The sequence below is a fragment of the Pyrgilauda ruficollis genome, unplaced genomic scaffold, assembly GCF_017590135.1.
Source record: "Pyrgilauda ruficollis isolate IOZ18807 unplaced genomic scaffold, ASM1759013v1 scaffold2, whole genome shotgun sequence".
NCBI lineage: Eukaryota > Metazoa > Chordata > Aves > Passeriformes > Passeridae > Pyrgilauda > Pyrgilauda ruficollis.
This window is the reverse complement of record NW_024519206.1, coordinates 2,876,690-3,152,140: the sequence shown is the minus strand read 5'-3', so window position 1 is coordinate 3,152,140 and position 275,451 is coordinate 2,876,690. Positions and strand designations below refer to the sequence as shown.

The window sequence follows — 275,451 nt, the reverse complement described above, 5'->3', positions numbered from 1 at the left end:
GGAGGTGGGCTAGGGGTTGTTGTTTTGTTTCTCTGGTAGCTAAGTATGCCTGGAAAAACTAGAGTATGTTTTTCTTTATCCCATTTACTTAACTTTTTCACCTTGTACACTTGCCCTGGAGAGCTTCTGTTCTCTCCCTGAGCACAAACACAATACCTCAACACAAGAGCAGGCCAGTGCTGATAAAGGCCTCTATATCACTACATAAACAGCCATATGAACAGCTACAGAAATGTTCACATCCCTTGTTCAGCAACACACTCCTGCCCACTGCCACTCTTGGGCCCTTTTGTGTTCCTTTTTATTAACAGCACCAAGCTGATTTAAGCTCACACACACACACAAACGGCTCACGTCAGCAATACCATACTCCAAATACCTAGAAACTCTCCAAGCCTACAGTGGCCTCTCAGTAGTCACCTACTCCTAAAGGGACTTTCAACAGAGATTAAATCAGCAAATATATCCCATCATCCTAGAGCAGAGCAAATGGCCCATGGAGCATGGGATCTGTGATAGCAAAATTACAGACTGTAACACAGTAGAATTTCCTGCATGCATTGACTTGAGTCTTCCTCTTGACAGTGGGTTTCTCAATAAATTAGTCTTTTTTTCTGCTTGGGAGACAAGCAGAATTCAGTCTCTATAAGCCTGGTAAGATTTTATTTATTTATCCTTCTGCCTATACTTCACTGCTGCTCATAGTCCTCAGCACTACCCTTAAAGTGACAAAAAAGTCTTACATGTCTGCCTGAAGAAATCACATAGAAAAATAGTCCAAAGATAAACCTGTTGAGATCTTCAAGTAACAACTTGATGGCAGTAACTACCCACTGATTCCACAGTTCACACATTCAAATGCCAACTTTGTTAATTATTTCAGTTCTCCTGTAGGAGGAGTGAAGGTATACAATACTGAAATCAACGCTAAACATCCAGAGTTTGGGTTGGACTTTGCACACCACTATCTAGCAAAATAGTCACATACAAATTGCATCACTTTCATAAAGACAAATCAGTTTCCAACAGTTCAGAAAATACTCCTGTATTGCTTTGCATTTTCCTCTCACAATCATGCCATGCTTGAGATGATGTTCAGCTAAGTATTAATGAAACCAGTCATGCCCACTAACACAAAAAATTGTGCAGAACAGAAAAATCCCTGAACAGTTGCTGCCTGTTCAGTCAGATGCAACATCCCTGTGTAACAGATGGGGCACAGGGAGTGACTGGCTAAGTTCATCTGCTGGCACGGTGAGAGGGGACAGAACTCAAGTCCCTCTCGCCGCCTGCACTGCTCCCTGATAGCTGAGCTGCACCGAAAGCCCCTGCCAAGCCAGCTCCAGCCTCCCAGCAGCGTGTCCCATGGGCAGCGCTGTTGGAGGAGGAGTGCAGGAGCCCAGGAGCCACACGGACCCTCCCGGGGCTTCTCCCGCTGCCCCTCCGCGGCCGGGCGGTGACCGGAGGGCCCTGGAGCCCGGCCGGGCTCACACAGCGTCACACTGCTCCACGCTGCCGCGGGAACTGCACAGGCAGGGAGCACCGCTCCAGAGGCAGCTTTTCATTTTCCACAACTTTTGCTGCAGCTCCTCCTGCTAGGGCCAGCCTTCCACATGCTCTCACTTCTGCTTCCCCACATGACTAACAGATTGCAGGCACCGGAGGCACCCAGGACAAAAAGCAGGGGATCTCCCAAACCCTCCTACAGTGTTCTCTCCCAGCACAGCTTTTATTCTTTTTTCTTCCTGTCTACAATAAAGATGCCAGAATAATTAAAGCAATGATTATTTTACTTCGAATAAGCTTTTTAAGAGTGCTTTGTGCTTAAATCCATGACAAATGTGCTCTTACAATTATTTACAAAAATTACTTTTAGAGCATTTTCCTGATGGATTATTATTATTACTGTACAATATGTAATCTGAAATGAACATAGCATGAAAAACTTGAAAAGAAAAAATACCAATAACTGAGAAAATACTCTTAGAGCACTTGGCATGACAGCATGATTCAAACAGCAATACACTGAAGTGAAAATGTCACTATTAGCTCTTTCAGAAACAGCAGAAAAGTCTGACCATCTCAAGAATAAAATCAGTGGAGTCACTTTCTGGATTTTAATTTGTTGGAACCATCATAAACAGCTGGCAGACCTTTCAGAAGAGAGAACATCATCTTGTCTATTAGTACATCTTGCCTATTAGCTTGAGCTGGAAAGCAGTGGAGGGAACAACTTCCTCTGTAATCAAGGTTTTCCCCACTTCACCTCCCCCCAGGAATTCAAGAAAACCAGGTACTTTAATTATGGGAACAATCAAGAGGGAACAAAAATACTTAAGACTTTTTGGTTCATGATGCAAGCCTGAATAGAACACTAACAAACTAAAATTATAAGAAAAATCCATTATCTTGTCTTGGAATATTTTCTTTCTTTCAGTGTAAAAATCCTCTTTTCAAAGCATGAAGCAAGACCGTTCTTTTCGCTCCATCCCATAATAAACAGATATGAAAATCTGGTTGCTTTATTCAGATGAAAACTTCATATTACAATACCCATCCCACCCTACTTTAAACCACAGGCAGTGTGAATGCAGATTTTGTAAATCACATTACTTTAACACTGGCACTTCTGTTCATTGACTTAGTAATTTTCATTGCTAAAATCACACAAGGAAAACAGTCAACTTCAATTACACATGTTTAATTTTAAAATGCTTACATTTCAAGTACTCCATGATATATTTCTGTTTCAAGAAGCCATTTCTGCAATAATTGCTATGGTTTAGAATTGTCCATTACAGACATGTGTCATCTCCAGGGTTAAACCATCACACACATGCACTAAAACCAACTTGGAAGTAAAATACTTTTATATTTAACCCTGAGGCAGCAGTGACAAGCTGGTAGGACAAAACTTAACAAGCCATTAACTAGCTATTCCTTCTTAAACTGAAAAGTACTGGAAACAACATCCTTAGTGGTAATTTCAAGGCACTTAAAAACAAACCATAACAGCTATGCAAAAAGCACATCCTTCTCTAGGTATTTCAGTGACTTGATTTCATCCTTCTGTAGCACTAAGATATATACTCTCTCTATATATATAAATGCTTTAAAATTTTAAATAAGCACTACTACAAAAGATGATACTAACTGAGATGTGGAATACTAACACTCCTCTACTACAGGATCACATTGTACTTCACACTGTCTTTAAACACAGGTACTTTAAGAATCTGCTGAGAGGTGAGGAAAAGCTTTTCAATCTCAAGAAGCTGTGATTTCACATGAAATCAAACAAGCAGCACAAAAGTCACCAAATACCCACAGTGACATTTCACCATGTGGTTACGGTACAGTCATAAAAGTCAAAATATGCATGGCAAAATTCTTGAACTTCACAAGCCCAGCTGTCATGCTCAAATTCTGCTTGTTTAGTCAGCCATCAGAAAATCCAGGAAATGGAGACGAGCTGATCAGAGCTCAGCTGCCTTACTTCATTTAAGAGTACGTTCACTGACTGCAATAAAGACACGTATCAAAAGATCCTCTGAAATCTTTTTGGAGGCAAGATCAAATGTCAAAATCTCCTTCAAATAAAGCTGCATTTGAAAACAAACCAAACTGTAAGAAAAAGGAACATAAGAAATTTTACCTTAATTGGAGCCCGGCTAAACTGTATTTTTCTGTTGGCTGGGATTTCATCTTCATCTGGCAATCCATTAATTTCAGAATATTCCATATCAGGTTCATAACAGTTATTTTCATCACTGTCATCCAGATCATCCTGTTCTGTACCCGTCTCTCCCCAGTCAGAATTGTACCTGGATCGTACCCGATACACATTGTAGTCAGAATGCATGTACACATGGGAACTCTGAAAATTATTCACATCTTCATGCCCATCTTTTTCACTGTCCTCATCATAATGTGACTCAGTAGCATCTGTGGCAAAATCACCACCTGAAGCTACATTTCTTGTTAACTCTGCAGCTTCAGGCCGATCAAAGATACCTTCTGTATGTTCTGACTGTTCCTTCTGTTGGACCAAAACTCCTGTCTCTGCTTTTGACTTACTCCTAGCACAGCTGTCCACAGATCTTTCGCTGTCAAGCACACCAACCAAATCCTGCTGACCTGTTGCAGAACTCTCAACAGAACCAGCACTTGCCTCTGTGCTCTTTTTTATTTCTTCAGTTGTTTTTGAACCTGCCAAAGTGCCTGTGGACACTTTCTGTCTCGGTGTTGAAGGAGTGTTAGTCTGCTGAGAGTTCTCAACAGACATCACGCCTGTACTCTGTTTGGCTGGGGGAGACCACGTGCTGGCCTCTTTCAAAGGACTGAAACCCTCAAGGTTTGCAGCTGGGGAGGAGATATTTGTGACAGTAGATGAGAGGTTTAGTGGATAGTGACCGGTTACAGAGTACTCTTCGTTGTTTTCCGACTTTTCTACGTTTACGTTGTGTGAATCAGTGTTTTCAAACACTGCGCTGAGCTGACTCACAGTTGGAGAGACAGTCTCTGTCCTTGGGCTAAGACTGTCCAGTGAATCAGTGCTGCCTCTGTGAGACTTAGAGCTGTACCATTCATCTGGAAGCTCACTGGAAATTATTTTCTCTTTCTTTGGGGAATAGCGATTTGAATGTCCTGTTTCATGAGCATTTCGCTCAAACATCTTGCGAGTTTCAGTAAACTTGGAATAGGAAGGACCATCATGGATAGTGTCAAATCTACTTATCCTTTCAGACACGGACGATTCCAACTTTACAATTGAACCATCTGCTTTTTCTACAAATTCTTTGGGCCTAATTCGTCTTTGAGGTGATGGAGGGCCACCCTTTCCCCGGGTTTTAGGGGCAACTCCAGCACTTTCAGTGGGCTCCATGCCCATCTGCATAAATAAGTTCTTGATCCTATTGACATTTGAGCCATATTTCCTTCCCCTGCTCTGTGAGGCCTCTCCTTCCTCTTTCGCTTTTTGGTCTCCATCTTTCGGTTTGTCAAAGGTGCTTTTCAGTGCCTGGAACTCAGTTCTGTAAGCATTTCTGTGAGGAGAGGCACTTCGGAGGGTGGATCTTTCTCCTGAAGACTCTGTTTTCATCATGTTTACTTCAGGAGCGTGAAACCTGCTTGCATAGTTTCTGCAGTACCGCTTTCAGCAGTTTGCCAAAGCAGAGATTCTGCTTGAGGAGTGTTTTTCCTCAGGGGCCACTGCCCTTCAGCAGGACCATACCTGACACATCTGGAGGCAAATATCTTAAAGCACAAGATCAATTTTGACACAGCAGCACGACTGAGGACTCTCAAGAACAAGGGCTGATTTAACCTGCAATAGAAAGGAGGGTTTTCTGAAACCATGTCAGGTACTTTTAAGTCTGTCACAATTTCCATTTACCATTTTCTGACATGTTTACAAAAAACTAGCAAAAAAAAAAAAAACAAAAACAAAAACAAACCAACACTGCACAGACACGTGAAAACTTGCCATTACAAACTTTTTCAAATTGACTGTTGCATCATTTATAATCTATAACATCCTAGTGAAAGAGCAAATAATCATAGCTTTCCATTCACAAGTATCGTATCATGGCACAAATATGCACGCAAAGGAAAGGCAATGTGACATGAAATATGAGGCACTGCAAGACAATCCTTGCTCTCTCAGAGAAACATAATGGTAGAAATGCGATCAAAGATAATACGCTTAGAAAGGCAAATGAAACATCAGCTCGAGGGAATACAAAAAACTGCACCCGAAGTTAACATCTTCAGCTGATAGGATAAACGAAGTGAAATCCCGTTAGAGAAAGTTGCCCCTTGTCACGGGCAGAGGTTTTATCGTCTGGAATACCCCGGAGGTACCAAGGAGGAGACGCAGAAACAGAGCCAAGGGGTGGACCGCTCGCCCGCCCCGGCCCCAGGGGCTCATTCCCGGCCCCCGCAGCCCAGCGAAGGGCACCCGGGGGGTCTTCCGAGCCAACCCCCCCTCCCTTCCCCTCCGTTCCTGCTCCCCAGCCCTTCCGCGCCGCCGCTGCCGAGGCGGGGACGCCTCACTCTGGCCGCTGCACACACGGTGCCAGTGCCGGTGCCGGTGCCGGGAGCCCGCGGCCGCCGCGCCGAGAGGGACGCGCCCGTCCCCGCGCACCTCCCGCTCCTCCTCCCGCCGATCGCCACGGGCGACTGGAAAGGTCACACGGCAGAGACCCTCAGCGAGCCGTGCAGCCCTCGCAGAAGGCAATAAACTCAACCCGAGAGGGCAGCGTTAGAAAACGGCGGCGGCTCCTCCTCGGGCGGCCGTGCCGCTCCGGCGGGCTGGAGCCGCGGGGCTGGGGGCGGCAGCACCTTGCGGCGGGGCAGTGCCCGGGCAGGCGCCCGCCGCCCCCGCGAAACAAAAGCCCGGTGCCAGCGCTGTTCCCCGCGGAGCCCGGCGCCCGTGCCGCCGAGCGCGCACGCTGCCTTACCCAGCCGACAGCCGCGACGGACTCCCCCGGCCGCCCGACTCAGCGCTGCCCCCGCACCTCCTCTGCGCAGAGCGGCCGCTGCCGCCGCCCGCCTGACAGGAGGCAGCAGCCGCCGCGTCGCCTCAACGCCATTGCAGGCAGCGGCGGCGGCGGCGGCAGCGGGGGCACGGACACGGCTCCGCGCGCACACCCGCGGCGGCGGCGCGGGGGAGGATGAGGCGCCGTGCGCCGCCGCCGCCCGCGGTGACAGGTGCCTCACCTCCTCGGCGAGCCGCAGTGGTTCGCTCCGCCGGCGGGGCGGGGGAGGCGGCCGGCCCGCTGCAGTCCGGCCCCGGGCGGTGACTGCCGAGAGGCGGAGTACGGGCCCGGCCGCGGCCACGCCGCCAGCGCCGAGTCCCGCTGGCTGCCCCCGGCACGGTTTATCCCCTTCTTCTCTCCCCTGGAACGTTGGTTTCCAGCCTGACCCCCGCGGACCGGGCCCGCCCGGCACCCGCCCGTTTCGGAGGAGGCAGCGTGCCCGCCCCCGCGCGGGAGGGGCAGCGTCCCGGGTCCCGGGAAAGCCCCCGCTCCTTCCCGCTGCAGGAAACCCGCGGGGGGCGGGTGGCACCGGGCGCAGGGAGAACTCCCTACAGATCGGGAGCCGGCGTGTTCCTTCCCTCGCTGCTGATCCACTCACTCAGGCTGTCTGAGCGAGGAGCGTGCTGGTGACAAACCCCGGCAAACCGCTCACAGCTCCGTGGGCATGGCTTGTTCTGGCAGCTGCTGACAGGGACGGAGGATCATCTCTGGAGCACAACCACAAAGCCTTTGTTGTTTGTTAGCTAGGCGAGTTCACCACAAAAATGTTTTGGCTTTATAAAGGTAATAAGAAAAGTTAATTGCAGAACATGAAATCTCTAGGTAATTTGTAAAGTGGGCAATCCGGGAAGGTAATGACTGTTAATCACACTCCTAAGCAAAGTTCATTGAACTAACTGCATAAATATCCAGAAAATGGCCTGGGGATGTACAATGCAAAGTCTGAAAACTAATTATTATGTACACAGAAGCAAGACAGTGGTGACTGGAAATAAAAAAAAATGAGGTATATAAATCCACAAAGTTAATTCATTACTTTTATCGAGACTGAAGCATTGGTACTATATACTGTTGAAGCATTCACAGGTGTCGATCTCTAGCAAATTTGTACCAAGGGGATGCAGCACATAACTGTTTGCCTCAATAAAGCTTAAATAACCAGCATGAGTATTGACAGGCAAACAACAAAACTTATAGATTGAAAAGCAACACTTTGATACAAATATATGCCAGAGGCCAGGAAAAGAAGCTAGGCCGTTTCAGAATTGTCCCCACTGCTGGCAGTAGTCTGTCCTGGCGCACGGCACGGCCCCGGCTCAGCCTCCTGGAGCCTCTGGATGAGGTGAGGGATTCTGGACGTGCTGTGGGCTGCTGAGCGAGGCTGTGCCAGAGCACCCAACACAGCAGGGAGAAAAGGAGATAGATGAAATATGTAATGAACCAAGATACAGGCAGCCCCTGAGCTTCCAAAGCAGTCACAAAAAGCTCCCCTTCCAAGACTGTGTTCCAAAGCAGAAGAATGAAGGAATTACTTTTTCCCAGCTGCTTGCAATAAGAAGTCCTACAGGTGATTCACTGCACAAGGACTGAAAATATTGCAACTAAGCAAGACATCATCTATTAAATTCGAAACGTCAGATATTACAGCAAATCTGAGGCCCAGCCTTGTTGGAGTCATGGATCCAACTGAAAACCAACACAGCTTCTCTGTTAGTGTCTTTCTCTTGGTATGACTTTGTAGACATGAAGCTGTAGGAACACCTAGAGAGCCGCTTGACTTTTGGAGATAAAATATGTTAACAGAACTTCAGGTGTTATTGAAGAAGAATAGAGACATAAGGCAGAAATTTAAACATTTTATTTCCTTTGTGATTTTTGCTAAGGATGTGGGGTGGTTGAAGACCTTAGCATGTAGCAGATATATATCTTTAGAGTTTTATAATTCCCACACACAACCAAAAAAAGGACACAAGCAAATATTAAAAAATCAATTAAACAGTTGAGACAATCTTAAAGAGACTAATTCACATCTAATTATATAATTAGAAAAATATCCACTACCTTATCTGCATAAGTGAAGTTCTTTAAATTCATTTTCTAACAGAAGCTGTGCAAACAAGATGGTCACTTCTTACCCATAATATACACATGAAATAATGTACCTAAGAGAACAGCTGTATTATTTCATGGCAGAATAGTGCAAACTACCTCTATATTATACTTCAGTAGAAAGTAAGGAAATAAGACAACTCACTGATGCTCATAGAAGCAATGCACATTAAATCTCAAGTTTTCCACAATGAGAGATAATATATTACATTTATGTTTTCCTTAAATGTGCTGTTTGTAGAAAACATAAAGTTCAGCTTTGAAACAGAATCTAAGGCTAAATTATTTTAAGTAATGTCATTTTCCTTCAATACCACCTCAGGTTCATTACAACCAAGACGTACAGAAACTACTGGAAATTTTGGCTGCTTTATCAGAGACAGTTGGGACCCTATTTAGATGTTCAGCTTTGGTCACTGACATCTAAGTTATTCAAACGTACATTATAATCACTTACAAAAAATGTTCAATCTACATCCTTATTTACATAGTGCCTATGTGAAACAACATTGTTATTATTATTATAATGCATAGAATAATGAATTGTATTTTATTTTAATTGTTGTGTTGCCTTTTAAGACAATCTCTTAATTTATTAACATGGCCATGCATCTAACTATAAATATCAGAATTGTGTGTCCTTTCACATTTTCAGTACTTTTGTGATAATCCATTTGACTAGAAAGTATTTTTAGGCTTTGCTAAAGTATGATTGATACTTCTGTTAATTCCTGAGAAATATTAAAATGCTGCATAGCATACTTTAGAGAGGATAAGAGACCAAGGGCCTCCTTACTATGCAAGTATAAAATCAGAGTAACTTCACTGGAGTTATAGAATTACTTGATTTCCCAGCCAATGGGAATTTAAAATCTGTTCAGTTTAGTATTTACATATGATAGAGTATGACTATCATTTTACTTGCAATGCAGTAACAGCTCCAGTCAAATGATTTTGAATTCTCACATCTGGTAGGGAGAGACCCAAGCTGTTTAACCTTATTGGCACGACTTTAAATTATACACAGTATCTTTTAAAACCAGTTTTGGTGCAGTCCCACAATACTGAAAACAGCTGATTTTCTGTTTACTCTATATCTGTGAATTATATTTACTTACTTTTACTTGCTGTATTTGCTTTGGATGTCACTGATGGGTTGTTTCAAGTCACTTCTCTGCTTTTAAGCCACTCAGGTTTTTTTGTGATTGGGATTTATTTGCAACAGAGTAGCAATGCAAGTTTTTCCACATGGCTCAGGCAAAAGAAATAAGTCATTCCATCTTTTGTCTCCTGTCAGTATCTTTCAAGTCTTACAAGATAACATCTGTCTGTTCGTGTAGAAATGGAAACTACTTATTTAATCTGATCTTTGGCCAAGAAATCCTCTCTCTGCAATCCTGCCAAACCATTAGTGGGGAGGAGGTTTTCCTTCCTTATACATATCACAACATAAACAGAATTGAGGTATATTTTTTTCACAGTTCCCATGAATTCTTATTATGTAATCCACCTTAAAGAAAAGTATCTGGTCTGAATCCAATAATTACATTTTGGCAGATAAGGTACATTCAAGTCAGGCTTCCCCATAACCAGAGTAGCAGAGACTACAATATACAACAAGCAGCTATAATAATAGGTTGATAACCTGTAGTTTCAAACATGAGCAATCTGTGATTGCCATAAGTGTAATTGTTTTATATAGGAAGCCATTAATAGTTAAAAATGGGAGCTCATTAATATCACTAATTTGGCAGCTTCAGAAGATTGTGCTGTTTTTACATAGAACACGTCAAGCTACTTGAAAGATCAAGAATAGCATCAAAAAAAGAACTTTGTCCTGAAAGATCTGAAGAAAATCTGCTAATGATAACAAAACTGCGTATTCTAGCAGTTTATCAGAAAGGCAAATATTAGCATATGAAGGCCTAAACTAAGACTAGCAAAGCCTTTTCTCAGTTACTCTGAGGAGACTTTCACATCCATTCTTAAACATCCTGCTTTTAAATTATTTAAGAAATGCACAGCTATGGCTAGAATAAAATCAAATTTTCAAGAGGGGAAAACATGAATTATACACTGCGTACAACTGCTTATTTTGAAAGGGTAGTTGTGCCTTCATTAAAAGCTTAAGAAATCTTAAGAATGGTCAAAAGAGCTGTATTTCATACAGCTTTCCCTCATGAGTCCTCATTATTGAGCTCTGCATTTTCATCACAACACAGACAACTATTAGTTACCAGCATAACTAGAACGATGGCAGGTAGTTGCAGAGAAAACATGACTTCATGGAAAAGAAAAAATATTTCACCTGCTAGGATTTTCAAGAATCAGTCCTGGCAAAACTCATTTCATGTTAAACTATTTGGGCAAGAAAACTGTTAGGAAGCATCACATAAAAGAGATTAGTTGACAAAGTGAGTAAGATCCTCCAAGGTGAGTGGTACCTGTCTGATACCTTGATTCATCAGGTACCATATGTAGATATATGGTATAGAAAACTCTCCTTTTCGATATCATTGGGAAAGATTCAGACTTGGAAATGTTACTAAATCAACTATTTCAAACCAGAAGAGCAGAAATAAGAGATAGTTGAGAGCCTCACCATAATTCAATAATTATCTCTTCATGGAAATATTTTTTTATTGTAACATTAATTTTATTGAAAAGGCAGTTTTCTTTATTCTAGATTCTAGTCTGAATCTAGAATACAGAAAATAATGGGGTTTGGCAGTCTGTGCAAAAGCATTATCTTAGAATATTTCTTATCTCTACATAAGATACATAGTAGAGTAAGATAGTGCAGTATTCTTATCCATTGTAAGATAGTGCAGTAGATATCCATTGTTACTCTTAAAGCTCAATTAGTGAGCCAAACTGGGAGAAGAGAGAGAAGTGTATTAGGAGGGACAAATATACTTGATGATCAGAGCTTATGAGTGTACTTTACACTGTCAGTAAATAATACAGAAGCAAATCTGATTACTGAGTTCAGGAGTCGCTACCTTGGCAATTCAGGTAACAATTTGGGCCATGAAGAAGACAGCAAGTTCAGTTTTCCAGCTCACTGCTCAAATTCAGTGACACTTTGGAGCCTCTTCTGACATTCTAGAGAGAGCGGAAGATGACTTCTTGGGGAAAGAAACAGAGCCCAGAGTTCACAAAATACAGCACACCACTGCTGCTTTGCAGCGTGCAATCTATTGCCAAGTCGGAAAAATTTGTCTGGATTGCTCCACCCTGAAGCTGATGCTTACGCCTCTATTTGAGCTCACATTTTAATAGTCTGTGTTCCACACCCTTTTGGTAACATGAACATAGGCTTGTTACAATTGGATTAGTGTAATTTGTTTCTCCTTTTTCCTTTACAAAAATCTAGTAATTTAAACAAATAAAAATGAGAAAACAGCTGTTTATCTCAAACCAGCTATCTGTCACTTATAGAATGTAACTCCAAATATTGTTTGCCATGTCTTGGTTACCTGTCATGTACTTTGATTCTCTTTTCCCTTACCTTACAGGTACTGCCTTGCTAACACACCATCAAGTGAAAGTTCTCTCTTAAAGCTAGATTTGGTAGTCAATTTAATTTAGTGCATAAAAGCATTAAATACATGATTGTTGTGTTCTGTATGGCATCAGATAATGAACATAGGCCAGCCAAAAATATTGCATTATTTTGGAAAAGCTGTGTTCTTTGCCAAAGCATAGAAACAATATCACAGTGCTCCAGTCACTACAGAAGTAGAGGTTACATTAGTTCTGTGCTAGCACTAAAGCACTGGAATAAAAGAAAGAGAAATCAAGAAGGGATCACACCACTGGGAAGAAAAATGAGAACACTGCCATCAGGTTGAAACACAAGACGTAATAATTAATGAATCAAAGTCTAAAAATTTAACTACGCCATGTTTAAGAAAGAAAGGAGAACTCTGTTAATCAGTATAGAATTATAGAGGGAAAGGATTACGTAAACATTTGCATGAAACAGAGCAAGCAATTGCACAATACAGAAGAGAAAAGCTTTTGAAGGGTCTGGGCCGTTGCCCAGGACAAAACCACCCAGCAATAGCTGCTCTAAGGTAGCCAGTTTTGCACAGGCAGAACCATCAAGCCGCGAAGGTGACAGAAAAGCAAGCCCAGGAGCCCAGGTGCTGAATAGCGGGTGTGACACCGAACTCTGGGGATGTTTTACCCAAACCCGAGGTTTTTACACCGAGCCCAAACGCGGCGCTGACCAGCGGCTCTTTGGCGCCTCCCGTCGGCTGAAAGGGGCGGTGCCACCCCCGGCACAGCGCGGTCCGAGCCTCCTGGAGACGCCAAGGGGGAAAAATGAGGGGAAAAAAGGTGGAAAAAGTACTGGGTTTCTCTATTGCTCTGCAGGCAATAGAGTTCCGTTAGCTCTGGAAGTACATCATACATCTTTAGACGAGGGATACCTCTTGTCATTTCACTGTCAAGTCAATGGCTGAATCCACACAAGACAGCTGAAAAATGAAAGCTTCCACTTTTTGGAAGCTCCACTTCCTGTCCTTGGAGAAAAGGGCTGCATTCTGGAAAGCTGTGTTAGGTTAGGAATACTCTGATACAACACATATTTCTGGTAGGAGCAAAGTAGGTGCACACTCTCTCAGAAGAGAAGCAGCCCCTGAGAAGCTGTAACCTGTATTGGCAAGTGTTTGCTTAGACCCACATGGTGGGTTTTCGTGTAAGGATCCTGGTCACCAGGAGGAGAAGGTTCTCTTGAAACCAGAGGCAAACAGAAGTCTTGCTACCAAGGCAGGGTATATTTACATACAACCTGCCCATCCATTTTCACTTAACAAATAATATCTGATTTGGTAATTTTTATCTTAACTGTGAAATGACAAAGAGACCCAAGAGCTCCAGGGTGCATCTGTTGAATGGCACTCAGGCCTAAGAGATTATGCCAGTGCTCCCTTTTAAGGGTGGGTGTTTTCATTTATTCAGGTGTAGAATCATGCACACTTTAGCAGAATAACAAGATCACTTAGTAAATAATCTGATAGTAGGGTTTGGACATAAATATTTTTATGTGCTGGTATCTGAACAGCAAAAGCAAGTACGCAAGCAGGTTGCCTCATAGTTCAGTAGAAGCAAACATACCAAAATCAAGAGTATACAACAAGTGAACGGGAGGGGATGCAGAATCAAGAAGAAATAGGACTTCAACTGTTTTACCAAGGACTTTACATAGATTCAATTTTTGGGAAAATTCTGTGTAGTGAGGTCATGTTACTAGTTTTTCCTCTGTGTTGTGTGGCATTGCTTTACATAATAGACCTCGTACAAATGCCCAACCTCTCTTCTAAGCACTATCTTGTCATCTAAGAAAAATGGCTGTAAAGAAGGCTGGAGAGGGGACTGGACTGAAAGGTAAATGAAGGGAAGTGAGATTTCAGAGGTTTAAACTAGTTTAGACCTTCTACCCAGCAGTTGGCATTAGTTTCACAGCAGTGTGAAATAAAAATCACATTTAGGAATGGATGGTAAGGAGGGAGAGGCAGAGGGGAAATACAGGTGGGTACAAAACTGCCAACAACCTGTCAGATATGAGAGGGAAGTCACAAAGAGTGCATGAGGAGCAAAAGTACTTGACCCTTATTATTTATTTATTTTGGATGTAGTGGAATTTTCAGATAGGGAATAAAAGGACAGAAACAAAAGAGAAGTTAGCTGCATGTGCCCACACCTCTATACAGCCATCTTTGAGAGTTCCACCAGTGCCTTGACTGTGATGACTATCAGGCATGAAATCACTGGCTTTGCTTCATGTAGGTTGTGTGGCAGAGACACCATCTAATCAGTCCCAAATAATCCCAGCTGCAGGTGAACAGTTTTGCATTGCATTTCAGTAACTCCAGCTTGTCCTGTAATTGGAACAGGAAAAGAAGTTTTTAAAAATAAAAAGGAAGGAAGCAGCTCAGGCAGAGGATCAAGGGAATGATTAGCTTGCAAAGCAGTGCTCCTCCCAGACTGTGCAGAGGACTCACTAGGAGCCCAGAAACAACAAGCAAGCAACTGGGCTGGGAGAGGGGGAGGACAAGAGAACGTTTTCCTTGTACCCTATATTTGAGAACTTACTCAATTAGCTTTGCACAACTGCTCTACAAGAGCATTTATGGGCAGTGAAGAGACTGGTCTCATTAGAAAAATCAGTTCTTGCATTATTTCAGTGCAAGGAAAGAAAGAAAGTGGATATTTAATATAGTATGAGGTAGTAGTAACTCATAGTGCTACTAGTGGTTATACTCAGTGCCATTCAGAGAAGGAAAAAAACCACATTGCACCAAATTTTCCAAAACAGCTGAGAGAGTGGGAGTTTAATAAATCCCAAATTCACTAACACTACAGTTCGCCCATGCATGGTGTTCTCAGCAGTTTCAGTGCTTTGGGGAGGCCATCTGAAGCTATACATAGATGCATGCCTGCAAATGGGTACCACATTACTATTTCACTATCTTTCTAAAAAATAAGAGAATGTTAGGCATAAGTTTAAGTATGATCATTTTTCACTTCCCACAATTACAAAGCTGCCAAGTCCGTGCCAGATGCCTGAAGATTTGTGGATTGCTAGAGGGAGTCTGCACCTAGTAAGTGAGTTTGAAATTTTGCTATTTTTTATTTTCATTGCTCTTCATCCTCCCTGGACAGCAGATGGTGGCATTATCATGAATGGATCATTTGTTAAGAAGAAACTTCTCATGACTTTTCAATATAAAAATCATCTAAGTATCAGAACACAGGATACACTAGTGTATTACCTGTTTTAAGTTTAAAAGGACAACTGAAACAACTTAACAGGAAAAAAATGTGGGAAAAAATCTTTTCCACTGCAAAGAGAAAACACAATGAAGTTCTGCTGCCTTAACTACTACAAATTTATATTGTATCAAGACATCAAATCCTGGGTTTTTTTTTTAATCAGGGTGAAGATTCTTAAATCATCAAATTATGCTACTGCTTTCTTGAATTCATTATGTTTAAAAATTAGGGGCCACTCAGTAACACTGTGAATCACTAAAGAGAATGGCAAATGTCCTTCTGACTATACTGAAGTATCCTGATTACTAGAAGAGGTTTGTTTGCAAACCTCCCAAACTGCAGAAAGCACTGGCTTGTTTGCAAGTTAAGTTTAGGACTTTGAACCTGTACTGTAAAGGCAGAAATATGGACAATACATGCATAAGGCTAAAATACTTATTTTTAGCCAGGCCTTCTGATTGTTGTCCAGAGCATGTCCTACTATTCTTAAATGCCCCAAACACTTCTTATTTACCTTTTTAACAGATTTGCTGAAGCTTGCATTCAGTACTGCTATAAAAGTGAGCTCACTAAATAGTCAGCAGAACTACATGTTGGCAATAGAACAAAAAACTGGGAAATATATTGAACAGTGGGGGAGGCAAGGCAAAAGAAGGAAAAGATATTTTAGGGAAATATAAATGTATATGTTGTCACTTAGACCTTTCTTTTAGTGTGCTGAGTAAAACTGGGATGCAGTAGTGATACAAAAGGGTAAGTAAAGCATCCTTCCAAGGACACTGCCTCTCAAGTTACTAAAGAAGAAAGAAAAAACTCTATTATGATCAAAAGACAGGCTGGACAAGTCACTTTAGGATCTCAATGCAACTAATCAGCTCCCTTCACCCCCTTAATTTTTTCTGGACTTGTTCATACAGATAAGTTTTAGAAAAATTGTCTATCCTATTTTCCCCATTTATACATAGCGCTCTTTCTGCTCTTGTGGTCTGAAGTCTAGGAAACAATACTAGAGGAAGTTCAAGGATTCAGAATCTCAGAGTTGACACCTTTATTTTTTCTGCTTTCTTTCACTGAAGGCTTTGCTGTACCAAAACATCTAATTGCAAGCAATGACTTCTGCTACACTGCTCTTTGAGAAAATCAGCCTCCTGCCCACTACTTTTCTTTCTCCTTCCTTGTCAAACTGTCTTGGTAGATGTAAACCATTTGATTCAGCACTGATGGAAATCACTGACCATGTAGCCTTGTATAACATTTTGCCTTTTCCCTTTCATTTGTAGTGAGCTTGAAAAGCATAAACTTGAAATCAAATAACCAAGCATCTGCAATTAATACCATTACTAAGATACGCAGTATTTCTCAGACTAAAACTCCCTGTAATACTTTGTACCACAGAATATGTGATTAACCATGATACTTACCAGCTGTGCTTGTAGTCCATTTGCAATGCCAGAAATCTTGAGTCTGATCATGCCTTCTGTTTCAGCAATAACTGAATAACAAGATCCTCATGCATGCAATATCGAAAAGAAAATTAAGAACTTCTTGCTGATGAAATGAGAAAGCTTGCTAGGACATAAGTCAGTAGGGGTATGACCCTCAGGCCACATAGGTGGGGAAGTTCAAGAAATTTTTTTCTAGGAATGAATCATAAATTTTTCACTAACTGATTCATCTGTAACACAAGAAATTTTGAAGAGGAGTCATACAGAGCAGCCTGTGTTTTTCATAGAAGGCTCAAAATTGGAGAAGGAAAATAGATGCTCCGGAAGAGAACTCCATTTTTTAATGAGCATGCTAATCTTGGGCATGATTATGACAAGGTTTATTTAACTTTTTGCCTTTTGAGGGTGAGCATAACTCATCACAAACCAGACTGTTTTCAAAGAGTAATTGTTGCAGGCTATACTGCCTTAAAATGTTCTAATAGCAGCAATTCATGTTAATTAGAAAGTTGTTCATGTCTCATGAAGTGCTACTTGTTCTGTGTTGCTTTTTGAGAAGGGAGTTGTTCTGTTTATTTATTTATTTTACGTACTTTATGTAAGTGTAATTGATTCTGTTATTTCAAATATGTGCAGAATCATGTGTATAAGGTAATGTGAGGTAGTATTTCCTAAAAAAAAAGCAAAAAGCAGAAGTCTTAAATACTGAGCTATGCCATAATTGTTTCTATGTACACTTTGAAAGCTGTGTATATTTAACCAGTACCAGGCAATAGGAAATTATTGTGATTATGCTTATTTTTATGTTCTTATTTAATTGTTTAGCCAAGCCTGTACAAACAAATTCAATGAAGTCCAGATCAAAATTCTACATACTTTTTAAACTCTTTTCAAACTTACTGAATGTTACTGAAAGGTTATAGACCAAAATCAGGAGTTCTGCTGGGGGGTTGTGGCCATGTAGATCGCTACAGTATACTGAAACCCACCCCACCAACAACAAAACAGAAGACACAACCTCCTTCACAGTAGGTAGATGTAGAAACTCTCATTTTCCCCTGCTTCTTCGCTGAGTCAATCACAGTCCACAATAAACACACAGGGGAAAGACAACTACTAAGCCCTTCCTGTGGCATTATCTTATCCTACCACACAAGCTGTGGTCTTTTCTCTACATGGTTACAGAGTGGAGAGCGGCATGCAAAAGGTTTCTGCACCTCCCACATTAGAATGCCAAGTTTAGATACAGAAAACAAGGAGAAGGCCATCTCCATCCCCCTTGACTACAGAGTCTATAGCTTTGCCTGCCCAAGCAAGGCAGGGCAGAGCTCCCAGTATTGTTCTCTTTACCCCTGCACACAGGCAAGGGTTAAGTACACAGGTATATAGGGCCACTGAGGGAGGGCAAGCAAGCAGAGCATTGTTCGCTGGAGCCATTGTTTTGAGAGGTCAGGAAGGCCTGAAACATAGTGGTGCAAGTCTCCCAAAATACTGCTCCAAATTCAGTCTTTTGAGAGCTTGCATGGGAGTGCTGGTGATTGACCCTGGCTGGACAGCAGCTGCCCCTCAAAGCCACCCTATCCCACCCCTCCTCAGCTGGACAGAGGAGAGACAATATAACAAAAGGCTTGTGGGTCGAAATAAGGGCAGGGAGAAATCACAGCAGTTACAGTCATGGGCAAAACAGACTCGACTTGGAGAAATAAGTTTAATTTATTCCCGATCTAATCAGAGTAGGATAATGAAAAAATAAAAAAAGAAATTTTAGAAGACCTTCCCCCACCCCTCCCTTCTTCCTGGGTTCAACTTGACTCCTGAATTATCTACGACCTTACCCCCTCAGCACAGTGGGACAGGGGATGGGGTTTGTGGTCAGTTGATCACACATTGACACTCCTTCCTCCTCTAGGAGAGGACTCCTGACACCTTTTCCCAGCTCCAGAGTGCAGCCCTTCCACAGGGTGCAGTCACTCATGAGCAGCCTGCTCCACTGTGGAACCCCCATGGGATTTCCCTGCTAGCAAAACTGCTCCATTGTGGGCTCTTCTCTTCTTGGGGCCACAGGTCTGGCCAGGAACTTGCACCAGCATGCTCTTCCCAGGTGGTCACAGCCTCCTTTGGCCATCCACCTGCACGGCATGGGGTCCTCCACAGTCTGCAGGTGGATCTCTGCTCCACTGTGGATCTCCATGGGCTGCAGGGGAACAGCTGCCTCACCATGGGCTGCACCATGGGCTGCAGGGGAATGAATCTCTGCTTCAGTGCCTGATGCACCTCCTCCGCCTCCTTTTTCTCTGGCCTTGCTGTCAGCAGGGATTTTTTTCTCACACTTTCTCACTCATGTCTTATCTGGCTGCAATTGCGTCCACCAATAATTTTTACCCCCTTCTTAACTGTGTTATCCTGGAGGTTCTACCACCACAAGTGATGGGCTCAGCCTTGGCCAGTGGTGAGTCCATCCTGGATCCAGCTGACATTGGCTCTGTCCAGTACAGGAAAAGCTTCTATCAGCTTCACATTGAAGTCACAATTGTAGCCCTCTGCTACCAAAACCTTGCCACACAAACCAAATACATTGTGTGAAAGTTTTGCCTCTTGAAAAGAGCACAGTGTAAATCTCTGTCACATTCCTGTGTAAGTCACAGTCATGTTACCAAGGACAAAAACATAACCCTGCTTATTAGAGTAGATCCTCTTTTAGCCTAAGTCAGCATTGCTTGAGTCACGCTGCAACAGCCTAACTCGTGCATCACCAGGGCATTTACTGAGTTCTTGTGAGCCTAACTCCTCTGCTACAAAAACTGAGTAGAAGACAGCCTTTAATTTCAGTGAAATCAGGAACAGATCAGTCCTGGGGAAGGTTATGTTTCCAACATACTGAATTATAGCTGTTTCTTAGGTGCTGCTTTTACTTGGTACTGAACAAATTCCTTGCCAGTTGCTCTAGGATGTTCTGATCTAGCAGCCCTTTCTTTTGTTTTAAAAAAAGTGACTTCAGTAAGTTTAAGTCAAGAAGTGGTATGGTAAAGGGAATACCTGATATTATTTCAGACACAAACAGTATGATGCTTATGTAGTAAAAATAATCCTAGGCTATGTCATACATGTTGTAATATCTGCCTAAGAAATAAAAAAGAAATGTAGCACACTCTTTGTCTCTTACTTAACTGTACTTACGTACACTTTTAGGTTTACCTTTCATAAATTTAACAACTTGCAGAAAAAGATACATCTTATTTGGAGGACTACTTAATGGTCATTAAGTTACTTCTTGCCAAATTATTGAATAATTGCCTCAAAGGTTTCTGTAAAGTAAAATATATTCAACATACATAGCTGGAAGAGACAACATATAACATACAATGCATCTTTTAAATAAACAAAATATTTTTGGTTTACATAAGACTACATAAACAAGTAACAAAGACTTTGCTGGCAGAATTTTCTCACTGGGTCACTAAAATAATTCTGCTTTCATGCTTCTGCCCTTCCCTGGGAATCAGATTTTTCTTTTTTTAAATTTAAAATTACTACCATTATCCTTGGAGATAAAAACTTACCCCAGAACATTGATGTTAGATATGAATGTCACAGTAACAAGCTTCTTTTAAATGACTCTTGTGACATTCTGAACAGTGCTTTTTCTAGCCTAACGTACATTTTAAAAGTGCCTTCAAGCTTTTCATCTCATAAAGCAGTTCAAATAGTAAAACACAATAAAATGTAGATCACTGATGATCAAACATAATATCAGAGAATAAGCACACAGTGGACAGATTTTTAATGATTCTAAAATATTTGATGCTTGTATTTCTTCAATGAAAAGCTTACTTACCAAGAAAACTTTCATTCTTTCATTGGATGTGTGAGAAAAAAAATGTAGATCTAACAGTTTTGCCTTCTGCTGGAATTCTACACTTTACAAAAGAGCGAATTATCCATTAGCATTGCTCTATCAAGATTCTCAACAATGAAAAGAGCTATATCGTGAACTCTGGCTTGTACCATGTCAAACTTAGATTAATTCCAGCAGTGAGGCCTACCTTATGCAGACTGAGGAGAGCATGGCTGTACTTTTCACAGTTAGGACCACACAAATCCTTCTGTAACCTCTAGAAATGTAGGCTCTCCTGGGAGGGGAGAAGATGCCTGTTGCTTCGCTGAAAGCTTTCCCAAAGCACCTACATTTTTATAATAACAGAGGGAACTGAATGAGTTCAATATAAAGAAGACCAGCATATAACCATAGCTACAGGAGAAAGTCACAGTAAATTTGATGAGGTTTCAAAGCAATTTAGTTAGCAGCACACTAATCTGCACAAAACATTAATTTCAGTGAGTGTGACAGCAATATTTACAAAAAAAAAGAGTGTCTTGTGCAGGTCTGTAGATTAGGCTGATTACAATGAATTAACTTAAAGTTTGATTTTAAGTACAATTTTCTCATGAAGACAAGCCCAATTTCTTGGAACATTGCCCACATTTCTCACACTTGGACATTTTGTTCAGAGCAGACATAACATTTTTGATAATATACAGTATGTAGGATAAAGCTGCAGTACTTTGTCATGGATGGGCTGATCCTCGCCCACTCGAGTTAGACAGGTTTTGGAGGACTTGTGAGAACAGCAGAGAGCTTCTCTCATGATTAATAGGCACGCAGTGTTGTTCCATCTCCCAGGAAACAGTGCTGTTGGATTGGGGCATGCTGTGATGAAATGGCACTTGTGTCAGCCCTGTCCTTTGTTCCACTGCCTCCTATCAGATGTTTGGGAACCGCTACCATTTCTGCTGTTCCCAGATAAATATCATCACATTCTTCCTCACCACAGCACCCAGACCTTCAGAATAAGCAGCAGCCCTGATGCCTTTTCCTCCTGAAGAATAAGTTATTGAAATTTATTATTCATCAGTGGTAATAGTCTTCAGTTTCTCCTCTAATCTTGCCTGCGGTCTGTGGTCAGCAGCTGGGGATCCAGCTCAGAGAACAGTAGGAAACAGCATTAAGCAGCCTACCAATACTAGCATTTGGTGGCCTGTTACACACCTCATCCACAAAACCCCTGTTTTACAGACTGTAGGAAAGAGAAGAAGCAGTCTCTTTCCCAGCCTAACTTCAATTAGGTCACCTGGTCACAGGAATAAAGAATTTTTGTGATGTTCATCTCTCCTCAAAGTTGAGGCAGGCATAGAACTGGGTAAACACAAGCAGTAAGAAGTGAATAAACTCTTCTAGGCATTAAAACATGAAATAGTCTTTATTTATGTTTACCTTTGATCACCAGAGCTGTACAGGGCAGTATTTAACATGAAGACATTATAAAGTAGTGTTCAATTGATTTTCCTACTGTATGTTTACATTAGGAAATCTGATATTAGAATTCAAGGACAAACTGAACACTGCTTTGCACATTTAAACTGCACAGCTCTTGCTTGCAGGGTCTCTTTGTGCATGGTGAAGAGGGCCAAAATAAAGTGACCCAAACACAGAGCATGACTGTGCTTCATCTGCCACCCATCCTCCTCCTGTATTCTTCAATAAGACCAGTAGTGTACCTGGGTTTTTATCTCAGAAGCCCACCAAAATACGTCTTTAATGTAAAAAATAATTTTCATGCTTTTTTTATTAATACAAGTATCTTGTTTTATCTTAGCTTCATGCACAAGCTAAGAAAAAATATTTTAGAATTCGAGTCCTCATTTTTCAATACAGTAACAGCCATCAGTGTTTCCAACACAGTAATTACTGGTAAGAGACAGAAATGGAATTCCTTGATTTTAATCACTGGATTAGATCATTAATCACATCTATATCTGATATATTACACAATACAAAAATAACAATTTTCCCCCTCAGGTTCTATTATTTCAACTAATTGCAAAAGAGAAAAAAAAAAAAAAACTTCCAAGCACCGTGATAATAATCTATGTGCACTTTTCCTTTCTCTCTCTTTATGAAATGGAGATCAAAATAATTACACAAGGCCTATATTAAATAGTCAAACCCAAAATCAGTGGAAAACCAAATGATGGTAAAGAATATAAGAAGATAAAATACATTTTAAAAAAACATACCTTGACATTTACCCTTCTATAATTCAAGTTTAAATTGTGCTATATTAAAACTCAGCTTATTGGCAAAATTTAATTCTCTGTAAGGAAACATTTCTGGACTTTTCTGTGCATCAGCAATTTTAGAGAACTGAAACTTGGCTGTAAGATTTGTGGAACCTGCTTTCTTGTCCTTTTGGAGGTCATCTTTCATAACAATATCACAGTTCTAAAAGAGGGCAGACATTTCTCTATCTTTTCCATATTTTTTTCTCACGAGAATGAAATGCAGTGTTCCCTTCTCAGTATTTCAGGAAAATAATCCCAATGACTATAACTGTGGCAACCAAATAATGGCCAGTTTAGCAGAGCACCTCATTAGACTTCAGAGTGACTTTATTCAATACCTCACATCACTCTTGAGGAACTCTTCTCCCTCCCATGAAATTGCAATAAACAGCCCCCACTGTAGCTAATACCCAGGCATGGTAAGAGGGCACTCAACACTGTGCAAAAACCAGCACAGTTCAGTTCTGGAGACAGGTCCATGTCAGCTCCTGGAAAGCCTTCCCCAGGGATGCTTTCTGCAGGATCATCCAACTGCCCCTAACATTTTGCATTCATGACGTGACTGTATCTCTGGCACATATATAATTAACTCACCTTCTCATGGCCACTACAGAGAGTTTCCCTTTCTACCTTTCTGCAAGCAAAATACAAAGAATAGAGCCCAGCAAGGAGAACATAATGATTTTCACTTTTAATGCAGCAAGAATGAACGCTTCAGGTATACAAAGCAGACTTGGTCTCCTTTCACTTATCTTTTTTTCCTCCCCCCACTCAAAACATAAACTCTAGTGCCTTCCATTAAACAGTGGAGAAGTAAATCTTTGCCCACTGGTAAAAAGGAAGATTATTATTTGACTGTTTCAAGACTCATCAGTTCTCACTCTCCGGTTCCCATGGAAACTATCCCCAGTGAAGTTTGAGAGGGGCTTTGTGTGCAGCAGAAATGACAATAATTAAGGAGAGAATTAGGTTTCTGAAGGGGAAAATATTAAGTAATTTTCAATTTTTGTCCAGACCTTAGACAGCAAATCATCCACTAGTTTCACTTTGGCCACATAATAAAGTATTAATGAGTATTTTGCCATGTTGATTTTTAGTTTATGAGGTTTCTTAGGGAAAAAAACCTACTGGAATGAAGAATATATTTTATCTGAACAGAGACCAATGTGATCAGCATAAAATAAAGAGTACACTGTTAGGCTGAAATTAGTCCAACAGTGTTTTCTGAGAGAAGCTCTAGCTAAATTTATGGATAGATTTCTGTTGCGAGAGTTATATCTACCATCTCCCTTGAAACAGTGTTACTGTTTCACTGTACCTCTACTATAAATAAATTTGATGGAGCAAGAAGTAAACTGGCCCTGCATCTTCAACACAAAAATACAGAGGTAAGAGATTACAGTAAAAAAATGGGAGGGAAAAATGGTTGACTTAAATACAAATTTTTATAAGATGTATTCCTTGATGAACGAAAGCGGTAGATTCAATAATTACAGTATTTCCTAAAAAAATATGCATATAAATCTAATTATGTTCTGTAGAAAGAAATGACACAGATTTAAAACAAGATGGATGTTAGAAAGAAGAAGTTGTAATAATGAGCAATATTACAGAGATGTGATAATCAGGTAAAGTATTACAGAAATTAGGATTTTTAACTGTTCTACATATATATATATATATATATATATATATGCATATAAGCAGTATATATATATATATATAATTTTTTTTTTGAGTTTTGGAAATAAAATAGGCAAAGAGACAGGAAAAGGAGGAAGGAAACTAACATGGGGACCTACTCAGTTAAGACTACATTCAACAGATAATTTAAACACCTATATAATTGTATAGCAATTCCAAAACCATAAACCAGGCATCTACAAGTACCTACTCCAAAGGGCACCTCTTGCTTAAACCTGGAAGTTTTCTTAAATATTTGCTTTTTTACAAGCTGAAAATGAAACATCTTGGCAGTTGTGTCACTTGCCTATTCTAATTGAACACCCAAAAATCCCAGGCGACACTGGCCCCTAAGGAGCCAATACCTGTACTCCAAACACACCTAGCCTACAGCTGGAGCTCAGAGTACTTTGCAAAATTATCAGGTAAACATTTTCTTTTAAAACACAGCCAGAGAGGACAAAATTGTTGCAAGTGTTTATTTTTATACAGTGTCCTGCTGGTTAGAGCACTCACTGGAAGAAAACATGAGACACTTGGGTTAAAGGCCTCTGCAGCATGAGGATGTTCCTCTTACCTCCCCTCTTTCTTCTGCCTTAAAAACATTTTTAAATGGAGGGTAGACACAGCAGAGAGGGAGGGGAGCAGAAGACATGAGAGTACACATTCACCACTGAGTAGTTTGGGCTGTCACCTGAATAACAAAAATACAGACTGGACCCCCTTGGACTTGTTTTGGAGTTGTGTTTAAAATGCACAAACAAGTCTGGAAGGTGGGACTCTGCTCCCCTCCCTGCCAGGAGAGCCAAGTCAAGAGTCATCCTCCTCCAGGCCCCAGGACTCCCAGCTTACTCACACAGCCTTGTAGCACAGCTCCCTCCCTAGCTCCAGCCTCCCTGCATCTGGGAGATGAAATTTCAACATGCCCAAGTGAGCAGTACGCCTTCTCAGTCAATGCTTATGCTACTGATTCGTGTATAAGGGATTTGAGGAAGAGGGAAACCACAGTGGGTTTGGTGGGGGTTTGTGTGTTGGTTTGGTTTTTTCTTTGGTTTTTAAATAAAAGACATAGAAGGATAAAGTAAATGTACCAAAGCTCAGAGCTTGCATGCACTGGCAGGAGAGGCGGTGTGCCAAAGAAAGGAGGTGCCACAGAGAGCTAAATGCCAAAGCTGCAGAAGGAGGTGGAGGTCCTGAAACATCCCTGTTCTTGCTAATTGGCTCAGAGCAGCTTCCTGCTAAGAATGCCTATGCTTTCTGATCACTCTTCCCCATATGCAACATCCATCACCCCAACTGTTTAATAGAGGTAATTAGGGTGCCAAACACCTGGAAATTATGCACATGAGCCTGCTATTTCTTCCCTTTGAAGGCTAGATTAAATTCTAGCCTCTACAAACCACTGTCTGCCCTTTGTTAAAAATAGATAAAAATAAGCTTTATATTGCACTGGGTTGGCAAGGATAAATGTAGTGAACGTTGAAGTGCTCAGGCATTCAGTAATGAGAGCTGTAGCACAGGGTAAACCTTGTAGAAATAAGATCCCTGTCTGAAATCTTACCTATGCAAGCAATAAACATAACCAAGAAGAGTAATATGAATGTCATACAAAACTATTGGAATACTGAGTGGGTTAAAATAGAATGATCAACCAACATTGTGGGAGGAAAATAGCCCTGTGGGCAATGCTAAAATCACAAGCTTTCTGCACAAAAGCAGCAGAACTGCCTTCAAAATTCTCTACATATGTGAAGGAACGACAGTAATAGCTTAGGCCAATACTTATCCCTTCACAGCAGCACATGATAAGTAAGGAAGGCAAAATCATAAGGAACTGGCACAAACAAAAAAAGACAGAATTTTTTATCCCTGGACTGGGGAGGGATGAATGACTGCAAAAGTGAAAAGCTTTGCATAAAATGGAGTGGGGCTCAGATTTTGACCCTGCTGCTAGGGCTGCTTGATGAAAGACATTTCTGCTTCATGAAAGCTGATATTTCAAAATCTGGCTTTAAGCCAAACCAAGATAGATTTTTCCAAGCTGATGGTTTCCAAACATGACTTTTGGAAAATAAGCAAGATGCTTGATTTTCCATCCAGCAATGATCCTGTAATGCAAAAGCATCATTTGTCATAAAACCACAGAATTTAGACTTCAGCATCAGATTTTTTTGTTTTTGTCAGCGCAGCTTCAGTTGTAACTACATGATTTAATAAAAATTTCTAAAATAACTGACTTCCTTGATTAATTTCTCTGTGAAGTTTCTGTCATTAACTATCCACAAGTAAGAATCATGGTCAACACAGAACCACAAAAAAGGCAGGAACTGGACACAAAAATCAAGTCAGAAAATAAGTACTAACCAAGAGAAAGGATGAATCTTTTAAGGCATGGGGATGAATGTAGTATGAAGGCTATTTACCTTGTTTTGTCTCAACAGTGTATCTATCCAAAGTTATGCAGAGTTTCACAATGGTAATGATTGCCATTAAAAGTACACTGACATGGGCAAGACTAGTAGTCTGTGTGAATAAAGCCTTAACAATTCTGTAAAACAAGAGCAAGTATACTAAAATTCATCAGATTAAATAGTTCCTTTCTCATTTTTTGCCAATCTGTCTCTGCTTTGTCATTGTGCCACAGGAGCTTCTGCACAGATTGATAGCAGAGCCTCACTCCTGATATAATCAAAGTCACAGTCTGAAACAGAGATTGTAGATCTAAGGTTTCCTAACCTCCCCTTCCTTCTGGCATAGAAATTCATTTCAGAAGTTGCCAATTTTTCAACTGAATCACATATGTTTTGTCTACTATGTAGAAATATATGAAAAATAGAATAGGTGGATAAAAAGAAGCTCAGTCTGGGACAACAGAATTTTCAAACATTCACCACTGTGAACTATTAGGAGCTGTAGAGCTGTTTAGCAGGGGCCCCAGTTTGGAAGCCTAAGGTTGCCATCTTTTGGAATTACATGTGAATTGTGTATCTCCCACGCAGTGCCATTTCATGAGGTCAGGAAATAACAGTAGCTTAGTGGACAAAATTTTGGATCAGACAAATTGTCTATACTGCTAAAAAGTCTTTACCTCAAAGTGTTTTAATCACTAGTAGCATCCAACTTCTGAAGAGATTTCCACGCTTGTCATCAGTTCTCACATCACCTAGGTAAGTTTAGTAATGGTTCTACACAGGTTCAGTGTGAGACACCCAAATTCACCTCCATCTTCCATGGAAATGACACTGAATCTACATCTGAAGAGAACATATGGCTTTCTATTTTAACCTCCACCCAGTTCCCCTGCCTTGTCCCCATGCTCATTTAAAGCTCATTCCATCCTGGATGAAAGCTGGCCCAGAGTTTACACAGGAGCTTTCCCATCTCCCTTCTGGTATGGAGTTACTTACTCCTTCCCTTCCATGTCCCACTCTGCACTCCAGCCTCCCCATATCATGCAACTTGGATTGTTCTCCTCGAGGATGACATCTTTGCTCTCCTTCATCCAGTGTGCAAGAGACAGGACAAGAGGCAGCCTGTATTCCTCTCTTGGCCAAGATGCCTCCTTTCCAGCTCAAGGATCCAGAAAATGTCAGCAGATTAAGGTGTTTTCCAGAATCATAAGATTCAGTTAGTATCCTCAGCTTCAATAGGAGTTGCTCTTGAGCCTAATGAAATTTTCATTTACAAAAGTCATAAACACCACTCTAGTGATAGAATGTCTATCAGAAATAGCATCTGTATAAAGCAGCTTTTCCTACCAATACCTCATGGTGGATATGCCTGGTACAGCTGGTGACTCAGAAAACTGGATTATGAATGACATGGGGACTATACCATCTAAAGTTCACTATATTGTTACTTCAACTCTCTGGCTTCTGTCAAGCCAAATTTTGTAGGGTGTTGGCAAAGATGGCCAGCATCCTTCTGGGCTATATTAAGAAAAATGTTGCCAGCAGGTTGACAGGCCCCCCTCCCTCCACTCAGCAGTGATAAAACACTCCTGAGTACTGAGTCAAGCTCTGGCCCCCTCAGTGTGACATAAACAATAAAGTGGAAGAATTCCAGTGAAGTGCCATGAAGGTGACCAAGTGACTGAAATACACAGAAGAGGCTGGGAGAGCTGGGGCTGTTCTTGGAGAACAGACTGGAGAACAGAAAGCTCAGGGCCTCTTGTCAGTGTGTACAAATATTGGATGGGAGTGTGTAAAGAAGATGGAGCCAGGCTCTCTTCAGTAGTTCCCAGTAACAGGATAAAAGCAACGGACACAAATTAAAATAAAAGAAATTACACTTACCTGTAAGAAAATACTTTTTGACAGTGAAGGTGGCCAAACACTGGAACCCTGCTCTAAACTAGGGTCTAAACTTTCCATCAGTTCACAATGACCATGTATTTACTTCCCATAAATATGTCTCCATGTTCCTTTTCCCTCAAAGGCTTTCCTCTGAAACATCCTCACAGTTACAATCCCATCAACCTCCAAGTCACATGGTAATGCTCTTTTTACAAAGCCTGCAAAATTTTCAGTTATTGGGTTGCTGATGGGTGGTGATTACTACTGACTCAGGCACTCTCACTACCCTTTTTGCTCCTTCTGTTTTCTGTGCTCTTCTGTCATGTTGTTTTATATTTAGTGTGTAAACTCTGAGCGTTAGGACTGGCTTTTTACTCTGTGAATATGCAGCCTCAAGCACCATATGCATACCTGGTGTTCGTTGATGCTATCATAAAAGCAAGCAGTAAAAAATTGATCTGTTGCTGTAAGTTTAAGAGAGTACATTATCTATCACTTTCATTTTTAGATACTTGGTCAAGAAGGTTTTCATTGTGGTAGACATTAATTTCACTTAAGTTTAGCCATTTAACTGTCAGAGACCTCATGGAAAGACAGAAAAGCACCATCAGAAAGGCATTCATCTCACCTCAGGAGACTTGTCTCAGCCTGGTGTGATCCTACCTCTCTCTTTATTTATTAGAAAGTGAGCGTAGAGACATAAAATTCAGCCAGCTGAGTTTACGCAAAAAAGCATTCTTTTGACTAGACTAAATCTACACACTCATCAGCAAAAATGTATCTTTGAAAATGTTTACTCAGATGGCCTGAACAAAATCTCATCTTTGTTTCTCCCCGCAAATGTCAGAGAGCAATACAAGATCTCCTATAACACATCATTCATATGATTTAGTTGCAGTATTATGCTTTACTAGTTGCTATCTTTCTTTGCAGAAGCTGAGAGGAGATTCCAGTGTGCATCTACTTCTTTATGCACTGACACTGCTTTCTGAGAAAACTTTTTCTCATCACAGTCTGTAAAGCTGCTACAAAACACAAAAAGCCACTCAACTGAGTTGTTCCAGTTTCAGTTAAACTTGCTTAAGATCTGGATTAGGCATTTCTAAAATATCCTTCAATACTTTGCAATTTAGATAAAACTGAAGTAGCACCAACAACCTAAAGTTGCGTTGAGGACCCTGAAAGTAGTGCTAGACTAACTGCAACAGTTCTGGTAATTAATTACTCCTGTAAATGGCATTCAGTATTCTGACACTTCTGTTCGGGTGAGGAAAAGACTTGCTACAAGTAACAACGGACGACTGTTGTGATACAGAAAACTAAACTCCAGCATTATGTGATTAACAGCCAAGCAATTAATTCCTGCCTTTGCAATATAACTTAAGTTACAAAATGAGTGTGAGAAAAATGAGTTTTATTCCCCAACAAGCTGACCAAGGCTGTACCGTCTCCTACACAATCAGAAGCTAATTTTGAGTAAAAGAAATTGAGAGAACTTTTTTCCTTTGCTGTGAAATTCAGTCATGCAGAGAGAGAACAAGTGTTTACTATTCTTTCAGAAAAAAAGAAGTATCTGTGATGATTCCCAACAAGAACTCATTCATTTAATAATGTGAAAATCTTGGTCATGGGCTGGAAATATTTAAAGTTCGATTTGAATTTCAGAAGGAACAGTGCAAAAACTACTTTGTGCATTCACAGCAGTCATCTACGGGGCTACTTAAAGGAGTCAGAATTAATTTTGGACCTTGCTGTGCTTTGTAAGTTTATAATAATGCAACTACAAGATTGGCAAGCATTAGATCTTATGATTTTTGGAAGGGTGCAGGAGGCAAAAAGAGGCAGGCAGGATTTGGGTTTGTTTTCAGGAAGTTTAACTCATATCTAAGCATGATTTTACTCACTAAATAGTCTTAGCTATCTTTACATTTAAGTAGTTACAAGAGAGTCTAATTTCTCATAAAAATGTAGAAGGGAGAAAAAAAAACAGAACAGGCTTTTGAACCTAGATATCAATTCAAGATTTAATGGCATCTTAAAATCAAAGGACAACTTAGCTGGCAACACAATTCTCAGAATTATTCTGAAGAATCTAATTTTGAATATAATTTATGTTGCTTTTCTTGCTATGAACTCATAAAGCCAAAGCTTTGCTAAAACGTTTAAGACAGAGTTCAAGTTACAGACATTGAAAAGGAGGTGATATAAAATCTTTTATCTCTGGCAAAAATTGTAGAATCCTAGGATTGCCTAGGCTTGAAGAGACCTTTAACTTCATCAAGTCTAACCCTTAACCCAGCACTGCCACGTCCAGCACTAAACTATGTCCTCAAGCACCACATTTACACATCTTTTAGATACCCGCAGGGATGGTGACTCAGCCACTTTCCCTAGCAGCCTGTTCCAATGCTTGGCAACTCTTTCAGTGAAGAAATTTTTCCCCATATCCAATCTAAGCCTCTCCTGGCACAACCTGAGGCCATTTCCTCTTATCCTATCCCTTGATACTAGGGATAGGAGGTCAGCCATCAGCTGCCTCGAAAACCTTCCAGGTAGTTGTAGAGAGCCGTAAGTTCCCTCTCGGGGCCCCTCCGGGCTAAACACCCCCAGGTCCCTCAGCTGCTCCTCGCAGGACTTGTGTTCTGTATCTGTATAATACCAAATATTCTCATGAATAATGGCTAGTTGAACTCAAAGTAGGCAGCTGAAGTAAAACTAAGCATAACTTGCTTGTTTTTTTTTTTTTCTTTAGCAATTACAGGAGTCTGTGAATCAGTGAGATCTTATGGAGAGAGAATCTGCTATGTTCCATGAATGTTCCTGTCCCAATATTTAAAGCTGTAAGACAAAGCTCAGCTATACTGTGACAGTTGCACTACCAACACTCGAAGTCAGTCAAACAGGAATTTGATCATGTGAGCTCTTATTGCAAGCCAGGGCCTGTCTTGTCACACTTAAGCATATCTGCTATACTTCCTGCACACAGGAAAAAGTATGTGTTTGTTCCCTACAAGGCAACTTTTGTAACATGATTGTCAAAGGTTGTTTGTACCTGTTGCAAAAGCATAAACAGGAAAGGCACAGAAATGCTAATTAAAAGCCATCATTTGCAGTTACACCTACGTAAATATCAGGATCCTCAGTCTGGAAATTTCAATGGGAATATTCAGATCTGTTCAACTATACTTAATACTTGACTGTGTTTATAATCTCACAGCAGCTGTCCCATTCAAATCCACTCTTCTGTGCTTTCACAGCTCCAGCATCCTCCTATTTGTCAGAACAACACATCTACCATTTTGTAGTTATTCTTCTCTCCCATCTCTCTGAGTATTTTGTCAAGCTCTTGATTCCTCCTTTATAATATATCCTTGAAAAACAAGCAAGTTTCTTCTCTCACTTCCTGTGGGGGAAACCTTCGCCTGAGTTCTGACTGCCTATCTTCTGAAGTTCCTAAACTACTGCTACCTCCTCTGTTGCCTTTTCTACTTCCTGCTTGGTACTCCCACAATTGCTACAAACCCTTTCACAAAAGCATCCCCTCTTACAAACCATGAATTACCCTTCTAGTTTCCTCCATCCTAGCAAGCAAATATTTCCAGTTGTGCTTAACTGTTCTTTCTTTCAATCTTATGTTCAATTGCATTGGCACTTCCAAACTGACTCCATTCATGCAAAGTCAAATCCTACCCCCTGCAACCACTTTCCATTGTCTCCTTCCAGAATATATCACTACCATATAAATCATTATGCTACATACATCCTTTGGGCATTTTTTTTGCCCCAAGGAAAGTTGGGTTTGAGTATTCCTGAGTCAAACAAGAACTTTTGCACACAGCTTTCTACACTGCCTGTGCTCACATTACAACTTCACAGGGAATTAAAGACTGTAATTTCTACCTTAATGCAGCTGATCTGCAACATACAGATCCTCCTACACAGTAAGTTCTCTCATGCAGAGATTTTGTCTTTGTTCTGACACTTTGCTGAGAACACACATCTTCAGTTCATATAATATAGGACATCTATTCCTTATAAAAGCAAAATAACTCCCTGCCGTTCCCTTCCTGCCAAAAATACAAACTACCCTCCTTCTCTCTCTCTCAAATAAAAGCCAATCAACAAACCTCTAATTAAATGTAAGGACTTGTATCATTAGCTCGTCTGGTGGCAACAATTTTGCAACTCAAAGGATAGCACATGCTGAAAATGGAATGTTACTTTTTCAGGGAAAATACTCAAATTTGTTCTCCAGATAGATAATTTGGAGTGGTTTAACCTTCATAAAATTATGTATTCACGATGTGCTTTCCTTGAGTTCCAGAATATTCCACTGGTTGTGTACAGTTCATTATTTCATTAGCAAGGTTATTACAATTTTGCTGGCTAAAATCTTTTCTCCTAAAGACAAACAGAGCTGTCACCTTCAGTAAGGTAAATAAACACTTTTGTCTTGGCATATACAAGGTGCCTGAGACTTTTCTTCACCGAGTTCCCCCCTTTAGGCCTAACTAACCAGAGTGACAACATATATTCACAAGAAGATACAGAAAGGGAATATATGATAGAAAGGATGAAAATTACAAACAAGTCAGGCGAACCCCCAGAACCTGGGCACTAATCCCTGCTGCCATCATTCTGGGCATACAACTCACTCCTCCCAGCAGCCAAACTACATCATGTGGAAAGAGAGCATGAGAGACTGCAAACAGACAAGCAGAGGGGTCTAAACACTGCTCTGCAACTTTCACTAGTCTATACTCAAAGGAGCAAGGAACATTTCCATTTCTGCAGGAACATTTTGGAGAGAGCAGGGTACATTTAATACATGCAAGAAAATACAGTGCATACACTATCTTGCAGAGTTAAAGAAGGAAGAGATTGACAAAGGACCAATTAAAAATTGGAAAATTATTTTAAACCTGTAAAATTGTCTGTAGTGAAATTGTATGCAGAGATTAAGGTTGCATTTTAAACATTTGAAGAAAAGAAACTGAGAGGTTTAAAGACAAAAGTCTAATCAGATTGAAGATACACACATGGTAAACAAAGACTGGAAACAAATCTTCAAAATAATTCAGAGTTGCTGGGAGAAATGGAGGTCTGACTGGTTAAAATGTGAAAACTTTCTGAATGCCAGCAGATACAATCTATAATATTAAATCAAGGACTTTTATATCTATGGTCTGTATTTGACATAGAATTTGCTTTGCAGGAGAAAATGGCACAGATGAAGATTTTCATTTTGCAGAAAAACACATCAGAGCAATGAAACTCAATTATATTTAAAATGCAGATTTGCCAACAATGCTATATGTACCTAAGAAAAACTATGGAAAAGACAGATCACAACAACAGTTTGACTTAAAAATCTGTAATAATACTGCACTTAAATTCCATCTCTTTCCAGCTACTTCAAATCAAAAGACTGCTAGGATTTATTGGAAGATAATACGTGAATGCTTACAAAATTATTATAAAAACCTGAGGAAACATTATGGGGCTTATTTTTTGCAAGACTTGTGAAACCAGAACTGTCAGGTACTAATGATGTTTCATGGTCAGATTTATTGACCTGATGTGTTTGTAAGAACTTACAGTACTCAGCTTTTCACATTAAAAAAATCCAGAAAAACAGTGTATAATAATATAGGTTCACATAATCCAAACACTTTGCATGAAGGCAAAAACAGTGGGCTGCCAGAAAGCTGTAGTTTATTTCCACAAGACAAACAGAGGAGCAAACCTAGAAGAGTCAGAAATCACCTTCCTTCTCCTACTGCAGAAGAAGCTGAAAAGAAGAATTTTGAATTCTACTGATCTGAAGCAAAACATGCTAGCAGCATGTATGGATGGGACTAGATCCAGAAATCTGACAATTAGGGAAAGCTTTGCCATATTTTCAGTTCTGCACCGATCCTTTCTAAAGGTGAGGCTCACAGGACTTCTGACTTCCACTTTACTCCTTCCTTCTCCATCTCCCTATGATTACAGGGATACATTTAACAGCATTCCCAGTTCACAGTGGTGCTGCCCAACTTCATTCATGAGATAAAAGCACTATTTACAGTCTACTGCAATAACTACACTCTTCATCTACCTTGGATATTTCAACATTCACATGATTGACTATCATCAGATAGAGAAACCTTACACAGAGAAAATTAAAAACTTGTCCAAGACTGGTAAGTGAAAATCTTAAAACGTGAATGCTCAGAAAAAGACTAATGCATTAACTCTTTGGGCACTCACATTTAAAATTATCTAATTTTCCAGGATGCCAAATTCTCAATTCCTTCTGAAGTTAATGCGAGTCGCAAGGGGCAAGACCCTCTCTGGGCTGTTCCTTCCCAGATTAATTTCTAGTTTCTCTGATCACCTGCCTTTAGCTGGCTGGTCCTCCACCTCTCCAAATGAAACACTGCAATTCAGTAACTCTCTGTTACATTTTCTCCCTCAGGATCTGTAATATTTCATAAACTGAGACACCTGGCAGCTGCTAGATAGTTGATTTGAAAGCCAAAACACAGTGATACAGGATTAGCTTCTCCTAAGCAAAACATGTCTTACTTGCCAAAAGACGTAAGCACTCCATGTGTGAAGACATGGCAGTTAAACAACAGCCACCTGAGCACAACCTTGTTTATATGTGGCATTTTTTTTTGAAAACTGAAGACAGCTGTCTCTTTTGGTACTTATTATCTGGGGGAAAAGTGATAATGTTTGCTGCTCTCAGTCAATACACATCTCACAAAATCACATCTATACAAGACACAAAACTAGGCTAAGATTGTCTGTATGAACTCCACACTACTCAAGACTAGTTCTGATATGTTTAGATAAGGCACGCCTTCAGATCCCAGTTTAGACAGAATCACATTCAACAGCCCTGAAACTACAGCTGCATTCCACCCTTCCAGCCTCCACGTTCTCCTGGATGTAAATCTGATTATTGTACTCTGGGGTATGCTCTTTATTTTTTTAGTCTTTCTTAACTGCTACTCTCAAAGAGCCACTTTCAGCCTGGATTTCTCCATATAAGGTAATACCTCACATAAACACATTGGAGAGCACATGATACTTATTTAAAAGAAAACATACAAGTATTTCACTTTTCCTCCAAGCAAAGCTTGCTCTGGAACAGAGCAAAAACTTTTTCTTTGTTCTTTGTGAACCTTGGCCCTTCCTCCTTACATCACTTTTAAATGTCATGCCTCCAGGCTGAAAATATCCTATTTTTCATCAAACTGTTTTCTTAAATCTGCACATAACACACCTGTCACAAACTTTTGCTCTGCTCCTTTGAGGTGTTTCTGCAACTCCCACACTCTTGGCAAGAGCTTACTCTAGGTAAAAATCCAACACCCTCCTTTATTCATCATCTAGGATGTATGATTAACTTGTTTTTTTTCAAAGATGTTGCCTTAAGCTCTGGGTGTTGACTACTCCCATAGAAGGAACTACACCTTGTTCAGTGTTATCCCATGTTTCCACTTCTTTGGGCTGAGAATCCCTAATGAAGCTGGATCTGTGTGTTATGTAACCTGGCCAACATGATACTGACATCCAAGGTTTGGCATTTGCAAGAGTTCCTGCTGGGTGTGTTCCATTCCCCAAATCACTCATAGATACCATCTTACATACATGGGAACTATTTCTCCCAAACATCAGTTTGATTTACTGCACCAAAGATAATAGGAGATTTAGGATCACAGACATACACAGTCTCACCTATGTCGATGCACAAGAAACCCCTAACAAGAACGTGCAACCCTCAGTCTAGTTACATTTCACAGACAGTATGCTGCTTTCATCACAAATACTGGTTCTAGGGTAATGCCAGCCCTTTCCAGTAAATTTTGTCATAAATTATTTGGTCAAGGGAGAAGAGATGGACATCTTTGCCAGAGATTAGGATTTACTCACTCTGCATTTGCCAATGTGCTCATCTAGCCCATTGTTTTCTCTAATAATTCTTTTTGAGCTATTTCTGTGTATCCAGGGAGTGTATCATCATGCAGCTGCACTCCAGGGCCTATGCTCTGTTAAAAAGAAAACAAAACCAAAAGCAAGTTAATTAAAACTATAAATATTCTCCTGTTTCCACACAGAGGACTTCTGAAGTACAGAGGATCTTAGTTACATTATCCACAAAAGGTGCATAGCTTTGGTAAGACACGTGTTAGCAGAATTTAGAAGCTCTCGTTTTTCAGCCATTAACTCTGATAATTGTATTTCACAAATGCTTTTGAACAGACACTCACATTCACCTTCCCAGGTGGGGGAGACTCATCTTGCTGAGGATTACAAAAAACGCTGAAACAAGGAATTTTTGTAAGAGTTGTTGAACAATGAAGACACGATGGAATTTTTAACTAATTTAGTCATCAAACTAACTTCTCTATGGAGAATTTACAAAAAATTAAGCCAAACCTAGCAGTTAAGGAATGGCAGAGCTCATAGAAAAGATGAGGAAAATATTAATTTTTCTCTACTTATACTGGGCTAAGAAGCCTGCTAATCTGAGTACTACAGACAGACATTTAAAGAGATTCAGATGATGCTTCCGGTACTATTTTTCTCCCTGTGATAAAGCATTATATGTACAGTATTTATTCTCTGAGCCATTTTACAGGATGCAGCTTTTCCCAATACAGAGCAAGAAAAGAAAAATCAAACTTACCACTGTCTAGTTATTTTTGTATTTTTCTAGAATAGCAGTTTGAATCCCAGATAGCAAAATTAATGCTTTAAACCAATATGTTCCCTAAAAGCTTTGACCACAGGAAAAATTGTGATGAAAACCACAGTTGGTACTTTTTTTTTTTAATCTGTAGTATGAGCCATCAGTGAGCACCCAGCAGCAAATATGTCTGAAATGGAATCTTTTCATTAAAGAAAAGAACACCTCAATGTTATTTTACTCATTGCTACCTGACAGTGTCCTGAAGAGGTAGAGGGGGCAAATATGGGCTATTTGTACATATAAAGGTGTAAAGCTTGCCATACTGTTGACAAGAACCAGTATTTTAGATGCAGTATAGTATGTCTTAAAAGCCAGAAGAACTACTTGTGAAATTATAACCTCTAAAATAAGGCCAAAGTTACTGTCACATAGGGCTGCTGGCTATACAAGTGCTGCTTCAGCAAACTGAAGACACTTGTGGGCTGTTTTAACTTCCAGTGCACTTTTTGTTTCTTCCAAGTTCTTATTTTTTAAAATTCATTCCTGTTTAGTACTCCTATATTTGGATATATATAATCTTCTTTCTCTGAACACATGGTATTTTCCAAAATATAAGCCAGATTCTAGAGATAACTACTACAGTATATAATTTGATCTTTGAGCTCCTCTTAACACTTTATAATTCTAGTAAAAGATAAAATATATGGGCTAAATCAGCTAAAAACACAGCTCATAAATCGATTTCTGTTCAACTCTGGAAGTTTTGAATAATGTGCTTTCAATAAACATCTGTTGGGTGCAGTTGACATAATACAAAAATTCTTAACCCCCTAATTTTTAAAGAATTTTTTGTTGTATATAGTATCCTGTAGCAGTGCTGCATATAAAACATTTAGTTAAACACTGCATGAAAACAAATAGTGTACTGTAGTCACAAATTACTACATTAACATGCCAAAAGGCTTCCAGTAAACATTAGAAAGACAGAAGTACAAGTGGAAATAAGAATCCTTGGAATGTAATGAAAGGTGGTATTATAAACTTTTCAGGACTTGCAAATTGGAACAAGAATTGCAGTTGTTCTGTTTATATCTTATATAATGACTTGGTATACTAGTTGCTAACCTCACTGAAAGCTATACAACAATAATTTTCAACACAAAAATACAAACAATATAAAAACATTTTTCTCACAATGATGTGTAAAAAAAAGGAAGGAAAAAAAAAGGTTGCCCTTTCTCCTTTTGTTTAGGTGGGCTGATCTCCAGAAACACCAAACACTTGCAAACATTCAGTACCTATAAAAATCGAGCTGGAAGAACCTGTGCTCTAGAAGAAAGAGGCAAATGGAGCTATTTCTTCTGCATGAAATCAGCCTCCTAATGTGTGTGAACAACAAAATAAACCTTTGAAGTCTGCAAAATGCATGGGGAAACAATTGTTTCTTTTGCATCCCTGAACAATGAGGGGTATATACTCTGGAATTAAAAAGCTTTAGCTAAAAACTATTGTAGTGCTAGAAGCCAGCTCTTGTCCTTGCCAAAGTAAATGCAGTAAATATGGAATACAGAACAATTTCTGTAAAAATGTCTCATCACAGTTCCCTTTCAATTAGTTTCAATATAGGCAGTCTGTTAAATTACAGGAGAAAGAAATACAGAGGGAGTATTCCTAATCAATATCAAACCACTGGTGGCTGATTTAAACAAGCTGTTATGTTCATATCACTTCATTTTAGGAATGTAAGGGTAGGATTCTTAAGTGCACTGCATTAGCTGAGGTTTCCCAGGTGAGTCAGTCTGTCTTGCAGGGCTGGGTCAGTGATGTTTGCTTTGGAATGTCAGCCTCAAAATACACTTTAAAAAACGACAGAGATACCCACCCACACACAAGTGCTGCCAGGAAGCAGTGGGACAAGGCAGGATTTTGTGGCGCTTCTTTCCATGTCCATGACACATAACTTTTTCTTCTCAGGCAGGACATCTCACAACATGTTTTAAATAAACAGACACCTCTCTATGCAAAGGTGGCAAAGCACAGAACACTATTACAGTGCTGCTACTACATTAAAATGATGTTGACTGTTTTATAGTGTATAACATTTCAACATGCAATACTTGGAAAGAAAATGGTAATTAATAAGCTGATGACAGTATAGATACTTACAAAAATCAGACACTTCACTAGCATAAAAATTATTGTTGGAAAGCTACCAGTATATTATATAGACTTGTTAGTCTAAACATTACCATCATAGCATGAGCTGGCTATCCAAGATTCTTAAGGAACAGCTGCATCTGTATGGCTTTCTATACTTACATAAGGGAATGAGCAAAAAAATCACATTAAGTTCAGAGAGGAAATAGGCCTTCTCAAAATCAAAAAGTGTCACGAAACAGAACAGTACTTCTAGGCACAGGTAAGGGAAGGAGTATGATTTCTGCTCTTAAATATCTTTGTAGTCAAATTAAAATTTAAATATATTCTGAAAGTCTCTGTGGAATGAGAAGAAAAAAAGTCCTTTATCTAGGATAATGAGACGGCTGACTAAAACACCAGACTATTTTGCATCTTAATGTCAGGCAGAATATTTATACTGAAAAGCCTCTTGCTATGTAAAGTTTCCCTTCATGAGATGGATTAATGGAAATTTAGAGCTGTAACAAGACTAAAGATGGATAGGGTAAAGTCTTCTACAGTTGTCTTTTTTCCCTGGCTTATAAAGAGTTCAATAAGGTCAATACAATTTGAGTAAGACAGATTATATTTCTTTCTTCCAAATCTCAAAAGCATGCCATTATTATTACTTTTTTTGCAAATACATTTGGCTTCCTAGAGTGGAAATGCTTATGAAATTTCATGAGAAATCAAAATTCTCTATGCAAAATTAAGGAAGGTTATTTTCATGGATAATGGAAGACTTACTGCAATTTTCAAATAGCAAACATGACAGTCCACTACAGTGAGAAAATAAATGTAAAAACTGATCTATTTGTTGATATGGGGCTTTTGTTGTGGAGTATGTAGTTCTAGTACAGGGACTACTCTTACATGAATCATTCAGAAAGCTGAGAGAGAGTAGCTCCCCGGAAGAAAATGCAATATTTACATAGCACTGTGTCTTAAGCGGTTATATATGACATATACGTACACCTACTCTCAAAATATATCACCATTGCCAAGAACTACTTTTGACAATATTCTTCCATCCTCCACAGGGAGATTTGCTTTTGTAGCTCAGCAAAGACTGCCATAGCTTTTGAGCTATGCCACAGACATTAAATGACAGTCAAAAATCAGTAATGAGTCCAGAAAGCATAATGCAGACAGTGGAAGTGAGACAGCATGGAATGCTGTCACAGAAATTGGATGCAAGCCTCCACACACAGGTCAACCTGGAACTGGGACCCCGACCAACCCTTCCAGACACTCCGCTCACAACTTCACCAGCTGCAGGAACGGCTGCTGAACACTGGAAAAAACAAACCAGCTTTGTGTGGAATAAGGATATAGACGTAAAATAGGGTAAGTTGTTCAGAAAACTGCAGTTGCAAGGGCTTTTGCCGTGATGTCCTCCTCCAAGAGCATACCATATCTGTGAGCACTAGGCAAGCCTGCCAGGTGCCCAACTGCTGGTGTCACAGAATCACAGAATGGTTAATATTGGAAGAGACTTCTGGAGACCGTCCAGTCCAACCCCCTGCCGAGGCAAAGTCACCTAGGGTAGATCACACAGGACCGTGTCTAGGTGGGTTCTGAACATCTCCAGAGAGGGAGAGTCCATAATCTCCTTGTGCAGCCTGTTCCAGTGCTTTGCTGCCCTCAGTGTAAAGTTCTTCCTGGAGTTGAGGTAGAACTTCTTGTTTTAATTTATGGCCATTGCTCCTCATCCTGTCGCTGGGCACCAGTGGAAATAGCCTGGCACCATCCTCTTGGCACCCGCCTTTGAGATATTTATATGCTTTGATGAGATTTCCCTCAGTCTTTTCCAGACTGAAGAGGCCCAGTTCCTCCAGTCTCTTCTCATAAGAGATGCTCCAGACCCATAATCATCTTTATGACCCTCTGGTGGATCCCCTCCAGTATGACAGGGTAAGGTGTTTTCAAAAAGCCGCTGCTGGGAGGTTTCGCCACGATGTTTTCCAAGAGCACAGCACCCTCGTGTGCACCAGGCAAGGCTGTGGGCTGTGGGACGCCTCCCCCCACTGCCGGGCCTCCAAGGCAGGGCGCGGGACAAGGCTGGGCTGGGCAAGGCACCTCAGCCTAAGCCTTGCTCCTCCACCCGGGGCACTGCGGCTTCGTCCCGCCACATCTGCACCGCGGGGCGGGTCGGGGCAGCCCCTGACTCCGCCGGGGCCACAGCCGCTCTGCCCCCGCCCTGAGGGGAACCTCGTCCCGCGGAGCCCGCTCCCTGCGGCGCCGCACCGAGCAGCTCCGCTCCCCGTGCCCACCCCGCCATGGCGGCGAGAGCCTCCTCCCGGCATGCCCGGCATTTCCCGGCCGCGCTGCCTGGAGACGGCCGCCGGGGCGGGGTGGGGAGGAGCGGGGCGGGAAGGGGAGGATGCTGCGGCCGCCGCGGGGCGAGGCGGCGGCAGCGGCGGCAGGAGTAGCGGTACTTGGCGGCATAGAGGATGCGGCGGCGGTGGTGTCGGCAGCAGCAGGCGGAGGAGCGGGGAGCGATGCGGTGCTGCGCGGCGGGGCCGTGGCCGCACAGCGCCCTCACCACGCTCCTGCTGACAGGTCGGTCACGGCGCGTCTCCCCGCGGCGAGCGGTGGCGGGCCCCGCCGGCAGCGGCCGGCCTTCGCCGCGGTGCTGCCTGTGCTCGGGCTTCGCGTCCCCTCCCGGCGGAACCGCCCCCCCGCCTCGCCCTCCGGCTGCGGCTCGCTGCGCGCCCCATTCCCGCTGCTCCGTGCCCCCTGTCAGTGCGGGGGCCGGGCTGTCCCAGCATCCCCCCAAGGCGCGGCTCCCGGAGGACGCTCCACAGGCGGCGCGGGGATGGCGGCCTGCGCGCCCCCGCCCCAGGACCGCCACAGCCCCTCCCGGCGCGGCGGGGGCCCGGGCTGAGGGAGCCCGGGGGCGGTGGGTGAGGCCGGAGCGGGTCTGCCGGCGTGCCGCGGGAGCCGGGCCTGGCTCAGAGCCGCTGGATGGCGCGGAAGCCTCCGCTCCCGGGGACTGGGCCGGGCCCGCTGGGCTCCTCCGCTCCCTCGACCGGGTGCCTGACGCGAGAGACGGGCTGTTGTGTGTACGGCGGTGTCTTTTGTGTTGTCGTTCTTCTCCGTTATTTCCCATCTTGACCACATAGTCCAACCGGGCCAGAATTAGGAATTCAGAAAAAGTCTTAATCCTGGTCCCTAAAAGCTAAATAATAGCTTTCATGCAGTAGGCAGGTTTTTCACCTGCAAGGTTCTTCACAGTGAAATATATCAAACAGCTAACACTTAATCGCAGCCCAGCCACAGGACTGCCTTTGTGAGACTTGTTACACCAACAGTAAGTTAACAGCAAGAAATCTATTTGGGTTTTTTTGATTTCTGAGAGGTCAGTGGTGAGTTATCTGCAAGCAGTCTGCTCTGTATCCTCTTGAACAATGTCTAGGTACCCTCCTAATACTTCTTTTACTTATGACCATACTTGTCATAGGTTATTAGCAGCAGAATTGACATGAGGCACTGGATATGTTAAAGATGTGGTAAGAACTTAAGTGTGAAGTTGTTCAATGTGAGGATAAAACTTCATTTGTTAGATGCAAGATGCTGCTTTTCGCTTACGTGGAAATTTTTCCTACTTCTTCTGCCTTCCGCTCCATGACTGATTGTGGGATAGCAGCCAAGGAAGAACTAGGACAATTGAGAATAAGCTTTCAGTATCAACAGAAATAATGTATTTTACAAAGGTCTACAAAAGAAAACTGAGTTGTGAGCTTAATCCACAAGTCCTTTCCAGGCTATGTGGTAAGGGAAGAGGTCTTAAAGTTTTTTCCTGATAACTTTTCCGCTTAGACCTTTCTAAGGTTGGTTCAGAGAGATGTCATTAGTTAAAACAGAAGAATACACGGTTTGAAACTGATGTAAAAAAGGAGGCATGAACTTTAGTTCAGTTACATTCTTTTAAGAGATATCTATATAAAGTTTATTATTTGGCAAGGTGGAGATTTGTAGTATGTTCCTGATCTGAATGAAGCTGTCCTAGGAGCTCACCTGAGCTCCCCTCCATTCTCCCTAAGTAAAGAAGTTCCAACCTTGTCTGCTGGCTCCAAGATGCATTGCCCAGCATGAAAATCCATTCTTTGAATCCTGATCTTAAGTAAACTCTACAGTACTGCAGCATTACTTAACAAGGCAAGAGACATCTGACAGAAAAAATGGCATGTGAGAAGTAGTACAGGACTTGTGAATAGATTTCTTTCAGTTCTCCTCAACTAATATAGATTAGTTTTTCCCATTTCTATTGTAGCACTTGATATACAGAAGAAAGTTGACTTATGATTTTTGCTTTTCTTAAAAATGTATGAAAAAAGGCTTTATGAAGGAGGAGAACTGCTGTCAGAAGGGTTGTCTGCCTTTCACTTCTCCCTATCCTCCTTGAGGCAAAACATTATTTCATCATCCGGGAATGTCACGAGAATTAAGAATTTAAAGGTTGTAAGACTGATTTTAGATGCTCCTAGGGGTCTGGTATAGTACTCAAATTGAAGGTATGGACTCCCAAATGCAAGCTGATGATACTCCACTGCTAGGAAAACATGCTACTTCCTTGAGAGAAGTGATATATAGGATTAAGCATTTCTACTAGAAAATAGTTAGGTGTTCTTTGACTCTAGCTTTATAGTAACAGACTTCCTAGAAGTTTGCTCAATTACACTGGTAGAGCCGTCTGTCATATTAGTTTGGCAGAGCAACGAGTTGCCCCCATACTGTGTATCTGCTGAGAGAGCAGTTTTGATAACTCTGTTTGAGTGACTGTAGCCAGTGATTTTGCCCTGCATTTCTGAACTTAAAATTAGTTGTCAGTGCCCATGTTGTCCCTGGAACCGCTTTTTCATCCCAGGAATAGGGAGTTGTAGAGCAATGGGGTTGTATTCTCCTTTCTCTATAAAGGGCTCAAAATGAGGAGGAAGCTCATTAGTTCTCACTTTGCAAGCTGTGGTTATGCGGTCACATTAATTTGTCATAAGGCTGCACTGCTGCCAGAAAGCGTTCTCCAACCCTTGCACAGCTAGGGATTATTTGCTGCTTTTCCTGGTGACAAATAACTAGTACAGTGATACTGTGGATTGGGTCACCTGGCTCAAAACTAGTCAACCCACAGAAGTAGTTCACTGAAGTGTATGTACTGCCCAGGACTGGTATGGGATTGTTTCCACTGGTGTGTGCTAGGTGATGAAGAACGCGCTGGGAATGCCCCTTTTGAGCAGGGCTGCTGACATGCCCATTTAAAACAGCTGGGAAATCACTGGCTGGGGCAGGGATCCAGGAGGCTGAACCAGATCCCTGCACTTGTCCTGCTGTTGACAGCAGAAGTGCTGTTGGCAACACTCCTCTGCTGAGCCGCGCCCTGTGCAAGGAGGCAGAACATTTCACAGATGGTCTGGTGTTTTCAAGCTAACACCACAGCACACCTGCCCTTGTTCCTGTTGCGGGTGCAAACATAAGGGCAGAGAAGCAGGTTTCCTTCAGAGAGCCTCTGGATGTCTGCCTGCCTATGAAGATGCTGCCTGTACTCCTAATCTGGGTCAATACAATCTACTGTCAATAGGTACTTACTTGAATAAGTAATTACAGGAGGGGGAAAAGTAGCTGTTCCATTAATATGCTTTTCATTACAGAAACACATTATTTATAGGCAGTACATGGAGTCATCTTAGAGGTCCTAAAGCCAGACAATAAGAAGTCAGCTTTATGGCAGAAGATGTAACTGTTCAGTGTGTAGAGAGGGTTATTTTTGCTCCTTAATGTTTTTAGATTTGGTTGGAAGTTCATTAAAGTACTTCAGGAATTGCAGTCACTGAAGTAAAACCCTTTCTTTAGAAGAAAGATTATTTCCAATCAAAGAAAAAATTATTTAAAACCTAGACAAGAGTATCTGTTTTTTTCAATATCTGAAGAGCTTTTGAATTCTTCCTGAATAGAAAGTGATAAATTTACAGCAGTCACTATGAGTGTAAAGTATCTTCCTTGGCAGAATTCTAGATGAAAGAAGAGAGTTGCTAGTTTTGATTACTTCCATAGGAATTTCAGTCTGTGTCTAAATGTTGTTACAATTGCAACACAAACAGCGAAAATGTTTTTTAAATGTATTGTTGTTATTGTTATTTTAGTGACAGTCCAAGCTATGAAAATGAGAAGTTAGAAAGAGCAACCTACTGAGCAAACAGAAATCTTAGCATATAGAAATCAATGACTTTTCTGAATTCCTTAGTCTTTTAGAGCAATTGCCGCCTCCAAAATTTGGAATACAATTGCAGGGATACCCTGATAGTTCATATCAAAAGATGATAGAAATATAGGAGACATCCTGGTACAGCAGGCCACCAGGGTGGCCTGGTCATACCCCCTTGGTTACACCAAGGCTAGAACCACAGGAACTGACAATGTTTTCCTCACCTTCGTGGAAATGCTGACCTAATTTGGTTCTCTTGTCAGGCCTGCATTAGGAGGGAGAATGGTGGTGGGTAAACGCTACTGTTAATAAATCCATGAGGGTTTTGTTCTCCCAGTAGTTAATTTGTAGCATTCCCATGAATGCAAATGCTGAAGTTTAACAGTGAGACTGATAAATGCTTTATTCAGTTACTTTACTTGAATGATTTAGGAGAAATGTTCAGATGTTGCAATAATCAGTGGATAGCACAGAAACAGATGGAAAACCATTGCCTACTAAACAAAGATTAATAAGAATGGAGCTGAGAAACATTTCTGGGGTTGATTTGGACTTTTAAACAGTTTGAATGTAGAGGGGCCTGAGCAATCTGCAATGGAGAACTAATACAAATTAATTTCTGTTTCTTGCATAGTAGCTGTTGTTGAAGAGGGTTAGAACATATCCATTTTCTATGTGAATTTCCACTGAGAGAATCCCTTCTAATTAATTGTAAATTTCTGCCATGTATTAGCTAGTAGGCAAGAGGACAGCGTGTGGAAGTTGGAAGAAAATGGAGAGTAGGTGGGTGCTGCAACTTCTGCCTCCTTTAATGGATGATGTGACCTACTGGGCAAGTATCCGGTGCAGACACCAGTGGATCCTCAGTAAGTGCCTGGCTACAAGCTGTGATTCCAGCTGCGGGCTATGCACCTTGCAGGTGGTTCTCTCTTCACAGATGTTTCACTTCAACTTACGGTGTCAGTTTCTAACTGTTCTGCTGTGTGGTTCTCAGCAGTCCTTCAGAAAAATGTGCTGTGTATGAATCTGCACTCCAGCTCAGAATTCAGAGGAAGGAGGACGGAGCCAGATGGGATATGCAGAGGAGTGCAAGGGTAGCTTCTTGCAGCGGGGTTGTGCCGTAAGAGAGTAAGGGGCAGTGTAAGCATGGCCAGAGACCCTGATCTGTGGCATCAAAGTAACAAGCGTGTGTTTATGTCGGGTCCCAGGGGAAGGTGAAGATGTAGGAGAGAGGGAAAGTGGCCGGGTTGGATTGCTTCAGCTGTGTGCTGCTTTAATAGTAGGAGAGACAGGCTTGAGATCCTGCTTCAAAGAAGGAATAGGAGGATAGGAAGTAGAGGTGCAGGATACTGTCTGAAGGTCAGAGTGCAGTAACGGAATGGGGAAGGTGGATTTGGTCCTTGATACTTGTGTCCTTTTCTGATTGTTGCGTGGTCAGAAATTGTTGTGGGTATCCACTCTGTTAAATATTATGCAAATATACTTTAAAAAGGGAAATAAGAGTATAAATTAATATGTGATTTTTATTTATAATCAATACAATTATAATTAAAGAATAATTTAAAGAAAATGTAATTGGAGAAAGAAGAAAAAGCTCTGATATGCTTCACCTGGGCATGCTCAAGTCCCAGGCACAGAGCTATGAATTGCTCCTGCTGTTGAAGGCAGTGATGGCTTCTCCAGCAACTGTGGCAACATGTGTAACAGACTGAAGAGCCTGACACTATTAACATTCTTTTCATCGTGAGTACAAGGCTGATTAAATTAATTCTAAACTGTCTCTTTGATAAAATGCATAGTTTGAATCCCTGCATTCTGTAGTATAAGGTCTCTTTTGTCATCTTTTAATCATATTCAGATCTTCCCAGAGCCTTCCTCATGTTGTCAGTTGCTTCTTGAAGGCTCTGCTAGACAGAGCATTTGAACAATGATCATATCTGTGTCAAGTACAAAAATAAAGTCTGCCTGTTCCTCCTTGATGTTGCTGTTTACATGTCAGCTGTTCTAGCCAGTGTTCTGGTGAAAGCTCTGTTCAACCTGACTTACATCTCTAGGTTGTTACCCAAGCTGAGCATCCCTGAATTGTGTACTCACAGTGTGTTTGGCATGTTGCTGCCTTTGTTCCTGCTGTGCAGTTGCATTTTATTCTATTGAACTGCACATCACTGATTACCTTTTCATAGACAATGCAGACTGTTCTGTCATCTCTATGATTTTTCAGTCTCCTAGCCTTTGTTTTTACCTGCAAATTTTATCAGTATATTTGATACATACAAGTCATTCTTTGTCTCTCTCCCCATCTCCATCTCTGTCCTGCCTCTCTTCCCTCCACCCCAGTTACATAAGGCTAATGCCAAAACTTTGTGAGACCCACTAGAAAGCTCATATAACAAATTAACTTTTTAGCAGCCCTGTTCTCTTGCTTTTCACATCTGTCATTTGAAATCAAATCAGTGGTGATATGTATGAAAACATCACACTATAAACACTAGGATGTGAAAACAGGCATACTGGTTGGTTTTCCAGTTGCCCTGTGAAATGCAGCGTAGCAGGGAGAGGTAGACAGGTAACTTCTTCAGTCCACACAGCCAAACCTAGCACAACTTGGAACCCAAATGAAAGACACTTACTGACCATTTATATTGAAAAACGCATTGTGGAACTTGTCTTTATTTTTTTTTTCTTTCTTTTTAATTGCATCTAAATATGCTAAAATGATTTAGTGTCTGCTTTTTCAATTGAAGTGTTAAGTGACTATATAGCTGAGGGTAATGTCATTATTGCTGTCTTTATCAGGAAAAACTTGTGGGCTCACCAAAAGTGTCAAAAAAGATGCATTACATCCTTAATAAGGATTAAATAAGGACTGTGATAAGTATAATAATTTTGACAACTCTAATACTATTCTCCATTTAATAGTTCAGTTATCTAATATTGTATTAATTGTTTTGTCTGGTACTGGCACTGGTTTGTAGATGACAAGCCTCTGGTTGCCCAGCTCATCCTGTTAGAATAATGGAACAACTTTATTTGATATTTTTAGGAATTTCTTGAGTTTTTCAAGAATTACTAAAATGTACGCAAAGTCCTATGCAGTACTAAATTTTATACTCCCTAGGATGTTATTATATTAAGACTTGCAATACATGCAGATCAGTTCAGCAGAGCAAAAGTTGTTAGAAATGTTACTCTGTTGGTATAGTAATTATTGCATTAATCAAATTATTAAATTTATTAAATAAATAAAATTTAAAGCGCATTAAAAATGCAGCTTTTAATTACACTTCATCCTTAATTCAATTTTAGATGTTTTGTGTAAATTATCAACAATTATCAATCTACGGATGTAAGAGAGATATCTGTCTTACATCCGTAGATTGAGTGTGGTGTATCTTTATTACTGCTTAAGCCAAATCTGCTTGGCCTCCTGAATTCTGTTTGAAGAATGTCTTATCACTAATTTAATAGCTGCCTGGTGTAACAGGTCAGAAGTTTCCACAGATGTTTAGGCTTCTTTTATGTACTGTGCATGTTTTCCAATAAGTGTTCATGTCTTCCTGCAAACTGGTGTATCTGTGCACAAATACTGCTCCTTGATGTTTCTGGTATTGCTGTTTTTACAAGGATATTAAGATGCTGGTCCAAAACCATCTTTGATCCAGGGTTTGACATGAGTTCTTACTCCCAAACTATTTCAAAACAAAAATACCTACTCATTATGGCCACTTTCCCTTTCCTAGCATCTGACTGCAGTTCTTTCCCTCTGCACTTTCAGCTGGCATGTAACTGTACAGCTGGTAGACCTATTATTCATCACAGAATGAATGCAGGAACAAAAAGTAGGAAGTGAGGAGGGAGCTTTCTCAGGCACCTCTGCTACTGGTGAGATGGAGTCTTTCTGTCAGCTCCACAGCTGCTTTCTGTCTCCAGTAATCATTTGCTCCTCACTGCATTTAAAACTCCCACCTTCAGCTGCATGTATCCAGCTGATTTCAGGCTGTGTTCTGGCTGTGTGGGATGTAGGCAGCCATTTTTAATGGGTTCTTTTTTCAAAATTGATTATTGGTTATGCCTGCAAGGCAATCAGCCCCGTGTGTCTTTATATAAGCATCATTATAAAAGCAAAGCTTGCTTACTTTCATTTTCCTACTTTGAACAAAATATACCACTCCAGTGAAAGCTACTTTATATATTTTTGCTGTATGTGAGGTTTTATCTGTGCAGATACATTTATTAGAGAATGCTCTTCTTCATCTTTGTTATCAGTACAATCATGTCAGCAGAAGTGTCTGCAGAGGTTTAAGTATTTAGTGTAAACGTAGCTTATTTAGAAAAATGGGTGTCAAAAAGATAATTGTCAGAAAGATTATTATATATTTATATACTCATATCAAACACCTCTATTTTTTGATCTGTGGTTCCTAAATTTTGACTAAAACCAAAACATGATGTAGAAGGTGTCTGATCCCATCTGATCAGATTGTTTGTGGCAGTCTGTTGATCTGACTAATTTTTTTTCTTGCATTTGTTTTATTGTGAAAAGCTATTTTGCTAAGCTCTGCTGATGGCAATAATGGAACTGTTAACTGGACGACTAAGCGAGCCCACAGTTATGTTATCAGCAGAATAAAGGCTGTTCAGAAGAATGGTGAGTTTAGGTTGTAAATTTAAATACCCTGTTGGTTCAAGCAAACCTGCTTTCAATATTACTCTTGCTTTTCCAGTCATGTCCTTGTTTTAGGAGTAGCGTGCTATTTTAAGGTAAGTAATTTGGAAAACTTTACACTTCTTCAATCTTCAAATATTCACAGACCTGCGTGTTCTGGTTAGTCTTCCCTGACTTTTCCTGTTCCTGTAGCTTTGCTTGAAATAATGGCTGTGTTTATTCCTAATACTGCACATTTTCTTATCATGGCTGGTTGCTTCAAGATACCTCTGCAGTTTGCTTAATCCAATAACTTCTCTGTAACAATTTTAAAAAGTCTTCTCACATGTGAATGTAGAAAGACTATTTTACTGTCATGCAAGTACACATCAAATACTGTAGCTAGTGCACACACTGGCTGAGAAGAAGCTTTGCACTGATTGCTCATCTAGGCAGGCAATCTGGATTGGCCTCCAGATCAAGTTATTGCTGGGATTGTCTTCATCTGCTAAATATCAGTGGGAAGAGAACCAATTGAAATTTCTAGGGGAAAGAACCAAAAAACTTCCAGCTGAATTCTTTCCTGAGGATCATCAACTACAGGCTGCAAACAACATGGTGAAACTTCTGAAATTTCTGGAGATGGGGGTTTTCTGCTTCTGATGACAGGCCCTGGGCTGCAGGCTGATAAAATCCTGTCTGAATTCCTGGCTGTGCTTGTATTCAAGACCTATAAGGAGATCTTGCGATCTAGAGAAAGTCCTCTTTCTTTCTTTCCTCTTGGAAACAAGAAAGAGGAAAGCAGTGTTGTCAAGGTAGCTGATTCTAGCAGGGATCTGATGTGATCCTAAGTAATGAAGATTTTAAATTTCCCATGATTAGTGTTACAGAAGCTTTTCACAGTCCCTGAGACTTTTATCTACCCCGGGGAATTTGCCCAGACAATTCACAGCTGGCAGTCTGCTGTATTAGATTAGTATCTATTTGTTAAGTATGTTCAGTTTTGTCCCTAGATCACCCAAGATGATGATTACACATTCATCTCCAGTCTCAGTCTCATGAAAATAATCGTGGGTTTTAAAAGCTTGTGAAGAAAGTAGCATTTCACTTGTTTCATTATTGAAAAGTTAGTGATAGCTGTAGTAGACTGAAGACTCAATTTTCCTTCTGGTTTTGAAGAAACTTCTTGGGGGGGAAAACAAGGAGGACATCTCTGACAAAAAGGGCAAGAACTTCTGTGTTTTTAATCACCATACTTCTGTCATTATGATGTGTTTGTCATTTGTCACAAGATAGAACAGGTTTCTGGGATTTTTCCTTCTGAGAGGTGTTTCTAGACTTCCACCAAGATCATTGTTTTATATCTGCATCAAATCCTTACTGGTATACTTATTTCAGCAGCAGGGCATGTCTCATTGCTAGGAATGGGCAGACATTTAGTGGTTGTAATAGGTTTCCTATAGCAGACAAAACAAGTGTTATATGTTTTTTTTCAGTAACTGCTGATTCTATTATGCTTGTTTCTTCCTGAAATAATTGCTTACTGAGAAAAAAAAATGCACATTTCTTTTTCACTGTTCTTCTTCTTTGAAATGGATTTTCATTGTAGAGGAAAAGCATCAGAAATGGAAAAATGATCTTTTCTAGGTATTTGATCCACCTTCAGCCAGACACATATTTTTGTCAGCTCTTCTGTTCTATTAATGTTACTTTTTAGCTTTTCATGAAGATATTTTAAAGGAAATAAGTTAACTTATGCTGTTTACGGCTCATTCACAGAATTGAGGGCAGAGGTTTTTTGGATAATAATTTACTAATTTTAAGTAACGATCTTACTGTGTGTAAATCTACCTAATGAAAATTACTGTAACTGTTTTATTAGCCACACAGAATTGTAACAATTCAAATTTCAGGATCATTTAAATTTTGTCACTAAGATAAAATTATTAGAAAGTTGCTCTGTTCAGTATTGTGCTAAAAGTGGTTTTCAGAAAAGCAAATGCTGTGCAATGTGACAAGCGGTATATCCAGAGTTATACATTCATTAAGCTTGAAGAGTGGGGAGTATGTATCTAAATGTGGAGGTCTACATTACAGATGTCTGCATCTCCTCTCAGATGCCTCTGCAGTCCATGGAGATCTAGCCAGTGTAGCCTGGAATCTAGGACATGATTCATCTCACTTTACAGGAAAAATTAAATAAATCAACTGCTAGAAGCATCTGTTTCTTCTCCACTGACTATAAAAGGAGCCTGACTAACTTAGTGGTGGATGTTGTTTCTGTAGGCATCTAAAATTAGGTGAGAGAGATTCCACTCAGAGTACGTGGTGCGAGGGCTGGAATGCCTGTGATTAATGCCTAATTAATGGTGCCTTTTTAAGCCGATCTTAAGTAAGAAAGTTGGTATAATTATCAGGCTGGAGAAATTGTACCAGGATTAAAAAATTACACCAGTATTGAAGAGTTACATGAGCTTCATCCACATTTCACGTGTCCTGCTTATTGATCCAAGGTTGAAATTAGCACCTCTGGGGACGTACAAATTTATTCCTATCAGTTTGTTATAATGTCTCTGAAGTGTCTTTTGGAGTCTGTCTTCCCAGTGACAGCACCTCTATGCTGTGTGGCCTATAATTTGCTTTTGGAGATGTGATTCCCTCATGAAGTTTCTTCCAGTTTGGCAAGCAAGGCTGGTAGATGTGTGTGGTTGTCTGTGACTTACCATCTTTATCTACTGCTTTTGTAATCTTCATCTCACTGACAAAATCTATTAGCAATGATCAATTCTTTCAGGGCATTAAATTAAAGTTCAGTAGTAACAAAATTAGTAACACAAGCTACAATCAATCTTCTTAAGACACCTTGAGAAGCACCTATTAAATCAGTATTCTCTGTTTATACTTACATTTTGAAACTTGTTGATAAAGTGTCTTCTTATTCATCTAATTTATTGTAATGATTTCTTCATTCTTCTAATTTATTAAAATGTGTATGTAGTCCTGCATCAAATGTGTTATACCTAAAAAAGCTATGCCCTTGTCAGCAAATTTTGTACTAAATAAAATCCACCTTATTGCTTTACATATGCTGATTGTTCTGAATTTTCTTTAAGTTTTTGATTCTCAGTCCTGTAAAACATGGCTTCACTTTTTTGGTCTGGAATCAGTTTCACCTGACTGGCCTATAAATACCCTTGTCCTTTTGTTTTATCCTTCAATACAAGCCCAACATCTTCAGTAAGGAGCGCTCTAACCAAAGTTTGAGTTGTATTTTACCCTGGTGGTCTGAGAAAGTCTAGCTGTAAGAACTCATAGAAATCAGCTGAAGTGTGTCCTTTTCTGCACAAGAACTGAAAAATCTGCCATTTCTGTTCAGTGAGGAATGAGAACTGTCAATTGGTAAGGTTTCTCTGTATTCCTCTGTTGCTTTCTCTATGTAAAATATCAGGAAAACATGATTGTATAATTAATTTAATGGACTTTTATTAACATAGTATTAAAAATAAAACAACTATAAAACTACAGTAGCCTTCCTAATTTTTTTAAAAATTGCAATAAAAATAAAGAGCTTATACAAATGTTGAAATCTTGACATAGGCAGTTTTGTTTATTGCAGTCTTGGAAAGGATCCTGTTGGGCAAAGAGAGGGTTTGCTCTGTGTTCTGTTCTTAAATCTACGTAACCTTTTAAAAAATCTTATTAACAGGTGCCTAATATTTGTTGCTTTCCTTCTCCCAGATGCCCGCATTGCTGTTGAACTGCATGAAGTTACCTAGAGCATGTCTCATTTTTGCCTTTTTTCTGTCTCTTATCTCTCCTTCTGCTTTTCAGTGTACACAATTCTGTCTAAGGTGCACTCTGATCGGAATGTATACCCTTCTGCTGGAGTTCTGTTTGTTCATGTTTTGGAGAGAGAGTACTTTAAGGGGGAATTTCCTCCTTACCCAAAGCCTGGTATGAGTTGCTAAGATCTTCCATATTATATGCAGATAGAGAAAAAATATTGTTATAAAAAATTGAAGTCTATTTAGCATACCTTGTGGTTCAACATATAAGATAAACAAGACAGGTTTTAGTTTCTGTTGAAATATCTTCAAATGTAATAAAATGTGTAGCCCTACACTTTTAAAATATTCTAGTTTGTGGTTGGTTGTGAAAAAATGCATATAATTGTGTATTGTGAAAAATGTACTTAATTTGGGAAGGTGTAGTAATCCATTATATATATCTGATATTAAGTGTTTCTTCACTTTTGCATTAAATATGAAATTGTGGAAATTTATTAATAGTTAAAATGCTGTTTATCTGGTCATCAGGCTATATGAGGGAGAAATTTAAAAGCATATAGTAAATATAAGACAAAATAGAGGATTAAATCAAATGTGAGACTTTATAATACTGTTTTCTTTCATTTTTAAAAATAGACCTTTGGCTTCAGCCTTCTTCCTATATTTAGGAACAGTTTAATGTTAATAAGCAGTTTGGCTTTAAAGAAGGAGCTGATTTCCTAAGGATGGTTTTGCCATACACTGAAGCTAAAAGACAGGTCACCACAGGTTGGAATATGTGTAAGCAGTCTGGTAGGGGTGGGAAGAGAGAGAGCATTCAGCCACACATGCTTGTCAACAGTGAAAAGGCATACATGTATCCAGCTTATATAAATATTACTAATTTCCTATAACAAGAAAATAGGAAAAACCTATGTACAATGCACACATAATCAAATCCTGTTTCATTAATAAACTTTTGAATTTATTTGGGAGTGCTGTTACTAAGACTCACTTTAAAGGAAAAAATAAGCTTCTGTTAGCATTGGTTAAATTTTGAGTGAAACCAAATGTTTTTAAAATTTCATTTCTTTGTAAAATGGGTGTTTTTCCTGACATGGATATCTGAGTCTTCATTTATGCCATGGTGACTGGCAGAGTGAAGTTTGCCTCTGTTCCAGTTTTCTCTCAGTTATGGCACATAGGTAGTAGGAGCTTGGAAATTTTGCTAACAATGGATTGTCTTACAGCTGCAGCCTCTTGACATTCATGTGATTCCAAGGCAATAGGAATGTGGTTTCAGATCCTTTTAAATTGCTCTTCCCACAGACAATTGTGATTATGTCAGAAATTCACTGTGAGGCCAGGAATTGTTATGGTACTTCTTACATTTGTCTGCTGAACTGGATTACTGCCATGGCCTACCTTGACGAAGGAAGGGCAAAGCAGAATGTGTTACAGGTCTCTTTTCAGAATTTTCCCCAAATAATTTGTGGTGCTGGAAATTTGTTTAGAGCAGGGTGCTAGTAATTCCAGGTTGTGGGTTCAAGCTGCCTACGTGCTATTCACTTAAGAGTTGGGCTCCGTGATCCTTGTGGGTTCCTTCCAACTCGGAATATTCTGAATTCTGTGATTCTGACTGCAATAGATTAGATTACTGGGACATCCTGAGAGAATTGTGAGGGAAGTTGTGTTACACCCATATACTGGTTTGGTCTGGTTCTGGTTAATTTTACTCAACCAGATGTGGAAATAGATGCCTGAAGACTAGTTACCCTTGGGCAATACATCTCAGTCTCTTTGTCCCTCTCTGGTGGAGATGAGAGCTGTTCATTCTTCGCTGGGCTCAGTTTTTGCTTTCTGGGCCAGCCTGGCTGGTATCTCCTTTCATCACCTATCCTATAATGCACTTGCCCTCTCAAAGCCAAGTTGGAGCACAGGGCAGAGGTGTCTGTGCAGGCTCAGAATGGATTTGACTTGCGTTCTGTGCCTCAGCTGGACACTGCCTTGGTGAGATTTGGTAGTGTTCCGGCCTGATCTCATTTACAAAAGCTAAAATAAGCTGAAGTAAAATCCAGACATTTATAAGAGTATCAATAAGAACCACAAGAACCAATGTACTGGTTTGACTTTAGGGGTTTTTACAGCTGGACCACTGTATGTAGTAGCCATCAGTGTCTCCAGTTCACAGGAGTGTCTGATCCTTTTTTGAATTAATTTGTTCTCTAAATTAAAATGATTGCCAGGCTGTGGGTGCCAAAGACCTGTATGCATATCCTAATGCTAACAGAAGCTTTCAGGCATTATTTATTACAGAGTACTCTTTACGGTACATTGAGTACCTGGATCCATCAATAAAAGTAAGTTGGGAAGGGGAATTAAAGGACTGAAACCTTTGTGCTTTTGTCTGTAAGAAGGTTAGATGCTTCAGTTTGAGGTGGAACTCAGCTCTAAAAACCAGACCCACTAGTAACTGAACATAAGCATTCAGTTAGCCAAAACTCTAGGAAGTACCTGCACATTATGTCTGCAGTTGGTTACACTTTCCAGATATGAATTTCTTAATACCTAGAAGTGCTAAGTAATAGTTCATTTATTTCTGATATGGTAAAGGTTAGCAAATTTTAATTGAATTTTTCTTCTTAGAAAGATTCAGAAAATAAGTGAAAATAGAATATGACTTCCTAGTTGAAAAATTAAAATCAAAGAATTTAACATTTTCCTATTAATATTCTAATATAATTTTTCTTATCTAGGTGAAATAAGTAATGATCCTATAACGTTTAATACCAATTTAATGGGTTACCCTGACAGACCTGGATGGCTGCGCTATATACAAAGGACACCGTACAGTGATGGAGTGCTGTATGGCTCACCAACTGTAGAAAATGTGGGCAAGCCAACCATCATTGAGGTATTTGCTTTCAAAAGTTCAAAAATATGTATTCTGGTTTAGAGTGTAAGGTTCAGAACTGTCAACAAGTTCCCCCTTTTGAATAGCTAATTACTATTTCATATTAAAGTTTTATTCAAAATACAGAGAAAAAAACCCCCAAAACTTTGTAAGCAACTGTACCTGAAGAATAACTTAATCATAACTTTGTAATATTCAACCTAAATATGGGTCAGACTTTCTCCCACTAGATGCAAGTGTTCAGTCAATAAGCAGTTGTGGGGTTTTTTTGCTTGTTTGTTTTGTTTGTTTGGGGTTTTTCGTTTGATTCGTTTGGGGTTTTTTTGACTTATTTTTCATCAAATATCCCCCTGTTCATTATTCATGTTTATTGATAGGTTTTATTTTAGGTAGCACTTTGATTAATTTAATTCATATGAGTGTAACAATGACAAAACTGTATTTTTGAGAGTTGGCTATTCAAATATTTTAAAGCACTAATTATGCATTGAGCAGCAATTCAAAAGGGAAAAGGGACAATATTTTCTACCATGCATTTCATAGACAGCAGACTGAGTGCAGGCACTGTGTGGCTCACAGTGTTATGAAATCTGCACGTTAACTTGCTCCAGCCATTTTGCTGCTTCAGCAGTATATTTGTCTTAAACGCTTGATGAATATTTTTTTTTCTAAATTGCATTTGGTATTGTTTTTCTTCCTCAAGAATGATAGCTCTGAATGTTAAGTTATACTGAAGATAGTTTCACCCATGTTTAATTTTATACTTATGATTCTGTTTTGATTTCAGCAGGACTAATACCATCTGAGAATTGATGATGTGCAGAAGTTCTTGCAGGCTTTGCTAAGTTTTATTTAGAGGAAACCTTTATTTGAAATTGCCAGTTTTTAAATGGCATGTGCTTTTAGATTCTAGGATCTATATCTAGATCTCCATTAGCATGACCCCAAGCCATATTTGAAGTAAATCTTGCCTAGTGTACAAATTAATTCCTTGCAGTGCCAGTCTTAGATGTGGCTTTCAAATTAATTTGTGGTATGTGAGGAGGGCAGATGGCATTTGATCCTCTTCCTAGTGCCCTCTGAGAGGAGTGATGGCACATTCCTGGCCTGAATATAATCTCCCTCATGTTATAATTCCTAAGGGGATATCATGGGGAGCTCTCTTAACTGGAGGACACCTCATGATTAGGAGAGCCTAGCATTATGCATAGCACTGCAGTAGAGCAGGTGACATTCTTGAGCTCAAGCTCCTTTGAAAGCTGTGCAAAGACAGTTTGTGTCTGAATGAATATTCAGGACAGAGGCAATCTCTGCCATGCCTTCCTGTGGTGGGTGGGCTGTGCTGGCAGCTCCCACTGCTGGAGTGAAGGCTCACAGTGGGTACTGCCCTGCTCCTGTACAGAGCTTGTATGACAGGGGGTTTGATTTTCTGGGTACTAGTGGTTCAACTGCTGTTAAAGAAACCCTTTGAAAAATTAGCAGAATTAGGACTAGAGAAATCTCAAATTTATTTTCTGTTAATTTTATAATGAAATTGTAATGTTAAATGAGATCTGATTGTGTTGGGTAAGCTTTTCCCTCTCCACTTAAACAAACCTGCAGTAGATACTCCACAGCATTTTTCCTTTTTATTCAAATCCTTTAAAAGAAGGGCAGCATCTGCTACTTTATTTAATAGTCAGTGTCACAGTGAGTTTGTGGCTCTGTTTGCTGAGAAGCAACATAGTTCTGTCACTGTTGTCACTCCTCTGGCTCTCCTTTGCTCTTGGAATGAGTGAACTGAAGTCTAAAATTAGAAAGAAAATTAGTTTTTTTCAGTTTATTTAATGAAAGATTTATCAACTTGCAGGGATAAAAAAGGTAGAGAAGATAATACATAATTATACTGATAATCCAGCCTTGTTCTGTATTTGTTATGAATGATCACTTAATTGTAGTACTGCCTTGGAGTACAGTCACCACTGAGAAGTAACTACTTGCATGCATTTCAGGTATCCTAGATATTTAACTTTTAGATTAGTATCCTTGCATATTTTATTCATGAAGGTTTATGTTTCAAAAGATTAGAGTCACAAATGTTGCATCTGCCTTCTAGTTTTCACTTCCCATACATTTACAGATTCCAGCATTTTTTAAAAAAACTGCTTGTGTTGGAGCATTATTTTGAATTCATTCATGGAGTGAAAATTCACTGGGGCCAGAGCTAAAACTAAATAGCAGTTCCAAAGATGAGAATTCCTGGCATCACAACACTTTTTCCTTCAAAAAACCTCTCCATGTAGTTTATTTCTTAGGAGCTATCGATGAATTTAGATCTCAGTATTCATGGAGGTGGGGATTGGAGGCTGCATGGGGAAACGGAGAATCAATCTGTCCTTATGGTGGTTCTTAAAGATAACAGAAGAGAAAGAATACCCATGTATGGCAGAATACTTCTATCAGGACCAAAATATATTCTTTTCACATATTCATTAATTTTATTTTTATTTGGCTCTAGACTGGTCAAGAAAATTCCAATATCCTGGCTTGAAGGTAGTACTGCATTAAATAAATTGACCTTACCTTTCAAATTTTATATTAGTGAATGAATGTTCATAGGTTTCAAAATAAGGAGGCAAAGTACTTAAAAACAAATACGTTTTTCTAAGTTATCAATTTAACTTTCACTGATGTTTCATTTATATAATTTTCATTTTTGCATTGTTTTGTAATCTTTTTCACTCTAGATCACTGCATATAACAGGCGTACCTTTGAAACAGCGAGACACAATTTGATCATTAATATAATGTCAGCAGAAGGTATGTACAGAATATAGCTGGTTGTATTTTTAACTGAATCAGCAACACCCTCTTATGGGCTCCTGCTTTTGAAGATAAATACTGTAAAATAGTTGTCTGGTGTTCAAACTAAACACAGAGGCACAGGGGAGAAGTAAGAGAATTTTTCCTGCTTTAATTAGTTTTGATTTTTTAATCCAGATTATTTCTGTCATTCAGGACTGTTTTTTTTCACTCACAGTAAAATGTTTGCATCTTTGTTTTTCATTAAACTGCTTCTAATTCGAAATTTGCCTTGGCTTTTCAAAGGGACCTTACCTGAAGGATTTCCCTCTCTTTCTGCATGGTGTTTAATTTCCTTAGTTCTTTGTGTACCTTATGCAATGAACAATTGGGTAGGCAGAGTCAGAAAATAACAGGTTATGGCATATATGGACATTTGGACCTTAAAATTAGTTCTCTTTATCACATTTACATTCTGGAGTGTCACAAGTTGGAATCCATTGTTGATGCAGATTGGTTTTGACCCCCAAATTAGCATGAATGTAATTATATCTGTTTAATGAAGTATTAGCAACTGAGACACTTTCCCTCTAGTCTTCTTCTCTGTTGTTTTATAAATAACTGAAGGTTTTCAGCTCAAGTAGCAGCTAACGGTACTCTCTGTTGAATTTAACATAATCACAGTAGGTTCAAAATTAGCTAATTCAAACACAGGATTTTTGGAAAGTTGTATCAATCTTAAAATAGTATTACATTAATCATTACTCCAGATATTTTGAAGATTTATTTTTGGATTTGTGAAGCCTTTGTTTAATGCAACACACTTTTTCATCACAAGTAGATTTTCCTTTACCATATCAAGCGGAATTCTTCATAAGGAATATGAATGTAGAAGAAATGTTGGCAAGTGAAGTTCTGGGTGACTTTCTCGGAGCAGTGAAAAATGTATGGCAGCCAGAACGCTTGAATGCTATAAACATTACTTCAGCCCTTGACAGGGGAGGGAGAGTTCCACTTCCCATTAATGACATGAAAGAAGGGTAAGCATGTGTCAGTATGATGTTTTTGCTTCACTTTTTTTTTTTTTTTTTTTTTTTTTTTTTTTTTTTTTTTTTTTTGTTACTCAGAAGCCTAATGTTTTTTCAAGTTTTCTAGATACTTTGCAATTACTGTTTTATGTTTTGGAATTAGATGTGAAAAGTTTACTCATGTTCTGAGCCCCAGAACTGTGTGTCAGATAGCACAACAACAGGGCACAGTTCCTATATATGGAGGTAATACTCTAAGGACTACTAATAAATTCCATTAACTAGAAATGAGTTGGTAGTAAATATGGATTTTTTGTAATCCCAGTTTTACATCTGAGCAGTCACTTGGCAGCATGCTTTTCAAGTTTGTAATCATTCCCAATTCATTAAACTCAAAATTTTGAAGCAAGTTATGACAGAGCAGAGATACTTCAATTTCTGACAGGAGTTTGCATGTAAGAGTGTATTTTTTAGCTGTTCTCACTAAGTGAGTTAGTTATGTGATTCAAGAGCACTGTTGACTTTCTTGTGAAAGTTGTAAGGTGTTGGGGAGCTCAGGTTATTGAGTGCAAACTGCTGGAACGGACTGGTTCCAGTTGTGATTTGTAACCATAAATACTGTTCTGAACAGTATTTAATGGGAAACTAGTGAGGATTCCGTTTTTTCAAATATGGTTCTGACAGTGCTTTTCCCTGGTGAAAGTGAAGATGCCTAAGTATTTTTAGATAATTTCAGGTATGTTGGAGTCAAATAGTATCTAAGAAAGGGATGAAGGTTCAAAATATGAGATGTGTTCAGAAAATACTGGCTTTTTCAGAACGCTTTTGTGTCTCTGAAGTTTTTGAGCATATTTAAAGGAGTAAAGTGACTTCTGTACTAGCCAGAGTAATAGCAGAGTGACTGATACAAATGTCTACACTTCAAATGTTTAGTTAGATTATGCCTACTGTAACAAGTGGCAGCTGGGACCTAATTTCTGTTTCAGAATCCATTGGTACATTATAACCTGGTGCAGTAGCCTGTATTTTACAGCAGCATTCCATAAACCTAAATATGACAATGAATAATACAGTCAGTGCAGTAGTTCTTATTTTATGTATGGTAATGCTAAATCAAGTATTAGGTTTACCTTCAGCTTTCAGTATTCTGAAGCAGATTTTGTTGGCCATGCATTGCTACAGTATGGAATCTTTCAGAAGCAGCTGGGGTTAGCATGTTCATATCTGTATTAGGTTTAACAATAACTAGTCATTGTGAGTTTGTTTTGAAAGAATGGGAAGAAACTCTAAAAAAAAATCTATGGTGAGTAAGATTAAAGATTTTCTTAAAACAAAATGATGCTATTTTAGTACAAATTTCAAATATAGTACTGATTTACTTACATGAGGAAGCCACACTTGGAGATCTTTGACTTCATAGAAATAGGCACAACTGATGGTATTGAAACATTTACATTAACAAGCAAACCAGAATATGTTGCAATAAGCAGCTAGGAAAGTTGTTTTGATTTCAGTCTGTTAATGGTATGCTTAAAGAGATAAAAGTATACTATGAAGGAAAATTATTTTAAAAAGTAATTTCAATCTTTAAATAACAGCTGCATGAGCAATAATATTTGGAAGAGTACACCATTGTTCTCTGGGGATTTGTGAGACATCCTGCTGGTCTGTCACTCATCTCTTTCTGCAGTGTGTATGTGATGGTTGGGGCAGATGTTCCTTTCTCTTCGTGTTTACGAGAAGTGGAAAACCCACAAAATCAGCTGAGGTGCAGTCAAGAAATGGAGCCTGTAATAACCTGTGATAAAAAATTTCGTACTCAATTCCATATTGACTGGTGTAAAATCTCTCTGGTGAGTTATTTTATTATTGCATAAAAGTGATGTTTGTAGGAGTACAGGTAGGAGTTTTGCCAGTCTTGTCAGACAATGTTACCAATTCCACTTTATTGTGACTGATATTTTTTTCCACCTAGCAGACACTCTTAAGATTATGAAAGGATTTTGATATGTAGGCTAAATTCTGTTAGAGTTGAGCCCCAGTGAAACCACTGTATTTTTTTCCCTAGCAGTGAATTCTATAAATGGCCAGAGAACTCCAGGACTTAAAAAAGTAAAAGTAATGAGAGGTGTAGTTCATTAATTCAGAATGCTGATGCTGCTGGTTACACTTCTTTAAAAAGTGTGTGCATACATACATGTTTTCTCAGATTCTGATTCTACGCTGACCAATTAATAATATGCTGTTAAAAAACTGTTTCTGAAAATTGTCTAAAACATATTTTACGTTAAAAATTAAATAGAAAAAGGAATGAAAATAATGTTGACTGCTTAGATAATAAATAGGAACATTCTTCTCAGTCAAATGCAAGAAAAAAGGTAACCAAACACTAGACTATTTGTCATGAAAGGAGAATAATTCCCAGAGAGGCTTTTTAAGGTTGTTGTTTTTTTAGTTCCTGTAAGGAAAATCAAGAAATAATACAGTATTGGAAGAGAATGTTGCAGATAATCTGAACAATAATGGTGAAGGTATATAAAATAAACTTAGATGGTTGTTGAACTGCTTCAGACACAACCCAGGAGGAAGCTGAAAGGGAGATATCAAACACTGGATGGAAAAAACTTATTGAGTATAAGGAAAGGTATTCATACACAAAGTTGATCAGATAACTTCCTGTCTTTTCTATCTATACACTATAAATTAGGAAAGGTTCTAGAAGGTTGGAAAATACTTTTTTCAAAAGAATACCCAGATTATTTGCTTTTTATTGGCTTTCTGTTGAGAAATTTTAAAAGGCTCAAATGTATACAGTAATACTTACCAGGACCTGAAAAATAGCAGAAGGCAGCTGGTCTTTGGCTCATAAACTATGTCAAGTCTTCCATTTCCTTCTACAAGGAAGAAAGGTGGAGCAGCAAATGTCATTCCTTCTTGGTAAGGTTTTTTGATACGATCACACAAGCAAGCTCAGGAACATGGCCGAGGATGAAGCAGGAAATAGTGGAGAGCTGGTTGGTAGCCATAATCATAGCAGAATTAATAATAATTCCTGGCTATTTGTCATTAATAGCTAGATGATGGAATGTGCTTATTAAATTAAATTTGTAGTTGCCCATGAAAGTGAAAGGATCTGCAGGTGCATTGAAGGACAGAAAGGTCTTGAGAAATTGCAGAAACAGGCTTGGAAAACAGGATGAATTTTAAAAGCAGCAGCAGAGGGATAGTGCACTAATGCAAGAACAGTCAGCTGTGCCCATTGCAGAAGGAAAAGCAGCTGGTTAGGAGTACTTCTTCAGAAGAAAAATGCCTGATAGTGGCAGTGGCTCATAAACTAATCATGAAGCAGCATTGTCATGCTGGTTTGAGAAGAGCAGAGATCACCCTGGGATGTGTAACAGGAACAGGCTTTCAGAGGAGTGTTATTTTCTGCAGCAGCTATAACACAACCTTCTGGAATTCAGCACTTGTTTTGGCCGTGTGCCACAGTAACTGAATTTAAACTGTCTTAGGGGTGTTTACTGTTGCCAGCAGCATTTCTGCTGTAACCTGCTGCATCAAAGGGAAAAGGCAGCCAAGCTTCCCTATCTAATCACAGTCTGCTCTTCACAAGGCGAGCTGAGAGACAGGAATTCTCCCTGATCTATGGGCTGGGAGGGAATTGAGCTCTGTTTCCCATATCCACAATTTAAACAAGTGATAGAAAATAGAGCCATCATATCCTCATACTCACACTGTTTATGAGGTAGTGTTGGCAGTTAGCACCCAAATAAAGAGTGGATGTAAGCTTGGGGGTCCCACATTCTGCAGGGATGGGCCATGCTCAACTTGAAGCCGCTCTCTGACAGAGTGTTCTCACACTGTGTATGGACCTCTGTCAGTCACATCAGTAAGTACATATTTTTTGTGCATTGTTAGGGTCTGAGATTCAGCTAAGCAGCCATGTGGAAACCAGTGTACCTAACACAGAGGATACTCTGGAATTAATGAGCAGAGAATGCATCAATTTCTGTTAAACACTTACCTGTGTGTGTGTGTGTGCGCGCATGCACACACTTGAGGCTCAGCAGGATTTCTGGAATTTCATGAAAATCTCTTTGTCCATTGCCTAAGCTGTAATACAGCACTTTATTACTTCAAGTGTAAGTGATAAAGAGGTGACCATCATTTGCAAGATTTCTTAATAACAAGTCATACAAAAGGTCAAGCATGTAACTAAATATATTTTATTTGTATTAATGATCTGGAGATTTATGATCTTAAAGCTAGCACTGATAAAATTTGACAGTAACATCTAACTGAAGATAACAAAAAAAAAGGTTGCAGAAAATTAAGTCATCTGGGAATGGCAATCAAGAGCAATAGGAAAATTAGCAGCAAAACAGGTTTGTATTTCTAGGATCATAGCATACAGACAAACACACACAAAAATTGTTGAGGCTAATTGAATTTGTGTGAGGGAGACAATGAGCTGTCCTTTGCAGCTGAGTTGATGGCTCTTGATTTTTGGAGCACTGGATGTAAAGTGTGATATGAAGGAGAAGGAGGAGGAAGGACATTGTAGGTATATGACTCTTCATTTCTTTATACAAGAGAGGACAGTGTTGCCATTTAGGAAGACTAGTAAGAAATGGATTAATTAATAAAAAAGAAATCAGACTCAGTTAATTAGTTTGCACTAAAGATGTTTACCAAATCTGTACTCAAATACTGTTTGTGTGAGATATGCCTAAAATTAATCTGTAAAAGACATGGTATCTCTGCTAGGCACAAAAGAGAGTAGTAATATTATAACATTACTTATCACACTGATCAGAAGCTTCATAAAATGTAAGCCTCTATTACTGAAAAAAAAAGTAGTTGGATTAAATTGTATAGAATTTGTAAAATGTGTAACATGGATCTTTTTATATGTTATGGTTAGTTAAAAACCTGCCTGTTTTTACATTATGTTACTTTGTTATTTAATAGTCTTTTTTTCTTCTTCTTTTTTTTTCCTGGATATTAGGTTGACAATACAAAACAAGTTTCCACCTTTCAGGAAGTGATTCGTGGAGAGGGAATATTACCTGATGGTGGAGAATACAAGCCACCTTCTGATACATTGAAAAGCAGAGACTATTACTCGGATTTCCTAATTACACTGGCAGTGCCCTCGGCAATAGCACTGGTGCTTTTTCTAATACTTGCCTATATCATGTGCTGCCGACGGGAAGGAGTGTGAGTACTTGAACATGCTAATAAGTAACTCTTGATTTTTCTAAGATTATAATGCATAGAAGGTTATTTGTTAGAATATCTCCATTCAGTTCATTATAAACATTTAAAACAGGCCAAAAGGTATCTGCTTATAATACTGAACTATTTTACACTTAAGCACATGCGCTAATTTCCAAGCAAGTGGATGTAGGGCCTCTAGTTGTTCTAGAAAGGGTTAAAATACTCAACATATGCACAAAACTCCCCAAAATCTCCACATATGCACAGCTCTCCAAAATGCCTCCAGCAAATAAAATACTAATAAAGCATCATTGGTTCAGGAGAATCTTAAGTAATTTCTAAAATGCTAACTTTCAAAACATAAACCTGGTTGAGGAGATTAACTGAATTTAGACATATTATCAAGGAAAAACACATAAAAGGAAAGCAGCAAGTAACGTGGTTTCTGCCATTTCTTACACAAACTACAATTTCATTTTGTCACAGAATTTCTTTTAGCCAGAAGCTTGTTCTTTAACCTGCATTTTTCATTTCCCTGTGTGTGTGTCTGTGTGTGTCTGTCACTACTATCACATCTCTCTACGTGTGTTCATCAAGGCCTCATCATAAACCCCGTTGCAAATGCTGCCAAGTTGCGTTTAGCAATAACCTTGTCAGCATTTCTACATCATGTACTGTTTTCATCATCAGATAGATTAATGTTCCAACTATCAATGCTATTATTTAATTCATAAATTTTGTTTTGTTTTTAGGGAAAAGAGAAACATGCAAACACCAGAGTAAGTGTCTTCTTTCCTGTTATTTTTCTTTTACCATTTAATTTTCATTCTCAGTAGCTCGTCATGCTTCATACATATGTGTCACAATCTTCTTTCATTCTCTCTAATTCATGGTTTAATTCATAAATGTGAAAGCTGCTTTTAAATCAGAGTCTTGGCAAGGATAGAAGACCAGAATAAAAAGGGTTTGAAAATAAAGACTGTAATTCAAAATAAAATAGTGCTGTTAGAATAAATATGTTAATATGCAATTAATACTCCTGGTTATTGGACTTTCCAATCTGTCCCTTAAAGGCAGTGAACAGGAGAAGAAATATCCTGGAAGGTATCCAGTGCCTATAGTATGGAGTGTTTTAAAATTAATTTACAAGCTTTTATGAATCTACCACAGGAGTTAACTAAAACTTTAACTACAGCAAATAAATGGAACATCAGCCACAAACTGCACAGTCTTGAATCCTATGAAAAATATCCATTCAGACAGAAAAATCTAATGGAATAATTGCTGCCTAAAAAAATTAAGTAAATATTGATTAATTTAACTATGTGAAGGTTGTAATTGTTGCACTGTAGTCTGTAGCATGCATTGAAGTCCTTGTGCTTTAATAATAATTGCAAACTTCTCTCTGTTTTGGTAAAGCACTTAAAGTCTGTATTCACTATTTTCTTTCCTTCTGACACAGCATCCAGTTGGTGCACCACAGTGCTATACAGAAATCAACCAAAGAGCTTCGTGACATGTCCAAGAACAGAGAGATCGCGTGGCCGCTCTCCACGCTGCCCGTGTTCCACCCCGTGACGGGCGAGATCGTCCCGCCCCTGCACACGGACAGCTACGACAACACCAGCATGCCTCTGATGCAGACACAGCAGTAAGTGCTCACACTCAGTTCTGGCTCTTAATGCTCACTGTGCTGCATGTCCTCACTGTAGATTTCAGTGCTTGTCCTTCGAAATGTGTTCATTGTGGGAGGATTCAGTAATGACTCTCCAGTTCAAGATTGCTGTGATGTTTGCATTTCCAGCAGGAAGAAAGGCCTTCTGTTATAAGATTAAATGGCTGGCTTTCAGTCTGCAGGCTTGCAAGAGGCTTGGCATGGAACCGTTAGATTTCTGCATGTTTTGGAGAAAAACTACTTTTGACAGAGGATTCAATTAAAACTGTTCTATTTTAGACACCCTGTCTCTTGAACCATATCTTCGGGGTTCTGGTGTAAAACTAACCACCAAATTTGTGGTAGTTTTATACCAGAAAATCCAGACTTCGTAAGTGGTTAGTCATGTACCTGTCACACATGGTTTGCGTTTGAAACGTTGACATTGAACAAAAGAACATACTACATTACACAGATAATAAATTCAGGCTTGCCAAGAAGAATGCTCACAGCTCTCTCCCGTTTCCATTGTTGCCACTCTCTTTCCAAGACATAAAACAGAAAAATAATTCCTGTTCCTTAGAGCTCATTTATCAGTAACTTAGTGAAATTAGTGAGGTAGACCAATGCTTGCACATGTTCTAATTCAGATAACTCCATAGAGCTGTAGCAAAGAGGCATTTCTGGAAAGGTTTGCTTGAGGGGTTATGCAGGTCTGAGTCAGTGGTCTCAGAAGTGGCTTGTTTTTCAGTGCTGTGCTGTAACACCAGCTCTACTTGGTGCCTCTGCTGGCAGGCCTGCATGGCCCCAGTGGTACTGGTCCTGTGCCAGCTCTAAGTCAGCCCTAATTTACACATGCTTGTCCTAAATTCGCTTCACAATGTAGATCCATGCTGCAGGAGTGTTTTCTTCTCCCTGTCCCAGAAGCTAAATTCTCCAGAAAGGACAGCTGTATAAATTATTCCTTGTACAAGTGCTGCAAAGTGCTCTGCTCCATCTTTTACAGCTTCTCTATTCAGAATAGCAGTTTTTATGACTGGGGTGCCAAATCCTGTACCAAAAGCTTTCTTGAGTTGTACATAGGGTATTTATCTGCTTCACCTACATTGTAACTCTTAAATTCCTTTCTGTAAAAACACCTCTATTTGGTAGCTGTTAAAACAGACACTTAAGCAGGGCACAGAAATGCAGCTTTGCCTTGATAAGTGAACTGGTCTGACATATAGAAGTGGCTGACTATTAATTCCACAGCCAAATAACTATGTTGCAAACACTGTCACCTTTGCTGTGTTCAGGAAATATGGAAGATTCACTTACAGAAACCAGACTTTGCTGAACTTCAGAAACCCATGGTGACTGGTTGCCTCTGGTATTTCACCAAGTCTGAGCCTTTGAACGTAGCTGACAAGTGAAATAATAAGAACTACTTTAGCACTAATTGTTTTTATTTCATGGTTGTGGCTAACCTTTGGACATCTGTATTTGCATAGTGAAAATAAAATATTGCTTCATAAGCAAAAAAAAATTGAAGTGTAAATACTGAGCATCCATCATAATACACTTCAGACTTTGTATGGAAGAATTAAAGATATTAAATGGTTTTTTATAGGAACCTGCCACATCAGACTCAGATTCCACAGCAGCAGAGTGCAGGTCAGTACTCAGAAAATACTGTAATTATTAAGTGATCAGTGTGGAGAAAACACTAGTCAAAATGTATACAGTCTGTGGACAGTGGAAGTAATTTTCAAATTGAGTAAAGTATTACAGAATTGTTATTCTAGAATTTTTTTTGATACATCAGTGAAAATTTTGGCATGGGCTTGATTAAACAAGGAAGAAATGCTATGTTAGGATTCTGCATGAGAGGCTGGAATTTGGTTCAGCTAACTTAGAAACCTCATATAAAAATTTTTTTGTTACATGAAGCGACAGCCAAATTCCCAAATGCAGTTACATGGTTTGGATTTGTCCATGGTTTGGACACTTGATAAATGTAAATTTCTAATTCCCACCAATATTAGTTAAGCTTTGAAGTGGGAGCACTTTATTGCAGTTACTAGACAAAGTGTTGATACTGGGGAATCTGTGGTGAGGCACATCCATACTTTGGGTTTCCTGTTGTAGTCGTCACTTTTGTATCATTCTCAGAAATGCTCATGTACTGACTGAGGTCAGGCATGACCCATCAGACTAAGGCTGACTGTCCTCTCTTCTTAGCATCTCAGGTTTGAGAAAAACCTACAGCCACAGCCATGTGAGAGGGGGTAAGGACCACACAGGGAAAAAGTAGAGGCCAAGTGTAATTTTTAAATATTCAAAGAGGTATCAAAATCAAAACTCTAGAGAGATACATATGTTTTGAACATAATATGGGAACTACAGCTCCAAGCAGAAGATTTGTTTTAAATTAGGAGTCACGTAAGCAACTCTGTCTTTTCATTGAAAATCCTTCTTCTTCATTACTGCTTTCCGGGATTAAAGGAGAATTTCGTATGACAACATTTCAAAGATTTGAGGCAAGTATATAATAGATGTTTCTCTCCATGTGGGTTTTGCTATGTGGAAATTAAAAACAGAGGTATAAAAAGTCTGATAGCTGTTCTGGTAGCTTTGCTGTTTGTGTTTTTCATTGTACATATGCTGGAAATGGTTGATGACCCTGGCAGTCAAAGCCTTGACCCAGAGCCTCCAGCACTCATTTGGGCTGACATTTAGTACAGCTCTCACTCACACTGTTTAGAAGGCAGAGTAAAAGTGTCACACAGTGCTGCACTTCTGCTATGACTGTTTCAAGAATTCCAGTCTGTCTTGCATCAAATAACATGCAAAATCATCTGGTAATACTGTACAGTGACTGCAGTGAGGCATTTTTGCAAAGGTATGAAATACAAGCTAGCACAGATCTGTCACTTTTGAGTAGCACTGAAAAACTGCCCTAAAATTAGATGTTAAAAATTCTCTTCTGTCTGTATTTTCTGCAGTACATTATTTCTGTAGAATACAACTGTCTTTCATATTCATCACAGATGCTGCCTGTGAAAAGCTCTCAGAAATCCAGGGGGGTGGGTGGTGGAATGAATTTGGGACAGAGGACGTTTCCTCCTCTTCCCTTGCTTTATAATGACACCTTGCTTTGTAGCTCGGATGTGCAAGTGACCCTGCAAGCACTTCCCTGACATGATGGCATGTGCCTTTTGCAGCTTTTCTGAAAGGACATCCATAACTCCTGTTGCCAGAATGTTGGAATTTTAGAAAGTTATGATTTAAAATTCAGGCACTACTAAGAGTTTTTTAGTAGCATGACTACAAACTTAGCAATTGATTTTGTTAATCTGTTCAAGTAAGAAATTTAGAGAACTAGAACACCTAGGGCCAAAAAACGTATAGATTGAGACATTAATTGTTAAATTTTCTTCCTTTCCTATAGCAAACTAACAGCAATATACTCAGGGAATTTAACATACTATCAGTCACAGCTGTGAATAAGAAATTTCTATTTTAAATCTTCAGTAGACCATATTTAGTACTTTCAAGATCACACCATGGGTAATAACTGTTGTCTACTTCAGGAACTATCTGAATCCCCAGTAAGGAATAGTTTTATTTTAACCTTATATAAAAAGGCAGACTTAATACCTGACATAATACTTGACTATTTCAGAAAATTAAAATGTAACTGGGAAAGAATTGTTCGAGAGGTGACCACTCAGATCTAATGTTTATTACAGTGATGAAAATTGCTACTGGTCTCCAATATGAACAGATAGATTAGGTTTTATAATTGTCTCTCTGTCAATAGGCAGAATTCACAAGGACTGTTTAAGGTGTTTGGATGAAAAAGCTTATTCCTATAATATAAAAGTATTCCTATAATATAAAAGACTAAATATTGCATGTGCACCATGTACCACCTTTTCTGTTTTGTGCCTCAGCCTCCCTATGAAGTCTGTTAGATCCCAAATAGGAAAGATAAATTCCCAGTTGAACAATCTTTTTCCCAGCCCTCTCCCTTCCCAGAAGAATGCTTTGTTGTGTATATGTCATCTTTTGATTCAGGTTGTACTTGTGTTTCTGCAATGTGGTTGTTGATAAAGGAATAATAAATGCTATTTATGTGCTGTGCTCATTGTTGACAGTTCAGTAGTGTTGAAGCACCACGTGCCACTGATGGACTATACAAATTCTCATCTCTTTGCAGGTAAATGGTATTCCTGAGGAAAGAAAACTAACAGAAGCAATGAATTTGTAATCAAAGAAGGCAGCAAATTGTCTCACTTCCTTATTTGTTCTGGTTATTGCATGATTTTTTCTGGTGTATATTGTGCATGCCCACAGTATTATGATGGTTTCAGTGCCAGGAGTACAATCACTTCCATATAACTGATGTACTGTATCCTTTTGTACTTTGGACATTTTTGACAATTTGTAAACACTGATAACTTTTTATATTTGTTACATTCAGGAAGTAATCTAACAATCTTATATATACATATATATATGTATGTATGTATGTATGTATATATATATGTATTAATAAATATCAAGCTTTATTCTGTTTTGTGATCTCTCCTGAAAGTTTTAACAGGGAAATCAAAACTTCAGAGATTCAAAGGATTTCAGACTGTTAATGGGATGATATAATTGCCTGACATTTGCACAGGAAAAGAAGTAGTGTACAAGCATGAAAACTTGTGCAACATGATGAGGCTCAGAAATAGTATTGCATATATATTAGGTATTAATTTTTTAGAGATTACCAAATATAATGAGCAGAGTTATTTTTGGAAAATAAATAAAGAAATAACCCCCTAGAGAAAGTAACTAAAACTTCTCATGATAAAAATTGGGGTTTTGTTCTTTTAACAGATATTTACACTACTTCAAAACTTGTAAGCAATAAAGCATTTAAAATCTGTCCATTCATTCACCTGGTTATGTTAGAGGAAACTGTTACAAACTATTGTAGGCAAAAATTAATGTCTGCAAATAAGGAAGGATTTAATTTGGTACAGTATACCTGGACTAACTCTTTAAAAACACTCTTTAAATTTTTTTGTGGTATTCACAATAAAGTACTGTTTATTTTTTATATCCTCCACATTTTTTTTCTTTTTGGAGCACAAACTGTTGTGGGAGAATTACGTACCCAGTAAACTAGGGATTATATTTTCACATCTTAAAAAGGACTTAATTAAAGGCATACTTTGCTGGGAAGTGGTTTCTTTGAGAGGTATTTGTCCATGCAGCTGAAAGCTTAAAAATATATGGACTTTGCTAAAAGGATTTGAACTGGTGTTTCCATGTTTTTCAATAGATAACTATAATTCATCTACTGACACTTTTCACCAGCTTTTAAATGAATTTCTGATGCTTCTTTAAATCTTCAATCTAAGGACATCACACAGGACTTCAGGGTCTGCAGCTGTAACAGCTGACACCAAGAGTTCTTGGGGTTTTACCTCAAAGCATGGCATTGTTGTATGCTGACACTTACGCTTTGTCTTTTTTCTGTAATATTTTCTCTTTCAGAAGCTGTATGTTCATCAGGACATTGCATTGTAAGCAGAAAACTGCGTCTGCTTTAAAATTGCTAAATGCTGGCTACATTTCCTTAGCTGAGGTTCCTGAAGTCTCTGCTAAGAGAAATTTGAGTAATTTTGGAATTTATGACTGAGAATAAAAGGAATCCGTAAAATGAGGTCATTTTGTAAAAAGACCAAAGTAGTTGCTCTTGGTTTTGTGGTTTTCGGTTTGTTTGTCTTTGTTTTTCTCTTTTTACAGTTATGACCCAGTTCTGTCAAGACACAGAACATTAATTTACATTAATTTTTAAGCATCAATGATGTGTTTGTAGGCTTGGACCTGAATGCATTATTTCAGCAGATAGAACAAATTCTGAGCTGCTTTTTAGAGTAATTTTGAGCACTAACTATGATAACTGTGACAGCAAAGTAGATAAGCAGTGCTCAGTACGTGGTACCTACTTGTATATTGTCAAACCTTCAGTATCAGTTTACAAAGCTGCTCTGCATGCTCAGCACAGCCCACAGGATGTGGCAGCAAATCCTGCTGGTAGCTGTCAGACCAGGAGAGGTAGCCCAAGCTACAGGCATTCAAGTTGAGAAATTAAAGGCAGTTCCTGAGACAGATGGAATAAAGAGCCATTGGTACTCACTTTTTGAGTGGCATCCATCATGCCTTCCTACCTCATCCAAAAGATACCAGGAAAGAGACTTCACCAGTCAATCAGCCTCCTCAGAGACATCCCCCCTTCTTTCCAGCAGCTTGGATGGTTATCAGTGAAAAGTAAATCACTAAACTGCACACTGAGGTTTACAGTAAATTAAACCTTTTCATCTCTTACCCAAGCCGTAAAAAAATTTCAAGTACAATCAGCATTTGGCTTCTATTACTTTATACTACTATTTTCAGATGTATCAGCTGTCAGTGTTTTGAAACCAAAATGAATGGAATGGATTTTAAATAATGATTTTTAATGCAATGTAAGATTAAACTTTGTAAATAGTTCTGGGTGTGGATTATAGTAATTTCTGATAACTACAGGATGACATGACAATCAGTGGATCTACCAGTTGAGCTGCTCCCACCTCATTTGTATTAAAGTAACTTTTCAGTATATTTAAGGAAATAAACTGTTACATAAGTGCATAAAGAATTAATTTGTAGCAGTGCAGGCTCCACCTATTTTGGAAAGAATCTAATCATGTAGGTCACTCAGGTATTAAGAATACCTGAACTATTTTATGATCGAAATCTTCATTTATCTGAGGTAAGTTTAATAACAAATTATTTATTTTTACTTATTAAAACAATTACTCTGAAAGCATAGATTTATAAAGCTGGTTAAAGAAACTTAATGGCTAAATAATTAGTAATAAGACAGTAAATTCACAGCCTCTTTTAATTATATGATGGCAATATGAATGGATATTGTACTAAGTTGCAACCAAATTAAACAGAAAGCCCTCCACATCCCTTTGTACATAAACAAAATGTGTAATCTAATAAAACGGAAAACACAAAAGTAGTTAAGTTGTTGCCTGATTATTTTACAAAAGGGTGCCTGAACAACATTGTTAAAGCTTTTAATGTTCCAGCCACAATACTGTATGCTTGGGTCTGAGACCTGGGGTGGAGCTAATGGTGCAGGGTTTGTTTAAATGGGGACAATGCCTAAAGAGATGTCCTAACTGGAGAGGAGGGAGAGGATTTGCTGCACCTGACCTATATATCTCCCTGATTATAAAATCAGGAGCTTTCGGGATCACAGAATCACAGAATATGCTGAGTTGGGAAAGAGACTCATCAAGATCATTGAGTCCAACTCCCAGCCCTGCCCAGGACCATCCCCAAGGGTCATACCATGTGCCTGAGAGCATTGTCCAAACACTTCTTGGACTCTGGCAGCTTTGGTGCTGTGACTACTTCCCTGGGGAGCCTGTTCAACCACCCCTCTGGGTGAATAACCTTTTCTGATATCCATCCTGAACCTCCTGACACAACTTTAGGCCATTTCCTTGTGTTTTGTCATTGGTCACAAGCTTAAAGAGATTGGTACTTCCTTTGCTTCCTTTCCTTTGAAGGAGCCCCTTCTACTGAGAGTGGGATTTCAGTAGCTCAAGCAGAATCTAATTTCTGTCACTCAAGCAAGTCTTCAAGTTGAGCTTGGTTTCTCGATGTTGCCAGACCAAAGAAAAGCCGAGTCAGTTCCTCTGCCTTCCTGCAGAGCTCTGCTGCAGAGTTCCTGGCAGGGAAAAGTATCCAACGCCTCCACTGCAGAGTTCTGCTGAGGGCCCCTGAGTTCCGGGCTGGCTTTGGCTACTAGAGCTGTAATTTCATCAGAGCAGGGACAGTGCCATTTAGTGCAGAGCAATTCCTGCCTGCATCTGCCTTAGTTTGTGATACAGTGAATTGCAGCACAGCTCGAGACAAGCAATAGAGAGTTTTTACTTAAATGATGCTGGTCCCATTACAAAAATAAGCATCCACAGCACTTTTATTTAATGTTTAAATTACTTCATATTTTTACATAACCTGAAAAGAAAATATATTTATCCCACATACAGTAATAGTAAACAAGTGCATTATTTCAAACATTAAAAATAAATCTTTTAACCAAGTCTGTACAACAGATAAATAGAGTTATATCTACAATAGTTATGCTGTGAAGAACAAAACAAAAATTATCCCTCAAGGTCACAGTTCCCTGTTGCTCATAATACTGGCATAGATGAAGGTTATGCTTGCTATCCCCCACTATGGTGTCCACCTACTCTTTCCTTCAGTCACTCACTCAAATGTGTTGATCAATGAGGTTAAATTCCCAAGCATTGGAAGAAATGTGCACACAGAACAAACAGCTGAGTATTTTTTCAGTATCTTGAAAACAGCTGGCAGGCTTAGTAAAACTGCTGAATTTGGGGGAAGTAAATGATTTCTTTTTTGTTTTTTATGATGAATGACTGCTCATTCTTTAAAAGAAACTGTTCTCCACCACACACAAAAAAATAAAAATTGAAGTAATTATTTTCATAAATTTCTTTTGCATCCATTCATGGCTGCAAGATTGAATTCATTGTTTTACCTGGGACAAGAACAAAAACATGTATGTGACCGTATATATGGTACAAATTAGGATTCATGTTGTTCATAATCATACATAATTGCACATATGCTTGGAAAATAATATTGCTGTCATGTTTTTGACAGCTAACAAATAATCAGAAGAAGAATAAAATGAAAAAGCAACTAGAGGTCAAACTATTACTTGAACAAAACCCACAACCAACAAAGAAATGTCCATAACTTCACTGATTAGTAAAATGTAAACAACAGCTTGCCACTGCCATACTGAAGGACTGTTTCTTTCAATTTTAAGGTTTTTGCTAAAGGAAGAAAATTAGTAAGAAAGACTGGGCACTCCTGAAAAGGATGGGAAAAAAGTTTTCTCCAAACAGCTCCAAACTCATTTCACTTGTATTTCTGAGACTCAACCATCTGCATGCAACAAAGTTGACCACTCAATCCCAGCTCCTCTTGATACCAACAGACTGACTTGCATCCTCTTAAATGAAAACGCTATTACAGCATAGAATATGGCACGAGTTCCCTAGGAGACCTAATTCAAGGTCACCTACAAACACAGGGAGAAGGTCAAAGATCACTGTTCCCCTAAGATCTGATGGAGTGGATATAATGGGATTCCATCTGATTGGAAAAGGTTGGAGGGTCTTCAACAAATTTCCCATCTTGAACTGAGTCTGAATTTTCATTTTTTTTGTTCACTGGGATTGTACACAGAACTACATACAGTTAAATGAATTAGTGAAAAATTTATGAAAAAACAAACAATTTTAGGAAGAAAACCCAAATTGTCTTTATAAAAAAATTTCGACTCAGAATTCACCATATTTGCTGAGCACATCTTAAATTTCTAAAAAAACCCCTCATAAAGTATTATGTAAACTTGTATATAACCTTCAACCACTGAATTGATGATTACTTTCTACTTCCACATACCAAGGGTTTCATCTAACGTGTATTTACTATTTCCACCCCAATCACTAGTTTCCAACCAGCAAGTTACCGCTTTGCTCAGAGCCCTGCCCTGCTCTGGCTGCCCGGCGGCGGTTCCGGAGGCTCGGCTCTGCTGGCTGCGCTCCCCGCCGAGGCGGGCAGTGCGTGCTCCGTGTGGCGGGCGCTGCAACAGCAGAACAGCGCAGCCCCTGCCCTGGGCTCGCCCAGCGCCGGCTGAATCCCGTGATGTGCCCATGATACCGCTCGACCACTGCACTGCTTCGTGTCTCGTTTCAACAGATATGTAAACAGAAACAAACATCCAGTAGAAAGGACTCATTTTCACATGCAATTCTGTACAGTGCACTCTTGTTTCTCAGATTATTTGAGAAGGCTATTTCCACACAAAATATGTACATTTCCACTATATACATTTTCCACACGCTTAATTTAAATGTCTTCTTGTACCTCCAGTTGAGAATTTTTGTTCAGGCAGACACAAAGTAAACCTGAAGAAAGTTTCCAAGTTAATGCCTTGACTGATCTTGCATTGCTGAGAAGAAGTGTAGTCCACAAAAAAATCCAACTATGCATAGCAACCTTTTCAGCAGAGTTGAGTTATCTTTAGGAACCACAATCTGTGCTAGATCATTAGTGATCTGAGAAATCTCATGTGCCACGCACACAAATATGAAAGTGCTGACAAGAACATTAAACATTGGATATCCAGGAATGAGCACCAAGATCCCCTTTGTGTCTGCTGCCAGCCAAATATGGTATTGGCAAATGAAGAGCTAAAAGAAAAAAAAAAAGTGTTTAACACTACTTACATATGTAAATATTTTTACTTAACTAAAACCCATAGAATTATTACTATTGCATCAACTGACAAACTTCTGCTTAAGTTGAAAGCTGTTTTCCACATGTCTTTGTTACACAACAAAAACATGAGCTTGTTAAATCACAGGGTGTTTGCTTGGCCCTTAACCAAATACAGTTCAGGGGAGCATTGGATACATTCCATCAGTGCAGGGAAGAATCTGCCTCCCTCCCTTGCTGTCTCTCTGGTGAGGGTCTGAACTGACATGCTGGCGAATAAGAGAGAGTGCTTCACCTGCTGATGAATGCACAGCTCCCTGGAGCTGATCAGCACCTAAAGCCTACCAGGAATTGGAAGAGTGAAATGTGATCCTTTTAAAAACCCACAAAATCCTGTACCCCATATATACTGTATTGCAATGAGTTTCTCCTAGAAATGTATTTTAGTAATACAATAAAATGTCTCATTTAATACCACCAAACAGCAAATAAAATGAGAAGCAAGAGAATTCCTACTGTTTCAAAATATACACTCAATGGAACAAGGTAACACATTACAAAGGGGTTTACTTGAAATGGTGAATTTCTTTATTAGTCACAAAAAGCTTTCTAGGACAAACACATTTATAACTGTTCTTACAATAGTAAGTAAAATTCATGCAAATTCTTCAACTGACCTAAATTTTTATCTTCCAACTGCATAAACCTCACAGTACACTCTAGCGTTTTATCCTCACTCCCACCACCTTAAATCACCCCATTCCCTAAAACAGCACAAGAATTAAGCTTGCTACTGTGAGACTGCTATTTCAGCCATGAATTTTAAGTGCAACAAAAGCTATAATGCTAAAAAAGGTCAAACATGACAACATGGCATTTAGTAGGCCAATAAATGTTTTCTCTGTGTTATAGTCCAATCTAGACAATAACCACCTACTACCACCTTGCATTTCTAAGTTTTAATTCACTGTACTTCTGGTCATTCTACTTACCTCTAAAGAAATTTTGCCGAACCAGGCGAAGAATGAGCTATACACAGATCGGACATATCCAGGAATGTTCCTGATGAGGATGAAAGCTAAAATCTTTGTTTTGTTTTGTTGTTTTTTTTTTTTTAAAAAAGGTAAAACAAAGAAAGTGACTGTGGATGACAAGCCAAACAAACACATAAAAAGTGTATCCATTTTCACTGCACTAAGTGAAGTGCATCATGCAGTAAAATTTATTTAGAAGCTAACAAAAATATAAACCAAACCCGGTTTAAAAAATCCATGCAGTTTATACTTAACAAAGTAGGTATTGAAACTAAAAATATTGTACACAAATGCCTACAGCACAGCAGGTGACATTTACATCTCCAGTAGAATCATGGCCTTGATGCTGACAGGTGTTACTACATGCCTCCTAGGCATGGTCACAAAACATGTAAAACCATGCCAGCCTAAAATAAACGTGGCCACAAATTTGAGTTAACCCTCAGTTTTTAAAGAGAGGGTGTCAAGATGAACACAATAATATTAAAAAATTAAATCACTCTTGCTGTCCCTCAAGAGAGCAGGACAAAAGAATAAGAAAAGAAACAGGGCACAGAACTAGAAATAAGAAAGAAAAGAATAAGAAAGAAACAGAATGAGACAGCTGGGGTATAGTGGGGCAGGGGACACAGCACGAGGAACATCTAAATTTAAGAAAACCACCTGCATGGCTCTGTGGCCCACCTCTTCTCTGCCTGGAAGTGACTACAGGGTCCCATAGGTTGCTCCCTACACTAATACCTCCCAAACACTCCTGCTTTTTTACACTTTTCTTCTCTTCCACAGCTTTCTTCTTTACCACTGCTATGCAACTAGTTAAAAGTTGGCTTTGGACTTAAATGGCGTATATGAAACCTACACTAAGGACATCCCGATAAATCAAAACCACAATCACAGTGTGCAATTTCAGTGCTTAAAGGCAATGAAAAACTGACTAAGCAACGAAGAGTTGCTAAACTCTTTTTCACTTTCAGACATGGGAATGAAGCTCAATATCTGGCATTCCATGAAAAAGCACAAATATATTTTAAAACAATTTTTAAAAAAGCTCAAATAAGAACAGACTAGATTCCATCACAGTACTCAAAAGGACTAATAATTACCTGCACCACAGAAACAGAAGGATGTAGCTCATTGCATTCTGTCTTGTTTTTACAGCTACTAGCCCAAATAGAGTAGGTCTAAAAGATATTAAAAAATTAGTCTGTGTAGCAATTATATGTACATTTAAAAATTAAACAAGAGTATGATATTTTGAACTGTTTTAGCATTAGTTGGTTCACTAAGATGTAGGACATAACAGAAAAAAAAGACATGACTTAACCTTTGTGTTTCTCTCAAATTCTTCTTTGCAACTAATGAATACTTATCTCTTGAATAATTCTTAATACAACTTTTTTCATCAAAAATAGACAAGCAATCAAGTGTGGAAATAAGAGCTGTGTAATCCATCATGTTATTTTTATGATCCAATTTTCTTTTAAGCTTTGAAATGAACTGAAAGAGTAATGATGTTTTCATCTACATCTGACTGAACAGAAAATATTTTTAGTGAGTAGATAGGTACAGAAAAACCCAGCTAAAATACTTCCAAATAAAGATCTGATTTTTCAAGGTTTGTTAGATAATACTGACTAAACAACATCAGAAAACCTATTTTTCAGATACTTACAAACCTGATTATACTAGGTTATAATAGATACTTACCAAAAAGGACACAATTGAAATAAATAATAAAACATTTGAAACTCTGTTGGAGAAAAGAGGATCTCCTTTTCCTTCTGATATCATCTGTTGCTTCTGCAATGCCAGATAAATAAAAGCAAACAGCATCCCATGAAAAACCACCTGTAAAAGACAAACAGAATGAAATTAATATTTCATGGCTTTTCCAAGTACTTCAGGTATAAACTCTTACTAGAAATGCTACCAGAGAAAGTAGTTTTAAAGCTATGTTTTAAAAGGTCCTTTCCCAGATTTACTGAAGCAAATGAAACCAGACTTTTTGGTTTTATGACATGAGACAGTCACAGACTGCACTTCTAACTCAACTCAAAACCTACAAATAAAGATCCTTTACTAATGCTTCAGAGAGCATTAAAGACAAGACAATTAAATTTCAAGAAGTTTTCAAGTACCTACTATCCCCTCTGCAATCTATGCCACCACTGAAAAGGCTTTCTCTGGGGAAAAACCACAAGTCTGTGGCTTTCTCCCAAACTGGCAGGTAAAAACATTGAAGCAGGACAAGTGCTTCCCTCTCTCACAGACACAATTCTTCAACAGAGATTTTACAATCTTATGCCAAGTTCTCATCAGCTGGCAACATGAGGCCATTTCAGGTCCGCACAGTGCTTGTCCTCTGTACTTATTTTGAGCTCTGCTCTTCAGCAGCACCACCCAACTCACAGTGCCCACAGAACCCAGCAGTGAGCGCAGGCTGCCAGGCAGGTGTGCTGCTGCTGCCAGCCCGAGTGTGACAACGCTCTGCCACCCAGACTGTGCCTCCTGGGGGGACACAGGTGGCACTGATCCCGTTAAGGGCAAGTTCAGCACTTAAAGGCTTCCGTCTTAGAAACTCCACTCACCTTTGCCAAGAAGGGAAGGAAAAAAGACCTGTCTGCCTGTTCTACTCGCCCACATTGCAGAGTCAATAACTGGAAGGAAAGCACTTTCCCAGTGCTTGGAAAACAATTTAAAAATATGTACAAGAGTGGTCTGGTTTGGGCACCAAGACCCTGATTTTAATGTTTCATATGTTACATTAAAAGAAATATATCCTTAATTGATACAACTTCCAAAAAGTATTATTAAGAAAGGTACCACAGTAATTTTCCCTGTCTTTCAACAGACTTAAGTGTACAAGTGTTAAATTTTCACAGTAAAATTTTTGAGAAAAGACAGATCTAGGATACTTGATACTTCATTTTTTTAAATCTAGAAGCAAATAAATCAACGTCCATCTTTTAAGCAAGGCTTTGATAGACATTTGCAGTACTAAAGTGGGTGCAGCTTTGTCTTTTATTAAACACTGGGGAAACTAATGTTTTCTCTGGAGGGAAGGAAAACAACCATCCCTCTTCCCACAAATGAAAACATACATTTAAAAGACAAGTAAAAATTTATGCAAATGTTACATACGTAGCGATCTAGCTTCCACCTAAACCACCATTCATAAACATTCCCATTCAGTTCAAAACACTTGGACAATGGCCAAAATGAAAATATCTTCTCAAATGCACCCTGTAAAAGACAAACATGGAAAAAGTGTTAACACTGATGTCAACTGTATTTACTAAATTTAAATCAATAACATGGATTTCCCAGAAGTCTCCCCCATTAAAAAAAAAAAAAAAACAAACCAAAAAACAAACTAACAAACAAAAAAACCCAACCAACCCAAAAAACAAAAAACAAACCCAAAAAACCCCAAAAACTTCTTCACATGAGAGAGAGTTTGAGTTGAGTTTTGCCTCCCTTTAGGGTATTTGCACACCTTCCATTTTGTACTGCTCCTCATAGGGAGAGATCCACTAACCACTAACAGGCTGTGATCAGGAATATGCACTCCAAGACTACAGTTCAACACGCTGAAAACCAGTGAGGGATTAAAACCACACAACTCCCCTGTAAGATCCTGGAGAGACAAACTCTGCCCTGACTTCTGCCAGCTGTACTTACAGCATGCAGGGAGACACTAATTTAGCCTGAGAACCAATCTTTTGATGTGGTATCAAAGCCAACTCTAGGTCTCGAAGAGACACAGAACTCCATTATCACCATATCACCATATGCATCCCCATATGCTAGCAAAACCCAGAAACTCTAAGCACATAAAAAACCCCACCCCAAACCCAAAGCATAGGCCCTCGTATTCACTACATTCACAGTAGTACATTGAAAATGTGTTAAACATAACAAACCAATGAGTAAGACACACAGTTGTGGGTTTTTCCAGCACCCAAACCAATTCAAATATGAGAAGAAATCAAAAGGATCTTTTATTTTTTCTTCTGTATTTATGATACTGCAGCAAATACACAAGTTATGAGCACATCAAAAAGTAGAGACAGGTAATAATATACTCTTAGGTCATTAAGGATAAATACAGCCAGGATTTACAAACCTGAGAATATGACAGAAAATATATACATGTCAGTAAGCAGATCAGTTTCAGCAGTAAACCAAAGTGCCACAGGCAGTTCCCTGAGGAAGAAATAAATTAATCATTATACTGTCATTAATTTTTCAATACCAAACCCCAGGACACATTAAGTAATAACTGCCAATTATTTAGCATAGCTATGCTTTGCAATAGATCCATTCATAAATAAATGTTCAAACATTTCCAGCAATATTTTATCACTATCTACATTTAAATTTTACTTTAGGCCATTAAAATAAACATTCACAGCAACTAAAAAGCTATTAAGCCTAAACTAAGCCTCATGTCTAAGACTGGGACAAAATACATAAAGCAGAGAATTTAGGTGTTCAAACAGAAACACTGTTTTAAAACTGCTTTCCCAAACACTCTGCACAGGCAGTCCCTATTCTAGGTGGGTGTAAATAAATATATACATAAAAATCCCTGCTTTTTGTCATGTGAAACCAGTAAATATTATTAAACTTTGAGACACCAGTTTTACTCCAAAGTTCAACTGCAGGTCATTAAGGACAAGTATCTTCTTGAAACAAGCCTGACAAACTACTCCTCAAAGCTGTAAACTGATACTAAACTCTACCCAAACCTCAGCATTGCAATAGAGATCATTGCCCTCTCCTACCATACAAATTGGCAGCTGTAAACAGGATCATAAACAACTGAAAGTTATCACTGAAAGATTTTTCTAGTTTCACAGTACACTATTGCTCTGAAGTACACAAGAGTCATTTCTCTGTTTCTGGAAGAGAAGTGCCTTTGTAGAAAAAAAAAATTAAATTGAAGATATTTGCTTTCGAGCGATCTTGTAAAACTACTCCTTAAGTGTATTTTTGCAGCATCTATTCCTGGTATATATTTGAAATGGGGATATTCCTCCATCAATAGGGAATGAGGATTTAAGGCTCTTAAAGTTTTAGTTCTAATTTAAGTAAATTAAATAATAAGCATTTATCACATGCTTTACAGCTTTTTAATGAACTGCACCACAAACTGGGATTTAACTTCAATTTCTATTTTAAATATTTGTACCACAAGACATACTTCTAATAGCTCATTTAATCCAAGATACTAGGATAGCAAGCCCCATGTTCTTATTTGGCCAGCTAAGGCAGAATTGGTGCTCAAGATGGACAGACACTTTGGCAACACAGAATGAGAAAGTCTAAACACTCCCTGTTCACACTGCACCCCAGCGCACGACAGACACTGCCCCAGCCCCAGCAAGCACAGACAGTGCAACCTATCGTTTTATTTCCATCCAGTAAAATTACAATTCTTGTAAAACACATTCCTGATGATCAAAACCTATTAAAAAATATTCTAATCCGACTGTAACCAGAGGCAGAGTTTAGTCATCAGCTGTTATATTTTTCAACGGACCTAATTCACCTATGACAAACTGTATTTCTGTGAGCAGCTGTTTAGCATATTTTGACTAACAAAGAGACTGAGATCTACTAACGATGCCATTTCTGTATGATTATCATTGTAATAACATACATGTTCTACAGCAGAAAGAAAAAAAGAAATCTTACCATTTGCTTTCTTCTGGACAATCTGAGGCCACACAGCTAAGGTGGCATAAATGACCATAAACCAGACAGTGACTAATGGCACAAAATAGTAGAATTGGTAAGGTCGGTCCATCACTATGCACAGTACCACAACCAAGAAATTGAGACGAAATAAAACCTGGGGGGTGTCAGAGGAGAGAAAACAGAGGATATGTAAACTGGGAGGCAAAACTGAGAAAGATGAGGACATGTTCCTTTAGCACTGTACAAAAATATCTATGTCTATGCCTATACCTATATATACCTATATATCTATGTCTATGCCTATACATTGAAACACAGATGAAGTAGCACAGGGAACATCAGCAAGGCAGTGTAAGACTGCAGGCTGATTATGTGGTTCTGGGCAGAGATTGCAATGAAAAAAATATTAACCCTATCTGATTATTTCCCAGGCTGGGGACCAAGTGCTCTAGTTGCTGAATGCTGTTAATGTCTCTCTTTTTTCACCCCCATAAGATACTAAGACTAGCTCAGGGTAATGTCATCACCAGGCTGTAAATGTATGTTTAACAAGAACAATGACCTGAGTAACAGCACAATGTAAGACTTAACAGCAATAAAAGAAATGTATAAAAAAAAAAATTAAAGTACTACAGCACATGCTGCAAAACCTAGGAGTAAAGCCACAAAACCAGGTATGTTGTACAGTGTTGTTATGGTGTGAAAATCATTTTTCTTTATTAATAAACATACAATACACTGTCTTTGGAAGCCCACCTGGCTCATTACTTACATATTGCTATATACTGTAAATTGCTACTGCAATTGAATCTGGATTGCTATTTATTAGAAAATAGTTATCTTGTAATTTAAGAGTGTACATACTTGCATTTTTTACATTGTAAGTATCATTGATGTGGTTTAAGTTTGTATTAGATAAACACTACCAATTAAACAGCTCAGATTACATAGAACATCCATTTTTATTGTTTAAACCTTGGTTAAGTGATCTGATATCACATTATTTAGAGGGTATGGATATATTATGGATATTTTCCTATCTGACAAATTTATTTATAAAAATAGTAGGCAGATATTCTTACCTGACACACTCTGTATACACCAAAGTCCCCTTTTAGCCAAAAATATGAGAAGTGCCCATAACCTGTTTGAAACAGATACGCAGCAACCAGAACTCGAATGTGCATGTACACAGGCAAAAACTGTTGAGAAAAATATATATTTATATATATTAAAAATTATTTATTTTTATAATATTAAAAAATATTTATTTAAATATTTATATATTTATAAATGTCCATGTAAATGTTTTTGGCTTTCCTTTTGCCCCTCTCTTTTATTCTATTTCTGCATCGCAGTAAATCAGATTTTTTAAGAGAAGAAGTACTGTGGTACATTGCTCTGTTTCTTACGAAGTTCTTTCAGTGTCCTAATCTTTGATGTTAAAATCAATTTTTTCTATTTATTGCTCTACACTTGCCATATTCTATTACTAGTTATGAGAGACTTAAGAAGGGCTCTTTGAAAGCTCACCTTCAACAGTTTCAAGTTGCTAGCAATTAAAAATAAATTAATGTAATATTTTATACAGAGGAAACACTTTTTTTACTGGTCAAGTAATGTATATAATGTTTTTATCAGTCAAATCTACAATTAGAGAGAAAAATGAACTCTGCTAATACCATGTTTAAAACTACAGAAAAACCAGCATCATTTATTCATTCATTCATCTATTCAGTTATAATGCCCATTTACACTTTCTTTTGAAATAACACACCCAAACTGCATTCCCCCTAAAAGAAAAAGAAATTCAAATCACTTACAGTGCTTGCTCCAGAGATATGATAAATCAAAATAACAAGTTGCATCCAGCCCTTCCATTCATCAGTCTGTTCTCTATTTAACACTTTAGTCTAATGCAAAACAAAACAAGAGTGTTGCTATTCCAAAAAGAACAAGGAACATCTACAAAATGAGGAGAAAAAGTTCAAACAATAAACCACTATATGGGTAAATGGGTCTCAACTGTAAAAGTCTTGTCTAGTGGGCAAAGATTTAACATGATTTAAATTCTCTTTTAGCTGAGCTCTGATCAATCCCCATTTGAAAGAGTGAGAATGACTAAAGTGGTGACATCCATATGGCTTCAAACAGCCTTTGCATCTAATTCTATGCAGACATTATACTACTTGAGATGGCATTTTGTGCAGGTCAGTTATACTGACTTTGAAAAATTAACCTTGAATACTTAGAAATTGGTTATTTTACATACAACTTGGGAAACAACATTTTAAGCGGAATATCAAGGTGATCATTACCTCTTTGGTATTTTCAGTATAAAATACCCCCAAAACCAAGATATAGACGATTGGTATGAAGAAAGATGAATGTGTGTAAAATTTATTTTCCTTCATGAAAAGATTTGCTCTGTCACACAGATAAAAATAGGTCATGATTAGACCAAGTTTGCAAAAGCAGTGTAAGAGCATCTCTAAAGTAGAAACGTTAGGTGTGCTGATGGCAGGTTTCTTCTCCTCTCCACTTTCCAAATCAGTGCATGATTTGTTCTTCCGATAATTATTCCGATGAATTAAGGTGATAATTAAATATCCAAAAATGGACAAAGTAAAGAAACAGAAAGCTATCTTCTGTATCAGAGTGAGAGGAGGCTGAGGCTGGCAGCAGGAGCCATCAATGGGCTTCATTATTTTATTGCAGTAGACATTCATAAGAATCATTGCATTCTGTAAAAAAAAAAAAAAAAATGTAAGCAGTTTTGGTATTTAATTTATAATAAAAAAGATAACATTTCCATCAAAATAAATTTTCTTCTGCATCATGTGCTGACATCAGACATGCAGTTCTTCCTCATTATTACAAAAATAAAATCTTCCAGTCCCACCATATACCCAGTTGCATTCAACAGCCAAGTCAAAACACTTCTTCCAAACAAAAAATACTTTAAATGGCTAATCTTAGAACAGGAGGGTCTCTACTGGCTGTAGAAGGTCTGTAAATGAAAAATAGCTCATAAACTTGGGTTCTAAAGGGGCAGAGCAATGTAAGCTCTTTCACAAAAAGGGCAGGCTCATATGTATATGCATATACATACTGGTTAGTAAAAGAGATGAAATAAAGTCAGAGGCACTCCATGCAACCAGGGAGATCTATACTGTATGTTCGTTGGCTTCTTCATGCTCCTTACCAAACCAAATTTTCTGGACACATAGGGGGCATTTTAAGACTTACTTCTTAGCACTGCTTTACAAGTCATTACCATCCTAACTCATTCATACACATGAAAGCATGGAGTTTCCACTCAGGATCTAAAAGATCTAGTAGATTAACAGCTATTTTAAAATAGTTACGCACTAATGTGTCTGCTATTATGTTTTTTAAAATGCCTATAAAACTGACTGCACTACCACCCATTGGAATTTTCTGAACAAAATTCCCCGATGAATGCAGTCCTCATTACATCCATACTGCTTGCAGTTTCAGAATATTCACTTCAGATCTTGTTTTACTATTAACATTTATAATGTTGACCAGTGACAAAAACACTTACAGTATCTCTGCTTGATTCAGGGAGATGCAGGCCATCTGCAGACTTCATGATAGTTTCTTGTGCTATCAATTTTGATACACTGAACACTTTAACTTTAGCTTTGGAATTTCGGGAGCTGCTGTTCAGAATGCGAACAGCTGCTTCATTATAAGCATCTATTTTCTCATTAGTGATCATTTTCCGACTTTCACTCAGCATATCTTCATAAACAGGATCTGAATTTCAAAGGACAAAGAATAAACACATTAATTTTATACTTATCAATGAGTTTCCTTAGCTCAAGTTGCATGGGCTACTTTCATCTAAGAGGTCACAATTGTTTAATTGTGCAGAAAAAATGTACAGCAAGGAATAAATGAGGGACAAAGAATAAACACATTAATTTTATACTTATCAATGAGTTTCCTTAGCTCAAGTTGCATGGGCTACTTTCATCTAAGAGGTCACAATTGTTTAATTGTGCAGAAAAAATGTACAGAATAAATGACTGCTACAGTTACCACAGCTGTTTATCATGAAATGTTCTTATCACCATTCCCTATTAACGCATATGCAGTTGTAGGTTAGAAAGCTCTGTCCAGACATGAATGCTTGTTTAATGTCTCTGAATCCAGGAAAAGCAGATAATGCTAAAGTGCAGAGCTGCTTAAGCTTTCTCTCAGCAATGAAGTCACCCAAGAAAAGACTCCAAGGGAAGTCAGAATAGACATATGAAAAAAAAAAAAAAAAACCAAAAAAACCATCCATATGAAAAAACAAGCCCCAAACTTTCTCAAACCCTCTTTTCTTTTGTGAAAAAAACAAACAAACAAAAAACAGCTCCTTAGTTCTCATAGGTCATAAACATATTCCATTTGCTCCTGTTGATTCCAGTTTAACTTATGGCAGAATCTCACTTTTACAGAAAAAAAGGTCGACATAACTGCCTACAGGATTCAGAAATTATGTAAAGCTTAAAAGAAAGCGATATGGGGTTCTAGATCAAAAGGTCACCCAGAGTTCTTTAAGCTCCTGTGAAAAGCTCCTGCTGTGACACACTCTGTGAGATGCAGATTAATTTACTTTAGGTACCTCATGCCTATATTTGGATAACCAATATCTTGACAACCCTGTACAGACCACTTCTTCTCCCACTTGGGCTGCTAAAGAGCTCAGAGATTACGTAAATGAACTAGGTCCCTCGCAGTACCATGGTGGGACAAGTCTGACAGGTAACTGCTTCTGGTATAAATAAACATGGTTTTGAAAGGAATGGGAGACTGATTTGTTGATTCAGATTTACCTGTAGAACCATCTTTGATAGGAACTTGGATGTCACTGTAAGGGTACAGCTGGGTATACTGCTAACAGGGCTCAAAATCTGCCTATGTTTCTAACTAAGGTGATGACAATCTAAAATGGTGTGTCCTGTGGCAGAGAAACCAAGAGAACCTTCTACCTACGAGCTCATTGCTCAGTTTCAGGGTAATATTTTAGTTTTATTGAAGAAAAGCAAAACAATGTAAGTTTGGTGCCATAATAAAAATCTCATTAACTTATTGTGAGCCATGACTTCTCATCACAGTGTAGAGAAACAAGTTTCATTCTAGGGACTTAAATTCTCTATATTCTCAAGAGTGTCCATTCTAGACACACAAGAGGATGCATTTGTTCAACCTCTTCTATTATTTATATAATCTGAAAATTCAGTTCAACAAAACCACAAGAATACTGCTGTTGTGTGCACCTGTGCTCTTGACTCCCAGGAGGTATGTATGGAGCACAGCACAGGGAGAACAGACCTGGCATGTTGAGTCTGAGAGTAAGCTAACAAAGAATTAGGAGTTCATAAGGCAAAAGTTTTTTCCTGCTAGAGCTTTGAAATCTCTATCAGTAGTAGCAGCTATTTAGGTATCAGCTTAGTTACAACTGCAAGAAAGGAGAGACTGAAGCTCAACCAACCAACTGCAAGTAAGCAGTATGGATTAAGTTTTCCATATCCCACAACATAATGATTCAACAGACAGTGAGGTTAAAAATTGTTACCTACTGTTCATTACTTTACCTTGTAAGACCCAGTAAACATCACTACTTATTGCTAATTTTTCCAAAAGAGGTGCAATTGAAGTGATATTGATTTTATATTGTGCAAGAGCTTCGTTGCTGCCATTGTGAATCTTGATAGACCACTGGAGAAAAAAAGAAATAAATTCAGAATAAGTGTGTCTGAGGACCCTTAATTAATTGATTCCCTTGCTCCATTTGTAGCTATTTTTCATTATTTCAATACAGCTAGATTTCTTCAGTTTTATATTCAAAAGTGCTAAAAAAATTCTACTGGACCAAGCAGCTGTCCAGACAGATAATTACATTCAATCTCATCATCCAAATACAGAGTATTTAACATTCAACTTATGTGTATGTTTGACTTTTCATAAATTAAACTACACAAGATGTTTTAATTCAAAGTCTCCTGGTTTTATCCAACAATGAAGTAACAAAGCCACTCTTGTTATCAAAAAATCTTGGCCAGTTCAATCAATTCCACTCTAGACTGACTACAGCAAGAGATGCATGCAAACAAAACTTGATGGTGGTATCAAGTTCCAATATTTCCATCTGTTTTGCAGATATCCACAAAGGGGGAAAAAACCCTCAAAAACCAAACAAGAGCCATTTTAATTTCTGGTTTAATGTTCTATAGGAAATCCCTGGGAGAATGCTATAGCCACTCAAGAATTCCTCCTAACTTTTGAAAATTATTTCCCACACTGTATGAAAAATGGAGGCAGCTTTTTTTTAAAGTGTTACGGTATCTCTACTGACTTAGTCAAAAACTAAAAAAAGCAAAACCATAACAATTAGCCTAAATGTAACAAACCCTATTTATCTCTAAATAGCCAGATAAAAATTTCATCGTAAGACAAGTACACTAATTATTGCGCTTCCTGAAAATGTCATTCAATATAAATTAATACTTCATGAAACCAAATAATGTACAACTGCTCTGAGAACTCACACTGGAAAAAAAGAAGGAGTTTCTCCCAGCAGCTAATTACTTAATTTGAAACACCAACAGTATTTAACAGACAGTTAAAGCAGCATATTCCATACAACAGGAAGTCAGGAATTAAGAAGCAGAGCATGGTAGTCATATTCTCAGAGAAGCTCCTCTTCCCAAAATAAGAAAGCAACTGACTTTTGTATGAGCTGGAGCTCCTCCAGCTTACAGGACTACTATTTATAAACTGTTATGCAGTTGCCATCTTAAGACAGACATGTCCAGGCTGAAGTAGCATGACCAACCCAAGAGCTAAGTTAAAGATATAGATAAATTTCAAATGCAACGAAGTCCAAGAGCACACACCAGGTTAATCTAGTGGCAGGTTACCACACCAGTGTCAGCTATGGTGAGGTTGCTGATATGTCTGATTTTTGAAGATTTTATGTTTTTGGAAGTCCCTTAAAAGAGAGACTGTTTATCTTTGTTCAACTCTAGATATAATATTACATGTTTTGTATAAATATGCTAGTATTAAAAAGAGCAGAGCCTCCCCTGCATATTGTTAGTTTCTATCTCCTGCTGTCCACAAAAGGCAACAAGCTATGGCTAATATATACATATGAGTATAGGGAATTATTTAGCTAAGTGTCCTGCAGTTCTGCAACCTGACCTTTTGCCTGCCAGAACATTATTCATATATAATGGCATTTTCTATACCCATCCTAGGAATAAATGATACAGTCTCAGACTGAGAAATTATATTCTAGGCTTAGTACAATTCCTAAATCTCAAATATTTATGTGGATCCTAAAGAGGAAGGGAACTTAGGGGTTCACTTAAAAGAAAAGGAGAATTTTTGACGCCTCAGGAAATGTGTGGAAGGCTACATACACACACGACCTCCTCTTAAAATTGAGAGAGTTCATCCTTAGATGGGCATGCCCACAAGTTTCCAGACTGGTAGAGCCTCAACTGTCTGTAAAACAAACTGCTTTTGAAGGATTTTGTTTTAAATGCAACACATTTACCCCCCTTTACATTTCAGCTCCTATGAAAATAAATTAGCTAATTCTTTCCAAATTCCAATTCCGAAATATTTGGAAGTAAGGGACATTAAATGTGCAAATAATGAGATGAGCGTTTGTTTGATTCGACTTTGTTACTAGAACAGACTAATTAAGGGGGCCTGCTGAATTCCATCCCTGGAAGTTTTAAAGAATTGATTGACTCTTGCCAAGTACAACACAGGTAGAAATATCCTGCCTGGTGGCAAACTGATGGGTCAGGACACCTCTTCTGGTACTTGTCAGCACTGTTTTCTGTGATGCTGCAATGCATATCAGTGGTGGAATCTTCCAGTGCAACAAGATTCAGAACTCCAACCTCTTTAGTTGTTGAACTATCCATGTAAATTTATGATTTTTACCTATATATATATATATATATATATATATATATTTTAAAGAACTATGTGTGGTGAAAGAGACCATCCCACATTGGGCCATGCTCAAAAGTAGAATTTTGTGACCGAAAAAGGTGTATTAAAAATACACTTCAGTTAGTATGCAAATACTTCAACTTTTAAAATTAAAAATCTATTTTTAACCAAAACCACTTTATTAGCTAGGTTAAAGCAAATTAATGCTTATTAACCAGTATTGCTGAGAAAAAGCAAGTACTGTACATCAAACAGGTATAATAAAGTATACCTGGTATTTTAAAACTACTTTTTGTAACAACAAATTCACTGAGAATAGATATGTTACTCTAATCTGTGTTTAACAACTTGATCATGTAACCAACTTGAGAACATTAAAAGTTATCCTATAAGAACTTCCTACTTCACTAAAATCCCCTATATATGTATAACTTACCGTGGCAGCTCCTACTACAATTATATGAGGTTTTGCCACAGAACCCTAAGAAACAAACAAAGAAAGGAATTGGTTTTAAAATATTCTTAAATTATATTAAGACTCATATCTTCATTAACTGTGACTCACTGGCCTATCTGCTAATGGCTACAAAAGAGTAGATTGCAGACATATTGCAGAGAACATGCATCTGATATATGCAAGATACATAACAGAATTCATATAATATAATCTACAGAAGCCTGAAGCATCAATAAGCACCTATAATCCTGATCAATTTAGCAGCACAAGCTCTCTTTAAAATATATTTAAACATCTTCTCCTAAGGTGAAATAAACCATAGATCACACTTTTGAACTACTTGTCTCAGTCTCAGCATTGTCAAACATCTGTTAGAGCTGCTGCATTGACCATTGTCACCCCAGAGGTTGTGACAGTTCTGTGTAGGACAAAGACAAGGGCCAGTGTACTCAAACAAAACAGCACAAGAAAACAAACAGCCCTAAGTACCTCAGTACCACTTTATGCCAGCACAGCAAGGAAAACCAGCAGCTCTCAATTTTTTGTAGTAACCGCATAAAAAGAAAACCAAATGATAACTTCAGCTATCCTGATGGAAAGTCTTGTGCAACAATGATCAACAGAATAGCAAAATAATCACTGCGAGCTACTACTAAGTAACTCCAGGCTATTGAAAGGTCAACAAAGGAAGAAACAAGAAAAAATTAGCTGCCAATCTGTAAATGTATTACTTATCAGAGTTACATACAGAACAACATGGCAGCCTGCAGCATAATTGAAACATATAAAATAATTAGCATGCTAATTGAGGGAGATATTGAAAAAAAATAAAATCAAAGAATTCTTGACTTTGCAAATTATCTTTGCCCTTCACTCTGAAATGCTCAAATTAACATATAAACATAACATCATAGAATCATAAAATATCTCAAGTTGAAATGGACTCATATGGATCAAAATATTTGGTCACATTAAAGTGGAGTCATTGCAGCCACAGAGGAAGTAAAATGCCAAACCAGACTGAAATTCTTTTAGCTCTTAATAGTATTAATTAACTTGTTCCTGTGAAGTAGGGTTTTTCTAGTTTGCTTAGGGGTTTTTAAGGTCCAAGTGATACCATCCTTGGAAGACCAGGAGATACCCAGAAACATATACACCAGTAAACATCCCCCCTTCACCACTCTGAAGTGAAATTATAGATCTCTTAATACAAACCTCAGTCCAAGATTTGATACGTTGCCTCATAGAGCCATTAACTTCTGGATACCACAGAAAATCCTGTAAAAAAAAGGCAGTTATTCTGCAAGCTTAAGACAATCAGTAGACTAAAACCAAAAAGTGCAAAAAACCAAACTAATTGCCATCAATTCAATTCTAAAGGAAAAACATTTTACTCAGAGTGTGATTTCCTTATAATTAGCATGAAAAGCCTGATATCTTACTCCAGCATGGAAAACAGAAAGCAAAGAAAAAAAAGAGAAGAAGCCAACAAATCCACAAAACTTTTTCCTCATAAAAACCAAATTTTTATTTGTAGTTCAGGAGTCAGAATTTCACCAAGAAGATATTTTTTTAATGTCTGTTAAATGAGATGTCCTTGAGTTTCTACTGAAATCAGGGATAAATCCACATAAGGTCACATTTATAACTTATTAGAACTTAGTTTTCCACATCCTTACCAGCAGATTTTCTTTGTTCCAAAGCTTAAAATTGATAGCATGAAATCGTAATTTTCAAACAAAATCAAAACCTAACAATTCTTTTAGATACCAGGAGCAGTGCCCAGCTTTCATCTAGAAGGACAGTCTAGACTAGTGCTTTTATGCCTCCCAGGGAAAGCCATGACTTCCTAGCATTTAGTTACTCCTCAGGACAGCACTACTGAATAGCCTAAAAATACATGTTGAAGGGAAATGGCAGGGACCACACATGCAGAAACTATTGTGAGGAAACTTTGTAACAGAATGCTGAAACACTATCAGCAGAGAGGAAATCTCTATCTTCCACTCCTCTGGATTGTTACATTTTGGTAGTTCCCTTGAGTACTCTCAAGTCATTATTTGGCTGTGGAACCTGTGAACAATCATGCAGTCCTCTACAGTGGCTGAAGGACAGAAGAGTTACTGTGATGACTAGAAAGGGCAAAATTAAACTCTCTACTTGTTCCCAGTAATTTTCTCTTTTGATGGGCAAGTATTTTCCACATTGGGATTACTGGGTCACAGCCAGTCTAAATATGGAAATTCAGCTACTATGCCAATAATGATGAAGAGCATCAAAACAAGGAAGCAGCAGACTGGAAATATATTAATTATCAGACATCTCCCAAAAGCCCAGACGTGCCACCTCAAATCTTTGTGGTTAAGGAGTTTTGAAGATGTGACCCTGACAGGCTAGCCCAACGCAAATCACACTGCATCAGCCCCTTCCTCCTGCCTTGTGTTCTATCCCATCTTTTCCAGCATTCAGATAACCCCATGATGGACTTGATTGGAAAGGAATCCTACAAAGTGACTTTTTGGCTGAATTGACTCCTGAAACAACCCATTCCACAGCTTACCAGTGCTAGCTACAGCACAAACACAGAAACATGCTGTGAACGCCAACAGAGTAGGTCAGCACATGCTTAAATTGCCATGGGCTTACCACCCTAAAATGTTATTCTGTACCCTAAATCTTAACCATGTACACAAACAAGTACTGAAAACCCACATTCAGACAACTCAGCAAACACACTGCTTGTTTGGTTTTGGTGAATAGAGAATGAGTTTTCTTCAGGGCATAAATAAATACATGACTAGCACAATGCCAGCACTGCTGATGACTGTCATGTGAAGCAAAGAAAGTTATTGACGACAGCATCTCCATTGCCAGGGCAGAGGAGAACAGAGCCCTTCAGAAAAACTAGCCCCAAGTACTCTGTTTTCTTTCTTTAAATAGCCACATTATAATCAACACTGTGCTTATTTCTCCATGCAAAAACAGTGGAAGGAATACTTGTTGGGATAGCATAGAAAACTCAATGGCAATTACAATTACCAATCCAAGGAGACCCAGATATATATTTTTACAGCACAAAAAGAGTAGACTTCCTGGCAAAAGGTATGCTTGGAAAGGCCAAATTGTAAGATCTGACATAAATTATACATAGTACCAGAGCTCATGCCCAAAACTAAACCACAATACAAGTACTCCATGCCAAATTCTCTTAAAATACAGTATGTTAAGATGCACTGTGAAACATCTGTGAAATATTTATAAAGAATGTTGATGGTCTTAACCTTCTTTTAACTTCTCAGCTCTGACAGCATTTTCAATTATATTGTATGAAATAATAACATGATTATGGTTTGCAATTTAACACTACATAAAAACTTACCACTTTAATTGAAGCAGATTTATCTTCAAATGGGATATTTCCATGCTGTCAAAAAACCCCAAAACAAAGAAAACAAAGTAAGAAAAACTTTCAGAATGAAAACAAAATATTTACATACCTATGCTAACTTGCTCTCACACAATATGTATCTTCAGTGGAAAGGATTTTTCTTGTATAAACTTGTCAGTGTACTCACATAAAATATTTATGTTGCTTTCTTGATAAAACAAGCCACTAAAATAAACCGTTCTTTTTCCTGGAAGCAATCTAGCCAACAAAGTCTGAAATGCTTTCTGCTCACTCTGTTACAAAGGTATCAAATGTTTTTCTAAATTTAGCTTCCCAACATAAGAAAAACTTATGACTTTTCCTCTTTCTTTTCTTACACTGCCTTTTTCCAGCCTTCCTTTTCATCTGCCCATCTCCTTTACACAAGACAACCAACACAGTTTTAATTAAAGAATAAAAGAAAATAGTCTCAGGCAGAAATAAAATCTATAATGCATTATTAAATTTTCTGAGTGAAAACTGTAAATCAGAAAGGAATGAGTCAGATATGCATTCACAATACTCCTTTAAAATTATAAATTACAGTATTAATTTTGGTACTGATCCCTAAGAGCAAGTGTACTTCTCTTCTTCAAACTGAGATCTTGATTTCAATAACACTTGACAAAAAATACTCTCAACTCAAAATCAATTACAGCACTCTATTATCTCACCATTACTTTTGGGCAGCAAGAGAGACCTAACCAATTGACTAAGAAAACCAGAGTTCTTGGATCAATCAGACATCTTGTTTTGACAAGTGATTGCATGCTGCATGCTGGACAAGCTGCCACCTTGTACTTCTAAGTGACAGAATTACTAAATAATTGACAAATCTTATGTACTGTTGAAAGGTGTCTTTTCTATAACGTATGTACATAAATCTATGAAGATATGTGCCCAAGAAGTATCACAGAGCAAAAGAAATCAGCATTTTGTTCAGCAAATACACCTAAATCCTTTCTTCCTCCTTCACCTGGCTGCAGTTTACAAACTTAATGTTATAAAATTCAGACAGCTCTTCATCAGTGATCAAAAAGAAGGTAAGACCTGAAGATATTTTTAGTTTCAGCTTCAAGTTAGACCTGGAAATCTGTCATTGCCCCAAGGACTTTTATGAACAGATTAGATCAGCAATTTAACTGACATTTTAAATGACAAATTAGAAGGCATGAATTACTACTATTTAAAAACACACAAAGGAGCAATCATTTTCTCATCAAGAAACCAAATACGAAGCATAAATTGCTATGGGACAAGTCAGCTTCATTAATTTATTCCCAGGCTGCTGCAAGCTTTCTCTTGAGCTTCCAGTTCTCTTCTCAGATTCGCAATTATCTCATTGCCTATCACTTGTACCCAAATAATTATTTTGGTCTAATCTTGTTCTTCTTCAAAAGACCTTTCTGTGCTTCTCCTTTAATATGGTGAGACCAGCAAACAGTATAATTTGATTTTTTGAAGTTCAGACAAGAGTTATGAGGTAAATTGGGAAGAAATAAACAAAAAATCAATCACCAAAACAAGCTATCTCACCTTAATTCCCTCTTCTTTGACTTGAGGATTTATCAGTTTTATGAATGAATAGAACAGCTGTCGAATTCTAGAATCTCCTATAAACACAACATGTTTGTCTATGAGGCAATTTTTTGCTTCACTGTAAAACAAAACAGCAACATTACAGAAAATATGTATCTTAGAAGTATTCTCAAAATCTACAGAGCTATATAGATAATTCTAAACATTACATCCAGCTCTAAGGCATGATAATTTTTTTTAACATGCTGAATTAATAAACAATTTATTGCAATTTGAATAGAATTAAAAATGAACTCTCCTGCTAATGTGATTAGGCAAACAAAAAAGCAGGTTTTCCTATTATGTGTGCTACAAATACAGTTGTTTCAAAATGGTAATATACAGCATAACTCTAAAAAAAAAAAAGAGTTCTCTTACTAGGAAGTGAAAAAAGTGATAGGCAATTTTATTTGGGATATTTTTACTTGCAATTTGACACATAAAGTCAGCAATCTGAGAGTGATATATGCAGCCTCATGTGGCTCTCCATAACTTGTGCCAGTATCTCCATCACCAATACTTATTTTTATTTTTATACAGAAATACAACTATGGTAAACACCGTAGACACAGATAAAGTACTTGGGAAAGACTTCTTTCTCATAAATGTACATTTTTGAAAGCCTAGAGAATCAGATATAAAGTGAACAATGGATTATGTTATTCCTACAATTACAGCAATTACTACAGCTGCAGTCAAACAACAATCTTGCTTATTTACAGATGAACAGAAGACATGAGTTTCCTTACCTATTTTTATACTTATGCATCATACAACTGTGAGGTTGCCATACTTTTTCTCCAAGAAATCTCCCACTGGACAGAAGATACTCACATGTATCACCACCTTTGAAATGTTATATTAAGATTAGAATTCAGACACATAAAATGTAAAACATAGCCCTGTTGCCATTATAAAAAATAATATGACAACATTTGAAAAACAGAAATTGAAATAATCAACAGCAGCAAACAAATTTAACTGATTGTAAATACATCTTGCACAAGTTTCTGCAAGTTGCCTTCTCACTCATTATACAATACTGCTCTGTAAATCCAACCCCTAGCCACAAAATGTTAGTGATCCCACTTCTGTTGTCAGAAAGATGCTGTGACTTAGAATGTCATTTCCTTTAAGAGATGCCAATCCATTCTGCTATCTACTATCCCAAATACACTAATATAAAATTAAAGAATACAACTGTTGAATAAAGTAATCTTCTACACAGAATCACCATACACAGCATCTTGTATAGAACACAAAATTCATTACAAGGTTTGCAAGACATATGGTCATGGTCATGTGGTCACCTTAGAACAGGTGATATGGGTTAATACACAAAAAAACCCAAAAAAAATCCAAACATTTACACATCAATTTGCTGATCAATCTGAACTGCACTTATCTCTTCCAATCAATAAGCTGTAGATTGCTAATTAAGATTAATCACTTTACAGGCGCTGATGTTCCAGGTCATGTTAAATTTCAGATATCTCAGTTATGAAATCAGTGACTGTTATCTTCCCAACTCCATGTCAGATTCTGCTGCTTTATAACTGAACACAACTGAACTCATTCATTGCAAGAGAAGTTGCTCTCCAACATTTTTGTCATACTTGGCATTTCTGAGCACTGACAAACAGGTTGTGAATGAAGTGGTAGGGACTTCTTGTAGCTTGGGCAGAAACAATGTACCACTGCCCATACCTAACACTTTCTCTGAAACCTTCACTTCATTAAGCTCAACTCATACCTTGGTTTACGAGCAACACAATTTTCTCTGATTCTCAAACTTGAAAACTCATGCAAACTATAATGTCAAGCAAGTTGCATAAAAAATGATACTGTCAGGAATAATAAAAAAAAAAAACCCCAACTAATCAAAAGCAACATAAGTTTGATAATGAGGTGGTTTAGAGTTATTACTGATATGAAGTCCTCCACTTTTCAGATAATGACAACTAGGAGATGTATTGAAGTGATGCAAGAGTGAACTTTGTAAAAGAATATCCACCACTAATCAGACTGCCTCTGACATCCATTAACTTGCTGAGAAAGATGTGAAAGAAAATCAGGACAGTTATTCATGGTCAGACCAGTCTAGCCCAGTATTCCATCTTCAACAGGGGCAAAAAGCAGATGCTCGGAGATAAATAAGGAGAGGGCAAATAAACATTATATTCTTGCCTAATATTCTCCCAACTATGTTCATTCCAAGGATTTAGTGAAAAGGACATGCAGTCTTCAACTGCATGTCCTTCGCACCCACAGAGTCCTTCTAGAGTTTTCTATATCCAGAGCTGATGCTTGAAGAATTATCTGCCTTTATTTGAAATATGGTTTCTACTAGATTTACTTGGGGCACTCCCTGGTTCTTCAATGGGACAAGGCAGTTTGGACTTAAGTCTATCATGATTTGTAGACCGCTATCCCTTCTTTCTCAACCAAAGTTTCAAGAATAGAGGATGTCTTTATATATAAGTCAAGATCGGCACCTCTCTACTCCATGGCATTCCCACCCCAATAACTGCCCCTGAATAGATCAATCCTTCAGCCCACAGTACACTCACTGAAGTAATATTCCAAACATCACACATTTTATACATTTCAAACATAGAGACAATATTGCATGTCAAGGGGTTATGCCTTCTTTCCCAACTTCAGGTACTGATTACCACACTACTGCCCTGAGCAACATTAGAAAGCTCCTGAAATTCATTCAGGCTATTACTGAAGTTTGATATCCTCCTTTAAACATAATTGTAGAAAATAAGGGGAGAAGATGAGGTAGGGGAATAAAACAAAACCGAAACAGCAGTAAAGAGGAGGTTACAAACCAGACAGTGCCTCCAGAAAACTCAACTCTGGATTTAGCAGGTGAAATAGCAGCTAAAAACTATGCTCATTTTAATACACTACAACTTCTTCTTAACTATCAATGAGATCTTAAAATAAAAAACAACCAAACAAAAAAAACTCAACCAAAAAAACCAACCCAAAACCCAAGAAAAAGAATTTCAAGTGCCAATGTACACATAAAACACAGACCATTCTTTTAAAATTCTTTCTTTGTGTAAATTATCCTTCCAACACATTGTTTTATGCTCACTTAGATACACAACATTATAGTTATACAAAGTATAAAATTTTTCTGAATTTTTTTATGTTCATTATTCTAATTTATCATTCCTCAAAATCATTATTATTCAATTGAAATTGTGAAATCTCAAAGTCTTCATTCAGCACCAGAGCAGACTGTTTCACAAAGCTTTCTCTAAAATACATACTCTCAAAGAGCTGGAAATTCAATTGCTCTCTATTACTCAAAGTAAAAAATGTAGTTTTAAACAGAGTCTACTACTGTTGATTTTAAGAATGCAAAATTTTAAATAAATTGTTATTTCCAAAACAGTTTAGGAAAACTAACAGGAAACTGTACCTTTGAAATATAACAGCTGAAAACCTCAAAGCATTAACTTCACTGGATAGTATGTAAACATTCAACCCACTTAACTCTTCACAAATTAAAGACAGCCTGTACCTTCTCTTTTTTCACATTCTTTTGTGAAAAAATGTAGGTGACCCCTAAATACAACAGTCTTCCTGAACATAAATCTGACCTTCCACATCCCCAGTTCAGCATTTTTCCATACAAGTAAATTTTATACAGCAAGTTTAACTGGAAGTACGCTGGGCTGCTCCAATCTATAATATGTACTGGCATGGCTGTGGCCAAAATTAGCTAAAACCTCTCTGTGTAATGACAATCAGACAAAAGGGGAAGTGTAAAAGCACAACAAACACAGCAATCACTTACGTGACACAGCCTGGCTTTCACAGCCTGGCTACTTTGAACCTGCTTGCAGCCCTACCTCAAAAACCCTTGGGAAATCATAATAACCCTTTTTGGAATATTTTGGTATAAAAATCTTGGTGTAAAATGTCTTATGTGTAAAAGAAAGTGCTTTCTTGTGATCATTTAAAATGTATTACCTAATTTCATTTGTCAGTTGATACTTTTTGTGTGATGGCACAGTAAAAATCAATTCACTTCCCGCAATAATTCCTGACATTTGAGAACATTAAGAAGTTTCTAGGTTTCTGTCCAGGCTACAGAATTTTATTTTATTATTTGTCAGAGAGAAGCTGTTTTATTCTTCTGTCATTTATGCTGCTCTTTTCCACTTATGACAGAACTTTCCAAGTTCCATCATACCACTACTAAGAATGAGAACACCACTGAGAATGAGTGAGGTGCCAGTGAGCTTTAGCTGTGCACTATCAGTGAAAACCTCTGTTTTTTTCACTACTTGTCAAAAGTACTATGGCATTTGCTGAATTTCAATGGTTTGATATCACTGCAGGTCTGCAGAATGATCTTTTTGATTAGAGAAACTCTGCTTTTATCTATCCTAAAAATTCATCTGCTGTAATTTTTCCACCTTCCTTTTCTAAACTTCTCTTTTGAACATTTTACATTCATAGAAGCCCAAATTGGTAAGTCTGTTTTCACTATGACTCCATGTCCTCCTACTTTTTAAACACTTCTGGGAAAACCTTTTCTTTACCCTTTAATTGCTTCAAGAAACTAAAAGCCTTAGGTGAAAAAACTTTAAAGGTTTGTAACAACTTCGTACTGACTATATCAATTTAAATAAGAGCCAGCAGATTACCACCATTTTGCAATCCAAGACTCACCCCCCCACATCAACTCTCACAGAATATACTGAAATTATGCATATTTTATTTTCCTTGTAACCTGCTTGATATGTCAGTCCCCATTTGCTTAGTCTTCCCTCTTTAAAAATTTGCCACCATGCTTCTGTCTAGTTTTGTGACTTGTGCCTGCACAACAGGCAAGTTCAATTACCTCATGCTTGATCTACTCTAGAATTCAGTAAATGCTTCCAAATCTTCCAATTTAATACTAGTCAGTTCATCAGACTTACCGACATGCCAGCTAGAGGGTGAATCTAGGGAACTGTAAACACAGAGATCCCTACCCCTTTTTCCATTTCCACAATGAACTGCCTCGCTCAGCCCTGTCTCCCATGAATGCTGGCAGCCAAGTGTTAGAACACGACACCAGTTGTGCTACAACAAACAGAGCCGCGGTCACCTCCCTACAGATCAACTTTTTCATTTACCCACAAAAACATACCACATTTCTCAGCGTGACACAGAAACAAGTAAATATATCCTTCAGCGGCTGCATTTGCATTTACGGATCGTGCCAATTTTCTCTGCTTCAGGGCCAAAACAGCCCAGCGAGGAGGAAGGAGCAGAGCTGCCGGCGCCCCGTAACCGAGGCGCGCCCGTGCGCAGCCGGTCACGGCCACAGGGACACAAGCTCGCCCGGTGCCCAGAGCTTGTCCACAGGCACCGACAACACGTGAAACCAAACAGCTCCTTACTGCGCTTCATCCACCGGTTTCGTTATGTTTGAGGCGATGGTTCAAAGAGTGAAACAACATATACCAGATCTCGTACCAATTAAGACTTTAACCACTAATTGCCAGGTAACTGGCCATTAATCATGCCGTACAGAAACAAGTGACAGGGAAGAAGTCACCCTCTCCCCCTGCAGCTTCACCTGCCGCAGGCCGGGCCTCCGGAGCTGCGGCGAGCTCTCAGCGCAAACACCGCACAGCCACAGCCCCGCTCGCCCCCCTCACTCCGCGGGGCCTCGCCCGACCGGCGGGGCCTGCGGCGACCCCCAGGCCGGGCCCGCAGGGCCCCGCGGGCCGGGTCCCCGCTGTCGCCCAGGGTCGCGTCCCTCGGCAGGCAGCGACCCGCCGCGCCACGCTGCCCAGACCGCCTCGGCCGCCCCGGGCGGAGGGACCCTCCGCCCTCCCTGCACGGCCGCGGCTCCCGGGCTCCGCCGGGGTTCCACCGGGACTCCGCCTCCCCTGTCCGGCAGCCGCGGTCCCCCGCGGAGCGCCCGCGGCCGCCCCCTCACCTCGGTAGCGGCGGGAGGCGGCGTGGCAGGCGGTGAGGAGCAGGACGGCGCCCAGCGCCAGCGCCTTGGCGCTCCTCACGCTGAAGTAGTAGTTGATCTCCCGCTTGCCCCCGGTGTAGGCCAGCGCCGCCATCTTGGCTCCTCCATGACAACAGCGTGCGATGGGGCGGGCGGGCGCGGCGGGGCAGCACTGGGTCCCCGCCGGCGGCCAACGCGGACCCCGCCGCTGCCGCCACCGCCGTCCCCGCCGCCGCGGCCGAAAGCAGCCCCACGCCCCCCGGCCCACGGGGCGGAGCCGGCGCCCCTCTCGAGGTGCCGCCGCTTCCCCTCGGCCGCCAGCGGGCGGCCCCAGTGTTCGCCTCCCCGCCCCGCGGCGCCCTGAGGATGCGGTGGCTCCCGGTGGATTCAGCGGGATCCCACCGCGCTCTGCCCGAGCCCCGCCGCTGAGGGGGGGGGGGGCGGCGAGGCGGAGACCCCCTGGAGACTGCGCTCCGTGATTGAGGAGCTGGGCGAGGGTCTGTGCCGCACACGGTCCGTATCGGGCACTGGACAGCGAGAGCTTCGTTCCAAATAATGCGATTTTTAAACACTTGTCACTCTTCTGTTGACAAAGAAATGGCCATTCCAGGCTGGGAGACGCTTACTCCCTCTGAACCCGGGTGACTGTACAAGCAAGCTGACACACTCACAGAATCACAGAATCAGGTTGGAAAAGACCTCTGGGATCATCGAGTCCAGCCTGTGACCGAACACCACCATGCCAACTGGACCATGTCACTGAGTTTAAGGAAAGACACGCAGTCTTTCTTAAACACCTCCAGGCATGGTGACTCCACCACCTCCCGGGCAGCCCATAATGACCTTTTCCCTGAAGAAATTCTTCCCAGTGTTCAAGCTAAACCTACTGTGGTGCATCTTAAGACTGTATCCTCTCATCCTATGGCTATTTGCCTGGGAGAAGAGGCCGATCCCCACAGATTTACCTGGGTTTGGTAGATGCATGAAATGATTGCTGAAATCAAACTTGCTAAGGTTTACAAAAGCGAAATTCTGCTCCTCCACAAGCAGCTATGAGTTGGGCAGGAAATCTGGGCTCCGAATCCAGTCCCTCATCAGTGGTGGGCTGGGAAGCTGCCACCAACCCTGCAGGCCTGGAGCAGGACAGGCTGTCACAGGAAAGATATTTCCACAAAATAAAGTAACATATATAAACCGTATAAACAAAAACTTAGGAAATCTGTACAGTGTGTAGCCACATAATGTTATGTACATACAAAATTTGAGTTCTGAGTATTCTGATGTGTGCTGTTACTATATGTTACTATATGTATTCAATGTATGTCCCATTTCTATCCAACCAATGTCTTTACTATCTGCCAACATGTGTAGACTATACTTCTTTTCTATTCAAGTCTGTCTGTTGATTCATTCACTTTTTCAGTATTCTTTTTAAATAATAAAAACATTTCACTATTTTAAAGCGCTCAGGTTTATTCTCTTAGGGAAAGAGAGAGAAAAATGATACCAAGTATACAGATGGGTAGTTATTTGGTTATGTTTTTCCAGAAAAACCCCAACAAAACCAAACTAAAACTAACCTAACTAAAACAATGACAACAACAAAAATTCAGACAAACCAACCCCCCATTTCTGGTTGTAGTAGGGATGTTTTTACTCCATAAATGAAAAAATTCTCATTGATGCATTATTTTTTTTCTCATGCCTCATTCAAAAAGCCAGGAATTTTCAAAACCTTCTTACTTTGAACAAACTTTATTGTTAAAGTTTGTTTAAATTGTTAAAATGTTGCTGTTAGTGCTTCAGTTTCTTTGTCTTAATTTCATATGCATTTTACACTTTAAGAAGCAACTTAAACACTTTTAGACATAAAAGTCTATTCTCTAGCTATAATATTTTGTACCTTTTTGCATTATTGCTCATTAATGGTTCTTTATGATCTTATGAAATATATCTTTCCAGCAGTCATTGAGGACCACAGATATCTTCTTCATCTGTTTATATTACATTTGTTCACAAACAAGTGAGACTTTTCATCCAACCAAAACATATTTACTTCAGCCAGTCTCATTCTGTAGTGTAAATATGTCAAGTTTGAGGGCTATGTGGCAAGTCTGCAAGGTCCATTTATGATCATGAGTGCAACTCCTCAAAACTTAGCCAAATTATTGCTGCAACTATAAGTGTAGATGCAGAAAGCATGGGGTTCTGCCAGAGCTCTGGGGGTGCTGACTCAACTTCTCAGTTAGAGTGGCTACAATGTGGGAAATTAAGCAGGGAAATTTAATTTATTATTTTATTCTCAAAATCAAAAAATTAATTCAAGTTCCCACAACTAAGTTGTCTCTGGGGAGAATTACAGGGATCTTCAACTAAATCATCTTCTTTCTCTAAAAGAGCAGCAGGAACTAAACAACCATGCTTCTGTTTCTATATATCTCAGAAAATTACAACCCTTTGAAATAGTAATTCTGTCCTGCAGCCTTTGGAGGGCTTTTTCAGATCTGCTGCCTGCTGGAAGTCCCTGGACATTCCTCACTTGCCATGAAGACCTAACACTGATCTTTAGTAATTCCTGAAAACTCCATAAATCCATGTGTGGATTTCAACTGTGTTATTTTAGGACTGTACAAATACATGCTGGCATTGTTTCAGGTTGAGTTTCTTAATTAAGATAATCCCCCTGTGTATATTAAATATTTGTATGGGTGTAAGCAAGACATCTGCTTTTGCTTGCTTTCTTCTTTGGAGACATTGCTTAAGAGTTTGAAAACTGAGATCCCCTTCTTTCAGTCAGAAGCTTTTGGCTGAAGTGCTGTGAATTAGGAAGTGGTTTGCCATGTGGTCTCACTTCTAGCAGGTTCTTCCTTGTTTTTCACAAGCTAATTGAATTTGGCATCATGACATATACCTAAGTAATTCACACCAAAACCACTATATATAAAAGGCCTGATAGAAAAAGCTAATTAGGCATTGCAAAGTACCCTATAAAACTAACTCCAGACATGAACTATTATTAGCTAGAAGCAGCTTTGTAAATTGTGTACCTTCTTTATTTTCTGTCTGCTGATCAACTTAGTGTGCTGAAAGTAGAGCAGAAGGCTGCTAGCCCTTCTGATCAGTCAAACCTCAGCTTTTGGTTTGCAAATGCTACAGCTTCCCATTGGCTTTCTGCTTGCTCTGCTGGAAGCATCAAGGGCCATCAGTGGGAGGGGGACACTTAGAGCAGCCACAGAGAGAAGACCCAGAGAAGAGAAAATGGTTTCCTTTGAGAGGCAGAGGAGATATGACACTGCTGTGCATGTGGGATAATGTGTATGAATATTGAAAGTAAAATGCCTCTGGAAGAATTTAATATATGGGTTTTTTCTGCAGGGATAGCCTTGGGTTAACTGGTTTAATTATTTTCATAAGAGGCTGTGGTGTTTTATATGGTCACTAATGACTGACGCTGTCATTACTGTGGTTTTTGGCTGCTCTATTTCCTCTATGAATCAATCTAATAACAGTCAGGAATGAAGGGGTTCATCCCACCTAATTCCACTCACTCACAGAGAATCAATCTCTTTTAAACTAATCACCCTCGCTCTGCACAATTGAGAGAGCAAGTAAGGTGGTAATTTATTTGTAAGTTAGAATAAGGTGAATGACTTACCATGAAGAATTGTGACTTTCTGTTCATTTTAGAAAATAAATTTATATTGGACAGATGTCATTTACACAGGTATAATTTAGATGAGGTAATTCTTGTTTCAATGCTTCCTGACTTTGCTTGGCAGGGTCAGGATAAATGGAAAGAGAGCTTTGTGCCATGGGTCAAACCTGGCATGCACATACGAGTTTGCTGATAAACTGAGCTGGCAGGAGATGACCTTTTTTCCTGTTTTCAGTATTACAGCCATGTGTAGCTTCTCAAGTTGGAGCTACTGTCCTCAGGCAAAGGCACAATGTAATCACAAGGACTGGGAGCATGTAAGAAGATGAATTGTAATATAAAGTCAGATGTAACAGAGAGCTGACATTTAAGTATTCTCAGAGGAATAGTAGGGCATTCTCATGTGATATTTTCCCCTCTGAGTCTGTGTATAAGAATATAATTAATTTTTCATGAGTCTATATAGCAAGGAATGTAAGCACCAGAGCTAGAAAAAAAATTATCACTTACCTCTAATCTTGAAGTTTCGTAAGGGAAATGATCACATGTTCATAAGAAACATTCTGTTTGTTATATAATTAGGATATTCCCTACATTAACTAACAGGTTAAGTATTGACTAATTAATTAGTAGGATCTGCCATACCCCAAACCATATCACTTCTTTATTTAAATAGTGCAGCATTGCCAGATTGCTCTGGTCAAATTGAAATTCCAGAAACAAAGCTATGTTTCCAATGGATTCCTGGGTGGTGTAGCATTTTCAGTTATACAGCTTTTGCTGGGGCAGCTTTTGGGTACCTGCCAAATGATGGCATCAGACATTTTAATTGCTGGGTTTTTAGCCTCATAATGATAATCAATTTTCCTCTAAGAATCAAGTTTCCATGTGGCATGTGTATGCATGGTAGCCACCCATTGCAAGTATTTGATTGCATTAATGAAAAGGGAGTACAAAGTGTAAGAAGTCTTTTTCTCAATGAACTTGTTCAATCAACCAGTATAGTCTGAGTACTGAATTTGTAGCCAAATCCTGAAACAAATATGCCCTCAAACCTGTAAGATCCTGGAAATTCTATTAGCAATTACTGCTTTTACAGATTTCTAATTTTGTAATAGTTATAAAATCGTTTTCTCGATAGTCTGTACTAAAATCAGACTGATATTAAGTGAAGTAATTATGAAATCACATGTACAAAGGCCATATTTAGCTTTATCACTAAGAGATAAATACATCTGCTGTTCTATAACATGAGGCTTAATAGTGTTTTCATTTCAGGCTTCTGTGGGTCTGAAACAAAGATGGATCAGATGAAGACAGGGAAGGGAAATGGGCAGATAGCAAATATTTAATTCATCTGTCCCCTTTAATTAAGGATAGTCAAGGGGCTGCACCTTTCTGCATCATGGGATGTCATTGCAGTGCAGCTACACAGTCCTGAGAAAGGAGCTGGGACCCAGCTAATACAAAATATTTTTCTTTCAGCTGCTTGCATTTTTATCCTCAAAGTTTTGAATCTATCACATCCATTACTTTTAATGGGTTAAGAGTGTTTGGTTTTGATGAGTTTTTTGGTATGCAGGTGTAAGTTTTTTCTATTTCCCCCCCTCTCTTTTCTTGACTCCTGGTTGAGGAAAAATGGCAGTTACTGTTGCTTTCAAATTGCAACTTGAACAATTTTTTTCATATTGTTTCATTTTTCATGGTTCTCCCTTGTGCTCCAGTTGTGCCTTCTTAAAAGTCAGAACTCTTTATATTTATAGGGCAGCTTTTGGAAGCCTATACAGCCACAGTGCAAGCTTTGCTGTGTTTGTGCAGCATTATAAGCCTTTCCTTCTGGCTGCCAGCAATACAGATGCCATGTGATGACCATGTTCTCTTTTAGCATCTCTGCACTAAATCCCTGCTACTTGAAATTGATGTTTTTAGGAACATAAATTTATTTTGGGTAGGAAAATTATTTTTTCTTATGAAGATTCCAGTGCCAAGGGAGTCTCTGTGGCGCAATCGGTTAGCGCGTTCGGCTGTTAACCGAAAGGTTGGTGGTTCGAGCCCACCCAGGGACGTGTCCTTGCTTTTCCTCTGCCATGGCAGGGATTTGGAACCAGATGTTCTTAAGGTCCCTTCAAAACCTAGCCATTCAGTGAAATTTTAGAAATTTGGAATTCTGTCTTTAGCCTCAGATTCACTGAAACCCTAATTTGCTGATGTATGAAGCAATGGATTAACAGACTACAATATTTCCATGCATCATTATTTAAAAATTAAATTGCTTAGAAATAGTTTCATTTTAGCTGAATATTGCAACGTTCCCTATTCTGTCATTTTTGTTTGTCTGTATGGAGCTCTGTTGTGTTGTTTGTGAGCTGTAAAGGATCAGTGTTATTTTTTGATGTTGAAATGTAAACATATATATACAAAATATCAACATGGGCTACTGTGCACTTCAGGCTTAGCAAAGATTTGTCATTTGGGAATTAACAGGTAACTGAATAATTGTGCCATTTCCAGCAATTTTGTGTAACTGGTCAGTTGGAATCTGCAGGAGAGCTATTGTTTTTTGCTTCTGGCTTTAAATCCCTTGTGCACAGCACACTAATACCTGCTCAGATGACTGGTAGGGAGATTTAATTCTTTGATGTGTTATTTTTTCTTGTGCTTTAAAAATACTTTGAAAGTTTTTACTAATAGTGTATGGCTTTCTCTAAAGCCCAAAATCAGAAGAAATCCATATGCAGTGAAACCACTGGAGCCCGTTATCCTTCAGCAGCTTTCTTGTGGACTCTTTTTCAGGAGCTGTAGTGATAGGACAAGGAGTAATGGGTATAAATTGAAAGAGGAAGAATTTAGGTTAGGTATTAGAAAGAAATTTTTTACTGTGAGGGTAGTTAGACACTGAAACATGTTGCCCAGGAAGACTGTGGATACTCCAACTCTGGCCATGTTCAAAGCCAAGTTGGATAAGGCCTAGAGCAATCTGGTATAGTAGGAGGAGCCCCTGCCAGGGGTGGTCAAGACTAGATGAACTTTAAGGTCCACTCCTAGCCTTTAAAATTCAATGATTCTATGATTCTATTTCATGAGCCTGTGCTTCTCTCACAGAGCTGTCTTTCCACAGACCTGTTTCCCTGGTACATGCAAAGCAATTAGGAAATGGAATAAAAATCCCAGTTGGTTTTCAACATGCCAAGTCCAGATCATATCAGACAACAAATTAAAAATTTGTACATTTTTAAGAGGCATGCTGTCCTAAATTTCAGTTTCAGGTTGTAAAAGGCTGTGAGTTTAGCAAAAAAAAAAAAAATCTATTAAACTTCATAACCATACTAAAAAAACAGATGAAGGAGTGAGTAGAAATCAGTTCAAGTAGTCTCCACAGTGTGTCTGAGCGGTGCATTTTCATGTCAGTGGCAAAGAGGTAAAGGAGCTGTTCAAAGCCCACAGAAAACAGCTACTGATTTGTTGCATGTGAAATTTCCACAGTATTTATGTAGAGTTAACATAGAGAATGTATTTTTAGACTAAGCGTCTGCAGCAGAGAATAAATAGAATGCAAGAACAGTGCTATGGACCAAGAAAGAAAGTGTGAGAGAAACCTAGTTAATCTATAGGTCAGTCCTTGGGCCATAATTTTATTGTCAGCGTGTCATGCCTGGAATGGATACCCAAGTCTTATTACAAGAAAGAGATCTATAAGATTCTGATGTACAGGCAACAGTAAAAGTTATGCAGGTGGTAATATCATTGCATATAGGGCCAGAGAAACACTGCCTTAAACATGAGCAAGGTGTTAGAATCAGTATTGTTTACTCTTGGATGTGCTTGTCAAAATACATATGCTGTGGTTAACTTGTGGGAGGGAGGTGAGTGGGGGGTAGGAATGTAGTTCCTGAATCTCCAGGAGAATCTAAGTGCTCATGCTCCCAAAGCAGCTGAGGGCATCCCAGCACTGGAGGAGGGAGATGAAATGCTGGTTCCTCTCACCTGGAGCCAGACAAGGACACTGTCATCTGTAGGCACAAACCAGCAGCTCATCCTGCACAGGGTTAATTCTTAACCTTAGCTCTTAGTCTCTCCAGAAAACTGGAGACTACTAACTGAGAGTTACAGGAGCTATATGGAATAAAGTGTTTGAAACTGTACTCTAGAATCACATATGGAACTGAAAACGTTTGAAGGACTTCTTGTATCTGTCTGTATCTATTGTACCTAATGCCTCTCTTGTATCTGTATGAGAATTAAAGTAGATTAGAGAAATGAAGTAAAACTGTAATTCTACTTTTTGTCTACTGTGAGGCAGGTGCTCTCCATGAGTGTGGTTTGCTCTCTGCTGTTCCTGAGAAGAATAAGCAGAGGTCCTTTGGGTCTCATTGCAGAATCTGGGGAGCAAATAATTTTGGCTATGGGCAGCTTCTGTAGGAATTGAGATTTTAGATGACTGTGGTAAAGCAAATGTATAGAGGCAGGTACAGACCGCCATAATAGCAATGGATGTTCTTTCAAACTGAGGAATTAGTCTTATTCCCTGTTAAATGCTGAAAAATGAAAATAAATGAGAAGGTAGCTCATTATTAACTAGAAACAGCAATGAAAAGCATTTTCTCCAAATTAAGTCAGACTGTTTTTGGGTGACTCCTCTTGTCACACTATTGTAGAGACTATACTGGGATATATTGGGAGCAGAGACTTACACCTTGAGATGTTAAATAACTTAACCAAAAAGTAGTGGTAAATCTCTTTGGATAAAATTGAAAAACAGAAAAACTGACAGTCATTATGGAAGAAAGATTTTATGAAGAAAAAACCCTGTCCTTTACACTGCTATATAGAGAAGATAATTTCAGATTGACAGAACCTAACAACTAAAAGAGTAAAGTTAATTATTGTCTTTTTTTGTGCCCTGAGTGAGCCTGCAGTTTGCTCCAAGAGCTTTCCTCTTTGGATAAGTGTTCTTCTCATATGTTAGTGCATATTTAGGGTGAGTTCTGATGCTGATGTTTTTAAGAAATAGCCTGTAGGATAGTCTTGGCACAGAAGATTATGACAGCAACAATCCTGAGATTAGCTCAGTTGCTTTGAGCATGGTGCCAATAACACCACGGTTGTGGGTTTGATACTTCTGTGGGCCATTTATGTAAGAGTTGGACTAGGGGTCCTTGTAGATCCCCACCAACTCAGACTATTTTGTGATTCTGTGAATGACAATGAATTTGGGAATAGAAGCCGTAGAAAAAGTCTTCAGGGGCTGGTAATTAGTATGTGAGGCAGTAGGGGGTGCACAACGCCTATGACAATGGTGGAGAACTGCTCTGCTGTTTGACTGTGTCTTCAGAATTGGCATTTGGGAAAAGTTTCATTTCACCTGAAGGTCCAATTTCTGTTGCTTGAACACAGTAAGATATTGATAATAATTGGAATTTATTTTATGTATTTCAAATGCTTGTCTTCAAAATAATATTCAAATGATCTATTGGTTTGTTTTGATAGTTATATTTGCCTTAATGAAAATCATAATTTCCTGAGTTGTTGGGGTGTATACATAAGCATGGATTCATGTGCAGGAAATTTTGCTCATGTAATATCCAACCACATATTTTCCAGGAAAGGACAAATGTATTCCAGCCTTAGAATACAGACATGCAGTAATTTCTTTATTTATGCACTGCAGATTGCATTCATTATGCATCTGAGATTTATAGGAGAGCCCTATAGAAAAATATGGATTTCTAATGAGCTCAGAATGAGACATGATTAAAACGAAATGAATTAGGGGTTACTTCTGTTTGCATATTATTTAAGCTTGCTAATGTCTCATTGGAATTGGATACATGATTCTAATACTGTAAAACACTGCATCAAGAGGGTGGTAGGAAGGCAGATTCTAGGAAGTCCTGTCTGAAACCACTAGAATAAAATGAATCAAAAGTCATGTTAAAAGCTTTGACTTAAACAACCTGAGTGGTGGAAGTGTAGATATGTTGTCTGTTAATGTTGTTTTGTCACTCATCTGTATTAAAAGGTATTTGTCTGTAGCACAGTATTCATATTTTAGACTGATAAACTCAGATACTAAAGATAATTGGCAGTGGCTAGTGTTTCTCCTTTCAGGGCTGTGTGGTTACAACTGCCACTTCTAGAACCGTGCTACACAGTTTGAGTTTCTTTTTGCTCAGTGTTGGTCCCCTTGATGGTTCTCTCCTTGCCTCTAGTTTTTACTTAGGCCATATTAATGCAAAAGCACAGAGAGCAATGCAACAGAGAGCCCAATGTGCTGCCAGCTGAGCCTGCTGTAACAGGAAACTGCATGGACACAAAATATTGCACTGGAGACATCAGAAGTCAGCTTAGATACAATTAGAAGCACATACTGACAGGAGCCTTTTAATCTCTGTCCATCTCCTGGGGGGATGGTGTAAGAAAAGCTGATAGAATATATTTATTGATCACACAGGTGAGGGTCATCAGTCCTGCAGATTCCAGGGAGGAAAATGGTCTGAATGCTGCGGTACTTTGGTCAGCACAGTTGTGTCACATCAGTTGTCTCTCCACCCAGCTCTTCAGAGCTTCCCCAGCAATTCTGTTCTGGTGCAGTACAGCCAGTGCTTGCTGCAAACTTTGCCTTTCACTTAGTTACTCCAGCTGTCTTCCTTTCCTTCCAAGATTATTTCCTGCTACAAATGTAAACGTTAATCTATAGTTTCAGCTAATTTATGCTGATGCTCTAGATGTATTGCTGCTGATAATGAAATTCTCCAAAGATAATGTTTATAGGGAGGCAGAGTATTCCGAAAAATAATTAAGATCACTTTACCAGAAGTTTATTCAACATCTTATATTCCCAAAACTAGACTAATATTAAGCTCTCTGCCCTATCTGCCCTTTATTTCTTATTTGCAGCTATGATTTTTGAAAGACAGTTTCTTCAATATTTTACATAGCATAAGCAAAATACTTGATCATGCAATAGGTTCTGATAAGCTGAAAACCTGCAAGGCAGACTGAATATCTGTCCAGTGCTAATGAGGCTGGAATTTGTGAGGTAAATACTATGCATTTTTTCAGGTTTAATTTCCAGATGAGGTTGTTTTTTGAGCAAAGATCTGAAAACACATAATTTGGATATTATTAGTGAGCTGATAGACAGAAAGAGTTCTCTGCCTAGAAGGACATGCCATGGAATAGATCACAGAGAGCAAAGGAGGAATCAGAAGACAACAAAAGGAGACAGTGTTTGCTAGCTGCAGTTTCCTTTCTAAACTCAAGTGTTCCTTTAGCTGTGCTTTGGGATTTTTTTTTCTCCCCAGGCAACAAAGGACTACCTCCCTATCCTAGCAATACCTCCCTAAACTTTGCATACCTTCTAGGGAATTGCATAACCTGAGGGATGAAATTTTAGCTTTTCAGTCCTTGTAGGAACTTCTGTCTTGTAGACAAAGAAAGAAAGTATTTGCTGTTTTCAAATATTGAATTACTGTTTTTACAACAGTAAAAATGTGAAATGCATTCAAGCATTTTCTTGAAATGGTAAGAAAATGCTTATAATATTTTAAGAATCATCATGGTCCAATGAGTAAATGCAGGTATTTACCTACAGTGTGTTTTACTCAGTGAAGAAAAAATGGGTTATATTTCATAATGGAAATTCCCATTTTTACTAATTCAGCACACAGCTGCAGGCATATAGCAGCTGCATCCAAGCAGCTATTTTGATATTTGCCCTATTTTCCTTAATCAGTTAATTGCAAGCAAGAACAACAAAAAGAGTCCTTAGAAGCAGATTTTAGTGCTTATTTCTCCTTGCACCATTTGGAGCTGCCTTCAGACTCTCAGCTGCTAATCTCTAGAGTTGTGCTTTCTTCAGGTTACAGGGACTTTATTCTGGATATTTTCTTCATGCCACTCTTTGGGGGTTCTGTCTGGCCATCTCACCTCATGCCTTGCATGCTTTTGCTGTTGTCTTCATGGTCCTCTGTTGGTTCTCTCAAGCACCTTCCCAACTACAAAAACATGGCTGTTGGAACTGCAGTTCATTTAGGGTTTTCAGCAGTATTCTAAAAGGTCTCAGAAAAGACATCTTTGCTTCTCATGGTGGTTTGTGTGACAGTAAATTATTAAGGCTAGCAAAAGCATATGGTTCTGTGTCCCATACAGAACTGAACAAACTGTAAGGGCCTAACACTGACCTTCCTGACAAAACAACTAAATCTGAGATTCTTGGCATAGACTTCTGCACCTCTTTTCTGAAGTGCACAGGCACAGTTCTGCTGGTTACAGCAAAGCATCAGAGCACAGCTCAATCAACTGCCAGGAGTTTTCTGTCCTCAAGTGAAAGAGAGAAGCTTCATTTTCCTTCCACCTTTAAGTGAGATGATGATCCTTCTTGCAGCCATTAATCCTACTTAGTAGTTGGACAAACGGATGGAATTATTTCTGCTCCTGAACTTGGCATACTATGAGGCACAGAATTACTGAGTGAGTTTCTTGAGAACTTCTCAAAAGTTAGTGTTGAAATGAAGAGTCGAATAGACAATCACACCCTTAAGAGAGTTGTAGGCAACCTTTTGAGGCTTTAACAAAATGTTTTATAGCAATGTGCTAAAATCTTGGTCTGAGAATCTCCAATGCATCTAAGCAAGTAATTAAATAGTTTCTTTTGGAACACTGGACATGCTTTATTTCATTTTTTTTTCACAATTTATTTAAACATCTCACATATACAAAATACATTTTCGTTCTTTTTTTTTTTTTGAGAAATGATGACCTTTTTTTACCCATAGTAGAAGATTGAAATGAAATTTGAAAGTGGGAACACCTGATTTTGGAGGAAGAAGATCAAGAGGAAGAAAAATTATCCACATGCTTAAGCTGTGGGTGAGACAGGACATCTTAAGTTTTAAGACAGACTTCAAAGAAACAGAGAAGCAATATTTTAAATGCTACTAGCACCATCAAAGTTCAAGTATTGGAAAAATACTCTGTAATTATACAATTAGCACCACTGTATTTTGAGTGGAATTGAAAGTACCTCAGATCATATGGAGAAGTTCCTACAAAAGATGTGGATGACTCTTGATTTAGTGTATGAGGTAGTTTAAACCTTTGGAAGTCATGGATTTAAACTTCCTCTGTGGAAGATATTCAAAGGCCACAAGTGGTGCAAACTTTCATGACTTTTTATTTTGGTTTTTTTTTCTTTACAAAGGTTGACATTTCCCAAAACAAGGTGTTAAATCTTGAAAGACTTCCAAGTCCATTTGGGGCTGTATTAAATTTCATTGCACAATGCTCCAATCAATTCTTCTCCTTCTCTTTCGCCCAGAGTTTAAGCAAGTAGATGAACAGAAGAAATGGAAGGAGTCAGCTTTCATTATAAAAAGAAATGACAAGAGAATAATTTGGGAGAGGCTTTAAGTTAATTTTAGTTCATTCATTTAAAACAGACTGGGCCAATGTCCAAACCGAATTCTTGGTCAGCGCCGCCAATATCCAAAGGTGCAATGTCAAGGATGGGCAAGCGGGATGGCTTATTTGTTCTGTATTCAATGATTGTTTTGCCCCACTCGTTGTTCTTTCTCTGTAAGAGAAGATTCATTGCAATTGTTATTGCATTGTTCATAGTATTAGGAATTGTTTTACCTGAACGGATAATTCCTGAAAAAATTTCATATTAATTTTGCTTGTATTGTTTGCAAATCAGATACCCACATCCAACTATTTAAATCTCCAATACAGAGAAAATATTTACTTGAATCTTTTGTAGTCCGATGTGATGCTGTATGCAAACTACCATATTATTTAAAATTATGTTAGATCCCAAGAGAACTCTGCTTGATTGTTTCAGGACTTAAAGATCCTGCCCCTTCTATGGCATGTGCATTGTTTTCTTATCAGTCTTCTGTTTACATGGAATTTGGATCTGGTCCCTCTGAAAACTCTTTTTTTGGCCACATGCACAGTACAAGGTAGGATTTTTTTTGTAACCTTTTCCTTCCCACTTGTTAAGGATCTGCCATGGTTGGGTTGGTAGGCTATGTATCTTCACCAGGCAAAATTTTGCTGGTTTGACCAATAATCTAATTCTGAATTAAAGCACAACTCTATCCCTAATCACATGCCTAGGCCTGGGCAGTCACCACGCCCATGGTTTCTGTGTTACTTACAGAGCAGCCATCCTCGAGAACACTGAAAGTGAATCTGCTGTTGCCTTCAGCTCGTAGCTCAACGTCGTTGGATCCCTGCAGCACAACAGCTTTCTTAAGGTTGCCAGTTTCTGCATCCATGTAGGCAATGCTGTTCTTGCAGTGGTAGGTGATGTTCTGGGAGGCATGGTTGGCCAGCAGACGCATGAAGGCGAGTTGGGTGGCCATATCCTTGGAGGTCACTCCTTCACTATTGTATTCAAACTGAAAAACAGAGAGGAACCCAGTCAGTTGCATTGTGGGGGAAAGGAGGATGTTTGTAATGAAAATGAGTGATAGCTGCTCTGGTGTCCTGGTTTTAGCTAGGGTAGAGTTAATTTCTTCTCAGTTGCTGATACAGGGCTGTGTTTTGGATTTGGAATGGTGTTGAAAACACACTGATGTTTCAGATATTTGCTAAGTCAAGGACTTTTTTTTTTTTTTTTTTTTGTGTCTCATGCTCTGCCAGTGAGGAAGTGTGCAAAAGAAACTGGCAGGGAGCATAGCTTGGACAGGTGACCTGGGCTGACCAAAGGAATATTCAACACCATAAAAAATAATGCTCAGTATATAAACTGGGATGAAGTAACCCAAAAAGGCAGCCAGTCTGGCTTCAGGAAGCAGGGAGGTCTGGCACCAGTCAGCAGGTGGTTACCAATGACATTTTGCATCACCTATTGTTTTCCTTTTTATTATCATTATTATTTACCATTGTTACTGTATTTTCTTTTCAAATATTAAACTGTTTTTATTGCAACATGCCAGTCTTACTTGGATTCTCCTCCCCTTCTACTAGGGTGTACTGGGGGGAAGAGAGAGGGAGTTGAGCAAGTGGCAATGGTACCTAATTTCTATCTGAGCTTAAACCATGACAGCTTATAAAAAAGAATCCCCAGTCTACAATCACTTTTCTATTGCCACCCCAGAGGTAAAGAGCACAAAATAGAAGTAGTAGGAGGTAGACTGACAACCAGACGTGAGTGGATGTAGTTGAACTGTAGAGTTCTGTTCCAAGGTATGGTGTTAGCAGTTTATATGGATTCAGAGACAAGATCAGATAAGTTCAAGGAAGACAATCTACTGTTCCCACAGCTACACACAAACAATGCCTGTCTCAATAAAACTGTGAAACCTTTTTTGATAGAGTTTTGAAATTTTTTTTTAATACACCAATGTCTATGGATGGTACAAATGTTCTTTTTCACTCTTATATTTTTTTTACAGTATCTACTTTTTGCCCCTCTAAGAAACAGGACCCTAGACTGTTCTGATCCAATGTGATTAAATCTCATTTTAGACACTTCAACACAATATTAACTCAATTTCATTAAGAATTAGGTAATTAAATCTCCTTAGCTGAACAAAAGTGATGTATTTGCAATTTGCTGGGACAGTGTCTAACATGCAAGTAGTAGTTCTTGTTTTCACTTACACCAACAATTCTCAGTGTTACGGTGGCATGCACTCAGAATCTGTGATGTGTAATATAAATATCTTTCCAGGAATAGTGTTGTATAAAAAATATCAATTAAAAAGATTGATGTTTTTCTTAATTTTTCAGACATTTTCTGAAAAAATTGGTAGACGTCTTTATATGTACCATATTCCAGACCAGGCTTCCCTTAGCAATAACCATTAGTCAGGCTGAACTGATCATTTGCAGACATCAAGAAAAGTTGATGTCTTTTCTTGATGTCTGCAAATACTGCAATACTGAGAAGTACTTTTAACAAACTGATCTAAATCAGAATCAGAGCTCTATGCCCTTGAGATAAAACACAGCTGGCTTTTTAATATTTCTCCCCTAAGAACTTAATTTATGTGCTTGCTTCTGAGAGTCACTGAATCGAGAACTCTTCAGACAGTGCTGCAGGAAACAATCACCCTGCCATACATCACTTACCTGGCTGCCACCATTGATAGTTTCACCAAACCATATGTGCTGCTTCTTGTCCTTGGGATTCTTGTTGATATACCAGTTCTTAGCAGGAATGTTGTCAGGGTTGGCATAGATGCAAGTCTCACCATTGGAAAAATCACAGTATGCTCTAATGGCATCTGCAGTGCAGCCTTGGTTGGGGTCAATCCAGTAGAAGCCTGCCATTGAGGGGAGGAATGTAAATCACGGTTCACTCTGCACAAACTTTGCATGCAGCTCATATTCACTTATCTTATATAGGAACTCAGGCCATAAATATCACAGCTAGGGGCAATATTAAGGTGATAAGTGGGATACAGATATTTTGGATTGTTAATGATATGTTAATGTATAAGAAATTGTATTTAAAATCAATTTAATGTGATATTTTGGAAAATTATTGCAATAATGTGCAACAATATCTACAAAGAGTTTTTCAGGATGTAACTGTATCTATTTTCAGTGGAGGCAGAAAGAACTTCTTCACTGGTCATTTAGTATTTTTGCCACGTGGCCAAGGATACCTTTCACTGAAGAAAGCTAATGCCCTGGAAGTGCTGCTGAGCCACAAAGGGCAAACATCTGGCACTAACATACCGCTGCTCCATTCTGGGTGGCTAAGTCTGAGGTCACGGCAGGTGCGAGCTGGGTTCTTTCTGGAGCCTTCTGGGGTCAGCAGGGTCTCAATTTGGTTGTTCAGTGTTTTCAGAGTGGCATCAACTTCATAATCCTTGGGTCTGAGAGAAGGCTGATCAGCCCGGTAGTATTCTGCATCAAAGCCAACTTCATATCCACCACCATTGGGACCAGGGGGGCCAGGGGGACCAGGAGGGCCAGGAGGACCCTGAAGTTTTTCAAAAGCACAAGACAAAAAGCATTCTGTTAGAGATATGGTGCTTTTAGTGAAATGCTTCCACACATGCATACTCCTAGTTAACTCCTGGCACCCTCAGCTCTCATTGGAGGCAGCACACCTGGACTTGCCCTGTGGTGACTGCTATGGGTTGAAACAGTGGAAGATGCACAGTGCAGGACTACCACATCTCCTTTTGCATTTGCAGTCCGGCCGTAAGGTGAAGAAAACCTTTTTGTTTAGGTCTGTTAAACATTTCCCTAATATTACATATCTTTTTTAAGAAATAAAACCATGTGTGTTATTAGGCTTCTGAAGTGATGTAATTACTAGGCTTATAGTATAACATAAATGTGTTAAATCAACAAAAAAAAGGTTATACTCACAGCAGGACCTTGGCTACCATGAGAGCCACGCACACCAGCAGGGCCAATAGGTCCAGGGAGACCATTGCGACCATCTTTACCAGGAGGACCAGAAGGACCAGGTGGACCCTAAATGGAAATTTGAACAGTTTAAATGACATTAAAGATGCTACAAATAGGGATTCATATGGATGGGAGCATACATATGTATTGCACAAAGAGAATGGGAGTTATTTGAACATATTCTGAAATTCACTTACCCGTGGGCCAGCAGGGCCAGTGTTACCAGGAGGACCTTGATCACCATGTTGGCCCTATTGGGAAAAATACACAGTCATCAAAAAAAGAGCAGTGGAACATGTTTGTGTTTGCTTGATTCAAGAGTGAATTGTATGTAATGTGTATTTGGGTTCAGAGAATGGGAATCTGGGGCTAATGACATTTATTAGTGGAGTTAGGGTGTAAAATGCTTGTTTTGGGAAGAGAGGAGAGAGGGTAAAATTCTTTATGTTGTTTCTTCTGATCTTCAGAGAAGGCTTCAAAATAAAAGTCAGAATTCCTACAGTTGATACCCAAATTTAAAGGGAAGGAAATCTAAAAATTACTTGAGCTTTTCTGAGATAAAAGTTTTATAATTTCTGGCCAAAATAAGAAATAATACTAAAACAAAGGCAAAAGATTTTTTAATCCTTTGTTATCCAAATGTAATTGAGCTTCAAGGGAACTAATGGTAGTCACAGTTCTAATGCCAACACCAGAATCTTCAGTTTTGTACAAAAACCATTGAATGTTAAAGAGACTGTTTATGACTCTCCACTTGAAACTTGCTGCAGAGTGGAGTTAAGTGGTATTAACATACTGCATTGTGCATATGTAATTTCTTGTTAGTGTGACCTTATTTTGGTTTTTTTTACTCTTAATATTCAAAACCCTGAAAATCATTTACTTACAGCAAGACCAGGAAGACCCTGCAATCCATTGTGTCCCTTCAAGCCAGGCAGACCTCTAGGCCCCTTATCACCAGGCAGACCTTTCTCACCACGTGGACCTTGTGGGCCCTAGGAAGGGATATAGGTGTCAAAGGAATAAATTAGAAAGCTTCAAGAACATACTTCTGTCAAAGCAAGAATTAAGTGTAAATATTCTACATTAAGTCATATCCCAATGTATATAATGGACATCCCCTAAAAACACACAGGAAGATCAGGATTGATCCCACAAAAGAGAATGCTAACTGAGATTCTAAATTCCTAAATATTTTCAGGTCCTTTAGCATTACTTTTTGGGCCCCTTGATCACATTTATGAGAGTCCTTATCAATAAATCATGTTTTTTCTTCTTGCATCAATGTGGTAATGTATTTAAAAATCAGACTTACAGCAAGACCTCTTGGACCAAAAGCACCAGCAGGACCGACAGCACCAGCAGGGCCCTGAAACAAGAACAGAGAATACATGTCACTGCTGTATATTGTTCTAATGAAGGTTCCATGCTCAACACATCTCTGGAGAAAGTGAAGTAATTATCTATACATTGTAGAGGTGGGAAGTACTTTGTATATATGATAGACAAGTCTTAGTCCTCTTATACCTTAATCTAGAAAGTTAAGGTATACCATCATATCATCAACTTACAGGTTCACCACGGTTTCCAGGCTTCCCAGAAGGACCAACTTGGCCATGAGGACCAGGAGCACCCAGAGCACCACTGGGACCAGGATTACCAGGAGCACCACGCTCACCCTGGGAACAAAGGAGTGTGACAGGAGACACATTGTGTTATTACTGACTTACACATATTAGAATATTTCTTCCATGACAATGAAATAAAAGAAACAAAGTTACCTTGAAACCAGGAGCACCATCACGGCCTGGAGGACCATCATTTCCAGGATTGCCCTATTAAAATACCATGAAAAAAATTACTAAATTCCAACACCTTTCATCTCACACAGAACTGTGTCCCAGTTTAATTGCTTACGGTGAGAGTAAGAAGATATTGAGATAGGATAGCATAAATCTTAAAGAGAAAAAGCTTTTTCCCTGCCATACATGCCATTCTCAAATACCTTAAATGTATTAATGTTCTCAGAAAATCTAAAAGGGTCTTCAAATATTTTAGGTTTTAGAAGTTGGGTAAAGAAAAAAATTACTGGGCTTTGCAACATTTCTCTGAATGAAAAGGCTAAGACAACAGTGGTCTTTACTAGCTTGGACTCTTAAAATTGAGACTTTCTTTTTAGATGAAAAATGCCAGTGGAGGGAAAACAACCCAAAAAATAGCCACAAGTAAATTAATTTGCTGTGGTACTTCACAAGGTTAAATGGTTTTCTTTGTGAATAATAATTTCACTTCAGCACTTAGGCTGTGTCCAAAAAAACCCATTTTCCTTCAGAAAATTCCAATGAAACAAAGTTCAGGATTTTTAAATTACTGTTCTCGGTTCTCCTTGAAATTCTGCAGTCTCTTCAAGGTTTGTGTTAACAATGTATTAACTATGCTTCAGGTTATCAAATAAGCTTCCCTGATAAGGCTGCAGTTTTTATACTTTCATGAAAGATATATATGTTCCCCACTCCATCTTTCTTGGCATTTAAGTAAAAAGTGCAAAGATTCTGAGAGTGATTTCAGGATGTATTTCAGACACAACTTGTGCTTTAAAAACTCTGTCACCTAGCTGGGCATAGGAATCCATATCTATAAAACTCCTGATATAATTTTCTCTGAAGACATTGCACAAGTTTGCTAGCCGAACAGCCTCCTGTTCCATCCACTTCTTCCGAGTATTTGTATTTGGATCAGAATGAAGAAAAAGCAATCTGAAGAGGATAAAAGACAGCTTACATCACGTCCAGCTTCACCAGGAGCACCATTTGGACCAGGAGAACCCACAGGACCAGAGGGACCACGAGCACCAGGAGGACCAGAAACACCCAGGGGACCAGGTTCACCCTAATACAGGAATAGTTGTGACAAAATGTGACATTATAATACAACACAAACCAGTCTTATACAACTTTTAGCCTTTATCTAAGAGCAGCATTTCTCTGCAATGAGTTTGGGAAGGAAAAAGAATCAGGACACAAGAAACATACCTATCTATATCAAATGCTATCTTCATTCTAAATGCTACTACTAGAAACCTCTTAACATTTCTGACATTTCTGACATTCAGAAATTTGCTCACCTGCAGACAATTCTAGTTTGTCTGCAACAAGCCATAATTTCTTCCAATGATCTATGTCTAGTAGGTCCATATCCTGTTTCCAACAGCAATGGAAACAGCATAATCTGCATCTCCCTGGCTTCCCGTAAGACAGGACCTCAAGTGTGTGTGGGTTTTTTCTTTTTAATTACATGTTATCTGTTTGAAGCAGTTAACTAATCATATACTCACTGTTGCTCCAGAGATGCCTGGAAGACCACGTTCTCCCCGAGAGCCAGGCAGACCAAGGATACCAGGAGCACCAAGAATACCCTGAGGACCTGGGGTACCAGGAGGACCCTATGACATGAAGAGAATAATATTTCTATTAATAGACAAAAATAGATGCAACATACACATCAGACAATGATACTGAAAATTGCATTCTTGGTTACAGTTTTTGCAGATCACAGAAGAAATTTCTCTGATTTTTTTTTTGGGTAACAATTGTGGTATTTCACACAAGTGCTTACTTCAATAAGACAGAAACGTATGACTTTTAAAAAACCCCAGTAATTCTGGATGTGAAAGCTTAAAGATACTCAAAAGTAATTAATTTATTGCATAATTCTAAGTCAACCTGTGGGCTTTAACCTTGTGATCCTCACAAATCAGAGTTTCTGATGCAGCTATGAATTGAGATTGTTCTAAATGGACATTCACAGGTTCCTTCTTTTTCTATCCACGAGCATCAATTTCAGAGCAGAAGATGTGCTTCCTTTTCTCAGACTAAATATCAATTTCTTCTGTAGTTAGAGAAAGATACAGCTCTCCACAAGAGAAAAAGAGAAAGAAAACCCTGACACAGGGATCAGGCTCACTTTTTATGGCATGTTTGTCAAGCATGCCTATGAACAATTTCTTGTGTCTCAGTGGAACTTCTACTTAAAGGCTTTGCTAAATTTGTGGATAAAGTAGAAAACCCCTTCACTAACACCAAAACTATCTCAGAAACCATAACATTTACATGGAGAGAAATATATTTAATGAGATGTGATATTCAGTAACTTACAGCAGCACCAGCCTCTCCAGATGGACCTTTCTCACCAGCAAAGCCAGGTGGGCCGGCAATACCTTGTTCACCAGTGCGGCCAACTGGTCCAACATCACCACGCAGACCTCGAGGACCATCTTTGCCAGCTGGGCCAGGAGGACCAGGGGGACCAGTGATGCCCTAGGATTGAGTATGAATATAACACCATTACAATATAGACCTGGGGATAAAATTTCATTTTAAGTCCATGCGAAAAAATAGTTCCTTGCAATAAACAGGTCATCAGCTGCTCCAAAGCAGCAACTTCTACTGCTTTGTTAGCAGTGGAGAGCTGGAAGAAGTAGAATTATTTGACTGCTTTTTTTTTTTAAACTCTGGGCAGGTGAAAGTGGTAAAATTTGATGGGAAAATATAGACCTGTCTCTTGTTGGAGACACTAATTGTAACTATAAAATCCATGATAAAAAAAAGCCCAGTATCTTCCAATTCAAGAGCATTATTTGCTTTGCATAACAGGATTTAAAATTTATTTAAATCTAGAGTATCTAAGAAATGAAGTGCCTTTTGGTAAAGGTTGGAAACACCTTTGAAAAGAAAAGACTACAAATGTCAATCTAGAATGAGAATTTCTTGTTGAAAAATAAAAAATATTCACATTCCAAAACAGAGTGAGCTTGCCCTGCTCAAGACAGACACTAGAACTGCAGGTACTTAAGAAAATGTAGACATACAATAAACTTAGCATTCTTCTGCAGATTGGACATGACCTTATTCCACTCCATCATGAGTAATTGCATAGCCATTGATTTAAACAAAAGCAAATAAACACTGATTTTTGGAAATGGTTGGGTACTTCAAAAGGCATAGGGATGCTTGATGGATTATAAAAACTCACAAATTAAATGCACAGGTTGTACTCTGGGAGCTTGAACAATTAGATTTTTTTTTCTCATCCAGTTCTATAAGGATCTGAGGTTATTCCAGTGCAATTACGATTCACATCAATGAAACAAAAGTTAGGATTATCCCTAAGCAAAGCAGCTTCTGACTTATCTCCCATTACATTTCTTCACTAGTTACTTACAGCAGGGCCAGGAGGACCAACTCTTCCAGCAGCACCAGGGAAACCAGTCATGCCCTAAAAAAAAAATTGAAAATAAAGATTAGGTTTAAAGGAAACAAAAACTTAATGAAAAGCAACAATGTCAATACTAAAAGCCTGAAGACTTACAGGAGGACCAGCATCACCACGAGGGCCAGCAGGACCAGCAGCACCAGCGGGACCCTAAGTAGGAAGGATTGAAAAAGAGAGATGGGTCAAGCAGAGACAGTTAATGCTCCCTACTGAGAATAAGGTTTCAGTCTCACTATTGTGAAAGCTAAGGGTGATTTTTATACCAGAAGAGGACTGGGCCCAAAACCATGCTGCCTATCCTGACAATAGAGTATTAAATTCACACAATTTTAAATCAGTATCATAAGGCTCGAGAAAAGTTGCATAAGGCATTTATGATTCAGATTAATTTCCTTGCAAATGTTACATTCATCCAAACAAATCTGGAAGTCAAAATGTGAAAGCAGGGCAAAATCATCAAGTCCTCTGTTTGCACAGTGTAATACAGCCGCTTAGTGCAAGAGCCTGGTATTGGTATTAAAATCATACAATAAGCAACCCAAGCCACGCTATCCTGCAACACTTTGTGGTATTTGAAGTACGTGGGTCTGACTTTCTGCATCATGTCAACCAGTTCCCCAGTAATATGCATGTGAGGCAGTATACAACTTTGGGCTATAAAGGTGTCAGCCCATGAAGAGCCTACGTGCAAATGGGTGCACAGACAAATTTGCTCACATGCTTCTGGATGACTGAGTCTGAAAATCAGACTGTGACAGCACATCCCATCTTTGAGAGAAAAGTGTCAACGTCCTCAGCTCAGAACTTACCCACAATCACCCCCTGAATGGTCCAAGATAGAGTGATTTTGCTGATCTTCAGAGCAAGTTGAAAATTAGTTATTGTTTTCTCTTCACTTCAGTTCCAGACTCACGATCTGAGCCCACATAAATAGATTGATAAAATTTACATAATATGTGAAAATCAGCATGGTAACTTTTCTCACAGCCTAGCTTGAAGTTTTGTTTCTTTCTTTCATTACCTGCTCAGAATTCAAGGCTTTCAGACTAATGTATTGCTTGCACGGCACAGTTGAGAACTATGCATTTCACAAAGACACAATTCACTTACTGGTGGTCCAGAAGCACCGATTGGGCCAATGGCACCTGTTGGTCCAGTTTCACCCTTAGGTCCTTTGGGTCCACGCTCGCCTTTAGCACCAGGCTGACCAGCTGCACCCTGTGGGCAGAAGAACAGACAAAATGAGGAACTGAAAACCTTGCAGAGGAAATAGAGGAAGGATATGGCATCAATGTGAGGAAAGCGCAAACAAAACTTACAGGGGGTCCAGCAAATCCACTGGGACCTACAGGACCAGGCTCACCACGTTCACCCTACAGAGAGGACAAAGAAGAGATGAGTGGTTAGAATGATCTTTAAAAGAGCAGTTTTTCGAACATCATGTCTTTGACACAGGAATAATTGTTGAAATTACAACTTACAGGGATACCACGGGCACCAGCAGGACCAGCAGGACCAGCAGGACCTCCTTCTCCCTAAAAGATAAACAAAACACTTTGACAATGGGAAATGGCCTAACTGCAGCCAGAACAGGAATGCTCCTGTGGTACAGATACATATAGTGAGTCTCCTTGGATCTCCAGTACAGAGGATGTTACTGAAAATGCTTCTGGTTTTGATCCACCCTGTATTAATAATATCTAATGATTCTCAGACAGATGTAATATCATTCTGAGCTAATGTGTAGTTATTCATCATTGTACCAAAACCTCCTCTCACAGTGCGAGTAGGATTGTGGAATTTAACTCCACAGATGGGAAAAATTCTGCCCAAGGCTGAATCAGAATCCTCTCTAGATATAACCCACTGCCATGTAGATGTGCATCTCCTTCCCTGCCCTTTTAGAAAATGGCTTGGGGTCCTATGGCAAGCTTCACTGAATAGTCCCAAAAGCCTTTGCTTCCTGAATCTGAAAAACTTAAAGAATTGGTGCAAACCAGAAAGAGGGAATTGGTTTTTATGGAAGTCATCTTGAATATTCATGTGTGAGTAAACTGCACCAACAAGGCATTTTTTCATTCAAAGAGTAGACTTACCCGATCACCAGCACCACCAGCAGGGCCAGGAGCACCAATAGCACCAGGCAGACCCTATAGGCCAAGAGACAGGACACTGTTTCAAACAAAATGTAAGTACGACCAACTACTTTAAATAAGCTTTCTCTTTCCCCCTGGAGAAAGGTGTGTAACTAACTTTCTTTCAGATGTTCTCAATATAAAGGATATATGATTTTATAAAACAAAACCTATTCTGTTATTTTCCTTCCTGAAGTATGAATTCTAAGACACCTGAAATTTCAAATTAAGGTTACTTTTGTATAGCTTTGCAGGCTGCCTTTAAAATTTGCTGTCTGGGCTGAGCCCATGAAATTAGGAGGACACTGTCATGCTGAATAGCTGCACAATGTCTGTGTAATACTCTGCTCATGTAATTTTTCTGCTTCGAGGCAAGAGAAGTGAACAATTTTCTCTCTCTCTCTCCCTGAATTCAATCATCCTTGGATGAGGGGCAACAAAATTACACTGATTTGTATCAAAAATGAGCAGACACCAGCACTAACGCAATACAGTGGGAAATGCAAGTTCTGAACCTTCTTCTCAGTTATTTAAGTTCTGAGGTGTAGTGAGGTAAAGTCGAGTAGAACCACAAGACACTTACACGAGCACCATCTCTTCCTGTTGCACCTGTATCACCTCTCAGACCTGGGGCACCCTGGAACAGAGGGAAAAATTGTATGGGTAGTGAACACAACAGTTGGCATGAAAGAAGTCTTGAGCTGTTTGCTGAGTATCTGTGCATTACTTAGACATCATACAAAAACCTTATGCTGGGTTTTCTGGAGAAATGATTATTTTGTTCTTATTGCTGAGTGGGTACTGACTGGCAAATTGAATGTTTGGAAAGGGTACTGGCATGCTTTTCAGAATAAACCTGATTCTGTCATGGGAAGCCTTCTTGGCTTCTCCCAGGTACCAAGAATTTTGAATGCACTTAGAAATTGAAAAGCATGTGCATTTATATTACAAATGATGAATATAAAGCCCCCTCAAAATCTCTTTTTTTCTAGTCAAGAGATATCCACCTGTAAAAGTTCTTCTAGGTATTCATGTTATACCTTCTATATGAAACAAGAAAACAGCTATTAAAATGATGTCATATGGGCAGAAACATAAAATGCCACGTGATTGATTATTAGTTATTTCCAGACCATCATTAGAGTCAAGAAACCAGATCAGCACTCTGTTCTCTCTTTTTTTTTTTCTTAATACAGCCTAGTGTTCTTCATTAATCTGCATGTCAATACATAGTGTTTTTGGAAAAGTTTTAGGACAGCATCTTAGAAAAGACGGTCAGTCCGTTAGACCAACAAGACCTCTACTGGTTGACCACTGAGTCATATGGTTTCACAGTAAAAAAAAGTCACATTGGGGACACCTGCAGGTTTTTCCAAGTTAATGAAATTTAGACATCTCAAACCTGTGCATGCAGTAACAAGCCAGTTGTCTATCTTACCTTCTCACCCTTGCCTCCTGGAACACCAGCAACACCTCTTTCTCCTGGGATTCCACCAGGGCCAGCAGGACCAGGAGCACCAGCAGCACCAACATTGCCAGGCTCACCCTAGCAGCAACAGCATATCATGTAAGTCAGGGTCAAGTCACTCACACAATTTGGAACAAAATCATCTTTACTATTCTGCCCACCATTCTACTTGGTAGCAAACAGTGTGAGTAGTAACACTCTTGTCTTGAGCTATTGTACATGTTTTACTTTTCCAGCTAGTGAAGATGTTAGATGTGAACACTCTCTCTGATTCTGTGGGCTCCTGAGGTTTTAGGTCCGTTTTCCAAACAAAACTTATGTAGAAAGACTAGCCATGGAAATCTAAAAAACTAAGACCCAGATTCACTTAGCATCAAGCCAACATCATCATTTGCTAGATGATCACTTACTATTGCCCTAATATTTGGGGGAAAATATTGCTAACTAGACAAGAACTTCCTGTGTACAAGTAAGTGTGGATATAAACAGAAGTCAGCATGGATTTTGGTCAGAATCTCAGATCCTATCTCCAAATAGAATAACAGCATCCCCAGCTGGCATTCAAACTGACTTCCCCTCCCATCATCCATATTACTAAACATAAAGCCATTTAATATTAGTGTGGACTAGCTGGGATGGAACTTCACCACTTGGAGAGAGGTTTTGGACTGTGCTGATCAGGAATTCAACAGTAAGGCAATGGCAGCTGGAAAAGGCATACCTTGTTACCATCGGGGCCTGGTGGGCCAGAGGGACCACGGCTTCCAATGGGACCAGCAGGACCAACAGCACCGCTCTCGCCAGGAGGACCACGCTCACCCTACAGGAGACAGTCTGATCTGAGTGCTTCCCTGAATTGCTCTCTAGCTGAAAGCACTGCCTGGGAGCAATGACAGTGTGGCACATTTTAATCTGAACAAACCTTTAGTTAGAACTGCGCAGCTATTAACAAAAATGGTCATAAGAACTGGCTCTAGCTTTTGACACAAAAATAACAAAATGAAGTAATGAAGTCTTGCAGCATGACAACAGCTGAAAAGGCATACCTTGTTACCATCGGGGCCTGGTGGGCCAGAGGGACCACGGCTTCCAATGGGACCAGCAGGACCAACAGCACCGCTCTCACCAGGAGGACCACGCTCACCCTACAGGAGACAGTCTGATCTGAGTGCTTCCCTGAATTGCTCTCTAGCTGAAAGCACTGCCTGGGAGCAATGACAGTGTGGCACATTTTAATCTGAACAAACCTTTAGTTAGAACTGCGCAGCTATTAACAAAAATGGTCATAAGAACTGGCTCTAGCTTTTGACACAAAAATATCAAAATGAAGTAATGAATCTTGCAACATGACAACAGCTGACAACTAAAGTATTAATACTTCTCGAACATGGATTTTGGCTACTGTGCTTGTTCTGTTAACAGACATCTTACTGTCAAATCGAGATTCTGGTTTAGGACAAATAATGGATTCCAGTGAAATGAAAGGGATAGTAATTGGCAAACAATTATTTATACAGTGGCAAATTCCTGGTGACAGGAGAATAAAGGTAACACCTAAAGCCTATTAATGTGACCTGTACATTATGACAGGTATAAGGATAAATTCTGCATAGATCTGGAGATGTGGGAGTAGCCAGAAACTCAACTTGAATGCACATCAGATGTATAAAAGATAGAAACACTAGTTTTACTAAAGATATCTCAAATTATCTCAGTGTGATCAAGCTGGACATCAGTGAATAATCTGATAAGATATAATGGAGTTTTTAGTTCTGCTGGAGAATTTGGAATTTGTATAAGAGCTATAATGCGGTCAAAGAACTGACTTAAGGGGAGATAACTCACCAGTAAAATCTGTTGCCAATGATGCAACAGATTAATTTATATTGTAGAGATGTTCCTAAATTAATTTTTTCATACATTTTGTTAATTACAAAGAGGCAGAAAAAGAAGAAATATGCAGATATCACAAAGGAAGCACGTGTCAACAGGAAGAAGGATTGGCAGATTACACAGGAAGAAGTGAATAACCTGCTAAATGGCTGTCAGAGCAAAGAGATAAAATTCAAGAGTGCAAGTACTACACCACATATTTAGGCATCAGAACTGCAAATTCTGCTGTAAATGGAGGCTGCAATGGTGAAAATGACTGAAAGGGAAAGGTAATAGCCAACAATATGACACAGACACGTAAAAGGAAAATATGATCTGGCACAAACAGTGGGTTACTTTTAGAAAGTGTTAGTTTTGTGTATAAAGCATCAGTAAGGCCTAATTTTTAATACTGGATGAAATACACTGAGGGCTAGATATGTGATCCTTAGGGCAAGCTAGAGCAGAGGAAAATAACTGTCACTGCTACGACAAAGGGAACTTGGCTTGGATGAAATGGCAAAATAAGAGTTTAGAGCACATATGGTTTTTGATACAGACTCTGGGCACTAAAACACAGGGAGAAAAAGTGCTGCTTAAACTGATTGAAATAACTTGTAAGAGTGAATGGGAATATCTGTCAGTGGATACATTTAATCTGGAAGTCAGAAGAAAAGAAGAAGCAACAGAAGTAGGTTAAATATCAATCTCTTTAGAGGCGAATTTGGAAAGCAAACACTTTATTGAGCCCTTTATAAACTTGCTCCACATAAATGGGATTTTCCTGCCATGCAGGAAGGCATCCACAAAAAGCTCTTTGAGGATGTCCATTGACAGTTTAGAATTAAAGGGAAGTGGGAGGCAATACCTTCTAATGCCTATTCTGGTTTCCGAATTCAGCCTGTTATTTATTCAAAGACAGTACTGGGGAGGTAGGAGCCGCTTAGCAAGGGACAGTAAAACTGAAATGGTCAGGCTAAGAAGGCCTGTGCACAGGCACTGCAGATGAAAACTCTCATATTCATCAGGCCTCAGTGTAACACTGCAGGAGCAGTCCTTTATCATCCACAGTCTCATTGTAAAGTTAACACAGGATATCATTATTTGGGTAATATTCATACTTATACAGAAGTTTACTAGCACTGGCAACTGTGTTAATCCTAACTCAAATACCCTGACACCTGCAAAGAGCAGAGAATATTATCCTTCATTCCTGTAAGTCTGCTGCAATACACTATTCTGTAACAGAGAAGAGCTTTTTGCCTTGAGGAACATGGAAACGTACATAGCTACTATTATTATTGAACACATTGTTAAGATAGTCTGTACCAGATTTCAAATGAGTTACTCACTCTTGGGCCAGCAGGACCAGGGACACCAAATTCACCATGAAGACCCTAGAAGAGAGTAGATATAGAGGTAAAGTTTATTTTACTTGCTTAAATTGTTTATTAGCAACAAATGGAAATTCTCAAATTGCAGCAGCATATTTAAAAGTTTCAATCTATTACATACACGGAAATAAGCCCTTCTCCTCCAGGTGCACAGTATCTCAAGGTACACATTAGATAACATTTTTTCATCTGAAAAGTTAGCTATTATATTACAAGCTCTTTTTTAAGTATATGAAATGTAAACTCTTTTACAGGGACATAGATATAACTATAAATGTTAAAGGTGATTACAACACAAAGGATGCACTATTTGCAGAGTACATCTCACACTAACTGTGCAGCAGCTAGAGCATGAATTACAACTGAACCACCTCAGCTGGATACCATTGTACATTCCCTGAAATCAGCTGAGGTGCAAAAACATAAATGGAGTAGTGCAGGTTAGACTGAACCTTGAAGATTTTGAAAGAAATGTGAAGTAAAATATTTTTCATGTACTGTCTCTTCTGAGGGAAGAAGCATATTTTATTGCTACTTAAGGCCCAAAAACCAAAGGGCTATCTTTGCTCTGTTTCATATCAAAAATTTTAAAAAGGAAGTATCAGGCAGAATCCAATGCAAAAGGGACTATTAAAGTTTGCATGATTGCTTTTAAAGTTACCCTGACTGCTTTGTTTTGGCAAATAGATTCAACAGGCTCTTGCTCCACCACGTGTGCCATTGCAAACACAGCCCTCATGCAATGCCTGCCCCATCCATGGAATGCTGTGTCTGTCACTCACCCTCTCGCCTGGTTTGCCAGCCTCTCCAGCGGGACCCGAGGGACCTGGCAGACCCTGAGAGTAAAGAAACAAGAATACAAATATAGTTAAGGCAGAAGCTCTTCACGCTTTGGGAACCATGGATAAGATTGAACAGAGCACACAGTTACTTGCCTGGAAGCCAGGAGGGCCAGCAGGACCTGTTTCACCCTTTCCACCTTGGTTGCCCTGAGTGGAATGAAAAAGAAGTGATTAACTTGGAAGAAGAAATACAGGGAAGTGGATTTTAAAATGGGAAGTCCCATTAATGAAAAGTAAATCACAAATTGGATTTGTGTGGAGGCTGTTACTTACAGTGACTCCAGGAGGACCTTGAGCACCGTTGTTTCCCTCTGGACCAGGAGCACCCTGTATATGTTCAAGCAGAAAGCTATTATCAAAGTTTTAATTTGATATGAGTAATATCTCTAAATGATTATGTGCCAAAACCAAACATCTCTGACTGTGTATTTTGAACTTAACCATTTACTTGCAAGAACTTCACAGCCAGAGGTACTAAAGATGCTTAAAATTTTAAATTCTCATCATTGTTTTAGTTATTGCAGCACATTCATACTTAAGAAAACTTCTTTTGGAATTACAGAATATAGAAGCCTTGCTGATACCATTTTTCTCAGACAAGACTGTCTTTTGGGTCCCTTAAATGGAAGAATTACAAGTTTCAGCTATGAGTAAAAGGTTGGAAATTTACAGGATGAATTAGAAACCATACACTGTGCTATAAGATTTAAGGACAGGGAGTGCTATTTTTTCCTCTTCATAGGATAATACCCCATAATTGATTACCCCACTAATACCCAACAAGGGGAGTTTTCATTTATCCATTAAGTAATAGCCCCCACTGACATGAGGCTAAAAATAATGCCTTCCTAAGGGCTTTTCTAATTTCATCATCTAGTCACACTTGCACCAGCCAATGCTATCTTATTACAGAGGTTTGGAAAATCTACTTTTTTTCTCTCTGGAAGGTGATAAAGAAAATATATCCACGTACCCGTGGGCCAGCAAGACCAACATTGCCTTTTTCACCAGGTTTGCCAGGTTCACCCTGAAGTTGAAAGAAAAAGATATAAAAGTTAACCAATACTTCATATTGGATTCCATTTAAACTACTAAGCAGAGACTTCTCACTGCCAGAAGATTTACTCTAATATTTCTTTAACCCAAATTAAAACACACACAAGCTCTATCTGTCTTTTTGGATCACTTAGATTAGCTCAAAAATATATGTCTTTTCAAAATTCGATGCCTTTTTGTTTTTAAGATTGTAATTCACGGCATTCCACGTAGTATCCCATGTAATACACTGTATGTCTGCATGTGTGTGTATGTACAGCAACACCCAAGTCCAGGACATGATTGTTATCTGTGGCCTCTGTGGGACATGTAAAGAACTCCACTGAAGTCACTGGTAGCTTTTCTTCTAAATTGACTGAGCTTTGGATAGTGCTCCATAAATAACAGTACTCTGGAACTGGTTTAATGGCCAAACTTGACAGAACTTTTACAGATGTGAATATATAGAAATGATAAAATGGACATACTGAAATCATAAAACAGACATATATTATTCTAATCTCTTCAATTTCAAAATATCCCTAAGCTAATTAAACTGCTTTTTCATTTCTTTAATTATGTTTTGGATAACTGGAAAATAATTTGGAACAGAACTCTTGAGTGTAAGCGGATGCCATCTGATGAGGAGGACACAGGGAGATGTGTTAGATTAATGACAGAGTTGGGACTCTACAGATTAGTCTGGAAATACTTTCAAGTAATAGAAAGTTTCTGTACTGTACTTACAGTGGGACCTTTTGGTCCAGGGAATCCAATGTTGCCAGGCTCACCTCTATTACCAGCTGGACCAATTGGCCCAACTCTACCATCTGCTCCAGGGAAACCCTAGAAAAAGAAATCATTCTATTAAATGGCTGAGGTAATTTAATTAGAGTTCAGCATTAGGAGAAATATGTACTGACAGGAAGCAAATGTCATTTAACTTTTCACCATTGTTGATACATTACATGCTCATGCATCCCTCCCTTTTCCTCCTTTTTGTAGAACTCTGTATTTCTTCTTCCCCTTCCAGGACCCAGGCCTGATCTGAGACCCACAGAAATGAATGGAAAGCTTCACACTGATCTTCTGAGTAATACAATAGAAAATCTTGCTGATTTTACACAGTTGTGTTAGACCTCAGTGCTGAGATGTCTGCTTTATACAATTGCACTTCATTCTTTTCCATGCAACGGGGGAACAGAATAAAAAGCAAGGTACTTACAACAGGACCTTCCTTGCCAGCAGGGCCCGGGCTTCCAGGCTGACCTGGGAGACCCTGAGAAAGGAAAAGTTTCATATTTTTAGAATGAAACCTACTCACGCAACAAGTAACTATAATTTTTTCTACATCCATGCATGCACACACACAGAGGTGCCAAGTTATAAGTGCACACTGTCTAAGCAGGACTATAGGTGCTATCACATTTCCACCTGAAGCACACTGACTTCCACTGAAGCACTGACTGTTAATTTGGTGGTGTGTGCTCCCATGCCAGTCGAAACTCAGTATAGGAAAGTACCTGTTTCAATCAGAGAAACTCATTTAGGGTCTGCTTTGGAGGATAGCGTGCTTCAATGTTTGCATATGCCTAATACTCATATGCACACTGCAAACTTTCACTTCACAGGGCAGGGTAGGAAGAGAAAGAATAAGGAGTGTAAATATAATGAGATGAACATAATCTGGCTGCAGCCCACACCACTAAAAGTAAATGGCTGTTTTCAGTGAAATCATTTGCAAAATAAAAAAGAAATAATTGAGATCAGCCATTTCACATCATTTTAGTAGGGTCTGCTTTTCGTTGAGTTCATTAAAGAGAACACACACACACACCTTAATTGTGACCATAATGATCACATTCTGTAACTAATCACAAGTGGATAACCCCTTACAGAAGTCAATGCAGTATCCAGTGCATTGGACTCTATCCCAAGGCCATCAAATGCTACCCTAATAAAAGCAACTAATTTCAAGAAACATTTTTATGCTTCTTAATGATTCCTAATGGGATTTTTTCAGTTGAGTGGTTCCACAGTTTAGTGGTGCCCTTACTGTGATTAACACATTCTAATTTTTTGCAGTTGGATTTCTGAATAACTTTGTCCATTAACTGAAGTAATTTTCTTCCTATGTAGTTCAAACTTAATCCACAGAGTTCGAACTTACTCTTGGACCCATAAGACCAGGCTCACCAGGACGGCCAGCATCACCATTAGGACCCTTAGCACCAACAGGACCACTAGCACCACGGTTACCAGCAGGTCCCTACCAAAAGGAAGAAATAAAATTAGGCAGAGGTAGCAAAAAGCATTGCAGATCTGTATATAAAAGGTGGTTCAAAAATAGTGACCCACGCAAAAGTCTTACCATGACACCAGCTCTGCCATCAGCTCCAGGGAGCCCACGAGATCCAGGTACACCCTGCAAGTCAACACAAAATGAATCAAGACAGGGAAAGAAATAAATCTGTTCCTGTGAGGTGTGTAGTGCCTACCAGATTTCAGCCTTCCAACCAGGTCTGCTGAATTTGAGGTAGGAGCAGCTTTAAGCACACACACCTCAGTGTAAATAGGTATTCTGAAAGAAATCCCTCTCACTTCCTGTGTATTTCTTTAAATTCTAATCTGTATAATTTTCAGTGTTCATTGTAACTAATAGTATCTCTAGCCAGCAGCTAGGATGCCACAACATGCCCCACACAGTTCCACATTCCCTGTAGAGAGTTACTGACTCTGAATTCTTTATCTCTGGAAAAAAAAAAAAAAAAATCTGGGGAAAGCGCTACCATTTTTCTTATAATTTTCCCTGAATTCTCTTCCTTCATGAAGCTACATGCTTCCTGAACTTCATGGAGTGGCTTTCTCACCCAGTGAAAAGTTTACTAGGCATCCTTGAAGACAATGAATTTAAAGCTTTTGTCCCCCATTATGTGTGAGCCCATTACCAGTTTTAAGCAGTTAAATCCCATCACAAACTTTTAAGAATAATCAGAAGATAATTCACTAAATATTAAATAGTGGATTAATCAAAGCCATCTCTAAATACTTCAGAAATAAGAGAGTAAACAAGCATTAATGCAAAGCCAAAATGGGTTTGGTCCCAACTAATCAAAAGAATTGAAAATTATCACTGCTTAGCAGCATTAATGGCAATTTAATTACCCATAATTATTTAATTTGCCTGTGGGACTCTAGATTGATTTCCACTTTCCTTTTTCCTTCTAACTCTGGAACATGAAAAGAAAACCTACTCTCAGACCAGCAGGGCCTGGGGGACCAGCAGAGCCAGGTTCACCAGGGCTGCCTCTCTTGCCTTCCTCACCACTAGGGCCAGGAGGGCCAGCAGGTCCAGCAGCACCCTATTTTGAACAAACAGAGAAAAAGAACAGATCAGACACCGTGTTGCAGATATTATCAGGCTTTTGATTGAAAAAGCCTTCACATTTTGCCATACTTACAGGCTCACCCTTCATACCACTTTCTCCCTTGGCACCAGCGGGGCCTGGTTCACCCTAGAGTCCGAAACAAAAAGAGATGACAGAATTAGGCATCATTCCAAAAATCCCTCCTCTACCTGGAGAGTTTATTAATGAATTAAAAATTTATTTTATCACCTAATGGCATGCCTCCCTCTCTTGTGAAAATGGCCAGTGAGCATGACTGTATTTTTGACTTAAAAGGCACAAAACCAAACATGTTAAAGGTGCTTAGAAATGGCAGTATTGAACAATGACACATTTAGGGCTGGTTCCTCTACCCACTGAGGGCCTAGTTTTGACATTGCTGCCACATCTCTCTCAGTGCTATCAACATGGACAGAGCTTCACAGTCACATAATATTCTGCACTGAATGGGACCCACAAGGATCACTGAGTCCAACTACTCCTTGCACTTATGGGGAGTGCAAAGTGAAGCTTTTCAGTCTCAGCATCTAAAGCAAGTAATGAGACACAGAAATTGTTCTACAATGTTCTAGTACAGTGCATCAAGAAAAGATGTCTGCACTGTAACAAAAACATGTCCAGAGATCTTTTACAACTGTGGACACTGTGTCTGGTTTTCAAATACATGCAATATAAGAGGTCACTTACAACAAGTCCTCTAGCACCACTAGGACCAGCAGGACCAGGAGGACCAAGAATACCACGGGGACCAGGCAGACCAGGAGCACCAGCAACACCAGGAAGACCCTGTCCAACAGAGGGGAAAAAAGGTATTGTGAACCCATTGTCTTTTCTGCTGCATTAACTGAATTGGGCTTTTTTAGAGGAAGCACGTGTGAGTGCAGTTGTACTTACAGCTGCACCTTTAGCCCCTGGAAGACCATTAGCACCGGGGTTGCCCTGTTAAGAAAGGTAACAATACTGGTTAATTAAAAATCAAAAGTGAACACATTTCACAGATAAAGCCTGGCAAGTTACTCACTGGAGGGCCAACAGGACCACTAGAACCAGGAAGTCCAATCTCTCCTCTTGGGCCAGCAGGACCACTAGGACCAACATTACCAGCAGGTCCGATTTCACCCTGTTGGAGAGAAGGACAGAGCCCTCTATCAGTGTACACAGTCTTATGGCAAGAGTGAAGCAATCCTGTATCAGCCTGGCACGAAGATAATCATATTTGTGTGTTCCCACTTCAGAGGCCAGGAAACCAAGCAGCTGAGAGCTTTTAATAGATTTTAAAAGCACTCAGGTTGGGATGTCTATTTAGGCTCCATCTAAGGTAATGGATAAGACAGGGAAAACTGATGCTTACCTAGAAGGTTGACCAAAAAAATCAGAATTAGAATTCCAGTCTCATTTGCCTCCACGTGCCTCTAGAACTGGCCTGAGGTGCCACAGTACATGAGACCTAACTGGTCATTATCTTGTACTTTCAGATGCCATTTGCATAGATGCAAAATGCAAAATTATGCCTGATCAGAGTGCATATGATAGTGTTCACAATGGAGTAAATGACAAAAAAAAAAGGTTCTTGCTTTTATTTTCAGAAGGTTATATTCCCTAAGTTTACTACAAGAACCTGAATATAATGACATGGATTTTATGACAAATGGTCAGCAAAATTTGTAAATTAAATATATGCAATACTCTTTCCTCAAATGCTCTGTCCTTCCTTGGTCACTCAAACTATTGAGGCTCTTACCCAGGTAAAAAATGCTAAGATTTGAGCAATTAAGTGAATAATTTAAATTATAGTCTGCAAGAGCAAAATCATACTGCCCAAAACATGAAAAATTTTAAAGCAAATTTTGCATTGTAATTTCAGAGACTTAGATTGGAACTAGCCCAATATTCAAATACAGCTTCTTCATCCTCCACTATTTCTGTAAAGTGATGTTAACTGCTGCCTCACTTATTTACAATGATTCATGTCACCCTTGTAAAGTGCCCCACATAGGAAGCAGTAAAAGGCTTATGTGTCTTCCTGAACCTGCTCAGCTTCAATCTTCAGCTGTGAAGTAAATGCTGACTTTTAAATTAGCATTCATATCTGATGTTCTCCAAATACAGATCAGGATGAGGATGAATCCCTAGAGTAACTAAAAGAAAGCACTCTTAGTTCACAGAGGATGGGGTTTTTCTGCTGCATAGAAACTCTGCTTAGTACATTCCATCTTCACTATCAAATGTACCAGTAGAAGCAGATGTTCATACCTTAGCACCAGGAGCACCTGGGAAGCCTGGAGGACCAGCAGCACCAATAGGGCCCTGGGAAGTGAAAGGGAAACAGTTGCGTGAAGGTATTCAGTGACAACAGAAAGATCTTGCTTGTTGAAGTAACCAGATTACAAAAATGCACATTTACTTATTCCACACATTACCCCTCAGCATGCTAGTTGCCTTTTGCAGTTCCAGACTGACAGATTTGACTCACTACAAACAGTTAAGAGCCAGGTGAGTGCTTAAACAACATTTGCAGTGCAAATTAAGCAAGAATTGGTAAAACCTTGCCTTGAGGCCAAACACCTGAGAAAGAACAAACAGAGGATGAGCAGAGGCAGGCATCTGCAAGGCAAGATGACTGATTCTACTATGTTTACCTGTTGCTGTGAGATTTATAATTACATTGGGACCAAGTTCCAATGCACCAGACATTACAAGAGAAGATACACTGATGGATTCACAGCCTTAATTTTTAATTCATACAAATTAAAAAGGGATAGTTTTTCTTCAATTATTAATTTAAAAACCAACTCATTAATTGATATTGAGAATCAGTATCTATTTTTTTGTGAGCTAACATATTTCAGCGAGAAATATTTGTAATGAAACTACTTCACAAATCCAAGATAATAAAACATGCCAGCTGGTATGACAAAGAGGATTCAGACATTATACAACCGACTCTGTTATAAAGGGGGTATCTGGAATTGTCACTAGTTTTGCATAAGCAAAAAAAAAAAAAAAAAAGGACCAAATGCCCTATAGCATATGTGTGAAAGCATAAACTTCCAGAATTTTCATTGTAATGACTTTTTAACATTTTAAATTTCAAGTGGAAAGAAGGACAAAACATTATTTCTGTTTTCATTTTAAAAAATGAGTGTTAACAACTGCTTTGCAGAATATTTAAGGTATCATAACCTAAGTATGTGACAAATAACTTCAGCCTGGGACATACACTGGGACATAGCACAACACTGTGCCCAGTGTGAATAACAATCTATTACAATTGACAGCTTCAGAACATTTTTTCTATAGCAACTCAACTACCTTAATTCAAAATGTCTTCAGCTAAAATGTTTTGGTGCTACCACATAAGATCTTAGCTGTAAGATTTTTATTTGCCTGCAATTTAACTGCCCAATCACATATGAAAGAACATAAGAGAAACTCTCAGCCATGCTCACATTCTACTCTGTTAAATCACAACAGGTGTTTGAAGTGACAAGGGGTATTAAAATCAACTTTGGCAAAACAGAATCAAGTACAGCTTTATCATGGTCTCAATTTTTGAAGGTAGGAAGAAAAAAACCCTATTAACTGTTATTACTATTGTTCTGCTGCATTCCAGATTTTTTTTATAGTTTCAAAACTATATCCTTGTACTCAGATTTATGTGGCTGAGATAAATGAGGTTTCTGAAGTCAGGGGTAAATTATGGCAACACTAATTCCTTTTAAACAGACAAATCTGCACTGGATTAACTCTTATTAGAATAGTTACTGTTTACCAGTCAGATCTGGAGAGTTGGATCTTGCTGGCCTTTCACACTAGCTCACAACTCAGGTATCAGTGGTGAATGAAGAAGGCTAGTGCCTGCAGGTGCAAAGCTGTGCCCTGTTGTGCAAATATAATTTACAGGATGTATATAATTATAGCCATCTGTAACACTTGCATGGAATGTATTTATAGTCATTTGTAGCACTTGCATGGTATGCATCTGTTAAAAAGTAGAAAGTCTCTTCAGCTTTTGGATGAGAATTATTCTGTTAGACTGTTGGAAATGAGAATTCTGTGCACTGGGTATTTCCCAGTGAGATGTGCTGGAAAACCTCATGAAATCACCAGTGGAAACAAGAGAATATTTGGTTCCTTTGATATGGATGTGTTTAACATAAATCCTGAGGCTCTCATGATAAAGTCTGCAAAGGATGTATGTTTCACTAATTCTCTTTGTGATGGTCTGATAAGCAACAAAGAACTATGCTAAAAACATCAACACAATAAACTTCTTAAAAGCCCAAGAAATCCTCTAAAAACAGGAAAAGAAGCACAAAGCCTAATGGAACCAGGCTGTCAAAAAGCAAGACTGAAACTTACAGCAGGTCCAGTGGGGCCAGCGCTGCCATCACTTCCACGAGCACCCTGTGAGGAAAGAACATGATAAATAGTTTAAAAAGAGAATTGAATATCAGAGGAAGCCACAGTAAGTGGCTGCTATATGATGACAGACAGATGGGAAGCCACTTACAGCTGGTCCAGGGGCACCTACTCTTCCTCTCTCGCCAGGGAGACCACGAGCACCCTTGAAAGAAAAATTAAATTAACTCATTTATATGTTTTCATTGAACATAGATATATAGAGATCTTTCCCTCTGCTAAGTCTTATTACTATTACATTAGAATATCTGGGTATCTGGAGTGTCAATAATGACAAATATTGAAGAAAATGCTGGCTGAACTTAATCTATCAAATTATACTTTCCCACAGCAGCAGTGAATACTTACAGGTTGTCCTGGGGTACCATTTTCACCAGGGGCACCAGGCTCTCCCTATGAAAAAGAAAGTTTGGAGGCTTGAGTTACTTACAGAATGCTTTGGACAGATAGTCTAACACTATCAGAGAGATTTTCAGCTACTGGATCCCACTTTCTGTGTCTTCTGTAGCATTTTATAACACAACACTGTCCATGTTTCTGCATCACACTATACCATAATAGCACATCAAGTCCTGAGGGTGCAGAGGCTGCAACTGTCCCTGCATATACTGGAACACGGCCTGATGGAATCCTTTTAGAAGGGGAGGGCCAGAGAAAGTTGTGTCACTTGCTCAGCTTTCTTCACCCCCTTTCTTTATGCTGACATTTACTCTGTAGTACACATTTAAGAGATTGGATATGGATAGTCAACTACAAATCCAGATCAATCAGCAGCTGCTTTTTAGCTAGAGCAGAAGCAGAATGATGCTTTCTCTTGCCTTAGTGTAAGTTGACAAAATCCTCTCAAATGACTTAAAATAAGGATCTGCCTCAGGTATTTTTAACTTAAGACTAACAATAATAGGTATTTGAGCAACAGCCATTAATACCTGGCTCTTCTCCCTTCACTACTGTATTCTCAACAGCCTTCTCAACCGGTCTAGGCTGGTCTACAATGACAAGATTTGTCATTCAGGTATATTCAGGATACAAGTGCTTGTATCCTGAATATACCTGAATGCACCTGGTCTTAAATGCTGCAAAGAGAGCAAGTTTTTGCCTTCATTGCTGCTTTCAGCATGGTTATATCATGAACAACCTTGATTTAACATGCTGGTGTTTTCTAGCACTCTTACTAGTAACTGTTCTGTCCTTTACTTATGTGCTTCATCTGCTTTGAGTCTCCAGTGACTGGACAGACTTTGTCATGTAAACTTTTTCTGAAGGTTAACAACTTGCAGTGATATTGAAGATTGTTATGTTACAACTAAAAACCCTATAACCAAGTAGTGCTAAGCTCTTAGAAACAAAGCAAGATGGAGTATTAGTATTTGAGTTTTTTGTTGTTTTATTAGAAGTCTGTGAATATAAATCCCCTGTGAATGTCAGGATTTCCTATAACACAATGATGCAACAGTAAATTTTTCAAGAACACTGATATTAGGCACTGAGGTAGAATGGGAGAAGAAAAACTAAAAGACAAAGAGTTTACCATAGAGGTTCCTAGACTATATTTCAGAATATATTATTAAGGGTTTTTTTAAGGCTAGTGTTCAAATGTGCTCCAATGTGAAGACAATAAAAAGAAAAAAGACTGTGAGGATCAAATAGCCTTAACTCAGAAAAGCACTGCATGTATACAAATTTTTAGCAGGAAGCCTTACACTGATCATGTGTCTCACACAATAGAGTTTTGTAGGAAAATGAGATGTTTTCATTTTAGCATGCTTTAAAAAACCTACACAAATGTAGAATACAATCCAGAGAAGAGCAGAGATAGCAAAATCAGTCTGAAGTGCTGCTGAATCACTTCATTAAGAGCCCAATTCTACAGCCTTTATTCACTGAAAGTAATAACTTGCTTACAACCTGATTGAGGGCTTGAGACTAAGGTCCCAGGAAGGTTTTCTTATGACAAGGCCCATGTATTTGTTCTACATGGATCCACTGACTTCTAGATTACTGCAGCTGGGCAATGTTTAATGGCAACATGGACAACTGATTGGATGGGGCTTCACATGTCTTTTGCTAGGAAGAGCTACAAATGCATCCTACATTTTTAGATTGTCTTTACCTTGGTGCCAGGAGTACCAGGTTGTCCCTTTTGACCATCCAGACCATTGTGTCCCTATATTGAGTAGAAAAATAAATATTGATACATATTTTCTCTCAAATAGCTTTATACAAATTCTTAGTCTTATAACATAAAACTTTCCTCCCACACAAAACTGTTTCTTAATACAATCTTCTGATTTTTCAAAAGTAATTTATATCAGGCAATATAAAAAACTTTGAAGAGGTTCATGCACTCTTCACTTGCAGAGGATTTCCAGGGGTTTTCAGTGTGTTGCAGTGATGTTAAATATCGAATATTCAGGGAAAAGTATATATGTACTCACCCTAATTCCCTTAAAGCCAGGCAGACCAGGAGTTCCAGGGAAACCACGAGCACCCTAAAAACACACAGTGCAAGAATGATTGTATCTCATATTATAGACTGCAGTTAAAAGGAAAGATGATGAATAAGTCTTCCAATAAAACTAACAAGTAGATTTGGGTCATTATCATTCAAGTAAGGAATAGAATCCAGATCCTATCCTCTCAGGACAAGACTTGTTTCAAGACTAACAGTAATCAACCTGATTTTTCCAGTTCTGAATCTCAGAAATTTCATGCATTACGATGTGACAGCACAGCTTTTTTAACTTTCTATGCCAAGGTGCCTGGTTACCTGTGCAATCCCTCACACTTCTGTTACTGTTATGCCACTTCTGTTACTCATCACTAGCTTTAGTGGGAATGAGGTAGGGAAACAAAATAAAAACACAGCTATATGATATCCCAGCAGGTAAGGACTGAAATTGTATTAATCCATATAAGGAATATTACTAGACTATTAATGTGGTGAAATTCAGAAAGGTTGTTAGGTTTCATTGATTAGTGAACTGGTTTTATTGTATCCAGAAGATCACTACACACCTGAGGTCCAGCAACACCCCTCTCACCAGGTCTTCCAGGTTTGCCAGGGTGACCCTACAAAATGCAATAAAGATGCACTAAGAAGGAAAGCATTTGTAAAACAGCAACACAAACCACTAACAGAAAAGAAATTACATTGGCAAGGCTTCTCTTTTTCCATAAATACAGGGTGATTCTTAACTTTTAAGTTTTCTTCTCCCTGTATCCAGGCAGTTAAATAATGTATTTAGAGTGGTTTGGAAGTTATCCAATATTCTGTACATTTCCAGTATCTCTTGTAATTATTTCAGGGCTTTATTTATTTAGCAATGTATAAAATGTGGTCAATGGAATACTTAGCTTAACAATAATCTGGTTGTTAGAATTGAATCACCACCTCGAAAGAGATGAGTAACATTTAATAACCACTTACGTCTTCACCAGCCTTTCCTGGAGGACCAGGGGGACCACGAGGACCCTGGGGACCCTGTCAAAAATAGATTGAGAATTACTTGAAGCAGTCTTCATATACATATACACATACATATACGTATACACTGTTTTCTGACTCGAGTTGGGGCATAATTGGAGCCTAATTGAATTTGCACTTTATGACTCCAAGTGGAGAGAGCTGGAATCTGAGTTCAGCTCTGCTTCTGTAACAGGATCAAGCAGGAGTATCCAAATGTTCAGAGAAGTGCATATGGGTAGGAGGCATGGGCCTAAGCATTACAAGCCTACTTTGGTGTGCTATTCCTAATGCTAGCAGCGTCTGTGTGTGATCTTTACTTACTGTTTGACCAGGTTCACCAGGCTCACCAGGAAGACCTTGGAAACCAGGAGGACCCTAGAAAATGAGGGAGATATTATTGGTTTCCAAACAAGACAATTTGCAATTTTGCAGGTATGTCAATGTCAGTAGGAGAGAGAAGACTGTACTCACAGGGGGTCCAGATGCTCCAGGTGGGCCTCTGGGTCCCATTAAACCCTAGGCAAGAAAATCACAAGATCTTTTTAAAAACATCACAATTATATAAACTCATCTATAACACCAATTCCCAGCATTCCTAAAACATAGTTAGTATCACAGTTTCCAATGTGCAATGTTCAAGGGAAATTAGAGGAAGTTAAGAGGTCAGCATGAATTTGCACAGGCAGTCCAAGTGCAAACATCTAATGATAACAAACCATCACAGAATCCAGTGGGATGATTAGAAATGTACCATTATGGCTGTGAACATCATGGTTCATCTTCTTAATCTATTCTGGCGTGTTAGAAAGTGAACTGGTTCATTCTGTTTTGCATTCTTCCCTCTACCCTTCCTGTGCAGAAATGTTTACAGATGATGGTCATAACACATCATGAAAGGCTCTTATACATATTGTGTATACATCTATTTCCAATAATTATCTACTTCTATTTAAATATTTCATTGTTTTCTGGTGTTTATTAAATTATCTTCATATTCACTTGCAAAATAAGTCACTAATACACTTTCCTTGATATTATTTAGAATTTATATGCATTTTGAAAATATGGGATGAGAAAAATCACTTCTAAAAAGGCAATTTCCACAGATTAGTGCACTCTCTTAACAGTTATATTAAGGTTTACTAAGCAAGCAAACAATTGCAAACTGAAATTTTAACTTACACTTCTGAAGCCCAAAAAAATTATTTAGGAGACATTTCAACAGATATAATTATGTTTTAAATTGGTTTTAAAGCTTTCTCTGAAAGTCTTTTAGATTTTCTCATTACAACACTAAAATCATATGCCAACTTTTCAGTGTTTTATGTAGCTTTTCCATAAAACTGAAAACCTTTTATTAAGAGGAATAAATGCACATTAATTACAGACATTTACTCATGGAAGTTAATGTTGTGGATATGAAAATATTCAGTAATTCTAGGAAAAATAATGGTTTCTAGACAGTCTAAATCATATGTGCAGCATAAACCCTGTGAATTTCTTCTCAAATTCTATTCTATAACTAATTTTCCCTTCCTGAAGTTTACACATTATTTATAAAATAAATATGTGAAACTTAAAAATTCCTCACAATAGGTAGATTCTACTGCTGTTTCTGTCAAATGAACCTAACTGACTCAAAAATTGGAATACAGAAATGGTGACACCTCAGACAAATCCTCATCTATGTTTTCTGATCCATCATCAGACACTGAGGGCAGAACTTCATTGAAGGTACTCCTATTTTCTATATTTCTTAACTAAATGGATGCCAAAGTGTTTTCCAAAATCCATTTAATATTAAGAGTGTTTTTGGAAGTGGAAGCAAGCACTTGACCCAGAATAATCCTGGTCATCCTTCATCCTGCTGCTCACCCATCAGATGCACTGTCTGTGACATCAGTGTGTGTGGTGAATTTTACTCATATTCTGCTACCTTTGTATACAGAAAATATTTGCTAACATAAGGAAGGGTTAAAAGTTCATATGGAGTGGCAATAGACCCCTTAAATTTCATTTGTACGTAGTATACAGTGACTATAGGGTCCTCCTCAGAACAGCCTCACAGTACCAAGTACTAACATTCTGATGTTGAGAACGAAATGTGGTGGCCAATTTCCTAAAAAACCTGTGCAATCCAAGGGTATCAAAAGAGTTTACAGCCATGGAGGAAAAATCATCACCAACTGGAGCCAAAATGCTGAGTTACTTTTTAGGCCTGTGTCTGCTGTAGAGAGCAGCTTTACAGTTAATCTCATCCCTAAAACACAATCTTCTGTCTCAATATGGGTCAAGTAATATCTCAGAGTACATGTATTATCTAACATCAGATTACGAGATTCATTGAATCATAACAGTGTGGTCGATAAACAGAGTTAAAGCACAAGACCCAGCAGTGCTATATTCAAGAAAAATATTCAGATTCAAGACCATATTTCAAACCCTCAGACTATTTAAAACACTTATCATCATCCTATATTAAAGGATCAGTTTCCAGTCTGAGTCAATATATGATCAAACTACCAATTTTAACACTATGTTTTTCATGGATGCAGCTGAATTAAAGGAAAACACTAAACACATTATTCATGTGAGTTATCAAGTGCTATGTCATGTACCTACCATAGGTCCTGGGCCAAAATCTGCTGCTTTAGATGGATCATACTGAGCAGCGAAGTTCTGTAGATAATAAAAATATTGAAATCAAAATACTAAAAACTTTACTTGAAACACTATTTATAATCAACATTCTGTATCTAAATATAATCTGATTTGTTATACTTGTTGTGAGGTTTGTTAAAGCAGCATACATATAACTCAGTAAATATAGCCCTATTATAAATACATTTCTATTCACTTGTTTCCAAAAAGACTTGATTTTACTGGGAAGGCCCTTTCAAACCTGAATATCTCTGCAGAAGTGATAGAGAGGCATTCAATAGGAATATAAATTCAGTGCTCATTTAAAACTGAAAACTTTCTTGAAACTCTCAAATTATTCTGCCTAATTTCCAATGAAGGAAGTTAAGCAAAGCAGTGAAAAAATATGCATAAGTAAAATTAATGTACCGGCCCTGAGTAGCTATTGCATGAGGTGGGCCCTTCAGTTTCAGAAACATCTGAGGAGCATGTAGCCTCAGAAACACTGCAATGGATTTTTGACATTTTATCAAAATACAAAAAGATTCTCCACAACACAATCAAACCCCCTTTTCTTGCTTGTTTCATTGACATATTGACATAAAAAAAATGAAAGCAGTTTGATATTTGCAACTAGCAAAATAAAGTATTGAAGTAAAAAAGAGTATTTTTCCATGCAAAAGGACTTACTAAACTTGATCAGTACAACACTGTCTATGTCTTTATGGTCCCTATGTAGCTAATGTCAAGCAAAGAGTTAAATTCAGCATTCTGCAGAGAGTACATGATGGACACCGGTGCACAACGTGTGCACAGCCCATTTACAGTTCTGCAGTATGAATACAGATATAAAGAAAAATTTCTAAAGGGCAATACTCTTAAAATTCTATAGCTCTTTTAATTGATTTTTAGCTTAAGGAGTTGTCTTCTTTGCTTATTCCAATACAGTTGCTGTCTCTTGAATCCAACCACAAAGGTTTCTTTTCCCCATCTACTTAACAGCACTGGTTTCATTTAGTTGATGCCTAACCCATACACATTATTGCTGTGTAAGTTTAATGCTAAATAACAGGGTTGATTTGCTCTTCTTCCTAAGTTCCTGTTGAATACAGAATCCAAATTTTCCATGGAATATATAGACCCAAGGAGGGTTTCATTGGAACTGGGCCTTCAATTTCTTATGGCTCGCAAGAGAATGTTTCTTCCACTCTTCAATTCAACAACAGTGCTTTCCAGCAGATATGAATTTTGCCTTGGTTACAAAGCACAGCTCATGAGTTCTGGTAATAGAAAGTTTGGATGCCTTACTCCGCCAAGACCTGGAGGACCAGGGGGCCCTGGAGGACCTGGTAGACCATCTTCACCATCCCTGCCTGGTGGACCTGGTGGACCCTAGAGTTAAAAAGAGAATTTTACGGTGAAAATTAGAAGTGGCTGAAGAAATCACTGATGTGGTAAGTTCATTAACAACCAGGCACCCACAGCACACCCTACAGCAGTGCCATACATTTCAATAAATAGTTTCAATAAATGCATAACTTGAGAAAATAAATATAGTCTGATTTTATGTTACCTTGCTACACCTTGTATCAGATATGTAGTGGAGCTTTGTATTTGAGAAGATTTACAGGGGCAATATTGGATTCACACTACCAAAGCATAATGTCCAAAATGGGAAGCTTCATCTTAAGCGACAAACTTTGGACCTACGAAGCCCAAGTGACCCATGTGGACCCACACAGCCTGGCAGATGCTGTTATTGAGAGCCTAAAGTTTGACCAGCTGAGCATTAGAAAAGGTCAGTCCTACTGATATGAGTTAACATGGATCCAGAGTAAGTCCAACGCCAGTTTTTTAATCAGTATAGACAATTTACTGGTATAACTGCAAATCCAATTAAAGTTTAGCAGTGCTCTTCTACAGGTTTTTGAAACCATCCATCTGCTACCACTGTCAGAACTTTTACAACAGGTTGAAATTACCTGTGTTCAGTCCACTAACATTTGTCCTTACATTTTTCATCCTCAGTACATAAAGCTGGTGAAGTTTTGGCATCATGGCAATTGATGTGAGGTATTTAATTTGTTCACTTTTTTGGACCCAGTTCAGTACTTAATGAAATCAATAATAAATGGATTTCTAAAGGAGCAGAATTAGGCTTGTTGCCTTCAGAACAAAGAAAGCATGTCCTTTCACTAAACAAATTTAGTTAGCGGCAGCCTAAAGCAAACATCCAACTGACCACACTGATATAATCTTCCTAATAGTTTCCATTACATTTGTCAGCACACTATGATCTCAGAAATCTTCAAGAGCTCCCTCATCAGTACTATGGAATTTTCATTTTCAGATGATAGAAAAAAATACACATAACTACACACAACCCGGACAAGTATGTGAAGTTCAGAATACCACTTTACAAAAGCAGCAATGATGCAGAAGCAAACTATAAAAGCAGATATGATCAATATGAATGAACATTACAATTAAATTCTTCAACTGTCCTTATTTATGGTTACTTTTATGGTAGAGCCTTCAGCAGTATAACATCCTCTTTGACTAGCAGAAGGTAGATAACAAATGCCCAGCTGCCATGAAAAGAGCTTTTCCAAAACATCGTTGGAGGCACAGATAACAAATTATCTTCAAAACCGGCTTAGTCTATTCAGGTTTTATGTAGAGAGCTTGCCCATACACCATATTATTCAAAGATTACATGTCAACTTTTCCCTCTGCATTTCTATGTGTTATTTCCACTGTGAACAGCTGGAAAAACATTTTTCAAATCATCACTTGAAGAGCTAGGCTGCCCTATGATCTCAACCATATCTGCTCAGGCACAATGACCATAATTAGGCTGAATTTGGTACATATGTAACTTGTTTTCTTTTTTAAATTAAATTGCACATGCAAGCTTCTACAGGTACAATCATTTGATCTCACAGAATGCTTAAACTTAGTTTTCTCCTATTGGTCTTTCAACAACTACTGTTCAAAGATCACAAGTAAATGTCAATCTAATTCCTTACCCTTTCTCCCTGTGGCCCTTTGTCTCCTCTAGGGCCCTGCCGGAAGAAAATAACACTCAATGAGTTACTGCGGAAATTTTCCAGGACAATACAGAGAAACAGACACATTAAGAAAAATTAGTGTACATTAAAAAGGAAAAGAGGGCTGCACATTCAGGTCCAACAGCTATTTTCCACAGAAAGTGTACTTTTGTCCACAATAATCTACTGGAAATAGATTAGCCACTGCCACTGTTGTGTGAATTAAAAGCTCACTGCACAGACCACAGAAGTGCTTACAAAATTGGGGCTTGTTTCTACTGAATAACTATTTCTAATTTAACAGCAGTGACTTTTAGAAATAATATAGAATCAACTTAACCTTTTAGACCTGTATGGATATTGCTGCACTATTCAATCCATGTAAATCTTTACAAAGGAACTCTCCTTAAATAAGAATGATACTTTGATGCCATTTAGGTCTTGGTAGGCATAGTTCTGCTCACAGGTGAGGCATCTTTGATTCAATACTTGAATTTACCCTGGTGTTAAAATGCTGCATTGATAATTTCCTCCTTTTTTCCTACCAATTCATCTCAGCACTACTGCTATTTTCAAAGAACACTGAAAATAAGCAGGGTAGCCAATTTTCCTTTCATCCAATATTCAACAAAATATTAATCTGCTGAAGACTACCTGTTATCATCTTTATTTCTACACAAGAAAAAGTAAAATGCTTACCTTGCGTCCTGCAGATGGCTGGAAAAAAATAAGGAAGAGAATGAAAAAAAAAGTTACAATTTCTGCCAGTATTTTGAACTAAAATAATGCATAAACTTAGACTCATTTTCTTATATAATTATAATTTTTCTCAGTCCAATATATTTAACTATGCCCTGTGATTTAAAATTACACTGAAGGCTAGGAGATTATATACAGCAAAGATACATGTAACTATATTAAAATGTTGTGTCGAAGACTGACAATCTTATAGCTATTACAGCCTAAAATATTAGAATTAAAAAAAAAGTCACACCTGAGCTCTTTCATAATCTTACTGTGCAATGAAATTTAGACTGTAAAACCAGCTTTAAAGTAGAGTCTCCAACCCAAACTGCCAGGTACAATGTCCAAAGAGCACTGCTCCGTTACTTTCTCCTCACGGTCTCTACACCTATGAAGGCAGTCTCTCAAAAAGGCCGTCCCACTTGTGAAATTGGGGTGGGTACCTTTCCAGGCAGTGCCTTCAGGAGCTAATCACCACTTTTCCATTACCATCTTGGCAATGAATGTTAGAAAATAATACTGCCACACCAAGAGAAGCCTAGCCTGTTAACTGGAGTGTTATATATTAGATAAAAAATTTATACTGACCTGACTCACATCTGCAAAGAGAAGGGAAAGAAAAAAAGAGATAATTAGAGCAGGGATTCAAATATTTTACAAGTTTTAAATTTTAAACTTGCTTTCAATTAAAAATTAAATTTTCTGCTTTTAATTTGAAATGCAATTTAGTTGATTTCCTTAATGCAATAAACATTTTCCTTATGTAATTTCTTCCTGCTAAGATGATTATCTTATACTGGAAAGACTCAAGGGTGAAATTGTCATGTATTTCAAATTCAAAATGGACTTGCTAATTAAATCAAAACAAGTAATATGGCTGATACAGTAAAAAGTCAGATATCAGCTATAAACCTGCTCTAAATACGTTTCAACATACCTCCATTGAAAGCCCCCCCACCTATGTATTCCCACATATGTGTTCATGCAAGAGATTAATAAACCCAGGCAGACTGACACATGTGAAGATATTAAATTGTAGGAGTAATCGGAAATTTCCAGATAAATGGCCCAATCCCACTTTTTACAGGGAAAGGTTCTAGCCAAACATCTCTATTCCCATATTTTCCTGTAAAACTGTGTTACAGAGAGCAGTTTGAAGCTATTAAAGAAACACAAAATTACAAATAACCATCTCTGTATGTTATGCACTGCTAAGTGTGAGTATGTACTTTTTTCATTAGTTGGAGAAACAAATTTTCTGACTTTCTTAATTTCAAGGAATTAAAAATCTATTTTGGCTTAAACTCATCATAGTAAAAGAGTCTCACATCACACTCGAATGCCAGCAATTTAACATTACCACTAACTAGCAGGTTGTTGGACGTTTTTCCACAACGTGTCACTTTGGCAGTGCATGATCACACTAAATTCGGATGATTCACGCAGTCCAGAATAAGGTAACAGCGCTGAAATGCTGAAAGCACCGGAATTCCGCGGCAGTACACACAGCCAGCCAGCGCTAACTCAACACAAAACTAAAGCCATTACTGCCCGCAGGTGACGGCGACAGCGGCGCCTTCCCAAACTCCCTGCGGGAAGCGCAGGGTGATCGATTCGGGGACCCCCACAAGAGCCGCTCCCTCTCCTTTGCGAAGGCGCAGCTGCCTCCCGTCACCGGAATTGGGGGAATGTCCCCAGAATGCCCGTCCAGAACGGCCCCGCCGCTGTCTCCCGCTCCGGCGAGGGCCACCCGGGGCACCTTCCCGGGGGGCATCATCCACGGGGACATCATCCCGGGGGACATCATCCCTGGGGGCACCTTCCCGGGGAGCATCATCCCGGGGGGCACCATCGCGGGGGCTCCCAGCGCCAGGAGCGGGTAGCGCACGGCTCCTCCCTCCCTCCTTCGCCCTGGAATGCAGCCAAACTCTGGGTCAAAGCCAGGTGGCCAGGGGCTCGGGGGGCCCTTCACAGGGCGCTGCCCTGCAGGAAGGCTCCACTTCGCCCCCAGCCTAGTGTCGGGGTGCGTTTCCCTCCCATCTCAGTGTGCGGGGTGTGTGTGTGCGCTGACCGCGGTGAGGGGACACCACATCCTCATCCAGCTAGAGGCGGAGGGCTGCACTGCGCCCTCGGGGAGCCGCGCTCCCTTTTCGCCCTGGAGCGGAGCGCTGCTCCTTCCCTGCCGCGCTCCTCCTGCCCCTCACGGCGCTCCTCCCGAGCCCGCCGCGCTGGCCCCGAGCGGCCCGCAGGGGGCGCCTCGCGCGCGGAGCCGGCCCCGCTCGGGGCCCGCGGAGGGAGGGCAGGCATGGAGGGATGGATGGATGGAGGGGTGGATGGACGAGCCGCCGCTCCCCCGCTCCCTGCCTCGGAAAGCGCGCCTCAAGTCTCACAAAAGTGCAGCCTGGGTGCTTCCGCTCGCCGCAAGCACTCTCCTCCCAGCCCGCATCTCTATCTCCTCGCAGCATCTGCGCTGAAGGCGAGGCTTTGTGCCCTCCTCTAGGTACGAGCCCGTCTGGGGAGGACGTGGTCCCTTTTATTTTATTTTTTTTTCCTTTTTTTTTTTTTTTTTTTTTTTTTTTTTTCCCATAGAGGGGGATCTCGTTGGCTATTTTCCATCTTTTTCTGAGGGAAAAAAAGAAATAATCTAGAGTCTGATCTGTTACGGAGGTGGCAGTTTTTGAGCTGGTCTCTATCGTTTGGGAAGCAGCAACTCCCTGCAGACTGCCGTGCGTGGGGCGGGCGTCGGGACAAAGCACAGAGCGCAGAGCCGGACAGCCACCCCTGCCACCACCCCTGCCACAAGCAAGCGGAAAGCACTTACGTTGGCCTGTTGCTAGGTATGAAGTTACTGCGAGCAGCAACCAAATCCGTGTATCCACAAAGCTGAGCATGTCTAGTTGCAAGACATGCAGACTCCTTGTGGTGCCGAGTCGGTTGGTTAGCTATCGCCTGTGGGACGCAGGCATACAGTCTCGAGGAGTAACTCCAACCTTAGCAGAAACCTGCTGCCAGGGACGCTAAATTAACCCAGCCCCGGTCCGCCCTACTTATACCGCAGGAGGGTCCCGGCGCCGCCCAGGCCATCACGTGCCCCCTGTCTCCAGCCCTCCACAGCAGCCCTGGCAGCGGCAGCGGCGGGGGGGCGGCGACGCTAAATTGGTTCCATGCTTTGAGGACGTGGACACTGAGGCTTTCGGAAGGAAAATCTGACTCGTCGTCTCTTTTTTTTTTTTTTTTTTTTCTTTTCTTCAGCCGTCCCACGCCCCTCTCGCCCCGCTTTTCTGGGAGAGCGGCCGGGAGCCTCGCCGGGCAGCCGGCTGGCAGCGCCCCGACGGCGTTCAAAGCGGGAGCTGTCCAGGGCCTGCGGCGCCTCCCGCCCCGCGGGGAAGCGGCCGGGGAGCCGGGAGGAGGCTGGATTCCAGCTCAACCTCTCTCCGCAGTCCCACTGAACTAAAGGCAAAAGGCGACGCCCTCCCCAGACCCTCTAGCACGACCCCTGTAACGCGGTCACTCCGGTCCCGCGCCCCTGGCGTTTCCCTGCGGACAGCGGGTGCTGGGGACACCGGCAGCCCCTCCGCCCGCCCGCAGCCCCAGCGGAGCCCGTTCGCGTCCGGCTGTTTGCTCTCCCCGGGGAAGCATCTCCGACCAGGGCGCGGGCAGAGCCCTGCCCGTTTCCCCTCCCGGTTTCGCGGCCGCTCGGGCAGTGTGTGTGTGCGAGGGGAGCCCGACGTGCGCGCAGCCGGTGCCCCGAGCCTCCCCGGCCGGCTGAGCGGGACTCTCCGGGCGCAGGGAGGAGGATGGGCACTCCCGGCAGATCCCCTTCGCGACGGCCACCCGCCCACCCAGCTGAGGGAAAGCTGGCGGGCCTGTCTGCCACGTCCGCTCGGCAGGCGGCTTCTCCCTTCGCGGGGGAGGGGGCCGCGGTGGGCGTGAGAGGAGTTGCCCGCGCTGTGCCCCCGAGGGCCGGCCGCCCCGTCGTTCCTCTGCCCCGGGACCGGGGTCGGGGCCGCAGTCACTTGGGGTCGCGCATCGCGGCCCCCGCGGCTGCGGGGAGCTGACGTGGTGCCTCCGGCCAGGCCAAGCGGCAGCCGCGGCCAGCCCTCCTCCCCGCCCAGGGGCTCCTCCAAGGCGGGCAGCCGCCCCCTCCCCGGCCCCCTCCGCTCGCCGAAGGGAGTCCCGGGCAGAGGTAACGGCGAAGGCCAACAGGAGCCCCGCCTCGGGGTGGGGGGGACCTCTCCGGGGCGGAAAAGGCGAGGCGGGCGCCCGTCCTCGGTCTCCTTCCCTCCCCCAGCCGCGGGTCGCCGAGCAGGCGGATCCCGCCCAGGCACAGCGGCGAGCCGCGGCGGAGGGCGCGGGAGGGCCCCGGCAGCGGCTCGGCACCGCCTCCTGACCGCCCCGCTGCCAGGAGGGTCGTCTCGCCCTCAGCCGGGTTGGGGGAGGTGCCGGGGGTGTAATCCAGCCCCTATTTATCAGCTGCCGTCGGGGGCGCGTGTAGAGAAAGAATGGGAAGGATGGGTCATGGATGCGCACCTGAGCGGGCACCCCACAGGCGCTGTGTCTCAGCACTGCCAGCACCGAAAGCAGCATTCCTGTGCCACGCATCCCCGCGTGTCCGGGCCAGCCGGCCGTCCCCGGCTGGACAGCCTGCCTGGAGCTGCCTCCGCCGACAGGACAGTTCCTCGCTGTCAATAGTGCCGACGAAATGGAAAAGCCTGCAGTTTGGATAGGAAAATTCACAGCATTAGGAAAAGGGGATCCAGCGAAGTGTGTCTGACCTCAAAATGGTGGCACAACAAATGATGTGATTGAAACATTGTAATAAAAGTATATGGCATGAAAGGTACATGAGTATTCTTTCAGGTTATCTTTCATGTGAATGGTATAAATGTAGACCAAGAAGGATTTTAAATTAACCTGGACAGTGAAGATAACTACTTGAAAGTTTTTACCAGCATAAACCTAAAGTAGCTCTGTAAGCTTCAAACAAGTTAAAATAATAAATACATTATTAATATTATTATAGACCCATAGCAGAGTGGCTCAAGTCCAAGTATTTCCTGATATCACTTTCAGTGAACTGTTTGGGTCTTTTCCAACTTGTTCCTTGAAATAAATCATTGGCTCTGTGGCCAGTTTTTCTTTGTTTTAGCTCTGATGCATCAGCAGAATAGTTATTGACTGATTATAATAGTAATTAGAGACTTCTGAGACAAATCTGTTCTAATTGCATACATATAAACCTATTTTATGCACATTTTCAATAAATAATAGCCCTTTTTATTAAAGAAATACATGGAAGGTGCAAGGATGCAGGCACATGTATCCTGACCAAATCAGACTAAGCCACTGTTCCCATCCATCCTGCCCATGAAGTTTCACACAGGAAGGACAAGCTCTCACCAATAGAACAGAAAAACGTGCAAAGATGTGGATTTTCAACCACCATGTCTCCCATAACGCAGGTGGCTGAGAGACATGTGGAGCCAGAAGCTCAGCAACACACAAAAGTGGTTGAGATGGTATGAGACTCCTCAGGCTTCCAAAGAGATGAATTCTTCGTATGCTCCAGCCATTTCAGGATTTCTGCATATGGATAGGAAAAAAGAGATGCAGAAGAATAATTCATTGATATGGATCTTCTCCCATGTCAGTCTCTTTTCAGCCATCCACCATGCTGAAACATTCATACAGTTACGGATTTTTCAGCATGGTGGATGGCTGAAGTTCTCTAGGACCAACAGCTTTGCCACAACAGTCTCAGATTCATACCTGACCTTTGGAGCCTCTGGGCTCCTTGGCCATTTTTTTCATTTTCAGTCATCCATTGTCTTCATATTTCAAGGAAAGGTGAGAAAGGAAAGAATCTCTTGTCCCTCTTGCATCAGCAGTTATTCAAGCCACACCAAATGATTTTAGGATAAGTGACAAAGGCCTATTAAACTCATCTTCCTGCAAGGTATCTCTGTCATACAAGCACTGTCATACAGGCACTGTCCCAGTTTCTGTTGTGATAACAGACTACAGTGTTTATCTTTACCTAAGCATGCAAAAATAATCTTAGAAACTTGGGGGAAAGAAAAAAAAGTATTTCTTTAAACAGGTAGTGCCTAGTAACTTTGATTCTATTTGTGAATTCAGAAATACTTTTTCCATAAAATACAATTATGACAAATGGTTGCTTGTGTGCAGTATCATTACTAGTACAAGTATTTCTGAAGTAACAGAAATAACATGAAAGCTTTTGGAGCCATTAGCATACCAGAATTGATTTGATCAACCAGCTTCAACAAGCAAGCATCTAAGAATTCTTTTTCCCTTTAGATCATACCTGTTTAAAGGAACTATTTCACACTAAAGCCAGCAATGCCTATAGCACAATTCAAATTAAAACTCTCATGATAACAAAAAAATATCCTCTGCAAGATTTGCTTTTAGGGAAGGCTTTAAAAGAGGGAAGTTTCCAGGTGATGTCAACATAGATTTATTTCTCATTATTTTGAAAAATTGTTAGCATACAGATAAAAATAATGTAAATGGTAACTTTTTAATATGTACACTGGGAAGCATTTTCCCTGCGTGCTATTTCAAAACTTATCAGCCAACCTCCAGGCCCTTATCATAGAATCATAGAATGGTTTGGGTTGGAAGGGACCTTAAAGACCATCTAGTTCAAATCCCCTTGCTGTGGAATGCCTTTCATTAGACCATGGCCAACCTGGTTTTGAACACTTCCAAAGATGGGGCATCCACAACTTTTCTGGACCTGTTCCAGTGCCCCATCAATCTCACAGTGAAGAATTTTTTCTGAGTATGTAATTTAAACCTACTTTCATTTAGTTTGAAATAATTTCCCCTTGTCCTATCACTACACGTCCTGGTAAATACTCTCCATCTTCCTTGTAGGCTCCCTTCAGGTACTGGAAGGCAACAATTAGGTCACCCCAAAGTCTTCTCTTTTACAGGCTGAGCAAACTCAAATCACTTCATCTTTCCCTATGGGAAAGGTGCTCCATTCCTCTAATAAACTTGGTGGTTCTGCTCTGGATTCACTCCAGCAGGCTGATGTCCTTCCTGGGCTGGACACCCCAGAGCTGGATACAGTAGTCAAGGTGGGATCTCACCAGAGTGGAGTAGAGGCACCAAACAATTACCCAGCCAAACAATTTAATACTGTCTGGCCAGCACCATGCTACGAGAAAACACAGAAGAATGCTAGAATTTGGAGGAAGATCTGTGTCCTTTTAGGCTGTCCCCAAACCTCATACCCCAGGGTGGATAACTGCATTTGGTGTGCTCTCAGATCCAGGTTCTCCTCCAACTGATGTGAATGGGAGAGCAGCAGTGTTTGTGGTTGGCACAAATAAGTTATTAATTTCTCTTCATCTGTTCCAACAGAAACTTTCACACATTTGTTCAGATGATGGATGCGTGCCCTACCGTACAGCAGCAGTGGGTGAGCAACAAAGGTGCCTAAGGGAAGCAGTTTCCCAGTGGGAAGAGTACTGGGGATCATTCAGTGGCATGATCTTGCTTCAATCTTCTTTGTGGAGATTATACATCCTTTGTACGGATATATGAGTGCTCCATGATTTCATGCAGCACTAAGCTGAACCTTGGATAGTTTTTGCTCGATGTCTGCTTGATATCAGCTTCCCTAGAGCTATCTTTAATGGAATTGTTTGTGATTCTGGACTTCACACTTTAGCTTGGTTAGTCAGTATTTTGCATGAACAAAGAGACTAGTACATTGTCAGTGGAGAAAATATGGAGGAGGTACCATATATCTCCCTCACTTCAACTCATTGTGTCATGCTTGCTGTTTTTTTCTTGACTGCTTCGTTTAAAAAAAAAAAAAGAGAGAAAAAAACAAACACAAGAATAAAAAAGAAGAAAAAAAATAAAATTAAGAAAAAAGAAAAAAAAAAAAAGCTTGTGCTCTGCTCTTACAGAAAAATGCTACAGAGAGACAAGATTCTACAAAGAACTTCCAGCAGTCCTCTGTACCCAGTGTTGAAGAGCTGGGTGTGCTAAGGCTCCTGTGGCCTGTCCTGTTGTTCCTACATAGCACTAAAGGTACACACAGATATAAGAGAATGGCACAGGGACACAGAGTCATGACTTGGCTGCTCCAGGGATCATAACTTAGAAGGAGTCCATGGGGTGCCAGTAAATGTTAAGGAAGCAGGAACATTGTGCAAACAGCTCACAGCCATTGACTTCTAATACTTCTTTGATATTTTAAGACACTTATTTTAGAATAATTCAAAGTGGCTTTTGAGAAGTAGTCCAGCAAACTAACTTTTAACGGGAAGCAAACAGGTTCTATGTGAACAGCTATGGCTGCTGCTTCATGTAGTTTCTGTCCAGTGGCTGTCTCGTGTCTGAAATAAATCATCATCCATTATCCTCAGCAGGATTAATGGTCATGGATTCTCAAAAAGGAGCTCCTGATAGGCAGCCCTTGTGGGAGTGCTGCTAGAGGGATCAGTAGGCAAATTTAATGGAAAATTTTCCTCAATTATACTTCAGTAAAAGAAAACAAGACAATGACTCAAGGCTGCTTTATTAAAACTGAGATGTCTATTTATTCTTCTTGAAAGGGGTAATCCTCCACAGCAACAGTCAGTGAGCTTTCTGGGTGGTTTAAGATATTCAAAGTATATATAATTTTTTCCTCTTTCCTCTCCTCTCCTCTCCTCTCCTCTCCTCTCCCACAATTCGGTATTGAGGAGGTAAAAACAAAGGCCTAGTTCATGTATTAATAGAAGGTTCAGTTGGTATTACTGGAGCCAAACCAATTTATCATGTTTAAATAAATTCACGACACATTGACCTCTTTTCATGTCTTTATCAACTCAATCTATTGCTCTGGGACACTGAAAGTCATCAAATAAAATAACGAAATTATTGATGTGCTAACTTGCTTTACATCTGAAATTTGAAAACTTTATTTTTTAAGATCATTTGGACTTCACCTCTAATTCATTTAATAAAGCCATAAGCCTACATGTCTGTTATAAACATCCTTCCACACTGGCTCTGATTCGATTCTCACTCTGGTAACACAATGGAAACTCACACTGGCTTCAACAATAGCCAGGTCAATATTCACTATATTTGTATCTCTCACAAGTATTTAACCCATATCACAGAATTTTTTACTTTTTTTAAAAAAAATTATTTCAGCTTTGGCCATCTCATTGGTTTTCCCCCCTGTTTTATTTCTCAGCCTTACAATTTGGTTCAAGGAAATCAAAATTCTCAGCTAAAACAGGAGGCAAGATGAAATAAAGACAGGTGATCCTTTGAGATGCTCATCAATATCAGCAAATACTAGTAAAGCAAATTAATGTAGCACTGGTGAGAATAATTTCTCTGTATGAACACACATTAATGGATGTGTGTAGACAGACTGTAAATAAGTTTATGATGTGATCATCAGGACTGGTATACCAAGCACGTACCACTGTTATTTAGAATATTGCTGAAATGGGGATAAAATCACAGTATTAAAAGGTTGCAGTGCATCTTTATGGAACTGACATCTACAGAGCCTTGGCTCCTGGGAGCTTTCAGAATTTTCTGAGTGAGGTAAAACAAAAATGCACTGAATATCACTTGTAGAGAATCAGTATAGATCCATTCCTTTGCATTCTCAACAGGACTGGGAATGATAAGAACTCAGAAGTGCATGAATCAAGAATGCACTGCAAAATGTAACAAGTAGAGATCAGTGGAGTAATTGAAACCAGGCAAACATGATAATGGGTTGTATTCAGTCCGTGTGAAGATGTCTTTGTACGGAACATTGCCGACAGTATCATATAAAGCTCCAATTATTTCTTGATACAATTACTATTGCAATCAAAATCAGACATTCAATATTAGAGGAAACTGCTGAATTATTGGTACCTTGCCATGAAATTAACCACTGAAAAAGTTTGCTGCACTATTAGAATTACAAAAACAAACCAAAAGCATCAAAAGAACCCTCAACTGTAACAGTTTATAGCAGGCGGGGAAGGAATCAGTCTTTTCGTTATCTTCATGTCCTGAGTTTCAATTAGCATAATAATAAATGATAGTTTTCCATATGAAGTGGTAATTTTCAGCTACAACAAAGAGCATATAACCCATAATTTAATGGAAAAAAATCTGTCTCAGTAAAGGAAGTACCTTTAACCTGATCCTTCATTATATGGATACCTCTTGGTATGCACACTGACAGTCAGAAATAAGCAGCAGTGCAAGTAAAGGCTTGTTTCAGACTGTGCTTGTCACTGAAATTTGCTTTTGAAGCAACTAAATTCCCACAGGCAGTGGGGGTAATTTCAAGTGCATTGAAATCCTACTTTGAAAAATGAGACAGCATACAGATTTAAGCTGTATTCAGCAATAACATTGCCTGGTCAGTCCAGGCTTTTCCGTGACTAAAACTTCTCACCAATTGTCATCCTGAAATGCTTTAATCTCTACAGCAGCTGGACAGATCTCTGTTCTGCTTCAGGTGGAGTTAGAGTCCCTCATTCTGGAATGACAGTGCACAGGGAATCTTATTTATTGATTTGTTTTGGATGTCCTTCTCACAACTTTCTGTTTCCAATTCACTGAAAAGATAAATAAATCTACTGCAGCAGACTAGGGAAAAATGGTATAGCATTTGAGTACAAGGACTTAGGTACATTTTTATGTCACACAAAGGCAAAGTTGAAATCCCCACAGCTGAGATCACTCATATAAGGCTTTTCTGAGTATATCATGTTGCTGTTCCCCAACATTGCACCCTACAACATTCTCATTTTTAAGTGGTAGAATCAATGAATGGCATGCAGCGCAGTGTTGTTTCTCCCTATGAATACTTTTAAAGCTGAGTGTGCTTTGTTAAAAGCACTTAGTTGAATGGGCTGTTGTTCGTTGTACCAGCATGTGGTTTTGTAAAAAGCCCAGGGTGATTGCATGAGGGGTGGAGCCCACAGACCTTGTCTGGTCAGAGCATGGTGCTCATAACCTAGCCAAGGCCTCAGGTTCTTCGCTTAAAACCTGGACTCAATGGTCCTTGTGGTCCCTTCCAGCTCAGACTATAATGTGTGTGGGATTCTGTGTGGTACTGTCTTACACACCTTCAGAAGAATAGCTGTGGCAAACATCCTAAAAACCTCAGATTCTCCCTTCTCCTAGATTACCCTCTCACATCTATACCTGCTCCTCTCACTAGGACCAGCTTCCTATTCTGCAGCTATCAGCTGGGCAAAAAGCAGCCCACACCAGTGCTGACCCCAAGCAGGCTAACATATTTGTACTGATTAGCCAGCTGGTAAACCAAACCAGACAGTTTTGGACTCACACTGAAGCCTTTTATTCTTGGAGTTGCTGATTTTAGTATTTTCCCTCTAGATCACCTGCCAGTTTCATGAAAATTGCAGAATCTTTATATCTCTGAGGATTCTTCTATCAGTTCTGCTGAAGTGGGCTACAAGGTTATGGGGGAATGCAGTGGGCAGGCAAGTAGAGAGATGCATCTCCTTACTAAAGTCTGCTGGGCTTCAGACATACAGCTGTTTTGTTGAATGTTGTTGGCATTCTTCAGCGCAAAATACCTTCTTAGTATTAACTTTGTTTGTTAGTAAATACCAGTAATAGATAAAGAGTGGCAGCTCTCCGTTCTCTCTTCTACAATATTTTTCTCTCTTTGAAAAAGGTTGCTCATCCTTGCCTTGGTGTACTCCTCCATAGCCTTGTGAGATGATAAGCAGCCTTGTTGTAATGCTGTACTCCACTTTTTTTCACAGCATAATATTTTCACATGTCAAACTTTAATAGGATATTTGAAATATTAGGCAATAAATCAGTGGATTCCTTGAAACTCTACAAAGTGCAAATTCACAAGTGAGAGTTGAGGCTTGTAGCTTCTGCACCATAAGAAGCTAAAGGCAGTGAGACAATTTTAATAAAATATTACCTCTTATATTTATTGTTTTTAAATGTCTTTTAGTGGTCACCACCAGAGACAAGACACTGCATTGGACATACTTTGGTTTGATCTGATAGGTTCCAAAGTACTTATGAATAAAAAACCCCCATAATATTGTAAGAAAGCTGGGTTCATTAAACACAGAGTCACAGAATCATGGAATACCCTGAGGTGGAAGTGCCTCACAAGGATCATCAAAGTCCAGTTCATAGCCTTGTACAGGACAACCCCAAGAATCACAGAATCACAGAATCACAGAATAAAACCAGGTAAGTTAATAGAATCCATTAAATTAAAAAGAAAAAAAAATCAGTACTGAGCCTGTGTATTTAAAATAATTTTTGTTTACTATATAGTTTGCAGATTTTTTTTTCTCCTGGATCTTTCTTGGGAAAAATAGATTATGCCTTAGACTGCTATTGAAAAATTGAATGGAAAAGTCTTGACAGGTATATCCATGGGACTCTGAGAAAGGTAAGATCATGTCTACAGAATCTACATTACTGAGCAGGCTGTACATGAGAACAGTTAAACTGTCTGTGCTTAGTCTGATGATCCTAATAAATAGATATGGTGGAGAATATTTGAATTTGCAAATTGCTTTTTATATGTGACAAGATACTCAGTAGTGTGTATGGATAAGATCTGGACAGAAGAGCTCCAGTGCAAGTACGTACAAAGTGCATGTACAAATGCCTGCTCTCTTACAAATGATACTATATTTTAAAGTTATTCCACTTTTTATAATTTTAGAAATTACAGAAAGAGTGATTAAGAACTAGGATGTCTTGGTGAAATTTCTATGTGCATGAAGGCCCCACTTCTGAAACAGTATGGTGGAATCCAGCCTCAGTGGATTTACCACAGGAAGCCAACAGGTTTTGTCTCAGGAGCAGTGTTGGGAGTTTGACACCGTCTTTAGTGGGAATGAGGGAATTGCCCTGCAGGAAAGGTGGTAGTGCAGAGTGGGGGTGCATAGTGAGGGAGCAGACTGCTCTGCTCTGAGCTGACCACAGCTGGTGTACATTAAAAGGGAATGCTGTGTTGTGAAGCTCAAGGGCATGAGCTGTGTGGAGAGTCCAGAGTGTAGTGACCTTTCAGGATAATTTAGGGCTGCAGCCTAAGCAGCCTGCAGAGCTTCAGGAGGTTTGATTCAGCAGCTGCTCAGCCTCCCCTGCAGTGGTCACAGAACTGGGACTACAGGCTACCATCACCTCACAGATTATCCAAATTCAAACCAAAAATATTTTCTTAAGTTATTTGTACTGAAAAGGTCTCATTGAATGGAAAAGGAGCAAATTAACAAAGGGTTAAAGTGCTTTTAAAAAATCCAGACTGGCTAATTAAGCAAATGCTATTTAAAAGGTCTTTGGCTTTCGGAAGGCTTCTCTGGAAGGTTTCAAAGCACAGAGGATGGTGTCTGTGTTATGAAACTTCTACAGACAAGAAATGGGGGGTGATGCCTCCTCCACTGCCCTCAAACATGAATGTTTGTGTTTCATTTGGCTAAACTGTAAATGAGATCACCCTTCACGAGAGCACATAACTGTATCCATTCTTGTCGGCTCATCCTAGCAGACTTAGATTGTGCATTATGCAGTCACCTGGAGCCAAACTCTCTCTTAGCCGTCAAATAACACTATTTTCATGAAATGAAGTAAATATTTTTTGCTGCAAATGAAATGTGCCTCCCTCTGTATCCCTGTCATGAGACTGAAAGGCGTTCAAATGAGGCAGCTTTCAGCTTTTCTGAAAGCTGCTGTGTACTCCTGGCATTACAGTCTAACTGTGTTTGTGTTTTCCTGAACTGGTCTATAAACTCCACCTCCATTTAAATGCTTTTAGGAGTTATTGCTTGAAGCTCTTTGCATTCAAACACAGACTGTGAAAGGGTTACATGAGCCTTAGTTTATTATTTTCCATCATAACTTCTAGTAGTTTTCTCTCTTAATTTTAGATGTTGAGACACTTTGGGCTCTCATTAGTGCTCAAACTCTTGCTCTCCATTAGCAACATCAGCTGTGTGCAAACTCCAAAGACATTTGCAATCTTTGTGTGTATACAGACATATCAGTTTTTCCAGCTTTGCAAATTCTAAACTCTAATACTTGAAAAAAATCAATGCATTTAACTTGGGTAGTTAGGCTCAAAATTCAAGCCTGATGTATGTATTTCATCATCAGCTCAGGACAAGATTTGTTTGTCCATCCTGTGCAAGCTCCAACCTCACTTTACAGGTGCTTGATCATCAGAGGAGTCTGAGTGGTAACAAAAGAAAAATAAAACTGCAGCAGAGAATGTGCATCTTAATTTGCACAGGAGTTATCTTTTTTCTTTGCTCTGAGTTGATTTAATTTTCTTTAGCTACTTCCAAATCCATAACTTATCCTGCATCTCAGTGTTACCACATTCCAGATGGTTTCTGACTGGGGTTGCCCAGCTGAACTCCTATTGCTTTGTTTCCAGATTCTCATATTTCTCAGCTCTTTCCAAATTTCTGGAACTGCTGCCCCTATTGCAGGGAAGGGCTCAACTGAAGAGAAACACACAAGGTTGCAGTCCCCTTTTTTAAAGCACAAACATGAGTTTGGGACAAGAGGAATAACATTCTTGATATTTATGCAGAATTAACCCAGAAGACTGTGTTTGAACAGAGAGTTTTGTCACGAAACTCGTGTCTTAGGATTTCCTTTAAAAACCATAGGGAAGCAGTGGCTTTCTTCTGTTTTAAATCAACAGGAAAGCTCTATGAAAACTGAACAATTCTGCCTGATGAGAAAGGGCTAATTTTCTCAGGGTTAGCTTGGCTTATGAGAAATTCCCTGGATTCACAAATTTGACTTAAAATAGTCAGGTAACCTAAAGAATGGCGCAGAGGTTCCTTTCATCCTCATCTGAAGAAATACTGAGGGAAAGAGTTCAACTGAAACAGAACAAAACTCACAATTAGAAAAAACCTCCAATTTATTTAGCTAAAATAAGTATGATTATTTTATTCTAGGAAGTAGGTTTTGATTAGTGTTTGCTGATCATACATGGAACAACAATATTTTGCATCTACTATAAGGGAGGTGCTAAAATATAGAAAGAATTTATGTAACATATAGGTAACTAAGCCACCACATATCAGATATACGATCTGCTGGTGGAATTGAATCAGGTCTACAAAAGTCTGAGTATTATTTTTCCTTGTAAGCCTCTGTCTCTGTGGCCTTGATGCATTGGATTGACTTCTTCCAACAACAGCTCTCCAACTGGTTTGAGGGCAGTGCTTGAGGGTTCTACAAGGAAATGTTGCTAAGTAACTAACATGGAAGGGCTGACATGACAATTGATATGACAATTTAGGCAGCTAGATTTTCCCACTCTGATTCAAAATACAGAAGGAAAGTCTGGGATGTATTAATATTTTAGAGTTTCATTTGGTAAAGAAGAAAACATGTTGCAAATTCTCTCCTACACTCTTACATTTCAGTCTTTAAAATTTAAGTGTGCTCTCCACTCTTTTAATCTAAGGTTAGAACACTATCTCAAAAATAGAAGAAAATAAACACTTTGGTGTAAAACATTTCAGGCTCTGAGGAGTTCTGTATCAAAGACTTCAAAGGAAACTTCTTATCAATGAATTCCAGGTCATTTGTATACAGGACTGCATTTCACAGTTGCAGAGTTGTTCATTAAAAATAAAACTGTACCAATTTTTACCCAAAATTTGGGTTCTCAATTCTTACTTCTCCAAAGTAACAATTGCCCCTAAACTGGAGTCAGAGCAGGAGCAGGGGCTCACTTATAACAGACAAAGAATGATTACATTCACACCTGGTGGAATCTATTGCAGCACACCAGAAAATCTCATTGGTGCAAGAATCACACTGATAAAAATTACAGCACTTTGGCTCTCATTCGCAACATCCTTGCCAAAATTAGGCAGATAAAAGTGAAGAATACCTTTCCATTTACTTGCTGCAGTATAAGTTTCATAGTTTTCTTCTCTTGGTTTTTAATTTATTTTGCTTTTTTTCTCACAATGATCCATATTATTGCTTAAATCAAGTTTCATTTAGAAATCTAATTAATGAGTTACATAAACATGTTGTATACACCAATATTCAGTTTCCAGGCCATTAATATAGTCAACAGACACAGATCAATTAGAGACACTATTTTCCAGTTCAACAGACCTTAGAATCTTGTTATTTGGAGGAGTCATTCAGATCCCAGATAATTTCTTGATTTCCAACAAATGGAGTGTTTGCATACAAGATATATGAAAAGGCAGCATGATGGCTTTTGCCATAGGACAGGCATTTATCATCACCTGAAGTCACGGATTGAGCAGCTAACCTCTGAGAGTTTACCTCCTGGGTCCTTGTTTCTGCCCCTGCATTATGCATACAAGAGCCCTCATTTACATGATTTGCAGAGGTGTGATGCATGCTAATAGTTTCATGCTGGTGCAGGCTTTGAAGATATGCAGTTCAACAAAGTTGCTAAATATTCTTCTTTTAGTCAGCCCAGCCTTAATTTCATGTGACACATAAATGTTAACGTTTTGGCACTAGCAGACCTTGTGGCTGAGCCCTGATGACAGTCAGAACCTTTCGCGCTGTGTCTGTTCACTCAGCCCTACCTGCACCTGGGCATTACATCTCTTCAAGTAATTAAAAATTCAAGAGCCATCTCTCAGTCATCACCTGTGCACTCCTGTTAAACTGTTCACCACAGTTGTATGGGATCCTTGAATATTTAGACTTCCACACAGTTGAATGGCAGGCCTTATTTATGCCTGAGTTGGTATAACAACGAGGTTGGGAAAATGCATGCTTGCTATCTGAATTCAATAATGGATATACTTCAGCCTTTCAGCCATCTTCCTGCTACAAAGGTGTCTGCAGAGGTTGTCAGGCTGTTAAAATGCTACTTAGAAGAAGTTGTCTTGATGACCTGCTCTTTATTAGTCAGTTCTAAATAAATTTGTGGCTGATTGTGGTTCTGAAGGCCTGAGACATTGGCTTTGATACAGCAAGGTGGTTGTGCTCTACTATTTTTTGTATTTCTTACATATGCTTCTTAACGAGTTTGCCAGAAAAGGATTCTATTGTCACTTGCAGGGGCTTTGCCCATCAAGTAAGGCTGTAACAGAACCAGAGCAAACAGGAAGCCCTGTCTTCAAGCCCTAATTTGAACAATATGTGTGTTTACCAAGAACCACCTAATAACTATTTGGCTGTATGATCAGGTTGATCAGAGATTTACAGAAGTCTCTTGGGTAGGCATAATGTAAACACATCTGGTGTTTCGATGCAGGGATAGAAAAAAAAAGTAGAGGAAAGTGATGCAGAGAGGGACCGTAGGCATAATGTAAACACATCTGGTGTTTCGATGCAGGGATAGAAAAAAAAAAAAGTTGAGGAAAATGATGCAGAGAGGGACTTAGAGGGGGTATGGCCAAGGTCAGGAGATGACTTCAGGCAGCCCTGTGTATATGTATGTATGCATGTGTCATATAATCTAGTCTTGAGGTCTGGTCTTGCTTGTATTACCACCTTTCAAAGAAAGCAGCACTTCAGAAGAGTCCATAACTTCTGGATTTGCCTCATAATAAATAAATAAATAAATAAATAAATAAATAAATGTTTCAGGACTTGTCCCATAATTAGCTGACCTGAGTTCTCATACACTTCCTGCACTGCAAGTGAGTGTGTGATTAAAACTGGGTTCTGTGTCATGGGAAAACAGCTAGGCTCACTCAGATAGCATGGAAAAGAGACGGGGCAAGGTGAGGAGCTTTGTGAAACGGCTGCTGTTCTTCTGGCACCAAATATCTGCCTCTCTTCTGATGGGCTGGGAGTTGCAGCTGTGAAAGAAGGAGGAGCAATTTGCTGTGTGGGAAAGGCTGCAGCAGGTCACGAGTGGAGCTGCAGCAGCAGGCAGAGGTGGGGTATGGATGCAAACACTGCAGTGCACTGGGTCTCACTTTCCACTTAATTTCTGGGTTGTTCTCTATGAGCTGCTTAACACAACTGGGTTTGCACAGCTGATAATTGACAGCTGCAGGTCCTGGATGTAAAGTGAATTGGCTTGCTCCAGCTCATACAGAACATTCTTCATCTCCTTTTCTATAACCTCTTGTATTTTCCTGTTATGAGAAATTAAAATTTCTTCTCCATACTGCGTGACCTTTAATGGCAGATGAAGCACATAGTGCCCCTTGGAATAAATTCTCTGTAGTCACTGTAACTGGCAGAATGAACACCTTATCTGACAGAGCCCTATCTGTCTTCACAAGTCTTTATACACAATATAAGCACAAAGATGTGAATTGCTGCCTACAGGTGGTCTAACAAATGATCTGTCACCAGCTGGGCTGTGATAAGTGTCTCTGAGCATGACAAATAATCTGTGACAAACATGGGAAAATGAGATTACTTTATCCCTACTCCCTTAAGGGGTATGATAAATTATATTAGCTTTCAGTTTACATGATCTGAGTGCATGCATGTAGACAGTGACATAAACAGCTGGTATGTAAACATATCTTAACTAATTTGATTGTTTGTACGAATGTGTACCTGTCCATCTAAAACTATGTACCTGTGGAAATTATTTGTTCTCTTTATGAGAGAGAGGACCTAAATCTGTACTGCATGTAATGGTTTGGTAAGTTAACACTTAATTGAAATTATGTTTTGCCTTTGGTTCCAATATCAAGGGACTCTCCCTGCTACACCAAAAGTTTTCTGTTGCTGGCTGTGTGGAGTGGTCAGCCTTTCTTTCAGAATTGGTTGAAAGTTACTTTTTGATGGATTGGTCCCAAAATCTATTAAAAAAAAAAAAAAAGCTGGAAAGCAAGAGTTCTCCATAGCCAGCTATGAATCATCTCACGTCCGTCTGAGAGTGCAATTAGGAAATCTAGGAAAGAGCCCATGTTTCCTCCTCACGTGTCATGCAACAGCCAGCACCCAAAGTGGTGACTTACTTTGAACTGGGCTCCCCGTGCTCAAGGAACTGAGGAGTTGCCTTTTTTCCCCAGCAGATTAGGCAGAGTGAAACTTTTGTCTGGTTGTCTGGCACTTAAAGGTTCTAAAGCAGCAGAGAAATCATGAGTCAGAATACACGCAAGGAATGTTTTCCAACCCAAATAGTTTATTTAAGAATAGTGCAGCCTGAAGAATGGGGGCAGGGAGGGAGACAGGACTTCAGCTCAGACATTCTTATGATTTGAGCTGAAGTTTTTCATGTCCTGGGAGGAGTTAGTTTTCTTAACCCTCTCATTAGAAGTATCTGAATAACTTCAGGCAGTCACAGACAATTGACACATCTTTTTCTTACTACAGTGGGGTCTGTACTTCTGTGGAGAGTCAGAGGAAGAGAATAAAGGCACAATCTGACGTTTATACTGCTTTTAATCTGGAGTAACTAGTAGTCTAAATGTAATTTCTTCAGAGTGTCACTAGTCAGAGAATCAAAATGATCTACATCCTTAGAAACCCTTTACATCTACTGCAGCCTCTATTAGTAGATGAATACTGCAATTGACTAGTCCATGAATTCTGCTCTGAAAACTCAGCATGTAAGTCGCAGCAAATGGGTAACATATGACAATGAGCACTACTGCCAGCTACCTGTATATTTACAGATGCATACACAGAGTGTCATATTGGCACAGGGTAGGGGTTTTTTTCTGTTCCCTTCTCCCTCCTGTCCTCTTCCATTTAAAAAACCAACACCCTTTAAAACAGCCTTGTCTGACTTTTGTTTCCCCTGTGCGCTAGGGAGCTGCTGCAAAACTATTTTGTGGTTTGCCTTGATGCAGTGCAGCTGTTGGGAAGTACAGGCTCTCTCCAGCCCTCCAAATGCTCTTTATAGCTGCAGCCTTTTCCCCCTCCTCCTTTCTCTTACTAAAACTGCTTGCAACTCCTTGATTGCAGTATCCAGGCAAAGTTCATGCTGAGTATTCTCCCTATTATGAAATAGTGAGAAGGGAGGGTGAAAATGAAAAGAGAGGAGGGAGAGAGAATCTACTAAAAACCTATTGGTGTTATGAAAAATTATGAGATAGTAATCACTGACTGCAAATAATTGTATTTTAACCACTCTTTTATTTCATGCAGCCCTTCAGAAGAAAAGGGCTGTTAGTCTCAGAGGAAGTCTGAGCAGAAATGCTCAGCAGTATGCTGGGCTTACCTGAAAAGAAGGGGGCTTGTAATAACACAGAGATGTTACCTGCTTTGTTAGAACCCACTTTTGACAATAAAGCTTTTTGGTTTTTTGGCTTCTCTAGTGAATCTTGTGTGAACTTGCAGCATATGAACCTGGACCCTAAAGTTGAAAGCTCAGAGAAGGGCACACCCTTTGGTCAGCATAATAACCATTTATCATTCAGCAAAATCCACATGACTCTTAGTTTTTTAAACACACACATTAAAGAGCTAAATATATCTCTGACATATATATGAAAGACAGCAGGGATGGACTGGTTCAACCATAGTCTCTGGCTGTGGCATCAGCAGTTCTCTCTTATTTAAGCATGATGTCCAGTGAAACTCCCATTTTATCCTTCAGTGGCGTTTCATTCAGAGTAGTTGCTTTGTGTGCACCACATTTCTTGAATGAAGATGTGAATTGTTGGAAATTACTTTGGAAAAATGCTTGAACAGGCCTCCCCTTTTAATGGCATTGTATAGTAGATAATGCTGTTTCCTTTTACCCTCTTATTAGTGTGGAGTAAATACATGGTAACTATCACCACACAGGCTGAAAAACTAAGGGTGATTTAATTTTTAAAGAGAGGCATGGTCAGAAACACCTGTCTGGCCATGAACCTAGTGGTACAGATGCTGGAAAGAAATAAGGCTAGAAAAAATAGTTCTGATCCCTATCAGCATATTCTTGGTGTGCCTTGGCAGCCAGTCCCTCAGAAAGGGACTTGAAAGAATGGAGAAGGAGAAAGAGGAAGAAAGTAAGGAAGTACTTCTGTAAGAAAGCCTACCAATCCTAGGCAGCTTCCTTGAAATCCCTCCATCTGAGAAGCCCTGGTTTGGAGAGCTTACTGCTGAGCCACGTTTACTTGTGTCTTAAGGAGGGGCCTGGAGAGCAGTGGCAGGATTTGCTCCAGCTAGTTAGCCATGTGGCAGTGCTGCTCCTGCTGCAACAGGATTCCTTCACCATTACGTTTCTTCTCTTGGGCTCCACAAGCCGTTCAGCTCTCAGAATCTGTGCTCAAAATTATGAGGTCTCAAAAAAAAAAAAAAAAAAAAAAAAAAAAAAAGGGAGAAAAGCCACATTCTGCCCTCCCCTCCATAGATTGAACAGGAAATATTTGCAGTAGCCACACGGCTCCCATTGAGCAGGCAGGGGGCTGTTGCATTAAATGAAGCCCAAAGCAGTGTCTGCCTCTCCTCAGAACGGGCTGCAAGTGCTCTGGTGCTGTGCCTGCAGTACCTAGAAAGCACATGGCAAACTCTGTGTGCTTGACCTGGGAAAACAAGTTCCCCCAGGGCCAGGGTGGGGTTGGGTTCTGGGGAAGATTCACAATTCACAACACGATGAATGGGGGTTTCCTACTCTGGCAAATAAGGCAAAAGTTGGAAAAAAGTTTGCCTGATATTTTTCCCTTCCCATGTGGTGGTAGGATTAATGCGCTGAAGTCACATCCTGGATTTAACCTCTAGTGGCTGTCTCCTTGGGACTGAGTAGTTGACTTGTGCTTTTCTTTTCTGACATGGGAGCTGCTGCTAGATGTGCAGATTAACTCTAGCTATTTCTGCCTGTTCCTGGGCAGTGGTGATGCCTCAGAAGGGCCAGCCTACATTTTATCATGTGTCAGACATGCCCTGAAGCAAGGTCATATTGTAACCTATGAAGGACAAATTAAACACAAACAATTAATCTGTCAGAAATTTATTGTTTCTCTATATTCCATAGTTTGGTAAAAGCTTTTAAATCAACACATATAGAACTAGATGTGTCAAAAATGTGCAGAAGCCAGTGTTTTTCATATAATGGTAAAATACTTGTAGATGAATGACACCTTCCTAATTTTTTTTAAAAAAAATGGGACAAAAACTTTTTTTCTCTGCAAATTCTGTTGATTGGCAAGACTGAATTAAAAAACCTAAATCCCCAGTCAGTTATTTATCTGATTCCAGTAAATATTTAAAATGTATTTCATGTATTTTTAATGTCTCATGGTTATGTGTTCACTCTGTACTCAGCTGCTTCCACACATGTTTAAGAGTCTGAGAAAACATAAAAATACACTACAGAAAGTTTTACAGCCTGAAAAATTAAAAATCTATGGTTATAGAACCAACATAGAACTAAAGTCTATTCACTTAACTAAAAAAAAAAAAAAAAAAAAAAAAAAGTAGAGGAGGATTTTTTGTGACTTTATTTTCCCCTAAAGTGCTAAAGTGTCTTATTTGATATACAGATGATACTAGGAGCAATTGATGCAGCATGTTGCTACTTTCACCTGTAGGTACCCGTGTGCTCTCTATGGCTAAATTGTATGGGGTTTACTGCTTCCAGTGAGATAGTCTTTACAGAATTTCCCTGTTATGAGGATGAGTGGAACAGTTTGAATAAAAGGCTTAAAAATGAGTTATTTACTATTTCTTTAACACCTATATATTTTCTTTTTTATGTGATGTTTCCTTTTCATGTGGCATCTGTATCTGTGTATTGACAATGTTAAGCATGGCAGGTTTAGTGGACTTTAAGGACAAATTATTTGAAGGACCTGGAGCTGTTCCTACTCATGGTACAGTTGCATCTGATGGTCTGAGCTGGTCTGACATCTCAACAACTGCCAAAAAATGTGATTCCATTCCCATGTGGCCCTGACTGTGTAGCCCCTTATTTACAGGTTGAGCTCTCATCTAAATTTTGGTGAACGACCTCTGTTCACTAAACCAGCTGAAAACCACTAGTTTTATTTTTGTACTTGTTTTTTGTCTGTTTAGTAAGCTGATATTCCTCACAAAGTCATCAGACAAACATTGTGCTGCAAAACTGCCCCTTTCAAGCTGTAAGTTTTCAGCTTCAGCCAGCTCACCATTTAAATGTTCATTTTTATTTCATATTACATAATTTGCATTTGCAAAAATCAGATTAAAAATTATTACATTGTAGTCTGGGATTTCTTACTGGAATCCCTACTTATGAACTTTCCATCTTCATTTTACATACATAAAATCTTCTACTCAATGTGTCACCTTCCTATCCCTTTGCTACTTCTTTTGTATTAAAATTAATCAAAGCTAACCTGTACTAAGGTCTTCTCTTTTAAGAAAGACTATGTTATTGGGAACTTTTCCTTTCCATTTTTCTCCAAACACGACTTCACTTCACCATTCTTTCTAGTACAATTGAAAATTTCTTTTGTTCGTTGTTGACTAGTTTTCAGTCTTTTTGAATTCTTCCTAGGAATACAGAAATGCAGTCACAAACAAAGGAACAAAACCAACAATGAATACCCTGTATGAAATAGAATTGACCTACAATGAAACCCATTAAGCTGTGTTGGACTTAAATGAAGCTTACTGAAGAGTTCATTTAGCAGGTTGCCATAGGTCTGATTTTTACTGTTTGCTTAGTTGATGGTGAACGTAAAAATGAAAGCGCTATTTTTTTTAAATAGTTCCCAATCTGCTTTGACTATTCATTTAGGTAACAAATATAAGAAGAGGAAGGATTGTCCTATAGTTAGAAACAGTGAAATGTGGGTCTTATTCCTGGATAACTGTGGATTTCTTGACTGGGTGCTCACCTTCTGTGACCTACACTTATTTCATTTCATTCCTGGCTGTAGCTTCTCCCAAAAGCTTCACCTCTGCTGTGTAAGAGCCAGGTCCTGCTGGACTGAGTTGCAGGGTGCTTTTACTTCACTCAGTGCTGTCTGTCCCAAATCATAAAGGAAGGAAGGGCTTAGTTTCAGTTTAGGTACAAGAGAGTTTAGCCCCCTGGAGCTCTTTTGTGCCTCTTGCCCACAGACCCAGGAAAGAGACCTTGCTCCTTACACCTGCTAGAACAGGTGCCACTACAGACAATTAGTAGAAAACATAAGACATCAGAATATGACCCAAGTTTGCCTTTCTTCCAGAAGTTAAATACCCCATTGTGCTTATTTAGGAACTTATGTGAAACTGGGTTCTCCAGGAAAAAACTGTATGATGACACCTTAGTGCATCCTTAGTATCATATCATCATTCTTGCGTTCAAAATATTTGAGGTATTGCTGAATTTACAGAATCAGTCTTGTGAGATAAAATGCTGAAGCAATCTAAGACATGATTTTCTCCATTTTTCAGTTTATTCATGCTGCAGCATGAGAAATTACCTACTTAAATGGGAAAATGTAGCTAATTCTGGTACAGGAAATTGTTTGGTAAGGAATTTTCTGCTTACTGAGTTAATTTTATATGAAAGGTCTTTCACACCTACAAACATATAATGAACATACATGTATGGGTGCAAACACACACACATACTTATCACATGGTATTCCCAGATTCTGTATTTATAAATACTTATAAATGATCCTCTTAAATGCAAAACTTACCAATCTGATAGGAACATGTTTTCTGAATTGAAAAATATTTAAGGTCTCTTTTTTTTGGCATTTCAAAGAAGTTCACATACAGTTGTAGAACTGAATCCTATGGCTAAGGTGGGGACCCTATTTTTCCTGTGCAGAAGAGTTGATTGGACACAGGAGAAGGGAAAGAGAAGAAAATTCTAGAAATACAGGTCTCCAGAAATGTAGCACCGCATTATTAGTGGATTAAACTGCACTTCTCTCAGTGGAGCTGCATCCATTTACCCCAGTCAAGTCCCAGACCCAGACTCACTTCCAGTGCTGCTCTTTGAATCCATGCCAGAGGGAGGTATAATTTAAACCAGAAACAGATGTGGGTGACTGTAGCTGAGCTGCAGAATATATAAAGGCTCCATACGTGTTAATTTTCCAGGCATTTGTAACAGGATTGCTGAAATAACTGCAAAATCTTGTAGCCGATGGACCTTAAATGGTGAGAAAGGCTTCTCCTTTGTTTGCTGCAAATTATCTTTCATTTCTGCCTTCCCTGTTCAGATCGCACCACATTTATTTTGAATTGTTTTCAGCCTTTTCTGCTAAGGATCATGGGAGAGCAAAGCTAAGTGATTGCAAATGTTTCTGCGGTAATAATTTCCACTGGAGAAGCCAGCTGGATCATCCCCTGTATACTGGCTGAAACTTCTGTCCTTCTCTTTTCAAAAAAATCAAAATGGGCTGGGATAAATATTTTTATTTGCAAAAATACAATCCTGAAAATGTAGGGTACAGGTATATAGGATTGTATAAAGTGAACATTCCTTGAAGCAGAGAAGCACCAGAATAAGAATTCTTTTTCTGCTCACTGTGGTTTTGGAAGGCAGACCAAAAGAAAATGAGAGGTTTCCAGAAAAAACAGAGTTATGGGCCAAACTAAGCAAAATACTTAAAGTGAGCAAAGCAAAGCTGTGCCTGCTAACAGTTTGTAGCAAGGGAATGTATTTTCTTTACCAGCCTCCTACCCCAGGAACTTTGTCTTAACATCAAATAAAAAACACAATAGGAATAAACAGATTTCTGGTGATGCACTGCTTTGCAAAACCAGGCTGTTCCAAAGCTAAAATAATTACTCTTTTCAGAGTCTGTTTTAAATGGAAGGTTTGCTCCTGTTGTTCACTTATGAATAAAGACTTGATCACTGTACAAGAGTCTGCGATCATTCTATCAGATTCCCTGTGATTTTTTCCAAATAAATAACCTTTCTTTAATAAGAGTGGGTGTAGTGGCATTTACTTCTTGAACTTCAGGAGCAAGTAGCATGTTTAGGAAGATTCAGAAGTCCTCAGTATTTTTTTCCCCTGTGATATTTGTTCTGTCTGAAATGAAGGTGAAGAGAGAGTCCAGTTTCCCCACTGCAAGAATTTCCATGGCTGCATTTCCTGCTGAGTCCTCACAGTGCACTGTGGCTTCTGCAGCTTTAATACTAAAATCTTAAGCTGCTCATTATTTCATTTCTCTTCACCATTACAGAGCAGTTCTGCAGGGGCTGTCAAATGGACTGAGCTTGCAATCGAGACATTCAGCCTCTGAAGTTACCGATTGATCTTTCATGTTGAAATTTGCTTCCTGGGCATGGCACCAGCACTGTGCCCAACTTGCCACGTATGTCCCATCTCTGTGTGGATCAGAGGAATGTGAAGAAGTTATTTTGGCTCCCCGTGCTTGTGGAAGTGTAATGGTGTCACTGGTGGTTTGCAGACCAGTTTTGCATCAGAAAAGAGCATTCTTCTCTCTGTGTTTATAGCACAAAAAAAAGGAAATGCCTCCAAATTTCTGAAAAATTTCCTGAAGAATGTACTATTCTGCAGAGGTGACATATACAGTGTATGTTGTGGGAAGGCTGAGATAGTTGTGTACTCTGTTTCTTATTGGACTGTTCAAAGCAATGGCTAATGAGACAGTCCAGGTATGTTCCCAACAAAAATGTCCAAATGCTCTTCCATGGTAGGAGTGCCTACTTCTTCAAAATTGTATAAATAATATCAGACAATGCGCCATGGCAGATGAAGTGAGGAGAAGGTTGAAGAAGGCATTTGTCAGGACTCTGAGGCCACTAATGGGTCTGAATGGTGACTAATCTCACCCTGGGGTCTCCACCATCACCTGTGTTTCCAGGAGCCCCCTTTCAGCACAGACCTGGGCCATGAGTCCTTACCTGAATTTTGCTGTAGGTGTTCTCTCTTCAGCCCTGCTTCTGGCCCTGCCTCCTGGATGTACTTGGGCCTGTGCAGTAGGTAACTTGGGTCCGCAAGAACTTTTGACCCACAATGCAGCCCTGTCTCTGACCTGTCTCCTATTGCTTGTGACAGGACTTCCTAGAAGGACTCTGGACCTGATTCCATGTATGCTGAATTTCCAGCTCTTGATAGACCCCCTTGCCGGCACCTGACTCTGCGGTGTTGTAGTTATCCACTCCTACCCTTCTGGAAATTGTTATTAGACAGGCTTTAAAATATTTCTAATTTATATTTGATTGTGGAATAAAAACAGGCAAAACAAGCTTGAGTGGCAGGTTTGCAGTTAGTTCCAGGAGAATTGTCATATTGTGATGTCTCAGAATATTTTACTTGAGTTATCTAAGGAAGAAAGGAGGTATCTGTAAGTAGAAAAAAATTGGTCCCTAAATAAGCTATTTAGGGAAAAAAGGAATCCCTTTGCTGAGGTACCACATTCAGATGATGTCTAGAAATGAACACACACAAACTAAAGACTCCCACGATACCCTGCATTGTAAAGAAACCATCCTTTCTGTTCTGCTGAAATTCAGTGTTGTGCAACTATATACTCATTACTTAAGTGCACTGTATCTCATCTTTTTATGGAAACTGTGTCTTCATATTATACATACATCTCTTTTTTAGCTGTTACTTCAGTTTCCTTTTGCAGTGAGAAGTACAGAAAGTCCTAAAGAAGCCAAGTACTTTAGAAGGATGTCATGACATCTATTTATCATCCTGCTAATTACTAGACTGTTTTGAAATAATTGGATAAAATCAGAAATGCAGCAATTTTTTTTTCTTTTTGACTGTGAAACTGATATTTTTCTCAGCAGGAATTCTGCCTGGTCATCAGTTGTTCTAAAACTGATATGAAAATTAAATTAAAGAGAATGCTGTTTGAGTGAGTTCATTTCCCATACCAACCTGCAGCTGACCAGTGAGGACATCAGTGTGTCTGGATGATGAGAGGAAATGTGCCTGCAAAGTGTTTGTGTGCTACTAGAACTGAAGTGAAGAGCTCTCAGGTGTGAAATTCAGAGAGGGTGGCAATGTACAGCTACATCAGCTAAACTCTTCACAGCCTCCAGGTGCCCCACCTTCAGAGCAAAGCTAAAGATTCTGAAATGGAGAATCCTCTGCAGTGGTGGGGGCTCACTCCAGGCAATACAGAAATAAAAGTTCGTGCTGCTTAGCAGTACACTTGGCTCCCCAGTCATAAGCGACTTCACTTTATGGATTAATGGCACTGGAGAGCCTCCAGCTGAGAAAAGTCAACGTGGGACCCCCTCCTCCATTTCATAACCTGCAGCATTTCATAGCCATAGCAAGCATAAAAGAAGCAGTCACATGTTAGAGCTGAAATTTGTGCAAGGTCTTTCTCATTAACCTAGAAACTGTAGCCAACTGGATGCCACAGCCCGAGAGATATGCTTCAATGTATAAACAAAACCCTATGGAAAGAATGACCATGTTTCAGCCTGCTTACTTTAGCTTGCTTTCTCAAAGTGTTTTTTTTTAAAAGAAAAAAAAAATCCTTAGTTTTTTTTGCAAGTTCTCGTGATGCTGTTATCTTCTCTGCCTTAGATAGAGAGAAAGAAAATATTTAAGCTGCGTTTATTGTTGTTGTTACTAGTTTGAACTAGAGAGAGAAAGACCAAGCTGGAAGCCGTAGGAAAAAAATTTTAGCCTGGCAATTTAAGGGTGAACTGTGGTATCAGTGCTAGCCAGGTTCTGAGCTCCTTGGACAAACTGTGTCTGCAGGAAAGCAAAACAAGTGCCACCACTCTGCCACTGTCCAGGGGCTCTGAGTCCTCTGGTCTCTCCAGTCTTGGGCTTGTTTCTTTGGCAAACCAGAGTAAGTCCCATTTCTGCAGCTCCAGCTACACTAATGACCCTGGCACCAGCAGGGCCATTAGCAGAAGAAGATGGAAAAAAATGGATGAAAAGACAGAAAAACTTTAATGTATGAATTCATCATTACTGTTGAACTGATTTTTTTTTTTTTAAATCAGTTCAACAGTAATGATGATTTTTTAAAATTGTTTTATTTTGCCAGAAGGGCTGTGAAATAGTTTTGTTTGGATAATGTCTGATTTATAACAGAAACAAAGGTATGAAAATTCTGTGTATATGGTGTAGAAGCTTTAATTATAACATTTAATAATAAATGTAACATAATGAAAAAATTAAGTAAATGAATTGTATTAAAGTCACGTACCATGAATTAAGGTGTAAGGAAAATCCAAGTAAAGAAGGCTACTTGGAAAGCCTGTACGAATATTGTTCATATTAATTAGAGTGAATGGATGTTTAAACAATTGCATCTCATTTTTGTTAAGTAAACTAAGAAAGAAATGTTGTACCTAGGTACAACCTAGGGTACTGCTGGGCCATGGTGCACACAAGGAACTGATATTCTTCATCCAATAAGTTGGTGTTTAAAACAAATGCTTGTAAGGTGGGAGACTTAAACCCTTCCTCTGTTTTTTTTATCTCTCCAGAAGGAAACTTACCTTTTAGAAGAGACGGTTTCTGTGCTTGTGGTTTATTCTTTGAAGGTTGTTCAGTCTGGGAGTTGCTAATCAGAGCCATAATTCAGAATGTAGATATCCACCCTTCATTTTCTTTCCCTTCAGCAACAACACAAGGCATTTACATATGCGAGTGCAGATGGGCTTGCAGTCTCCTGTTGGACAGGGAAAGAAAAGGACAGAGAGCGTTCCCAGCTGTGCAGAAACATCCTGTGCTACAACATCTCACACTCTGCATCCAGGGGCCAGCCATCCTCCTCACTTCCACCAGCCCAACCAGTTCCAAGTCTGGGGTTTTCTCCATCGTCTTCAGACCCAAAGACTGCACATATTTCTTCCATGTGTCACTGCCCAGCAGGAGGAACCCCCGCCCCAGAGGACTGAGGAGATGGGGCTTGCCTTCAGCTGGTAGTGGGACATGGCTTGAGTCTAGTTTTTCTGATTCAGCCCTGAGCATTCAAATGTCTGGGTACACCACTGCCCCAGTGAAGAAGGAATGTAATTTGGTCAGAAAAAGAAAGGAACATTCCAAAAGATCATCCCTGCACCCAAGGAACTTCCCGGATTTCATATAACAGATCAGAAGAATACATTAATGTTCCCCTTACCACAGCTTAAATATGTATTATACTGATTTCATTCATTGCAGGCACAGGTAATCATTGCATTTCTCTTTGTCTCATTCTTCAGATCATCAGAAGCACTCATAATTGTTATGCTTAATGTAACATATAACGTTAAACCTCGTTGATTTAGTTTCAGGCAGTCAATTTGCATATAAACTGCAATAAGTTCAAAGTATGCAGATGAGTTAATGTATTGGTTGAGTAGAAGTTCTGCTGAATTTAAAAATTCACAGTGATTTTGTACAGAAGTAGAAAGAAACAACTAAGTGTAAACAGTTTCTGTGGAACTCATGATACGGTCTAACCTTGTCTTTGAAAGATCACTTCAGAGATAATGTGGCATTTTGCTCTCTATTCAGTTGTGGAGTCAGAGGACTTTGTGGACTTCATCACACGCCTGTGGTAAAGCTTCTGGGTTGAAATCCTGGGTCCTACTGAAGCCAGTTGTTTATCCTGCATACAGGTGAATATAGGCTCTTTCAGTTTGACCCTGCTCTATTAACATTGTATGAGGCTGCACAGTAATGTCCCGTAGCATCAGCAGAAAGGAGACCAAAAGACTTTTTTGCTGGACTTTTGGACCACTTTGACTGACCTAAATTGAACCAGAAAGGGAGCAAACCCTTGCTGCTTTGATCTCTGCTACCTAATTGGAGTTATTAATGCATTTTATCTTCCTTACTGTGTAAAAAGGTGGAAAGAAGTAAGAAGCTAGGATTTTAAAATTTCTTTTAAAAATTTTTTTAATGTCCAAATGTTTTTTAAATCTCCAGTGGGGAAAATCAGGAAGTGTGAAGAAATACATTGCTAACAATGGGCTATTATGAGTGCAGCACTAAAAATGGTGTGAGGCAATATTACATTAGCGAATCAAAATTTCAGTTTCCTACAGAAAATTGCAGCTAGTCTAAAACAATCTATCCAGAGCTGTGTTAAATATCCAAAAACATTTCTGAAGAGAAAAAAATACCAGTTTGTTGGACTGAATATTTCCCACACATTTTTAATTCTTCCAATATTTTGAATATGGGTGCTTGACTTAAAGCACTCTTTTAATTTATGCGTATGTTGTATTTCTTTATTAAGAACAAAAATCGTGTAAGTTGGATAAACACTTTCAGACAGGGTGTACAGATGGTAGCTTGCCTGTGCTAAGCGTTATGTAAACAAACTTACCATCTCTTTTTCCGGTCTGAACTGTAGGTGTTTTGAAGCACCTACTTCAGGAGAGGCTTTGCTGAGGTTGCACAGATCCCACAGTATCACTAAGGCCAACGAAAACAGTTCAGGCTCAATGAACCAGTCATTGACATGATGGGCTTTTTAAGCTGTCCACACAGAGCCTAACCACATAAGGGACTAGAAACCACCAGCATAGCCACCTGTGGAGGTCGTTAATGAGCCAGATGTTGTTCCAGAAAAAGAAATACTTCCTCTACCCTGGCATCTAAGTCCTGCAGGTCTCTATCAGAGGTGGGGTATCGATGTAACAGAGTTGGATGGCTGCTGTCCTGCCATAACACTGCAGCCACCTCATATTACTTGGATTTTTGCCATAAAATAGATATCAGTGCACTAAGTTCATACCAGCATTCAGCACATACACATGGATGTTTATATTGTAAGTATATAATACAGAGTGATTAGACATTATCAGTTGGATTTGTGCACACATTTCATTCCACAAATCACACAGTCACAGTATTTGTATGGTAAATAATGTGTAAACTATTCAGTCATATCCATTCTGGAAAATGGGAAATTGCCTCTGTTACCCATGTGAGGAGATTATGTTTACAAGATTCAAAAGTGCACTTGGACTAGGCAAGAGAGATAACTGAACATCAGCCACCAACTGAGAAAAGTCCATAATTCTGTTTATTTTCTAAATGATCCAATACTCACCTGTGTAGTTGTATTTATGGTTTCCTTTAAAATTTTCAAAAATATTTGAAAAATGGTACTTGAATACATTAATTTCAACCTTTAAACATCTAAATCAACTTCCTTCTGTCTCGATAAAACATACTTTTTGGGGAAATATCACTTGTTTCTTACATTTTTCTCTGACTTCTGCTATTTGTTTCTCCTTTTTGTTCCCAATATAAGCTTTTTATTGTCCCTAAGTTGTTACATATCCCTCTTTTTTTCTGCATGTTTCAACATCCCAGATCAAGCATGCGTGATAATAAATCTTAATAATCAGCATATGATGCCAGCTCTGATAGTTCCAAGGATGGTTTTTACAGCAGACACTTCAGCAGGCACTTCTGTCCTCAAAAACCTCATGTCTGAGATCAGTAGAGCTGTGACTCTGTGAACACACACTCTTATTTCAGATATATGGTTAAATAGGTGTAAAAAGGTGCATGAATCAAAGGTTTTCTTTAATTCATATTTCACTACTTTTAAGGGCTGAGCAGATAAATGGGATGCTCATGCTGCTATGCCTACAGGGAGTGTCCATAGGGGTGGTCACTGTTTGGCCTTGCCAATACACTTGTGAATTTATCCTGGACCACCTCTTCATAGTTCATAGAATTGCAAATACACTTCAGTGTTCATAAATGAACCCACTCTGTTAAAAAATACCCAATGGGCCCAAACCCAGGTAAAGTGTCTCACACATGTGTCTCAAAGTCCCTCTTCCAACCTCTAGAAAAAAAAGCCTTGAGTTTCCTGTATGCTGGCTACTCAGAATGTGAGCACAATGGAACCCAAGCCAGTTAAGAATGACATTTATGTCTCCATGGCAGTCACAACATCATACAGACATTCCTGAATTGGTTCTGGAACCAGAAGCCATCAGCACCTGGGGCTCCTTAGGGCAGGGACAGCACTGGCTCTTTCTTTTGGGCTTTGACTCCCAAGGTCAGGTACATGGATGTGAAACTGCGCTGCATGGTCTTGATATATCCTCAGTCTCTCTGTGCCTCAGTTCTTCCCTGATTCACAGAGAAGCGGGCTGAGAGGCTTTTGGATATAGAGGTAGGAGGTTCTTGGTACGCTAAATGGAATTAGGCACTTTGTTGTAAGCAGAGGTTTAAAGTGTGTGCCATCCCCCGCTGGCTGAGATGTGAGGGGCAGAAGGGCAGATATTAGCAGGCGTTGGGGCAGTTTTGTGCCTTGAATCACTGCTGTGGTGCATTTCAGCTCTGCAGTGGCTGAAGAGCACTGTGCTGGGCTATGCTCCTGCTGATGTGGCACCAGAATTTCCAAGTTCGTCAAGTAGAAGGTATTCCTGCTACCTCCGCCTCCTTTTGTGCGCTGCAGCCCCACAGACGTGGCAGCTTCCTGAACCGCTTCCCAATTATATGGTATGCATGTATGTCCCCTGTGACCATCAGGACAAGAAGAGAGTCAACAATTCCAAATTAAGAGCCACAGAGCACAAAAAACCCCAAACAAAACCTAAAAAACACCCAAAAACTGAGAAGTCAGGAAGAAAAACAAAGACTTTCTCTTCTTATTTTTCTTTGCACAGAAAATTTCTGTAGCGGCACAGCCTGATATACTGAGACTGAGAAATGCTAGATCTCAGGATGTGAGGGTTTTTTAACTGCAATTCCTCACTAACATTAAAAAAATGCTGTTATTGTTTGACTAAAGCTTGCAAGATTGAGACATTTGCAGGGGAAATTTTCAGCCTTTTTTGCCTGCTTTTTCTGAAAGGGGAGAAGCTGGGAGGCAAGATGACTCACTCCGTGAGACTTTTAATTTTGAAGTGTGTAGAGCTGCTGTGAGTGAGGCCAGGCTGTGGAACACCCGGAGACTCGAAGGGTTTTATTACCCCTTTCCACGTCATCCTGCATTTCTCAAATCCCTGGAAGAAATATTCAAGCAGAGCAGGGGGGAAGGGAATCCTTTGCTTTTCGACCTGCAAGTTTTCTTGTTAAAGCATTTGTATCTTTAACCCACAAGCATAAATTTTGTCAACATTCCTTCCCACAGTATTTCTCCATCCTATGGGTTTGTTTGGAACACCAGAGAATTTAACATTTTCCTTCTCACCATGCAAAAGGACATTTTGCTCTCTCATAGCTGCCTGGGCTTTACTGTTGTGGGTTAGAAGTTGCCCTATCACCTCTGAAGCTTTCCGTTTTTAAATGCAAAGATACTTTGTTGTAAAAAATAATGCTAGGGAGGTACCAGTATTTCTGGAAAATCACAAAGAAATAAAGTAAAGGGGGAGGACAGTTCTCAGTTCCATACCTTGAATAGGATGCAGTTTGTCACTGAGCTCATGGAGTAAGTAACAAGCAATTTGAGCATGGGGGTGCTTGTGTTTCTGCTAGGAAAGCACACGGAGCCGGAGCCGCATTCTCCTCAGCAGCACTTGGAAAATCAGTTTTAATGAATGGCAAATGTCTAAACTTCCCTGCTCTCCCCCTTTACACCTACAAATCTTCCCTGCTCCTTGCTATAACATAAACCTCGTATGCTGCATTATTTTTTTAACTTAACCTGAGCTGATTGGCGTATCTGCAACAAAAGAGTGAAAAAACAAACTGTAGAACACATGGAGGACAGAGGCAGGGCTTCAAACAGTCTGTGCACAGTGAGATAAAAAGAATCTTGTGGGGAATCTCTGCTAGGAGAGGCTGGCTTTTTTCACTTCATGACGTGTCAGGAAGATACAAATGACAGACCATATCCAGGCTGAGCACAAAGCCTGGGCAAAACCTAAAAATAGCCTTTGTTAAACTGCCCCCTGGATCTTGAGGAGGAGGTGCACCAGGGCTGAAGATCATGTAAACTAAGGGGGAATATAACATTTATGTGCCTTAAATTGTTGAGATTTTAGAAAGTATGAGATCACCATTGAAAAATGAGAGAACAATATTGTAAAATAAATTTTTAGCTACTTTTTAAAATTAAAAGAATGCTGAAGATTTTTCTACTTTTTGAAAGTTTAGTAAATGCCATTTTACATGGCTTGAAAAGTTTTTCATACTGCTTTTCATTTTGGATAGTTTTGGTGATCAACACTTTTACTAGAAACACCTATTTTACTTAAAAAGAAAGGCTTTTAATATTCTTTTTTTCTAATTGCTCTTTCTTTAAAAAAAACTTTCAGTATATAGTATGATACATGGGGGAGAGGTTTGAGAAACAATAATTTTTTAAATTTGTAAGCAAAACCATTACTGAAATGTTTTAAAATACCCAATATTACAGTAAAACTGATTAATCATCAGGGAAATTTTTTTTTGAAAAAACTTATTTGGAAAAAAAATTTACAAGAAAAATTTTTAAAACTCTTTCCAGCAGTAGCAAGTACCACTTCACAGAGTCAGGTATGTTGATCATGATCTCTGGAAGTCAGTTAATTCAATTTCCTGCTTGAACCAGCAAGAGTTGCCAAAGCTGTATCAGGTCAGCTAAAAGTGAAAAGGTAACTCATATCCTGGGGCTGCTACTTTTTTTGTCTCTAGGATGAGATTTCTCATTAGACCCTTCCCAAAGAAAGGGCAAATAAATAGGGAGTGAAGATGTTAAGAAAAGTTTTGCAAGAACATCTGCCAAAAATAAATCTGCATGAAGTAAATGACTCTTCCTCTATATCTAGTCCACATTATGTCACTGCACTTAATTCTTACAGTTTTAGGGAGGGGGGCCCTAATAATGAGAAATCACTGAAGGTAGAATTTATAAAGGATGAAGAAAAAAGAAGTTGGGGACAAGCTTTAGATATTAGGTTTGGATAAGTAGTCTTGTAGTAGGACAGTCTTAGACAATGTCATAAATATGGTTTCCTATAAATAGTGTTTCATTATAAATGTTTGATTCAGGGCACTTTTTTAATGTCAAAAGAGGTCTGTGTGAGTTATGCTCTGTCTGAGATTCTCAGGGCATATTTCAACAGAACAGGAAAACATTTAAGTGTGACATCACAGTGGGCGCAGGAGCTGAAAGCCATTATTGTTAGGGTTCAGAGTGATCTTGACAACTTGGAGAAAGAATTCAATAAAAACAAACACTAGCAAAATAAGTTTAGGAATGAAAGCAAACAAATACACAAACATACAATGAATAGTTAGCCTAGGTGGGTGCTAACACCTCAGAGAGGGATCTGGAGAACAGAAAGGAGGTTAACACTCAACTGAGTGTGAGTCAATGGCACAGCCTCTTTGCAGGTTGACCTGTGTCATTCAGAAGTATATTAATAAAAACATTGTGTGCAAGCAGTTAAACAACATTTTTCCACAATCATGTCGTCTCAGCTTTTTTCACTCTTGAGATGCATGGGGGACAAATTGGAGAGTCCAAGAGCAAAAAACAAGCAAAGGAGCAAGCAGTCATTTAACAAGGTAGAGAAGAGGTTTAACAAATTAATTTTGAGGAAATTAAGATTGAATGGAGATATAATCTGCATTCTCATCAAAGGTTGCTCACATTTCATTTGGGGCAGAACAAGCAATTTTTTCATTCTTCAGAAGACAAAAAACTTGGATTATTTATTAGAGAAAGACTTCCTGCTAACGGTAGTTACCTACTGCCACTTTTGAGAGAAATAATTTCCTTAGAAGTTTTAAAAGTATATTAAATATGAGTTAGAATTCATCTGGAAGTATTTGCCTTTGATTAGAAATAAAGAGATAGATTAAGCTGACTTTTTGATTTCTCAGCCCTACATTTCTGTTATATTTAATAGATTGAGGTTTTTAAATTTTAAATGGGCTTTCTGTTAAAAGAGTTATTTCAATGTCTGCCCAAAGAGCCCAGCATTACACAACCTTGGCAGGAGTTGGGAACTTTTCATGACATCAGTAATGTTGGTGATCAAGGACTGAAGAATCTGGCAAAGAAGAGTGCATCCTAGAACCACTTGTCCAAAATGATTTGACACCTATGCACAACAAAGGGCATGGTATGGATTTTCTGATGGGAAACTTCTGATTTTGCCTCAAAGCTGTCTGAAACCTTTCTGCCAAGTGTTGCTTTGGATGTGCAAAAATTTCCTACATCCCCCTTTACATCTGGGCCATGCTGTCTATGACCACAGCGGTGAAATTAAACATGGGGTTCTCTTGGGCACTATGAAAGGTCGGTACTGTCAGAATGGTCCCTGGGCTGCTTTTGGCCCATGCCAGCCCTTAGTCTGCCAAACAGTTGTGAGGTACTATGCCTATTCCAGGTACCCGCCCCAAAATCATCCTTGTGTGTAACACAGTGCTCAAAAAAGGGTTCCTGGCCCAGAACCAGTACCTGACAGCTCACCTCTGAGTACAGAATCCTTCTGGGCATGTCTGGTGTTCTGGTGTAGACACACTTTGTCTTCATTGTGAATCCAAAGGTGTATCCTTATTTATATTTCTACAGGCAAAGAGAATGTTTTCACTTCATGGATGTTGAAATATTGTAAGAGACAGTAAAATATAGGGCCAAAGTCTTATAATTTAAGTATAATAAAGAGTATATTTGACTAAACCAGTCAATCATGTTTGATTAAACCAGTTCCTCAGAAGAGATCTGCGCCTATCACCTAGATTTCTTTTTAATCCAGATTGGTGCTAGCAGTTGCAGAGGGAGGCAATGTTCTTTTCTTCTTACTGATTAAAATTTGTAATGTTCTCTGTAACATTTTAGATACTCTCATGGTAGAGAAATACAAGTAATTTTAATGTTGCTTTTATTAGTAAATGTTTTGTTTAATAAAGAACTGTCATAGATCTTCTCTGTCTAATATAAATTCATTAACTGATGAAAAAGAAGGGATAAATCAAATTGCTTTTGTTACCATTGATTTTGTTTTCCTGCTGAGAGCTATTGTTCTTTGACTTGCACTTGGTTAGTGTGCTAAATACTGAAATAGGTTCTTTCTCAGTAACAAACAGATCCACCTATTCTACTACAAGTCTTAAAATTAAGCAAAAATTTGGTTGCAAAATTCCTTAGTCTAATTCTGGCCAACACTTTGAAAGTTTTCTAGAGAGATCTTTCCCAAGTACTCCCCTTCTCCCAGCTTATCAGGACCAACTGGTTTTACTTTTACATAAAATAATGTTATGCAGGAATTTATAATTGAGAAGGTTGATTCTCAAAAAGTGTTTGCTGCTTGGAGACCATCAAGTCTACTACTGCTTAATGTATCTCTGAAACACAAAGCAATTAGCCTCAGGGTAATTATGTATCTCGAGGAGTGGGCCAATGTGAACTTCATGAAGTTCAACAAGGCTAAGTCAAGGTGCTGCACCTGGATTGGGGCAACCCCAGGTACCATCACAGGCTGGGAATGAAGGGATTGAGAGCAGCCCTGCTGAGAAGGACTTGGAGGTGCTGGTGGATGAGAGGCTGGACATGACCCAGCCATGTGCACTCACAGCCCAGAGAGCCAAGCCAAACTGCATCAAACGCAGCGTGGCCAGCATTGAGAGGAAGGTTTTGTCCCTCTGCTCTGCTCTGGTGAGAGAAATCCCATCTGGAACATGGCACCCAGCTCTGGGGTCCCAGCACAGGAAGGACATGGACCTGCTGGAGTGGACCCGGAGGAGGCCAACAAGATGATCAGAGGGATGGAGCACCTCTCCTATAAGGAAAGGCTGAGACAGTTGGGATTGTTCATCCCGAACAAGGGAAGGCTCTGGAATGACCTTATTGTGGCCTTTAAGTACTTAAAGGAGGTTTGAAAGATGGAGACAGACTTTTCAGCAGGGCCTGCAGTGACAGGAGAAGGGATAACGGTTGTAAAGTAAAAGAGGGTTAGATAGATAGATTAGATAGAAGGAAGAAACTTTTTGTGATGAGAGTGAAGGGAAACTGGAACAGGTTGCCCAGAGGAGTGGTGGATGCCCCATTCCCGGGAACATTCAAGGTCAGGTTGGATAGGGCTCTGAGCAACCTTGTTTAGATTGAAGGTGTCCCTGCTCATTGCAGAAACTCCATGGGGGTTTTTGGTAGCCAATGAATTTCTGCTGGTGCAGAAGATGCAGCACCTAAACCCCAGACTTCTTGAGGCAGTCCAGGACTGATAAAAGGATATATTCTTCACAAGATGTAGCAATACCTCTTCTTCCCTTGTCATGGATGGGAGAGCTGGAAGACGCAGAAACTATGGGGTGGACATTTTGATGTGGACAACAGCATTAGGGGAAGAAAGAATGTCTGAGTAGAGGAATGGTGGAATTCTATTAAAATATATAGAATAATGCATCCTGATTTTTATCCTCTGAAAAGGTAGGGCTGGTGAGGTGCCTAAGGAGGAGGCAGTGGTTTGCTGTCTTTCCAAGACAGAAGTTCTTAGCACTAGTATGTTATTTTGTTCCAAAGGGAATAGACTACCTTACAAATACAATACTTGGCAGCCTTGCATGGGCATCAAACACACCACTGCAGAGGCAGCTGCTGTTTTGCTCTCCAGCTTAGAAAATGCATCATGACTCTTGTGCCATCCCCTGTGTGTGTTTGAGGATGTTTTGACCATACCTTACGAAGTGATTTCCATCTGCAGATCATAGAAATTTTTCATTTTGTAGCTAAGCATCATTGTCTCCATTTCACATGGGGGAAACTGAGGCATTAAGAGGCAAGATGATTTGCTTTAGATGGCTCAATAGGGCAGAGACAGACAGCAGCATGAAAATTATTTCGTGGTGGTAAGATTTAGGTTTGTAGAGTAAATGTTTTTTAGTCTATTCAACGTCATGGTATTTATATAAATATCAATAGATTCTACAGAATCTGCTTTCAACTCTTTCCCTACAAGGAGTATTTTTCTTTCATTTTATATCAGAAATTTTCCTGGAGGTTGAAGAGAGAAAGCAACAAGCATTTTAATTCTCCAGCAGCTCATCACATATTTATATAACCAGAGTGAAATCTGTTTTCTGTTAAAAGAAAGGGGAGGGCAGAGCTTTTTTCTTTTCTTTTTTTTTTTTTTTTTTGGTTAACAGACTCAAAAGTTGTCTGGAAACTGTGCCAAAACAATAGCATAAAAAGAATGCATCTGGAAGTCATTAGGGAAGCTCGGAGTGGGCAGTGATTAAAGCAGGATGGAATTTCTATTTTTTTTTTTCTCCTGTTACAGTTTCTAAACCAATCAAACACAGCACAACTTTAGAGCCAATCAAACCTCAACATTTTTTAAGTCTTATGAATATGCAACCAAGAAAACTTTCCCCCCATTTTCCTCCTGAAGGCAATTCCAGTAAACCCTTCTGGAGTACCTCTGAACACAGTTCCCTGCACTGTTTAGGAGAGTTCAAATAGTTTTACTTTTTCTCTGCCTATTTTTCCCATCATAGTTTTCACTGGAATATTCTAACTTACTTACATTAAAAACAACAGCTAGAATATCATGCTGGCATTGTAAAATACAGGGCTGTAATCTGACATTAAATCCCTGTAGAGAATTAGAAGAATCCATTTATGAATGAAGATCTATCTTCTGTTGAACTTCTTCTGCTGACCGATCTGTTTATCTGTGCATAGCCATTTTCCTCCTGCAGACACCAGTGCTGTGGGCCAGGCTGAAACAGTCTCCTCCCAGTAGCTTCTGCCAATTTATGCCTTGAATGCAGTGATTATAGCCAGCTAAATAATGCCAGGGTCCTCCTTTCCTGACTAGCTGCAATCCCCTCATAGGACCTCCTTCTACTTAGCATATCTAGTGATGAAAAAGCTGAAGACTTCATCCTTTACTATTCTGCCTAAAGTCCCATTTTCTTCCCTTGTATCTTTAACTGTCTCTAGCAAGGAATCTAATGTACTGTAAGGTCAGAATCAGCTGCAGTCAAAAATATCAGAACCTGCTTTACTCAACCAATTTTCAAGATAAGTGACATCCTACAGAAACATCAGTTGATCCCATTTCATCATCACAAACAGTAGCTGAATTGCTAGACACTATCACTGGTACCTGAGAAGACCATGAAGAAAAGATCTCTCAGTTTGTATCTCAGTTTGTATTTTCGTACACAGTGGTTATACGATGTTCAACTGACGGAGGGGCTATGCTGGTGAGCTTGTGGTGTTCTACTTTGTCTGTAAAAATAGAGGTCATATTGTTTTCAATGCTGCTGAACCTAAAAGATGGAAACCAGTGAAAAACTACAATGACCAGTACATTTACTGGTATCAGTAATGTTTGTGTTCTGCCACTGGAGTGTCCTGTGGACTTGGCCAGACATTCAGCCCCTCATTCTACAAGTGTCTGTGGTCAGACAAGTATCTAGCAGATCACAGATGTATTTTGATGTCCTTTTTTAACACTTGGATGAGGCTTACACAAACAGAAGTGTTGCACGTGTGGATATATAAATACTACAGTTATGAGAATGCTACCCTCCTAAGGCATATGCTGCCTGAAATGATTGCAGAAAATTAATAATGAACAAATAAATACAGGTCAAAGTTTGCACTGAAATTTACCTGTTATTCCATAGCATAGTTTTATGCTGCTTATGAAGAAATTAACTTTCTTGTACCTTACAACACTTTAATAAACTATATACTAGAAAATAAGAAATCACATGAAGACATCCATTCCTGCCTTTTCACCTGGCAGGAGCCCCATAGGGTGAAGAAGGACAGAAGGACAGAAGGCTGTGGCCACCAGCCAAGCCACCAGCCTGTGCTTTGCCCTGTGCCTGCAGCAACACAGAGGTGCTGCCTGAGCACAGAGCCATTGTCCATGGCTCCTCCTGCTTTTCACCCTGTGTCTCCTCCAGGAGTGTGGGAAAATCATATAAGGGGATTTGGCCTGGCATTTCTGTTAGAGAAACAAGTACTTTGAGCCTTCTACTGCCTTAACACAAGTCAGCAAAATGTTGCTAACAGGAATTAACCTAGGTATTACTTTGGACTTGAGATCTCCATATGTAAATGTATATACTTAGCCTAAGACCAGTGCTCTGCACTTTACAGTCCCCAACTTCTTTTCTTGTTTGCACTTTGGAGCTGCTTATGTCTCATTTTCTTCTTTTAGTATTTTCTTTCTGTTTGGCAGTTCTCAGTTTTATGCAGAAACTGTGATGGTACCAAGGGGTCAGCTGTCAAACTATTGCTTCCTGCTTTGAGCAGCGTTAAAAATTGACCATCTGGAGCTGAAGAAGTTTTGCTTGAAACCAGGTGCGGATGCAGCAGAAAAATAAACAATACTTCCCAGTGCTTGCAATAGCACCGGGAAAGGGGTTTGTTAGAGCCTGTTTCTGTAACATTTCTCTTAATTTTCTGACAAAGCTCAAAAAGCAAGTGAAAGAATCCAAATGGGAAGAGATGTGAGAGGTACAACAGTGGGAGAAGCCTGAAAACACAGGGAAGAAAATTAACTCTAGCCACATGGGACCAACTCTGCATGTCTTTCTGCAAGGCAGAGTGTTGGATTTCTCTGTCCCATGACCAGCTCCACTGAAATCAGGAAGTTAATTGGGTGAGAAGAGCATGGGATTGGGTGAAGGAGATAAGCCTCCCAAGACAAAGAAAATTACAGGTAAACAGACATTAATGATCATTATTCTGATCAGAATAGTTTTCCAAAGAAAAATTTTAGGAATACCTGTTTTCAGTTATTTGGTAAAATCTCTAAGAGCAGCAATCATTAGCAGCACTTAAATTATAATGGATGAAAATATTAGGTTTTCCAGATATTGCTATAAGAGAATTACAGCCTGAGGTGGGTGGGGGGATGTCAGATGCTAAAAGAAAACCATAAACATCTCCCATTTTGCTGCTCTGTAACTAGAGAGATTTTATTTATTCCAACTTTCTTTTCTAGTTCTTCTCATATAACATTTTTGTTCTTATAGAGGTGAAATTCCCAGTGAAATTCATGTCTTTCTGTCAGCATACCCAAAGGAGGCAGAGAAAACATGTAATTAATGTAAATGATAGCTCCAGGAAGCTTATTAGCATAGTGCTCATTTATTCCCCCATTCTCTGTGCTTTGACCTTTCCCAAAGGAAATGGAATATGTTCTGAGGAAACAGAAAACATCTTTAAAACAGCTTCATGTGTATGGCCTTGATGGTATCATCCTGACCTTTGTAATCAGGTGTCAATGATCAAGTGAGCAAATGACTACACGTTTTCCTCCATTTGGGCAGAGTTATCCAATTCCTTGGGGCCAGACATGGAAACCACAAGAAACAATGGACATTTGCCAATATAAGCAGTTCTGTCACCAGTTCAGAAATTAATTACTCTAGCCTACCCACTTTTTCACAGGGGTGAGATTTTCATGTCAGGAAAGAGGCACAGTGGATATGGGGACTGCTTTTCCAGTCCTGACAAATCAAGGGCTTTCATGCCCTTCAAAGTGTGCAGACTGAAAATGGGAGGGAGAAACAGAAAAAGGTGATGCAGGAATAGATGTGCAATCCAAAATAATTCTGTGGAGCTGGACATTTAGCTGTGATGTGGAAAACAAAGACCCAGATTCTCACCCAGGGTCAAAACAAAGAGTTGGATACTGGAATTCATCATCCCAAATTCTTGTTTTCCTCTGCTAAATCATCCGTTTTCAGAAGGAAATGGCAGATTAGGGAATCAGCCAGTGATCAGCCCTTAATCTTCCCTCCTGTCACAGGATACAGGAAATAAGGAAATAAGGGAAAAGAAAATCAAGATGTTGAGACAAAGTGATAGAAATTTTCTCTTCTGTGCATGTTTCTGTAACAAATATAACCCCAAATTTCTAAGCAAATATATTTTTACAGAAAGGTATTGGGAGAAATTGTGAGAGTATGGGAAGATCCTTGATGCACAGGAGAGGATGTTTCATCCTAGATATTAGTAAGAGACTTTATGGATAAAAAAATATTATGCAAAAAAAAAACCCCTTATCCTGTAAAGAAGGGGAAGAAAAATGGAAGGGACAAAAATGAGTACTTGATCTTCCATATTGTGAATGAACTGGAGGGAAAAAGCCCTGAGACATATCTGAAGAATCTTTAACTTAAAGCACTTTACTTAAAACTGTAAGCAAGACATCTGGGGAAATGATGATGTCATGGGGTTTCTAATTTGAGCCTCAAAGACGACCTCAAAGTACTGAGAGGAGTGGAGTGGAAAGGGAAAGAGAAAATGAGTTAGATCCTAAAAAACTGGGAAAATGTCCTCCAACGGTACAATTGAGACGTGGTGCACAAAAGAAGACATGAGCTAGTAAGTAGTGAGAAAGAGGTGAAAGAATGTGAAAGGCAGAGAAATAGTTGTAAATCGGTATCTAGGTAAGTACTTTGCTCCCTGTTTACTTAAGAAGGTTATGTTCTTATTTGCTGAGAATTCTTAAAAATTTTGCAGTGATGCTAAAACTTAAAAAAAACACCCCAAAACCCAAAAGAAATTAATAAAATCCAGGTTATTTGCACTGTTCAATTTTCTGGGCCTTTCTTGTCATGACACCTAAGTTCATAATGAAGCTTCCCAGATCTGTACAGACCATCCCATTAAACTACTGCCAATATTTTATTTGAATTGAATATAAGCCAGCACTTGGTAAGGAAGAAATATTCATAGACCATATCTGAAGAACTTTGGAAAAAGGGTTAAAAGTACACTGACGAACTATAACCTGGATTTAGCCAGGAGTCTGTTAACAAAGTTTTAAGAGTCTTCTGAAATCAGCCATTTAACATAAAGGTGGCATAGGTACAGAAAGCACAACAGAAGCCTTGTCCTTTCACACAACCCTTTCACATCCCTGAAGGTGTTAACTTGTTTAAAACAAAACATATCCCCAGATCCTCATTTAAAGTATTGACTTCAGTACACAGTGTGTGAGCAACACTGATGAACAGGTATAAGAAGAAACCTTGCCTGTAGCAATTTGTTTTCCCTATGGCAATAATCTCCCTTTGACAGTAGACCTTCATGTAATTTCAAGCAATATCTATCCTGATAATAAATGCACTCTGCTCTTTCTGGAGAGGACCTGCTGTTGTTCTCACCACCCCATATATATAGAGGACCCCTTGGATAAGTCTTGGTGGGCAAAACGAAAGAGGTGCCCGGTTGAGAGTACTGCAAATAAGCATTGTAGTGTGCTGATTTTGGCTCACTCATTTCCCATTCCACCCTAACATTTGTAAATTAAACTCCTATTTTCAGATTTCCAGAGACTGTTCTGAAGTTTGACTCCTTTAATTATGGCTCGAAGTAGAGGGTAGTGCGTTTCAAGAAACCAACAATTACCTGCAACATGTTATTACAGAGAGACTTGTGGAGAGCTGCAGCTTTTGTGCAACTCCATGAGACATAACAAGAAGAAGCTGCTGAAGATGGATTCAGCTAGGTTGCAAATAAAGAAGTCTCAGAATATGAGTCTTCTTTCAGTACCAGAGCTGGCATAACAGAATTAAATTGCATCTGGAACTGCCATTTAAAAGTCCCACAAGGTAAATAAGGAGTGATTTTCATCAACAAAAGGAAGATGAGGAATTAAATTTATTTATTTTTAAGACTATCACATATATACTTGTCAGCTCTATTGCTTTTGACATAGGGATAGATAATTTTAGCTGTCAAAAAGCCCTGAAAATTCAATAGGAAATACTTCCCTTAGAAGGGTCATGTGGGGTGATTGTTCTGCAGACCTTTGTGAAATATAAATCTTCTACACTGTAATTCATGTTTAGCACTGGGTTCATTGAACCTGATGATCCATTTCTGTGCTCTGTTTCCCTGTATAAAACTCAGCACATTTTCTGATTTGAAATTCCCAGGGTAGAGTGTGTTTCTCTAAAGGTAGATGTCAACAACAAAGAAATTTGTGTCTGAACTAGGCCTCCAGCTATAATAGGAGATCCAAACAGTCATCTGGGGCTGGTATGTTGACATTTCACTGCAGCATGTTATCAGTACATCATCAGTCAGAATCAGAGTATGGACTACGACAGGACTACATCTGCAGTGGCTTCAGAATTGTCTACACATTGGCAAAGCTGTAAAGTGAATGTCATAGCTGGTAAAAAACAAAATAGATCTCAGTGTTTCTCCCAGAACATCAGAGAAGGAATATAGAGCTGGGAGCTTCTTAAGCAAAAATTGTAGAGACAGGGACAGGAAGCCAATTGACAGGTTGAGATTAGCTGAGATGGTTTTATTTTTTTTTTTTTTTTGTCTTTTTAGCAAACTCTCTCCTTTTGTAGAGTAGAAGTAAATATTATTATATTTCCAAAGTACAATTGATTTTCAATATTGGCCAAATTAGAACAAACTCCATATTTAGGTCTAAGTTTATAATTCAACAGAAGTGTCAAGACAGAAATTTTGTTTAGGGACTACTTCCTGAAGGAACCCATTGCAACAGGTGTACTGTTACAGATCTGTGGTAGTCTTTGCAATTTGCAATTCCTCCAAGACATTGAGACTTAGAATACAGATCTGCGTAGATCACACCTTTGCTTATCCCCGTGGGCAGATGGGTGTGCTGGCCTTGTGGAGCACATTTGAAGAACATTAGTTTTGGCACGTGACTGGGAATTCTCTGTTGCTGGCAAAACTGCCTCATGAATTCACTTTAAAAAGAAACATGGACACTGTCGCATCTTGCTGATCCAACAGGATTAATGTGTTTAGAATTTGGTTGTGAGCACCCCGCTGTGTGGGTTTGCTGCCTTCCTTTGTCGGACTGCAGTAAAGAGCAGTGGGAACATGGCTGTGCATCTACCATACCTGAGCGCCGCAAAGGAGAGGGGATTTGTTCCTCTGTGCCCGCAACAATGGAAACATGGCACGCATCAAATGTCTTTGATGGCAAACCCAGAGAAACACATGCTGTTCCCTAGAGAATTATGTACTTTTTCTGGTTCCCTAAATGTCCTTACAGAGCATTGTCCCAAACACCAAGCTAATGCTGTGCATTCTAGAGTCTGATCTCAGAAAAGCAAGATACATCAGCCAGTGGGAGAGTATTTCCAAAATATAGGTGATCTATTTTTGACCTATCAGTTTTGATCATTGAGAGGGGCTCATGGGAAGGTTTACAAAAATCTCTTTGAAAGACAAGAGTGGGAAATGCAGTCTGTGAGGGTGCTGTCTGTCATATTCAATAACTCCAGTAGAGATATTGACTTTGCAGCACATTATAATTTTTCTTATCTTTCACATATATTTAACTGTTCATTGATACACAATTACCTTTTATTTTCCTCTCAGTGCTCCATATATGTAGGTAAAAGACTCCCATTTCATCTTATGGTAACATCCTCTTTTGCCATAGGTAGCAGTTCTCCTTCTTTCCTCAAATTGTCAAACTGACCAAATTAACATTTCCCAATCTATATTTACCATGGATATGCTAATAAAAGATATTAACTCTTCTATAAATCTTATTTCATAGATGGCTGCATAGCAACAATTTTAGATCTAAGGAATTGCAAAGCTGTCATCCTCACTTGAAATTTGGCAGTAGAAACACTGGAAAAACCAAGAAGAAAAAATTATCAGGGATGCTTAGAATTCTTTCCATCCCAATAGTTACCAGTAGACTGTTTAAGGTGAAAATAATAACCTGAGATGATATTATTTTTAATAATGACAGTTTGTAAAATTTTCACACATTAAAATTCAGCCTGATTGAAATCAACATCTACAGAGTTACCAGCAGCCTTTCTGACAGCAGAAGAATTTTGTTCAATATTATAAGGTAGAAATAATTTTTATTCCTATCTGGGAGCTGAGGAATGAGAACTTGCTAGCCAGCTTGCCACTTATGCTTCACCTTAAATGTTCTAAACAATCAATCAAATTACATTAGAGATAATATTTGAATATCTAAATCATTCAGTCAAAATATTTCATTATTATGTTCCTATAGCATTATCATCACTTACAGTTCAACCCTGTACATTTTTCTATTCCACCTCACTACAGCCTTTTCTGTATTACTTTCTTCCTTTTTTGTTTGGGTTTTGTTTGTTTGTTTGTTTCTCTTTTTTGTTTTGTTTTGTTTTGTTTGTAACAACTCTCAGATTTAAAATAAAATAATTTCCAGTCACTGCTTTTCCTAATGGTGCCAAAAACCTCTCTTGAATTCTTTGTTAATCTCTTGCTGCCATGAAGCACTTTCACATTTACTGATATTATCACTCTGTAATTTTAGTCTACTGCTTCAGTCACAAGCTTTAAGTTCTTACAGAAAAAAATAATGTAGCAATGCAAAAAAAAAAAAAAAAAAAAAAAAAAAAAAAAAAACTAATATTTCGAGAAAAAAAAATTTTCATGTTAGCAAACAGGGAAAAAGGGCAGAAAGAGCTGATGTTTACAGTAATTTTATTTTTCTTTTAATTTCAGGTGAAGAACGTAAGGCTGGAAGAATAGGAAAAATTTAAAAAAAAAAAAAAGAAGAAAAGAAAAAAAAAAAAAAAAAAAAAAAAAAAAAAAAAAAAATCTACTGATTCAGGGAGACTAAATTTTTCCTGTACAGTGACTGAGTTGCACCCTAGAATGAATTCAAGTCCTAGCTTAGAAGGTTGATTTAAATCCAGCTAAAATCAATGTTAAGAAATGAGCTTTCCCATGTTTCTATTGACTCAGTACCTAGAATAATTGATCCATGATATGTATGACTCAAGCCATCAATGAAAATCATAATTTCAGTTTTGTTATCAAACCACCTCAGTTCCTCTGACATTTTAAATTTCAAGGAAGTACAGTCTGTCCTACCCTAAATCCACAGAGAAATGCATCTTCATTAGGTTTTTCTTAATCAAGCAGCTATTCTTTAGAGCACTAACAACTGAAAATGAAATGAAATTAAATGAAAGTGCTTTTATTTGCCTGATCCCCTTCCCTGGTGGTAACTGCATCACTGTATGTGCCAAGCACAGGGTATACCTGGAGACCAATAAAAAGTCAGACACTCAGCTGTAGTGGATACCAGATGAGCAGAGAACAAAAAGGAATCTACAAAAATATGACCTTAACGGAAAGAAGTTTTTTAGGAACGTCACTCTTAGGTTGTAGGACTGTGACTGTGGAGCTCTGCACAAGCCATTTCACCTTCTGAATAGGAGGGAAAATGAGATGATGCAGCTGGTATTTACATTAAAGATGAATGAGTAGGATGCCTACTCTTAGTACTTTTTGCACAAAACTACTGCCAGAGACACTGTAAGAGGGAGGTTCACTTCACCCTTCACACTTCACCCTTGTTGCTTTTGAAAACTTCAGCACCCTTTTCTCCCTGAGTGACTTCACCTCTTACAACATGGGAGGGACTGCTGACTCTACTGCAATAGACAGAAGAGTTTATTTTACCCAATTTTTTGCTTTTCTCCAATTTCCTTGCATTTTTTCATTCATGCTAAAATTGATTGAACCAGAGAGGGGAAGAAATGAAACGCAGAGGCAGTTAGGCAAAGCTCTGTTTTAAAGTTCTCCACGTTCTCTCCATAGGCCAACATCTCTGCTTCACTTTATATGAAACTGATGGAACTCATGTGCAGCTCCCCTACTTTGGTAAGTATTTCCATAAGTGTAACAGTAATTAAATTCAGCTATTGGCAGAAGCATAGAAAGTGCAATGCTGCCAGAATAACTGAGAGTGCTATACTGAAAATTTAACCTTTTGCAAAGGACCACTCTGAAAGTCGGTGCAATAGCTTCTTAAAAGCACTTTAAAAGCACTTCATTTTAGTCTGGGAGGATCATTCATGTCCTGTTGTGTACACATTGATTGTGCATATCAGTACTTCCCAAAGCAGCTCCAGAACTGTCTGCCTTCCATGATAGCCTAGTTTAGACTACAGGCTATTTAGAACAGAACTTACTGCAGTGCCTTTAAAGCAAAAGCAACTGCAACATCAAGATAACATCTAATTTAGAGATGTGACTTTTGTCTAATGCAAACAGACCTACAAGGAAAATATTTCCTAAGTGCTTTGCTGAAGCAAAGCAATGATCTGTGGGAGGAAGATGACAGGGAATTTTCTGAAATTGAAAAAATCAGGCTGAGGTAGGGGACGTGACGTGGCTGTCAGTAGCAACAGCTATTTAGGATCGACCAGAGGAGTTCAGCCTCAGCCTCTGCATGCCAAATACAGCTCTTCTAAATGATAGAGTGGGAATTCCAAAGAGACTCTGGCCAGTCTGCTCGGATCTCACTGGACCACAGTGCCAGGCATGGCAATTAGAGTCACCAAAGAATGGCAGCAGTGGGGAGCTCCCTCTCCTCCAAACCTTCCTTGATCCATCTGTGGGTAAGGGCTTGTTTCATTCACTCCATCTACCCTCCTACACACTTTGCTTCACTCATGCAACAAGGTGGAACTATTGATTTTTATGCAGCCCCTGTAACATAACAGTGTCTTGTAGCTGGTTTACCAGAAGCCATAAGGAGTTGCTGCTTTTTAATTCCTCAGCAGCCAATATGGTATGTACCTCATATGAACCCACTAAGTCCACACCAAGGATTTATACCAGATCCTCTGCTGCACAACTTCTGCAGCAAGATCAGTTTCCTTTCATGATTAAAAAATCAGGTAATTAGTCACAAATAATAATAAGGGGGGCAGACTTGCTCATTTTGTCAACATTTTTTTAAAAAGCTCAGTAAATCAGTCTTTCAATTTCATCTTTCTCCATGTGGAGAATACACATTCAGATAATTTCAATATAATTCAAAGATGGAAGGTTTTATGTGAGTTTTATGTGAAAAATAAAACTAGATCGAAAGCAAAAGAAATGGAAATAAGGCAGCTGAATCTAATTGAAACAGACTTTAAGAGCAGTGTATTTTCCTCCAGCTTCTCCGGTAGAAAGAAACTAAAATTAGTGGGAATCTGGAAAAGTGTAAAAGACAATGTTAGCTCTTCTTCCTGCTCCTCTGCTTGCCTTCTTCTAAGTGACTACTTCTTAGTCCAATGCCACAAAACTAGGCTAAGAACAGATTTCTCCTTTAACACAAGGAAGGATCACCCATTGAGTCCTTTGACCCTGGTTATAAAGATATATGGCTAACATTCCATCCTTGAATTGCAGAATTTTTATGTCAGTTATTTCTGTTATTTTGGCCCATATTCCAACAACTATGCTCTCTCAGTTTGAATGGCCTTTGTCTAAAGTGCTAAGAACAAACAACTGAGAAACACAATTTTTATGAGAGCATGTCCTAGGTATTTGTATGGTCCTATAAATACATGTGTATCCCTACCTATAATTATGTGGGTGCATGTCTGCTCTGTGCCAGTCCCTACTGATTATGACTATGGAACAGCCTCCTGTCCATAGGTGACTGTATTTAAAGATGTTAGAAAAATAATGGCATCCTCAATAGAAAACACTTGAAACTTGAAGAATCATGAAGTGGTTTCCTGTCCATCCAAAATCAGTTGACAAGGCAAGAAGCAGGAAGGCCATGCAGCCCAAACAAACTGTTCCCGGTTGAAATAATGACTGCACCAGAAACAGATCAATTCAGTGTCCAGAACACTTCCTGTGCTATGAGGCTATCTAGAATCAGACTAGATCATTAAGTTACAGATAATTTTGCTGCCAATTGTTTCTATTTACCACATTTTGAATATGTGGTCAGTGTTTTCCTTCAAAGACTCCCCAGCTGCTGCTTACTTATCCACTCATATTTTCTTTTCACATTCCCTAGCAAGAGGCACAGAGCAGAGAGGTCTGAGGTGAGCTACAGTGGCAGGAGGGCTGCAGAGGGAGCGGGTGCCACATGCACTGCTGCCAAGCTCTAGAAGACTACATTGTACAGGTTTTCTGGGAAAAATGTTGCTGAATGCAAAAGAAACAGACCTTTGCAAAACAGTTTTGACTTTAATGGGAAAGGAGAGCTTTCAGATGAGTAGGGGAGTGGAGACAAATCTTGGTTACACCTGCCTTCCTGACTGAACCCCAACAATTCTACCTCCAGGATGTCTATTACAGTTTTTGTTGATTTAGGCCTGAAGCAGAAATTTTTTTAAACTGTTTCCTTCTTCTTAGACTGCTGGATTTGGCATTTATTCAAAGGGCAATGGCCCACCCAATCAGCCTGCTGGGACGTTTCCCAATGAAAACACCTCTCTGCTGCAAGCCTGTAGTCACTTGCAAGTGAGTACATGGCTGAGGAAGCAAGGGGAGAAAGGAATTCCTCCAGATTTTCCTTCTGCACCTTTTCCTTTAACTACAGCTGTGTGTGCTCCTTTTCTTCAAACATTTTTGTTTTGTGCAGCAGGAGAGGGCTGGCTGTGTGTCTATGGAAGTAGTTTGTCACAACAGCAACATGCAGTCATTCTTTTTTCCCTTTTACTAAAGTAAAAATCATGAGACACTTTGCTGTCAGTCATCATCCCAGACGATGAGAATGAGAAGCTAATCCAGGAGCAGGAGATGAGGAGATGTAAGGCCAGCCAGCACCACTCCTCCAAGGCACCAAAAAAAAAAAAAAAAAAAAAAAAGCCAGAGCTCTGGAAACAAGCAGAATTTGCAGAATTTGGAACTGTTTTCCCAGCTATCCATACATTCTTCCTCCCCTGCTTCCAGGCTGCTTTGCTCCCAGGGGCTGGAATTGCTCAGCAGAGCCTGTGGCCACGCTGGTGCTGGTGTCTGGCCTGCTGCTAGAACTGTGGCTGGGGAGGAGTGAGGATGACAGAGAAATTAGTCCTGCTTCATGCAGCTTTTCCTGAATAGTTTTTCCTGTCCTTAGAACGGGGTGAAGAAAAATTATGCATCTAAGTAACTGCCTAGTTGGGCTCCTCCCTCCATCCATCCTTCCTTCTCCCCCTCCCCTTTCCTTACTTTGGTGTGCAGCCCGCTGACTACGTGGACACTGTGGAGCAGAGCCAGGGCAAGGGACACAGAAAGACACGTCCTCTGTCCGAGCTCTTCTCCTTTGCAAAAAGCTATCTCAGATCCAGCAATTATTCTTGCATTCTGCATTTACCCAGGAAAGAAAGAGAATTTAAGGAATAAAGATTCAAATTAATGCAAATCACGCGGAAGCTCCAGCAATTTCCCACATCTTCAGACTTAGTTAATTTCAGTTTGACTGCATGGAAGGAACATTTTCTTAGCACCATTTTCATGTTTTTTTCCTTTAGCCCCTAATCTCTTAAGACAATATTTTTGGAAAATGCAGATCTTATCCCAGCGCTGAAAAACCCTGCTGATGATTTGATACATAGCTTGATATTGTTCACTTTACCCAAGGTGAGAGATTGAGAATCCGCCTGGCCTTAATTAAAAACACACAAACAAATCACTGTGGAAGTTTTTACGTAGATGTTGTATTGCACTAAAAGCACTTTTAATTGTTACTGTCTGTTCTTTTGTCTTAGTCTCATCACCAGAAAAATATATGTGCTGCATGCTGAGGTAAAAAATGCATGTAATGTGGATAGGAGTCTCAGGGGGCTTGGAAACTGTACTTGGAAAAGCAGAATATGAGTGGGAGTGGACTGTGGATGATTGTGGGGCATTGGGGCATGAGTCTGTGATGGGGTGCTGTGGAAGAACAACAGAGCCCTCCACAACAGAGCCTGAACATTTGTCACAATTGGGGTTAGTGTCTTCAGGATGTTTGGTGAAATATTTAAGAAGGTGCCAAGAAGGAAGAGCAATGTAATGGTTTGGCAAGTAACACAGGGAGAATTGATAATATGCTGTCAGATGCAGGGGCCTTTCGGCACAATTCTGTGAATAACACAAGAATCTGCAAAAAAAAAAAAAAAAAAAAAAGGGATTACCAAATAACAGCAGAAGTTCCTCAGAAATTATAAGAAAAGGAAAAAGCAGGTACAGGGAAAGAAAGATGCTTTAAAACATTAAATTCTCTGTCTCTGTTGGAAATCCCTGCAGTAATGAAAATAAGAAGCACTCAGCCCTGTCGCTATGGCTGCTTTGTTTTTTTATGAGAAAATAAAACCAACAAGGTATCTTCATCAGGGACCAATTTTGTTCTAATATAATTAGTATTTGTTCCTCAAACTGGAGGTACCTTGGGATTTAGGGCCATCTAATTTTCTTAAAATATTCCTAACCAGTGTGGTTGGTGGAATTATGTGAACTCCTTGCTCCACATTTCTCCTGTGGCTGTTCCTCCATCTTTATCCCAGGTCAGTTCTCTCTGCAGCTGGGGTAAGCTGCCTCAGGGATCATTCCTCTTCTAAACAACTGATGCCTTTTCCACTGCTGAAGTGGGACACCCACAACAAGTGGATCCAGTCCTTGTGAAGTTCCTACCCACCTTAGTTTCCTATGAGGAGAGGGGAGGGAGGACTGGATGAAATTCCCTGGGCAGCTGATAAATAAAGGCTATAATTAAATAAATGCTTGAGGAAAGAAAGAGAATGAGAGAGTACATAATGGAGATAACAGAACTCAAACTGAGAAGAGTAGGCGGTGGAAGGGAAGGGAAGAGAAAATGCTGGAAAAATGCAGAGGCCAGTATTGGGGAAGACCAGTTACATTACAGAGCTGCTCCTGGGAAGTCAGCCAGAGTATCTCTGCAGGAGTCTTCATCTTTCTCTCTGACTATAAAACAGTGCTAAAGCCTCACACAGCATCCAGTTAATGAGCTTAACCAGTGGTAAGGGGAGCATCAACTCAGATATGATTGGATACCAGCAAATCAGTTCCCCAGACTGTGCCAGGATGGAAGATACTGATTGGAGATTCAGACATTTCCATCTCCTTTCTGGCAAAGCCTGATGGCTTCCATTAACTCCATATTATCCCTAGTATTTTTCACTTTTCTTTGTGCTTCTATAGCATTCTGAGAATGCACATCCCCAAACTCATGTTATTGCTTTTCTAGTAATAGCCCTGCCTCAAATTTTTACCTTTATTTTTATAACAATTTTTCTGAACTTCAAAGAAGTCATGTAAATTTATTTGTTTTTCAGGACCACAGCTCTTCTTCCTTGGAAGAAGATCCTGCTTGCTTCCATTCAAGTTTTACCTGCAAGGGTTGAAGAACATGAATGAGAAAATTGGCCCACAGAGAGGTAACACTGGTGAAATGATCCAGAGACTGCAGATGTCTGTGTTACACTCTGCAAATATAGATTTGTAGCCTGAAGGCTTGTACTTTTTTATTGCTGTGAGCTTTGGGACAAGTCAGAATGGAAAAGCAGGATGTCATCTAGATTCAAGAAAAGAACATCAACATTTTCTGTGCCTAAATTTTCTTAATCCATAAACCCAAGGACACATTCATAAAGCATTTTGAAATTTCTAGCATACTGCTGGAAAAATATAAATATTATTATCTAAATAAGTTTTGAGTTTAGTCTTTGCCACAAATCAGAAAGTAGTATTTTATTTGTGTTTATTTTTAAGTATCTCAAAACTTTTTCTGATTTTCAACACAGACCTGTCAGCTGATTCTCAGACTAGTTTTTTATTTATTTCTCAATACCACACACTTGTTTTAATCCCTTGTAATCTTGAGACAGGTCATCTGGTAGGACCAACAGAATGGTTTAGTGCACTGGGTCCTCTCTAGGTCCTCTGCAAGTGTTAATGTATTACAACCATGAGGCCTTTCAGCATTCAACAGGTTCCTGTTGAACATCCCACACTCATTTCCATATAAAATAAAGAGAGCTGGCAAAAAGAACATGCTTTTAAAACCAGGACATTGCAATACAGAGGTGCAGGTGTGTGTCTTCTGGGGACTAGGAGCTGGGGGAGTGCACAGCTGGAGGCAACATCTAAGCTCAGGTTGTGAAGTCTGTGGCAAGCCCAGGGATACCTGAGCATCTCCTTGGATGACTGAGCCAGTCTTTTCTGCTCCTTCCATTTCATAGATCCTGGTGATGAGGGTCCAGCAGTCACCTGGATTGCAACAACAGTGTCAGCTCTTAATAGCTACACACAGACAGGTTTGAGGTAATGTCTGACTAAATGGGAAGCTTTTACCCACAAAATGGGGCTGTCTAAATTTTGTATAAAGTGTATTGGCATATGTCTGCATGTGTGTGTCTGTGAGTGTATGGTGTATGTTTGTATGAGACAAAGAGCTGAACACCTCTGGAAAGATGTTCAAGACTACACATACTCTACTGTGTGTGAACAAAACATCTAAAATTTAGCACAGAAATGCTTTTTTCTGTTATTAATGATACTCTAGCAATTTCCCTGTCAGAGAAGAAAATATCTATAGATACACATAAAAGCACCTATGTTTTCTTAGGTATCATGTATGGGAAAGTATTTTCATGGTAGTGCTTGTGTCCTAAATAGATGCACTTATGAACCAAATGTAGATTTAGAGGATAAGGACTTGATGTGAATATCTGGCAACTACAAGAAATTAATGGTGGTTCAGCTCTTGTGCTCTTTCTGAAATGCCATGTACCACCTGAGCTTCCACTATGGTTAATTACCCTATGCCCCACCTGAAATTCTTGTACTGGACCTGAGATATGCAGCTTTTGTCTTCTCCCTGGCCTTCCCGAGCTCCTACCCAACAAGCAATGCAGACAACCTGCAGACCAACCAAAGCATCCTCAAGCAGGATATGCAGTGAGTGCTGTGCCTCCTAGCTGCTCACTGGGTGGTGATGAGAACTGGAAATGTTCAATGCCAGGACAGTCAGGACTAGGGCAAGGCATGTGGGAGAACCCAAAAAAAATCAACACACCCTGAGGGTAAGAAATTACCCTTAGCAAGGTGAGGTGATGGAGGCACAATTCAGGGAAGGAAGGTGTCACAGACACCTTCATGCAACGGGCTGGCAGGAGGCATGGGCAGCATGTAGGGAGAGGTCCTATGCAGAAGAGGCTTTCAGGTAGCATGAGAGGAAATAATCAGATGAAGAGTGGCATGGACCAAGGAAGAAACAGGTCACAATTTTAGGGTTGTAACATAAAAAATGCTGCATATAATATGACCAAAATTGTTAACTGGAGAAGATCTCCCAGATGTAGGTTATACTTTCTGACTGAGCTATTAGTGAAGACGGATCATAAAAGGGGTGGCAGGATATAGTCTATATTTTCCAGGTCTCCAGACTCAGGGACATATTGCTGACCAAGGCAATTTCTCTTCTCCCAAGCTGAAAGGGATGTTTCTGTTGTTTGTGAGGAAATCTCAGCCCTTGTTGGTACTTTTACAGTTCAAGGTACCCATCACCTTTGGGTGGGGTGTGGGTGCTCCATCTGGGATCAGTGGTGACTGTCAGTGAGGCTATGGATGCTGTGGCAAAAGGGTGCAGCTCTTTCCAGGCGAGATTTTTTTCCCTGTCTGTGGTGCTCACGTCAAATTTATCCACGCTGGCCACAGTCTGTGCCAGAGGAAATCCAAAATTTTGGAGACGACTCTCGGAGCTGGTGCCCAGCCCTCCTCCCTTTCAGGCAGAGGAGCAGCAGTGTGTCTATGGTGTGTGGGGCTGGATTCAAGCAGGAGGAAAGTGGCTGACAGGGAGATAGAAAAAATGAAGAGGGAATAGGCTGCAGGAACTGACAACGGTGTTCACCATGCTCCCTGAGTTTTGATACTCACACGACACAGAAACAGAAACAATTCCTTACATTTTCTGACTCCCCTCACTCCCAAGCAAGCTGAGGCGGGGACACTTGCTTTCACAGCCAATCCTTTTTTTCATCAATTTTTAATCAATCTGGCTCCTTTGCTTTCACAGTAGCAAGGCAGCAGGCTTTTTCATCTCTTTTCAGGCTCCTTTCCTGCCTGCCTTTTTCTGTTAAATTTGATGGTGACCCATTTAACAGAACTCACTTCAGTATATCTGGAAAATTTTAGTAAGGGTTGACTTAGGATACCTATTCCTCATTGAAAGACACTTGAAAGACAAAGTGTCTGAACATATAGTACAACTGAAATCAAGACTGACTTTGAATGGAAATTGTATCTGGTTATTACAAGGACTATAGCTTTGAAAAATAACAAACTTTTAGGACTTCTCTCATGGCAAAAAACAGATAATATCAGGAAAAAAAAAGTGTTTTAAATCTTGAGTGAGATCTTTGCAAATAAATCTGACTTGAAAACATCCCTGAAAATAATTTGTACAATAATTAGGCTCAACTGATTTTTTATTCATTCCATGGCTTTAATTCTGAAAACAAGATGGGCAATTGTGCTTTTTAAATTAAATTCTTACCTTGTGCTGCATAGCCCCAAACTTACTCGTAAGGAGAGTGGGAAAAAACCCACATACCATTACTTTCAAAACCTCTCTATTGTATTTTTATATTCTCTTTTTTTCATCTAGTCTTTTTCAGTCTAACTGCTGCTCTGTATTATAGGGTGTATCCAAATTCAGGGAAAACCTCTGGCCAATTGTTTTTGAGGAACTTTCCGGAGGACTGTGCTGCTCTGCTTGGGAGACTGAGAGTGCCACGTCGCTCCCTAGTTATAAAGGCTGAGAAAACCATCATGGTTACTTTTGCAGTTCTTGATGTGGTTCTGGGTGGTTACTTCCGATGGCCAACATTGTTTTTTTTTCCCCTTGGCTGCAAGGATTATGGCATGATTGTACTTGCTGAGAAAACTATGGAGGCTCTGAAGTGTAAAACTGGATCACAGGGACCATCTAGTGTTCTTAGCCTGCACCACCACAGTAGCAATGCCTCTTTCAGTGCCTCTGCAGAACACAGATGTTAATGTTCTGCAGCCTGCTGGATTAAATATCTAATATTTCAAAGAAAGAAATCAAATACCACTTGAATACTAAAGGTCAGCACAACTAGTTTTCAGCTGTTCTAACTGAGAAAATGAGAAAAGTACTTTTGAGTGGTCTTTTTAGGTGTTCTGCTCTAAATAAAATGAGTCTGTGTTTTTCAACATATTCACAGAGAATCTATCCCTATTCTTCAGTTAATATTATTTTTTTAAGCAAAGCAGAAAAGATGTTGACGGTGGAAAGGACAAAATAATCTGGCTTTAGAAAGTCCAAAGTTTTCATCTTGGATACATTCACTGTAAGGCACCACAGCCCAAGCTCCACTCTGCACAAGGTGCTTGGAGAGATGCCTGGGCATGAGGATCAGCCATGCACTGGCAGAAAGCTGAGCTGGACACTAGTGGGAGAGACATGGGGTTGCCATGAGGTTTGGGAGTGGCAAAATAGAGAATTAGGATGCTCCGGAGTCAGCTGAGGGATGGAGGAGAGAGAGGATTTCCAACACGCTGGAGCAGAGATGAGGGGAGCATATCACGACTGCAGGCTGGGCTCTGGCTGGGCTCCTGGGAGGGAAAACGAGGGTGGGGCTGAAGCTGTGAGGCAGGGCTGAGGGTGTCAAGGCTCTGCTTGCCGCAAACCTCATTCCCACCCACACCAGCCAGGGATAAGCACATCCTGCTGCCCTTCCCCTCCACCACAGGATGCTTGTCTTTCCTCTCCCACTCTCGTTTTGCAGACAGAAATTTGGCCCTTCAGAGTGTCAGCAAGTTTGGGAATAATACCTATTCTAAGAATATAATCATCGTCTGTGTCTTGGTCTCAGGCAGAAGTGCCTCTTTCCGTGTTTGGACACTTGATTATTTCCAGAATTTAAAAGGTAAATGGGACAGCAGGCTTTAGTGAATTGTGACAGCTTGCCAGAATCCCAAGGCTATTTCATCCCACTTGAAGAGAAAAATAAGAGGCAGAGGGCCTTAAGGATATAGGGACATTCACTCTATTTTAGCTGGTAGAGAAGAAATTCCTCAAAAGAATATCTAGAGGCAATGGAGGAAGGGAAAGGGGGAGGGACAAAAGGAACACACTCCCCACAGGTCTGGTTAATGGGGATTCTTCTGCACAGCAACTAATTTGGGTGATTTTTTTTCACTGAAACAAGAAGACTTTGCACAATGAAAAACGTCTGTGGAAGTATTTTGTTTCTCAAAAAAGGTTCAGCCTTCCAAAAAAAGGAAGAAAGAACTGGCAGAATATCTGAGAAAACAGGAAAAAAAGTCAGTAATTCAAAACAAAATCTATTTAAAAATGTGTTTCCACCTGTACATCAACATTACTCATTTTAAAGGAATTTAAAAATGTTCCTAAATGAATATTTTATTTCATGTCATTTATTCAAATTAAGAGGAATTTTATGCAGTATTTTTCATCTTATACACTTATCCTTGCACCTCATCTTTGTGGACTAGATATAAGCCCTGTTCATGCGTTGATTCTCTGATAGAATGAAAGCCTGGACATGTCCTAAAATCCCAAAGGTAATAGGAGAGACTAAAGTGGGAAGAAATCTGTGCATTGCTGTAAAATAACCTCCATGGAATAGGATAACAAGGCGTGATATCTATCCTGTGTGATATAGAACAGTATAAGGAATAGTTTAACATTTTTCTAAAGTGTTAAAATCTTGCCCGAATACTCAAAATCTGTTCTTTTACTTTAGCTTTGTGAAATTGAACTTTTCTGAACCGTCAACATGTCAGAACATGCTCCTAAACTGGGAAACTTACTCTAATTAATTGAGATTAAAATGCAACATTCATTCCAAGTCAAAATGTTTGAATTCCATAATCATGAGCAGGGCAGGAAATACATTGTATTAAGTTCAACAGTAAACACACTAAGATGTGATATATTCTTGCTGTAGACATTGTCACTGTCTCTATTATGTGCATTTAACAAGACACAAATGATGATCTTTAATTACAGCACAAATGAATGAAACCCCCTTAGTGATGTGTGGGCTAACAGAAAAACTTGAGAGCTCTTAAAAAAAAATAAAACCAAACCTGGGAAAACTAGCTTGCTTCTTTTTTTTTTTTTTTTTTTTTAGGACATAGAAAAAAGGTGGGAAAATTAAAGGAACTTCAATAAAATGTAATGTAAAAAAGTTAAAACACAACAATCCCATGTTGATTGAATCCATGTTGGGATTGGCACAACAACAACAATAACAACAACCCTGCTGTTTGACATCTTTGTAGACAACATGGACACAGACAGTGGGATTGAAGAGCCTTCAGCATGTTCACTGACCACACCCTGCTGTGTGGTTCAGCTGACACGCTGGAGGGAAGGGATGCCATCCAGAGGGACTTCCATGGGCTTGAGAGGTCGGTCACGTGAGTCTATGAAGGTCAACAAGGCCAAGTCCTGCACCTGGGGAAAGGCAATGCCAAGCACAAATACTGGCTGGGAGGAGACTGGATCAAGACTGGATTGCTGAGGAGAAAGACCTGGGCATGTCTGTGGACAAAAACTCAATTATGACTTGTCAGTGCACACTTGGAGCCCAGAAGGCCAACTGCATCCCGGGCTGCATCAAGAGAGGGGATTCTGCTTCTCTGCTCTTGTGAGACCCCACCTGTCACATTCACATCTTCTGAAAAATCCCTTTGCCCAGGCTTTTTCTCCTGGGAAGCTGAGAAGCCTCAGAGAAAAAGGAAAACAATAATTATCTCATTTGCTTCTCCTGTGTTTTGCTCCTTTGGAATGTTGTTGGAGGTTGTTTACCAACAGGTGATTGTTTCATTGGTTTCTGGTTTTGTCTCTTTGGCCAATCAGTGCCAAGCTGTGTCGGGACTCTGGAGAGATTCACAAGTTTTCAATATTACATTTTTAGCATTTTGTAAGTATCCTTTCTGTGTTCTTTAGTATACTATAGTATAGAATTCTTTAATATATTATAGTATCATAATAAATTAGCCTTCTGAGAACATGGAGTCTTATTTGTCATTCCTTCCTCCATTGGGGCACCCCACAAATGCAATACCCACCTGCAGGGCTGTGTCCAGCTCTGGTGCCCTCAACACAAGAAAAGCATGGGTCTGTTGGAGAAAGTCCAGAGAAGGGCTGGAGAGGCCTGTGAGACAGGCTGAGAGAGTTGGGGCTTTTCAGCCTGGAGAAGAAAAAGTGCTGGGGACACCCTACAAGCAGCATTCCAGTACTTAGAAGAGCCCACCAGAGAGCTGAAGAGGGATATTCAGAAAGGCACATAGTGTTAGTACAAGGCATTAGGCTGAAGGAAAGTAGGTTTAGATTAGATATTAGGAAAATATTCTCTACTGTGAGGGTGGTGAGGCACTGGAAATATCTGCCCAGAGAAGTTGGGGATACCTGTCTCTGGAAGTGTTCAAGGCCAGGTTGGATGGGGCTTTGAGTTACCTTATCTAATGAAAGGTGCCTGCCCATGTCAGAGGAATTGGAACTAAATGATCTCCAAGTTCTCTTCCATCCAAAACCATTCTAAATTGCTTTTCATTAGAATGAGTGACAAACTAATTTGGAGAGTAGTATTTAATAGTTAAAAATTATTTCTCTGATGAAGTATTTTGAATTGACTTAACTTTCTTCTTAAAGTTACTTCATTTCTTAAATTATGACCTCAGGTTTTGCTCTACTTGGCACTGATAGGCCATCTACTGTTGGCTTTGAGCTGGTGTGCATCCATCACTTTATAATGAATAGGTGTGACTGTTTTCTGTTCACTTGATCTATATATCCATGCCGTCCCTTTTCCAACACCACAACAACTCTGCCTCCACATCCTTTATCAGGTAAGAAGCAAAGTAGTTTTCAAAGCATACAGGGTAGCCTGTGTTGACTGGCTTTCCTGGGGTAAATACCTCTATGAAGGCATTAATTTAAGCCTTCTTCCTCCAGGTGCTTCATCTGGTGTTTTCAGGAACTGTCCCTCTGACATAGCTTCTATTCCTTCAGATCTTACAGAGATTTGTTACCACTTCAGAAGTTATTGTGGGTAGACTGAGTCACACAGAAAAACCCATTTCACAAAGTCATAGTTAAAGGAAAATAGGTCTATGATGGACGTGAGGGTAAGCCCACTGCAGATGTTCAAGTGCTCTGGCACATTGTTTTGGTGTCTAGATCCCACAGTCACTTTTGTTCAATGTAAATCTGCTCTTTGCAGGGCTCTCTACAATTACCTGAAAGTGTGTTGTGTTAGGTGGGAATCTGTCTCTTCTCTCTAGTAAGAAATTATAGGATAAGAGGAAATGGCCTCAAGGAGAGTTTTAGATTGGATCTTAGGAAATATTTCTTCAAAAAGGGTTGTCAGGCTCTGGAACAGGCTGCCCAAGGAGGTGGCTGAGTCGCCATTGCTGGAGGTGTTTAAAAGATGTGTACATGTGGCACCTGGGGACATGGATAATGGTGGATTTGACAGTACTGGATTAAACTGTTGGACTCAACGATCTTAGAGGTCTTTTTTTAACCTAAACAGTTCTATGATTCTATGATTTCTCACCTCTCTCTCCTTTTCTCTGCTGGGTCCAGCACTCATGTGCTTCATGTGAACAAGGTCACAGAGGTGTGAAAGCTGAAAACAAGCTTGTGGTGTGCTGGGTTAGATGCCCAGGGCTCTCTAATTAGCCTGAATTTATTTCAAAAAAGCTGTTTGCCTTTAGTGACCATGTTCTGCCAGACCAAATAACTTGGATTCTTTAGTAACATGGCACAAGGGACATTTCTGGACTATGAAGTTCAGACACCTCCATTGATGTCACAACACCATGACACTTCAGGAAAATCTCTGCAGCCTGTGTTGAAGGAGAAAGAAAGGAGCAGGGATGCATCTTAAGGAGGGAGGTTCTGCTAAAAAGAGGTTGGATGCAGCTCCTGCTGCCTGAGTGCAGTTTTGCTGCAATCTTGCCTTTTGAGCTATGAAGGAATGCTTGTGCTGTGCCCCTGAAGGCTGTGGCAGCAGCCCTCTTCAGCCTGTAATGAACTGCAACCATGGATGAGATGAGGCTCTCTGATTAACTAAATTACAAATACAAAGAAATTTGTCCTTCAGAGCTGCTGTTCCTTAACTTTCCAAGACAACAAACTTCCAAAGGCCAGATTTGAAGCAACTGGACTAGTAAGTATTTCCTAGCAGAAGATTTTTTTTCTCTATTTTCAGACTTCCATTGAAGTCCAAGATGCTGTGCTTTAAAATTCACAACTTTCCTATTAGCATAGCTTCTGTTGGGATGTATGTATGCTAAGACTGTTTTTTAAAAACAAACACAATGTTTTGTAGCCATGACTGCTGGTACACTAATGTACCTTCAAAGGCAACCAATCTGTCTATCTTCAAGAAGAAAACACTATCACACACATAAATGTCTCTATTAATGTTTGTTTTTCTGTTTTTCTTATAAATGTTGTAATTTTTTTCCTTTTCATCATATAAAATTGTGATAAATGAGAATGAAGCATATGGTTTTCCTCTGTAAATTATAAATATTAGCAAAGTAAAGTAGAAAGCATCTGTCTCACAGGTAATGGACTAGTGAAAATCACAGAGATTTAAATAAGGAACTAGTTACAGCAGATATCACAGGCTGGAATATTTTCCTGTTTATCTCCACACATGAATTATTTAACACTAATGAAAGGAGTTATTCCAGATTTTAAGTAATATTATGAAGATCTAAATGTTATTCAGCATCGAATTACAATGACAGAGTTATAAGCACTTGCAGTAATAAAAATTCTAGAATACTCTTTGTTGTAAAAATACATAGCTTTCCTCTGTGACTTTGTTCTTTGCAAAACATTTAAAGAAATGATGCCTGTGAAACACTGCTGATTTTAGAGCTTAAATATCAGGAAAAAAATGCATTTTGTAAAAGAAAGGACTGACTGAGCCTCTGGCCAGATAACTAATGAAACTCAAAGTAATCCCAAACAGTATTTACTTAACTCTCGTTGGCAAACATGATTATTCCTACCTTTGATTCTCTTTCCAGCCTTACATGTTTCCTGGAAGAATTCCCTTTCCTGACAGAGGTGTACATAAAATATACCTGCACAGCTTCACCAGTTTTAATCTTGCCATAAGGTATTCCTAACAGCAAAGTGCTATGAGGCTTTTTGTAGTTATCAGTAGCACCACATGGTGTCTGTAGTGCTAAAGAAAAGAATTCATATGAAATACATCTTGAAATATTTTAGCAGTGGATTTATTTTTTTTTCTTGGAAACCTGACTGCACTCATGTAGTGAAAAAGATGGAGAAAGTAGTGAAAGTAATACAACATTTGCTACTTTCTAACAAGTGCATTATAGGAAAGTGTCCAGGGATGAGAATCTAGAAACATGGAAAGATAGGGCTTGGCTGGATCTCAAAGGGTTGTCTGGTACTGCAGCTGTATCTATTTTATTCTTGGCAAGTATTTGAGAAAAACGCATGAATGATTAGAGAAGAATAAAAGTAAGATTTCCCTACCTCTTCAAGGAATTCCTTCCAGGGTTTTGCACTGGATTTAATTTTTTTTTTTTAATTCAGTCTTTCTTGCTCAATGTCCCATCACTATGGACTTTGAGAACAAATCTTTCCTTTACTCTTTCACTATGCTCCTGTGAATTTTGTTCAGTTAGTCCACATCTTTCTTGAAGTACAGTGCCTCAGACTGAACTCAGTTCTTCAAAGGAGACTGTACCAGCTCTGAGCAGAGCAGAAGTAATTAATTTTGTTCTTTACTGGCTCAAATTATATGTTTCATCTTAGGGTCATATTTATATTTCATTAACATTTTCAATTTTTATTCAGCTTTCCATTTCTTAAAAGTCTCCCTTCTCTTTTTCTGTGTAACAGACAAGAACTTGTTTCTTGTCCAGTTAATTTTTCTGGATCAAATGAAGTACCTCATTGTCCCTGCACCATGACTTGCCAGAGTTTTATCTCCAAATTTCAAGGATTCACAAGTGCTATCCTCAAGGTGGTCATGTCAGATCCTGAGCACTAGTGATGATATTAAAGATATCTGAATGCAGCTGAGACCTCTGCAGGACTTCACTCAATTCAGTCTTCCCTTTTTACAGTTAATCACTCACAGTCCTCTCAGGGATGACTTTCCACTCACTGTCCAATAATTTAATCTAGGCTATTCTCACCTAGTCTGATTGTGGATTAATTAATACTGCTGATTGCAATTTGTTTCCTGGTTTGCTTGTTTGTTTGGGTTTTAGTTTGTTTTTACTTTTGGTTTGTTGGGGTTTTTTTTTCTTTTCCCTAGAGATTTACAAACAGTTTGTTGGATCATGACTGGCAATTTTTTCAGTTAACTGAAGTTTTGGTACCAGTGTTTTTGATTCTCTGGTTCTTCCTTTTAATTTTATTTTTTTTAAGACAAGCATGTTTTATGTTGATGAATGCCACATTTCTCCTTCAATAACTAAAAATAATTGTTAGCAGTGCAGAGAATTATCCAACCATTTTTTGGAATCGTGGGATGAAGTCATCAGAACCAGATGAATCAAGTATATTAAATACTTGAAGATGAGGTCTTTTTTTCCTGCCACATATAAATTATGCTACCTCACTTGATAGTGCTCTTTTTAATGAAGAATATCTTAGTGAAAATCATTATCTTATTCTTCCCTTTAACTTTTTTTTTTTTTTTTTTTTTTTGTGTGTGTGCTTTGTGTTAATTGCAGCTCATTCTATTCCTTGCCTTTTGAAGCAGTTGTGCTATAAGTCTGTATTAATGCCTGGTAGCTCAGCCTTTCTTTTTCTTTTTGCCTTATAACTGAACTACATAGTTGGTAATTTTTTTGTCAAAATGATCTTGTACTATACTTCCTATGCCCCTCCACAACTGGATAATTAACACCTGCCCTTAGTAATAATTACTTATTATTCTTGTTCCCTTCTAACTTTAGCACTGAGAGAATTATAAAGAAATCCTTGGAGTTTAATGGTGTTTGCCTTTCTGAAATCTGTAACTCAGGTTTTTCTTTCATTTCTTCTACCCTAATGATCATAAACTTCACAATTTAATGACCATTCTCACCTCAGTTACCTTTTACTTTGAGAGAGGAATTTTCTGCTGTTTATCAGAATTGTACCTCACAAACCATCCCTTCTAGCTGCTCTCCCCACCTATTGATCATGAGCTACCCTTCATGAGCTGGATGGGAAGTCTGTACTGCATGCCTGGTTTGTATCTGAGTGAAATCACTAATGTCAATGTATAACATGAGGGAGGTTTCTCTAAGAGCTTGCAAAAACCACCTTCATGCCTGTGATCTTTATATGTTCATCAGCATCATGAGATCTCTATTTTTCTCTTTATTAATCATCACTGAGAAACTTTCAGCAGAATGCATTGACAACTAAATCAAAGCATTTGTTGCTATCCTTGATTTAAAGGGGAAAGTTTGATCCTTTTTGCCTTGCATCTAATTTCTGAACAAGTTATTCCCCTGTGGAATAGTATTTGTTCACATAGGTCATCTCACCAATTCTCTGCCAAGCCATGGCCATGCACAAGTTCAGGCAAAAATGACTAAACCTGCAGGAAAGCAGGAGTGGCTGACTCAGGCTGCGAGCCTGTTACAAAATATGTATCTTAATCCCAGGTTAGATTTTGACTCAGTCTCTGTTCCAAATCATATTTTGGTATTCTAATTCTCCTCTACATTTCTGATTTGTGTTGGCACTTTAACCACTTTATGCACTTCCCTTATTTAACAGGACTCTCAGTATAACTGTTATTCAAATAGAAATTTATCCCTCATTTGGAAACACACTTGCACTTAATGGACAAATTATTTGCATGGATAGTTCACACATTATTTAAGGCCTGTGCAAGTCTATTTGAGATGTGCAATCATTTAAATTATAAGTAAGAGATAAAAATAAAGTGAAACCTGATCCTTCCATTCTTAATTCCTGTAAATAGCATGTATATCCTCTCGATCCATGCTAAGAGATGCAGAGCAAGGTCTGCAGATTTACAGCAGGATTTTTGCTCCTTCATGAATAATAATAAAAGTATTTGTTTTATTAGTGAGCTGGTGGTTGAATGATTTTCTTGCTGATCCTTTTAACCCCTTTTTCTTTTGGGGTTTTTCTGTCTTTTGGGGGTCCTTCTCTGGTACCTGGAAGATAAAGATTCAAGATTTATTATCAAAAGTTTGTAAAAATAGATTATTTAATCAGCCACCCACAACATATTCACAGCTGAAAGCTTGATTTTGGAGTGGTGTGAAAATAGTTATGAGGAGAATTATAAGAAAAGAAATCACTGACAATAAAGCTCTACTAAAAAATTCCGCAAAAGTAAAGCTACTAAGTTCTCTCTGTCACACTCCACTGCCTTTCTAGGGAGACTTTTAGTCTTTAAAGTATTTTCAAGGGCTGAAATTGAAGAGCAGGCCAGTGTCCTTTATGATGACAGACACAGTATGTACCAAGCCATTGGCTGGCTGGGCTTTTTGGTGGGGACATGAGTTGGGTGTAGTAATGACTTTCAAGTTCTGGAGTTTTTGAGGAAGCACTGAAATCACCTAGAGGGGGATGGATTGCCACCCTTGGAAGATGTTTGCATATCCTATAGTTTATGATTAGATCAAAGTGTGTGGCCTTTTTTAGTTTATTGCATCTTTATCCATGGGCAGCAGTGATAAGTCCCACGTCATGCATTATGTCTCCAACACAAGCCCATACTTAACAAACAAAAGGTGAAACAACAATGTACCACGCCCATCTTCTTCCTGTCACCTGAAAACAACTATCCTCGTCGTGACCACTGAGAAACTAAAGCCACATTGCAATTGTTAGTGATAAAAATCTGACTTCTCTGCCCTTGACTAATTCCAGTGGGCCACCAGACAGCAGCTGCTGGGAATAGATGGTCCTGGCAGCAGCAGGGGACAAGAAGGACATTCCTGTAATGGTTACAGCATGAAACAGCATGCTCCTGACTACTTTGAAACTACTTTTAGATGGTTTTGTATGTCTGAACTGAGGCACTGGAAGACTGAAGGCTCTATTGAGCAGTCACTGTCTTGTGCCTTTATACATCTTCTAGGGTAGCAGAGCCATTGTCAAATATTAGATGGTTAAGGCACACTTATGAAACCAAGCCATCAACCAGACACAACTAGCAGTGCATGGGGGCCCAGTACTGAATCAAAGTACTTCAAATAAGAAGGAAAAGAAAAGAAAAGAAAAGAAAAGAAAAGAAAAGAAGAGCAAGACAACCTTTTCAGACTGAGATGATGCCCAAATACTTTTTTTATAAGGACTCTGAAGTTCTGAGTAATGGAAACAGAAGATCTTGAGTCCAGGAGCATCAAGATAATTATATACCCACCCCAAATCTGTTATGCAGCTTGGAAATGTTTTGTTTGCACTCTGTTTCCAGAAGTGTAACATACAAAATAAAGTCTATTTCTATTCTTATATAAATGAAAGCAATAAATTTAAAAAAATTCAACATAGTGCTCATAGAAATCAAAAGGAGCTGGCATATACATCTTGATTTTTCAATGTGTCATGTGTACTCTGTTGTTTATGCCAATAATATCTCACTACTTTTCAGACCTGAATTAACCTCCTGTAAAATTTGCAGTCCGGTGTATCTCATACTACATTAAGCATGGTATATTTTCAATAAATTCATATGTCTTTTAATTGTTGAATTAAATGAAGGTCTCATATAAAACAGCACAGTGGTAAATAATACAAGGGTATTTTTTACTTTCATATTTTATGAATATTTCCCTCACATTTCTGTTTGAATGGTATCACTCTGCTAAAGGCAAATGTACACTCATGGAACTTTGCTTGGGACCCATCTTCACATGGCTTGAACGGAAAGATGGCACACTCTGCTGGCAGCACTCTTCCCAGAATTTTGAAATAAGTCTGTGAGGAACAATGCCATTTCAAAATTACTAACTACCAGGTTGCTCACAATTCATTGCTCATTGTCACCATCATAGTGATTCAGAAATTGTTTTTTTGCTATTTCTTTAAAAATTTAAATTAGATTAACTTACATATACAAAACACATATTTAAAACACTTCAGATATTTAAGATACATGGTTAAAATGCATAGTTTTGTGTATAAGCAAATCTTTCAGGATTTTGGGGAATACAATGCAATCAGCAGAAAGACTCCTCTTATTGTTACAATGCTCAAATCTGGATCACCTGGGAAATTTAATTCCAAAGTGACTGGATGTCACTCACACACAGTTTTATCAGAGTTTTATGTTTAACTGCCTTCCTAACAGTAAGAAGATTGACTTTTATCAGGACATTTTTACCTTGCCCAAACAGGATATGCTCTGTTTGAACCAGGAAGAGCTAAAAATAGAGTAACCTACACTTCAGAACGCTTCAGAGTAAACAGGCTCCATCAAAAAGTAGCCAAGTGGATTTGGATAGTAATTTAAACTTTGTGAGAAGAGATAAAAATGACTGCACTAGGAAGAATTCAGGGTACTCCAGTCAGCAGGTTGGGATCTTTTGGTCCTGGTGTAACTCACAACTGACTCAATTTATTTAAGCTGCATACTGTCCAGGTGTTTACAATCTTTCCCACTTCCTAGTAGATCTTAATGTTGTCCCTGAGATTGCTTAATCAGCTGTGTATTGGTTTGTGATTAATCTTTATCCTGTAGCTTGGGTTGAGCTGGCCCTTGGATGTGGGAGCATTTTAAGGATGCTGTAGTGGAAGCATTGATCCTCTATGCATAACAGCTCATATTTTACCTCAAGAACCTTCCCTTCCTTCCCCCGCTGTCTTTGTCATTCAGTCCTCTGAAAACCAGCTTCAGCCTGGGATGCTTTGGGAGACATCTCAAGAAAAAAGTCCACCAGTTTTGTACTAAGCAATGAAATCCACAGGCACCACAAATTTAGCCATATGTGCCTGAAAAATGATTCTTCTGCCACCACTGACTGTGTTTTTCTTTAATCATGGGCCAAAAAAAGGGGGGGATTTTTTGGGTTTTTTTTTTTTTTTTTTTTTTCATTCTGAAAGGGCTCCTCTTGGGTGAGGGAAGCTTTGCTTTGGTTCCTTCTTTCCAGAAGATACTTTTCCCCCAGAAGATTCTGATGTGAATAAGCTGGCAGGGGAACTATTCTGTGGCACATTTTTGTGACTCCTGATGTCCTCCACTTGATCATTTTGCCCATGAGATAGTGATATGTGCCTCAGGGTGACAAGCTGTATTCTCTGTAGATGTGTGTGTTTTGTTTCTTTACAAAAACCTTACCATCTGACACCTATTGTAGTGAACACAGGATCCCACACCCACGGTGAATTTCAAACTCCATTCTGGTTTCCTGGTGGGCTTTACTTTTATTTCTAGGATATATCAGTCAGAAATCCACTTCAGCCTAGCTACCATGTTGTACCTCTACAAACAATCAATTAAAAAAATAGTAGATATAATCATTAATTGCCACTTGTAATATTAAATGACAAAATAACTCTCTCCTATGAAGTAAATATTAAAAAGAAACCTACATGTTTTGAAGTTGAAATTTATATTTTGCTTTTGAATTTCTAACAGATTTTGCTGTTTTTTTCAGCCTTCTCAGTGCAACAGCACCAGGACCTTATCAGACTCTAGGCTGTGCTGCTGCACTCCAACACTGCTAAAGTTTTTGTCTTTTGCTCTAGCCTAAGTCTTATCACGAGTTATATCTTAGTCTTGTTGTAAAATGTAACAGAATAAATTCTATTCATAACTAAAATGCTACAATTTTCTCAAGCCACCTTGAAAATTTGTACTTATAACCTAAGAAATTTCACAGCAGACAGACATCATGCCGTCAAATGGATCCTTCATGTTGCATGATAGCAATACCAACACATTAATTCTGTTTCACGGTGCACAGCTGCTCTTTGAAATATTTGTGTGGGTTTTTTTTCAGTGAACATTATTTATATCATAAATATCAGCAACATACATTTTTAAATCGAATAATTGGCACTTTTATTGATGAGAGTTTTCTCTAGTCTTGCCACAGAATTTTTTTCCTCACATGAAATTCAGACAAGTTCGGTAAGAAAAAAGGATGTATCACTGGCTTGATTTTATGAGGTGTTGAGCAATTGATTTCAGTGAGAATTGCAAGCCATTACCCTTCTGGAAGAGGGGAAGTGAAGGGAATTTTGTCAGACCTTGGCCTGCTAGGGAGACAGATCGGCAGAGTCCCTTGGTTCTGAGTGCTGAGTCCTGGGCAGATGGACATTCTTCAAGAAGGAAATTGTAAAAGCACAGGAGCAGACTGACCCCATGTGTTGAAAGTTGAGACATCAGGGAAAAAGCCCAGCCCAGCTGAACAGAGAATTTTGGTTGGAACTCCTTCTGAGCTGAAGGACAGGTATGGGTAGAAGAATGGAGCTCCCACAATCTAAGGGGAAATGGTCAGACATGGTGCAACATATAGACACAGAAGTCTATGGAGCTGGATGGGATCCACCCAAGGATGCTGAGGGAGCTGGCAGAAATGCTCACTGAGCCACTTTCCATCATTTGCCAGCAACCCTGGCTGTCTGGAGAGGTCCCATGACACCCATCTACAAGAGGGGTGAGAAGGAGGATCCAGGAAACTACAGGCCTCTCAGCCTGACTTCATCTCTGGGAAAGATCATGGAGCAGATCATCTTGAGTGCCTTCACATGGCATGTACAGGAGAAGTAGGGGATCAGGCCCAGCCAGCAGGGGTTTGTGAAAGCCGGGTCCTGCTTGACCAGCCGGTTCTTCTATGCCAAGGTGACCATCTTAGTGGATGAGGGAAATTCTGTGAATCCGCCTACTTGGACTTCAGTAAACGTTTTGACAGCATTTGAAAGCTCCCACAGCTTTCTCCTGGAGAAACTAGTCTGGAGAACAGGAGGCTCAAGGGTGACCTTATCGCTGTGAAGGAGGTTGGTACAAGGTAGAGGCTGGTCTCTTGTCCCAAGTTATGAGTGATAGTACAAGAGGAAACAGCCTCAAGAAGCATGAGGGAAGGTTTAGATTGAATGTTAGGAAAAATTTCTTCACAGTTGTTAGGCACCAGAACAAGCTGCTCAGGGAAATAGTGGAATCACCATTCCTGGAGGTACTTCAAAGTAGTGTAGATATGGTGCCGAGGGACATGGATTATTTGTGGACCTGGCAGTGTTAGGTTTGCTTGATGATCTTAGAGATCCTTTCCATTCTAAGCAATTCTATGATTCTACTTTTGTCTGCCACTAGAACACATAAGACATTTTAATATGAAAGAAACAAATTATGCAGGTTGAGAGAAGAGACAAGTTAATTGCATCCTTCAGTTTGTAACATCCACGTAGGTCCTAATTAAGCAAACAATCTTCTTTCTGGAGGTTATGTTGTGAGGGCTGGTCTCACGTGGTACGTTGAGTAAAGTACTTAAATAATTTGAAGACTTTTGTACTAGTGGTTGGAGCTCAGCTCATTTTCACCTGCAGATCTCCCCACTAAATATGAGGGTTACTGAAGTACCTGAGGTGAGGATAGTTTTCACAATCATATTCAAATGTTGATATTTAATAAGACCTTAGGAATTCTTGACAAGAATCACAGCAGAAGGAGGGACATGCTGTCTTTCTTTCCAGGGGCCAGAAATCCCATCTAGAAGAGACCACATACAGTGCATGTTCCTCACCAGTGCTCTCAATTAACCCTGTAAATTTGCCTTGTAAAACATCAACTTTTTCTGCATTCTCTCAGTTGTCACTTTCCTTTCCTGACATATTTAAGTGAAAATATTTAACAATATGTTTCATATGTGAAGGAAATTAATTGCTACGCTGACAGTGATTTATGGCATTGACTTATGTAAAGAAATATCCTTAACTACAGCTAAAGAACAGATATGGATCTTGCTGCCTTATCCTCTCTTTTCAGTCTTGCTGTTCAAAGACGACTGATGCTCCTCTTCAAACTCAGCTGGGATCACCTATGACCTTTCATCCCAACACAGCTGTGTTGCCACACCAAACTGTGGGACCAAGTGTTTCAATGAACCCAGATCCTGGATAACCTGATAAAGCATCCTGACAGAGTAATGTCAGGGGTCAGGGCTGGAAGCATTTGTCATACAGATGACAATTTATGTGGCTGCAGAGTTGCCTTTCATGTCTCAGATGCTTAACACATGGAACTTGGGGGAAAGTAATGCCCCAGCCCCCCGCATCCTGCTCTTTGACCAATCCTCCAAAGTGCTTCCTTAGATTTGTAAAGCCAGAATTAAAAATTTGCCTGTGTTTACAGACTAAATTTTGTTTCTTTTAGAAAAGGAACATTCAAATGCTCTTCATTGCTGTTATTGACATCCACATTACACTAGTCACTTTTTTTTTTTTTTTTTTTTTTTAAAGCTAAAATGTGAACAATCTAAGCAGGTGAAAAAAACTTCTTCAGAATAAATGAATCACCTCAAACACCTATGGTTTTATCTCTGTGGTTTTGTCTTTTTCTTTAACACAGAAGAACTTGAAGTTATTCCTTTGTAAAAAGCAGCTTATTAAAATGTAACATTGAAAATGCAATTTGCCACTAAGAAGAAAATCAAAGAGAAGGGAAACAAAGCACAGAGGAAGATGAAACTGTGATGTACTTATTGAACCATTAAGAGCAAGTTCTCTGAAACTACCTACAATGTTAAGTGTTTTCTCTGACATTGTTAATTTGCTGCAGAGATAATGGGGTGTGAGACCCTTTATGGAGTACTTGTGTACTGATATGGGCTGCATAAAAGAATGATGGTGAGAAGATTGAGGAAAGTGATCTTATCCTGTTCAAAATTTGTTTTAGTTCAAAATTTGAACTAAAAACCTTCTCCAATCAATAATTCTGCTATTGCATATGTGTATATGTTATACTGTATATGTGTATATGTATATATTGTACAGCACATCCTCACTTGCCCTGCCCTGCCTTCACTGGACCTATTACAAAACACTTGAAATGCTTTCACAAGCTGGTCTGTAATATCAGGTTTTCATATCCACAAAAATCTTATTTTTTAAAATGCCAGAATATATTTTCCATCAAAAATCTGTTTGTATTTTGTTCTAAATTCAACTCAGAATAAAAAAGCAGTTTTGTAAAGCTGATATGGAATGGAACCAATATCCTCAGGTTAATCTTCATCTTCTTGCCTGATTAGTAGCTCTGGAATATTGGATTTCAGCATTTGGTTGTTGTGTTAATGCTTATGTTTTATTCCTTCTTTTCTTTGCATTATCTTACTTTGCAAGGCTTTGAAGTAAACACTACTGGTTTACAAAGCAAGAAGCAAAGTTATGTTGCTATAGAGATGTTGCTATAATGATAATAGCTTGTTATGTATTAAGATAATGGAATATTACACTCCATGAGAGGAAGACACATACAAATTCTGACAAATGCAGAGGCAGTGCAACATGAATATTTAAACAGAGACATAAAACATAAAAAATATCCAACACATCTGTTTCAGAAGAATTTTGGGTATACAGAGTGAAACACTAAACATTAAAGAAACATTGCTGATGACGCTATTTCAAAGTTTATGTTATTTATGTACGATGAACATTGAAGTTACGGTTATGATGGCATGAAATCAAAAAGTGAGAGGAAAAGTAAAGGATACGTTCTCCATAATCAGCACCTGCAATGAACCTCAGCATTTTAAAAAGCCTCTGTGGATAGGTGAGCACCTCAGGATAGATGCTGAAAAACTTGGATATTCTGAGCTGCATGGTTAAGGACTTCCAAGGAAATGGCAGACAACTCTGTGGACTGGAAGACCTGGAACTGGCATAGCAAAGGGTAGATAGGGACAGAAAACATCCTGTATGCAAAATCTGATCCAAAATAAGCAGCTCCACACAGCTGAGACTGGGAGCTTCAGCATTCACCACATCTAGTGACCTGTCTGAATATTTGTGCTGGAAAAGGAAGGCATGGTGGTGGTAGGAAGCCTTTCCCAAATCATCACACCAATGCATCACACCATTCTGCCTCTCTGAATTTATCTGGCTCATCCAAAAGTTAGAAGAGTAAAATCTTCAGGACCTGTGCACATCTGTGGAGCAGTACTTAGTAAAACTCTGTGTCACCAGGTTGCTTTTATGGCTTCTGGGCCACCACTGCATATGTGAGAAATATATATAGGCAGAAATCCGTCTTTTTTCAAAAGATATTTATGAAAGTTGTTTCACAGCACAAGTCATTTACCGAGTATTCAAATTAGCTTCACAGGAAATGTGAAGGAACGAAACAAAATCACGGACAATATTTGAGGTACAGAAAGGTACAGATAGTTTTAGCTATATTTATCATTGTGTTTGTTTGTGTGAATTCTCCAATAAAGCTATTGCCTTTCTCAGTGACCACAATCAGAAACCAGGGAACAGAGGTCTTCCCAGTTGTTACCCCCTCATGAGTCTTGGGTATCTGGCTCTTCAGCATGACTGTTTTCCTGCTAGTTTAGGTGATTCAGGTTGGACAACACAGGAGCAATGCCACTGGGAAATTACACTGCAGCTGAGGGTTAGTATCCAGAGTGCTCTAGTCTACAGAGTGTGACAGCCTCCTTGTTAGCAATGGCTCACTGTATTCCCTAATCACCAGACAAGTTCTGTTCAGCAGGTTGGTAAAAGGCGAGAAAGGCGTAATTTTCCAATAAAAGTCAACACAGTGTCAGACTATAAGCTCTTCAAAGCAGGGCACTGTCACACACTGGAGGGGTTGTGGCTGGAGCCATGCCTAAAACTGAAGTCCAAATAATGGAAATATAAAATGTGTAGTGCTACCCAAATTAAGAGATCAAGAACAATGCAGACCCATTTTCACTCTGCAGATGAATGAGATTGCTGCACAAAAAATCCAAATTGGATGTGAATCCTGCCTTTCTTCTTCTTCCACTTTGGGACATCTATTCATACACATAAGCAATGTTATTGTGTAGCCCACATCCCCTGCTTGCAGCAGTGCCGTGTAAAAAACCCCACAACTGGAAGGCATTGTTTAAATAAAGATCAGCTTAGGTCCTCTTCCATACAACTGCACTGAAGGAACAAGCTGAATGATGTACTGGCTCTTGTTCAAAAGTTTCCTAGCAACAAAACAGGTAATGAAGAAGCAGTAAGTGAAGCTGTGTACAGTCAGCATCTGCAGTGATGAGTTGTACACAAAAAATAGTACTTTTTCTATAACAGATGTGTGTCCTAAGACTGAAAGTTGCCTGCAGGACTACTTTGTGAAGTCAGGAATACAAAAGACTATGGCCCTCTGCACACTGTTATGGCATTTTTATCATCCCTAATCAATAGTTTACAATTTTTAAATAAAGATCAGCTTAGGTCCTCTTCCATACAACTGCACTGAATGAACAAGCTGAATGATGTATTGGCTCTTGTTCAAAAGTTTCCTAGCAACAAAACAGGTAATGAAGAAGCAGTAAGTGAAGCTGTGTACAGTCAGCATCTGCAGTGATGAGTTGTACACAAAAAATAGTACTTTTTATATAACAGATGTGTGTCCTAAGACTGAAAGTTGCCTGCAGGACTACTTTGTGAAAGTGAAGTCAGGAATACAAAAGACCATGGCCCTCTGCACACTGTTATGGCATTTTTATCATCCCTAATCAATAGTTTACAATTTTTGCATAAGAAAATAGGGGAAAGGGCTAGCAGCTGCTGGATCCTTTGTTAATGTGCTATAAAGACAGATATCCATACTGTTAATGGAGCATGAAGAACAAATAGGCATTATGAACAGGTGTTAATAACATAGGTATTTTTCAAATAGGTGTGAAAGTCTAGTCACTGCCATGATTAAAAACGGTCATTAGATCACAAACATAAGTCATGACCCTGTTGTTCTGACTCACATATTAAAAGAGCATCAGCTTTGCTTTGGAACTTTGGAGATTATTATTTTTTCCCAGCTGGCAGTACTTTGGGAGCAGGACTCTATTGGCCTTAGAGTGTAAAGCACCAGTCCAGTGGGAGCCTCTGGACAGGCATTTTAGTCAACTAATTGCCCGGTTGCCTAGGAAGTGCAGGTAGAAAGAGGTTCACCCTAATCACCTCCCGCCTCCTCCAGGCATTTTTCCCCTTTCCAGGTTGCCTTCCCCTCTGCTGTGCGTGTTTACACTTGTTTGGCTCTCTGACATCCTGTCCATGTATTCCTTCTATTTAAACAGCATCATGTGAAAGTCAGGTTCGGGAAGGGGGTCACAGAGAGAGGTGACTGGATGTGACTGAGGAGGCAGTAAGGATCCAGGAATGAGGAGATTCAAATAAAACAGGAAGGGCTTTCATCTGGCCATGCAACTGCAAAATTCCCCTGAGCAGGAGGAAAACTGCCTCCATGCACAGTGCCAGAAGAAGGAAGGCTCCTTGTCCAGTGTGGATCTTGTGGCTGTGTTCAGCAGGTGACCTCTCTCTGCAGCTCCAGTGCTGGCTGCTGTCCGGGCAGCTTAATGAACCACCAGTTCATCCACACCACAGCCATCCATTCTTTTCAAGGATTAGTTCTTAGTTCCTCTCACCAACATAAATGATGGACAATGTTTTAGGAAAACCTGAAGTGCCCCTGCAAAATGGCAAGGAAGTTACCATGGCTATTTATAATCTTCTCTAAGACCTTCACATAACTACTTCAGAGAACTTTGTTATTAACTTTCAGTATTATTCAGTGGCTTCTGCTTTTCCTTGTTTCATGTGTGAGATTAATTTTATAATTAATTACCTAATGTATTATTCACCTTCTAAGCCTTAGAGCAATCATGTGTCATTTTATTAATCTCCCTCCAACACTATTCTCCTGCCTCCAGCTTGGAGTTTGAGTTTCACAGTAACTTTACCCTAAATAAGCCAGTTTCTTACACTCACACTGAAGCCATTTTTTGTTCCTATCATGTTCTGCTCTATTTTGACAAAGTCAACACTTCTTTGTATGCTCATCTTTCTTGAGGGTTTTTGTCTTTAATACACTCCCTTGAAGTTATTGGGATATGTTTTATGGAGGAGGAGACGACTTTGCAAAATATTTCAATCGCAAGGGGGAAAAGCTCCAAAGTTTGAGAGAATTGGAAAAGCTTCTGTAAGCAGCAGTGGAAGTCTTGGTTATTTCTGAAGGGAGTGAGATGTTGAGGCTACATTTGCCAGGTCTGTGACCCTGCTCTGGGACTTCTTCCCAAGCCCCAGAAACTGGGGCAACTGTGGTTGTTGTTGTTTTGGGTTTCTGAGTGAGTATTGGATGTACTGAGGAGTTTCTAGCAATTGACTATACTGGCTGAGTCAGGACACCAAGGCAAGAATCTTTTCATACCTAACTTTGGGCTCCCATGAATACTTCTCTCATTTCTGATGAAGGCATTGCCTTGACAACTAGGGTGGTGATGATGTTTAATTTTACAAATAATTATTAATCAGCCACTCATGTTTGAGAAGACAACAGAGTGGTGCATCCTCAAGGTGACTTGTCTCCTGGTAAGAATCCTCAATGAAAGGGTTCTCCTGGTGGTCCATTTGCAGCCCAGTCCTCCATATGTTCTCCTTTGGGTAAATTGATGGGGTTTTCTCACACCAGCCCCACAGAAAATTGAGAGACTTGCAATGAGCTCTAGAAATAGATAAATGTTTTGCAATTTCAGATGGTGAATTTGCAGGTGGAATGGGATTTGGTCTCAGGATTTTTGTGAGAACTGTGTTGTTAAGCATTAGCTCCAAACATCAGCAAAAATACCAGGGTTTCTACACGCAGCAAAAATAGCCCTGCCCAATCAAGGAAAAAAAGGACAATCAGAAATGCAACTGCTTCCTAAAAATGTCATAATGAAACCACAGCACCAAGGAAAATTCCTTTAGCATCTTTAAATCACACTGAGTGCTGAAATGGCTATTCCTTGCTGACAGTGATACTGATTTAGTAACATAAGCACATTGTAAACCACTAGATTTTGACTATGAAATCAGTCAGCTGTACCCTAATGGCATTTTGTCCTTTATTTCTCAAATCAACTAGCATTCACATATGTGCCCTGAGGAGGCAGCAAGCAATTTCAGACTTCTAAGTTTTTGCAGATTTTGCACAGAGATTTTTATTGCAGGGGATGAGGGGTCATACTTTAAGAAGTTCACATTGGAAATGTTAGATGCATGTTAAAGACAATGTTAAATGTTAATACACGCAGAGCAGATAATAGAACAAATACTAGTTTTGGGAAGGCTTAGGTACCTCACATTGGAGAATGTGGGTCTTATGGGTCAGAACAGCTCTGATTCTCCAGCAGATTATTTTCTTTTGAATCAATCCACCTAAATTAGTAACAAAATCTTGCAATTTTTCAGGGTTACTCCTAGATGTTCAACATGAGCAACCACAGTGAGGGTTTGGCTACAAGGACACGGAGTCAGACAGACTCTGAAAGGCAAAATCAGCTAGAGGACGTGGTGAAGTCTGGCAGAAGGGGCAAGGGTTATGTCAGTCAGTGGTTTTGTGCATTTGCTGAGGTAGACTGAAATCAGGGCACTTTTCTCTGACAGACCTGTGAGCCTATGACTCAGTGTTGCAACTAGTACTCTTCTCACCTCCTTCCTGATATGAAACTTTTCCAGACAGTGTACCCAAGCACAGGCTAGTGGCTGACCACTAGCACAGCGGAAAGCAGCTCCGTGGAGAAAGGACCTGGGTGTACTGGTGGACAACGAGCTGTCCATGAGCCACAGTGCCCTTGTGTCCAAGAGGCCCAGTGGTATCCTGGGGTGCATTAGCAAGATGAAGGAGGTGAACCTGCCCCTCTACTCAGTTTTAGTGTGGAGCACCTCCAGTGAAGAGCTACAAAGATGGTTAAGGAACTGGAGCATCTTTCTGATGAGGAAAGGCATGTTTAGTATCAGGAAGAGATGACAGAGAGGGGACCTCATCCATGCCATTCATCAGTGTCTGAAGAGAGGGTGCCAAGAGGATGGACCAGCTCTTTTTGACGGTGCCAAACAATAGGACAAGAGACAGTGGGGAGAAATTGATGCACAGGAGGTTCCTCCAGAATATGAGGGTAAATAACTTTACTTTGTGGGTGACCAAGCACTGCAACAGATTGTCTAGAGAGGGTGCGGTCTCCCTCACTGGAGATATTCAAGAACCATCTGGACACAAATCTTGCAATGTCTGCTGGGATGACCCTGTCTGAGCCAGGAGGTTGGGCCATTGTGGTCCCTTACAACCTGACCCATTCTGTGGTCTTGTGATTCTGTGTCTGGGCCCTCTCTGCAGTACAGGCCAGCTCCGTGATTACCACTGGTGAAGAACACACACTACAGCTCCATCTTGCAACTCAGGGAGAAAAAAAACAGCTTTTAATGTCTGTGGCTCACATGCACATGTTCACATGTGCTTAACTTAGGAAAGAAGTCAGAGTTACTCCTTCCAGTGATGCTATCTATACAAATAGAAGTATTCAGAGCATCTGGAAGCCCATAGGTCTCTGTGGTCTCTGCTGAGGTCAGGTGAAGCAGGGTGGTGGTGGCTGTGGTTGGACATCAAGTCAAGCTGATGGAAATTCAGGAGTGTTCTGTAGTCCAAGCACAGGATGGCAATAGTCAGACATGGCACTCACACTAAAGATAACACCAGGCTTTGCACAACAAAGATAAAGGATGACCTTGAACACACCGAAGACTAGAAGTGTAAGGATACATGGTGATTGAGAAAGAGGGCTCCCCATTCAGCAATGTTTGAGGTTTACCATCCATCAGCTGGAAAAAAAAAATTAAAATATTGAAGATATTCCTGAGATAAATGTTTTTCTGTTTACTAGAGCTGTATTTAGGCCAAATCACTGGTATTAAAACAACTTGTTTCAATAGGTTTAAAATGTGGAAAATTAGAATTTTCCCATGAAAAAGGGTCAATACCCTAAATTAAATTAAATTAAATTAAATTCTGATTTTTTTTTTTTTTTTTTGGTTTCAGGATTCTCAGGTACAATTTAGTTTTCAGTAAATGTACATTTTGCTACGAAAAAAATCATAGTCAAGAAATTTCTAGTCACATCCTGAGACAATTATACAACCACAATATTAAAACATGACGCATTACCATTTTATTAAAGAAATGAAAAGCCAGAGGCAAACAGAGTGCCATATTATAATGCAGGAATATTAGCATTAGAAGGTAGTGTGGGACCCTTCACAGCATACTGATGAAGACGACCATGTGCTAATCATTCACTAGATACACAGAGAGGAAATGTGGGTTTATGTTCAAGGTTGTATAACCTGTCAGATGCAAGATTCAGTCTTACCTTAGAAAAGACTTCATGGCTAATTAAATTTAAGATGCAGTACAGGGGGTTGGCAGGTGAAGAGGAGTGGTGTACTGGAAGAGGAGAATGTATGAAATTAAATGCCACAGCTTCCTATGAACCCTGACTGATGGGATCAGATTGGCAATTTTGAGAACAGACATCAAGGGTGCATAGCTGTCAATGAAATTATTATGTGGATATTTTACAATATTATAATGATGCTATTTTCAGGGTGATTTTTCAGGAAGGAATCACATCCATTTGATAATAATGTATGCTGTAGCCCTTTATACACACTGTATTTTACTGTATTTTCATATTTACATGCAAGGATTGAAGCTTCACATATTTGAAATTACTACTGACTTCAAGGAAGAATATATTTGCAGTAAGATTTTAATTATTTAAAAATAAGAATGTAGCTGAAATGAAAGTCTTAGGAGTTATTGTAATGGAAAGAGAAGTCCTTCACATATGAATTGGTATGGATTATAAAAATTCAAGCTTCTTCCTTATTTAACAGCTGCCTTCAGCTTTCTTCTAAAAGTATGAAATCTGCAATTTAATTCTCTTGCTGCAGAAGTTTAGTTCAGCTGCTGAGGTATTTCAGTACTTGGCAACAAAAACCTAAAAATAAGAATTCAATTTATCATTACAAATTTGGCAAAAGCTATTTGAAGAAATGGTGTGATTGCTCTAGGACACCTTTGTTTTTTAATTTTGACAAAAATTTTTAAATTTGGCAAAAGCTATTTGAAGAAATGGTGTGATTGCTCTAGGACACCTTTGTTTTTTAATTTTGTTTGCAATGCAGCATGGTGTGAATAGTAACAGTCCATTTCATTTTGCTTCTCTTTATTTATCTTCCCTCCTCACTGAAAAATAAGAAAATGAGATGCAGGGTGGAAGCACCTTCCCTTCACAATTTCAGAGAATAGTTTTATGGTTTGTTTCCTACCACTAAAAGATTCAATAGAAAATAAAATTCTGTCCAAAGGTGCTGGGAAAATGCATTCCTGGTCTGATCAGTTTTGACTGAGTGGTCCCTATCATAGCACAAGGTTGCTTCTTTCATAACATCTCTTTGTTACTTTCTAATATTTCTGATGGCTTTTCCAATTTGTTGATTGCTTTTTTAAAAATTTATTTTCTTCTTCCATTCTTACTTAGTTATTTTATGTCTTCTGGCTTAAGAAAATGTAAACATAGCTGACATGTTGTAAACAGTGCGTACAAGATGAATGGTAGTAGTGAATTTTTTGTTAAATACACCCTTGACTATTTTTTTCTTGTTCATGGAATGCAGCTGTCTCTGAATGTACATGTAAATACAATTAACATGTACAGGAGCTATCATGTACATCAGGGAAAATGACATTCTCTCCTGTGTTCTTCTCTTCTGAGTATTAGTGTTATTTATTCTGTTGTATTGAAGAGTCAGGAGGCTGTAACACTCATAAGTTAGCTTTTCCTAGTAGAGGTGAGTAAGCCATCTTCTAATCAATATGTTGTATTATTTCCAGTTTCAGTATTTCATCTAGTTGAGAAACTTGGTGACATTACCAATACAGACACCTTTGCAGTTAATTTGGCACTTTAGTACAAACATGGTGATACAGTTTTCTAGTCCTGATTATGACAACGAAGCCTAAACAGCTGAATTACAGCAGAAATCATTGCCACAGTCAAGCAAGGGCTGCTGTCACCAGCACAGATATCTGTAATATTGCTGTATCATTCTATTCTTGGCTCCTAAAGTGATATGTGTAAAATGAAAGAAGATATCTATATAAACAAACAAACAAACAAACAAATCTAAAATGGTACTAACAATGAATGAAACTGATGAAAAGATTCCATAGCTTATTTGAAAGATTACGAAAGCAGAATTATCTTTTGAAGTAACCTTGCTTTCTTTTCTGTTGGAATACCTCTTTCTCCACATATACTTCTGCAGTTACCTCTGGCTTTACATCTCTTCCCTGTCTCCACCCTGTGTGGCTGGACCAGCTGCTGGGAGCAGCTGAATCCATTTGGCAAGTTCCAGCAGACGCCAACGATTATTCACTCCAGAGGATGCAAACAGCATATGTGACCTACAGAGTCCATGGGATTTAAGAGGCTGGGTCTGCCTCTCAGAAATATGTTGCATACACAAGGAGGATTTAACATGAATGCCCCTGAGGAATGCAAAGTTTGATGCAAGGAACAAGAATGATGGAGCAAAGAGACTGGCAGATTTTCTGGGTCTTCCAAAATTGAGAAAACACACTTAGGATACAGGTGGTGAATAAATGAAATTCTCCCAAGAGACAGAACTCCTGCAGGTTCCTTGAAACTAAACCAAGGCAGATTTGTCTCATTAATTCTTATTAGTGGCTGGTTACAGACAGTGTGATTGAGCAGGAAAATGTTAATGGTTACAATGACTGACTGTGCGCTAAACATAATTGAAAGTTGATGCTGCTTAGAAAACTGGTTAATGCACATAAAATTAACATTGAAGTTATTGCATTTTTAAATCAGTTGCTAATTTCTTCTCATAGCCCAAAGTTCTTTTACATCTTAACAGAATAATTCTAATCAAAATCATACTGCTTTATTTTGATAGAAATGAAGGAAAGCATTCCTTGTCTAATAACTTGAATTTATGTCATTATTTCCACTTGCGTACTATGGATGTTCTTTTAGTAATTTGTGTGTCTATCAGCTCCTGGTTTTGGTGTTTTGGGTTTTTTTTGTGAAATCTTTTGAACCTGCTGGCCATTTTCTACCAGCTATGGCAGCAGGATAATCTTGTTCCTAAAGGTTTTGTGAAAATAGGTATCGTTTACACTTTGAAAGCCATGTGAGGTCACCAGGCTTATGTGCACTGGTCAGGCATCAAGGCACCACTTGGGACAGGCAGGAGTGGGAACCACTACTTTTTGAATTCAGCAATAAAGCAAGAAGAGGAATCTGAAGTGTCATGAAGGGCATTGAGAAAATGGGAAGGAGATAAAGTGGAAAGGATGTGTGTTAGGACAGACATATACAAATAAGAGACTTTGTTCTATTATATCCACAGTAAATATCTTGGTTTTCTCTGGATAGAGTATTGCAAATGAATTTCAAATTGTAAATTAGCATGTATAAGAAAAGAATTTCCAAATATCTACAACACATGCACAAATCATCTTCCCAGTTATTGTCCTTTCTCTCTATTGTCTCTTCCAAAGCCATTTTCAGTATAGATTAATGCCACTGAATATAATAATGCTTTTCCAAAAGAAGAGCAAAGCATGGTATAAGTATATAATATCTAGCAGCAAATAAGACCAAAAAGAATTTGGATTCAAAGCCTTTTTGGTCAAACAGTAAAATTAATCAGGAAAACACAAGGATACTTTATAGAAGTCTCTGGCAATTTCAGAGATAATGCTTTGTACAACTATTACCAAATTTTAAAATAAACAGCATCATGATAATAACAAATATTTATCCAGAATTTCATCATGTAAATTCAGGAAACTCAGCTCTTCCTGATTGGGTTCTGCAGTGGTTGGTGCTCCACTGCACCAAGATCTCCTCATCTGTAGAACATACAGCATAAAGAGCAGCAAAGGTCATCAGCTCCCAAAGGCTTCTTCCTTGTGTAGCTGGCTAGAGATCAGAAGTAGAACTAGAGCCCCATGGTCACAGCTGGGTTCAGGGAGATTCTCTTGTCTCCAACCCCTTACATTCAAAGACAGGATCTGAAGATAAGTTTCAGGCTCCTTTCTCTTTTTTCAAGTGTGAATTTATGATAGCTGGGCCTAGTACCACTGCAGCACTGCACATTCTGTGCTCTAAATAATTCCTTCTGAAACAGCTTTTGTCTTCAATACAGAATTAAGGCTGTGAACCAGCTCCTTATTGGTATAGTGATATGAATCAAACTGTATTAATGAATTAACTCTGCTGTGTTGGAGAGTTGTGGGTTACATGTTATTGTGATTTGTTCCCTTTCCTCAGAATATGCAACTGGTTACATTTTATAAATATTCCTGCATTCTTTTTGGAATTTTCTTTTTTGCTCTGTCAGTCAAATTCTCTTGGTCTACCAGCAGAGTGTGCTGACTCACAAGAAGAGCATTTTTCAAGTAAAGGTCAGGTTGAGAGGAGATTTGAAAGAGAAAAATAATTAGGCTAGTAAGAGGGGCAAAAAAGCTTCTCTTTAAGGTTAGTTTTTTACCTCTGATGGCCTTATGAATTCTTTTTTTGAGTCACACAAACTGACTGGGTGATGATAAAACTCAATAAATATCCTACTTTTACATTTGAGTTTAAATTTCAGGATAAATGGAAAATAAGTAATCTTTAGATTGGGTGAAACTCATTCCAAATGTTTCTCAGGTTTTGTTTCCTCAAAGAATTTTGCTCCAAAGGTTCTATATTTTTCTCCATAACTGTTCAGAAACCCTCTGCTCGTTTGGAAAAGCTTCTTTATTTCATGATGTGATGATCTATGAGTACAGTGCAAATACAAACCATTAATCACTTTGTTATTTAATAATAACTGGAATTACTTAATTCCTGCTTTTAGATAATGTTGGAACCCAGGACATCTCTCTGGATGCCCTGGATGTCTCAAAGCCCTGGCAGGGGCTCAGAGACCCTGGTAGGAAGCCAAAGACACCTGGAAATTTGATCTCAACCCATGGAGCAAATTACCAACTTTGTATGAAGAATTACAGGTCACAAAAGTTTAAGTAGCATAGCAATAGCAATCACAGGGTGAAGAGAAAAATTTTGGAGCACTGTACAGGGGGGTTTTGGACCTTGTACAGGGGGGTTCGGGATCCTGTACATGGGGGTCAGGGGCTCCAAGATGGAGGGATTTGGGCGTGCCTTGTCCTTCTTCTTTCTTCTCCCTGGCATCCATGTCAGGATGATGTTGGCATTCACAGAGTGGTTTAGAGTAGAAAGTCACTGTCTAACATAGATGATAGGTATTGGAATATAACTGTAAACATAGTATACGTAGTTTTTAGTATAAAAGCACCAGCCCGAGAGGCGGGGAGAGTGCACTCAGCTGTCCTGCTGAACAGACCTCGACTGGGCAAAGAGAAAATATTGTAGATAGGAATTAATAAACAAGATTGAAGACCGAAAAACCTGAGAGTCCAGACTTGTCCTTCGAAAGTGCGGCCACCCAGAACCACTTCTCCCGTATCGGGGCAGAGACAAATAATAGCGAACCCCGATAAGGTAACACCCTTAGACTAAACATCACTGTAGATCCCCCAGGACTCCTTGTGGTAGGGCAGATCTGGAGAGAGCTGAAGAGTGCAGCTGGCCTTGCTGTGTGCCTGTGACATTTGGGAGTCTGGGCAGAAGCTGGTTAGGGACATGTTGCCACCTCAGTGATAAACCTTTAGAAATATAACATCTGTTAGAATCTGTTAGAAATATAAAACATTGACCAGCCAGTACAGAATTAGATGCAGGGACAACCTCTGGTTGCAACAGCAGCTGGGTAGAAATCCCTGCACTTAAAGCTAAGGGTTTTTTCCTGCTTTATGGTGCTCCCTGTGGCACAGTTCAAAATTTTAAAGTGTTTGAGGCTTATTAAATACGCATATGTGCCTGTGTTGTTTTCTGGAACGAAATAAAATGAGCATGGCATTTTATCTCAACTCTTTCTACTTGACTAAGCCTGGAATCCTCTTGGTCCTGGATTATAAGGTGTGGGCTGTCTTCTCCAGCTAAGAAGCTTCAAGCTTAACCACCAAATCTTCCTCCTCTACTGCTTCTCGGCAACAGCTTGCTCCAAAGAAAAATCAGTGCAGTTGTAGCCCACAAGATGCCCACCCACATGAATACGAGAGGTTGCTTGAGGGTTTTCAAAACACGGAAAAGAAAGCGAAATTACTTGAGAAAGCATTTGAATTGCCTATTATTTCAACTTATTGACACTTCAAGTGATTTTCTATTCCTAAACTTCTGAACACTGACTGTGAATAATATGTTTCAGAATACTGTCTCAAGACAAATTTATAAACTCTTAGATATCTGAAGATTTAGTTGACGTGTTGAAGATGCCTTCTGCACGAATCTTTATACAAATGATCTTTAGACCCCAGGTTGTCACCAGAAAAGCAGTCCCAGATATTTGTACTTGACATCCGCTGACATGGGCCAAGACTTATCCCATCAGACTGAGGAACAGTGACACTGCATCCTCTTTTGTTGTCATAGAATCACAGAATCATGAAATCCCCTGAGCTGGAAGGGAGCCACAAGGATCACAGAGGTCCAGCTGCAGGCCTTGCACAAGACCACCTTAAGAATTACACCATGAGTTATTGTAAGTCACATTCACATTGTATGTTACAGTGGGAAAAAGTTAGGGTTTACCTTCTAAAGCAGCTTGCATTTAAGCTGAAAAGCCTGAAATTGAGGCCCTTTGCCTGACCACCGATTGACCCTGGAACAGACACTGAGTCAGCCCAGCTTGTGCTTAGGTACTTTGTACAAAAACACTGCAGTAATGTAAGAATGGTCAAACTCATTCTACCTGAAGATTGTTTCTGCCACATTCTGGGCTGATTTTGCTCTGACCTTTTCCTGATCCTCTGCTAAACACTGGAAACAAGTCAGATTGGGTGGGGCTCAGGGCGACCTGGCTTAGCCTAAAATGTCCCTGCTGATTGCAGAGGGGTTGGACTAGGTGACCTCTAAAGAGCCCTTCCAACCCAAACTATTCTATGATTCTATTCTAAACACATTTTCGCTCAGGCAGTATTAATTCCCAAGTGTCACTAGTATAGAAGTAGTTAAATGGCTATGGAAGTACACGGAAGTAAATTAGTAACCAGTAATTAGTTCCCTTAAGGTTTTGCAAAGTGTAAAATGCTAAGGAATGCCAAGCAGGGATTGCTCACTAGTTGCCACCTTCCTGCAACTGGTGACATAATAAGAACATTGCTAGTTTAGCCTGTGGCCCTCTAATTCAAGAATCAGGTGGAGAGCAGGAGAATGAATACATGACACAGCTGGTCTCACCCTGACTTATGTATAGATAGATTGATTAATACATCAGCAACTGCTTGAATTTCTGTGTTTGAAAGCTAATAACTGACAAAAAGACAGCTAAGGGTCATACACAAAACATAAAGAAATCCACACAGAACACATGGTCTGGATGTGTTCCGAACTTACCTTGGGACATCCGAAGCTTGGGTGGACTGAAATCCCCTTTAGAGATGCATCTTTCCCGCCCGCCTTGAAAAACACTCAATTTTCAGACCTGGGAACATGTTAAAACCTACTTTATTGCTGAGGTGACTAAGAATGTATTTGTATCCACCAACTATTTTGCAATTCTTCTCTTCCTTCTTTGTTTTTGCATTGTCTTTCATTTTTATTTTAGATGAGTACTGTGGACTGAAATCCCCTTTAGAGATGCATCTTTCTGTCAGCTGTAGAGGGGGAAGTGTTATATTTAAGTACCCTGACTAAACACATAAAGTTATGAGGGCTGAATCTAGGCAGTCTTCCTTTATGCTATGTAAAGGATTCACTGGCACTACTGCACAGGCTGGAAAATATAGTCATAACTCAATCTCAAACAAAAAACCCCCAAAACTTTATGTGTTCATACATGTCTACATAATTTTTTTCTAGTTTTCAGGCTAAATCCAAAACCAATAACCAGTTTAAGAACAGCATCTTTGGTGATATGTTATTCACTGTTGAAAATGTAGGTTTTATTAGGAATGTCGCACATTACAGAATCTGTCAGGACCCCGAGGCCACCAATAGGCCTTCATGGCATTGACCAGCCTCCTTGGCAACATCCTACCACACTCCCTACCTGCTGCTCCAAGAGCTTCTTTTAGGTTCACCTGGAGCCCTTAGATCAGGTTATCTAGGGCCCTGTCAATAAAAGTATTTTATGTTTTTAATGAGGGACATTTCCCAACTTCTCTGGGTAACCTATTCCAATGTCAAATTACCCTCATGATGAAGAATTTTTTTCTTACATATCACAGCAGAGTAGAATGGTAGAAGAGTAGAACCCAAACTCTTAAGATAAATTAAAATTCTTCAGCAGTGGATGTTTGTTTGTTACTATGTGTTTTTCAGTGGGTGCAGCTGTGTATTTATGTGTTGAACCAGATGCACAAGTGGTAAGATCCTGACTTACACTGTTTTCATGCTTTTTATTTTTCTGCTTTGCTATCTGCAATTGGAACCTTCATTTCCCTCAGGAAAGATATTGATTGGCTCAAGGTATGCCTAAACTTCTGAGGAGGAAGTCATCAACAAAAATCAACTACGCTTCTTCAGAAAAACACTAAAGAATGACATCAGGCTGTTGCCACTGCTGCTACAATACAAGATCCTTATCAAGTTGTGGAGGTCATGTCAAAACACAGATGAGTTTTTCCATCCAGGTTGTTGGGTGTAACCCACCCCCCCACCCCCACCCNAGACCTGGGAACATGTTAAAACCTACTTTATTGCTGAGGTGACTAAGAATGTATTTGTATCCACCAACTATTTTGCAATTCTTCTCTTCCTTCTTTGTTTTTGCATTGTCTTTCATTTTTATTTTAGATGAGTACTAATATCACACAGAAAACCATCACTTCTGGCAATAAGCTGCACACTATTCATGTGCTGTTTTTATGTGCCTAGATGAAAAAAGCCATAATTAGCCAGACCTTACTTTTAGGCATATTTCCTGGTAGGCTAGGGTGAAAATATGCCATTAACATGTCCTGATTTAGAAGGCCTCAGGTGATGCAGATAGTGATCTCATGGCATTACTTGTCTATGTCTCAACCTATACAAGCAATGCCTATTGAGCAGTTCAAAAAAAAAAAAAAAGAAACCATTCATTGATGATTCTCATTTGCCTTCATTCATAGAATTCTAGTTTTATTTTATTTGTCAAAGTTCTTTAGATCTATTTGGTAGTTAAGCTCAGATTACTTAAAGAAAAACCTGTAATACCAACAATAATATTTAAAATATTTGCTTAGTTAGAGTCACTGACTATGAGATGACAGATGAGCCATTTTACCTTTTCAGATCAAATGGTAATAGAATAAAGAGTGTGTTCAAAAATCAGAGCTTTCCTATAGTCAGCCTATAAGTGAGACAAGTAGAAATACAGAAACTGAAAATAATTAAATTCATTCACTAAATTTTTAATTATATCCTAGGGGAGGAATCAGCCAAGTCACAGTTCAGCTGGAGAGCTGGGAAAGAAAGGTTAATTGTTAAAAATATGTATTTGATTATTCTCAGTCTGTGTCCTTTCTCCCACTGAAAAAGTTTTGTGCAAAATTTTCAGTAAGCCTGTCCGTTTCCATCCACAGGGAGGAGCTCAGCTGAATTCCTCTGTTCAGCCCCTTCCATTTTACTCTTCTCACTTTGCTGGGTCAACAACATTGTTTTGCTCAGTTTTTTCCTTTTCTGTCCCGAAAGAATTTTGCTGTCCTCTTCTTTAGCCTCAGTTGCCACTTTCTTCTTGACTTAGTGTTTTACCCAAGACCATTCATATCTCATCTCATTGCAATTTTTTTCATGTGCTCATCACAATTTTTTTCCATCTATACAGCACTTCTATGAGACAGAGTCTCATAATATTTCTCCAAGCCCACACTGAATCTTTGAAAGTATTGAAAGGGCAATATGAAAAATTGTCAACACTTTTGAATGGATAAGTGAAACATTCAGACTCTTCTGGTTTGGGTGGCTGAAATACTTGTCGGATTCACACAACATCCTTTGGCAGGAATCCCAAAGAACAACATCCCAATCTGAAGTCCTGTGGCTTTTTTAGGAAAAAATCAGCAAAAAAAAAAAAAAAATAGGAATGTTGACATCAGTGCCATAAATTTACAGCAGTAATGTGCACAGGCTGAACACTGGAATGCCAGCTCTTGACTTCTAAAACCAGAGCTTGCTAAAAATTCACTGAGGAAAAGTTATGGGTGTCTCCTCTTCCAAGGCAAAGATAGAGTTGGGAGCACTCCTCTGAGAAAGCTCATCTGTGAGGCTTCCACAGTATTTTTAAGGAGTGAATGGCTTATCTTTTATAAGTAACAGATTCTCTCAAGTAGCAGAGATTAAAAAAAAAATTCTCCCAGTGGAGATAGGTAGGCAGCCCAGCCACATTTTCCCACCTGAAAAGGCCCAAGGTCTCTCCTCTGTACCACATCTGTCAGGAACAGGGGACCTCACTCAACTTTTGTTCTCTGAAGTGGCCAAATCAGCTCAAATCCAGTTTCTCTACAAAAACTGCAACTCCACACAAGCTAAAAATCCATTAATGGTTTGGCCAGTAATAAGTTTGATTTAATATATATATATACGCAGTGTTTATCAACAAATTGCCCCAAAATGCTGATGCTATGGGGTTCCAAATAGTGGCAGACTGTATTATTAGAATCTATACATTTTTTATTTCAAAAAGAAGTGTCAATTGTATTTGCTATCCTATACAGAGGCTTTTCTTTTCCAGAGAAAATAATTTCTTTGGACACAGGACTGAATTCTTATGAGGAGAGACAGAGGACAGTCCTGGGAAATAAGAGTTATATCCATAAATTAATCATTAGAACATTAAGAACAGAATAAGAATGATGCCTCACTTTGATGAATTCTCTTGTGGCTTTTGTAAGCAATCACTTCTCCTAACCTTTGCTAATTCTCTTTCTTGGAATTCAAAACAGGACTAAAGCCTTTTCTGTCTCAATTTCTCTGCTCAGTAAGCAGGAAAAACACAAGACATGGTGCAGGCTGCTGCTCTTGGATGTGGTCTTGCCAGGGTTCAGCTTAGCTGAGGAATGAAACAGCCCATGTGTGCAACACTGCAGACCTTTCGTTGACTTTAAGTGACAGATAAATATTAATTCTTTCAGGAGAAAACATTCCCAGCATCATCTGTGCCATAGGCTGGTGATATAAATGGACTCTTTCTTCATTCATCCTTTCTACTCTGGTAGGAAGTGGCAAGCTCCTAAAAAATTGAGGGTGGGAACTGCAGCACTGGTAAGTCAGAGCCAACGACAAGCAAGGCAGCCCTATAACCTATTATGTCCTGCTGTTGTACCTGTGCTGGTTTTGACAGGGATACAGTTAGTTTTCTCTAGCATAGTTGGTGTCTGGCTGTTTTGTGTTTGTGCTGGAAAATGTGTTGATAATCAGCAATGTTTTAGCTATTGCTGAGCAGCACTTGCACAGCATCAAGGTCTCTTCTGCTTCCCACACTGCCACTCCAGCAAGTGGGACGGGGGTTCAGGGGAGAGCACAGCCAGGACAGCAGGCCCAAACTGACCCAAGAGATATCCCAGACCTTATGGCATCAATCTCAACATATGAAGCTGTGGAAGAAGGAGGAGAATGTTTGGAGTGGTGGCATTTGTGTTCTAAAAGTCACTGTTATGCATGCTGGAGCCCTGATGCTGAGGACATGCTGATCCTCTGCCTGACCATGGGAAGTAGTGAATGAATTCTTCTTCTTGCTTTGTTTGCTTTACCTATTGAAATGTCTTTGTCCCAAACAGGAGTTTTCTCACTTTCACCCTTCTGATTCTGTACCCTATCTAACCTGGGGAGGAGTGAGCAAGCGGCTCTGGGGGGCTGAGTTGCCCACTGGGCTTAAACCATGACAGCACCTCAAAGCCATTAGGGAAGTGATGGCCCCGTTTTTCTGCATGTCAATACCAAATGGCAGTCCCTTGGTATGAAGACTTTACAATCAAAATGGATAAAGATAGAATAAATCTACTGTTTTGTCCATTTTGCCAGAAAGAAGTATATCCTGAGAATGGCACACAGATCATTTGTAGCCTGTGCTGAAATCAGCTAAATCTGCACCTCTCCATCTTCCAGCAAATGCAACCTACATTCTTGTCCCAGTGGTAGGTGCCAGCTGTGTCACCACAATATGGGAGAATGAAGAAGCTTTGTCAGACGAAATCACAAGAACTTAGATTTTTCTAGGTTGGGTGTCTGAACTAAGATACCAGTGCAATAATTTGGAGATGTGTCCACAGGTTTTTCACATATCTGAGAAACAGATGAGGGTAGTATTTTCTTTATACATGTTTCTATTACATAATCACTTCCAGCTTTGAATGTTCCTAGCAGATTTCTTTCCAGTGTCCGGTCGAGCAGCCAAACCCATAATTATTTATCAATAAATGGCAAGATTTTCTGCATAGTTTGTTTTCCTGTTAAAATGTCTCCCTGAATCCACATGCTTCATCCAGTTACATAAACTCTTTCATGTCGTCACAAAACAATTTATGCATTGCTTTCTTTGTTTTCTTGAGAGTCACCTTATTTTTCAGTAATCATCAAGGCTAAATCATGATAGTTTGTTTTATGGGATTATGTATTTATTTGTTTATTTTCCTTGTTAATGATTATATGACAACAAATTGGCAATTTATTGTAGTGGAAATGGGATTATATAAACATTTCTGCCTCCTCCCTGGAAACTTTATTCCAGTTACTTTGCAAATATAAAGTGTCCTAATAGGAAGATGGCAGAAATACTTCAAGTTATTAGCAGTGGGAGGACATGACCTTCAGATGGCACATACAGACATCTCACAGTATTCTTCCAAATGAAAACACTGAGCATTGAATGGGATACTGCAATGCTCAGATCCCGGGAAAATACTAAAAACTACTGCAACCATTTCCAGACCCTTTTTTTTTAACATTTTAAGATAACACAAACTTAATTAATATCCCTCTTAAGGCTGGGAGTTTTGTTTTCAAGATATCCTTATATGCTAATTTGAATTGAACAGTGCATTTACATACCTTTAGGAGAATCTTACTCTGTAAGCATTTCCAAGAATGTCTGTAATTACTTACATCTTAAACTTTACATCTCACTTTACATCTTTACATTTTACTTTACATCTAAAAATGTATAAAGGTAAAAGGACTGGAACTTCAATAGAAAGATTTGAATTCTCTAAAGGTGGCTGACAGTCTTTCAGCCTTCAATATGCTTTCATGGCACTGGGTTGTCTAACCAGGTTAGACTTTATACAGAAGTCATTTCATTCTTAAAATAAAAAAAAAAACAAGTTATTTTTCTCTAATAATATTTCTTCAAATACTATTTCTGCAGCACAACAATATTTTGTACACTAAGTTTCAATTAATCATATAAGCATATTTTTAAAAATTATTACACATTTCTAGAGATCAGCTCTCACATTACTGTTCAGAAAACTTTTTTTGAGGTCAGAAACTTTGGAGTTGTACATGCACCATTTCCTGTCTTCCCTGACTCCAAAAGCTCTAGCTCTTCCACGATCTCCAGCTGCATCTCCACCTGCTGGTAGAGAGGTCTTCTCTGTAGACAGCACTTCAGAGTCTACAAACTCACCAGGCCTCCTGCAGCATCCAGTTATCTTCAGTGTTTCTAGTTTTGGTCTCCTTTTCTGTTGCTTCAGGCACCACCACTGTCCAATTCTTCTTATTCCTAGAAACCCACATCTCAGAGTTCTCTGCAAATGCTTGTTACACTGATTTCTGTTGCCTTAACTGTTGGGATGAATTTTTACTCCTGGATATAGGATCTGTTTGTCTTAGGCATGCTCAGATGGAAGATCATGTATTGTTTGCTCCTCAAGTCCTGTCTGAATATTCATTATGTTCCTTAAATATGATGGATTAAATTTGGTTTTCTTACACTATTTGTTCTTTTATAGTGCTGCCAGCAAACACTTGATCTAGAGTTGACATAATGTTCAGAATGGGCATTTAATTTGCGCTAGGCAGAGCAGGAAGTGATGCTCTTTTTCCCTTAACTGCAGTAAAACAGCAAAGAAAAGAATGTTCTTACATCTGTATCAGGGCACAACTGTGAAAAGACTAAATGTAGGTATTAATGATATCATTATGTAGAACACAATTATGGAAAACACATCAGGCAATTTTCAGCCTCCAAGTCTATCTTCTGACTGGCTTTTTAGTGTTGGATAAGCAAAACTGTAGTTGGAAGTCTAGGGAATCTTGTGGTCAACTATAAAGATACCCTTCCTGTTATTTTCCCAATCAAAAAGCTGATGAAAAAGCAGTTAGCCTCTTGTTTACCTTCACTGTGGATTTTTTGTCATTCAACCATGCATGAATTGTATGGCTACAGCACCAACTGGCAATGTAATTTCTGAAGTGCCGTTGCTGTCATGCTTTAGACGCTGTTCTTCCCAGAGATCTGAGCATATTAATCCTGGTGGCCAGTGTACCCTGTATACTCTCTTGCACCTGGAGAGCTTTGCTGTGACACTCCTACACCTTGCTTGGAGTCAGGAGCCAGCACTGGGTTTCTCAGGGCAAAACCCAAATTACCAGTGCCCAGGCTGCTTGCAGAAGTTAAAGCAAGGACCTTTGGTGTGACTCAGCATAAGCTGGCCAAAGACTAAAAGTCAGTCTTTTTTTCTGTAAGTTTTAAGAACACAGACTTCTTCCTAGCAAAATATTTGGCACCTTCCTTGGTAAGGAAAGAAAATGCCAGAAGGATTCGCTGTGGTAAATATCAGAGCATAAAAGCAAAATGTTGCTCCAGGCACTGGGCAATGTTCCCATTGCTCTCTGTATGATTCAGAGGGAAGGATGCGTGACAAAGGGTGTATAAAGATATTTTTATCTTTTGTGATTGATGGATACTGGCGGCACACTGGTCTCTGGGATAATTTGGAACTCTTTGATAGGAATGCTTCAAAAAGATGAGCCTTACCTGCTGTATTCAGCTGTTTCTTTCTGTAGGATGGTGCATGAAACTTGACTGATTGTTCCATATCTCAGGTGAAATAAAACACCCTCAGTAAGGAAATTAAATTTAGATATAAAGGACTGGCTTATGCTGTCTTTATGGAAAACACACAACTCTCACAAAGTCAGAGGAGTAACATTAGGGAAAAAACCTCAAAGAGCAAAGCCAGGTACCAAAGAAGAAAAGGATTTGTCAAAATCACTACAGGGCCTATTTGAAACAGTTGCCAGGAGGCAATTAGCATGGCTGTTATTGAAGGCAGCAGATAGACTTGACCCAGAGTAACAATACTTTTGAATATGATAACTAGCTTGTCTGAAAAAAAAAAAAAAAAAACCCCTAGGTATTCCAAGTTTTCCATTTTAGCATAACCTTATTTTTCATGCTTGAAGATTTCTGAGTTTTTCAGAATTTTAACTTTCTTGAATCTATGAATTTCCCTAAGAATAAGTTTGAAATTAAATGATTAAATGAAGAAAAGAGAGCAATTACCTATTTTAGTTATCAAATATTCACTTATTTTATTTAGAATTCATATTTTTACAGCTGTCTTTTTCTATGAGATGTAAGACTCCCCAGCAGAATTCCAACTTTTGTTAGTCATGAACCTATCAAAAAATCCTTGACTTCAAAGATGTTTTTATTTACTTATTTTCTATAGAAAAAATACCTATTTTTCCTCTCAGTGTAAACACAGCATATTGATTGCTATTTTACATAGAGTTTTTATAGTATACGGTTAGATTTAAATTGAAGGAATATTGCTGTGGTCTTACAAGTATCTACATGGAACTGACATGCCTTTTAAAGTTGTACTGTCAAAATAACTTTGGACCTATTGTGACCTCTTCATTGCAATATGTTGCTTGGTGACTTGAATTGTATGAAAGTGGAAAAACATGCCATATACAGAAATCTGATAAAATGTCATCATCCAGAAAGCAACATTAGTGTTTCTGTAATACACTGGTAATTAGCACAATGCCTATCTTGAATTTGTGAGCTGGCACTTGATTTTAAATGTCCTGAGCCATATTCTCCAAAAGCTTTAGCCTTCACAGCACAGGTAGTAAAAAAATTGTCATTGATATAAGAGTAATAATAGTAAAAGATCTATTTCTGCTGCCATTGTTAATTATCCTTACATGAACCATGTGTGACTTTGACTGAATGGCCATTAAAACTGAATATTGCATGTGGGAGCTGCTTAGTGATGTCATGCATGTCCCACACGACGAGACATCAGCAGAAGTAATTTTAATAGGGCAACTGTTTCCACAGTTTCTGCCTTCATCCTACACATGTTAACAAAGAACTGCATCCATTTTTGCTGCTCCTAAAGTCAGCGAATATTCTGTCAATAAATTTGGGTATATAGGGCGTCAAGTTGGTCGGAAATAAGTAATATGAAACTTTTACAATAATACTAAATATAATTTAAAAATAATTAAATTATATTTAGCACCATTTTTGGAAATTATATGTGAACAGAAGAAAACCTGTAAACCCACAGATATTTGCCTAAACCTGCCACAATGTACTGAAGATAGAATGGAATGATTCAATCCCTGTGAGTGACCAGCATGCTCAAAGAATGAAAACCTAGTCAAGTGTCAAGTAAGGCTCTTCCTGAACCATATTTTGATTGTCATCCTCTATCACAGTCTCTTGCTTCTTCAGAGCTCAGGAGCCTCCAGTCCTGTATGATAGTTTTATTTGAACAGTTTTGTTACATATAACAACTAATTCCCGTTTAAATTTTTTACCAAAGTTTAAAAAAATGCAAATAACTCTTCAGCTTACAGATAAGACTAGTTACAGATTCTAGCTACAATTACTTGAGTTAAAGAAAAAAGTATTTCCCCTAATAACATGCAATCATATGCAGCACAAATGTTTAAGATATTTATCAATCTGCTTATTTGTGGTGTCTTCACAAACTGCATCCCAGCTGATTCTAAGATGTTCCTGGTAGTTTTACGAAGTCCTGCAGAACAGATATGTGGGAAAATGGAAATGTTGTCCAGAGTTACCTATGGATGCTCTACATTGACTGGGGTGAGGGGAAGTGTCTGGGCAGTCTCTTCCTGTGGGGTGACAAAAGGACACACCACATGTGGTGGCATTAACATGTGGGTGGGTAAAGTTGCTGTTGCTTCCCTTCCCAGCATGGTTTTCTCAGTGACATTTCTACAAGGACAGTTTGTTGCTGAATTGTGGCAGGCTGAGCTCACGCCTCTAGCCCTGCTGCATCAGTAACAGGAACATTCCTCAGCCCTGCAGAGAGACATCCCCAGCTTGGCAGGGGGCACAACGCTGTCTCCTTGCCCCAAAACATCAGAAGCTGCCAGGTTTTAAAGCTGGCATTCCCATGTCTCTAACAGGTAGCAAACAATCAGAGTGGAAAATGAGCATATTCCCTTTAGAGGCCTGATAATACCCAGGACATAGGTCTGCATTTTAAAACTGCCTGGTGTCTACTATTTTTGGTGCCTAAGAAGCACTTCTACAGAGGTGTTTAGCACAAAGAAGTCCCACTGAGTGACTGAGTGTAATATGGATGTGCCAGCACTATTCTTTTATCGGCACAGGCAGATTGACTCAGCAGTGCTAGATTAACAATTGGACCTAATGATCTTTCTAAGGTCTTTCCCAACCTAAATGATTCCATGATTCTATGATTAATGAGCAGAAGGAAGCAACCTAGTTTCTCTAGACTTAGAGACAAAAGTCTCTTTCTAAAAAAAGTTTCTTAACAATTTGTGGGAGTCTGACTATGTATATATATATAGCTATACATACACATTAGATACAGTTAAAAAAATAAAAAAAGAGTAAAGTTGCATGTGAGCAGTAAAATTCAACATTTTAAAAGAAAAAAATATTAATGTGTTAAACAATTCGTCCCTCCCTGGGCTGAAAGAGTAAAAGCTTGGTGTAAATGTTAATGCTCTGAGTTTTGATCTGTCCTTGGTAAACACACATTAGATTAGATCCAAAAGTACAAATGGTATTAGATTCTCCAGTGTGCAGAAACGTGCTGCACATATTAATCTACAGTAAAATATTTTTTGAATTAACTTTCATTTTTGGAATGAATAATATATCATGTACTTAGCATATGCTCTGATCAGTACAACTAAATATTGCCCATGGTAATTATCTTACGTGGGAAATTCTAAAGTATAAAAGTTCAAAATGCCAAATCAAGTTATTTGTAATAATTGGCTTTGCTATTTCTGTTTACACAACTATTAATCTGTTACATATTCTCCCTATTTTTCTTGGTGAGGAGTTAGCCAGGCTCTTTTTCTTGATTGATTTGAGACGTTACTAATTTTTCAGGATAAGAGTAATTTAATTCTTTATGAATTAATGAAGACTGCCTTGGTATTATGAGGTGGCAAAGGAGCAAATAAAATTGTAAATTAGCATACAAATTATTCTCTGACACCAAAGCCTGCAGAAAAGCCTGTAGACAAGTTGACTGCAAATACTTAGCTGCAGACTAGCCATGTCCATACTTAGGATTTTTCTGAAGTGAATCACTGCTTCTACCAGGGTCTGTGAAGATGTAATTTTAAAAATATATTATATTCTGAAAACGCCGTACATTAACAGCCACAGTCATCCATTCAGTCATTCATAATTTGCTAATAATTATGTGCTAAAATGTTCATTCAATTTAATAGTACCCTATTGATCTAATTCAGATGTCTTGGGAGCTGTTGTTGGCTTTTTAAATGTCAGGAAATAATTGCTAATTTGATCTTTAATCTGATACTTGCTAAATTTCTCCACTATGTAACTCTTCCATTGTTTCTATTTAGAAAAATGAAAGAGAATGATAATGGGAAGGAACAGTCAATTACAATAATGAAGTGCAATATCTTTTGCCATCTGCATTTCCTCTGCAATGGAATGGAAGAATGTTAGTTCAGCATGCAAAAAAGCAGCAGGATTTCAGTTATGAACTCCAGGTAAATAAGAAGCAGCTTGTTAAATATCTGGCTCAGATATTGTAATTTAGTAGGATTTTTACAAGAATCTACCCTTACAGTGACATTTTTTTCCCACCATACCAATTTTTTATTCATTTTCACTTTAAATTTGTACCTTATACCCACTTTAGAAATGTAATAAACATGCACAGACTGCAACTACCACAGACCACTATTAACCTCAATCATTTTGCTGAGTAGGTGTTTAGAGCACTCACGCACTTACAGCAATTTGAGAGGTGCTGTGAGAAGTGTGAATGTTCTCTAGACTGATCTGACATGCTAATTACCATGTAAGGCTGCACTACCACATCTTCGTAATTATGCCAGTGGTGAACAATAACTGGGATGTATTATTGTAAACATTGCCTTGTAAATATGCTAATTTCTATTTTTGTAAACTTCTTTTTATTTCTCTCACCTCATATAACTTGTTTGAAGGTATCCTCAATATGACATTCTTCAGCGACATAATTTCATCCTCTCTGTACCATATTTGTACAGCCATGTGTGTGATTTTTTTTTCTTGAGTTCCTAATGTTTAAATACACATATCCAGCATTAAAAGAACTGTTGCAAAAGAAGCTCAAGATCTTCCAGTTAATGACTTTGTATTTAAATAACCTCATGGTGTTAGCCGTCTAATAACCACAAAAGTTGCATGTGAAGGAAATAAAACAAAACAAACAAAAAACAAAAAACCCCCCCCCCAAAAAAACCCCCAAAAAAACAACGAAACAAAGAGGGGAAATAAACTAAATAAACTATACAGTTAAAGCATATTTTGTTAAAAAGAACTGGAAGAAAATTGCAGGAAGCAGCCAACCTCACAACCCCACTTTTCCAATGGCGCTGCCAAGGCCTTTGGGAACTCTGTGCCTCTCCTACAGGCTGGCCTCCTAATGAACTCCTTGTAAAAAAAAATTCTCATCTAGTTTCTGTTGTATCTTTATGTACAGAGGTCCACTAGGAAACACTAACACCTGATTGTTTAGAAAATGTTTTCTTCTACTGGAATCTTCTGAATTTCATATATGCTTCAGAATTTGTCTGTTCAACTTATATCCAAGAGTCCACAGTTAAATAAAAAGTCATAATAAATCACTTGGATATATGAGAAAAAGAGGAGTTCTTTAAAGAATTCATTAGAAAAAGTCTTTGCTGGACAGAGCAGGTTGAGAAATTAATAATTGTGTAAAATTGTGTAATCACTCAGTCATTCCTCCATTTTTATGTCAACAGCCAGAACTGGAAAGGGTAGATATTTCTTACATGGGTTTCATCCCTTCTTCCCAACAGGCAAGTGGCAGGAGGGCACTGTGTTCTTCTCTCTGCTCCCTCAACCCATTCCTTCTCAGCAATATCCTGTAGCTCCAGAGCATGGAGCCATAATGCCTACATCAAATAACCAGTGGGATTCCTGATGATGGTAAGGACTAAACTTAACACCAAACCCTAAGAAAATTCTGAAAGGAATAATTTGCCCATGAAATGAATGGCTTCCTGATTTTTTTTTCCCCACTTTTTTTTCTAATGTAGCTGTGCAGATTTACTGCCCTCCAGTGCACTAAATAGACTGCATAAAAATGATCCCTTGTCCTCATTACCCTGTGTGGGGATGTATCTGGAGAACAGGCCCTGCACAGTGAGACCTCAGATCCTTTTTGACTCTGGAGTTCCCTCATCCCCATCACCTCCCAAATCATTGAGTGGGGTGGGCTGTGACCCTGACTTTTGACAGCTCTCTCTGGAGGTCTCAAAACTTTGGAGGGGCTCCCCACCAGCCCAGTCTGCACTCGGGGAGGATGCAGCAGCAGTAAGTGCGCTGCTCCTTCCTTATTTTCTTTCTGTTTTCCTGCTGCTTCAAGAGTGTCAGATGGTCAAATAATTAATTGTTTAACAAATACTACAAGTGTTTGAAATGTTTGTAGATATTACATATGAAAGGGAACATGGGTATTTCTGAATAGGGTAGAATTAAATCACCTTATTCCTAGTTGGAACAAGATTTTACAGTAATACAATCATTTGGTCTTCTCTTTATGCTCTTTATGAACCCTTTCTCTTTGCTATATTCAATGCATTGTAAAATGTAACATCTACTTACACGTAAATTACACTACTGACCATATTCAAATGAAACACCCCACCATTATTGTTACCAAGAGACTGAATAAATTTGAATTTGATCATTTCAGATGGCTCTGCTGGAATTTAATATTATAAAGCTCATTTGTAATGGCATTAAAAGAAGAATAACAGTTATTTATGCAAGTGCATGAAAAATTCTGTTTTGGATATGAACTGGAAATGTTATAGTAAATTTAAAGTCAGATTAAATAGTCAGTTCAAACTGCATTTGCTGACATAAAAAGAAGTAACTCAAGGAGTAACAAATTGCTTCATTCAGTATGGTTATGATTTATCAAGGATTTGTATTTCTTTTCCCTGTAGAGCAAGACCAGACAACTGCATCACTGAAAGGAGGCAAGTAGTTTCTGCTTGATTAGTGATTATATGTCCATGGCAAAACACCAAGAGACAAATACATTGATTTTTCTTGAAGCAAACCCTCAGTAATGTTAACAGAATGTTGCCAGAGGAAGTATCATATTGTGGTTACACACACACAGACACACACAGTGAAAGCCCACATGGATGAGGAAAATTTTCATAAGCGTCACTGGCCTTTGATCCCACCTCGCCCAACAAAATATTTCTGTATTTTTTGTATTTAATCACTATGAAGAAAAAGAATTCAGCAAAGCATTTTATTTCATTGATTGCCAAACAAAAATATTCAATAAACTTATTATTGTTATAAACACTTCACTTGGTAGCTTCTGTAGGAGATTTTATGCACACAATGAGACCTTTTGTAAGTAATCAATATCTTATGTGAGGCCAAAACTCTAGGAATAGTTTTTAATTTATTTCAATCTCTGCTCCACTATTCAATTTTGTGTCATTAATTTGGTTTGAAATTGGTGAAACAAGATGCTTCAACAGCTTCTGAAAATCAGTCATGACCAAACAGTCCTTAGTCTCTCTGTTCAAACTGGCTGTATGTCAGGCAGCAGGACTTTTTTATCTCCACAGGACCAAATGCTAGTTTGTACTGTGCATGGCCAGAGGCAGTAAGCATGCAACCACTCTTAAGATTTTCAAAGCAAATAAGCTTTAAAAGTCAATTGACAGAAAATTAGATCAACTGTTCAGGATAAATAAACCTGAGGACTTTATTAATATGATATAATGGTTTTGCTATATTTAAAAGCGTCTTTATTTGACATAGTTCCTTTTATTGACATGATGAATTGGGATTTATTGGATCCATGAGCAGTCTTGGAGTAAAAGCACTCCATGCCTTTAAATGCTCACTACAGAGCAATTAAATCCCTCTTCACAAAACTGTACTTACTTTGGATAGAAATATCAGAAAAAAAAAAAATGCCATGAGGTGACCATTCATTTATTCCTCTCTTTCCTCCTCTGTCTTTGTATTGATTAATGGTTAGTACTTGCTTCATCATTTGTGAACAGGAAGGTCAGAAAAAGAAATACATGGACCTCAGTTTAGGCAAACCTGTGGGGAATGCTTGGCAAAGTGGACAAGGACACTTGGTCCTTGGGAAGTGAGTGCAAGGAAGAGCAGAAGAGATGCACACGTCGTGGCTTGGGTCTATTGGAGGCTAAGGTTCCAATTTGTAACATTCTAACCTTGCAGTCCCTGATTCTTTCCTTCATATGAGCATCAAGACTCTGCAGCATGCTCCAATTCCATCTCTTCTCTGTGCCCTGCTGTTATTCCACTCCTCTTTCATCTCCAGGATTTTAGCAAGAGCTTCTGCCAAGGTGCAAGGTGTGCTGACATAGTTTGGGATGGGCCACAGCATGCTGTCACATGGGTGGTACTCTGGCAATCCGTGTGTAGTGTGCCTGCAGTGGTCTCCACTCACCTCTCATTTCCCAAATGCCTGTTTGCCTAGACTGTAGGAGCAAAGTGGAGCTTGGCTTACCTCAACTTTCTCAGCAGATCAAACAGTCTTGGAAGAGTTTGCGTGATATAACAGCAACCATTAAATAGGAGAATTAGGCATCCCACCCAAAGCGCATGTTTCATACAAAAATAACTCATTTCAAGGAAAAAAATAGATAAGAACTATAGAACTCTTCTTGCCTAGACTGTAGGAGCAAAGTGGAAGTTGGCTTACCTCAACTTTCTCAGCAGATCAAACAGTCTTGGGAGAGTTTGCATGATATAACAGCAAGCATTAAATAGGAGAATTAGGTATCCCACTCAAAGTGCATGTTTCATACAAAAATAATTTATTTCAAGGTAAAAAATAGATAAGAACTAGATGACTCTTTAAAAATATTTCAATGTATTTGCTTTACACATTTTTCAAAGTGGCCTATTGAGGTGTGACGTTTTGAGGCTGGAAATACTTAAATATCACAGCAAATGATGTTAGAAAAATGGTGAGAGAGATAGAAAAAGTAATGGTGGAAAGTCTGATAAGAGCGAAACAAGGATAAATGATTGCCATTCCAAAACAAATACAGTTTGTAGAAAGAAGTATTACCTCTAAAATTGGCATCCACCCAGAAAGAACTGAGAATGAACATCCTGTCATGAATCCCCCTGAAAACTCCCAGGTCCATATCTTAGAAAGTAATTAGGTCAGGAGCTCCTATTGATTTCCAATTTATACATCCTAAAAACCTCTGCACCTAATTTGGAACAAGGAAAGCTCAGCACGCTGAGGAGCCTGCAGGAAATTACTCTAATTAGAGTTTTGAAGAAATGTTGAAGCAATGCTGAGATGCTGCTTTTGTACAGCAAGAACAACAGTACATGCAAAATAACTGTATTTGCTTTGGCAAGTGTTTCTAGGCAATTAAAAACCCACCAATGCTAATACCTTCTTTAATATACCTGTGAAGTTTAAATGGAAACATTGCAGTCAAAGGCAAATAGTGAATATGAGCAACCATATAACAAATAAAAGGGATGCCAATTTTCTTGAAGTTTCTGTGCAGATTTTTTACCACTTCTTGATGATATAGGAGTAGTTTGTGTGAGATTTCCGGTATCAATTACCTTTCTCAAAAAGTTCCACGAATTTACATTTGGAAATGCTTTTCTGTATTTGGATTATGTAATGGATCTGCAATGCTCATGGGTCCCCTGAATCAGCAAGGTATCATAAAAGATACAGTCCTCATGGTGGAAATTGCTTCCATTACAAAGCATTTGATTGTCTAACAAGCTACTATCTGAGTCTAAGATTTTAAGTTTTAAAAAATCCTTCCAATGTCTTATTTTTTGGTTTAAACAAACATTGATATTTTCTTTCATAGTTTTCTGATTTTAAAAATAGTAAATTATTAAAACAACCTAATCAAACTTTTCAGGGTCCCTGATATTGTCATAAGAAGGAGTGTTTTATGGAAAATACATTTATTTACTCAACTGTTTATCAATCTGTAATGACACTTTCTAGGCTTTATAAGCTTTATCTGCCATAGACCAATGAATTTTCTGAAAGTTATTTTCACATCTTGAGAACAAAACAATGAAAAAAAGCCCCCAAAATATTGAATAACTTTAAGGTTCTAAAGGTATTAATTGTGGTAAAGACTTGCAAAGCTGGTAAATTAATATATTCATGTACATCTGTGTCTGCATCTGGAGTTTCTTTTTTAATTGAAAACTTCTGAATTTAGATTCTCAGTCTTTTTGAGAACTGCGTTAAACTAGTAGGAAGTAGAGTCCCAGATATTGCTTCTTCCATTATATCCTGTCTAAAATAACTTTTTAGCCATCTGTTTGGCCATAGGAGGAATTCAAACCATCTGGAAGGCACCAGTTTGCAGGCCTTTGAGAGGGCTTCTATATCATATTAACTTGACACAATTCATGAAAGCATCTCTCCAGCCACTCACACCCCTGCATAAATTTAACTTAGTTGCTGAAGATGAGACCAAGCTCACAGGTAGCAAAGTGAATTCACAACCCCTGTGAGGAGCACAGCTTAGGGAAGGGGGATGTAGTGGGACACAAACAAAACACACAGGTGTGGTGGATAACCAAATGCCGAGTTAACCCTCAAAGGATATGGATTCCTTCCCTTCTGGCCTGCAAACTCTCTCTTGGAGGAGAGTAGCTACAGAGAGCAGATGGTACATTGGCTCTGGGATGTTTTGCTGAACTCTGAATTTGTTCTCAAATTTTATGTCTAAACAATCCCACTCAGATCTTCTGTTCTACATCCAAACCCCTTATCTGAAGCAACTTTCTCTCTTGGCATTTTCTGTGCAGTGAGGGAAAGTGTCATTTTCAGCTGTAGCTCTCCTCCACAGATCTCTTCAGCCTCAGCCTCCTGGATCCATATGGCAGGTACCTCCAAATGCTCCTTCCTGGGATACTCCTGGAAAAGCCTTCCCCAGCTGAGCTCTCTGCTCACAGTTTTGAATGCAGCATCTCAACACACCCCAAGGAAAACTGTTCCTGGGAGGCTGCCCTCTGGCTCTATTCAATATGAAGGCTTTGGGAGATGAATTCTATGACACCAATACGTACTTTTTAGTTTCCTAAAAGCTAAGTATTTAGAGGTCCTAAAACAGAGAATAAATCTAATCTTTAGTTTTAATAGACCCCCAGTGGTTTATTTTGCATTTCTCACAGCCGGAGGGTCCTAAAACAGAGAATAAATCTAATCTTTAGTTTTAATAGATCCCCCAGTGGTTTATTTTGCATTTCCCACAGCCAGAGTACAATATCAACTTAAGAATATCAGAGCTTTTCCATATGGAAAATACACCCATAAAATACACCCATATTCCATACACCCATATTCAGATTGGGTGTATGGAATATTTGGAGTATATCACAGCCTCTGAAGTACCTAAACCAGCGCAAATTTTAAAACTTTATTAAGCTTATGTATATATTTATAGATGTCAAAAATATATGAGCTTTATTAAGTTTGGGGGGTTATTCAGTTCTATTTAAATGCCCTATTATTTGCAACTTTAAGTATGAACAGTTCACTGTGGATGTCTTGAGAAAGACTTTGGTTTCACTCAAGACTTGGTAATGAAAAATACACACCAAAACTGCCTGCAAACCCAAGATCAAGCTAGAGTATAAGTATGAAGTGGTCAACAAACTGTCTAAAGAAAATTAACTCCTCTAGATTTTGTCAACTTAACTCTCACCAAAAGAGAAAGAAAAAACAGCAACAGATGGCTCAGTCCAGCTTTGATCAATCTCTCATTGCATCCAAAGAATATGTAATTGGGGAAAGCAGCGCACTGAGTGGAATACTACTCAATGTTTTTATTTTTGTAACGTGCTAAGTAATGTGCTTCAGTAACACATCTTTAACATTGCTTGCTCTAAGAAATGTGCCCAAAGGAAAAGCTCTTCAGTTTTGAATGGACCTACAATCTGTCCTACAAAGAAAAAGAACTAAATCCGTGGAGGGAAGAGTGACATGAAAGGATATCACTTTTCTATTGAAGGACTTAGAAAAGCTCATTTAAAGTAAGAAGGATGCAATTAGGCTGCTGATTATACTGAGAGGAGACCTGACCAAACCAGGAGCAGCTCCACCCTAAGCTCTTCCCTTTGCTCATCTATCTGCTCTCTTACAGACAGAAACATCCAGCAGTATTTTCATGCTTGTCCTGGGATTATTTCTGCCTTTATAAAACAATGTTTGTTTTAAATCACTGCAACATATGTCCCACTTGTCTTTGCTTGAAGTCTTATTTCTTTCTGTTAGTATGTTCTGCACTTGCTGTTCAACTAGGAGTCTGGGTTTCTGCACCTCTTTTCCCATCTAATCTTTACCCAATATAGATACAACAGCTTTTGTTCCTAACCAAAGTAACATTCTTAGCAAAAATACTATCATCTGTTACAGCCATAGATTTTTATAAGGGAAAACAGTCTTCTTGTTGCTGAAATTTTAGAATTAAATTTCTAAAGAAATTTTCCTCCTTTTAAAGTGTTTTGCCTGAATGCAAATGGTTTAAAGATACTTTTCATACAACAATAACATTATCAAGTAATTATGTTTGAAAGCATGCCTAACATCACACAAACAATTAGAAAAAAAAAGAAATTTTTGCTAAATGGCATTCTTATGAGGAGATAAGTATTTCCCCAGTTTCAAAGACAAAAAAAATTGAAAACTGTTATATAAGACCACACGTTGTCTCTGTGGTAGATGCTCAAAATTTTTTCCACTCAAGTCCATGTGCCCATGGGGCATCACCAACTCCTAGTGCTGATTAATGATACTTTTAAAGTGGTGGTTTATACTTGAACAGCCTGCAAAAACAAGGACAAAAATATTTAACTAAATCCCAAAATATCTCTGAGAGCAAGAACTGGGTGGTTTACATGTATGGTAATGAATACATATCTACTTTTAACTTTTTGCTTGGAAAGGGAGAAGAATTTTCCAAATGCTGCAACATAAGCATATATAATGGACTGCTTCCTTTGCCTATTGTTCCAGTTTAATTTAAGGACTGCAATCTTTATAATAATAAATTAACCACTTTAGTATTCCCTGGATATTATTAGTTACCTGACTTCTGATGTCAAGATGGTCCTTGTGAACTATCAGAGGTACAAGCTTGTAAAACTTACAAAAGTGCTAATTTCAGCTTTAAAAATATTGAGAGAAAATTCAAAAATATCCTAAAAGCATAGATAAAAGTCCAGACATCTCTTTTCTTGGTTTGGTTCTCTAGCTGGAGTTAAGGTGTTTACTCTTTTTCCAACCTTTTATTTACCAACCGAAAAGCAAATCTCCAGTAAAGGTCTCATCTTCAGATTCTGTTATTTATAAAGGTTCACCTGCACTGCAAGAGCAGAGGAAGGACACCAGGAATCACATACCTAAGTCAACTCTGGCAGCACATCATTCCTGGAAACATGCTGTCCTGAAACAGAAGGAGATAGCAGGGTACCTTTCAGCCAAAGCAAGGAACCAGTCTTTCTTTCACCAGTTTTTCATTTACCAGCCTCCTTAGGTGCTCTGGCAGGACTGTGGGATATGAAGAAAACAGACAAAAACAGTTGTTTCCTCTGTGTTTATGTGGGCACAAATGCTATCCTTTGGAATGATAAGGCCAACAGAAGTTTTATAGGATCCTGAAAAAATTCAGGATGAAGGTTGTGGAAATAGGAATAAGTCCACGGCCCTTGTGTACGTTCTCTTCTCTCAGGCAGTGACTGGTTCCTGGCTATTAATCTGGTCTGCTGCACAAACAGGTTTCATTGCATATCTACGCACTTTTAACCCATGAGTACACTTTAAAGCCTCTGAAATTATAAATGTCAATCTTCTTTGATGCACAGAGCCCCACTTTAATTTGGAACTGCCTACACTCTCCCCAAGGCACAACAGGAATCTGTAAGACAAGTAATTTGGTGGTGTTTTTACTACATTCAGTGATAATTCACACAAAGCAATGCCATAACTGTCCCCTATGGTAGGGAGCACAGTATATTGAAAATACTTAACCAAATGTTCCTGTGAGAAAGCTCTTCTTGAGTTATTTATTCATGCAGAGGCATTACTGTCACCACGGTCTTATAACTTCAGCGTGACCCAGGGTGGAACACCTATAAAAGTAGTGCCCTGAGCTGTATTTTTATCTGTTTTAATTCTCAGTTTTAAAATGTATTTTCGAGGTCGATGAGGTTTTTCTCTACTGGAGAGAGTCATGGATCTGGCTGGCTGTGCCTTGCCTGGCTGGCTCCTGGTACCCTGAGATGAGTTAAGAAATTGTTCCAGATTAGTTATGAAATTGTTCCATGGATCCTGAAGTGAACTTTTTGTAAGGAAGTTTTTGGCAATACACTGTTATAGCCCTGAATGCATCCCCTGCACTCAGGACCTCAAGGCAGTCCAGTTCTGTGACCAGGGGAGAACCTTGGACCTGTGGCAGGGAGGCTCATGGAGGCCATCAGCCCAGGGAGCCCTCAGCTTATGTGGAGCCCTGATGTGCACACTTAAAGGAATATGTATAAATGCATGCAAAAAAACCCCCAAGCCAACCAACAAAGAGCTGTGAAACTTAGTAGCCTTATAAAAATAATCAGTAAATATGCCTCCAAGGATCCTGCCATGGGATTTTCTTCAGAATTCCACAGAAGAGATGGGTAATTCTTTGTTAAGTTGTAAATTCTGCTCATCTACAGTGAATTTGGGCCCTTTTAGCAAGCTTCTCTCTGCTGTAGCTGCATTTTCTAAGCCCTCAATCAAAAACTGAAATGCTACATAAAAATGAGATACTTCTCCAAAACTCATTTGCAAAGCAGATGAGGTTGTGCAAAAGCAAAAAGCTGTGTAAGAGTTTCGTGCTCGCTTTAAGACCCCTGCTGCTCTGTTCCTCTAAGCACCAGAGGACAGAGGATGTTCAGTCCCTTGTGCTTTAGTTGTGCCACTGTTGACCCCCAGCTGGGTAATAATTAGAATTGACTCCATGATTCACAGCAGGCTGATCAATCTCTTTATTATCTTATTGTTATTAAGAAATCCGTTGCTTTTATAGACAGTTATGATACAGCTGGATCTAATTGGTCCTCCAATCCAAACACTATCACCACTGGCCAATCAAGAAACCACCCTTTGGTAAACAATCTCCATAGCACATTCCGCATGTTCACAACAACAGGTCCAGCAAGTGGAGATGAGAATTGTTTCTTATTCTTTTCTCTGATCTTCTCAAAGACTTTCCCCCAAAAGGCCTGGGAAAGTTATGTGCTGCTCTCTGTGGCCACATAGTTGTGCCTACATAGTTGTGCCCCTTTCAGTCCTGGTAAATGCTCTGTGCAGCTTATGGGCCACATGCATGTGAGATGTGCAGTCCCAGACACTCCAACCTAGCCAAACCCTACATAGTTCTTTTGTCTTCTCCTCAAGTATTTCCAGATTCCTGGACTCTTGAAGCCATAGGGAGATTTCTTATGCACTGTGCAAAATACAGAGAAATGAGAAAAGTACCCTTCTACCTTTTACATAAAAAGAAGGAAACAAAGTTGTTATTAACCAATTTTATTTATAAACTGAAAGGTGATATGCCAACATTGCCTACAGTCCTTCTAGATGATCTCTTTCTTCTCTCCTAAAATCTATGGGACTATAGCAGGGCTATGGCTATTAACTAAGACAAATATTCTAAGAAAGAAAAAATGGATTATCTTTAATCTGGCTGGAAAAGGAAGAGAGTAATTATTAGGGATACATTAAAATAAGTTCTAAATTGTCTTTATCCAAGTCAATAATGGAGAAAATTAAGAAGAAAAAAATACCAAAGGCAATAGAAGGGCACTATGCAGCCATATATTCTGAAATTTGATGGCTCTTGTATGCAAAGGATGAATACTGATAGCAGACTAAGTCCTATGATCAGTGAATGTTTAGGAACATATTAACCTACAGGCATTGTTGATAGAAACCTTTCCTTTAGAGCTGTTTATATGGAAAGAAGTAAACAAAAAAAATTTATGCTCAATTTCTTTCTTTTTCTCTGGGACATAGCTTAATTTTAAGAAAAAAGAAAAAAACGCAAATTTACTTTTTTAATGTAAATTTAAAAAAAAATCGTGGCAAGGAAAGAAAATAGTCTGTTACAGAAGTTGCTTATTTCCAATTCTAATGTGTTTACTAAGAAAAGTTTGGAATATGTAAGTATTCTGTTGGTAAATCAGCCTTTCTTTATTTATAACTTTTTAAATGTTTTCTAACATTCTCACAAAGCCAGTAGAAAATAAACTGGTGAAGAAAATTGAATTGGATGAATGGACTGAAACTCAATTACTTTACCTATTTCAAGAGCATCTAGTGACAGGACAGGGGAGAATTTGTTCAAACTGAAAGAGTCTAGGTTTAGATCAGATATTAGGAATGAATTCTTTACTGTGAGGGTGGTGAGGCACTGAAACATTTTGTTTATCAGAGAAGTTGTGGCTTCCCCATCCCTGGAAGTGTTCAAAGCTAGCTTGGGTGGGACTCTGAACAATTTGCTCTAGAGGAAGGTGTCCCTGCCCATGGTAGTGGGGTTGGAACTGGGTGGTCCTTAAGGTCCCTTCTGACCCAGGCCATTCTAGGATTCTGTTATGAGCTCAGATGTGCAGTAATCTAAATTGTGTGTTTCAGATCAAACAGATGTGTGGGGTGACATGGTTTCTAGAGTAGGACTTGCTCACACATCCTGGCTGTCCAGGCCTGAGCATGTGAATGGGCCTGACACCAGTGGTGGATCCCCGGGGACATTCCTTTGTTTTCTGGAGAAGCCATGAAACGTGTGACAAAGGCCAGATTTAAGCCTGCTATGGGTATCCAGTACTTTCCTTTAAGCCTGCTATGGGTATTCAGTGCTTTCCTTTACAGAATACCCTGCTATGGGTATTCTGTACTTTTACAGATAAACTTCACTTTTCTGAAGGTGATGAATGATGTAGAAGAAATTTCAGCTTCCCAAACAAGCTCCCACCACCATTTTGGCTGTTTGTGTCTGGTAAGTTTCTGACTCATGACCAGACCAACATGATTTTATTTTGTCTCAGGCTGAATAATTTTTCCTCCTCCCTCAGCCTCCCAAGAACTTTCAAGATAGAGGCATATGCACACATGAATATTCATTACTCCTTTAGGAAACATTTATGCAAATAGATATCCACTTTTTGAAAACAAGAACAAAGAGTTCTAAGTCGGAAAGTCAATTTGCATTTTGGTTTCAGTAAATAGGTGTGCATTTTTTTTTTTTTTTTTTTTTTTTTGACTATTCAATCAATTTGACAAACTGAGCTGAGACTTAACCCTGTTGCCTAAATCCTGTGTAGGCAGAGATTTGAATATTCTGGTTGATGTTACTGGTAGATAACAGTGGAAATAAATGGCAAATTGTGAAATTGTCTTTGCATTGTAGTGACTTCCGTCAAAAGGGCTGAAGAGAGTTCATACAGGTTAATGAGGAAATTTGGAGGGTTAACTGTAGCAGCCTGAAATGCTGCTAGTAAAGTCCAGGGTAAGAAAGCAAAAAGGGCCTTTGCATGGTGTCCACAGATGTTTAATTCAGCTGTGTGGTGAGATGTTCAGGTCCCAGCCACCACACACAGAGGGTCCAAGCTTATCCAGCTCTCAGGGGCCTGGGGGTGAAGCTGGTCTCGGGGCAGTACAAAGACGGGAATAGGGAGGGAGTGGCTCAGGGACATAGGAACAGACATAGGAACAGCGGAAGGAGCCAATGGGGTCTAACAGGTTTTTGAGGTAAGTTTCTTGTGTCTCCCTAAACCAGGGAATTCCCCCTGGGGTCTCCACAGTTAACAGCCGTCCTCTAATGCGGAGTTGTTAGAATTCCGCTGGTGTGAGGGAATCTGGCACACCAAACCAGCACAACCATGCAGACATGCAATGCAATCCCACTGTTCAGTGCCTCCACTAATCCACACCTTCCACCATCGCTGGTGACGCTGGGCATAAGGGTAAACTCAAACTCACCATGTGTCCCACAAAGCAGAGCTATGGCTGCTAAATATCTCTGAGGGAGCTCATTAACATAAAGCCCATGAAGTATTTGCACAGCAAATGGACCTACCATGTCTTTTATTTACAAAGGAAAATTCACGGACTTGCAAGAAACATTATTTCATTTAATCAGATCTTTTCATAACTGTTTCCTGGCTGAAAATGTTTCCGTCTCCCATGGAAAAAAACCAAAACAAAAAAACCCACCAAACCCAAACCAGCAACACAAAAGCCCACTTTTTTTCAAATCACATTTCCTTGAATAAAAAACTTTCTAGGAAAATTGAGGTAAAAAAATCTTTTTGCCATCTCCATTTTTTTTGTTATGTTTCTGCTTTGGACTACTGAAAAAAAGATGAAGAATTTCAAAACACCAAACTGACCAAAATACATTTATACACCTTCTAATTGAAAGACAATTGACAAAATATTTAAATTTAAAGAATTTTTGAAACTGCTTTGCAATTCACATAATCACATTTCTTTCCTGAGAACACTGAATAAAATCTTACTTTTCTTTTTTTTTTCTGCTTACCCACTATTTGTATAGTTCTTCATTAGTTTTTCCAGCATACTCACATTCAGACATAATCAGTCTTCAGAAGCTTAACCTGAAAATTACCTCTGTAAATAGCATTGCTAACTTGGTGGTGGCTTTGCTCTACAGTGGAAAACAAGAAGAAAACAAGTCAAAATTTTGGTAAGCAGCAAGCACATGTAGTATCCTGAGCTTCCTTCTGCTGAGCCTAGGAAGCTATAGAATACAGGAAATATTTATGCTGGTTGACCATCCCTTTATTATCAGGAAATAAAAAAGAAAGCAGTAGTTAAATGTAGCCTTCGATCAGTAAATTGTCAATCCATGCATACACTTTAATGAATTCACTCATTAAAAATTGTTTAAAAAGCACTTATATTAAATATTCATAACTAATAGCTGATACTTAACTTTTGACTCTTCTGCTGCAAGTATCACTCTTGAATCTAGAGTTTCCTGGAAATCTTATTAGTTTGAAGAGGGGGTAAAATTAGTGTGAAGATAGCAGAGCTTCTAGAATGTGACAGAACTTAAGCAATAGTTGGCTGTTAATGTCTAATAAAAGTCAGCAGAAATACACACTGTGGTGGGAGCGGGTTAACACCAACTTAATGTGAAAATTACCTCTTTATGGTAATGAAAGGGACCACATTTTTCCTGATTCAGTTACTTAGCTAAAAATATTTACTTCCATCTTATAGGATTGATTTCATATGCTTTGTGAAGCTGACAGTTCTCTTTAAAATATAGCTAGGAGGCTTTTCTATTTCAGGGTTATGCCAGCCTTCATTTCACTTCTTTGCATTTTAGCATTTTTTTTAGAAAAATAATATAATGGCTATGCATCTCTGCACTGAATATAAATTTTTAAAAAACCCTTAGTGATTTGTTCGGGGGTGTTGTTTTTCAGAGTCCGCAAGCAAGAAATCTCTGAATTTAGGAAAGCTGAAGTTCCCTAATAATTTTATATAGCAGAAGTAGAATTCAATATTCTTTGATCAGTATAATGTGACCTCACACCATCTATTTAAATTAATGATGAATCAAAATTTTGCTTTAAATAGATAATGGATGTTAACATGTTCTATTTTGGAAGAAATCTGCCTTTGTATGTGAATTTTCCAACAGAAACGAACAAGGTAAAAGCTCTATTCTTGACATAAGATGCCAGGATATGCAGATATATGATCTGATTTTGAATGGGTTCATAGCAGAACCAGAAAGCTTTTTCAGGAAAAAAATATTCAGACATGGTTCCATAGAACCAAGTCTAAATCGATTTGAATAGTGAAGCCAGTAATTCTAGCTTTACTAAGCCACAAGAATATGAGAGAATGGATAGTGCTAATCCAGCAAATGCTGGTACTTTCCATCCTAGACCTCAGAAGTATGTCCAGAAGAGCTTCTACCTCAAAATATGTGCTCTTCAAAAAAGAATACAGTTAGATTACTCTGAGCAATTCTACATTTAATGATACTGATTTTGTAACATGGTTAACCTTGATCTACATCAGTGAAAGACGGAAGATAATTAATTATTGTTCATTACAAATCAAATGCTATCTTTTGATCTTTTGCATTGAAATAGGAACAGATTTTCTTCTTTGGTAAGGGCTGTACATGTGTTTAAGGTACTTGACCAAATGAACAAATCAATTTCCATGCAGTTCATATCTACTGCATCTTGTAGAGCTTTAGCTCATCTGATCTTTGCCATGATATTTTCTGCTGTGGTACTGGAAAAATTAAGGGGACAGAACAAATTATGATGAACAATAAGCACAGAAAACCACAGCTGTCTTGATCTAGTTTTCAGTAGTTTCTCTTCAAGTGGGAGGTTGGATAGCAGACGTCCAGAGATTATTTCTATGACTCACACTGCTCTTTCACTATGAATAAAAAATGCAATTATCTTCTTGGATTTTTGCATTATTAAAACCTTTGCTATCTAACCATTAATTATTGACTCATAAAAATGGATTTATATGCATAGGAAGCATTGGGGCATAAGAAGTTTGTCGAATGTTATTTTCATGACCCTGTGTTTTCAATAATGTAATTACAGTCAGTTTCCTCTCTGATATTATTTCTTCAGATTTCAACACATTTTTGAGAGAATCTTGTGTTGTCCTTTTTCAGCCTTTTTGCTTTCATTTTAGTATTACTTGGTAAGTACTGGAATATTCTAATAGTATTAATGCTTCTCCAGGTCTTTCTTTCTAATTACAACTGTTTCAAAAAAACCCTACATTTTTATAATCAAGAGCGACCAATTAAGTCATAAAGCATACAAAAAAATATAAATTTAAGCAAGATTCTGTTTACTAATAGATCAAGAAATCTTAAAGATCATCTTAAAGATCAAGAAATGGCAACTGATGAACTTTGAAATGGATTAGCATAATAATATTTATTATTAATAATATTATTATTATTATTAATATATTAATAATTATTTATTTTGGTGATTTGTTATAACAGCCAAGTAGGAAGTAGCATAGAGTTGTGTCCTCTGATATCTATTTGCAACAATATGTCCAGACTCATTTACTTTGCGATTACTTTAATTTCAGGAAAATCAAATATCACAAAAATGAGTACTCGAACAGGCTCCATAAATAGTCACACACATACTATAGCAGTGAATCCAAATGCATGGGTTGATGCACACAAATGGAGAAATAAAGTTATTTCCTGTTAGCATTATTGTTCTACTGCATAGTTTTGCAACATTCCTCAAAACCAGAGTGGTGTGGTGGTCACTTGTTCTTTCAGCATAGTGCCTGTTATTTTGTACACAAACTGTCACATGACAAGTAGGGTCAAAAGGACTGTTGCTCACTATGTTTCCACACTCAAAAGAAGCCTTTTATTTTTCATTAATACAGCTCCTGACCTTGGTATTATTTACAGTTCTTCTGTGGTGGTTGACAGCTTCTTCAGGTTCTTCATTTGAGCTGCTGCTTTAATGAATGGGAATGATACCTGCTGGTATGCCTATGTTCTAAATAAACCTGTCTGGAGTTCAATTGCATCTCCTCAAGAAGGGCTTGTGCAAATATTTCTTTTAGAAGGGTTAAGTGCTTCCCCTGTCTCTTGCCATCAGCAATGTTAGGAAGTCCTTAAACTCTATATCAAAATGCAGTTTGAGTAGAAGCTCATTTAAAAAGAAAAAAAAATCACTCTGAGGCTCTGGCACCTCCTGTGCCAGGAAACTGCCTGTACACCTTTTGTGGCCTCAGCTTCTCTTATAAACATTATAATGAAGACCTGCAAGGTTTTTTAGTACCTGCTTTGATACCTGCATAGAAAGCTTCTTAGAGATAATTTTTTGTTTCTTTTTCTAGGAAGAGAATTTAGAGATTTTCAGAAATGTAGTCCTTACCCAAAGAACTTTTCCCCTACTCGAAACTTAAGGCCAGCCCCCCCTTTTTTTTTTTCACCAAACCGCAGTATCTTGCTTTTCAGAAAAAAACTGACTATTTCTCATTTGGAAAATATTAAACTGATTGCTTTAATAATGTGCTACCTCTTTGGCTTCCTGCATTGGTGTCCTGCTTTCCATTCCTCTCTTGGAGACTTAGTCCCATCTGGCCTGTCATCTCAGACACTGAGTAAATAATCTCCTCCCCAAACCACTTCCACTTCCTTTTTGCTAAAGATTCTGAACTTAATTACAGAATCACAGGATCACAGGATAAGATCAGTTGTAAGGCACCCACAAGGATCATTGAGCCCACCTCCTGGCCCGCACAGGACCATCCACAATAATCACACCAAGTGCCTGACAATGTTGTCCAAACTCTTCTTGAACTCTGCCAGGCTTGGTGCTGTGACACTTCCCTGGGCAGTGCCCAACCACTCTGAGGGTGAAGAATCCTTTTATAACATCCAACCTAAACCACCCTAACACAACTTCAAGTGTGGCACAACTTCATTCCAGTCCTGTCACTGGCCACCAGAGGAAAGAGATCAGTGTCTGCCCCTCCTCTTCCCTCCATGAGGAAGTTGTAGACTGGAATGAGGTCTCCCCTCAGTCTCCTCCAGTCTGAAAAGACCAAATGACCTCAATTGCTCCTCATACAGCTTCTCCTTCAGATCCTTTACTATCTCCTTTGCCCTCCTTTGGATGCTCTAATAGTCCTATGTTCAAGTTTTACCAAAAAAATTTGAGTTTTTTGCTGTTTTGTCTTTTATTTACAGGGTGTTTCTTCAACAAAATTTTATGAGCACTCTTGATTCTTTTTACCTGTAAACCTCCCCTTCAACTTATGAAAAAATACCCAGGAAAAAGAGAAAAGATGGGGGGAAAAGGAAGTGAAAAAAAAGGAGAACCTAACTTGGCCTAAATTTATCCTGCCTACATTTGGATAATTATTATTCCAGTTAGGAGACGAGTCACACAGGGTTGGCTTTATCTGTCAGTGAAGAGAAGCAGTGATCACCATGACTATTGCCATAGGCAATAATAATAATATGAGCCTAGGGCAATAGAGGTGGGCTCCTTTGTCATGCCAGACCTTGGCAGGCAGCTGACACATGGTGGCTACTCTGTATTTGCTATTGCAGCCATTCCACTCCAACTTGGCCTCCAACTTGGCCTAACTCCATCTGTTTGAATCCCACCTGGTGATTGTCCTTATTAAAAGTGGGTTGTGTTTTGGCCTGTCTTTGTGACTCCTCTGCAGAAGGGGCTGGGAGCTGCTCTTAGAATAGTAATCCAAGTGCCAGAGATCTTCAGCTGCGTCCTGGCTCAGGATATACATCTTAAATTGTCTATGTTCTTGTTTCCAAACTAATGCCTTTAAACTCATGGAGTTTACATCCTTCCCATGCTATATGAAAACAGTGCAAAGAGCTAATAAATGCATGCTTTGTTGTCTTGCATAGCTCAGAAATTACTGACCCTATAAAAGAAGACATGTGATGGTAAAGGAATTATTTTCCATTCCAAATGGAAATATCAAATTTTTGCTCAGTTTTGGAAAGTAAAAGGATATAATATTTTTCTTTGGAAAGGAAAAGGATATAAAAATGAATCCAAGTCTCCACTATGCTTTCAAGTGTCTATTAGTTCCAGATCTTTTATACCTTAGATATTTGCTTGCCTGGAATTTCTACTGACCAGACGGAAGAACAGGAGTAAACTAATAATCATTTTTGTTTGGTGCATTTTATGGAAATGTAGCTAAATCGTTATTTTTTTTTTTTCCTGCTGACATAGAGAAGAAAAGAATGTGGTTCTCAGGCAGAAATAATAAATATTTTTTTCTGTGAGAATCTTATCATGTCTGGAATTGGGAAGGAGCAGACAGAAATGGAAGAAATTCCATGGAAACACTTGTAGTTACAACTAAAAAAGTGTGTAACTACACCATCACTCTACTGGAAAAAGCCTTTCTTGTCAATTTAACAAATCCTCATGGTCTATATTTAACCATTGCCCTTGTTTTTCAGTTTGTTAGTAGCAAATTAATTTGAATCACAATAATAATGTATAGAAAAACATCCGGATTTTGGCTGTCAACTTCATTACCTCATTTTTTTATCTTTATTTCTCTTTGTTAACTATTGTCCCCTTTTCAATGGTTGTGGTTGAAATTTACTTCTTTACTAAATATCACACCTGAAGAAAAAAACCCTCAAAATTCAGCAATTATTTCAGACTGTTAGATACAACCCACATTTCAGAAAATGTTCTGAAAAGGACCAGGCTTGAATTTCTCACCGAGTCAAGGTGGGTTTTTTCTGTATGGCTCTGTGATTTAGGGTTTCTTTTCAAGCTAATGGTACCTCACAGCAAGTAAGGTTTTCCCCATTAGGCACACAATAAATAATTTAGCCTGACTTTGAAGTTGTAGTGGCACAGGAATTAATTCCACTGCTGTCAGTAAGTTTTTGAGATGTGCTGCACACTCAGCGTAGGAAAAGCCCATGCTTGGGCAGAATTTTATGTTCCTGATGATGCGCCTGGAAACACAATAAGTGGAAGGGTTGTGGTGTTGGCCAGCTCTTTCAGTAGATGGCAATAAGCGCCAGCCACCTTTAGCTAGTGCCTGTTGTGCTTTCCACAGTGCAGAAGTCACTTGATTTTTGACTTATCTGCTTGCTGCTGTTTTACAGACACTTGAGCTTTTCTGGGGGCATTATTCAGATGTATGGTCTAATGATTCCTATCTCCCCAAAATTGTCTGAGCTCAGTCAGATGAAAGGCAAGTCCAAAACTAGGAATACAACCTAATAGTTTTTTCTAGATGAGCAACAAGTTATATGCAGACAGGAATAATGCAGATTCTAATTTCTTTTATAGCTAAAACTGTCTCTATTTTAATTTTTGGGAGCAAGTTTTAAATCTAGACAGGTTACAGAAGCTGCTACTTGTATCTTTTTCTACCTGTGCCTTTTTCTTATTGTTTTTACTTTGTGATCTGGTGTCTTAAGTGGGTTGTTTTTCAGTGAGGCTTCTGCGTGTTTCTTCTGTGGATTTGTTATGAGGTTGTTGCTGGTGGGATGCATTACTGCATTAGGTGCATTACTGCAGGCTTTTCTCCATTTTGACAACCACAACCTCCTGGGGGTGAGCAGAAAAACAGTGTCTCAACATGCAGGAAGATTATAACATTGCAGTAAGCATATCAGCCACTTCACATCGTAAAGTATATGCCAACTTCTCCTGGGCTGCCACAGGAAAGCTGGGAAACTGTCTTAACTGCTGTAACTTAGACTATGTAATGCAAGTGGCTTTCATGATAGAGGTAAAGTTCTGCAAGGACAGCTGTGGCCATGTGTTGCTGTGTAAGATTCCATTTTACCTTTGTGTACTCTAAGCACATGGCTATATGGGGAACAAAATTTGTACGTGCAAATCAACAACCTGTTCACTAATCTGAAATTAGAAAGTAAGATATGAAACAGACATGATATTGGATTAAAAAAGCCTGACAACTCACAGTCCAAAAATAATTGATTTATCAGACTGCATTATTTTCTTTATGCTGAGGTAAAATCTCCAAGAAATATACCTTGTGTAACATCTTCCCTCTCTTTGTCAGAAAAACAATGGAAATAACCTTTCTGGTGTCCTCCTCACAGTCTCAAACTGTGCAGACAAACTTATTTAATGATGTCTACACTCATTGTCCTCGTTGTAGTTGGAGAAATTCTACTGCTATTTTTTCACTTTTTGAACTTTGCAAGGAGTGCAGTGTCCAGAACCATTTATTCTATTTGAAGATGTACACTTTTTTTTTTAAAGCTAATCAATTTCCTATATTTCTGAACATATAATGAATTTTTTATACCTTCTGGGGGGAGACAAAAAATTGCAGAAACACTTGATTGTTGATATTGCATCCTGTCTTCACCCAAAGGAACACAAATGATAGGACTCCAAGAAAGATAATTT

At 39.2% G+C, this 275,451-nt stretch overlaps 4 protein-coding genes and 1 non-coding gene across 17 annotated transcripts in view; 2 read left to right on the top strand and 3 right to left on the bottom strand.

Moving 5' to 3' along the window:
- The window catches only part of PPP1R9A (protein phosphatase 1 regulatory subunit 9A), a 129,590-nt gene extending 122,649 nt beyond the window's left edge, over positions 1–6,941 (bottom strand). For 3 of the 5 annotated variants that reach the window (XM_041466802.1, XM_041466804.1, XM_041466806.1), the window contains exons 1-2: positions 6,462–6,649; positions 3,656–5,326 (exon numbers count right to left, since the gene is read on the bottom strand). In XM_041466802.1, the coding sequence (XP_041322736.1) occupies positions 3,656–5,104 (1,449 nt within the window). In that variant the 5' untranslated portion in view covers positions 5,105–5,326; positions 6,462–6,649. Of the gene's footprint in view, positions 1–3,655; positions 5,327–6,461; positions 6,651–6,720 lie in introns of those variants that run through there. The other 2 variants (XM_041466803.1, XM_041466805.1) reach the window with 2 other exon arrangements.
- A 35,275-nt stretch (positions 6,942–42,216) lies between these two features.
- Positions 42,217–75,388, top strand: SGCE (sarcoglycan epsilon). Of its 7 annotated transcripts, none has more exons than XM_041466571.1 (12): positions 42,217–42,400; positions 50,584–50,688; positions 54,517–54,639; positions 57,209–57,366; positions 60,093–60,165; positions 60,989–61,187; positions 62,866–63,028; positions 66,184–66,395; positions 67,148–67,174; positions 67,858–68,046; positions 69,659–69,702; positions 73,582–75,388. In XM_041466571.1, the coding sequence occupies exons 1-12, from the start codon at positions 42,292–42,294 to the stop codon at positions 73,635–73,637; spliced, it is 1,458 nt and encodes a 485-aa protein (XP_041322505.1). In that variant the 5' UTR covers positions 42,217–42,291; the 3' UTR covers positions 73,638–75,388. The 7 variants fall into 7 exon arrangements, with proteins under 7 accessions (XP_041322505.1, XP_041322506.1, XP_041322509.1 ...); XM_041466572.1 differs by having other exon boundaries at positions 60,986–61,187; positions 72,251–75,388; XM_041466575.1 differs by lacking the exon at positions 50,584–50,688.
- Positions 75,389–76,051: 663 nt separating this feature from the next.
- On the bottom strand, positions 76,052–104,868 carry CASD1 (CAS1 domain containing 1). Of its 2 annotated transcripts, none has more exons than XM_041466527.1 (18): positions 104,556–104,867; positions 99,346–99,442; positions 98,555–98,675; positions 96,971–97,015; positions 94,807–94,869; positions 93,571–93,615; positions 90,758–90,881; positions 88,714–88,928; positions 87,464–87,889; positions 86,969–87,058; positions 86,228–86,347; positions 85,143–85,299; positions 83,569–83,648; positions 82,584–82,685; positions 81,150–81,290; positions 80,546–80,623; positions 79,401–79,493; positions 76,052–78,383 (listed from the first exon to the last, which is right to left on the bottom strand). In XM_041466527.1, exons 1-18 carry the CDS (start codon positions 104,686–104,688, stop codon positions 78,117–78,119), a joined length of 2,397 nt encoding a protein of 798 aa, XP_041322461.1. In that variant the 5' UTR covers positions 104,689–104,867; the 3' UTR covers positions 76,052–78,116. The 2 variants fall into 2 exon arrangements, with proteins under 2 accessions (XP_041322461.1, XP_041322462.1); XM_041466528.1 differs by having other exon boundaries at positions 78,253–78,383; positions 79,401–79,470; positions 104,556–104,868.
- Positions 104,869–110,220: 5,352 nt separating this feature from the next.
- Positions 110,221–110,294, top strand: TRNAN-GUU. The gene has a single exon. It is a non-coding gene; the product is annotated as a tRNA-Asn (tRNA).
- Positions 110,295–116,879: 6,585 nt separating this feature from the next.
- On the bottom strand, positions 116,880–156,419 carry COL1A2 (collagen type I alpha 2 chain). Of its 2 annotated transcripts, none has more exons than XM_041466247.1 (52): positions 156,176–156,419; positions 153,943–153,953; positions 153,310–153,327; positions 152,590–152,625; positions 150,869–150,952; positions 149,543–149,599; positions 147,392–147,436; positions 147,242–147,295; positions 146,882–146,935; positions 146,470–146,523; positions 145,890–145,943; positions 145,565–145,618; positions 143,800–143,844; positions 143,543–143,596; positions 143,392–143,436; positions 141,283–141,336; positions 140,051–140,149; positions 139,924–139,968; positions 139,717–139,815; positions 139,084–139,137; positions 138,877–138,984; positions 137,994–138,047; positions 137,793–137,891; positions 136,848–136,901; positions 136,370–136,468; positions 135,561–135,614; positions 134,861–134,914; positions 134,681–134,734; positions 134,528–134,581; positions 133,704–133,748; positions 131,526–131,624; positions 130,450–130,557; positions 129,595–129,648; positions 128,973–129,026; positions 128,358–128,411; positions 128,196–128,249; positions 127,987–128,094; positions 126,973–127,026; positions 126,826–126,879; positions 125,760–125,921; positions 124,940–125,047; positions 124,387–124,494; positions 123,387–123,440; positions 123,177–123,284; positions 122,921–122,974; positions 122,493–122,600; positions 121,803–121,856; positions 121,564–121,671; positions 120,922–121,168; positions 120,310–120,503; positions 118,389–118,631; positions 116,880–117,802 (listed from the first exon to the last, which is right to left on the bottom strand). In XM_041466247.1, the coding sequence occupies exons 1-52, from the start codon at positions 156,243–156,245 to the stop codon at positions 117,656–117,658; spliced, it is 4,095 nt and encodes a 1,364-aa protein (XP_041322181.1). In that variant the 5' UTR covers positions 156,246–156,419; the 3' UTR covers positions 116,880–117,655. The 2 variants fall into 2 exon arrangements, with proteins under 2 accessions (XP_041322181.1, XP_041322180.1); XM_041466246.1 differs by lacking the exon at positions 131,526–131,624 and adding an exon at positions 131,201–131,299 and having other exon boundaries at positions 156,176–156,360.
- Between the last annotated feature and the right edge of the window lie 119,032 nt (positions 156,420–275,451).

Bases quoted from the DNA above. Each gene is read 5' to 3' on its own strand.
- SGCE (XM_041466571.1), top strand. From the start codon at position 42,292: ATGCGGCGGCGGTGGTGTCGGCAGCAGCAGGCGGAGGAGCGGGGAGCG. The intron at 57,367-60,092 runs GTATTTGCTTTC...TTTTCACTCTAG, and splicing joins GCAAGCCAACCATCATTGAG to ATCACTGCATATAACAGGCG. The intron at 67,175-67,857 runs GTAAGTGTCTTC...CTTCTGACACAG, and splicing joins AGAAACATGCAAACACCAGA to CATCCAGTTGGTGCACCACA.
- CASD1 (XM_041466527.1), bottom strand. From the start codon at position 104,688: ATGGCGGCGCTGGCCTACACCGGGGGCAAGCGGGAGATCAACTACTAC. The intron at 93,616-94,806 runs GTTTGTATTAAG...TTTGTTTCTTAG, and splicing joins GTATCAAATCTTGGACTGAG to GGTTCTGTGGCAAAACCTCA. The intron at 87,059-87,463 runs GTAATGATCACC...GTTTTGCATTAG, and splicing joins ATACTGAAAATACCAAAGAG to ACTAAAGTGTTAAATAGAGA.
- COL1A2 (XM_041466247.1), bottom strand. From the start codon at position 156,245: ATGCTCAGCTTTGTGGATACACGGATTTGGTTGCTGCTCGCAGTAACT. The intron at 134,735-134,860 runs GTAAGTAACAGC...CATTCCACTCAG, and splicing joins AAGGTCCTCCTGGAGTCACT to GGCAACCAAGGTGGAAAGGG. The intron at 127,027-127,986 runs GTAAGTGAATTG...CTTCCTACTTAG, and splicing joins TCGGTGCTTCTGGACCACCA to GGTCCCGCTGGTGCTGCTGG.